At 39.2% G+C, this 277,500-nt stretch overlaps 21 protein-coding genes, 1 long non-coding RNA gene and 2 pseudogenes across 32 annotated transcripts in view; 9 read left to right on the top strand and 15 right to left on the bottom strand.

The window, feature by feature from the left end:
* The window catches only part of LOC146483378 (DDRGK domain-containing protein 1-like), an 8,002-nt gene extending 1,457 nt beyond the window's left edge, over window positions 1–6,545 (top strand). The window contains exons 3-8 of the mRNA XM_085106116.1: window positions 755–870; window positions 1,095–1,196; window positions 1,556–1,672; window positions 3,785–3,823; window positions 4,198–4,303; window positions 6,157–6,545. Coding sequence (XP_084962242.1) covers window positions 755–870; window positions 1,095–1,196; window positions 1,556–1,672; window positions 3,785–3,823; window positions 4,198–4,303; window positions 6,157–6,344 — 668 coding nt within the window. The 3' untranslated portion in view covers window positions 6,345–6,545. The remainder of the gene's footprint in view (window positions 1–754; window positions 871–1,094; window positions 1,197–1,555; window positions 1,673–3,784; window positions 3,824–4,197; window positions 4,304–6,156) is intronic.
* Window positions 6,546–6,690: 145 nt separating this feature from the next.
* On the bottom strand, window positions 6,691–11,871 carry LOC146483377 (uncharacterized). The gene is made up of 3 exons (XM_085106125.1): window positions 10,918–11,871; window positions 10,303–10,450; window positions 6,691–8,882 (listed from the first exon to the last, which is right to left on the bottom strand). Exons 1-3 carry the CDS (start codon window positions 11,279–11,281, stop codon window positions 8,777–8,779), a joined length of 618 nt encoding a protein of 205 aa, XP_084962251.1. The 5' UTR covers window positions 11,282–11,871; the 3' UTR covers window positions 6,691–8,776.
* Window positions 11,872–12,998: 1,127 nt separating this feature from the next.
* LOC146483376 (uncharacterized) lies at window positions 12,999–16,873 on the bottom strand. Of its 2 annotated transcripts, XR_014863887.1 has the most exons (4): window positions 16,278–16,873; window positions 14,981–15,128; window positions 14,146–14,591; window positions 12,999–14,099 (listed from the first exon to the last, which is right to left on the bottom strand). XR_014863887.1 is itself a non-coding variant. In XM_085106123.1 (3 exons), the coding sequence occupies exons 1-3, from the start codon at window positions 16,654–16,656 to the stop codon at window positions 14,432–14,434; spliced, it is 687 nt and encodes a 228-aa protein (XP_084962249.1). In that variant the 5' UTR covers window positions 16,657–16,873; the 3' UTR covers window positions 12,999–14,431. The 2 variants fall into 2 exon arrangements, 1 of the variants encoding a protein (XP_084962249.1); XM_085106123.1 differs by having other exon boundaries at window positions 12,999–14,591.
* A 21,352-nt stretch (window positions 16,874–38,225) lies between these two features.
* LOC146483375 (cilia- and flagella-associated protein 58-like) lies at window positions 38,226–51,243 on the top strand. Its single transcript, XM_085106072.1, has 18 exons — window positions 38,226–38,343; window positions 38,458–38,541; window positions 38,700–38,915; window positions 40,029–40,177; window positions 40,316–40,388; window positions 40,542–40,625; window positions 40,737–40,931; window positions 41,671–41,968; window positions 42,981–43,063; window positions 43,170–43,262; window positions 44,262–44,459; window positions 45,238–45,588; window positions 46,050–46,155; window positions 46,380–46,497; window positions 47,050–47,161; window positions 47,234–47,311; window positions 47,733–48,013; window positions 48,514–51,243. The coding sequence occupies exons 1-18, from the start codon at window positions 38,338–38,340 to the stop codon at window positions 48,632–48,634; spliced, it is 2,646 nt and encodes an 881-aa protein (XP_084962198.1). The 5' UTR covers window positions 38,226–38,337; the 3' UTR covers window positions 48,635–51,243.
* Window positions 50,443–67,701, bottom strand: LOC146483374 (uncharacterized). 5 transcript variants are annotated; one of them, XM_085106076.1, is made up of 7 exons: window positions 67,683–67,701; window positions 62,915–62,990; window positions 55,236–56,327; window positions 54,312–54,571; window positions 53,677–53,773; window positions 52,287–52,438; window positions 50,443–51,778 (listed from the first exon to the last, which is right to left on the bottom strand). In XM_085106076.1, the coding sequence occupies exons 2-7, from the start codon at window positions 62,963–62,965 to the stop codon at window positions 51,631–51,633; spliced, it is 1,800 nt and encodes a 599-aa protein (XP_084962202.1). In that variant the 5' UTR covers window positions 62,966–62,990; window positions 67,683–67,701; the 3' UTR covers window positions 50,443–51,630. The 5 variants fall into 5 exon arrangements, with proteins under 5 accessions (XP_084962202.1, XP_084962203.1, XP_084962201.1 ...); XM_085106077.1 differs by lacking the exon at window positions 67,683–67,701 and adding an exon at window positions 67,469–67,596; XM_085106075.1 differs by lacking the exon at window positions 67,683–67,701 and adding an exon at window positions 66,111–66,251.
* Window positions 67,702–74,794: 7,093 nt separating this feature from the next.
* Window positions 74,795–88,144, bottom strand: LOC146483373 (RING finger protein 24-like). Of its 2 annotated transcripts, none has more exons than XM_085106130.1 (6): window positions 87,963–88,144; window positions 83,001–83,149; window positions 81,010–81,076; window positions 80,442–80,489; window positions 77,740–77,819; window positions 74,795–76,419 (listed from the first exon to the last, which is right to left on the bottom strand). In XM_085106130.1, exons 2-6 carry the CDS (start codon window positions 83,114–83,116, stop codon window positions 76,305–76,307), a joined length of 426 nt encoding a protein of 141 aa, XP_084962256.1. In that variant the 5' UTR covers window positions 83,117–83,149; window positions 87,963–88,144; the 3' UTR covers window positions 74,795–76,304. The 2 variants fall into 2 exon arrangements, with proteins under 2 accessions (XP_084962256.1, XP_084962254.1); XM_085106128.1 differs by lacking the exon at window positions 87,963–88,144 and adding an exon at window positions 84,558–84,676.
* A 678-nt stretch (window positions 88,145–88,822) lies between these two features.
* On the bottom strand, window positions 88,823–102,534 carry LOC146483372 (TELO2-interacting protein 1 homolog). The gene is made up of 8 exons (XM_085106086.1): window positions 101,305–102,534; window positions 98,377–98,582; window positions 96,683–97,052; window positions 94,968–95,689; window positions 93,286–93,531; window positions 92,001–92,174; window positions 90,704–91,009; window positions 88,823–89,576 (listed from the first exon to the last, which is right to left on the bottom strand). The coding sequence occupies exons 1-8, from the start codon at window positions 102,518–102,520 to the stop codon at window positions 89,385–89,387; spliced, it is 3,432 nt and encodes a 1,143-aa protein (XP_084962212.1). The 5' UTR covers window positions 102,521–102,534; the 3' UTR covers window positions 88,823–89,384.
* A 14,851-nt stretch (window positions 102,535–117,385) lies between these two features.
* On the top strand, window positions 117,386–118,111 carry LOC146483371 (uncharacterized). The gene has a single exon (XM_085106027.1). It carries the CDS (start codon window positions 117,407–117,409, stop codon window positions 118,109–118,111), a length of 705 nt encoding a protein of 234 aa, XP_084962153.1. The 5' UTR covers window positions 117,386–117,406.
* A 1,432-nt stretch (window positions 118,112–119,543) lies between these two features.
* Window positions 119,544–121,045, top strand: LOC146483370 (uncharacterized; annotated as a pseudogene).
* A 565-nt stretch (window positions 121,046–121,610) lies between these two features.
* Window positions 121,611–123,883, top strand: LOC146483369 (uncharacterized). Its single transcript, XM_085106021.1, has one exon. The coding sequence runs from the start codon at window positions 121,672–121,674 to the stop codon at window positions 122,986–122,988; it is 1,317 nt and encodes a 438-aa protein (XP_084962147.1). The 5' UTR covers window positions 121,611–121,671; the 3' UTR covers window positions 122,989–123,883.
* A 2,073-nt stretch (window positions 123,884–125,956) lies between these two features.
* On the bottom strand, window positions 125,957–135,360 carry LOC146483368 (rab9 effector protein with kelch motifs-like). Of its 2 annotated transcripts, XM_085106113.1 has the most exons (8): window positions 135,111–135,360; window positions 133,781–133,933; window positions 132,147–132,305; window positions 130,238–130,387; window positions 129,485–129,637; window positions 128,412–128,507; window positions 127,882–128,036; window positions 125,957–126,210 (listed from the first exon to the last, which is right to left on the bottom strand). In XM_085106113.1, exons 1-7 carry the CDS (start codon window positions 135,307–135,309, stop codon window positions 127,909–127,911), a joined length of 1,038 nt encoding a protein of 345 aa, XP_084962239.1. In that variant the 5' UTR covers window positions 135,310–135,360; the 3' UTR covers window positions 125,957–126,210; window positions 127,882–127,908. The 2 variants fall into 2 exon arrangements, with proteins under 2 accessions (XP_084962239.1, XP_084962238.1); XM_085106112.1 differs by having other exon boundaries at window positions 125,957–128,036.
* Window positions 132,831–275,132, top strand: LOC146483355 (uncharacterized). Its single transcript, XR_014863888.1, has 2 exons — window positions 132,831–133,138; window positions 274,785–275,132. It is a non-coding gene; the product is annotated as an uncharacterized LOC146483355 (long non-coding RNA).
* Window positions 138,774–140,011, bottom strand: LOC146483367 (uncharacterized). The gene is made up of 2 exons (XM_085106127.1): window positions 139,757–140,011; window positions 138,774–139,649 (listed from the first exon to the last, which is right to left on the bottom strand). Exons 1-2 carry the CDS (start codon window positions 139,927–139,929, stop codon window positions 139,385–139,387), a joined length of 438 nt encoding a protein of 145 aa, XP_084962253.1. The 5' UTR covers window positions 139,930–140,011; the 3' UTR covers window positions 138,774–139,384.
* On the top strand, window positions 140,044–147,644 carry LOC146483366 (E3 ubiquitin-protein ligase TM129-like). The gene is made up of 4 exons (XM_085106110.1): window positions 140,044–140,335; window positions 142,342–142,492; window positions 143,197–143,674; window positions 145,362–147,644. The coding sequence occupies exons 1-4, from the start codon at window positions 140,131–140,133 to the stop codon at window positions 145,611–145,613; spliced, it is 1,086 nt and encodes a 361-aa protein (XP_084962236.1). The 5' UTR covers window positions 140,044–140,130; the 3' UTR covers window positions 145,614–147,644.
* Window positions 148,964–149,890, bottom strand: LOC146483365 (protein N-lysine methyltransferase METTL21A-like). Its single transcript, XM_085106122.1, has one exon. The coding sequence runs from the start codon at window positions 149,850–149,852 to the stop codon at window positions 149,106–149,108; it is 747 nt and encodes a 248-aa protein (XP_084962248.1). The 5' UTR covers window positions 149,853–149,890; the 3' UTR covers window positions 148,964–149,105.
* LOC146483364 (ras-related protein Rab-24-like) lies at window positions 149,943–160,758 on the top strand. Its single transcript, XM_085106124.1, has 8 exons — window positions 149,943–150,239; window positions 153,472–153,540; window positions 154,639–154,717; window positions 155,148–155,215; window positions 156,053–156,152; window positions 156,350–156,400; window positions 158,442–158,501; window positions 159,844–160,758. The coding sequence occupies exons 1-8, from the start codon at window positions 150,123–150,125 to the stop codon at window positions 159,924–159,926; spliced, it is 627 nt and encodes a 208-aa protein (XP_084962250.1). The 5' UTR covers window positions 149,943–150,122; the 3' UTR covers window positions 159,927–160,758.
* LOC146483362 (F-box/WD repeat-containing protein 4-like) lies at window positions 162,712–209,179 on the top strand. 3 transcript variants are annotated; one of them, XM_085106104.1, is made up of 10 exons: window positions 162,712–163,059; window positions 163,137–163,229; window positions 196,096–196,423; window positions 198,166–198,251; window positions 199,013–199,081; window positions 199,907–200,053; window positions 200,637–200,745; window positions 201,843–201,881; window positions 203,742–208,587; window positions 208,694–209,179. In XM_085106104.1, exons 1-9 carry the CDS (start codon window positions 162,851–162,853, stop codon window positions 203,853–203,855), a joined length of 1,194 nt encoding a protein of 397 aa, XP_084962230.1. In that variant the 5' UTR covers window positions 162,712–162,850; the 3' UTR covers window positions 203,856–208,587; window positions 208,694–209,179. The 3 variants fall into 3 exon arrangements, with proteins under 3 accessions (XP_084962230.1, XP_084962231.1, XP_084962229.1); XM_085106103.1 differs by lacking the exons at window positions 162,712–163,059; window positions 163,137–163,229 and adding exons at window positions 192,598–192,947; window positions 193,037–193,129; XM_085106105.1 differs by lacking the exons at window positions 162,712–163,059; window positions 163,137–163,229 and adding an exon at window positions 192,597–192,947.
* LOC146483363 (uncharacterized) lies at window positions 165,335–174,728 on the bottom strand. The gene is made up of 2 exons (XM_085106090.1): window positions 174,085–174,728; window positions 165,335–168,478 (listed from the first exon to the last, which is right to left on the bottom strand). The coding sequence occupies exons 1-2, from the start codon at window positions 174,668–174,670 to the stop codon at window positions 166,752–166,754; spliced, it is 2,313 nt and encodes a 770-aa protein (XP_084962216.1). The 5' UTR covers window positions 174,671–174,728; the 3' UTR covers window positions 165,335–166,751.
* LOC146483361 (uncharacterized) lies at window positions 204,651–215,032 on the bottom strand. The gene is made up of 2 exons (XM_085106091.1): window positions 214,172–215,032; window positions 204,651–211,263 (listed from the first exon to the last, which is right to left on the bottom strand). The coding sequence occupies exons 1-2, from the start codon at window positions 214,821–214,823 to the stop codon at window positions 209,663–209,665; spliced, it is 2,253 nt and encodes a 750-aa protein (XP_084962217.1). The 5' UTR covers window positions 214,824–215,032; the 3' UTR covers window positions 204,651–209,662.
* LOC146483360 (uncharacterized) lies at window positions 218,747–225,216 on the bottom strand. Its single transcript, XM_085106101.1, has 3 exons — window positions 224,329–225,216; window positions 221,082–221,405; window positions 218,747–219,326 (listed from the first exon to the last, which is right to left on the bottom strand). The coding sequence occupies exons 1-3, from the start codon at window positions 225,050–225,052 to the stop codon at window positions 219,121–219,123; spliced, it is 1,254 nt and encodes a 417-aa protein (XP_084962227.1). The 5' UTR covers window positions 225,053–225,216; the 3' UTR covers window positions 218,747–219,120.
* On the bottom strand, window positions 229,262–233,359 carry LOC146483359 (uncharacterized). The gene is made up of 3 exons (XM_085106100.1): window positions 232,502–233,359; window positions 229,945–230,277; window positions 229,262–229,489 (listed from the first exon to the last, which is right to left on the bottom strand). Exons 1-3 carry the CDS (start codon window positions 233,217–233,219, stop codon window positions 229,284–229,286), a joined length of 1,257 nt encoding a protein of 418 aa, XP_084962226.1. The 5' UTR covers window positions 233,220–233,359; the 3' UTR covers window positions 229,262–229,283.
* LOC146483358 (uncharacterized) lies at window positions 240,116–244,910 on the bottom strand (annotated as a pseudogene). The gene is made up of 3 exons (XR_014863884.1): window positions 243,588–244,910; window positions 240,700–241,010; window positions 240,116–240,388 (listed from the first exon to the last, which is right to left on the bottom strand). The product of XR_014863884.1 is annotated as an uncharacterized LOC146483358 (transcript).
* LOC146483357 (uncharacterized) lies at window positions 251,732–260,209 on the bottom strand. The gene is made up of 3 exons (XM_085106102.1): window positions 259,384–260,209; window positions 257,108–257,416; window positions 251,732–252,004 (listed from the first exon to the last, which is right to left on the bottom strand). Exons 1-3 carry the CDS (start codon window positions 260,093–260,095, stop codon window positions 251,799–251,801), a joined length of 1,227 nt encoding a protein of 408 aa, XP_084962228.1. The 5' UTR covers window positions 260,096–260,209; the 3' UTR covers window positions 251,732–251,798.
* On the bottom strand, window positions 262,553–268,310 carry LOC146483356 (uncharacterized). The gene is made up of 3 exons (XM_085105998.1): window positions 267,683–268,310; window positions 263,072–265,103; window positions 262,553–262,986 (listed from the first exon to the last, which is right to left on the bottom strand). Exons 1-3 carry the CDS (start codon window positions 267,848–267,850, stop codon window positions 262,553–262,555), a joined length of 2,634 nt encoding a protein of 877 aa, XP_084962124.1. The 5' UTR covers window positions 267,851–268,310.
* Window positions 275,133–277,500: the final 2,368 nt, after the last annotated feature.

Raw genomic sequence — 277,500 nt, 5'->3', positions numbered from 1 at the left:
TTACCGTTACTATGGTTACATAATAAATCATGCCCTTTGCAATGATTTGGTATTTCATTGGTGTTTATATAATAAACAGAACATTACATGACTGCTTGGAGATACGAAACTTCTCTTCTTGTCTTGAAAAATATTCTACTTATTTTTTTCAACACTCAAAGAGAAATTTCAATTGGTATCTCCGCGCTGTCATGCACAGAAATTGCCTAGTATTCTGTAATCAATCATCAGAAATAATTGGGTTGTCCCAGTACCTAACTGATCAATCTTTAATTATAATCATATTAAAAAAATCTGTTGCTAAAGGGGCAATATAACCACAGATGGCAAGGATGGAAATGGATTGCAACTTGAAAAAAATAAGCCAATTATTTTTTCAAGTTTCCCCTGCATATAATTTTTAAGAAATTGCTAAAAACTGATTGCAGTTTGTTCTTCGTCAGAAAAATCACTTAATATTATTTTTCTTCCTGGTGCCTTAAGAAAAACTGCATGGTAGAGAAAAAGTTTCTTTGTCAAATAGTTGAGCAATTTTTACCAAAATACAGCAGAATCTCCATGAGATTGCTCCTTTAAATATTCTATGTATTTTCCACATGTATGCTCTATAAGTCAGAGTGGCTTGGTAAAATCAACACTACTGTATTCATCTGGTTTTATCCTGGTAACAAAACATACACAAAATGAAGCCAAGGATTCTTTCTTCTGTGTCAGTGTTTTAAAAAGATCAATTGAAATCTGTTTACTGTTACAGGTGCTGCTGATGATGGTTACTCTTTGGGACTTGATGATCAGAAGCCAGTTGGAAAAATTGGAGCTAAAAAACAAAGGAAGCTTGAGATGAAGGAAGAGAAGAGAATGTTAAGAGAGGTGTGGAATTATTTTACTCCATGTCAGTTCAGAAATTCGATTTCCATTAATGCCAAAAACTGAAAAGAAATGAGAAGGCATTGTGCCCATCTGGTGGCAGTGAAGTGAATATTATTGACGCAATTACGTTTTTTCAGTTTGTTGATAGATGTACAAGTTATGTTTGACACTGTCTCACCTAAAAAAAGGTGTGTACTGAGATTCATCCTCATTTTGTGTTTTAGCAAATGGAAGCTGAGAGAGAAGATAGGAAGCAGCGTGAAGCCTTGAGAGAAGAAGAACGGAAGAGACTGGAGGCACAACGACAGATAGCGCAAGAAAGATTGGTTGGTAACCTCACTTTGTGCTATTTGGATAAGAAATTAGAGAAATATTTTTGAGTGGACTGGTTTATTGCAATTTACTTGGGCAGCTTCATAGTAAATAAACTATGAATCGTATTCATGAGCTTATCTAAGAAACAATAAAATTTTTCTAACTTATAAAAACTTTTCAAAACTAAATTTTTGGCAACCTTGGGTTACCTTCATCAGAGTCATTGATTGCCACTTCATGAGCTTATATTCTTAATAGTAAACTCCAGGGTGTTCATATCCACTTTTATGGACATGCTACTGAACTGAAGTTGTTTTTGCAGACAATTCTGTTTGTTTTCTTGCTAAATTGATTCTGATTTCTTTCCCAGGCAGAGGATGAGCGCCAGAGGAAGGAGGAACAAGAACGTAGAGAACATGAAGAGTATCTTTTGCTAAAGGAACAGTTTACGGTCGAGGAAGAAGGTGTTGGTGAGACTGCAGAAGAGGTACATTTGTATCAGGAATTATTTTAAAAGTGTATGGCACATATGCCACAACACTTCTTGTGATACCCATTTTTTTTTCTTTTTTCTTTTTCTCTTCTTCTTCTTCTTCTTCTTCTTCTTCTTCTTCGTCGTCATCGTCGTCGTCGTCGTCGTCGTCATCGTCTTCTTCTTCTTCTTCTTCGTCGTCGTCGTCTTCTTCTTCTTCTTCTTCTTCTTCTTCTTCTTCTTCTTCTTCTTCTTCTTCTTCTTCTGTATTTTGTCAGTCACCTAACCCAGACCTCCAGGTTTTGCTTGGACAAAACCTAACCTAGGCAATGGAGTTCATATTCAACATGCTGCCAAATTCCCAATATAAGCCCCTCTAAAAATTAGTTTTCACCCTCCACACCCCATCAGGCAGTTACAGGAGGGGTATGACAGGCGCTTTCAAATCCAATATGGATTTCTTGTTCATTTGGCACTTTGCAAGCCTGGGAATTCAAAATAAATACAGTGGAACCCCGCCTTATGACCACCTCATTAATAGGACCACCTCGTTATTACGACCACTTTTTTGTGCCCCAAACAAATTCAAAGTCCAGTCATTTTTAACTCGTGAATGCGCGTAGCACAATGAACGAGTTATAGCGATAGCTGACTGTTGACTTGGTTGGTTGGTTGGTTGGTTGGTCGGTCGGTTTTGCCGTTAACTTTGGGGCGTGCACAATGAATGAGTTTTAAATTCAATTAGTGGAAAAAAAAACGTGAAAATTTTTTTCACAAGGCATCAGAATTCTCTCATTCATTCTGTAGAGAATAATTTGACAATCATTTTAGTGTAAGAATGGAGATTTTTCGTTGAATCCGAGCAAAGTTATAGGTTTTTTCGTTTTTTTCTACAAAGTGCGGTTTCTTTTAAGAATTAAAAATAATTTAATTTAGAAATAATTTAATTAAAAATAATTTAATTTGTCGGTTTTCACGCGAAAGTGGAACGTGCCATGTCACGCATCATTGACGTCGAAATTTACAACTGGTAATTTATGGGAAAGCAAAAGGAGGCGGTCGATAAATAATTCTCATTTAGCAAAAGCTTGTCATAGTTCATTATTTTTACTTGAGGATTGCATGGACTGAACTCCAAAGGAAAAATTTCACGCATTTTATGTCGGGCATGAGATGTAATGCGATACTTTGTTGAACATATTTCCCTTTGTGAGATCGGCTTGAAAAACACAAATCTACCTGGAAGTTAAAAAGAGAATGCCCTACAGTAATTTTGTAATTTTAATTCCCCAAAAAACTTCACTTTCCCATCGGGCAAGTGATGGTCAGAATCCACTAGCCCGATCGCAAAATCCAGTAGCCCCGGACTATCAGGGACACAAATTTGCATGACGTAGCTGCACATGGCATGCTTCTATGAACTTTGAATAAAAAAACACGTGATTTTTTTTCAATTGGCGCATCAGAATAATCTTATTCAATCTCTGGAGAATAGTTTGACAATCATTTTTATAGTACAAGAATGGTTATTTTTCGTTACATAATCGGGCAAAGACATAATTTCTTTTAGTTTTCAAGGAAGTTTCCGTAGCCGTCTAAATTTCAATTACTATGTGTCATCTGCATTCACGAGTTGGCTCACAGGAGTCTTTGATCTTAGTTTTGCAACCTCGTTAATCCAACCACCCCGTTATTACAACCACATTTTCATGGCTTGAAGGTGGTCGTATTAACGGGGTTCCACTGTATTTAAATGTGAGGCTTCAGATTTAATATATGTTGCCCTCTCCCAAGGAAGGTCATTTGAAATTCCAAGGGGAAGGGAGATCCTGTTGAGTTTCTGCCTCACTCCTGGCTACGGGACTTCCATCTATTCCTGAGGGAAAAAAAAACATTCAAGGAATAGCACAGGCTCGTTTCCTAGACAACAGCGGTTATTCAAGCCTAGGGAGGTTTCAAAGGCCAAAGTTTTAATGGAAAGTATAGTTTCTTACATGATATGTGTTCTGTATGCTATACTAGACTTGATTTGGATCAAAGTTTGAAGGCCAAAAATGGAAATTCATCTCTCTTGCTCCAAGGCCTTCATTAGCATTGGCACTAAGATGTTTATTTTGTTTGTTTCAGTCTGAAGCTCTTCTTGAGGAATTTATCACCTATATTAAGGTAACTTTATTAATTTATTATTAAATTATGCACCAGACTTATTGAAATATGAGATCAAGACTATAAGACTATTAAAATTCTATAGGAGCTGAGAGTATGAACAGAGAAACTTAGCTAATGATAATGATGATAATGGTGAGAATGTTTCCTGATAAGTGCACTGCACCTAAAATGTCAAAATGTTTGAACTTAAATGAGAACAAAAAAAGTATTTTTATAACAATTAATGTTTATGTACACAATTTTAAACTGACAAATTACATCATCAATTAAAAATATAAAATGTTACATAGTACATGACGCCTGTATGTGTTTTTTTATTGAGGAGTTTTTTTATCCTGAAACATGTTTATACAACCACTTTTCTGTTTTAGCAAACTAAAGTTGTTTTACTGGAAGAACTAGCTTGTCAGTTTGGTCTGCGCACACAAGATGCAATTGACAGACTTCAGGCTTTACAGGACATGGAGAGGATAACAGGTATTGTTAAAAACTGGATCATTGCATATAATGCAATTCCTAGGATTTGATTGGCTTAGCAGCCATGGTATATCAGCCATGTTACCAAGCCCGAGTAACAGCGACCATTAAACAAAACAATTGTTTTCTGGTTGTACTTGCAAAGTGAAATCAGCAAGATCTAGCGATATTTCTTGATTTTTTCTAATAAAACAATTATTCCACTCACGCTTGTTGGATTTTATAGCCAACTTGGTGCTACATGCCAGGCTACGCTATATGCTACACTACGTGCATTGTTGGCTATCTATCATATCCAACGCGCACTTGTGGAATAATTGTTAAATATATCAGTTAATATTAATATTTTATGCATTACTCAGGCTTGACATTTTAGTTTTAAATTAGTTTATAGCTAGTTACACTATACAATCAAACCACTGCAAACAGACAATCCATGTAGATGGACACCTCTCTCAGATAGACACTCCCAAGGTCCCAGCTACATGCAAATGCTGCATTTTTGGCCTTTCAGAAGCGAACACTTTCATAAGCAGACTAGCCTGAGTATCAGGCTTTTCATGGGGGGGGGGGGGGGGGAGACGGAAAGAGAGGAAGGGGAAAAGGGAAGAAAAGCCTGACACAAAAGCATTGAGACGAGTATTCTGCCCCCTCGATGAGCATGACGCCTTGCCGTAAATAGTAGCCAATCCAAATAACTTCCGGTCATGCAACTGTTATGTCAGCGATGACCGCTGTGAGAGATATGAATTGAAGTTACACAGACAGCTCTATTGCAAAAGACTCTCCAAACAAAATATTTTCTGTTGAGCACCACTGAGCAGAATTGGCGACTAAATACAGCTTCATTACAGGAGGAAAATACAAATCTCACAGTTCAGGACGGCAAGAAGTGATGACAAAAACGCAGCGATAACTAATCAAAAGACAAATAGCCGTGATAAGAAACACAAGATCTCAGCAACGACAACAAATAGGCGGCCGGGTAAATATTATTAAACAGTTCAAATCCTAACTAGAGAGGCTGTACTGTCACCGGACGCACTGAAACAAGCCAAACGTACCAAACCCAAATAAAATGCCTCAACGGGTATAAGAACGACGGTTGCTCAACAGGCGATAAACACAGCACTCGTAACCCACAAATGACAGAAATGACCTTTGATATCAAAATACAAAACATGCGACAGTTGCATTGTTTAGTCTATCATGATAATTTTTGTTTCCGGCGGTGTAACGTAACCTTTTGTTTCGTCCAATCAGCGCCAACGTCCAAAATTCGGACGTTCGACACAAACTTCTGAAAGGTTTTGTGTCAGGCCTTCCTTTCCTCTTCTCCCCCTTCCCCTCCCCCTCCCCCTCTTCTTCCCCCCTCCCCTTAGGAAGGCCTGATACTCAGGCTATAAGCAGACATTCAGGCATGGCCCCATGCTTGTTTGATGGAGTCACATTGGTTTAGTGGTTAGTGCATCGGGCTTGAGTTTCGTTTTGTTTTCTTAGACAAGAACACTTTGCTTTTCATTGCTGTTCTTCCAGGTTTATAATTGGGTACATGTACTAGTGAATCATTCAGGAAACCCAAAAATATGAGGACTTTGATGGACTAGCAAACCATTCAGGGGGAGACTCAGTAGTTATGTTTCTAGTTGCATTGTGCCTCGAAGCCAGACCCATGTCACACCCCCCCCAAAAAAAAAACAGGAGAGAAAAAAGTTCACAGAGGGAGAATCTCCACCCCCACATGTACCTCATCCCCCCTTCTTGGGAAACTTGTTAGCTTTGTCATTAATTTATGAACTTTTCTGTGACAGTCTTCAGTGATAGTTCAACATTCTACAAAAACCATCTTTCAGGTGTGACAGATGATCGTGGAAAGTTCATTTACATCTCGCCAGAGGAGCTTGAGGCTGTGGCCAAATTCATCAAGCAGCACGGACGAGTTACAATCAGTGAACTCGCAGAAAGTAGCAATACACTTATCAATCTACAGACAGATAAGTCCCACTCAGAAACTTCACCAACTGCACAAGTGTCTGCTTAGAAACATTGAGATACATGTTATCTTAATATGAGATATTTATTTTAAAAGGTGTCAGCTTATTGACAGCAAAGACATTCTTTATCTCCAGAACTCCAAAAATAAAGCCAACTTACGTGCATACAAATTAAAGAATAAATTGGCTTCCATTTGAAAATTAATACTTGTAGCAAAAATTGAACAGAGTAGTGTTATAGTGCAATTTATTCAAATAAAATCAACCTTGTGTTCATCACATAAGCAATGTTATTTTTGTTGAAATGCTAGCAGCATTTTCATTTTCAGTTTCAAATTACTGAATGTGTATTTCTCAAACTTGTTACGGTGCGACACGCCTTACCGTGGCCACCCAACAAATTTTTTTTACAAGTTAGCCGATCGGGATACATGAATTTGATAAACGGTCACGCCTCCTTGCAAAGTCCAACAGGCAAGTGACGCAACAACGAATTATTGAAAACGTGTCGTTTTGTATTTTATGAACAAGAAGGGAGATATCCTGATTGGCTAACTTGTAAAAAAGGTTTGTTGGGTGGCCACGGTAAGGTGCGTCGCAATGTAATATTTCATCAAGAGAAACAAAGGAAATCATTACCTTGAAATTTATGTGATCTTAATTATCGTGAAATCTGGTGAACTTGTGCTTTGAATTTCTCCAAGAATTATTAATAGTTTGAGAGGCTATAGTATCAAACACTTGAAAGTGTTTCTTCCTATTTCCAAACACGTCAAAGTTGGTTTAAAAAAACTCGGCTGTACCTCATTCGTTCAAGCCACTTCTTGGTGCTTGGAAATCGGATGAAACATTCTTCCTTGTGTTTTATATTATATTACATAAACCACTGGTGATTTTCACTGCAGTTTTAGAGCAATATTATTTATTAGCTATATGGGTTTGATTTTCTTGTGATAACAGCCAGGTAACATGTGATTACAACAATGAAACACATCAAAGGTCCCTTCTCTGTGGGCCCTCAAAGCAGCCTTTGATCAGCACGTGCTATATGCTCCCATTACAATGAAATCAGAATTACACTGAGCACTATAACATCGCAGGAAAAATCACAGTGGTTTACACACTCAGGCGATTGAAATTGCACTTAAAAATTACCACTGAACTACATGACCATTTAGTAAAATGGTGAATTTTGAAGTGTACTGCTCTAGGTACTTTCTGTGATTGCAAACCATCTACATCCTACATATCAAAAAACTGCTGACAGAATGGCAAACTCAATGTGTGTTAGAGAATGGTGTAATTTATTATTTTAAATTTCTCCATCATTACTGGAGATTGCGAGTTTTTGCATGTATGCATGACAGCATTATAAATAAAATGCCATCTTGAATGAAAGCAGTGCTGTACTTATAGCAATGAATTACATTACGATAATCAGTACTTATTAACCACGGAAATATAAATTACATACAGCATTTATTATTTACAAATTCACTGAGTAACATTACAAGATGCTTAATAATCATTATTAAGGTAATAATATGCATAATATACACTGTTTAGCAGAATAAAATCTACCTCTTTAAAATACTTCTAACTTGTGAATTTACCATATCCAGCTTAGTGAGCACTTGTTTGATAAATAAATAATAAATGATAAATAAATAAAAACTTATTATTAAATTGTTTTACATATTACAAACAATATAATAAAATTATTAAATTTACCCAAAATGTTTTGACAAATTTTCAACATCTTATGCTGGTTTTTACTATTGTTTGATCAAAATATAAGCTAATCAGATGCAGCACAATAACGTGAAAAAACACTTTGAAAGCTGATACAAATCTAAAAGCTACAAAGACATACAAAAATAACCCTGGGTTTAAATAATCATGATTTAGCAAATCTTATACACTTTTAATAACCATGAATTTCATGGAAAAAAACCCATTGACTACAAGAGGTATTCTTTTTTCCAAAGATGCTTCATGCAAGAGTAAATATAAGAATTTTGAAATGGTAATAACTTGTAGGCATTAAACAGTAACACTGTCTTCAGTTGAACTGGACTTAAAACATGTAAATTACATCTCTACATGTATTAGTCAGAATCATTCTAGACTTTCTCAAAGTCCATTTTCTTGTAACCCAGGTACTCAATGCTCACTTTTGACTCCATAGAGTCACCTTGTAGCAAGTCTATGTGGAATTGAATTGTCATGGGTAATGCAATATGTATTTTTATAAGGCCGGTGTTAGCAAACATGAGTTCCATCTTGTATTGTGATGAAAATGTAAGATGCCAAATGTTGCTGTTTCACTTTCTGCAAGACTTAACAGGAGCCTTTGGTGCCTTTGCAAGACTCAAGTAGGCTGAGCATCTCCCCATATCAACCGCTCTGCAAAGAAGTTGGTTTTGTGTCATTTTGTATGGACAAGGCATCTCTTTGCTGTGTATAACAGGCTCTCTGTTCACCCCTTACATTCCAGTCTGCCACCATCAGGATAACCTTCTAAATGTCGTACATCCACAAATTTTGCAAAACCAGCTCTCTTGATAGCTTCTATGCCAATATCTCTGTGAAGTAAAGAAAGGCCTGATGTTGTAAAATGAAGACAATGTCGTCTTGAGCTAAGCTAAAGAACACTAATGATAAGAAACGTTTTCCTCTACAATAAGTGATGTTCTTTCAATTTTTCATTTTCTTGTGTGGAAATAAAGAAAAAAGAGTTGATGCTTTGTCAATACCCCACACCATTCTAGAGGATTAATTTAATTTCCTGCTCTACATTTGGTCTAGACAAATGAAATCATTGATCTGGACCACTTGCATTTCATTGGAGCTGCACCAGGATGGGGGGTGGAGGGGTTTACTCCATAGGTTTGGCCATACCAGAAAATGTTTGCATAATAAATTATTTTGACCATTTCAGAATGGTGTACAAATATTTAACTTGTTCAAAGATAATAACGTTTCTGCATCTGGATCTCATACCAGATGGATTTTCTCACCCCTTGGCCATTTGTTATGCCCAATGTTTTTTTCTTATGTTTTGTTGTTGTTGTTGCTGTTGTTGTTTCTTGTTTGTTTGTTTGTTTTTCTACTCTTTAGTGTTTGGCAGTTTTATATCAGAATAGTCCATTTTACAGTTACATACTTGGTGACTTAGCCTTTGAGTAGAAGCAAGGCTAAAGTTGACTTTATTTTGATACAAACCTCACTGCTTTTCATATGAAATTCAGGTTGTTCTTATGCTAACTAGTTTTCATGTAATATATCAAACATGAGAAAGCGTGTTTCATCAGATATCCAAACACTGAGAAGTAGGTTGAAAAAACAAGGTGCAGCAGAATTTTTTTAAACGACTTTGAGGTGTTTGGATATCTGATGAAACACACTTTCGAGCGTTTGAAATGGCTTCTTTTCTTGGAGAAATTCAAGGCTAAAGTTGGCAAAATGTTATGGTAATTAGGAACACATATTCAAACCTCTCTTGATGAATTATTAATGAGTTTGAGAATTTCATATGAAAAGGACTAAGGTCAAAGTCAACTTCAACCTCATTCCCACTCAAAGGCCAGGTCACTAAGCACCAAGTGTGACTGAATAATAGCCCATTTTACAGTTGTGTGCTTGGTGACCTGGCCTTGGATTGGAAGCAAGGCTGGGGGTGACCTTGTTTTGATACAAACCTCACTGCTTTTCATATGTAGTTCATACTGTTCTTATGCTAACTAGTTTGCATTTACATATGAAAAGCAGTGGAGTCTGTATCAAAACAAGGTCACCCCCAGCCTCACTTCCAATGCAAGACCAGGTCACTAAGCACACAACTGTAAAATGGCCTATTAACCATACTTGATTTCATAATTTCTGTTTACAAGAATGATTTCAATCACTTACAGAGACAATTATCTAAGGAACAACAGACCTTATTGTAAATAGTATAATCCGGTTTCATTTGATTATGTTGTTGAAACAAGACACTGCACTTACGAGTCTTCAAATGCCCAGCAGTCTTTAGGTGACACACCCAGTCTATTGGCAGCTGTCAGAAAGGCATCAGGGCTCGGTTTGGCATTCTCATAGTCTTCATTTCCAATAATTACATCAAACAAGTCACGAATGCCGGTTTCTGACAATGCTGTGAAACAAAATTAAGAACAAAATAATAATTATATTGATTCTCTACCGCTAATTGCATGAACTTTATGAATATTTATAAATTTTTCCTTAGTTCTCACAAAATGTTTGAGACACTCCTGTATACACGATTACAGAGAGAGTGGGACTGTAGAAGTAGGTTAGTAAAATTTAAGATGTTCACAGTAATAAAAGGCATCAAAAAGCTTAAATGACAGGACAATAAATTCGTTCTTAGAATCCAAGGGTCAAAGAGCGCCCATTCTTTTTTTTAGTTTACTGAATATAAAGAAATGGACTTTGACCCGCGCTTAACAGCATTGATGAATAAAGGAAATCAAAAACTCAGAGGAACTAACTAGGGATTATTTAAGCTTAGTTAAACAAACACTAACAACGGTACTTTTTACAACACAAGTAATATACTGAAATTAGTAAAGCATATAGACTATATAGCAATGTATATACCTTTCTCAACTTGACTGCGAGAACTTCCAGATGCTACAGCTGTCGGAATCCCGATTCGCCGAGCTTCCAATGCAAATCGAACAACACATGGTATAACTTTGATGGAAGGCAATCCTTTTAGAAAGAAAGCCCTTTTTCTAGCGTATACTTCAATAGGATCTAAGACAATCCCTTGCTTGTTTGCTAGTTCGCGAATGATCTCCCTTCCCGGAACTCCTGCCAAAGCGTAAAAACTTTCTTTGTTAAATTTCAAACCAGTCTCACTGCAAATAGCACACCAAGCACTCCAGTGTAGCGGCATTGTATCCAGTAATGTCCCATCACAATCAAAGATCAGAGCTTTTGCTTCCAGTGGTAACGGCATTCTAGGCGTATATAAACAAAGCCTTCCCGCCAAAAGTTAAGCTTAAGCTTATTTTGAACAAGCGACCAAATGAGCTAAAGTTGCTCTCGATGGCACGATATTTCAGCTCAATAACGCTGGAAAACGAAACCTTCTAGTTTGTAGAAACAGCTGTGACTTAGTGATTCCAGAACAGCGCCTCGGAGAAAGTTCACGTTCGTATTAAAACCTCGTGTTGGCCGCGCGACTTGTTAGTTGGCTTCGAACTCAGCTGATTCCATTTCTTATCTTGTTATTTACGAGGTTAATATGCCGTCAAGCATATCTAGAATGCCCCCTGTCTTGTCTTGGGTACGAAATTATCCAAACTGGGCCATGATAAGTGGAATGAATTTTCTGGTGCATGAACGTTCTCATGCTTGAATGAATGGAACCGTGTTGACCGTCACGCACTTTGGTTGTCAAGGAATTTGGAATGGACGCGTGGATTCTGAACTACCGGACATATCCTTTTCATACTGCCTTCCAATTATATGAATAATAGAGTTGTGAATAGGAGAAAGAAGTTATTTACAGAAATTGTTCGTATACGCCCTCAACATGTGATAATAAAATTATGGGAATCTGACAAAAGTTTCTTGAATTTTGAAAAAGAAAAGTAGCAATGCTTGTCGCGCTTTGAAAATATCCACTTTTGAAACCATGGACTGCTGCCTGTTCGGAAGGCCCTTAATTCCCCTACAATTTTCTAAAGAGAATTTCCACCTCGAACTTTCGTGATATGGGAAATTTAAGGCCTAGTGTACTCGGATTGATAAAAATGTCTTTTCGGGTGCCGAAAAAAGGACAACTAAGATTTTGGGAAAGGAAATAAGACCTGAGGTTTTCGGGAAATAGACAAAGATACCCTTATAATTTTGAAAAGGCTCATGTTACCCTAGAATGACCAAACAGATAAAAATATTACAGCACGGCCTTAAATGAACCTACAGAACTTTAAAGGCACTCCAGATAGCCTAAAATTAGCGTTTCAAAGGATCTAAGAGAAAACTGTTGTTGGGTGCCCCTGATTTAACACGTTGGATATTAACAGTAATAATTACTGTTATTATTGTTATTATTGTGAAACATTTAAAAGTGTAGTCCCAGTTATTATATTAGTACAATTGTTTCAACAGTTTCTGCCTTTCCTTTGACCTTATTTGCATGAAAGAGTTTTTTTAAATAATCAACTACAAAGATAAGGGGCAAATGGAAATATTTTAATTTTTGTTACAGGAATTGTAAATTCTTCAGCAGTATTTTTATGAATGCTGTTTAATATTTTCTCCAAAACTGGGAATTTGTTCCGTTTCAAGCTCCCAAGGAAAGGGCTATGAAGGCCGAACACCTTAACCTTGGACCACATCCAAGAATGTAACTGGGATAGGCATCTTTTTATAGGGTAACAGGATACAGATAACAAATCTTTGAGCCAATAATGTAATTACAAGCTAGGAATACAGGATATTGATAACAGAGATTCTGGGTATCAGCATCCGTTTTGGGATAGTTTACAGTGATCTGTTATTAATTGGATACAGGATATTTCAGCCAAGCATTCATGTGATAAGGACAAGTAGACCCCCTTTCCCAGGCATGACCTTGCACTGTTCATATCTGAACAAAACTCAAAATAGCATTGATCCAAGTATTTCAAGTAACTCAACAGCTAACACAATAAATCCACGCAGGGTACTGACCGTATCCATTTTCCTTTATTTATTTATTTTTTTTTTTTATCTCAATAATAAAATACTCCCAGTTAAGTCATAGCTTAACAATAATAACTTCAAGGAGCATTTGTATAAGCGTTGTTTGAATGCTTTAAATATGTACAACTCTATGTTATTTTGCATGTTTCCTTCCTCTTTTGTTGCTATCTTAAATAATATTCTTCTGACCTCATTATATTACTCATAACTGCATGTCAGAATTTATCATCTTGGCATGTTCATTTGCTGTGTTTTTGTACGAGTCTTTCTGAAGTAATGCAGCTTTAAAATGTTTGTTCCTTGTGACAGGTCAGCATTAAGTTTTTTTGTTTGTTTGTTTGTTTTTAGACTTATATCCTGCTAAGTATGACAAGGGCCTTTCAGGAAATGGCCCTTAATCCTTCTAACCTGACCAACAAAACTCTTCCATTGTTGGTATATAACATGTAGTATGTGCGTGAAAATCAAATGGCTTTGTCAATATATATAATATATATAATATACCATATATATAATATATATATTATATATCCCTTCTTAGCAACCTTTCCACGGTTGTCTTAATTTCTATTTGATCTAAAATTATGGTCATTCCAGATCTGCCAATAAGAAGATTATTCTAACCATCAGTGTCCCAAGAAAATTTGGGTATAATTCATTTAAATATAACTTAACTACAAAATTAAAAATTTCTCCCCGTAATCTGCCCACATCATTTGAAACCAAAACTTAGAAATAGTCCAAAAAATTGCATTTGGTATGGTTTTGCTCACTATTTTATGTACAATGTATGGATACAAAAGCATTAACTAGAGAAGTCAGTGCAAACCCAATATGGTGACAAAATGACTTCACCACTGCAATTCACAGTTTAATCATTGCATGCTGTTTCCCTGGACAAAACTCTTGGTGCACAGGTTACCAACTCCAACCCTGAAATAATGCATTTTTCAGAATTATTCTTGAAACCGGTTTGTCATTTAAAAAATATACACCCCACCAACAATTTGTTGTTTCAAAACTCCCCCACAAAACCCAAATTTATGTAAATTTCATAACAAACTACCCCCAAATTTTTAAACTGTCTAGTAAACTGAAAAAAAAAACCAATATTTCTTTAAACAAGTTAACATACCTCTATGTGTGATCCTCTTCCCTTGAAATAGTGGATCACTTTTGTTTAAAGATTTTGAAAACAGTACTTAGACACCAATTACCATTTAGACTTTCACATTCAAACCCATGCTGACACAAAAAATAGTTTTCTTTCTAAACAGTTGCCAACTAAGCTTAAAATAATAATAGATATGAGTTAATTTGCATCCTACCAAAATAACTTCAAAAAACCCTTTGTCACCACATTGGATTTGCACTGAACCATAAAGAACAGGTTAGAAGTCAACTACACATTTTAATTCTACATAGTGAAGGCACGATATCTATGGCTGTGAAATGCTGGGGTAGCATGAGTTATCTCTCGTCCATTCTCATCAGTTCTAATGGGGTACCCTTCCATTTGCCGCACATCTGTAATTCTAAGAAATCCTGCTTGCCTTATTGCCTCAAGACCAATGTCCCTATAAAAACAATTAGACATGCAAATGAATGCTTGAATGTGCTGTAAATATTCATGCCCTTACAATAGAAGTACAATCAAAATATTGCTGAGTAATTTGACGTTTGCCGACGTTTTTAATATTAGCTCTGATTTCGTATACTTTTCAGATCTTTATTTCCTTAACACAACATTATATCAACTCAAAAAAAGTTCCTAGTGTTTGATGTTTTGGTGTTTTTGGTTAATTCTGGTATGAATAACTTGGCTGAAACTTTAGCATCACAATAAAGTTCAACATAAAAACTCCAGGATGCCCAAGGTTATTAAGAAGATTGAAATGAGTTTTATAAAAACAAACAATAACAATTAAGAAAAAAGAATGAGTATTGATCACAAAGTTGAACTTACGTGTCTTCAAAACCCCAACAATCTTTAGGATTCACCCCTAGTCGACTAGCAGCTGTGATGAAGGCGTCTGGTTTAGGTTTGTGTTCCTTGTAATCTTCGTTGCCCAGAACTACATCGAATAAGTGATCAATCCCAGCTAGCTTGAGGGCTGAAATTAGCAAACAAACACAAATCTCAACTTGAACCCTTCAAATATTTTCATGCAATGACCTGGTGACATTTATACCACGACGTATTTTAACTCCACTGTGTTTATCAAAGCTAATAACTTGAGTTCTTCAATCTATCATCTTATATTATTGCTTGATGTCTCTCTTTACATTCTGAAGAACATAAGTATTCTTAAAAAGGGTTTACGCTAACTAATTGAAAGTGTTTTAGACGTATAAATTCGTATCTTGCTGTTTGTGCGGTTTGAATAATTCATGTCAGAATGTTCGATCACTTTACGTTTCGCATGTAAAACATCAAATTTCCGTCAAATTTTGAGCAAAACTATCAAAGTAAAAGTACAATTTGGACTACATATAAGAAATATCTCAATATTCCCCATTCTTGGTGCAATTTTAAGACATTTTGTGCTGCGTGCGAGAGTACGTGCCACATCGTTAACAAGACCTAACACCACCTGGAAAACGGACCAATCATAACTCAGGATTGGCACACACCCCCAAACACTCCTCCGTAAAATTCCGCTAAAATTAACATGTCCGCGAAAAATGTATATGGTCGGTTTAAGCCCCAGAAAAGACATAACCTTCCGAGTTTAACGTACATCAAGCGAAGAGAAAGTTCCCTTCAATTATTTTCAATTTCGTTACCGGAATAAATGGAAAATTTCCGTTCGAATGTAAACACGAAAAAAACTATTGTATTCGCGTGGACTTTGAACTGATAATTCAGTAGAAGAAATTTCTCTTCGTGATGAGCAGTAGAACATGCTAGAAGCCATTCTTTCCTAAAAGTAACTTACCAAAGAACTTTATAATAATTATATAGCACATGTAAACGAGAACCACGATATATTATATACAAAACAACAATCCACGTTAGGGGTATGCTGGGGGCGTCGGCTGGGGCGCGAACAAACAATCCACCTGAAATATATTTTGACATCGATTTGTTGAAGAACATAACGAATCGCTGGTTGAAATAAAACTCCCAACGGTTGGAAACACAATCAATATCACATTCGGCGAAGTATATTATTAAAAGTTTGTCTGAATAAGTTTCAAGGCCTCTATTCTGCCCTCTATTAGCTGGTAATGATACAATATAAATGCAGTATTTGTTGTACCTTTCTGAACCTGGGCGCGCGAACTTCCCGAAGCTACAGCAGTTGGAATTCCCAGTTTATGAGCCTCCTGAGCGAATCGCACAACACACTGAATAGCTGTGACAGAGGTTAAGCCATCTAAGAAGTATTTTCTTTTCCTGTCATAAATAGCGAACGGATCAAGTAGGATTCCTTGCTGGTTGGCTAACACATGGATAATTTTTTTCCCTGGCACGCCAGCTAAAGTATAGAAGTCCGTTTTGCGAAAGACGAGGCCAGTTTCCGTACAGATTTTACACCATGCTTTCCAGTGGATCGGCATCGTATCTACAAGGGTCCCATCGCAGTCAAACACCAAGGCCTTAACTTCACCAGGTATTAAACGTGAATCAGGAATCATTTTCAATGAGTCGATATCAGTAATGAAGAGCTTAACCAAAGTGCTTCTTGTATTAAAGGCGTTCGGGCCCTCCTATTGACAGTGAAAACCGCTGAGATCTCTCTCAACCCCTCGTTAGGGCTCTAGATGGATGAGATCGGTGCAAATCTACACAAAAACAACGAGGGGTTAACCTTCCACCGTCGTCGGAAAACCACGAACTGGAGAGAGTAATTTTCCTTTTATCGCATCAACTAACATGTGCAAATATCATGACGTCACGGATTTTTTGTCCGATTGGCCAATCCGCTTGCGTTACTATTTTTATTGCAAAAAAAATTTTCCCTGTTGCCTTATTAGTTGCTATGACATGCAATGCAGTAAAAAGCCTACTTCAGCAAATGAACTTTGAAACCCTCAAAAAAAAAAAATTGCACCTAGCAATTCACACGAAGGTTCTCCTTGCTATAAACATGTTTCTGCACAGTTCCGTAGCGTTCAGTAAAAACAAACAGGAATCAAATGTGTAATTGAATACAATACCATCTTCACCCATTGTTCATCTACATTGCATAATGTCTTAAGCAATATAAATGAAACTCGCTTTCCCCTTGAACCTATATGTTATTTCACAAAAATAATTTTGCAATTACCGCTGTGTCAGCAGGTAATGAATCAGTATTTAATTCATGAGAAAAGTGCTGTCAAAGTTTAGTTCTAACTTTCGGTTTCAGTATGTTGTCATGATCTGCGGAAGTAGGCATTGTTTTATGCGAAGGTTACGTAGGTATTGGTGTTGTTGACGCGAGGCCACGGAATTGTCGCTACGAGCCTCGCGTGAGGCTTGAAACCCTCCAAGGACGCATAAAATACTTGAACATTTAGTAAGTGATTTTATATGGATGGAAAGCGTCGTCTGTAATTTCGTGTGCTAATGTTTGTTTAGTTTTTTTTATAATTTTCAAAAATTTGACGAATTTTGTACTTTGAACCTTGCATGCACTAATGTTCTTTAAATCACTGAACCATAATAAACAATCAATTGTTTCCCAAACAATGAAAGTCAAACCTTTAAGACTTTTAATTTGGAAGTGTTTCCCTACTTTATACATCGTGAGTGGCTCAGCGCTTTTTTTCAAGGCTCACAAATCTACCGTTTGCTTACTTTCATACCGATTGAATTTATTGCAGTTCAGTCCCTCCTTGAGAAAAATGTCTCATGAAACATACCGATAAGACAACGATACTATTGTTCATTATCGCTCTTAATGAAGGCAATACTGACTTCTTAACAACAAGGCCGGTATACCTTATGGATGGAACGTTTGAAAAACACGTTTCATCTCGGTCAATACTGTCTCTTTTCTCTAACGGATAATTACGGGAAAAGTTGAACGCTTTTTTAGCGCATATTCTTTTTTGCGTGACCTTGCGTGCCAAGGCCTGCGTGCGTCTAGAAATCCGGTGAAAATTTTTGACGTGCGTCATCAGGGGTTTTTTGTTATTATTATTATTATTATTATTATTATTATTATTATTATTATTATTATTATTATTATTATTATTATTATTATTATTATTATTATTATTATTATTATTATTATTATTATTATTATTATTATTCGAAAATGAAAATTCAAATTCGCTATCTCTTAAAATCGGGTATATTGAATAGCATTTTAGGTGATATAGCATGATCCCACGCATAAGATCCATTTGGCCATGGCTCAAGCAAAATCACGCTAGTTTCACCTCGACAAGCGAGGATTCTGGTATCTCTCGTCTTACTGCAGTTCCTTATCTGTGATAACAGATTAATTAGTATTAAATTCTCAAACTGTCTATCCCTTCATATCAGTGGCGCATCTAGGAACGTCCTTTAAAGCGCAATTACACAAAAATGGCTAGGACTGCTGAAACATTTTCACTTCAGGCACTCCTCTCCCTTTCAAGCGTCATCCAACCTCCAAGATTGAAGCTCTGGCAGTTGGCAGTATCGATCCTCAACTGTATTTCTTATCAGATTTGTCGTGTCTAGGAAATAAACCGCATTCTTGGATCTGTGCCATTATTGTGCCAAATGTATTCTCGCCTACGTGTTCTACTTTACGTTTAAAAAAAACCCTTTTTGTCCGGCACGCGCGTTGAGCCTGAGAAAGGTCAAGATTTTAAGAACGTGCAGGTGCAATATTAAATTTTATATATAGTTTACCTTCGTATTGAAAACAGTTGAGAATAATAAATGCGGATCCAGAGAAGGGGTAAAATGGAAATAGGGTTTAACCTCCTCTTCCCTGGAAAAAATGAGATTTAAAGCTCTGGGAATAGGGACTGGAGCAAAAGTTGGGCCGGAAGCTGGAATATTAGGAAAGTGGTTGGGATTAGGAAATGGGATTTTTACCCCTTCCCCCTCCCCCTCCCGTTCAGGACACTCATACCCGGATTTGCAAGTTGTCGTATGTTATCGGCAACAAAGCAGCTGTGTACTTGGTTTTGGAGTGATCGCCTCTACAAAATCAGTTTTACTCAACTGAAAAAAATAACAGCGCTTTAACTCAAACCGTCTGAGAGAGAATCGCGTCTGCTTTAAGGATGTTAGCCAATCGCAGAGTTAGCCTCAATACTTTTCCATAGATTTACCAACAGTTTGCATCCAGACCTGTCCAAAGAAACACGACACAGATCATTGTCAAGCACTTTATCATGAGCCTCTGGCTCGGGAGATTGTGCAAGCACTCCCCGTGTATTAACATTAAATAAATTACTTGGCTTGCTCAATCGAAAACTCTGGGGAAGGCAACAAAAGATTGCGAAAAAAACAATAGTTTTGAAAAAGTTTCTATATTTTAAAATCCAAACATTTTACCTCCTTTTAGATCAGATTCAAAATAGATTAATTGAAACATACTTTACTTTACTTCACTTTTACAGTGCACGAAGAGATCAGGCTTGAACCATCAACCTTCTGTGAAGAATTCAAAAATTCAATTCGTTCATTACACTGCAATCCACAGCTTATCATATTTTAACAAAGAAAACCAATCCTGTTTTGGTCGCAGGCATTTTCCCGCGCTTGAGACTTATGGTTGCATGCATTTGCTTCGAATTCTGATTGGTTCATTTTGCTGTTTATGTCACTCTGCGGTGGTGATTGGTTTACTTGGGTTTTTTTTTTTACTACACTCAATTGAAAACCCCTGTAACAGTCTAATCCGCTATACAAATTACTATGTGAATGCAGGAGCCCATTAGCCGGGCTCCTGGTGAGCCTCAACAATTTGGTGAGAAGACTTACTTGCAAGAAGCCTTCAGTTCTAATTTTCCCGAAAGACTAATGACACTGGGTGTCCTATGGGATAACTGGGCCCATCGTTTAGGCCAGCTATACAGTAGATTCTTTTTATGTGTACCTGGAAAAGGCCGCTCTTCTGAGTTATCCCAAATCTTCTGTGTCTTCTATGTTTATAATGCGTTTCTTGTCTTTGAATACTTCAGATTGTTGCTGATCTGATAAGCTTTCTTTCTGCCGTGAGGATGTTTTCATGCCTATAGTATAGTTTCATTGTCTATCATAATCTACTTCTTCGTTCATTCCTTAACCTTTTCGCCAATCGAGGAGCCCATTTTCTGCAAACAAGGCGGCGAGAAGGTACTCAATAAAGTCTCACAGGGTCGAGGACGTTGCGCTCAGTTTGGAGGTTCAACCCCCGTCTCAACCGTCGCCTTTCTCATTCAAACGCTTTACTGAACTGGTACTCCATTAATAAACATATTAAAGACGAAAAAAAGTTGCTTCCCTTTCTTTTACATATACAGCTATTTCAATTAACGTTGTCGGATCAAAGCTTAAAGTCATCTTCAAGGAGGCTGCCACCTCAGTCATCCATTTGATATCCTAACATCGTACATCTTCACTGGACAGGCGAGGCATAGCTGATTTTGATGAACTTAATTCAGTTCACAAAAAAATCCGCAGAATCTTGAGGTCTTGTCTTATAGCTTTATACTTTGATCCGACAACGTTAATTGAAATAGCAGTATTCAAAGATATGCCAAAGATAGAAGAATGCCTCCTATGTTATTTGATATATAGTGCACAACTATTCACACTTATCTTAAGTTTGCCTCCGCGTAATCCTACCAGAAATTTCTGCTCAGTTTTTTTGCTGCCTTTTTCTTGTATGTGTATTTATTTGCCACCCCTTCGGTTCACAGTCTAGTTTTGCGACCCTTCCGGCGAAATGCTAACTGATTTCTGAAATTTGCTAAACCCTTTCAATACTAGGATGGTAAAAAGGAACCCCTTTGGGGTGGTATCTCCTGGTATAGACCACTGTGTGGAGTAAACTCTGTGGTCCCCCGGGCTATTTTAGATGCAACCCTTAAAATCTTCCCCTATTAAGATTCAGACCACACGGATGGTTTGAGGAGTAGCCCCAATCCAGCAACCCTCAGTGGATCAGTCATTTTTTACCCTCGCTCCATGTTCTATGAGTCTGCTCTCAATGCACCAGGACGTAGACTGAAAACACCTGGCTTTCGGGCGTTTGTGTGTATTTTATCTGGAACGACTACCCCTGGCCTCAAGAGTGCAGAGGACGTCACCTTAACCGTGCGTATAAAACTTGTTCATTCTCACCTGTAGCCCGCATTTCAAGGTTGAGAATGTAGTTTTTTTTCCTGACTCGTACCCAGCCGTCTCTCAGTCTACTCACCCCTCCCGATCCCTTCGGTCACAGAGGCGACTGGGGACGAGTCAGGTATTTTTCAGTGAGTGCATGGCAAGGCAAACTCGGAAAAAGGAAATCCGAGTGCTCCTATCAGCAGCTACCAGGAGTCTTACGACCTTTCGATTACTAGTTCGGATGCTCTACCACTGAGCTAAAGGGGAGGTTGGTTGCTCCTTTGTGACTCAGCGCTGCTCGATCCCTTCAATCACCTTTCTCGGGCCTTTGCCAGCTTTCTGACGCCGGTCGCCACCTGTGCATAACTGCCATGTTTTCTTGAGAAACGCACGACAGGCCTCCAAAATCCATCCACGAGTCTCCTGCAGCTTAGTGGTAGAGCAAGTGAACTAGTGATCGGAAGGTCATAACGGTCGATAATTGTATACATATATTTTTTCAGTTTCAGTACTGTATCCAACTTTTTTGTTAATTTTTGTCTTTTTTACTACCGTAAGGATCAGTCTTGCCGTCCATAATTTATCATCTGAAGTATTTTACTGATCCAGCTCTGTAAAACATCCGGCATGTCTCAACGTTTTGTCGCTTTGGACTTGCCAAATTAGAATTCAGTAAATTCATGGCTGGGTTCGACTCACGCCTGGAAAACTCGGGCGGATTTTCTTCTTCTTCTTCTTCCTTTTTTTTTTCTCCCAGAATAGATGCCACTAAGTGAATAAAAATCTATAATATATTCTTATCTTTCGCGTCTACTATGTTTTCACTCGAGAGCGTAACTCCACTGTTAAAAAAAAAACATCAATATCAACCATCCAGTCATCTATGCACCGCCTAAGTGTGAGGAAAACATAGTCGTTTCGAGTATATAACCCTTCTTCAGTGTGGAGAAAACTGTTGAAATACGCTACCGGACACACGCACGCATATGAATAGTAGTACACATGCATTATAAGTTACAATTCAAATATACCTAAAAATTTATGTTAAGTCCATCTGGCTCATTTTACGCTGCTTGCGCTGGCGGTTTGTTTCATTGCAGCATAACTGCATATCCCTCACCCGGATACCTGAAATACTGTGACCCGTGGAGTTGACATGTTGGGCCACGGGGCACCCGGCAGTGTTGTTGCGGATATTACGTAAGTGTTCTCTAAAACAACTCCTGAGGCTCCGCCCGGTTTAACCAACGTAAAGAATAGTGGGGCATCGATTATAGGATATGCAGTACACAAGATTACTCGACTGGCAGGTGAAATGGCCACGGACAGAAAAAGAATAGTGAGGGCCTCGTGTCTCGGTGTCAGGGCTGATGTACTGGCAAGTATGGCAACGGGGGCGTTGACACGCACGCGATCAATACTGCTCAGTGGAGGAGTGGTCATAAGAGTGTAGAAGCATGTTTCTTAGGTTGAGGTCGCGTTTGTATGCCACGAAAGACAGTTGTGGGAAGATATCTCGCGTTTCCTGATCGGTTGACAGAATGTGGATGTTCCGAAGTAGAAACCGTTTGATTTGGGTGTTAAACGGGTGGTATGTGAGAACCAGAGGTACTCTATCAACGGTTCCGTCATTCTGCTCAGACGAGCGTATGGCATCAGGACGGTTAATAGTTGCTACCCTCCGTAGATCGTTTTCAAGGGAAGTACAAGGATAACCACGTGGTGAGAAGAATCTAAGCATCTTCCTAGATCTCATGTGGAAGTCACCATCCTTGGAGCAGAGTCGACGCAGGCGGAGAAACGGGCGTTTAGAATCATTAGCACGTATGCAGTGACCAGGATGGCAAGAAGAGAAGAGAAATGGAGGTAGTTGTGAGTATCTGTTTCCTTGTAGTAGACGGAGGTTTGAATCTTATCATCAGACATGTGTAGGTTAATGCCCAAAAACGGTAGTTCTGTTTCGGTGATAGTGGATGTAAATTGTAGTGCTGGATGGAAGTTTGAAATGAAGTCAATAAAAGCTTCGAGTTCCTCCCTTTTACATGACGCTGCTCCAACAATGTTGTCTATGTATCTCTTGTGTAACTGTGGTGTCAGGCCTGTGTATTGTCACGGATTTGCTTTTCCACATAACCAACGAATAAGTAGGCATAGTTTGGCCCCATTTTGCTTCCCAAGTGCAACCCCACCAATTTGATGATAGTATTCGTTGTTAAAGGAGAAGGAGTTCAAGGTGAGTATCAGTTCAGCGAGTCTTGTAAGCGTACACGTGGAGGGTTCTTTGATGTCGCGCTCATCCAAGATATAGGTCAATGCTTGCAGTCCACAGTCGTTAGTAATAACTTTGTACAGGGGCTGAACGTCCATGGTGAACAGAAAGCGATGTCCAGGATCAGTAGTATAAAATCTAAAAGAGTCAAATAGATGAAGTGCATGGTTGGTGTCCTTAGCATAGTTGGAAAGAGTTGTGACAGAAGGAGCCAGGACTTCACTGATCCAGAAAGGCTGAAATATTTTCTGTAGGGTAACTGCAGGCAGAAACTATGGGTCGACCAGGGTCAGGTTGGGCCGGTAGGAGATAAAAACGAGAAGTGCGAGGTGTATGTTTGGCTGAAGGTGGCAAAGCGATGGTACCACGTGCGATACTGTTTTGAAGTTTTTTGAACCAGGCAGGCAGATGACATAGACTTACCTGGCAAAGAGTAAGTAGTACCCTCATCAATCTTAAACATAACTTTGTTATTCATTTTTAGGGTTAAGATTTGTCATGAAGTGTGATGCCATAGCCATTAAAAAAGGTTCTTAACTATCATGAGAAAACTGATGGTTTTACTTTTAGTGAAAAGTGCTAGTGGTTCTGGACCCTTCTATACTTAATTCTCACTTCCCAGGTAATAATATTGGAAACCACTCTTAAGCGGCAATCACGGCAAGTTACATTTCATGGGGAAGGAAACAGACAGTTTCTCATTTCACACCAAAACGATATGACATACCATGGCAAATGAAAATATCTAGTAACTCCCCCCTCACACCCATCTTATAATAGTTATGAATGTACAGTCGAACCTGTATATAACGGCCACCCTCGGGACTTGAGTAACTGGCCGCTTAATACAGGATCACTAAAAATACTCACTGGGCGTGGTCTAATGTCAATTTTAATGGCATATCATACAAAAACACTTCATGCAAGGAAACAATAGGACAATCAACACTCTTTCAAGTGATCAATACTTTAAACAAAGTTCAGTGCCATGTAACATTGTGTAAAAGTACTATACAATAAATTGTCCTCTACTCTCCTACGGTATACAGTGCTCTATTTCTATGACTTACAGTTCACAACAAAATATCTCATTCCGTCATTTCATAGTTGTTACGCTCAATGGTCAATGTCACATGGCTGAAGAACAAGTTAATTAAAGAGGAATGTGTTGCTAAAGAGTGAAGCATATTCAAAACAAACCCTTTTTTAGCGTTTGTGATATGGTACTGTGCTTCAGCACATTGCGGATATCTGAAAAGCGTTAACTATATTAAACGGCCGAGTATCAGCTTACGGTAGCTTTGTACATGTTATTTCTATATAGTGATGCTGGATCGCATTTTAAACACAATAAGATACCGCATAAAATAACATGGCTTAGTTTCCATTCAAGGGTGGCCGCTTAATACAGGTAAAAATAACAAAGAAAGACAAACATAGGACTGCTACAGGGTGGCCGCGGCCGCTTAATAGAGGTGGCCGCCTAATACAGGTAACAAATACAGTGTTTGTATGAGCAAACAATCGGGACTTTAAAAACTGGCCGCTTAATAGAGGGTGGCCGCTTAATACAGGGCCGTTATATACAGGTTCGACTGTAGTTTAATGGCTTTGCTCCCAAGAGTCTCCTGTAGGTCAGTGATAGAGCATCCACACTACTCTGAAAGGGATCATATCAAATACATCAAATGTCCTGAGTAGTAGGTTATGAGTGGAATTAGCCGGGTTAGTGTCGAGGTAAGGTCGAGGTGTCGAGGTAAATCATTGATATGCATAAGTGTCGAGGTAATGACGTCACCTATTGTTATAACCTAGGGAAAAAATGCGTTCCTGCATACTAATAACTGTCTTCCTCCATACTAATTAAGTGTCTTCCTGCATAATATTAAGTGTCGAGGTTTACTAATGAGCGTCACTCTAATACAAAGGAAACAATAGACATGCCCAGACTTGCCCGCTCTATTCCCACCCTGATTGGATAGTCAAGACTCTATTGTTAGAGTTAATAAAAACAGCGCAAAATTTGAAAGCGTTATCATTCAACTAGAGTAAAGATTATTTTATCGCTGCTATATTTCGCAAGGATGGTTCCAAACGTTCAAGTCGAATCGACCCCTAAACCTCTTCTGACAGTAGACGAAGTGGAACAAATCCAAATGCAGAAGATAGCAAGTCTTGTTGGTCATGTGTTCCAGCTCACTTACGCTGCGTTGTTTGACGCACTTATCCAAGAAGAACACTGCACGAAAAATTGGATTTGCTCTTTTTTTGATCCGTGTCAAAGATGAGGTCAAATATAATAACATTTTTGAGAACACATTTGATGCGCCCCTGGATGCGCATCAAATATGTGACGCCTTTGCATATACCTTTGACTCGAATCAAAAGTGAGTTCAAATGTATTAACAACTTTAACCCTACCTTTGACGCGCGTCAAATTTAAATCAAACAACTTTGACTCTGCCTATGACGCGCATCAAAGGTGAATCAAATATATGATATCTTTGATTCGAAACAAATTTGACTCCACCGTGAATCAAATGCGGCCTTTGTCACCTGTGATTCGAATCAAAGGTAATCAAAGGCGGCCTTTGACAGTCTTTGACCACACATTTGATGTGCGCAAAGGCGTTTTTTCGTGCAGTGGAAAAACTAAATCGCTGTAACGGTTGCGCTATTCACCACCCAAGTCAAAGACAGCACTCCTGCCTGATGATTGATAGCGAAGATGCTTGGTTTTATTTCCGAGATGATGTGGTCGAAAACATTGATCTGAATCTCGTCCTAAAAACCGCCGAGAGTGTATGCAGTGCGCTTGGCTTTAAGCTGGGAAATTCGTGGGAAACATACGTGACCGAGCTGCCAAAGTTCCCTTGGACCAGCATTTATCAGGATCTTACTTCGTTGGAACTCGAAGGATTCAGTGAAATCGTTCAACCGAAACAGCTGCAAGATCGCATTCTGTATGCCATTTACTACGGTCCCAGTGGATTGAAATGGAAAGATTGCGGTGGTATGGAAATGGACAGCCAAGTTGAAGCACAATGCCCTGAAACCATTGTCAGAAAACAAGAAGAGCCACAACAAGTCGCTATTGCTCCAAAAGGCGAACCCCTTTCAAATACGCTCTCAGCGAATTTACGACCAAAACTGCAAAGACAAAACGGGGTTATCGAGCAGTGATGAGGAAACCAGATGCGTTTATTTGATTTGTGATACTCATGCTGACAGTTTTCTTGAAAAACAATTTGATTGTATATCAGTGTTAAGTTCATTTTCTGAGTCCTAATAAATCGTTGATGCGCCTAAACCTATCTATGTGTGGCTTTTTTTCCTCCTATCTATCTCGAGGAAATGAAAAAAAAACTATTAAGTCTCAGCGTTTCACGCACCGTTAGTCAGTTAATTATGCGGGTTCACGAACCTAAAGTTGCATAAAAATTAGTTCAGATCTGCTGGAAAAACCCCAAGGGAGTATCTTGACGCATTAGTTTATAATCAATTTCATATAACTTAACAAGGATCAATGGAAACACGCGACTTATAATTGTTAGCAATAGAACCAGACAAGAGATACCGTTTTAAAAACTTTATTAAAAAACAATGACAAAAAGAGTCAAATACACAGCGATTTGAAAGGAAAAGGAATGAAAATGAATCATTTGACTAACTATATCAAATCCGTTTTTTGTTTTTCGTTTTATTTCGAGGAATAATAAATATTCCTTCCGTGTCTACACAATTTTCCTATCGCCTCTAAGCCAAGAGTTCCACTTTCTTTGTTTCTTGCGGTTTGCCTTGTTCTTTGTAGTCGGTCTTTTAGTTTTTGCTTTAAAAGAGGCCTCATTTCTCCGCTGTCTTGACAGTTCGTACACCGTTTCTTGTGTCTGTACTGGATTGTGATAGTGATTTTTTCCGGAATTATCCGCTTCACTTTCGTAAACTACTACTTTAACTTTAGGTAGCAGTTTCGCTTCTTGTAAATACTGTCTTCGCTGTGTGTGCTCTAACTGATGAACATCCGTGAGATGGTTAGCTAATCTGACAAGGTATTTAGCCCCGCACGATGGAATCGGACAGTTTCTGCAAACTCTCTTGTAAACCATGTTGACAGTTTGGTGACTGAACACAAGTGACATCTTTTTCGCAAATAGTCAGGTTATATAGAGTGTCAGAAGGGCCAAACACAGACCAGAAAGGCCATAACCAGGCCTGAAAGGCCAAAACAACGCCAAAAGGGACAAAAGGAGACAAACGGGCCATTTGTAGCTATATGTTTTTATTATTATTATTATTATTATTATTATTATTATTATTATTATTATTATTATTATTTTTCTCAGACACACGCGTGGGTGTCGCGCGTCGCTAGTTTCGCAACAGCTCTCAACTTTGGAATCATCATCTTTATTTAAAAGTGTCATCACAAATAACAGTGTTTAATTAAAAAGTTTTGATCTTGCTTTAGTAATTTGTATTTCAAATTTCAGATTTTTTTAAATTTTTGTACAAGTTTACCGATTATTGTTATTATTTTCAAGTCATCAATCAACACACTTAAAGTTGGTTGTTTACAGTTTTATTGAAATGCAACAATACAAAGATCCAGGAAATAAAAAAAAATCCATAACAGTCATAGTAGGTTTTGTGGAATGGGCTACTTTTCGTACAATCGATTGAGTAAGAATTTTCGCTTATCGATAGCAAGTTCCGTCGATTCCAACCAATCAAATCCTTCTGTGTCTTTAAGCTCTTTTTGAGTTTCCATCACTTTTTTGAAGGTGGGATCTTTTTTCATTGCACGCATCCATTGTAGATTCTCTAAGAGCACTTTTCTCAGCTCTTTTCTGTAAACAGGAACGAGAGCGTTTACGGCTTTACTACGAGCCACATCTTCTGAATCCCCGTTTTCTTGGTATTGATTGATCAAAGCGTTAAGCTGGGTCTTGTGGCGGTTCTCGGCTTCATCAAGAATGCGTGACCACGGCTCTAAGTTTTCTGTTTCTTCTTCTTGGGAAGACTCCGTTCCTTGACTAGAAACTTCGCTTTCTTGGGAGAAATCGCTTTCTTGGGAGAAATCGCTTTCTTCATTGTCTTCATCATTTCCAGCACCTTGTTGCAGGTATAAGGTATAGTTTGTGCTCGTCATCTTTGGTTTGAACCGCACGCCTTCTGACAGGAAACTAAACTTCAGAAAGTAACGCGTCTCTTTTATAAAAAATTGATGAAGGCGGGGTTACTAAGTGTTCTCCTTCATAATTAAAAGAAGACCAGATAGGCCATAACCAGGCCAAACACAGGCCTGAAAGGTCATAACCAGGCCTGAAAGGCCAAAACCACGCCAAAAGGGACAAAAAGAGACAAACGGGCCATTTCTAGTCATGTGTCTTTATTTTCTCAGACACACGCGTGGATGTCGCGCGTCGCTAAGTTTTAATTGTCTTATAAGCTCTCTGTGATAATTCCCTTGTTCCGTTCATGGTTTTGAAACAGGTCGCTAATAGTTTCCGATATTCTATTTCAATATCACCATTCTACACTTTTTCGAGGGTGTTTGCGGTTCCAACAGTAAACTTGCTAGCCATGTTGTTAAGGAACTGACGGTCTGAGAATCGAAGTCGATGAAGATTTCGCATAAAATAGATTGCGTGTAGCCGGTTCGGGTATTGTTATCGACACTGACTCTGGGACTACAAAGTTGGATATGACTTATTGTTTCTCAAACAAAAGACACACGAGATAATTCACATGCAAATTTTAGAGCTCGAGTCAAACATTTGTTAAACATAATTAGTGACTAACGCGGTGTAAAGATGAATAAAACTTTATTTCAATCAAAACCTTTAAAAATCTTTCAAAGGATCTCAAGACAGCTCTATGTCCACACAGACGGTAATGCAATATATTTAATTAGAACAAACAGGAAGATCTTGGTTCCTTATATTGTTAAGCATAGCAATACATTTTGATCTGCGTAAATCTCTTGCAAAAGCTCTAGAATAAGAAGATAACTGTTTATCTCTTTCTATCTCTTCATGTTCTTCGGGGCTGATGACATAACCTTCAAAAGGTACGTGTTTGCCTTCAATATGTCTTTCATATAAAACCTTCAACACTCGGAAACTTTCGGGATGATGGCCGTCATCACTTGCGTACTTGAAATACGCCTGACGCAGCAAATCGTCTTTATCTAAACAAAGTGAAGGATCTGGGTCGTCTCGAGAGTCTTCTTTCATTTTTTGGACATAAAACTTGTAAGATTCCCATACTTCGTCCATCCATTTTCTGTATCTAAGACCGTGAAATATTTTAGGACTTCCTAGACTGTTGAATCCGTTGTCACACATTAAAAATCCTTCGTCATATTTGCGTGCATGGCGCTGGCGCTGAATAAGTCCTTTCTGTTTAACCTCTTGGCGATGATTTTCAAACATCTCCTTTATCTCTCTATAAGGATGAAATCTCGTGAACCGTGGCTGAGGTGAATATGAGAGCCGCTCCTTGATAGCATGCGATATTGGTTGGTCTATCCACATGAAAAAGTTACACTCTTTTTTGTGGCACGTCAGAAACATGCGATCCTGGCTCCACGGTTGTTTACTTTTTCTCAATGCTAGCTTGTTAGAACAATCACAGACCAACTGAGCTGCATACCTTTTCACATCAGAGTGTGTATGATGTGCGATACGCTCTATGTACTCTTTCCATTCTGAAGCAGGGGCAAACATAAAGCACATTTTCTCGGGACAGTAAACATAGCTAAATCCTTGCGCTTTTTCTACCAATTCTAACGTTGAGCGGGGATGAAACGGGCAGAACTGACCGGGTAAGGAACTCGCTTTATCTTTTGTCGACAGAGGTTTAGGGGTCGATTCGACTTGAACGTTTGGAACCATCCTTGCGAAATATAGCAGCGATAAAATAATCTTTACTCTAGTTGAATGATAACGCTTTCAAATTTTGCGCTGTTTTTATTAACTCTAACAATAGAGTCTTGACTATCCAATCAGGGTGGGTATAGAGCGGGCAAGCGTGGGCATGTCTATTGTTCCCTTTGTGCAAGAGTGACGCTCATTAGTAAACCTCGACACTTAATATTATGCAGGAAGACACTTAATTAGTATGCAGGAAGGCATTTTTTTTCTAGGTTATAACAATAGGTGACGTCATTACCTCGACACTTATGCATATCAATGATTTACCTCGACACCTCGACCTTACCTCGACACTAACCCGGCTAATTCCACTCATAACCTACTACTGTCCTGTCAGGAGAATTCAGATTTTTTCCAATTATGCCTGTGTCGTTGACGGTTAAATTACATATTTTTCATTTTTTTTAATATTAACTTCTTCAAATCTCTCCGCTTTGTTATTCAATCACCAGGTTTGAAACCTGCTGGATACCATCACAGTTTGTCTTCCATTGGATATAGCCTCTTATGCAGACGTTCTTTCGCTCTTCAGGTGACGCACTCCTCCGGGGTGTGTCGCGTGACGAGACTGAGAACGTCTGCGTATGCAGGATGTTTGTCCCATGAACTTACTTTAATGGCCTTAGCTCTCATGAGTCTCCTGTAGCTCAGTGGCAGTGCATAAACACTGGTAAAGAAATTTTTTTGGGAGAGTGTGGATTGTTGTTTCCAAGATAGATTGGAAGCTAATTCAAAATATTAACTTCTGTGTATTTTCTATAGCAAAGAAAAACGCAAGAAAGAGGCTCCTGTGAGCCAACTCGTGAATGCAGATGACACATCAGTATTTAAAATTAAGACGGCTACGGACATCACCTTGGAAGCTAAAAGAAATTATATCTTTGCCGGATCATGTAACAAAAAATAACCACTCTAGTACTATAAAAATTGAAGAACTGCAAAAGCCGCGAACGAAGATCCTGCTTGCTTTTACGTTGGATCTCACAGGAGATCTAATCAGCCAAACTTAAAAAATAGACGATGAGAAGTCCAAAGACTACTGCAAGGCTGAAACAACGTAATATATTTCAAAACAATATTTCAGCTGGCCAAACCAGCCTTCTTCAGGTTAAGATGTTAAATTTTGCATTATTTGAATGAGGGAGTTCTGTGCAAGAGCAGTAAACAGCAACAAAGTGACCGATTTTTGGATCGCCATCAGACTTTGTCAGTGTAAGTACAGATGCAACTGCAATTCCCTTTTAGCTTTTAATTCCCAAATCGATCTCTATTTAATTACTGTGTAACTTTTTTTGTTTCAGCAAAGGCATTTTTGTGAACAAGTTAGTCCAAAATTGAGTTGGTATGAAAGTAATTTAACAACTTTCAATTACCCCTCAAAATGCTGGAATTTGCATTACAGAGGACCTACCTTAAATTCGAAAACAGACCCCTCTAAAAGGTTTCTGCCTTTGACAGTCATTCGTCCACCCCCCTCCCTCTCTATCTTTCTGTCTTGTACAAAGCCTGGATCCGCCACAGAACTTAGGGAGCTGGGAGCTTAAGCAGCGACGACGGCAACGGCAACGAAAACGTCACCTGAAAATATTAACTCTATTTAATTTGTGCTACTTCGCGATTTTTTTCAACTCGCTCGACTTCTGCAGAAACGGCGAACTATCCAGGAACCAACTTGATAGGAGTGGCGTTCAAGTTAAGAAAGAAAATGAAATTAAAATTCACCGTCGTGTGCTCACGTTCTCCACAAAACCTTGAAAGTAGTCATTTCACGTTGTTGCTTTGCAGAGGACAGCAGAGAAATGTACCAAAATGTAAAACGCATGTGTAGAGCGATTGTTTTTCCTCATTAAATCTGTTGTTTTGCGGAGTTGTCGTTGTCGTCGCCTTCGTCGTTGCTTAAACTTCCCATTACTAGTGTTTAGTAGTGTAAAACCATATCTAAAGCAATGGGCTGATTAGGGATCCGAGCTTAATATATGGCTATGTTGTACAGAGAAGATCAGTAATTCATGACTTGTTCTTTCTCTCCCTTCTAGTTGATCCCAATGGGATCTTGAACTCATCATCATTTATTTTTATGTTTGTCTGTGCTCTGAGAAAAGGTTAAAATTAAAATCTCACTCTTTAGCTGAATGTACACTAAGATAGATAGATAGATAGATAGATAGATAGATAGATAGATAGATAGATAGATAGATAGATAGATAGATAGATAGATAGATAGATAGATAGATAGATAGATAGCAGTTTATTGTGAAAATACGCTTAGCTTTTGTGAGACCAGCAAGCTAGGCTCACCAGCTAGTTTACAGGTATTTCACACTAAAAGATTAAAATAACTAATACAAATTAAAAAACATCAAATGGCATACTAGGTAAAATTTAAATTTCTAATACAAATTAATCATCATACGTAAAACAAAAATTTACAATAAAGAAATAAATGGATATAAAAAACTACAATAATTCGTATTGTGTGAAAAGCTCACTCGATCATAGTAGACACTAAGACACTAGAAAATAGCCCGTGTTTACATAGTTTACACACGAGAGGAAAATCTGGAACAATTCGAAAGTTTATACGAAACAGAACCGTAGGTAAGGGTTTGCATCAGTTGCATACTTAAAGTCCTTACCCAAACTTATTCACCTAGCGGTGATTTAACGAAAACACCACAGAATCGTTGCCGAAAGAGGGGACAGCAGCGGGATTTAACATGAAAGACTGAAGCACTTTTTAAAATGAGAATTCGTCATTTCCGTGGAGGACCATTCCCCCACCCTTGCAGGATTTGCCTCTTTTGTTATGCCTTCCCGTGGTTAAAGTCTGCCTTCCATCCGCGTGATGGCATGGGCTATTTACAGAACTGGTTAATCCCGCGGGTGGGGCAATTTAAGTGTTTTTTTTTTTAACACCAGTTAAATGCTTATCCCCCTCTAAGTCCAGGGGGTCGGGGAGGGTGTGGAGTTAATTGACTGATGCATCAATACTTTTATATGGGAATATTTGTAAAAACACTAAGGGTAACGAATGGAAGTGACGGCGACTTTTGCGTTGAGAAGAGAAAGAAAATTAAAACGACAGCCAAATTTACAGTCGCTAGTTGTACGACATCGGTCCTGAGAACGATGTGACACGGCTCCCCCTCTTTGCTATCCCCCTCTTTTCTATAATGCGTCCTGCAGCTGCGATGTCTCCGTAAATATCCTCAGGCAACCGGACAACAGAATCCAAGAAATAAACAGCAACAACGACTTGGTCGATTTTCTCTGGGGTCAGCGTGGGGTTTGTTGATTCTCTTACAACAAAGCTGGCGAAGAGCGGCCAAGGAGTCGGCCATTTTTGGATTTAGACACTGTTCTCCAGTCTTCCTCGGTTAAGTCACACGAAAGTTGTTGCCAGGGCCCAGTTGCTCGAAGCATGGTTAGCGCTAACCCGGGTTAAATGCCATGACAACCTATAGGTTTTAATACCTATTAACCAATGGTTAGCGCTAACCATGCTTCGAGCAACTGGGCCCAGATCGCTGAATTTTAGAGGCACCATTTGTGAAGAAAGAGGCGCCACTTACAAAATAGAGGTCATATTTACAAAGATAGAGGACCATAGAGGCACCATTTACAAAATTAGAGGCACCATGGCTATTCATGAAAACAGAGGCACCATAAACAAAAACAGAGGCACCATTTACTCGATAAAGGGGTTGATAAATGAACACGTTCAGCGTTAGCCAGTACTGTCCGAGTGAATCGGGTGAAATAAACATGAGAGTGCGCCATTGTGAGGCAGCGGTTTTCTTTTATAGTCTAGTTACCAGTCTTGGCCGCGTTTGACCGGCTGAAACCGGTTCTGTTGAATTGATGCCAGCCTATTTTCCAACCTGTTCCTGCCTGCCAACCTCTCCTTTATCTGACGTCATTCAAACTTTGTTTGCACTGTTACCATCTATATATAAATATATTTTACGCCCGAATTCGCACGGCTTAGCTCCCGAGCGATTCATGTACGGCCAAAGGAACAAAGCACTTAATGTCTGGTCCATCGGGAAACTAGTTAGATTTGTTTTGTGAGCCCTGGGCTCTCGGGAAAACTAACTGTTTCCCTCGGGACCAGACATTTTAATGTAAATTATTTAGTGTAGAATTTGCATCAAATCTAACTCCAGGACAAACGATTGATTTGAGAGTTAATTTTCGTTTCCCAAGTTACCATACTCCCACCAGCATCGTAGCTCCACTGTTAACTATTGAAACCACTTTGTTGTCGTGACGATGAACTCCCAGATGAACATTTATCAAGTTATTTCCATCTTAGTAGCACTGTGTTGTTTCCAAGCACTCTTTATCTACCAATTCTCATGCCCTTCGAGCGGCGTTGTTCCCGCAATGAAAGTTCGTCCTCCACCTGCTCCTACTCAGAAACCGGCCAAACGCGAAAGCACCGAAGTGTCCTCGAACCGAAGTGTCGAACCGGCCAAACGCGAAAGCACCGATAAAAAAGGTGGTCAAGTTCATGCGTGTGTATTTACCGGACGGTGGATGTACCTTCGAATTCTGTTGCCTTACCTCTACAGGGAGCTTCGACAAAACGGTGGTGTTGTTGACAGAGTGATATTCGCTATGATAGGATACACCGAAGAAGCACAGTCAAAGTTGAAAAACTTCGTGACAGCTGCCAACAGTATTTTAAAAGATGAGGCCTTTCAGTTCCTGTATTTAAAAGAAGATCCAAGCCCACCACACGTGCCAGGTGCTGGGAATTTGTATCCATTCTACTGTAAGTTTTACTATGTTGTCCTTCAACGTCTCCTGCGAAATCCATCTGATGTTTACTTCAAGGTGGACGACGATATCGTTTATCTCCACCCGAATGTTTTTGGTAGCATGATAAATAATAAGAATACTAGCGAATGCTTCTTGCACTACGGCAACATCGTGTCCAACTGGAGATGCAACTGGCTTCATCAGAAAATTGGCGTTTATGACAACGAGGTGAATCCAAAGGGATTGAAGTTCGACTTTGCACCAGATGCGCCATGCGGGTGGAGAGGACCAGAATGTGCTGAAATGACACTTCGCACTTTTATACACCATTATCATAAAAAGCAGTTAGACAGATACTTGTTTCGTGGAAGGGATCTGACAACGAAAGGACAACGCTTCAGTGTTAATCTTTTTCTCCTTGATGCTGACATCGTGGATTTTCAGCGAATGATGGAGGCTGGACCGATCAAGGACGACGAAGTTTGGTGGTCCATCCATTATTCAGGGAAAGCTCCACAAACTAACTGTATTGTCGGCGAGGGTTTGGTGGTTCACTTCTCTTACGCAATAACTGTGAAAGAGATGTTGGACTTGGGTTTGTTAAAAGAGTTTGAAAAGATTGTTCGCATGGAACTTGGTCAGGCTTTTCCTGAAGCACTGTGGAAGGCGACCGATCATGAGTTCTCCTGAATTTTGTTCGTTTTCAATTTTGATAGGATTGCGACTAAAATATCTGCATTGAGATTCTTAATACCATTCTATTTACAACGGAATACCAATTTTTCGAACCTCGTACTAGTACCGGTTAGCTCGTTAATTCAGTTCTTTTCAACTACCAAAGAGAGTTTTAATAAACTTGAACCTGAAAACTTGAATTTGGTTAGAAAAATTGGAGTTCCAAAAATCGTGGGGGTGAAAAGCTAAAGCAAATCCAAGTCTTTGAACCAAGAACTTTGGTTCGAAGAATACGGAGTTTCGAAAAATCGAGGGTTCGAATAATCGAGAATCCACTGTATCAAGGTTATGTGATGCTTTCAAATCGTTGGAAATACGAGATTACTCTTCATCCCGGCCTTTCTAAACGCTCTCTTGTTCGAAATTAATAGAACGTGATTTTTAAGGTGGTACTGGATCCTGGAGTGACTATTCTAGAATCAGTTGACATCAAAGCAACTTTGAGTTTGTCACAAAAATGTTCAGTTCAAGAGAATTCTTACTTAGCGAGTTAAAAGCAACTGAAGTTTCGTCTCCGAGGTAAATTTTGCGGGAAAATTTTAAAACGCAAGATAACGTACAGTTATCTTATGATTGTTTATTTACTTAAGATTGTTTATTTGCTTACGATTGTGGCTTTTTCTTGTAGTAGTAGGGGGTCAGATTGCAATAGGGATGCAAGTTCTGTTTCTTTCCCCCGTCACAGCCTGTATTTTTACTGTATTTATATTGTATTTCTATTGTATGTCCTCAGTGACGAATTCATTAAAAATGTAATTTGCAGTTTACGAAAACATCCCCTGCGGATTGTGAATTTGACAGTTTCAACTTGTCACACTCTCAGCTTAATGCACCTTATTCATGTAAATAAAATGGTATTTCGGCAATAGAAATGTATTGCAATTTATTTATCTATGAAGACATACAAGCGCAAGTTATATTATGTGACGCTGAAATACAGCCATCGCTCCGAGCCATTGAAGGGAACTGGCCGTAATCTTGTCATAAACAAAATGCAACCCAGTAATTCTTAAAAGTCCGTGGAAGCCTTTTTCAAACATTTTTGTATTCCGTGGCCATGGACCTATGATCACGGTAAACACAACCTCGAAATGCACATGGCTATGCTCCATTTGATAAGTTTGCGGTTGAGGCATCGTTGCTAAGCAGTGCGTCGTCATGTTTGTAATGGCAAACGGTGATTGGTTTCGCGGGAAACTTGTCACCTTTTTTGCGGACTTTCGCCTCCTCCGCTTGCGTTTAGTCAATGTTTTTTTCTTTCTTTTAATGGGGTGGTTAGCCTGCAATGCAGGCGTATTTTTGGAGCAGGAGCGCTGAATAATCCTTCGTTGCTGTCATCTTGGGCGAGGAAGCGCGAGAGGGCTGGAGCGAGTCAAAAGTGACCCTAAGGGAGAGGACGACTGGCTGAGAAATAAAGGAGGGGGGAGGGGGAGAGGAGGGAAAAATACGCCTGCCCGCACTCATTGTTTGTTTGCAGAACCCGTACACTGGATAGACGGAGTCTCTGATTGGTGCGGTAGGTCACATATTGATTGATACCCGACAATCCACGGCAGATCGGTCCGCATGTCATTTCATTCCAGCTCCACTAGCACTGTGCTCAATGAAACCGTGTCTTTCAGAAATTGGAATATCACTTGAATTGAGCTCCGAACAAAAAGAAATAATAATTTTTTCACTGTTGTCGAGACAAGATGTAGTGGCAGATTTTCCTACCGCAGTTGGTCAGTAGGTCAGTAGGGGGTAGTCTGTGGACCTGGCAAGGTGGCGGGGTCCACGTAGACTGCAAGCAGTCCCTTTCTGGATAGTCGAGGGCGTGCGGAATAGCCGAGCGCGAAAAAACTGGAGCGAACGAGCGGAGGGGGGACTTGGGGAGAGGCGGGTCTCTTCTCGTTTATTTCTCCTCGCACCAGTCTCGCTGCGCTCGACTGACCAGAAAGGGACTGCTTGCAGTCTAGGGTCCGTGGACCGGGGGTCAGTCCATTCCACAGCGACAAACCAATGGGTGGTGCCGGATCACTTGTAGACCTGGATCAGCAAATTATCTCAAATACAAAATGTTAACGGCAGACTGATCCCAACGGCGGAGGTGACGAGCTTCCTCGTTCAGCCCCCGAGGAAGCTCGTCACCTCCGCCGTTGGGATCAGTCTGCCGTTAATATTTTGTTTTCGGGTCATCCATGTTTCGATAACGCGCGGTATGTGAGGAAGACTGGGTACGGGTGAAGTTGATTCATTCGTATCCATGGAAACAAATCATCAGAAAGATCTCCGCCATCTTGACAAAAGGAAAGACACAGAAAACTAGCGGCAACAGAAGCACAAGATTTGCAGCCTGTGATCGGACGTTTAGTCCGTAAAAATATAGCAAAAAAATGGAGGTAAATATAATGATTTCAGATAATGATGTTTAAGAGAGCTGATACCAGCGACAGTTTGTTAAAATTAAAGTCTTGTTCGTGAGGTTAATGTTAATGGCCGTTTACATTTTGCAGGCGGACAAAAAGTCGCAAGAGCTAAAGGAGAAGCCTGCTATCGAGGAAAATGCCTTCGAAGCACTTGAAAGAGACTTCCAGGAGGTAACATAATATTAATTGCATTGAATGTGAACCCGATCGTATTTTAAATGCCTATATTCGCACGCATGCAAAGTAAACTTGATCATGTCAGCTCAACCTTGTACGTTACCTACAGTGTAACAATCAGTAAAACGTTAATATTTTTTTGTGTTTTACAGGTTCTTGGAGAGCTCATGGGAGACAAAAGTCTCGAGAAATTTCGTGTGGAGTATGAAAAGCTACATAGGGCGTTGAAAAAGTCCCATGAGAGTGAAAAACGGTTGATGCAAAAATGCCGAGAGCTGAACGCAGAGATAGTAGCAAACGCCTCCAAAGTACAGACAGCCTTGAAACTCTCTCAGGAAGATCAGACCACGATTGCTTCACTCAAAAAGGTAACTGTTACTGAATTCCTGTTAAAATAATACTCAAATGCCCATGCTTTACCTTAAGCCCCATCAGGTCAAATGGAGTTTGCCATATCCTGTTAATTTTATGGATAATCTGAAGAAGGGGTACTGTGAAGTACACTCCAGTAGTGGGTTGTTTTGAATATTTGAGTTTCCACAGTATTTTGCGTTTGCCTTGGTTTTGCTCTACTGTGCTCAGTGATTGGTTGGCAAAATGTATGCCAGTTTCTCGACCAATCATAAACAAAACCAAAACTAATCATGACTTGTTAGCTTCCCTCTAGCTCGCAGACATTCTTCTGACTCATAGTGTAATCTTTGCATGACAAACCAAAAGAGTGTCTGCGAGTTAATCTATGACTTGTTTGCTTGCTTTTTCCTGCACTTGGTGCTGGCTATGTGGATAATTACTCCAAATTCTGGTTGGTTCATTGTCTTGTTTATGTCTGTTGGGATTGGCAAAAGTAATAAAATAATAATTTATCATCACTTTGGTTTTGGTTTTACGACAGTCAATTGAAAATCACCCTATCATAGCCCTAACTACAGAACAGTTTCCAAGATGCATTACAGAACACAAGCAGTTTCAAATATGTACATGTTACTTTATAACTGCAAAATTCAACAAGTTGTTAATTAATATGTTGATACTGTACTGGTATGGTTTGGGGCTGATGACAATGATGTGGATCCAAACTGTATTACACTGCTTCTGAAGCATGTATAAAGCACACATGGAAAAGCAGGTACAGTGTGAACAGGCGCCCTCCATACAAATTTGTTATGAATTTAAAACAGAATTGGTAAGAATTGTCAGCTGTTTGTATCATTAGAACATGTATTTCATACCCCTGTGATATTTTCTTCAATTCTGATTCTTTTTTCAGTATGTTTTGTGCCAGTAACTCTGAATGCCGCCTCTTATTTGAGGATGTGTGTGCTTCAATTTTGTGATGCAGGATAATATTATTATTTCCTGGACTGCAAAATGTAATAATATCCTCTCATCTTATAAAATGCAAATTATGTCAGTTTGGTGTTCTCTTCATACCAGCATCATTCTTCATGAATTCTTGTTTTTTGCTTCTGTCCCAATAGGAAATTGAAAAAGCATGGAAAATGGTTGATGCAGCGCATGATAAAGAGCAGAGAGCTAGAGAAACAATTCAGTCTTTGAAACTTGAGATTGCAAACCTTAGTAAACTGGTGGAGCAAGGAGCTGGCTTAACCATGGGACAGGATCATAGGTAATGGCAGAATGAGTTAAAAGCTATGAAATGGCTGAATTCCATACAGGCTGTAGATGTCCTCAGCTGGCAATCATAAATTCAAATCTTGGTTAATAAAATTAAATACTGATGTCCAATTATTGTTTTTTTTTCTAGTGTCAATGAACTATTAAAAATCAAAGATGAATTGACCAAGGACAGAGATGAAAAATTGTCTGAGATTGCAAAGGTTAGAATCTTCATAATTTTGTTTTACATTATTTCTGACTCTGATTTTCAATATCTTGTTTTTGGAACTTTTTAAAATGACCTACAGTAATGCTTACATTTTCTTAATTTTTTTTAAAGTTGGCTCATAGTAATGTTATAATGTTTCTTGTAGATGAGAGATGAACTCTCCAGTGCAACTTCAAAACAACAGAAGGCAGAACAAGACAGAGAAGAAGCTGAAATGAAGATTGCAGAGGTAAATACTATTGGAATTTAATTAACAAGGTCTTAAGCTGTACACAAAATAACAGATTTTTCAAGTTTTAGTAAATCTTCAAGATTTTGTCTTAAACACATTTCTTTTTAGCTCAAAGAAGATATTCAAGTGCGCAGCAATGAAGCACAGCGAGAAGCTAGGAAAAAGGAGAAAATTGAAAAGGAATTAAAACAAGCAAAGAATGACTTGGAAACCAGAACGGCTGAGCTTAGAACAAAAGCAGGCAACCTTCAGCGAGCACAGGAAGACATCACTAAGCTAGAACAGCAGCTTAAGGAACAAAGGGTGAGTTCAGTTTTATACTCCAGTGTTAAGCTATAGATGCTCACTTTCTACAAATTGTTTAAGTCCCAGGGTTGTCAAAAGTAGCCACCACCTGCCGGCACCTGGCAAGAATCACCATCTACTTCATGATCTTGGCCGGCTACTCTGCTGGACTATTTGTCTGATTCTTTAAACATGATGACAAAATCAACCAGCTACTCCAACAGTAAGGCCACCTACTTCAAAACTTTTTGACAGCCCTGCAATCCTGAGCAGTATTTCATACATTTTGTGTACCATTGTCAGGCAAATTACCTGCAGGGACACTGTACGGCATGCCATTTCTGCATTAAAATATTCTCATTTAGCTCTCAACAATGTGATTATACAGGCAGTGTCATCAGGAGTATCACAAATTGTTGCAACACATCAGTTGCTGTCAGAACAGGTTATGCTTCTAAGGAAATTTGTTGCAGTGTTACCAAATTAGTTTTGTTGCAAAAATGTAAGGCCTGAGTTTTGATTCACAACGGTTGCAGCATTGCTACCAACACATCAACAGCACAATAATTGTGATGTACAGGCAATGTTGAGTATAAATTATTTATACTTAACATTGCCTGTACAGTGTTAATATTCATAATCTCGCTATCTAATCAAGGTGTGCTCACAGAGTTTCCCCTATATCAAAACACCCTCCTCGTCACAATCAACAGGACCCCTCCACCACATTTGTGAACTTGTTTTTCTTTGTGTTTAGATACTGAATGAGAAAGCCATGAAGGATACAGACCTGCTGAATGCTAGACTAACCAAAGTGCAGCAAGATTTTGACCTGCAGCTGCTTAACTGTGACCAGTTGGCAACAGAAAACACACAGAAGGCTGCCGAGCTCAAGGCAAAAGAAGACGAAATCAATGGACTCAAACAGGACACAGTACGCCTGACAAAAATGAGAGAAGCAATCCAAAGAAAGTTGAGAACCATTGAAGATCAGAAAATGGAGGTTGAGCAGCAGAAGGAGACACTCAAAGGGCAAATTGCAGGATTAGAAAAAGGTATTAGAACAACGCAGCTATAAAGTGTCAGGAAATAACAACTTAAAGATGGTGCCTACTAATACAGAGCTATTTTTACACGGTTTATGATAATTAATGCAGGAAAAAAAGATCTGAGCAAGGGCCATTGGAATCCAGGAAGAAAATTGGGTGTAACCACAATTTTGTTGGAGATATTATCAACTAACAATGTTTCTTAAAAGCTTTACAGACTGAAATACAAAACAATGTATGGAAATTTTCTGAAAAGTGCGTGGTTACCCCCAATTTTCGTTTTGGATTTCAATAACACTTTCTGATATCTTTCTTTTTCCCGCAATACCACAAACTGCACAAAGCAATGATCAAACAAGGCAACTTGAACTGGGTCCTTAATTTTCTTATTGACCTTCCCACCTCATTTACATGTCTTCTTAAACAAACGGATACTCAACTGATGAGTAATAAAATTCAATTTGATCCCTTGGAACTGTTATTTTATATTTGGTTCCATCTAAACATGAGCACAAAACATGACCTTACACAGCGTCAATTTCCAGGAAACTTTCAACATTTTTGATGAGCAGCGTGTGAAGTTGGCACAGTGACTGTAGTTTGCATGAATCTTTCATGGCCAAAATAACCTAATTAGCGTAAGAAATCATAATTGTAAGTTTGTAGGTTTCCAGATGTAACCCCCCCAGTAGATATTAGTGTGTTAACAGAATAGGATGATTGAAGCAGGGAAGTAGGGCCAATAAATAAATGACTCCTGATTATAACTTGCCTTGGTTCCATGCATTGTTTTCATGTGGTAAAATACAGGATAACAGTGAAAGTTGAGAATTACTTCAAAATGTACAAGAAATCACATGTCACATTCATCACGCAAAGACATTTTTCCACCCTCTTTCCTTGGCCATTCTTCTGCATAAGCTCACTAATATAATTTAATCTTCTGTGTGAACTGCGTCAGATTTGTAGAATTGTGATTGTTTAAATTTAATCCCGGAATGATATTCTTTTTCGTTAGAACTTGAAGCAAGCAAGAAACAGGCTGAAGCTGACAAGAAAGCCATTGATGATCTTGTTCGTGAGCGGGATATCCTCAACAAGGTATGACAGTGTGACATTGTGTTCCTTGTGACTTGCTTCAAGCTTGTTTTTTCCTTCATTATATTTTCAAACATCAACTGACCTTATTTGTTCTTGTTTCCTGCAGAATCTACTTAAGGCAGCTGGTGCCACTCAAAAGCAGCTTGGCCTTGTGCGGTTACATGAGCAAACAAAGAAAAACTTGGAGCAGGAAATCCAGGTCAGTATTGTAAACTTTCAACTTTCCCAAAATCTTTCTTAGTATGGCTTTCATACATGTAGTAAGTAGTAAGATTTGAATCAAAATTACTGTAGTTCAAACCCTTCCTTGTTAATATTGTGATGGAATTTCATTATATCTTAATCATTCAGTTGTTAATCAAGAAAACATTTGCTATTAAAGAACCCAAAACATTGAATTCCAAGGTTCCACAATCATGGACAAAACTGATAAGAAACTGTTAGTCGATCTCCAAATTCGAGCGCTACAATGATACGTCAACAACACAGCCCCCCCTCCCTCCCCCTCATCAATGTTGATCTGCTGCTGAAAAAAAGGCTGGGTCATCGTCCGGCCTTCAAAGCAACATTGAGTTAGGGGGAGGGGGGAGTGGAGGTTTGGTACTTTCCAGGCGGTGTTTTCTTTAAGGTAGATTGAAATATATGCGCAAAATTCGCAGTTTTCTTAACGAGTTTTGTCCACGATTGCTTGTACGTTATTAGAGATGAAAGTTTTCTTTAATAATTTTAGGCCAAAAATCAGATACTCAAGATCGCACTGTAAACATCAAGAAGTGGAATACCTCAAATTTATCTAAGTATTATAAACAATAAATTTGCTGCAATGGGTTATTACTAACAATATTTATTTCATTGAAAAAGATCAACTACTGTGAGTGTCACAGGCAAACTTGGAAAAAGGAAATCCAAGTGTTCCTATCAGGAGTCGATCCTAAGACCTTCGGATTACTAATTCAAATGCTCTATCACTGAGCTACAGGACTGAGGAGACTCCTGGGAGCTATTAGGCCATTAAACTAGTTTAATGTCAATGTCAATGTCAATGTTTAATGTCAATGTGTCGCATATGTATTTTTTTACAGCAAGAACTTTTAACACATTTTTTTCTGTTTTGTAAAAATTATAGACAAATAATAATTGCTATTTTCTTTCTTGTTGTCACCATTTTGACACTAACCGTTTTCGATTTTACTCACAGAACTACAAAGATGAGGCCCAAAAACAGCGTAAGATTATCTACCAGCTTGAGAAGGAGCGAGATCGATACATCAATGAAGCCAGTGAACTCACACAGAAGGTTCTACAGCACATGGAGGATGTCAAAGTCCGTGAGATGCAGATCTTTGACTACAAGAAGAAAATCGCCGAGGCTGAAACGAAATTGAAACAACAGCAGGTGTGTTGGCAAAATATTGAATGTTACTGCTGAAAGGAGGATGTTTAAAACTTGATTATTATCTAGTTTTGTTATGAATTATCACCCCAGTGCAATGAAACTGTTGATTATTTCCTCTGGCCAGAGACAGAGAGGTCGAAATGGGTTGAAACTTGAAAAATATTAGGCTAACGTTTTTCAAGTTCTCACATTTTTGTTTCTGAAATGCACCAGAATAGATTATGAGTTGTTCCTTTCAAGAATTGAGTTGATTTCTTTCCTCTCGTTGTTCTAGAATTATTTTGTAGCTAAGAGAAGGTCTTATATTTTCACCATTCTTGACAAAAAAAGGACAGAACCCCATGATACTTTCCCTTCAACTTGGTAGTACAGTATGTGGTTCAAATGAAAGCTACTTAGCAATTAACTTGGACTACTTTCTTTGGTGTTGTTTATTGTGCTGTGCAAGATAGGTCTAACTAACTTAATAGTCTATGGATGAAATTCTCAATTGGGGACATTCAAATGATATCTGTTGCTCAGTAATTTCCGTTGTTGCTGTTTATTGTGCTGTACATACATTTAGTTCTCAGTGGATTAAATCCTGAGTTGTGATCATCAAAGGAAAGCCAGTTTTCTTGTAACTCTGTTTGATTTTTGTTCTTCTACTTTTTTTGTTTCGTAACCAACTGTCTTTTGTCTTGATTTTTACTTCATTTTTGCGTTTCAGTGCTGTAACGTAAAACTGCAAGTAGTTCACGAACGCTTAGATAACTTATGATCTTCTTTTCGTCTGTAGAATCTCTACGAAGCGGTGCGTAGCGACCGTAACTTGTACAGCAAGAACTTGATAGAGTCCCAAGACGAGATTACAGAGATGAAACGCAAGCTCAAGATCATGAACCACCAGATCGATCAACTGAAGGAAGAGATCATGGCGAAAGAAGCGGCGCTAGTCAAGGAACATCTGGAACATCAGAGAGTGGAGAAGGAGAAGGACGCTCTCAAGGCTGAGCTGCAAAGGATGAAACAACAGGCTGCGGAATCTAAAGCATACATTGAACAACAGGAGGTGGAGGAGAGGAAGCTACTGAAGATCATATCTGAAGCTGATGCTGAAAGGCTCAGGCAGAAGAAGGAGCTTGATCAGGTGGGGCTCTTACAGGGGGACCATTATGCTGTTAAGGGAGAGCTCTCCTGGGGGATGGAGGAAAGGAGAGCTTGTTTGGGGGGTACGCTGTGGGCGCATTCACTTAGCCCTTGTATATTATGGACACAGAGGGCCTTTTTTGCTTTCCATTTTTCTCTTTTTGCGATTTTGTTAGGCTAGTTCTGATTAACACATTGTCTTCAGTAATGTAAGTACAATTCAAAGTACCACATTCCTTTCCCACCGTGAAGACAATATCAACAAAAGCACAAGCTAAACTATTTAAGAGTACTTCCTTTTTATCCTTTTTATACTACTGCGTTTGATTACTCGTACTTTTTTTGTTCGCGGATAAAAAGCTGATTTCACGGTTCCTTTTCCCAAGTACTGATGAGTGTAATACTGTAAGTACTCATGTTCTGACTTTGCTAATGACTTTTTTGTTTTCGTTTGAACTGTAGGTGATTAGTGAAAGAGATATACTGGGAACACAGTTGGTGAGAAGAAACGACGAACTCGCCTTGCTGTACGAAAAGATTAAGATTCAACAGTCAACCCTCAACAAAGGTCAGTGGTTTGTTTTGTTTTACGTGTGGAATAGCTTCAGTAGAAGTGAATCATTTTGTGTCTTCTGCTCCTGGGAAAACAAATGCTTATCGATCAAGTCAGCATCCGGGATTTGCATATACAGTACAGGAACCTTATCAAGTGAAACAGTACTCTTAACTTTTGAGCAAGTTCTTCAAGTTTTGTAGTATTGGTAAGTTAATTGAAGTTATGTTTTTCTGCAGGCGAGATTCAATACCGACAGAGGCTAGAAGATATTCGACTGTTAAAACTAGAGATCAAGAAACTTCGCCGGGAAAAGAACATCCTTACGAAGAGTGTGGCGAACGTGGAAGACTTAAGGTAGGAATCACCATCAACATTTATGATGGGTTGATTTTGGCTGTTTTCGTTGTCTAATTTGCAATTCCTATCGATGTAACTAAAGAACATTCGATTTTTGATGGCTTTGTTAAGGTCGGTACACGAGGGGACGATTCCCGGGGACCGTATGAACTACCCATTTTCGACAAAAAAAAAGTTTGGTTGGTGAGACCAAAATTTGGTCCCACCAACTGCATCTTATCCCACGAATTCAGCTGGTTCGATTAGAAGAGACAAGTGCCCGGGACCCTTTCCCTCAAAATTATGCTTATCCCTGTGAACTGTCGGTGGGACAAATCTCTATGGCCAGTCCCCTCGTGTCAACGCTGCATGTGATTTGTTCCAGTTCCAGAACTAAATCGTGCAACCCCGAGGTCCCAGACTTGCTGCTGATTGGTTGAAAAATAAGCATGTCCGCTTTGATTGGCTAAACATGTATTGTGAAATAGACGCTGTTACTCAGCGGGTACATTCGGTTGTTTTCAAACTATGAAAAAAACGTTGATGATTCTGTCTTTACTGTTCATGTAGGCGCGAAGTTTATCACACGCAACGCGAACTTCTCAGAGAACGTACTCGATGCAAGGCGCTGGAAGAAGAACTCGAAAACCCGATGAATATTCACAGATGGAGAAAACTCGAGGTACAGTGATTGTCGTTGACATGGCATTTCTTAAACGGAACCCCCACTGAATATGTTTGTTCCTTCTTTTAGGGAAGCGACCCAAGCACATACGAGATGATACAGAAGATTCAGACGTTACAAAGACGCCTTATACAAAAGACCGAAGAGGTTGGTATGATGTTATTTGATCGCGGGTGTCGCGCGTATCGCGCGTGTTTGAATCTTTATGACGTCACAATGGATTAAGACCTCAAGAACGAAAAAGCAATAAAATGTGGCAAATGTCATCGTCACTTTAATAAACGTTTTTCTCAAAGGTACATTCAAGGTTTTTGTGGTATGCAATAGACCGTTTCTGAGTCGCTTTAAACCTCATGACGAAAGCGAGGCTATTAGTGCAAAGCTTTTCATGTGAATATTAGTTTTGTGTACATGGATTTCTTAGAGAAAAAATATGTTCACTTCTCAGGCAGTTTCGGCGAAAATGCAAAACTAAACACGGCTGAACTGAAACTTAGATGTTTCGACTTCAAGTTGACGATAACATCAGGTTTAGTGGTTGATTTGTGTTGTTTGTCTTAAATCTCAGGTCGTCGAAAAGGAACTTCTTATCCAAGAGAAAGAAAAACTGTACATGGAACTCAAACAAATCCTCGCTCGACAACCAGGACCAGAGGTCGCGGAACAACTCAGCATTTATCAACAAACACTTAAAGAAAAAACCAAGCAAATGAAAGGAATGTCTTCTGAACTGAATATGTACGAGGCACAAGTTAAAGAATACAAATATGAGATCGAAAGATTAGCTAAAGAACTACAAGAAGTCAAGAAAAAGTTTTATATGCAGAAACGAAAAGAGCAACAAGCAAGGTGCGTGAAACATCTTTACTTGTTTATTGTGTAAACTGTGCCTGTTTATATGAGTGGCAGGCTCGATAAGCAGGATGAAATTTGTGTTGCGTTTATATGAAAGAATGTCAGCCTGCTGTCCGGTCTGGAGTTGGTCATATGACAATATTGGCGCCTATTATTCAGCGGCATTCGTATGTTTACATTTTCCTCCCGGTTAGCAACACCGAGATCTCGGATATTCGACCAACCCAGCTACCCATAGAAACGCAACAAGATTCGATCCAGGCATGACGTGAGATCTCCGTAAGGCGAAATAACCTGCATTTTAACAGTCCCTTTCACGAGTAGGGAAGGAAAATAAGTTGACCATTTTCATTTTAAAATAATTTGAGCTGTTGAAGAGCTCTCGATTGAATGTAACAGGTTAGAGTGGTTTTGTCTGCAAAGGCAAAACTTGGAGCCCCATTAGCCAAGTCTAGAAAACATTTTTGCTTACATGTGCTACTTTCTATCTACAGAGAGCGAGACCGAGCTTACCAACAAGCCGCCGGACCTGCCTTCTCGCCTCAGAGAACAGATGGACCAAGATTTACTGGTGGAGGCTTCAATCTGAAGCCACCAGCAAAAGCTGTCGCCTAACTGACTATACACGAATACTCTGTAAATAGTGCAAATAGATCTTCAGAAAGTGTACATAGTTTTAACAGTTTCCTTAAAAGGAAATGAGACACTCAGCCCTGTAGAATGCGCGTATTCAAAATGTTTTAATACTTCAAGATTTCCATTGCCTCGGAAAATAGGCAAAGCTAAAAAACAGTGCCATCTTGAAGATTTTAAAAGTGGAGATTTTGTATGGACATATCATCACATTTTGAGTTCCTTTATTTTGATTTTTAAATGGTTTGAGTAAAAACATTAAAAAAAACTTGGGTGCGTCACATTTACTTTGCTACTGCTAGAGCTGATTCAGTGTTGCGACGAATAAAACTAAATTAACGACGTCTAGCCAATTACAACAAACGACACAAAGCAGTGCAACAATCAGAACTAAGAGCCAAAACTTGCATCCGGTGCTAAGGGCGGGAAAATGACTGACCACTGTAGTGACCAGGTGCTAAGCGCGGGAAATGACTGACCACTGGGTAACATGCAAGCGCGGAAGAAGTACGCGGGAACTGACTCAAGCTCCTGATTGGTTGAACAACAGTGAGTTGAATCGGACAACTAAGTTTAATCACTTATGCGTTGGGCCGTGAGTTTGCTCCGATTGGTTAAGTAAAGCATATTGCCGTGCACAACTTTCTCCGTCAAAACCATAACAAATAACATTGCCAAACCGCAGATTAAGCTCTAAGCTATTGAGTAATCGGGCGTTTGTTTTACTCGCGTTCGATTTCTGCCACCAGTCGTTTCCGAACTTCCAGCTGATGACGAAATCGGCAATACGTTACAATTCGAGCGAAAACTGAAAAACTGGCCATTATGGACTGCACTACTGTTACTGGGTCGCATCTGAGCCATTAGTTCCAAAGCTGTTGTGATGATTGATATGAAAGAAGTTTACTCTGTTCAAAAAACTTGAAACAATTCCATCAAAACCCTTCGACCCAAAAAATGAATGTGGTGTAAGTTCACTTTTTGTTAAATCATGTTTCTTAACAATAGTGTACAGTGTTAGTCCAACAGTAGACTTTGGTCAACAAACAATACTTAGGATACATCTTAACTTAGGAAGGGTTTCGTGATTCTGGTCACAAGTCTGGAACCTAGACTTTCTAAAAGCCCTCTCCAATATTATTTTCCCTCTCCACTCTTTATGGCATATTGCTTTTAGTTCCTTCTGTTCGTCGCTCGCTTTCGCGACTTCGTCGCTTAAGCCTGGTTTACACGTACGACATAAGCAAAGGCACAAGAAACCTGCGTGTAAACCGGTGCGACGCAAGCATAAGCGCCTTGTGCTTGCGCTTGCGTTGTTCCGGTTTACACGTACGACGCAAGCATAAGCACAAGCGTAAGAGAATGGGACGATTTCCATTCTCTTGTGCTTGTGCTTATGCTTGCGTCGTTGCGTCGTACGTGTAAACCGGAACGACGCAACAATAAACAAAAGCGCAAGGAAAGGAAACTGAAAAACAGTGACATTTTGTCAGCGTACACTCTAGTTACTCATGCGTTGCATTTTCCGTCATGTTGGAATCAAATCTCGCGCCAAAAGGCAGCCCGGCCGCGCGCTTGCGCTAAATTTTTATGCTTCTGCGCTTGCGTATGTCACCTTATGCTTATGCTTATCGCACGTGTAAACATCCTTGTGCTTCTACTTATGCTTACGCTTGCGTCGCACGTGTAAACCAGGCTTTAGAGAAGCCGACTTGTAGCAAGTCTGGTCTGGAACCCAGATTGAGACTATAACAGTCTTACAACGGTCATTAAAAAATTACACATTGTCATTTTTTGTGAGAATAAAATTCTTTATTAAACTTTGTCGTCGTTTATCTTCAAACAATTGATATCTACACTCAAATACTACAGTTCTAGCCTTTCAATACAGTTCTGTTATAAAAAGGTGCCCCCCAAAACAAAACAGGCAGTTATTTAAAAAATATATCAAAAACATGATGTCCAAAAAGCATCATGCAACTTGCTGATGACGTACGCATTCATGAGCTGTCACTACATCGCGTCATGAATCACACAAATATCCGTCTTAAGAAAGAAAAAGGTAGTTTTAACAATCCAAAACAAGAAAATTCTTTACCGTTGTCTGATTTAGCTGTTTCCCAAGAAAACAATGCTGAAGTGAAGACTTTGGAAACCAGAAAGGTGAAATTTTAGTACACCTATCTTGGCCCCAAGAATTATTTAGACTTCCAAGACTTCGGCCTACAGTTCTTCGTTCCAAAATATGCGCTGTAAGGCCTCATTGCATTATTTCAGTCCTCAAGGAACTGAAACCGGCATTATCCCCTCCCCTCCCCCTTTATCTTGTGACCTTGACTAAATTACTGAGTATGCACAGTGATATCACCTCCTAGCAGTCGTCCTAAACCGAAAGCAGGTTCCATTTTTTTTCTGTAATTATTACTAAGATCTGTATAAGGTCTACCCTAACTAAAAGGGCCAGTGAGTGGGCAAGGTATTTATTGACAATAAGCATTAAAAAAATTCATCAGCCTCAATATCTCAAAGTGCTGAACATTCTGTATGCAGTTATACTTAAATTCTCTTTGATAAGACGTCCAAAAAATTCCGGAAAAGTTATCATTTACACTCGCGGGTTTGCAAGACTACACGCAATCACTTCCTTCTCTCAATATCCGTGAGAAAAAGAAGGGAATTGTTAGAAGTCTGCACATAGAGTAGTTCTAAATTGAGTGTCGTAAAACTATCAATCGAAATAGACACAAACGATATAAGCAACCATTGTTGGAAGTAAACGTGCAACCGGCGCACAGCGCGGGAAAACACATACGAGAAAGACGGCACTGTTGACATGTTGACAAACCAGGGAAAGGTAAATTCTGTAGCCAATCACAGAACGTAGAAAACAAACACGCTTTACGATGCTCAATTAAAAAACAACTCTCTACTATCAAGACCGCTTCTACATAACACTAAACATCAAAAAGTACGTCCATTCAAGCTATAATAAGGTTGGACATGTCCAAGTCCTTTGGTCGATATTTGCTGAAGATCATTTGAACGTAACATTGCACACTACGCGGTTCGGGTTTTTTGAGTCGAACCATATCCTCAACGTCAAGAAGAGCAGGTATTCCAACAGACCTGTAAACAAGGTGATCAAGTCGAACTAAGTAATATTATAAAGTATAACCTGGGTAATAAATTTCGGTGCACTTCCCGGGAAACAAAAACCAGGGCACCCAAAGGTTCGTTTCCCCTCAGGAAACGTTGTCTTCGTAACACTGCAAAACTAAGCCTTTTTGTTTATGGAGGAGAAAATATGTCGGTTATGAGTGCTAAATAAGGCTAGCTTGCATTTTCGGAAAGACAAAAGCAACTCTGAAATTCGAGGAATGAAATACCATTCTCTAACAATTTCTGCGATTTGAATTTTCAACTACAAAAATATAATCCGACCAGGTCAAACTGTGTAAGCTTGCAAAAATTTGCTTCTAAAAAGGTCATTAAATAATCTACGGGAGAAAACATTTTAAGGATTTTACTTCAATGTTCTCGTAGGGTGCCCCTTATGAATAAGAACATTTGGCTGCCAGAAACGTTACACGGTTGTAAACTAAACTGAGAAATCAAATTACGGCGGAATACTTACGTTCCAGTCTCGAACGCCAGCTGAAAATTGTATTCCCTATTTTCTGCTGAGAGTGAGTTGTAGTCAAACTTGTCGGGGTTAAATTTATGAATCAAAGCACAGAAGGCTAAGCCATTGCTGAAACTACCACTGAAATTTGTGATATTTACTCCCTGAAAGGAAGAAAACAAAGGGCATAACTGTTAGTTTAAATCTTTTCTCACAGCCCCTGGCTCATATCATTCCGGCGCGGGCCTGTTTTGTAGAGAGATTGTACTAATGATCTAATCAAATGTTATTTCTCCGGGAATTTAGGTTCACGAAGCCGGTAATCCAATTCTAATCTTGCAATTATTGTTCGGTGTGAAGCAGCGAAAAGTATTATTATCTAGAGCATGCCTATCAGAATAATCTCCGCATTGTTTGGCAGATTTCTGTGACGGTTCACAAAGGCAGTTAAACTAGCCCAGGTTCGCCCAGGTTCATTCTCGTCCCCAGAGCCCCAACGTTTTTTTTTTTTAAATTGTTGAACGAGTGGCTCTGGGTCCATCCAAAAATACCTTTTTTTTTTCATTGGCTGTCGAAAACCTGATGCGCTATAAGGTGAAAAATGCTACGCTTCTGTGCGCATTTGTCTTTACTTCCTAATACTGAGCAGTACTGAGCAATAATAATACTGAGCAAGCGCAATGGTAATTTATCACACTGAGCATGCGCTACCGGATGTCGTGAAATTCACGACATCCGGTAACGGCTGTTACCAGGGCCTACGATCCAACCGCTGACCAGAAGATCGTAGGCTCTGGGAACGAGGATGGCCCAGGTTATGCTGCAAGGGGCTTACGCGCGCAGTTACACTAGCCCAGGTTATGCTCCAAGGGGCTTGCGCAGTTACACTAGTCCAGGTTATGCTCCAAGGGGCTTGCGCAGTTACACTAGTCGAGGTTATGCTCCAAGGGGCTTGTGCAGTTACACTAGCCCAGGTTATGCTTCAAGGGGCTTGCGCAGTCACACTAGCCCAGGTTATGCTCCAAGACATGATACACACAAAAAATGCATGTTACTTTTCCTGGAACGAAAAGCCCCTCATTATTTTTCGCGTTGCCGTAGGAGGATTTGCCGCAAGTAATATCGACTCCTCCTTCTCGCAACGATCTCAAAAGCGGGCCCCGAAAATGAAGAAATTGTCCGTGATATGGTATACGACATTACGCAATTTTTATGTGTGCGCCTTTTGTCGCAGTGCACAGTGAAACAGAAAATGCTGCCTACTGTATGGATATCAGGTCTACAGTCCCATGAAACCTATTAATGAGAAAAAATGTTTTGTTCCGAGTTTGCTTCGCTGTGTTTTCTCTCAAGGGCAAACACACATCTGCTAACAGCGAGAAACTGAGGTCCCGCCACGTACCTCATACTCTTGTGTGACATCTTTACACCACGTCAGGATCAGCGAAGATACAGACATCTGTCTCTTTAGTTGTGGTTTCTTTTTCAGATCCCTTGGACTGTGAAAGAAAGCATAACGATTACTATCATAACCTCCATAACACCGTGAACTATCAAACTGGAACGTTAACGCTCAACTGAGTCAATCCAGTCCAGGACAAGCGTCAGATTTGAATTGAGTTTTAGACTAATTTGATCTTAATCTTAACTCTGTATAGTTTGCTAATCGAAATTCATTAACTCAATATTTGTGGCGAGAGACGAATTAAACCAAAGAAGAACATTAATAACTATCAACACTACATTATGGTCAACCAGCTCAGAGCAATAAGCTCAGAATGGCAAAAAGAGATAAATAGCTGTCGCTCTGCGTACTTTTCTACAATGCTTGTCTAAACAAAGGGCAAACAAAAACATACAGTTTCCTGGTGTTCAGTTTCAAAGAGATTGTTTTTCTTGAAGCTTTGGGTGACAAAAATCCAAACTTTTCGGAAACACTGTTTCTTCGTAAGTGGATTATCCGTAAAATTTGAAAAGATCCGCAACGCAGTGATAAGGAACGCGAAAACACATGCAAAACAACAAGCTGAAACTTACGCCTTGTTTGGGTCCGGTGCTTTCTTGAGCGATACCCTCTCTGATGGACTCGTCGGACTCGTCACACCTGCTGGACTCGTTAAACCTGCTGGACTGGTTGGTGTGGTCGCATGGAACCTGTTTACAGGTGCGGTTGGACTTGGCGTTTTTTGCACGAACTGTTTCTCCTTTGCTTTTTTCTCGTCCTCTGCAGCTTTTTTGAAGAAAGCCATGCGGTCCTTCACAGAACCCATACCTCCATTCTGACCAAATTTAGAACCCTGAGAAGTACAAAACAAATACAGTGGACCGTCTTTTTACCATGATCTCTACAATGCAGACAACATGAAGCAACAAGAAATGTTACTACTCCACCCCTCCGCCCCCATCCACAACCTCGATGGGAGTTTAGTCCACTATAGGGCTAGCCCCACATTTTAGTAGTTTATCCCAACGGTGTACAAGACTGGAACCAGTTTTTTGAAAGTCCTCAGTAATAACACACTCGCCCAATGCGAATTCGTTCTCGCATCACAGGATAGTCTGAGAAATTCAGCTGTTGTTCTTGTTCAGAACGATGCCCCCTAGTGCAAAGGTATTTTCGCGCGTTTTATGAATACGCAATATGTGTTGAGGAGCGTTTTCACATAAAATAGTTTTCCGTTCCGGACTCTCGAGAAAAGGGGCCTCAGGGCAAGGCAGACAGTGTGAAGTAAAGTTGAGTTGTGCTATACTGAACTCTGGCTTGCAACCACTGATCCTCTAATCTTCCAACCCGATGCAGAGTCCGATTTGGTAGCCACTACAACACATGATTAAGACTTACGGCTATTTTGAGCTAACGTGATACCACTATTACCGACTCTCGCCAAGACTACACATTATTAGCTAGTCACTGGGACATGTCCGCACACGCAAACATCTCGGCAAAGACATGCAACTTACCTCTTTTTTAGCAGGAAAAAGTGAGTTAGGTCTTGGAGGACCAACCCTCTGAGGGCCTTTATCATTCCACGGCCTCCCTGCTGGACCAGGCTTGGGGGCTTCAGTCCTTGGAGGAGGCTGCCATATCCTGGTCTTGGGAGGTTCCTCTTTCTTGGGTGGCTCGACTTTGGTAAATTCAAATTGGTCTGGACTTTTTGGTGTTCTTGGACTCTCGATAATCGCCGTGAGCTCAGTTTCGCTGCTGGTGCTGATGGTGTTGCCTTCAATCTTGAGTTTCTCGTGGCTTTCCTTGCGCGAGCTGCGCCTTATCTTCCGCTGTTCCTTAACCTGTTCGTCTCCTTCCGAGGTGTTCACCAGTTTAACTGTGTCACCACTCTTCACGTACATCAGCCCCTCAAGTTCCTCCTTTCTCTCAATCTCGCGGACAGAACGCCTCCTGCCTCGTAACTTACCGAGATTCTGCAGCAAGTCTTGCTTGCACTTCGTGTCTTGATGGGTCTCCACAGGCTGCCGATGTTGAATCATCGTTGCGGATGAAACTGCTACCTGTGGCGCTGGGGCATTGGCCTTCGCTCTACTCTTCTGCAAAGCTTCCTGGTCAATCTTGAACAATTCTGCCAAAGACGTTCTTCGTGACATTCGCTTTGGCGCTCCGTCTTCCTTATCTTTCTCTTTCTTCGCATCATCATCGTTGTTGTTCACCTCTTGATTCTTTCTCGGCTTCTTCTCCTCGATGTTAGATTTGACTTGGTTGGCCTGCCGTCGCCAAGAGGTGCTCTCTGTAGTTCGACTGTCGGACGTCTTCTCCTCTGTGTTGGAAACCTTGAAGTTAAAGGTGCTCTTAGCGCTTTTGGGTTGTTGAGGGGCAACGTTCTCTTTTCGGGCAGGACTTTCTTCTCTATTGATGCGGTGTGCTCGCTCTTGGTATCGCCCTTTCTCTGAACTGCTGACAGCCATTGTGAATTTGGACGCCATCGAAGGTGCTTTAGTTTCATTGCCATTTTCATCTGTAAGTTTTTCTTTCTTCGCTTTAAGATCGCGCAGTTCTGCCCGAAGTTGTCTTCGCTCCGCGATATTTTTTGTCCCCTCCAACTGCAAAATTAATAAAAGAGAAGGCATTCGTCATCTCAGTTACAATCATTAACAACTCTCTTTTTCAAAGCATTATAATTTACAGACCAGTAGCGTCACCTTGGGGATCGGGTGTAATCCATGTTTTATTGTGACAGTGAGTGTTATTGCTTTAACCAATACATGTTTCATGAGACAAAACTTGAAACTAGTTGGAAGAACGCCATTATTTTGCGCCCGTTTTTTCGCTGCTATCCACGCCTTTCTCTCGCAATTTCAAAGTTCGCCCTAAACTTAGGCACGTCGAAAAAAAAAAAATACAACACTTTATTAACACCTTCAGTTACAAGCTGGTTATATACCTACCCGCAAATAGCTGAAGCTAGTCGAGGCGGGTAGGTATGTCTATACTAAACTAAATATTCATTTAACGTCTTTTGTCGGAAAGCCTTCTTGACATGACCGCAAGGTAATATGGGCAAATGTATAGGGGACCCCGGGGCAGATTGTCGGGGAAATCCACAGGGCGAAGATTTCATGGGCGAAATAGGCGAAAAGTCCCGGCTATTTGCACCTGGGTCTCCAAGGATGGTAAAGTTACAGCCGAATAAACTCCTTTCGATATATCAAAATTAAGCTTGACAATGAGGCTAAGAGGACACAAACAAAGTTCCCGCCCAAAACAAAATTCCCGCGCGCTGATTGACTCGTAGTTATTGTCTATATTATCACGTTAGATATAACGCGCGCACTTTTTCAACCGAAAATAAAGCCAATTCCGCTCGTACTTTTTCCATGTTATTGTAAAATTGTTAAAAAAAAAAAAATAAAAAATAAAAAATCGACGGCAGTTTTCTATGGTCTGTGCTATTATAGAAACCATTCCCCCGTTGTTTATGTCCTCTGGACCACGATATCAAGTTGAATACCCATACTATCTTTAGGTCTTGTCGCGAGAGCAACCGATATTTTCGTTCTATTAAAGAGAAAGAAAGTTCCAGAATTAAAAAATATCTATTTCAGGAGAGTAAGAAACAACGTTGTCTTTTCATCGCAAGAAAACAACAGCTTTGAGAAAGGACTGGAAATTATCTTCATAATGATGGTAATCTAACCAAAAATCTGTTCTCCATACATTCTATAGTCATATGCCTGAAAATATTTCTTCTTTGATTTGATAAGGTCAGTAATTCAGTTGCCAGCGCAGACACTTGTATTGCTTTGGTGTTTTGTCATCAACAGGAACATTTTATTTTTCTGCTATTTTTGAATTTTCTGATAAGATCAAATTCCTAAGTGATATCTAAAGCGCTACAAGGTGAAAGTTAACCACGTTGATGGCCACGTCTTATCTGTTTTGTTTCTTGTTTTCAGTCTTGGTGCACCAGAGCGATAAACTTCACATATCCTCTTCCTCAATTGCTCAATATCACTGGGAAAACAAATTTATTTGAGAACACAACGCTCGAGAAAAATGAGTAGAATTTGTTCTGATGACATCGGTAAACATGATACAAATTTAACCAAAACTCGTGAAAATATTGAGGAATTGTATCCGTCTGCTATATTTAATTTAGTTCACTGAGGTAAGGGAATCTTCTTTATCAAGCTCGGATGAGCTTGCTAAGATCTCCAGCAATTATATGTCATTTTGTAGCAGCCCCGGCCCCGCCCCATCCCTAGATTCGCAACAGCACTGTCCTATTTAAAGGCAGGTTTTTTTGCCGGTCCTGAAAAAAATTATATCCGCGAGTAGACAGAAAGGAAATTTATCAGTGGAGGGCGGATCCTGTCCCCACTGAAAGAATCTATTCACGGGCTAGTTTTGCCTGACTGACATGGTTTCACAGGATTCCGTGAGGCAAGCAAGCAAGCAAGGGATTCGATGACTGAATTTCTTATAATTTCCGGAATAAATTGCATTTCGATCTATAAAAATTGCTCTAATTAGCATACCAATGTTAAAAATAATGTTAGAGAATGTCTCCGATCTGACATAAATAGACTAAACATATCTGTAGGGGATAAAATTAGGTCTTGTTCGATTGACCGTATTCCAGAATAAGAATAAGCAGAATAGCTGTTATATTTATCTTTTTTACGTACATTTGGGAAGACGTTTCTACAAACTTTCGGTGATACACGATAATTTAAGAGCCATTTTGTATTCCAGTAACTCCAAAGACCTCTCATGAGGGATTTCTAGTAATCATGCATGAATTCCTATTCCGGAATAGGGTCAATCGAACGCACCCTTAAACTCATGAACGTCACGAGATGGGTTTTTTTCGAACACGCAGCTTGTGGGATTAAAAAAATAACACAAAACAGGCTTTTTGTAAACATCTAAGACACTAATACCAAATTTACATTCTCTTGGATTTTGAGGAACATGGGCCAGTTGGTTCATCAACGGAAAACGGCAACAAAACATGCCAAAGTGGCTGAAATCGCAGCTTAAACTGCCGGAATTATTCACTTCATCCAGCGATCGACTAACGGAGTCAGCGAGCTCTGTTTCAAACCTGCTGAATTTTTCCCCTCACTAGCGTTTGACCTCGACTCTCGTGCCATTTTGTCTCTCAGGCTTTTTCGTTTACGGTTGAAATCTGCTGAAATTTTGGGAACAAATGCCATTAAAGTTTAACCTCTTGTGTCGTTTCACCGCACGCGTGGACGATTTAAAACGCAACAATTTCTTGTGGCATTATGCGAGATTACGGCAACATGTTGCAAGTTTCTGAAAACAAATAAAAAACTTGCAATACGTCGCCGTAACAAATTGTTTCCGAATTAAAAATAGCCTACGTGCTATGTTACATGGCAAAAAGTTACCTTCTAAATGCCTTCGGCTTTATTTCAACAGATCTGGACATTTTTTCTTTTTCAGCGAACATGCTTTTCATAAATTTCAACTCTCAACGGTGATGAAAGCAAAGTCGTGGTTTTAAAACACATGTTGATCAGAGAAGTTGTGAAAATCTGAGGAATGACCTTTGCGTAGTTGGTGACGATAGACCTAGAAGAGCATCTTTCAACCCTTAAAAAAAATAAATATGCACGCTAGTACGCTCAGGATCTTTAGTAATGTTTGGTATTGACATTTAAGACTTTTCAATGCGCTAAACGTTTACAGTATTATAAACAAACGAAGCACTCCTAACATGCTGTGATCTGAAAACGGTGGAAAAAACGACAATAATCAAACGCATAATAGCGAAAACAAATAATACAACGGGCTTGAATAATGTTAGAATACGACTGCAACGCCATTGGAAACTAGTCACATAACTACTGTTTAAAAACTTTCATTTGAATTGCAAGAATCTCGACCTCAGTTGTACAGCATAATCCGAAATCAAACAGACAAACAGTATCATGAATGACAAGAAAGCACTGCTCACCAACTTTCATTTGAATCCTCAAAATTTAGGATTCTAACAGTTTATTGAGCCACACAAAATTTCCGATGGTTAGATTTGTAGTCAATCCGTAGTATTTTTCTTTCGTTTAAAGTTGTTGTTAGTCCGAAGGGTCAAAGTGGAAACCGGTCTCAGAATTCTCCGATGTTTCTAGACTCAATCCATCACTTCGTATCACTGCAGAACAGTTTGCTTAAGAATTTCAACAACGAGCCTTTCTTCCGACAAATCCTGGAAATGTAATGATTGTGACAGGGTTTGTCAAACGGTTCCGAAGAAGCGATTGAATTCCTCGTGTAATGACTTTACAGTCCGTGCCGGATCAAATCCCGAAGTGTCACTGTTCATCCGGGCTATTCAGATGAAAAGTTCTTGAAAATAATTTCCTGTGGTTGGTGTTATTATGTTTTACAGGGTGGTCTAGCATTTTTCGACTGTGGAATGCTGAAGTGTGATAATTCAAATGAAAGCTATTACAAAGAACTTTCATGTTGTGCTGTTTCTTATGCTAAATAAGTTGGTTCCTTACTGAGTCTGTAGAGGACTCTAAAGTTTAAATTGTGACCATTCAAACAAATAAAATGATTGTGAGCACCTCAATTCCGTGGTAATGCTTGGTGCAATTAGAGAATTTGTTTTTCCACCGATGTTTCAAATTCTAAGGATGTTGTTTTTTATGGTTATTGCACACCGTCAAAAGTGACCCATTGTCAACTTGGGTCATCGATCAACCCATAGTGATTGTGTCTGGTTTGGTTGTTAACTTGATAAAGAATCGCCAGCAATTATGACTTGTTCACTAACAAATAGCAACTCAAACATCGTGTTTTGGAAACTGTTTCGGTCAACAGTGTAAAATGGCACGTCTTGGTATAAATTGTTTCATTCCATCTCAATCATGAGAAAAAAACTTGATCGGCGTGTTGAAACAAAGCACTCGCTGTTAAGTGATTTAATGTGATTACAAATTGTAGATGGAAAACTGTATTATTTGAAAGGGACGAGTTGGAAAAAAGATTATACGAAATTCAATATCAGAACAAGATTTATAATGAAACTTAATAGTTTAAATTTTAAAAGAGAAATTTAATTCTATCAATTTCTGTCTATTTAAAATTAATTTATGAAAAGTCGGATTCAACCACGACCTGCCAGATAGCCCACAACTTTTATATGTTAAATGTGAAAAGAGAAAAAAGAAATTTCTTAGCAAAACGGCTTTCGTGAGTCGAAAACAGCCGCTGAGAGCTTTAGCGAAGCCACTGTATTGTATAAACCTAGCGGTGTGCCATTCACCAAATAGGTGGAATGGTAAACAAGGCAAGGAATTAATGAGAATGTATCTAGTATAAAGGTTAAATTAGCAGGGCCCCGCGGAGGGTTTTTTAAACAAACTCAGCGGCAGATTTTGAAAAAGAAAAGCTCTAAATTTACCACGCGGCGCTTGGTCATGGCTCTTAATATTTGTGCCCAGCGCTCGGATTTATTAGCTGCGCTTTAGCGAGCAAGGTTACCGGGTCACGCCGGGAGAAACAGGTATTCCTTGCGAATAACTCAACAGCCTTGCCCGCAATTGCATGCGAAAGTAAACATTTTTCATCGAATCGTAAACAGATTGAGAAAATAAAGATTAATCATCGATTCTCATATTGGCCCGGTGCCGATAAATAATGATCGGAGCAACGATTCGCTGTGAACTTTCTGGCACTTGAAACGATCTGCTGTCACTTGCCCTTTTTCACTACACCCGCCTGGAGCGTTAGGTTAAAAAAAAAGTTTTCCAAGCATCACTGTTTGCTAAAAGTCGGTTTTCCATAACACGCCCCAGTCTTCGAAATATTGTATTGTTTCCTTCTGTCAAATGCAGTTGGACAGAGAACCTTTTCGCAGAGTCATTTTACACGGAAAATTTCAAAATGGCATGTCTGAATAGAGGAACCGGCAAGGACACATGATTTATCTCTCCATTAAAAGCCCACCAGATAACAAAACGTGTCAATTAAATCCCGAAACATCAGGAATCCGGGTTGTTCACTGTACAAAAGAACACACAATGCACTTGGTAATTTTTATTGCAAGCGAGCGACGTCTTTAAGCTCTGTTTTGTAAGTGACACTTAACTACGAATCATGTTCAAGGCACTTGTGAGCGTTGGGTTTTCGATAACTAGAAGACAAAAGGATTCTGGGCATTATGTACAACTTGTGGCAAACGCTGAATATTCCTAGCGCGGAGGCCGGGACCTTTTTCATTTCCCACATTTGTCCCGCATCGAAGACGTCCGACCTTAAATCGGATTTCACAAGCAAACAATATCAATTCTCCAACCAAAAAAAAAATTGTAATTCATGAACAACCAACATTTACACAATTACTCTTTTGACATGCGACTAATTAAGTGTTGTAAATCTTGATGCGTATGAATGAAGGATAACTGCAATGTATCGCTGGACTGATATTAACTGATACTAACTTGTAGCTCGGTTCTTTAATTGTGCAAATCTCTCTGATATTCAAAATTAAACACTCACAGTCCACCCTTGTACGTGCAACGCAGCGTGGGATAACATTAGCTCTATGTCACGACTGTGTGCTTTTATGTAAATGTCTGCTTACTCCACGGGACGAAACAGACACTCGTGTGGAGATAAAACTCGATTGGAATCCAAGCAAATTAACACAAACACACACAAATATTCTCAAACACAATTTCAGTTTCTATGCTACCCGACTCTCTCGTCCAAAGAAACGTTTAATAATCCTACAATTGTGCAATTGAAGCTACATCGCTCGCATTATATTAGCGAAGCACGGTGAAGCAACAAGGATTATAGTTTGCTGCTACGAGGCAACGATTTTGACACAGAGGTATGTAGGTATGTTTTGCTGACATGCACTCTTGCCAATTGCCTTGCTTCATCGGTCCTCGGTCCACATTACACATGAGCAGTCAGCTATAACTTCGTGGTAAAGTTTCGTACAATATCGCTCAAGAGTACTCAAAATTCTCGACCGTTCTGAAAAATGCTGCTAGCGATTCGATCGCACACCATAACGGCGGGGAAGAGGCTGAAATTTCGTGAACGCCAATCTCATTAAATAACTGCAGCGGCAATATTGGTGGTAATAAAAATTTTGAAATGCACGAAGGATCAGCTAATGTTAGCACAAAAGATTTCCACTTACCCTCTGTTTGAGTTGTGATTCCTGGCGATGAATTTCCTCGAGTGTGGCCATTTCGACGTCCTTCAAGGCTTGACCCCTGTGCGAGATCGAGAAAGCAGAGAATTTGAAACAGCTGTTGATAATCGCACACTCACCGTGCGCCCTCGCTTCACACACACATGCACTCACAGAGTGATTATCAGGCGGAGAGGCGAATAAGCTATTACCGGAATGCAAATCAAGAAGCTTGTTTGTTTTTTACGTCTCTGCTGATTTAGAGCACAAAAGAGCACAACGATGGGATACAAATTGAGAGCGAGTGACGTACGCGTGACGTCAAATTCACCGTGTGTCGTGACAGAGGGATTGATGAGATTAGGAAAAGCTCTTGTGACGAAGATTGCTCATAAATGGGCGCCTGTTTCGTAGATATTCTTTTGCCTGTGTCTTAAATAAGGTCATTCCACTTAGTGGCTGGCGTTTTCGTGATAGCAGGAAAGATGGCTATTTGTTAAGTTCTTCACTGATGATTCCACTCGACTTAAGACACATGTCAGATGCCTGGCAGATGGGATCTCGTGAAATCAAGACAGCAGCTATGACCTTGAAAAGATCTTAAAATAGCGGCATCCTAAAATCAGAAAAGATCCAACTCTCATCCAAAGTCAGAAGAAAAAAGTGTGGCTTCACTGTACCGTGTGGCTGGCAAATTTAGAAGGCTTATGTTTCCATGTGTCAGAAGCAGCTGTATTCGCAGACTTCTGTCATCGTTCTCTTCGTGTCGATTTGTTTTTGTGTCACGGAATTGTGGTAACCGCATCGAGATGACGGTCACGGCACAGCCCGCAGCCAAAACTTGCGCACCCCATCACGTCCCCAGACAATATATTTTGACTACAAAGGCATCATTTTTAAGCCACTTAGAAAGTTACACTGTTGTTATGACTGCTACCTTCACGCATGGACACCTATGAACAGCGCTTATATCGAAAATTTGCGCCGTTGACGCATTGAATGTTTGCCTTGCTGTAGCTCTACGGTAGCTCTATATAGCTCCCTGAGACGTCTCAGTTTTGGTGGGAATGATGCGGCCGAAGCGTCGCGAAACCTAGTAAGCCGTCTGCCTCAGCAGCTGCGTCGCCAGCCTTCAGATAGCGCGGATTGCTACAATGTGAACGAATAATAAAAGCGAGGAAACTGGATAGAGAAGTGTTACCTTCCCCCTCCTCCTTGCCTTTATCACTCACACGTATCGCAATAAGCTACTTCACGTCCGCTTGCATCTGCGAGACAATTTGCGACCTTAAAGATAAAATTCGACTTGATGGATATCTGTTTAAAATGATCACTTTAAGAAAATTGCTTCACTGAATTGAGCCTTGAAAAGAAACCGTGCGACATCAAATCAAACAATCTAACGGAAGGGAGACTGGCGATTATATGATAAGATATTTGAAGAAAAAATAGCCAAAAAGCCTGTTGCAAAAATATTCCACGGTTGTAGAATCTTCTCTCCTGATCGTTGCGCCGTGTATGGCGTCGAAAGATAACTTTGGCAGCGTGTAATTTTACCAGAAAAAAATCCGCGGCATTTACGGGCCTCAAGGGATCTCAGTTTAAGGATGTTGTTGACCGCAAAGATTGCATTGTCTGAGAAAGAAAGATATTAACCAGAAATGATAGGTTATACTAGAGCCTTGTTCAGGGCTCAGCTCAGCGAAAGAACTGCGCGGTTATGTTTGTGAGAAATCTTTTAGATTAGCTGAGATAAAAACAGTATAACTATGAATAAGTTCTAAATAAATATATATTGCAGTTAAAACACGCCGACTGCAGTCTCAATGCCCGGAATATACCAAAACTTTTGGATAAACGAGCACTCCCGGATCATTTCAGCAACCTTTCAGGACATAGCGTGAATTACGTTTAATGTTCAATAGACATCTTTTTTTAAAATCTACTTCCTAATATGCTCATCTTGAAATTTATCGTGAACTTTACGCGTTTGTCACCCGTGATAACAGTTACGGTCAGTTACAATCCTGACCTGATACACTGCGTTTTAACCATTCTTGTTTATTTTTCGCCTTTTATAGTCTTTTATACGCAACAGCGAGATACGGATGATTTTGAAAATATAATAAACATTGAAGGTATGAAAAAATGTTAAAAATCAGAGAAGTATAATCGAAGGATGCGCTCGTAAAATGAAAGGCGTACCGAAATTTGGGTAATTAACATTCGTGACTGAGTACTTTAAAAATAAAGCAAGTTTCAGTGAAACCTCTATTAACGAAGTGCCAATTGAAGGACTAGGGACATTAGTACGTCGCATCAAGGTTCTGTTCCATACGTTTTTAAAGGCCGGGCTGGAGAATAGCGTTCGTTATATAGAGCCGTCTTTATATAGAGGTTCGGTAAATCGAGGTTCCACCTGACTGTAATAAACAGGTCGGCGATTTATCTCGAAATAGGGGCGCATTATTCTAATCTAACCAGCTAACACTGAGTGGACCACAGTAAGTCCTGCTCGACCTAAGTTTTGATTTGAACAGTTAAAACTTTAGGATTTCATCCACCTACTCAAAGTTGAAAGTTGAACGGCTACCCGGGTACTTAAAAGGAAACAAGCGATGGAAGGAAAACAAACGAAACCACAGGAGAGTCCTCTTCAGTAGCTTTTGGGTGGTCACACTTTTAAAAGGATTTCATCCGCCCATACACTCAAAAGGAAGAGCTACTTGGTGAAAACAGCACCACAGGAAAATACTGCTCAGTTAGTTGGCTTTCATTTGAATAGTGTCACACTCAGTTGCGATTTTCTCCACGGACTCAAAATGTTAGAACAATTAACAGCACCACAGGAAAGTGTGGCATAGTACTCGGCGGGCTTATGTAATTTCATCCACCGACTCCACCGACTTGTGTCGCTTAGTAAACAGAACAGCACTACAGGAAAGTTCTGCTCAGTGGCGTTTCCGCATTTGAAAGAGTAATTGTCTTTACTGGCAATCCATAATTTTCAACATAATAAACGGTACTAAAGGAAATTTTAAAAGCCCTTTTCAGAAGCTCTCAACTCAATTAATGTATAATGTTACAATTTGAACAGCTCAATAAGTTCCCGATCGCAATTTAGAATATCATCGATAGACTCAAAGTTAGAAGTACCAACATAATAAACAGAACCACAGGAAAGTACTGCTTATTGGCTAACCTTCATCTGCACGATCGCACTTGAGAATTTCGTCCACAGACTAAAAAAGTTAGAGCCTCGAATGTTTCAGGCATTATGCCTGGCTTTCCCCATAACACTTCCCATTCAACAAACTGATGACAAATGAAAAGGAAATCTTTCAACAGCAGTTGATGAATGTTAGCAGGCGACAAACCCACTAGCCACTTAATTATCGCTTACCCCCGGCTATACTTTGCAGACACGGTGACCAACTTTCTAATCGCGAAATGTGGTTTTTAATTTATAAGTCGTCGGCCAGGTTTGCAGTGATACAGAAAAAGCTACGCCTCCTGTCCAATTATCCAAAAATAGTAACGGTTTTCTTTTGTTTTAAGATCCTTTTAAAACGCCCTTTTCTCCCACTCAGAAATAAGTTCCTGGATTTTTTCCCCTACTCGATGGTAAACTGTTCTTTTTGCTGTATTCAGCTAGATGAGTTTTTGCAGTTTTTTTTCAGTGGAAAATGAGAGCAGTGCTCTAACTTGTGGGCGAGAAGAAGATTAAATAGGAGGTTTTGAAAATCTTTTCACGTACTTAGCGGACAATTGTTTATTCAGCTCTACAACAATAAGCAAAGATTGCTAATCACAGGAAGCGAGACCGGAATCACAAATCACTCGGTTTAAAAAGAGGCTTTAAATCGCGCCTGTTTCCGAATTGACGCCTGTGGTTTGATGACCGCAAATCTAAGATAAATTTGTGATACAAGCAACGTACCGTATCGTTCATGGCAAGAGCCTTTGGGCTCCTGTTCATAGTTTATACGTTTTACCAGACAACGTTTTCTGAAAAGGTTCAGGGTATCGTTAAGAAGTGGATCAGTACAAAACCGATATTTCCTTCGCTTGCACCTTAAAATCCTGTGGCAACGGTGTGACGCAATGTGTTTGTTTTGATATTTTCGCCGCATCCTACGTTTTCTTGTTCAATTCGATCCTGTTTGTTCTTAAAATTATTATTTTTTTAATAAGGAAGATTTACTACTATGGCTGAAAAATAAAGACGACTAACCGACCGGGCGACATTTGGGCGCTCCTGGTGCAGCGCTCCAACCAAGAGAGGATCAGTCAAGGGGACCAAAATAATCATACAATTGGAGAATCAGACTGATAAGACAGTGTTTCAAAACACGGCAGTTTTCCAAACCGAGATATAATGATTCACTTCGTTTGTATTTCTCAGCTGGAACGCATGTCTTTCGGCAGCATATTAAACTGTTTGTACTGAGTTAAAAAGGCCACTGACTCAGTTGCTTGCAGACCGATGCATTGAGGAACTCAAAAGGATATTCTAAGTATTTCAAAGTCACTCTTTAACAATGCGGTTAGCACACTCACCTTAAATTTCTTTGGCGATATTGATTGCTCTACGAATCGATCAGTTTCTGTAATAGTCTAACCGGCAGAGGGTTTTCTTTCACACCGAAGGTTTTGAATGAAGTCATTGAACTCGGGAGTCAACTTAACATTGACAAACGTCAGCCCTGCGTTCACGTATAAAACCGGGAAAGTGGGCTGCAACTATTTCCTGTCAACTGAGGAATATACTTACCAATGAACCGGAACGTCACGTACACGATACGAAAAAAGAGCTGTACAATATTTAAATGTACCACCGCAAGAGCACTAAGAGAGACGGTGTGTCAAAATAGGAATATCCTTTGAGACTGGACGCGAAAAGCTTTTGCTCTTTGCAGATAAACTGATTGAGTTTTTAGAAAACAAAGGCAGCTAAGATCCGATGCTAAGACACTTGATGCCGATCCGATAGTGTCTGCTCACTGGGAACTGTTTTGGACACGACGGTAGAGAAAATCTGTTTTGAAACTGAAGTCTTTCCCGTCCAGCAACGAATTGCTAAAAGGTGCCGAAAGAATAACTAGGCTTGCGTTTCCTTAATTAGGTGCAAAAATGTAAAGTAAACAAGTTGTGAAGTGACGAAGTCACTTGCATGCGCCAAGAGCTAGAGGGACCTGGTAAATAACTAAGCCTTAGCACAAATGTGATGACACGGCCAGTAAGAAGCTGATAAGTTAAGTAACAACCCTGGCCAGATCTCTGACGAGGCTCATACCGCTTAACAAAAAAAAATATACATATTTAAACTGGCATTACAAATATTTAAATATTTTTAAAACGTACATGAAAGAGACTATTAGATTCGCATCATTTAGTTCCTTGGTTTAAATAATGTACCGGCTTTCATATATTCACATACGGGCAATTTTTTTATTCTGTCAAATTTGATTATTCCGCGGGTCATAGAAAAGCAAGATCATCGAATTTTTTCTGTTGATGGCCCGAGGCTAAAAAAAAAAAAATCAATTAACCAACCTTAGGCCTACACAGACTTGTGGTCGACGCCGGGAAAATGCAACCACGTCGAACCGCTTTGTATTTTTCCATTTGACTAGTATTACGGGAGAGTTTCTTCTTCCGTTTCAGTCGCCTTTCCCTCCCTTGACTACCTTCCCCTGTCTGACTCTCCAAAGATGCTCCCTGAGTATCTCAAATCAACTCTTTTCTCTAGAATACTATATCCTGCAGTTATTTTAATCACTGGTTTATATCTCAAACTAGCACTCTGTCGAACAAATCATTTTTGTTCTCTTGGAGGTTGCCGAGATAACGAGTTACTGGTAATTAAAATCCAATTTTATGATTCAGTTTCAGCCGAGCGAAAGGCTTTGCAACGAAATTAACGATGTTTCCTGGAATTTAATTTTCAGTCACAAAAACTTGTTTATTGACAAAGTTTGTTTAAAAGTTCCGACCAGTGTGTTTTTCTGAATGGGCCATGTCCCGATGCTTGAAAGCGTTGCCCATAATTGGACTTATCAATTGTAGCACAGTACGTTATAACCTAAACGTGGAAAAGGCCAAATGGTCAACGCTTTCAGTGTCATTCAGTGGGTTCCCTGCTAACAACAGTTCATTGTTCGTTTCCAAACTGCAGTAGACTGGTCGTGATGAGGATTGAATTTGAAGTTGAATTTTGAATTTATTTATTTGCGACACACCAAAGAGAGAAAATCATATATTAACAAAAGCTGATTCAGGAAGAAGCGAGGGGGCCTAAGAAAAAGAAGAAACCACCAGGCTTAAAATTATCCCTCCCCCCCTCCCCTTGTTACAATACGTTACACCAGGTTCAATAGTTTTTAAAGATGTAATTTTTAAGTGTACTTCGTACCTTGCTAGGTTATAGAAAATTGTTTTGCATTTATTCTAGGGAAGGGTACGTTCATATAAGCATGAGCATTTCTTGTATGTAGGCATGAACAGTTCTGTTTAGGGAAAATAACTGAGTTATCAAACTTTTTTAGGTATGAGGGAATGTTTGCGAGAATACATGATTCTAATATATTGTTTGGCGTAAGCCCCTCAAGTAGGAGAGTTTGATTGCAAAGGAAAATGATATGGTCCACCTTGTGCAAAAATGATCAACATTTTTTATCTTTTCTAAATTTCGTGGAAAGGCGTAGTCAGAAACATTCATTGCCATTCAAACTCTAAAGCAAGCAAACCCACCACGAGCTAGGAAGTTCGTTTTAGACACTCCCATCAGAAAATGGTTGCACTGCAGACTGACTACATTCGCATCATTTGAAAGAGCACCACAGCAGCACACTACCAAATATCTTCATTTTACTGAGTTGAATGGTTCGGTCAATCTTTCGGGCCATTTCCCGGCATTGAGAAATAGGTGAGAGCAAAACTCCTGCATCTCCAAGGGTGACAAAATTCAAACCGTTCATGGAGAAGGCTCTGGAGGCTGGACTATGAGTATCCCTTTGTCAGTTTTTCTCAGCTAGCGTTTTCCACGATTCGATTGGCTACTCTACTTAATTAGTGTTTTTATCGAGGGACTATTCAGTTTCCGGTGTTGTTCAGCAGTAATCATTTTTACGACATCAGCCGGCTTTGCTGCGGAGATCTTTTAAAAAGCTCATTAGAGCTTGCTGGATCTCCTGCCTTATCCGATACTACATGTATATGATTATGATGTATATGTTTGAATGAAAGAAGGCGAATAAAGAAACTGATTCTTATGAGTCAGGGTATCCTAACTGAACTTGCGTTCTTCGAGAAAGCCTTTAATTTATTTGAAATGCTATTGTTCACTAAAATCGGTTCATGAAACAAGCTTTTTTAAACTGAACGGGTAAAATGAAGAAAGATTTCTGTGTTAAATCAATTCTCTCTTACTTATTTATTTCGAGGAACGACCAACCCGCGCTGCGCCAACTGATTGAAATTAGGATCTTTGCACTATTGTTGTCCAGGATGATCCTACATACTATCTGGCTAAATCAGTCAACTTTGAATAATTCTCTAGGTTTTTTGACTAACAAAAATGCATTACCCCTTCTCAGGCTCTGCAAATTCGATTTTTGGACGCAAAAGTTTCAAACGGCTCAAATTGTCGGACACGTTTTGCAGTCCAAAAGCCGGGCGGTAAGCAGAACTGCGTTCTTTTGCAATTCACGAGGCCCTCGTCTATTTCTTCTTGTAATATACCCAACAGTGTCGCATCTTCTACATTTCATGATCAGATACTAGCTTATTTGGCGTGAAATCCTAGCAATATAGGGATAAACATGTCTAGTCTATTGAGTTTTACTTTTCAAATCTATAGCTTGCTTGGTTTAGATAACCGACCTACTTGTTTCTAGGGTTCCTTATCTGCTGGTAAACAACGGAAAGGAGCGCGAGTTCTGTGGTACTCGTACTCTGATTTCAAGGTCCGTGGTGGCCGATCTACTACATAAGATCCCCCACTCCACTTTTTAGACCAAAGCCGAGGCGCTAGATTTTTTCGTTTTATGAAGAAAAACAAGTCGAGTGTTCGAGAGCATAAGTAACTGAAAACTGCAAAGCTGATCTGACTGCGTATAGAAAACTTAACACGACAGCGACATGATAGAGACCAAACCGAGACTAAAAAAAAATATAACCGTGGATAGTAGCTGCATTTCGAGCTGGTTGGCTCTCGTCAGCACGGTGTAGCAGAGCAGTTCCCCCCCCCCCCCCTCTTCTAGTTACCTGAAGGTCTGGACCGCCTCTTCTACCAGTCAACATTTCCCTTTTACAAAATTAAATTTATGTGTTTTTTTTTCTCCGGAACTGGGCTCTTAAAACTCCTATTTCTAAAAATCTAACCAACCAAATCACATTTAAAAGGAGTAAGAAATCTTATTTTCAGTACCACTGTTAGCAAAGTGATTGAGAGCATGAGGGCTTGATGAAGCAAAATAAATAAAAAACAAAATTATTTGGGCGCTTGAGATCAAAGCTTTCTCACTAACGGTATATATCCCTATAAATTTGACGATTGCAGTTTTACCATGCACAACACAGCTGAATTATCTTCCATTTCAATTTGCTTTTAACTCATTTTTTTTTCATTGAAACTCTGAGTGAATATACAAGCTAGCCGGATTACTACCAGCCGGCTTGAAAATGTAAAAACGTAGCGATCATGGGTGAATATAGCCTCTGGGCAAAGTTTAGAAATATAATCAAACCTGACATTTGTAGCCTTTTAACCTATACTTGTATTTGCATTTGAAGGATACCGCTCTTCTATCGAAACACCCGCACAAACAAAGAAACCGGCTGAAAAAAGGCTTTTAACTAGTCCTTCTTCAAACTCATTAATGCATAACCGAAAAAAATTGTTTCCCCGAAAAATCTTAGCGCGATGGAAAAAACAATAGGAAACCGTCGACGATTTTGTTTAGGACATCGAATTGTTTCTCTATAGTTCCTAAATTGAAAAATATAACAATATTACTTAGCTGTATCACTGACTTTCTCATGAGGGATCGGCAAATGGTAATTCAATTTACTATAGCCGAGTTTTTATACGACAAGCTAAACCGGTTTACTGAGTCGCCTCTCCGTGTGTCTTCCGCCGAAGGACCCAGTAAAAATCAAAACACAAAAACACAAATATGCTGCATCACTGTAAACAGAACACAAGAAATATTTGCTAGTGAATATATTATGCAATGTGATTGATATTTGCACCGTTGTTTGTAATTAATTCGATGTGTTCAGTCTATTTTGGTAACATCTCTCTATTGGACCATGACTTTAAACATACTCTGAAATTGCTTGATAATAAGGCTTATAAATCAGTATACAGTGAAATATTTTCTTTCCTTTAAAGTATTTGAAAACTCAAAACGTCTTTAAATTGGAAATGCCGGTACTCCACAGTAACACTCATCTTAAATTTTATCATATTTAATCCGCCATTCATACGTTGAGCGCGAATTTTTTGTTTTTGTTTTTTTTTTTTTTTTTAAGTTTACTGACCTGGTATGATAAAGGTACTGAAGCTGAGTATAACTGAAACACGTCCAGTCGACGAATTTCTCCTTATGGAGTTCCAAGCTAGCGCTGGTCTTTCTGGCGAATAGAAATGTAAAGTTATTGTACCGGAAATTCTGGAGTAAACAAGATTTGGAAGTGAGAGAAGACCTGGGCTCCAATGACAACAAAGCTGGCCAATCAAAATGAAGGGACTGAACCAATTAGAACCAAGGACAAGCGCGTATGAAGCGGCGACAAAGTTAGCTTGCTGTCGATTGGTTGATTCAGCTGGCAACATTTAGCCAATCACAAATTAAATAAAAAGAAAAGGAAAAAGAAAAGAAAACCCGGCACGGCACGGCATAAGGTAAGTCGCGATTTTTTTGTTTGTTGGCTTTGTTTGTGTGCGCACTCTAACTTTGTCTCTTAAAATAATACAGAGAAACCACCAGACTTTGTGACTTTTCCTAACTAACCTGGCAACATTTTATTTGCTTTTTAAACTTGATGTTTCTATTGTAACATTAGGGACCTTCAGATTTGACAGACGAGTACGAGATTGAGTACGAGTACGACTTTTCCTGATCTAGTTTGTCACACCAATCTTGTTTCTAGGGTCTCCTTATCTGCTGGTAAACAACGGGAAGAAGTGAGAGTTCTGTGGATGTAATAATATAACAATATTAAGAAAATCTTTAGACAGGGAGCCCACATCCCATGAGTGCTTTTCAGTAGGGCGCTGCAATGTGACTGTTTTCTGATCTGAAGGTCCACTTACGACAGCCACGTTTTCGAAATTAAGATTTTCTCTCCATTTTATTGAAAATTTTACTTTTTTGTAGTAACTTTAAGATATTATTCCATTTTAGCGTTTCTCTGTTGGTTCCGGATTGTTTGCGAGTCCATTTGGACAGTTTTCTGAGATTGTAGAGAAATCGAGAAATCCAAGATGGCGACTGCACAGAACAAATGAAGTACTTCCCACGTTATGCGATGCCATCGCTTTGCAGTCCTCAAAGGAAACAGTTTTGATGTGCTGTAAGTCCTCCAGATTTTATTATCATAGTTTTAGAGCGGTTTTCAATTGAGTGTCGAAAGGAATTGCCCGTTTGCTTTGGTTTTGCATCACTACGCTCTGTGATTGGTTAACAAAACTCGCGCCACTTTCTCAACCAATGAGATGTAAAACCGAAATCAATCGTGCCTCGCTCGCACGCATTTTCCTGCGCTTGACGCCTGTTACATGTATTTACGTTGAATTCTGATTGGTTCACAGCGCTGTTTGCGTCTGTTGTGATTGGCCAGAGTAATTACTTTGGTTATGGTTTTACAACACTCCATTAAAAACCGCATTTCCAGGGTTGACTGGCTTTCATAGATCAGAGGTAAGTCCACTGGCTGATAATCGGGAAGAGGTGAAGATTTCACGGGCGTCTGGTGAGCTTTCGCTTTTAATCTTTAGCCCCTGCCCATTACCTCTTCTTGGGTTTAGAGAATGCTCACAACTCAGGCTTGCTGGTGAACACCAATTTAATTTAATTTTATTTACAATAAAGTTTTAGTGAAAAACATATTGAGCTACAACTTCTTACAGTCAACCCAGGTCACGCGTGAACGGTATTCTCGAAATTTCAACGGAGTTTTGAAATTTACGTGTCAGTTTTCAACATCGCCAATTTAACGAGATTTCCGAGTTCCCGCATAAATCTCCCTAGCTTATTGACAGGATAAAGCTATGCATTTTTCTTTACATTGCAAAATTGAATATTTCAAGAATAACAATTGTTTCTCAAGTATTTTGAATCTTTTTTTCAGTTAATGCGTCTTTTTCAGAACGATTTTTAGAGAAATGTCCAACATTCCATTCACACGTCGGACATTACAAAGAGAAATTCGAATGTTCATTTCATTCTTGGAAATACTGTTCACGCGTGACCTGGGTTGACTGTAAAAGATCTTTCAACGCCTAATCTTCCGGCAACTTCAAAACAAGTCCGTACACAAAACAATTTAGCTAATATTTTACTACACTTTTTGAAGACTCTAATAATTCCTTTCTCTGATGTCATTGGTGATTTCTAATACCCAAGAAGTTACCCCAACAGATTACATTCAAGACAAAGATGGCAAGTAAGACAGACTTGGGGCGTCATTCTCCAGGTGATCAACAATTGAGGCAGATCAGACTCGACTAGCGCACGTGCAACCTACAAAACTGGAAAATCTGACAGTTCAGTTGTTATATTATGTCTTTTTTTGGTGGATTTATCCAGTCTGTTCAAATGATTTTTAACTTATCGTGTGAGTCAATTTTCCGTAAAGTCAAAAGGTCAGCACATACAAGGTAGTCTACATCCTGCACTTAGCCTACGTAGGTACAGGGGCGATTTCAGAAGAGGACACAGCTCGCTTGTCAAATGCTGACTTTTCCAGGAAAACTTGCTCTTGTGTAACTGGCCTAAAGGAACTGACCATACAGGTTTTCAACAAGCTGCATTCTTTAGGGGAAATACAGAAAAACTAAATGGAAAATTTACTTGTAGAATACCACTGACTATTTACAAGAAACAAGTAAAGAATTCTTACAAACTATGAACCTGCCTTCCTTGTTTACTTCCACGAATAGTCAAACAGTACAGTACGAGTAACCTCTCAGGGTTAGTAGAGCGAGCAAACACGCGAGTACACGAGAAAAACACCTCCAGTCTTACACGACATAAGACTACTACACCTTTGATTTTCTTCAAAAAATATTAATAGTTTGAGAAGCTACATTAAACACTCGAAAGAGTGTTTTATCCTTTTTCCAAATACCTTGAAGTTGGTAAAAAACAAAAAAAAAATTGGCGCGGTGGTTGGAAATTGGATGAAACACTCTTCCTCGTGTTTATTTCTTGAAACACTGGATCAAAATATTTGAAAAATTTCCTATGTACAAATTCATTGACGGAAGATCAATACGTATTGCCTATCCCGAATAAATCTTCAGGAGTGTCAAGAAAATCTGGTTTTCTCCCAAAATAATTAATAAGAGCTAGAAGGAGAGAACAACAAGAACTCAAGCTGGAAATGGTTCATGGTATACATCATGGACTTTTTTCATTCATTTAAAGATCTTTTAGGGGATTATTCTCTGGAAAGTTTTGTTTTACATTTCAAAAATGGGTTAGGCTTGACTATATGAAGATGTTAAAAGAGCTTGCAACACTCAGGTACTAGCCTTGCACAGTGGTTAACACCTAACACTAACAGTTCATGGGATTATATTTGCACGGATGTGTTATCAAAAGATTGTCTGTCTTTGAAATTTACGAGAGAGGGCTTAAATTCTTGTAGGGACTTATTTAAAATGGTATCAATAACAAAAATGTTGCTGCGACTACTGAGCACCCTTTCAAACTGTATTCCAGTGATAAGCAGGCATGAATAAGAGGCCATGTGACCACTACTACTAACTCGTTTGAAACGGGGACCCAGTATAAGTTCATTGTCAAGCTAGTGGCAAGAAACAGACCCACTATTATCATTTAGTTGCAGTCCTGATTGCCGCCAATCAAAAGCCAAAGTGACATAAGTGAATAAGCTAATACTCATTCAGCCTTCTTCCACAGCCTATGATCACTGACTACGCCGGTTATGATCTGCCTGTTTCCTGGAGTACAGACTATAAAATTGCCAGCTGCAGGGATAGTTTAGAGGGATGACTGTGGTACCTTTTACAGTACAAAGAAGGCAGGCTCGACTTTATAATTTGCATTTTTTTTACATGGGAGTTACCCCTAAGAAGTCCCTAAATATCCCACTTCCACTCTCCCTTTCTATGGAAAGGATTAAAATTTGCTGTGTGAGTTAATCATATGTCCAGCAACAGAGGAGTTCTTTCTGCATTTCCTGTTCTGTTTGGATGCCTGCAGTTACGCTGACAAATAGGACAGGTCTCTTTAACTTCCATCCACTTCATGATACACCTGCAATAAAATTGCGCAGGGGAGGTGAGTGGGTGGATAGTGGATTGAAAACAAATCATAAGGTAAGGTATAACATAAATTTATAGCAAATAACATTAAGTCAGGATAGTTTGTTGGTTCATTGGTGCTGATCACTCCAGAAGGAAATCCTTCTAGATTTTGAAACCTTATGCACTGCAACATCCACATAGTTTTTTAAACAAATAAGGCTTTAATTTTAAACTTGTAAGTTAAAAGGCATCAATAATCTTGATATATCAGGTAATTTGGGGTTTATTCTAGAATTGACTTCTGAGGACTCAGTTTGCCCCAGAGATTTTATAGGCCAGGCTTTCTTTCCTGAAATGGGACCAGAATATTTCAACTTTCCAATTAACAAAAAACATTATTGTGAAAACTTGACATTTTGAGAGATGGAACTTGTTGTAAGTTGCATTGATAGCAGATTAATTTTTGTAGCATAGTGTTTTCATGTGTGTCGCACAGAGATATTTGCAAAAAAACCATGTTCATCAAAGTTATTCTCTTTGTAATTATAACATAGCCTTCTGCATAAATTTCTGAGCCACAATTATTGTGGCTCAGAAATTTATGCAGAAAGCTATGTTCTAACTATTGATGTGATTGATGTGCTGAACTGCAAATTTTAATTGCCAATGAACTCTAAGTTGTTTGCAGTAATATAGTTGAACCTCTCCACAACGGCCACCTTGGGGACAGAAGAAAGTGGCCGTTGTGGAGAGGTGGCCATTATGGGGAGGTAGGGGTGTAATATGACACTTTTTTTTTTGGGAAGTACAACATGTTTATTGTGCCAAGTTCATGCTTACTGTAGCCTATAACGGCAATCCAATCTTAAATAATATATATATATATATATATATATATATATATATATATATATATATATATATATATATATATATATATAGATAAATTCACAATAAAACGTAAATAATGTTTTGAATCAAAATGTTAACAAGACGAAACGAGCAAGGTTCGCAACATTCGCTATATTATTGTAGAGTAGACAATTTATGCTTTCTGCAACATTTAAATGGAACACAATCACAACACGTATATCGTTGTAGAGAGGTTTAAACAAGAGCTGATGTATGGACTGTCCGCCGGGACAAAAAAATGTGGCCGTTGTAGAGAGGTGGCCGTTGTGGAGAGGTGGCCGTTAGTGGAGGTTCAACTGTAGTTTTTGCAAAATGCTGCACCTTTAAATTAAATAAATTTAACCTTTATTTACCCTTGGCACAGTGTTTATAAACCTTGGGCCATAACAGAGTTAATAAAACAAAAATGGTTACTCACTTGTGATGATAAGCATGCCCACATCTACAAATACTTATTTCATCTTTGTTTTGGAAATCATCTAAGCATATTGAACATGTCTATATAAAACAAAAAAAATTATGTTAAAGAGAACAAACAAAAACAAAGAAGAGACAGAGGGGAATTTACAGGATTCAAGAACTTTTCTTTAATTCCTTCATTTGGCCAAAATTCAAGGTCTTTTCAATGGCATTTGAAGACTTCAGTTCACATTTTCAAGGACAAAATAATATGACACACTAATCTAAAATTTTATCAGAGAAAGTTATCAAAATGTTAAATCAGACAAACATTACTTTGTCAACAATGATTTCTATTTGTAACAGAATTTGCAACTTTGACCGTGGAATCAATAATGAAAACAACAAATTTCGAGGAATTTCATACACCTGCAAATGCAAATTATAACGACTTTCAAATTCAAGGACTTTCAAGGCCTGAACACTGTCCCAAAATTTACTTGAAACTCTCCCAAGGGGATTAACGTATTCTTTCTGATAATACAAGCACCTGTCATATTTTTTTCTAGCTTATTCAATGCTCTTCAGGCACTGGACCCAAGAATAAGTCTCAATAAAGCACTCATTTTAGAGTCAAACAGCTAAAACGTTACCCAAACATAATCATATTTCTAGCCCTCTCGGGTACTGAGACCTCCACAGCACGTGCAAGCATCGATAGCAGTATCACAGGAGGAGTGTGGGTTTAACATTATCTTTTAATGAGGGTTAAATGTGAATTTGGAGATACTTGAGGTGAGATTTTATTTTGGAAATTCTCAAAAAAACTTCAGTGGCACTTTCCCACTTCGGCTGAAAAAGTAGATTGAGTGCATGGGAAGATTGATGTCCTATGACGTGGCAATTATGTCCTGACTGCCAAATGGCGGTCATCTTGGATCCGCCATCTTGGATTTTTGGATTTCCCCAAAACTTCAGGAAACCGCCAAAATTGAATGAAAAGTAACCAAAAGGAATAAAGGAAATCTAATAATTATGAATTAAAAACATAAAAGTTACAGTAAGAAAATTAATTTTTCTTCAGTTTTAAAAGGGATTATTCATTTTCTGAAATTGGTTACCATGGTAACATCAAAGTCAATGAACATTTACCGACCACATCAAATTCTTCCCGGATAAATTATGAAAAAGTCCTGAAGTTTCAAGGTGTTTTTATAACATAGCTAGTAAATTTGTGTAATCAAATTCAATTGCGCGAGCGTGCTTCATATTCCTATTGTGCACACTGATGACGTCAGCAAACAAATGCCTCGAAGAAAAATTTCTCCGCAAGTGACTTCGACATTTTACATTCAAAAACGGGGCAAAAACTTCAACAAAAAGTTTAACTACAGATAGCAAGAAGCGAACCAGCTGATGAAGAAGATCTGCCAACTTTTTCTTTGGGATTGGAGTTTTTAACTCCCAAAAAAAAACCTAAAGAAAAGGAACAAAAATCAAGCAAGACCCGTGTCATCGTGTCTCGCCAAACTGTTAACTTTCAGACACCAATTTCGCTTTCTCAGAGGGAAAAAACACCTTTTCGAAACGATAAACTGAAAGAAAAACTGTTAAAGAATACTCGACAGTTCCAACAGCGAAAATCCGAACAAAAAAAGGGGGAAGAAATTGTGCTTCAAGGACAAATTGTTGTTTGATCCAGCCGACAAGCAAGCAGACATTTCACGCAGATCATTATTTAAGCCACAGACTTTCTTGGTAATGTTCAAGTACTTGCAATTACGAGAATCCAATTTACAAGAAATTACAGGTTTGATTGTGAATTTGTACTTAAGCTTAAATACTTTTCTAATTGACTGATTCTTCGTATTTCTAACATTTTTTTTTTGCGAAATTTTGGAAAACTGTGATCTGCACGCGGGTTCGATCACTTTTACTGCAATGGACTTGCAGCTCCTTCAAATCGCTTGCGCATTTATCATCTCGGATTAAAAATTCTACGCCTTTGCTTCTTAGAACAAAGACTTATCTAAATAAATTTTTCATTTAGGAAAATTTCGGTTGTCTGTTTTCTTTCTATATTTTCATTGATGAAACGTGACAAATGCGTAAATCTTGCGTAAAGAAACACATGCCCTCGCGAGCGGAAAGAATTCTCTCATGCAACGCGAGGATAATATTTTCAAGTTTGTGTTTTGGAAAATTTTTACTGAATTGGCAACCAGTGTATTTTATTCGATAATTAGAAACTATAACTATTTGAAACCAAAGCCGTGTTGCTTTTTTTTTACCCTGTAAGTTGGGTATTTTTTACTGAACATGCGGGGTTGTCAGAATTACCACTTTGCACATTAGGTGAATGTTTGGAAAACCTCTGGTCAACCTAGAATTCACGGGTTACACTGCGCGTTGAAAATGTTATAAAACAAGTGATTCATGCGTCAGCTGTGCGTTCATCGAGATATGAAGCACTTGGGAAGTTTGGAGAGCACTCAAGAAGCTAGAGTTGCTCTCGGCTACGCCTCGAGCAACTCTTACGCATCTTTTGTGCTCTCCAAACTTCCTGCGTGCTTCATATCTCAATGAAGCACGCTGACGCATGAATCAATTGTTAAGTGCAAATACTCAAAAAAGTTATTCAGGTTCAAAGTTGCTGTGGGCAGAATGTCCCCCGCCCCCAGTCTTGATATAGTTCTGTACAGTAGACTTGTCAATACTCACATCACTCTTCAGAGAAACACTTGCTAACCATTTCTTCTTGTAGTTCGTCTTAATATGAACACAAAAACATGCAACATAAAATAAACATAAGCTTTACAAATAATTTTCATTGCAACTAATTAAAACATGCAGTGACAGTGAATGACTGAAAGAACAATTTGCACATTATGCTGTGACAGCATCTGAACTGGCAACCATTTGTTTACTAGGCAAGAGTAGAAAAAAATTAGTTAGCTATTTACAGTGGTTACCAAGAACATGCAACCTACCGCCTTTAAGAGAGTCTTTTTAAGTTGTGTTTTGGTGGTTGTAAAGTTACAGGTGAACGAACATGGCCAACATGTCTGAAGTATGAAACAACTAGGAGTATGACTAACAGCCCTTGATGGGATACTAGTCCTCTGGAGGGTTACACGTGGCCAGCATTATGTTGCTGTGAGTGAGGAGAAATGATATGGAGCACATGCCTTGTCTAAGGAAACAACACAGTAGCACAGCAGCACAGACTAAAACTCTCAACTACAGTGAGCCTTGCATCTAATTGCTGAATTAATTCAGAAGGAGTTACCTTTCTTAGCCCATTATAGTGGCTTCTTCTTTGTGATACAGGATCACTGCAGTAGTCATCATTCGGCCTTAAAAAAATTCAATAATTATTATTGATGACATTAATATTAAATGAACCCACAATGTCTTACTGTGACAGGGCTAAACAAATGGGAAGAAAACATTTATTTAACAAATTTCACAGTTGAAATTATAGATTGAGTGATCACCTCTGCAACCATTTCTAATTTCATGAATGGTGTTTTTTCACCTCTTACATGTGGCTACTCAATACAAAGAAACACATGCAGGGAGCAGGGATGACATAGTGGTGAGAGCACTCACCTCCCACCAGTGTGGCCTGAGTTTGATACCTGGACTTGCCATTATTATTTATATGTGGGTTGAGTTTGTTGTTGGTTCACGTCCTTGATCCAAGGGGTGTTTCTCTGGGTACTCCAGTTTTCCCCTCTCCTCAAAAACCAGAATTTCCAAATTCCAATTTAATTGCCCGGAGCATTAGAATTTACTGCTGAAACCTAACCAACCTCACAATAATAATAATAATAATAATAATAATAATAATAATAATAATAATAATAATAATAATAATAATAATAATAATAATAATAATAATAATAATAATAATAGTAATAATAATAATAATACAATAATTATTTTTATATAGGATAACAACGTCAGTGTAATAAACACTGTTATCAAAGGGGGTCCTGTTATTTAACATACATAAAAAAATAAAAAATAGATAACAAGAAGACTTAAAAAAAGCACAAAACGTTACCTGTCCCAACATCTAATTAATAAAAAAATCTTTCGGTCCTTTGAGAATTCAATAAAGGATTCCTTAGACTTATTAGTTAAGGTTACTGATAGGGGAAAAAGGTAAAATTTTTCTCAAAAAAAAACTATTTTAGGTAATTGTTGAAACAAGAGAGGGATGCAGGGTTTAATAAAAACAGTCGTTCAAAATCTTGATAAGAACGCAAGCTATCTGGAAAAAAATTTTGTAGGAAGAGCAGTGGACGAGTGAGGGTGTCATAATCCAATTTATATGGGGCTGTATTGACGTTTTACCCGGCACAGTTTACCCGCAATCTTGAATTATTGGCAAATTTGCATATTTTGTTTACATTGTGTTCATGGCATGTCACAATGTTTTATATTGCTACAGCTCGCAGAACCAATGGATGTATTGATTTAGCCAGTGGCGTCCTCACACCAGCACAATTGCAGTAACGCTGAATGCTTTCGCACAAATTTAAATTACTGTTTTGTAATAGTACTCCTCAGGGAATGCTTCTTTGTGTTTGATTGGCCGGCGGCATGAGCACGTTGACAAGAATTTTAATGACATGTGAAAACTCTGAAAATGTTTCAAGGCCAAAAAAACGGCTTTTGTTTTCACACGAATTCCGCATCTTCAAATGAATTAATACGGTATGCAGATTTGCCAGATTTTAACGTTTAACAAATTGACAATGATAATTTATATTCAGAAACTGAACATCCATGAACAAGAAGGTCCCACAAGATTACAGTGATTCTGTATGATTCTGTTGCAACTCTACAAACCCATGTTTAATAATAGTCCCCTTGGGTCTGACCTCTTACAAAAGTCACCATCTCCCCCCCCCCTCCCTTTCATCCCCTCTCACTCTTGCTAATCAGGTTCTCTCTTTTCACTATCAATTAATTATCAATTTCATAGTTTAGACATTGCAGTCCAGCAGTACCCCAAACATGATTATCCCTCATAATTTCTAAGCTCTGTGACTTGTGACATTTGTGACGATGGAGTTGGTTTTTGATACATTCAACCCATCTCTTTCTGGGTCTGCACATTGGCTATTCAAAAGCCAGCTCATCTTACACGGTGGGTTCTGGATGCAGGAATGTCGCCTGTATACATACCTACATATATACAAACACCCCAACCAGAGGTTCAGCTACAGTTATAGCTTCATACTGTGCTAATAACGTATGCCGGCTTACCTCAGAAGATAACAACAGAATGCAAAACAGAGTCCAACAACCAGGAAGGCAATGACAAGGATTGGCAACAAGGTCAATAATGGATTACTCAGATTCAATTGAGGTTTATCACTCATGGCAGGCCAGTAGTGAATATTTGCTGCATTACCCTGAAATAAACGACCAAAGTAAGTTCACTCTCAAGCACCATCTTATCTTCTCTTTATTGTTCTAAAAGCTAGAGGTGGTCAAGTCAAGTCATCTTTGTTTTACCCTGTGAGCAGAGGCCCTTCGATCTTCCTAGATAAGTTGGCTTATCTGGGAAGATTGAAGGGCCTCTGTGCGCAAGGGTATCTTTATTTAGGCAGGGTGGCCCTTTCACCTCCAGGCAGTATCATAAGAGCCCCTGCGTAATTTATGGCTACTACAAAATATAAAGCTTTTAAAATATGTACAATAAAAGTAAAAAGTACACAAGATAGTTACATTACATACAATTAAAAACAGTAACTAAGTCTTAGGTCACAGAAAATATCCCGCCCCCTTTCCTGATTAAAACTAGTCGAAATAATTATTTGGAACTGTCTCGCTATTCCTGTACTTGACAAGCTGTGTGCTTGGCACAATATCGTATTCGTATTCATTGAACCTTTGGAGAAGTTGGAAGATTCTACTCGATGTTCTTGAAACGCCAACAAACTCTAAAAGGTATGCTGGCAAATCTTCAAAGAAAAAAACAACGGTTTCCTCCCCTTTCTTCCTTGCAGCCAGATCAGGCTTGGCTTGCCCTGCTCACTAATTTATCTCGTACTACAAAGCCTAGCACAACTGATAAGAGATTCTAGATACGAAACAAGTTCCTGGGATTTGTTGCATTTCATATAAGGGAATGAAGCTTTTAAAAAACAACAATTTCTATACTTAACAATTTCACCACTTTGCAATACTGTTATTGCGCTTTTTCAGTAGACCCCTCGACAAAAAACTGAAAAAGTAATTTTAGATCAATAATTTAAAAATTAACTTGCACCCTTGGGTGCCAGAGGTTTTTCTCGCTGACTGGTCACTGGCAGAGGGTCGTACAGGGGGGGTCTCTTGCACGGTTCACGAACAGAAAAAATAGCAAATCACGGATCATGGAAATGAAAATTTCATTTTCTAGTTCTTCACGGGTCACGCAAACCTTAAGGTCACGGATTACGAAGAATAATTTATTACATTCGCGTTTCACGGGAAATAAAATCAGCTAATCACACATCACGAAAATACCCCTGTACGACCCTCCTGGCACGAAATTTACATTCTCATTTGCAATGCACTACTCTTTACACTACAGCGGATAAACACGAGTGTTTAAAGCAAATTATAAAAACGTCACAATTTCCACAAGCTTAAGCTTGGTTTGCTCCAAGCTTAAGCTTATTAATTTGACGGCTGTTGTTTGCATTCGAAACGAGCAAAACAATAACGAAAACATGCTAGAGGGACCTTCCGATGAAAATAATAAGTTCACATAGACTCTAGCCTCACAAGACTAAACGAAGAACGAACTAACCAAAGTCGAAGAACGGAACTAACCTGATTTTACCACTGTGAGCGAGACATATGTTCCTCTGCCGTGCAAATTACTGTAAGCTAGCGTAAGTCTGTATCGATTTCGCATTGCTCGCATTCGCAAAGTGCGTATAGGGAAATAACAAAAACGGCTAAATGGGGGAGGGGTGGGGACAGGGCAGAAAATTGCTTTGTTTACGTTTCGGACCGTAAAACCAGGAGCGAAGTTTCTTGTCACATTTCTCTGCGCGCTGTTATATATGTACTACAACTGTGTGGTCGCCCAATCAGAAGAACTGTACGTTGACAAGCTGTTCGGATTTGTAAGAACTGTTTCAGAACCGTCCAGTGATGCAGTGAGGGTAAAAGGAGGAATGTCTAATGAGTTGGCGGAATGAAGTGCGGAATGGTATAATTAATTACGACATTGAATGCAAAAACTATAAAAAGTACATCTAACGACAAGACTTAGCTTTACGCCACTCCCCTTCTGAAATACGAGGGGATCCTGAACGGGGGGGGGGGGGGGGTACCGATCTCATTTCCCAGCTTCCAAATCCCATTCCCACTCACCAAATTCACGAAAATCCAAGTGCTACACATACCAGCTCTTTTCTTTTCTCATCTGCATTTTTTACTAAGGCTGGTACAATACTGAAATGTCCCGAAGATTCACGAATATTTAAGTAGGGAAGTTACAGCGCTTTAATATTACTACTACTTCCAGGAGCATATCAGAGGATATGCTCCTGCCACTTCACATTCCTGCCTGCATGAGGAACTGGCATTGTTCTCATTCTTCAAAGTCGGCATGGGGACGGATCATGCTCAGTTTCCGGGGGGAAGGGCCTTCCACTCGTAAAGATTGATTCCCTCTCATATTTTTCGGCTCAATACCCGAAAAGGTAGCATCATACCTCTAACAGAAGTCATTTTAGATTTTAGCACCCTAAAAACACGAATAATTTGCTGATCCAGGTCTACAAGAGATCCGGTGCCACAGGCACCACTCATCGATTTGTCGCTGTGGTCTTGCAGATTTTAACTGTATTTGTTACACGAATTTTAACCGCCCCTAAAAGGTACGATGATCATCCCCGTCACTTTTATGTGGAGTCCCCCTCCCCCCGGGGCTCAGTGTCGTTTCAAGAGCGGCATCCACCTCTTCTCCAGGGTCACTGTCACTGACTGACGTCATCATCTGAATTAGGTGTCATCTACATTTCCGCTTGGCTTTTTCCATATCTGTCAGTGAATTCAAATTGACTTGTTTGAAGGCGGTTTCAGTTTCGTACAAGTTCAAAGGACCTTCCCTTTGGTGCGGCGGTGAGGAAACTGCATTTGACGTTGGCAGTTTGCAATATGAATTTGGATGTGTGTAGTCAACTGCTCCTTACTGACTTAGAAACCCTTTTGACTGCTTCTTCAGCCGATGAGCCAAAAATAATAGGGTATCAGTCAAACAGGTCAAATAGCGCAAAGGTGTCTCTCTTAATACACGGAAAACACGTTACCGCATGTTGAGTTTTAACATGTTTTAAGCTCATTTTGTTCCCGGAAAATAGTGACAGGTCTTGAATGTTCAGAGACTTGGTCTTGGTTGCACCACTGTGCAGAGTCTACACAAATATCGTTGACCACAATACGAGGATAAATATCCCTGTTGTAAAAGTGCCACAAAATGGGCACTTTTAACTGATGTATTTCTGACGTTTTCCAAATTAAGGGAATTAGTTAATAAACATTGTCCCGTTCCCATTTCGGCTTTTTCCCCCCAATTCTCATTGAGTAAATCCCAGCCTCAGTGACTGAAATCCCATTTTTTCAGGGCAAAAACAGACCAATCCCAGTTCCCATTTTACTTACCCCTTCAGGAGGGTCTCAATAGGGGGGGGGGGGGGGGAGGGAGGGATAGCTTTGACAGTTGACGGTTAAATTTTATCGATTTGACTTTCAAGCTCTTTCGTATAGTCCATTATAGTGGACTATACGAAAGCGCTTGAAAGGGGCACCTTTTTCGGGCTAGATTCTTCTACTGTGCTAGCAAAAGTTCCCAGTTGTAGTTTGTTTGCGTAACCACGGCAAAACTGATCGGGTGTTTCTTAGTTTGTCGGTTTTCTAGGCCATAATCTTACTGCATTAACTGTTTCAATTCGCGCCGCGGTTAAAAGTGCTAACTTCACAAATTTACAAAAAAAGATCAAAAGCTTCATACAGTACAATGATTGATAGCAAGAGGATAGATAAGGGTACGGAAAACTGTCATTTAGGTATATAAAGGCCTGTTCAAAATATCTCGAGCCGACACAGATATGTGAAAAGCGTACCATTTTCTTTGGAAGGTATATGAAAGGGTGACCTATTCTCCCCGCATAAACTTTTGTTCATTCTGCCCCCCCTTCCCTCCCCAAGCTCTGAGACCAGAACAGAGAGGCTTTGCTCGTATCATTGGGGGCTGTGTGGGAAAAGCCTTGACCTTTCCGCACATGCACTGCGTGATGATCTTTGAATCGCATGATTAACATGGCATGTATTGTATGTCACGTACTACATTTCTCTCCATTTGAAACTAATCGAATGCCATGAGCTACATTCGCGTTTCTCTCTCTTTATAGTGAGTACCGCATGTTATAGCTGTTTATCGGCAAGGCCCCGGTTGTTTAAAGAGCGGATAACGCTTCAGTGGATAAATTGGTATCCAGCCGATAAAATGTGCTCCAACCAATGTGTTTTATCTGCTGGATAGCGACCTATCCGCTAGATAAAGTTCTCAGCTCTTTGAACAACTGGAGCCAGTTTAATAAATTGTTATATCTCAGATCGAGAATATTTTTAATTTCTGATGTTATGCTCCCGGCCACGGTCACTTGACTTTCCCTTCCCTCTTTTCACTTTCGTTTTTTTTTTCCCTTTTCAAACTAAGTTGAGCTCATATTTATTTCCAACCGAGAATGTTAATATCCTCCTTTCAGAACGTGACCTTTGCAAATCAGTGATAATCTTACAAATCCTAAAAAAAAACTGAAAGCAAAGATACTATAGATGACGAAGGTGTACTTCTTTTGTTAAAAAATCTCAATTTTAAAGATTATGGCAATGAAAAATTTTCGGAGTTTTGAAGATGGATTTTTGTCAGTATTTTTGTGGGATGACAAAAAAAATATAATATTATATAGTATGAAGTAAAATTAAAATGAACAAACGCAAGATGCCAGTGACAGGCGAAAAGAATTCGACAAACTATTCTAATCACACCACATACATATATTTTACTCATTTTTACTTTTCGCAAAAAAAATTAAAAAGGAAAAATGAAGAATTTCTTGTAAGTCTGTTAAATTTGTCTGGCGTTGGTTTTGTACTTGAAATGGCAGATCATTAAAAATGGCAAAAATACTGATCATATTTTATGTAGAGTGTTGTACTTACCTTGTGGCGCTAACCTTATACGTCTGGGCCAGTGCTAATTTTCTCTTGCGCTGAATGGTTTGATATTAGTCAGATCCGATAAACAATCGACCACAAGGGATACGTGTAAACAATTTTGGCCGCCCTCTCTCTTCGAAGATTTCCTCAAGATTTTGGAACAACGAATCTTTGCGGGTTTGCTCTGATCATATGATAGCCACACAACTTTCACGCGCAAGAACAACTGACCACAGACATACAAGGAACCAAATTCCTTGATTAGTTTTAGTGTTTTGTATTTTCAATCATCTTTAAGCGATTATAGTTTGTCTCGCAAAAATATTATGAACATAAGCTTAAAGAAAATGCAAAGTAACCGCTTGTTTGAAACTAAAACAAATGGAGGCTGGTGGCGTACTATACCTTGCTCTCCTTCTGTCAGTCATGTCTGTTCCACGTGTCTTCCCTGTGTCTTGACAGTAAGTCCAGGTTTCTTTAGAAAGGAAGGTTTCTCAGTATTCCTGATCTTTCTTACAGTTTTCGTTTGGGACGCGTGGAACATTGGAAAAATTCCATCCTCAACTGAATCAAAGCGGCAACTAAACCTTTTCTTGGAGACTCTGGACCTCGCAAGTAATAATTAAATGCAAAGGATAATATTTCAAAAACGAAAAAAAGCGTTGCAATTTTACCTTCGAGGCAGTATAACAGAGTTTCAAAAATGAACTTTAAGTTTGTCTAGTCATCTTTTAAAAATTTCTAGCTCATTGCAACTTTTTATTCTTTACCATAACAACAATTTTATGTCACACGTGAGTCAAACTTTCGTTCGCGGGAGATAAAAATGCCACGCGTGACAGAGCAGACAATAAGAAAACGCCTTCAGAATAGTCAACTTTATTTAACCCTTTAACCCCTAATATCAAAGGACGAATCCTCCCATCTTGTCCCCTTACTTTCCTTATAAAATTACTGGGGAGAAGTTGTTAAAATATTACGAAAATTCACCTTGGGTGATCATATCCTTAATTCTCATGACCTTAGGGGTTGAATAAGCATTGATACTGAGTACAAGAAGTTTGATGCTAATCACTGTTAGGTTAACGGTAATTTCATGACTCAAGATTACTCTTGAGATTTGGACTAACACAACGTTCAAATAACAAACAACGAAAAATATGTCGCCATGAACACGTCTTGAATCGGAGGCAGAACAGACAAGACTCTTGGAGAACAACAAATATTACTTAAAATTCCAGACAAGAACTGACGAAAACCAACTAAACCGAAATATTTTTAACGTTCATTCATCTTTTCACCTAGGCAATTGACGTTTCGTTAATAGGAAAGAAAAAGGCACTTTCTGCGTTCCCAAAATCACTTGCAGTCTTCTCGCTATGATTCGTTTTGCGGCTTAACCACGCAGTTAGACTGCAGCTGCTTTCACATTGCAGACAGTAGAATGTCCACATTTTCAGCATATTCCTTACTTTGTGGACCAACTCCCGCAAGCTTGATGGGTTTGAATGTTTCATGCGGTGGATTAAGTTCTCCTGGACAGCACAAGTCATTTAGACTGAGCCAAATCAGATCTGGATCCACTGATGCAAAGTCTTCAAAAGCAGTCACGGCAGCCTGGGATGATAGGAAAAAAGAACAAAATCCTTGGTATATCTATACAAATCACAAAACAACCAGCTCCCAGTTGACTTGATAGCTCAGTTGGTAGAGCACTGCACCGGCATCGCAGAGGTCATGGGTTGGAATCCCGTTCAAGCCTGGGCTTTTTTTCAGGCTTTCTTTTCGTAGCTGCGGTCACCATTTAAAAGATACGAAATGTTTCTCATGCCATGAGCATGTAACAGAGAAACAATCCCAATCCCTAACAGAAATCCAACCCATGACATTCCGCACGTCGATCGGATGCTCTAACCTCGAGTAAACGCATCTTAACTTGAACACTGACTAAATCTTCATAATCTTGGGCTGTTTACTTAGAGAAACTTGGATTGACCTCCTGTGAATCAAGTTGGGGCTTACTTAGAACTCTTTTCCCCTCTAATGATAATAATTATGCCATTCCTGTAAAAACCACTACAAAAACACCCTTTTCACAGAAAACATACCGGATAGTCACTCTATGATCATATTGATCATCCAAATACAAACTCATTAACAATTCATGCTAGAAAGCAAAGGAAATCACTGCATTGAAGGAGGTTTCGAAATGTGACCTTTTAAATTTTCATATTGTCATAGTATTCCTCAAAGAATAATTCTCGGTTTGAGAAGCTATACCACACACTTGAAACAGTGTTAGCCTAATTTCCAAACACCCTAAAGTTCAACAGCATCTTGTTTCTTCAACCCACTTGTCAGCGTTTTTAATAGGCCTTATCACGGTTTCTTTCCATACATTTCCCTGTATTTTTTTCCCGCGAACTGTTTTTAGTAGCAGTTCACGGCTGGTTCGCTGTACAGGCGAATGTATGGAAAGTTCAAAAAACGACTGGACGCTTTCTGGCACAGCTACATCCCGCCATTTTTTTACTTAAAATCTTTTTCCTAGTGCCAAAAGTTTCCAATTCATGAATTTTTCAGAAGCGATGTTTTTATGAAAATTATTTGACATCGGATTTCCATATTAACACTGTTATTTCAAGCCAGTTTGCCTACTCGTCAAAACGGCGTCGAAAACTGTGATAAGGCCTATTGTATGAAACCACTCTCTCCTTATGTTTGGCATATTACTTCTCACCAACCTGTTGTAGTTCCTTAGGTTGCCGACAGCTGAGATACTGGCTACACACCCACACCACAGCACTAAGGTTTGCGTCACTGATCTCCAGCTGTCTGCACAGGTTACCCAAGCTCCACAGCATGGCCAGTTGCAGCTTGAATGCCTGGGACTGAGTATAGACTGGGCCTGCTTTGATGCTCACTGTGGCCTGCTTATCTAGGAACTGGGTCATGGATGGAATGGCATCTTTAATGACTCGACGCTGCATGAAGCTGCCTGAAGTGTCAGCCATTGTGCAGAGTACATTCATGGCTTTGATTGCTACCACCTACACAACAAAGGTAACACGAAAAAAAAAAAAAATAAATAAATAAATACATAAATAAACATAAATGAAAATGAGGCTACCTCAATGTACTGGTAACTGAAGTTGTTGTCAATTTCTACATAAGGGCTCACCTCCTGGGAACTTGTCAGGATTTTTTTGCACGCACTGTCCTAAATAGAGCGGGTCTAAGTCTCTGCCCCATAAAGAGGATTGAGTAAGTCACATGTATGTCTCATCATGCAGATGACAGGCTTTTATATTAAAGTAACAGATCCCGAGTTTAGTGTCGCTCCAGACAAACGCCACTGCATTGGTATGAAATGCCTAATATTGTAATGAAATTGGAACTGCTTTCTCAACCACCCAACTACATTCCGTCATTGTAAACATCAACCACATGAATTTTTCAGACTTCTCAAGCTAAAGAATCAGACTAACTAGGTATTATATTCAGTTTTAATCAGTGCTTTTTAATGCTATAATTTATTTCTTAACCCTATCTAGATGGGGAGGAGTAGGGCAAATTATTCCTGCGCCGACCTTGAATGTTTATACATTTACCAAATTTCGTGATCTAGAAAAATTTGGTGTGATTGGTCAGTGGTCACTGAATGCAATGTTCTTATTCATATTATGACCTTAGATTAATTTTATTAGTAGGAAGTCCATTGCTTCATCTTCTCTTAACTGGTGTTGCCTCTATTTTTGACAAAATGCTCGTGAATACCAGTGGAGGATTATTTCACATGGCAAGAAACTGTGCTTGTAATGTATCTAATGGCATTTTCCTGAAAACAGAGGCCAAGGACGGCAAAATAAAAATTAAAGCAATATTTTGTTGCTGAATTGAGCCCCTTCACATCATCAAAAAGTTAGGTATGCAACCAGTCCTCTGGTTGCACAATAAAATAATACTGCAAGCGCAACAAGATAAATAATAATTAAGCTTTAGAAGCAAGGATTAGTTAGACAGAAACTTGTGCATGATTACTTGTTCATCATCTGTGAATCTCTTGATCATCGGTGGCCACAAACGATGAATTATTGGAAGAAGCTCATCCTCTGATTGGCTGATAGCTTGGACTCCAGTCTCAATTGTGTCCAATACTAAAAGACGCAGCCAAGGAGACTTTGATGACAGGAAATGGACACATTTTTCCAGTACCTACAAATGCACATTACCAAGATAAAGAAAAATTTAGTGTTACCCATGGACCATTATTATCAAATGGGTTTTATTTTGTCCTTTTCCTGCACATGTTAACATACAATCACAATAATATTAAAATTAAACCCAAGAAAATTGATCTATATTAGAAACAAAGGGAAACAGATGGGCTACTTTGATATTTTATCACAACATTTTGGGTCAATTTTAATATATTGACCAGCTTGTACAGTGTGGTAGCTCTATCCACCAGGATTAGCTTTTGCTATTCATGGGAAGAGCTTTAAACTATATGATATAATTAATAAAAATTGAGATTGCTTGCATGCCTCAACACAAAATTTTATGTATGGTACTATTAAGGTAGTTTGTAATAATATTAAAATTTTATTTATGAGCTAAATAAATGGAGATTCCCTCAGCATTGTGTAGTTCAGAAAATACCATACTCCCCCAAAGAAGGGATTGGAAATTTCAAGAGGATTGAGAAAAAAAAACAGAGAAAACAGAGAAATATCCATCTGGGTGCATTGTATAGAGAAAATAAAATTCATCTACCTTTAACTATAAATTATTATCGTTATCATTATTATTAGTATTATTATTATTATATACTTTTAACTTGTAAATAGCACTTTGTGTGGAATATTTTAATAAAGATATTATTATTAAGGACGGTGCCTACTAATTCAGAAGTATTTTTGTGCGGTTTATGGCTATACGGGAAAAGCATATCTTAGCAAGGCCTATTGGAATCCAAAAAGAAAATTGGGGGTAACCACGCATTTTTCAGAGATAATTAAGCTGCAATATCTCTAAAAAGCGCCAAAATATAAAGCAATGTATGGGATTTTTTTCCTAAATTGAGGCTAAATTATCTCTGAAAAATGCATGGTTACCCCCAATTTTCTTTTGAGATACCAAAAGCATTTGCTAAGTTCTGCTTTCTCCGTATAGTATTAAACCGCGCAAAAATATTCTTGTATTAGTAAGCACCACCCATAGGAAACCCAATTATCTCGCAATGCGCATAATGTACGCGCAGTAACAATAGTAGGCACCGTCCTTAATTATTATTATTATTATTATTTTTATTATTATTACTAACCTGTGTTAGATATTTCACATGTGTAGGAATTTCAGGCTTCTTGTCTGGTTCAAATGATTCTTCTCCCCCACCTCCCTCAGGCTCAGTTGTCACTTCTCCTGACACATCAGCATCTAGGTATCCCAGTGACTGTTGTTTTCGCTTGTGATAATCCAGGAAAAAGTGACGGATTTCCTCTGAAGACAAGTTTGCCTCCTGTTTGTCTTGTTGGGATTGCTTTTCATCTTGATAGTCGTTGATTGGTTTCTGGATGAAAATATAATTGAATATATTTGATGAGAAAACCTTTCAAGCAACTTCTCAAACTCATTAATAATTCATCAAGAGAAAACAAAGAAAATCACTACTGTGACCGTGGTTTGGATATGTGTTCCTAATTACCATAAAATGTTGCCAACTTTAGCCTTGAATTTCTTCAAGAATTATTGATCATTTGAGAAGCCATTTCAAACACTTGAAAGTGTGTTTCATCAGATATCCAAACACCTCAAAGTCATTAAAAAAAAAAAAAAACTCGGCTATGCCTCATTTTTTCAAATGTACTTCTCAGTGTTTGGATATCTGATGAAACACGCTTCTCGTGTTTGATATATTACCTTACATGAAAAATATTTCTGACTAGTGACTTCCTTCAGATTGTATTTTTAATTAGCGTTCAGCCATACTGCAGAAACCAGAAATAACTACTGGCTTGAAAGCAGGTTCATTAAAAATACAGGCATTTGGGATGAGTGAACACCATGTATTCCCATATATGTGTCAGCTGCCTTTTCAATAAACCAGAAAAGGGCAAAAGGGATGATGTTGTGGCTAGTTGATGTCTTGACAGATAAATTTACAAAATAGTACTTAGACAATCCAATGTGCTGAAACATAACCTCTCATTACCTTAAAAGTGAGGGGGCATCTTGTTCAAGTGGTTGTTTGAAATAATATTATTATTTAGTGATGAGACTTGTATTTATGATTACTGCTCTCACACAAGAAGTGAGTCTTGCCTAAGTAACTTTTAACAGTTAAATGCTGTTATCGCGCCCGCCTTTTCATTATGTTTGTACATTTTTGCTTAATAAAGGATAATAATTAAAGTGCTCCTAACCCCCCAATTTTTTTCTCTTAAATAAATCTTTGCACCTGTTCAAAACATATTGCGCTATTAGGCACCTTTTTCAATTAAATCTTGACTTTTTAAAGGCTGTAAAAGTTACGAAATCTAGCCATCATCTGTCCTATGACTGAGCTAGTAAAGGGCATGGGTCTATTCCTTGCTTGACGTCACAAACTGATTTACATTGTATTACAAATGTAAGTCTTTGTGAAAATGCATGCGAAGCAGTTTGTGACATCATGTAAGGAATAGACCCATGCCCTTACTAGCTCGTCATGGGACAGATGATGGCTAGATTTTGTTACTTTTACAGCCTATAAAAAGTCAAGGTTTGGTTGAAAAAAGGCGCAAAAAGGCTCAATGTAAATTGAACAAGTGCGAAGATTTATTTAAGCGAAAAAAATTTGGGGGTTAGGTGCACTTTAAGGTTTGGTTGTGACAGTTGTGAAGTACTAGATATAATGTGCAACTTTGTAAGGTTTCAAACAAATTACATGTAGATTACAGCATCATTTTTGATGGAATCACTCACAGTAAATTTGCAGTTCATTTTATTATTTAATTTATAGTTGACCTCGGCTTTTGCTTCCTCATTTGTTGCTTTCCTCTCTGGAGCTGGAAACCACTTCTTGATCATCTGGACAAGTACATTCAGTACTTTCATTAACATGTACATCAGTTGGTCAGGATAAAGATCAATCACAGAAAAAACATCCATGAGTGTGTCCTCGATGATGGACAGAATATCAGAGTTACTGTACTGTATCATCACTCTCAACACACAGGGTGCTTGGCAATTCATAAACACATACTTGATATCCAGCGATATTGAATTCACCAGATAATCAGCATTTCTGGCAATGAGCTCATCTACTGAAGCGTAACCACAGCTCTGACAAATTTTAACAAGAGTCTCGTAAGCTGAGCGGCTGATGGCAGCATTGTCGTTGCCAAGCTTTGCCATTATAGGATAAAGAACCTTCATCAAGTGATGTTCAAACTGTGTTGAGCTCACTGTTGAAAATAGACCAATAGCTTCTAGCAACAAACAACTGAGCTGAATATTGCTGTTTAGTACTTCAAAAGGAAGAGCTTTGACTTGCTTGGTTTCTTTCCTCCCTGAAAAGAAATCTTTAGGGTCTGTTGACATGGGTTTGTACAGTACTGGAGGATTTGATGTTACAAGGTTCCAGTTGGCATCAGAAATATACTCTGTGATCAAAAGTTCTATAATGTTCTGGATTTCCTGGAGTTCTCCACTTTCTTTACCAAATGCATTGTGAGTATTTTCAGCACCTGTAGAAAGACAACAGCTGTGGTCACAATGCACACTTTTACCCAGGAACAAATTATCTACCTTGGGCAAACTCACTCAAGATCACCCAAGGTAACTTTTATCTTCAGTGGATTTCATTTTCCCCAAGTAAAAAAGCAAACGAAAGGTTACACCAGTGAATTCAACATCTAGTGTTGTCATGCAAAAATCAGAACATACATATACTGTTATTAACTAATTGGGGACACAAATAGGTGTAATTAAAAATTAAAAATTACTAATTCTAAAATGTACAAATATCATAATCTAAAACTAGCATTGCTTAAAATAATAATAATTATTATTACAGCCTAAAGTATCTCATAATACTCTTAACTTAACTTGCGCATAAATAATAATATTACTACTACATCCATCCATCTGTCCAGAAGATGACATTGTTTCAAAGTCAAGCCAATCAAAGAGAAGTTTTCTTCCAAGTATTTTCCTGCTACTTTTAACATTATTTCAACAATTAAGATGGTCAAGAACTCTTTTAAAATGAACAATTTCTTGACAGGTACTACAGAGAAGGCAAGCAGTATTCCTTTCTCTTTTGTCTTGGAAACAACACCACCAGCCCTGCTTCTCCACACTTTGAACTAGTGGTGGTAAAAGAATGTATGAATTTTGAAGGCGTGCCATTAGATCATGTTCGTGGACTGTCTTACTTTGGACAATATGCCCTGTATGGATATATTGTGCTTTGATACATTTGAGCTCCAGATGATAAAATTTTGCAAATGAAGGTAATGTACCTAGGGCAAAATCAGTCGCAGTGCGTTGCAAAAATTGGATTCCCTGGTGAAACTATCAACAAGTCAAGTTTCCCTAGAGCTAGAGGGTAAAAGTCTGTATTGTGACCAGAGCTAATATTACAATGATTACAATATGTGCTAAGTAAGAAAATTTAGAGAAAAGATTTTAAACTGCAAAATTGCCCACTGTTAAGGTTACACAAGACTTTGCCTTACCATCCAAAGGATTAGATTCTCTAGCCAGTGTGTCTCTGGAGCTGAAGCCCACCACTAACTCAGTCAGAATGTAAACAGCTTGCTTCTGGTAAAGTTTGGACTCATGAAACAAGTCAAGGAAGTGGTCCGTAAGGACGGAAAGGTTGCCATGGTACCCAAGTGTGTGACAGATTTGGTTGACAGCAACTTTAACTTTCTCATCTGTAAAATGCTTGAAGTGGTACTTTGGATACCGGCTAGCTGTGAACTGGCTTGCAGGATAAGACATTGGATTTTCTCCTTTTGTTTCAGAAGAGGGAACCGCTGTTTCTGATAGAGAAGGAGTCCTTTCTTCTACAATTCTGACATCACCAACATCAAACTCTAGAACCTTAAACAAACAAGATCAGGTGAATAACTGAAGAGCAACCCTTCTGATATCACTCATCAGCTGTGATATATGATCACAAAGCATGTCAAAAGTGGAAAAATGTCACTCATAAATTATACTGAGCAAACCTGAATTATTCAGTTTTAATAATAATTTATTACTCACTTGTGATTAACAGAGAAAGACAAAAAACTGACTGAAAAAAATGCCACTTCTATGGACTTGTTTCAAAATGTCGCGCATCAATTAACAAAGAGGTGCACTCTGGCAGAGATCACATGGTCAATGCCGAATAGTCAGAAAGATAAGATATGCTGAATTCAATTTACTGGTATGATCCAATACTTATGTTCAACCCTATATATTTATGATCAACTTCAATATTTGAATGCAAGCTGAGTCACTCTTCTTTCTGAAGAACAAAGGACACGGTTTTCTGTTTCCTTTTTATTTTACCTTTTTTACATGACATGTACTTTGAATTAAACAAGCAAAAGACATTGATCACAAATATTAAATAATATTCACCTTATACCAGTTGATATGCACGCCTGTTGGCAAGGGTGCTCAATAGAAGGACTAGATCAAGTTACTGGTAAGTAATAAAATGCCAAGTCGAATCTTAAGTTGATTAGACCAACTCGATTAATATTCACCTTATATATATTTTGTTTTGAAATTAAAGTCCTTTGCAAAGCCAATAATGAGGTTTCATTCTCAAGGCTTTGCAAACAAAATATCTTTCTTGTGACTGTTTAAGTTTATTAAAGTGCTCCACTCAGGCCAAAACTAACAATTTCCTCCAATAATTAAAGAACTTTCAAAGGAAAATTTAACCATGATAACAAAATGGTATCTGCTTTTTTTCCCCAATGGCTAAGCAAATACACCCCAGAAGGACTTTGCAATGAGAGTAGTTTTGGCTGATTTGATGACTGTCAATCATTTAAAATTAAAGTGGGCAGTAGACACTGTATAGAGGACTTGTATCTGTAGATGCTACTTTTTCATTTTTGCACTTCCTTTGAAAACGGTTTACTAAGTAAAAGAAAAAAAGAAAATAGAGCCTATAATTTTAGGTTACGTTTGAAAGCATGTTAATTTACTTTCAATAACACTATCAATAATAATAATTATTAATAATAGTTATTAATTAATTAATAATTATTATTAATAATAAATTAGCCTTTTTAGGTGTAAATTTTTTAAAATCTTGTCATTCTCAGTAAAATGGTGTATTGCTTGAACATGTCCATACTGCAGGTATTACTGACAGTGCATGCGCATCAACATATAATGTGTTAATTTAGTAATCTTTTGATACCTGCACCAGAGCAAGAGAAAGTCTTTTCAGGTGTGATGATGAATTCAGTAAGTTGCTCAGTCGGTTCCCGAGGAGACTCAAGTAGCCAAGGACAAGATTCAGACTTTGAATTTTCTTGGTGTCATCAACTGTTCTCATAAGACGTGGAAGGGACGTCAGTGCTGAATGAAGGTTCTCTTCTAACATAGAGTTAAGTGAGCTGAGACCTTGTAGAAGAAAGCGCAATAAGTAATACAATTTCCAAGAGCATCTAGCAGGGACAAAATGTTGCTCTGTAATCATACAAGGGAGAAATATGAAATGGATGTGCCACAGAAACATGATGCAGGCACAAATTCACCATGCAAACAAACACAAAATACAGTGGATTTTATCCCAATGACTTCAGGCTTTCTCGTGCATCCTCATACTTTTGAACTTGTACCATACAAATTCAGTCCCTGGAATATGCTGCATGCAATCTCAAGTTTAAATTTATGTCATGTCTCTTTGCCTCTGATGGCCACATCATAGCAAAGGCTCGAATACATGTAAGTATGCATATGTGTATTGACACTACACCCACTTTTTCTAAGCCTTCTATGGACATATAAATGACCTTTGTTGCTGCCCAACATGCCAGTCGGCATAACAGGCAATAACTATGTACAGGGGTGTAGCTAGCCATGTTTAGTTCGTAAGCCTGTTCCATACCTCGCGTCATAGAGCGGGGAGGTGGAGGAGAGTTAAGGAAGCCTATGATTTGCTCAATTCAATACAGCTCAGGGTGGCTTATATTATAAGACAAAGCACTTTATTATAAAATATCCTCATGAATTCTCAGCAACTAAATGCGATCCAATTTGAAGTTACAAGGGATTATACAGTACAATCAAGACTGATTCTGGACTGAATACCAAGCTAACTATCTTAAGTCAAGTTTTACGGGAATCAGAAGTTTAGCATCCTGTTCTTCTTGCCGCAAGATCTCAAGTGCCTGAACTATGACTGGTGTAGCTGTACGGAAGATATATAATTAAGCATCAGCCCTACTCGCCCATCTTGTCAACCTAGTTCCCAGGGTTTTACCCTTGTAAATTGGGAAGCCTTCTGCATTTTCTTGACAAAATCAATGGCAAAAAAATAGTTCTATGAAATAAAAAAAAAAAAATTGCATAATAATATATTAATATACCAAGGAAAGTTTGTAAGCCCGGGCTTACTGGCTTAAAGCAGAGCTACATGTACGCCCCTGTATATAGTACATACAAAAAAATACCTTTTACAAGGAAGGATTTATACAAGACTATTGTATGTGACAGCTTTTACATTGAAATCTAAATTGATCTAGATAAGCTCTATTTTGGTTCAGAGACTGGTTATCATCGAAGAAACTTAATTAGTTGCATAATTATTTTAATAGGTTTTGAGCAACACTCTAAATAAACAAGAAATTAGCTTATTGTTTTTCCTTAAAACACAAGTGACCTGCACACAAAAGGGACCAATCTTTGAATAATTCCCTTTGTCTAAGAAACTAAAATCAACTTGTCAAACAGCTATCCCTTGGTTTAAAGGAGCTGTTTGTCAGTTTTCTATTTCCTTTTTTAGCCTTCTCAAGCTTCTTGGATTTCTCAAAACAATAGGATTTAATTAGAAAACCAAAAGCCCTGCACCTATGTTTAAAATTTTGGTACATTTCTTCACCATGCTCGGCCAAACAGCAACGGGAAGTGATCAAATTCAAGGTTTGCAGAGAACGTGAGCACACGACGGTAAATTTCCCATTCTCTGTCGACTCAACTTAAATGCCATTCTCACCTGTTCTGTCACTGGATAGTTCGGCCACATTGTACAAGTTGAACGAATAAATAATCGTTGTGGTTTCTTAAAGTCCCTAGTGTATTGTTTCAGAAATGCAAGGAACACGTTTCATTCATTCAAACTTTTCACCAACCGAGTTACTTACTGAAACTTAAGGTGGTTTGCAAAGAAAAGCAAATGCAAGTACGGCTGTCAAAATGCATGACTGTGTCACTTGTAATAACAAATCGACAGCAGTTTTCTATGGTCTATACTCTCCCTTATAGATCATTAAGTGACGACAAAAATGTTCAAAACTCAAGTGGAACCACAAGCCACAGGTGAGTGGTTTCACTGCCACGTTTTGAACATTTTATGGCATCATTTTATGGTTTATAAGAGTTATATAGACTATAGAAAACTGCTGTTGATTTGTTTTTATACAATAACATGGAAAAAGTACTAGCGGAATTGGCTTTATTTTCCATAATTGACAAAGTGTGAGCATTACATCTGACGTCATTTTTATTGTCTGTACTCTTATAGACAATAGCTATGAGCAAATCAGCGTGTGGGAATTTTGACAGTTATAATTTGTAAAAAAACACAAATATGCAAATACCAATACAAACGGAAGGATTACCACACACACATGCACATTTAGAGCATTTCCGTGATGTTAGTAAAACCATGCTCTGTCTCGTGTTTGTGCCATTATTTTGCATTAATTACTTGTAAACAATAAAATTACATAGATGCTTGTATCACATAAATGTGATGGGGGTGATCGTCATACCTTTTAGGGAATAAAATTCATGGTTTGGTACTCCTTAGGGTACTAAAATCTGAAATGACTTCCCTCAGAGGTATGCTGGTTCCTTTTAGGGTACTGGCCAAAATAATATCAGTCAACTGATTTTAATTTTTCGTCTCATTTGTGACTCCCTCTAGGGGTAAAAAAAACTGTTCAGACCATGCCTACAAAGCAGAATTCTGGTACCACTTGGGGGTTCTTTTCCAAAATTTCTGACAATCACCCCTTTCACTTTTATATGAGTTCTCCCCCCTTCCCCCTCCCAGGGCTTGTATTAGGTCCTGCACTTGCATTTGCATCCCAGTCAGTATTGGTATAACAGAGTTGCTTACCACTTCCAAGTCGTCCTGATAACTTCTGCAACACAGTTTTACTCAAAGATGCAACTTGTGAATAGTCATCCTCACTTAAGCCGACCAGCAGATCCACCACTGTAGATACACAAGACTGTAATGAGTCCAAACAGTCTGTAAGTAGTTTGTCACAAAACTTTGCCAGCGAGAGCCGCACTTTCCAGTTGGGGTATGCAGAGATTGTACTCAGTCTTTCAATGAGAATTTTCAACTTTGATGAAGTATCACAAAACCATTTAGCAGTTCTGTTAATTTTTAAACTTGGCAGCTTATCAGGCTTTTCTGGATTTGAGTCTGAAATATCAGCTTCTTTATTTTCTTGTACCCCAGTAGACTGAGCCTCTGTTGCTAAGGAAATAAGTTGTGAAATGACATCTCCACCGTCTGATGGTTTGCTTGGCATATGTTTGTCATTCATCACCAGTGAGAGAATGTCACCCCACAGATCAATGGCTTGCATGATTACAGCATGGCCCTGTTTAGTATCACCTGTTATAACTCGACATAAAGATATTGATATTCCAGGAATGAAGGAGGCAAAGGTCAGCGCCACAGAATCTTTAACTGCATTTTCCAATGCCTCCCTATCTTCATTCTGCCCTAAACTCCCAACACTTTTGGGTCTGCAAACAATGTCTTCACCTGTACAGCATGCAAGGTTACTGAGGCAACCAAGAGCACTCAGCTTCAAGTTCTTAGCTTTCTCCTTCTCAGACAAAGCCAGCAAAATACTGACAGAATGGCCAAGAATAGGAAGGCAACGTGGCGAAAAGAAAGCCGCTTTAATTACGAGTGAAGTGCTTTGAATCAGACAAGAAAGACAGCTGACAACGACGAGTTTTAGTTCCTCTGGTTTGTCAGCAATTTGCCCAGGACCACCTTCCCTTGAGCTAAGCAGCATGCACAAATAATTAAACATCTCTTCGAATGTGCCAGACTGGTAGACATAAGCACGTGAGAACAGAGTTTCTATACATCTAACACAAAGTTCTTGAATTTCATTAGTAGCATTCGGGCTCTGTAACGCGAGTTTTAGTGGAAACAGCACATACTCAACAAGCTGAGACAGATGTGCGGGGTTTACAGACCGTAGTTTAGAATCGAGGTCCCTGATACTTTGAGCTGTAGGTTCCCTGGATAACTTTATGCACACTGGACGAAGCTCTCGAAATGATTCACCGGGATCAGGCCCCATATTCCCATTTGTATAATGCTTTCAGTTGCTTACAGCCTTTTACATGAGTAAATGAGTATAGACAGCGCTGAATAACGTCTGCGCATGTGCGGCTTGTCATGGCGCGCGCAGCCTGGGAATAACAACAAGCCGTATTAAAATGGCGGTGTTTTCAAAATTTTGCGAGTGGCCTCCAGTTTTTCGACAAAAAGTAGAGTTTACCTGAAAACAGTAGATTAAAATTTTCAAACTATCCTCCCCGTTAATATCGTATCATTTGCTGTTTTGTACAAAGGGGTTTAAAGTTTGTGCAAGCTGTGAAAACATTGAACGAACACGAAAATTTTATCGCAAAATGTTTATGTTACACTTTACTGCTGTACTCTACATTTTTGTACATGCCCTTTATTGCTCCTAAGAGTAGATGCGCAGCGTAAAGAATGCATTTGTTGGTTTCATTAAAAAACAAAAGCTGGAGAAGAATTCTATGGTCCCCTACGGAAGTTTGACGAAGCTATTGTACGGTTCGTCGGTGGGAATTTCAACTACTGGGTTTATACTCGGAACTGGACGTTCGAACAGAAATACACAAGGAGATTTTACCATCTGCTTGATTGGTTAGGGACATATATCCCTAATTACCGGCCCGCTGGTGCAACAAGTGCGCCACGATGGCGGATACTTTTTCCTCGGACGAGTAGGACTACATTACTACTGCAAAGGTACGTACAAATACAATGTTTCTCTTTTTTATATTTTATTTCAAAATATCAAAAAATACGTGAAATATTTATGTAAAATGGATTCAAGACGAATGAAAAATGCTACCCAAGGACACATACATTTTCTTCCAGGGAAAGAAAAATACAGGAATAAAAAGGCTTTTTGTTCTCTGAGATACCACCCCCCCCCCCCTCCCTCCCCCGCCAAAAAAGGAAAAAAAAAGCTACAAAGTGGGAGACCTACCTATAAATTAGGTAACCTCGTAAAACCGTTTAAGGGTCTGATCAATACAAAAAAACATTGTTTTTTATAATTATAAGAAAATGTGCGTATTTTCTCCATTTAGTATTCAAGACAACAAAACATACAAGACTTAGTTATCTGTTCTTTTTATTTCAGAGACAAACTAGCATCCATCTCTTACAAACAACAAAAAAAGGTGAAGAACACAGTCGTCTGTCGCTAATGATAATACGTTTAGCTGTGTTTGTAACAATGGAAGACAGTAAAGTCAAGCACTATGAGAATGATGTTATTTTCCTTGCATGAAACTTCTTTGAGACTGCTACATCAAATGATTCAACAGATCTGCTTGAGAAAACCCTACAAAACAAGGACATAATATCAGGTTTGCTAGATTCTAAGAATCTGAACATTCAAAGGGTTTATTATAAGCTGTGTTGGTTTTTGTAGATGTTTTTAGTCAATAGTCAATTACTGAAAGGCAACTTAGTGGGCAGAAATAACTTACCAGTATTTTAATAAACAAAGTGGTCCAATTAAAACTTCCCCCTGCATATACTTCCAGGACATAAATTTCATTTCTGATAATCACTTCGAGTTATAAACTGCTTGGGATGTATATAAAGATGTAAATTAGACATTTATAACAAGAGGTGTTCATTTCAGTTTTTTTCACACCTTAAAGAAATTGCAATGAAAAGTACAAATACAAATGAATACATTCTACTTTGCAGACCTTAGTTAGCTAGTCAGTAAGTGCCAGGCTGCTACAATTATTATTGTATGTTCCACTGAGAATTATGAAAGCAAACCAAAATGGAGCTGACCGGGAGCTGACCAGAGCTCTTGGGGACATCAATGTATCTGCAGAGTTAGTAGCAAGCATCTCCAAAGAGCAAACACTGTCAAGATGCCTTCTCTTATATCTCTCAAAGTTAAATATAATAACTATTAAATATTAACTTTGAGAAACACAGTGACACTCAACATTTGAAAATTTCGTAAATTTTAACTTTTTTTAAAGCAACTGTGTGCTTTTAAGTTTTAATTTTCAGCATATTTGTTTTACTAAAGCTTATGTAAGAAAAGTTATTTCAACGACAACCAGTACAGTTTGGACAGAATTGGTCAGAATTTCTATTAGGTCTATTAGGCCCAGTTCAGACGCCGAACTTTTCATGAGCCGAACTTAATTCAAATTAAGGTCGGCCCAAATCACGAAAATCCCGCCTTTTGATTCAGACGCCGAATTTAATTAGCCGAACTTAATTTACTTGAAGCAAAACCAATCGAAATGTCAGCGTTGATTTTTATTTTTTTAGTTTTTCAGTATTTGAAATACGTTAAAATAATTGGCGGTTTCGACAACGACATAATATGTTGTTATCTCAGTCTACATAGTGTAACATTTTAGGCGACTTACTTTGGTCGGTATATTGTATTATATACCGACGCAAAATAAGCCAGTAGTTACTGGCCCAAAATGTCACACTGTATACCGACGCAAAATAAGCCAGTAGTTACTGGCCTAAAATGTCACACTATGTAAAGAGTAACATTATACCGACGCAAAATAAGCCAGTAGTTACTGGCCTAAAATGTCACACTATGTAAAGAGTAACATTATACCGACGCAAAATAAGCCAGTAGTTACTGGCCTAAAATGTCACACTATGTAAAGAGTAACTATATACCGACGCAAAATAAGCCAGTAGTTACTGGCCTAAAATGTCACACTATGTAATAAGTGGATGCAAAATCGGCCAGTAGTTACTGGCCTAAAATGTTGCACTAGGTAATGAAAGCGGTTCCAAAATCGGCCGTTAGTTACTGGCTTAAAATGTTTCAGTATATAATGTAAGCGGATCCAAAATCGGCCAGTAGTTACTGGCCTAAAATGTCACACTATGTAAAGAGTAACTATATACCGACGCAAAATAAGCCAGTAGTTACTGGCCTAAAATGTTGCACTAGGTAATGAAAGCGGTTCCAAAATCGGCCGTTAGTTACTGGCCTAAAATGTTTCAGTATATAATGTAAGCGGATCCAAAATCGGCCAGTAGTTACTGGCCTAAAATGTTGCAGTATGTAATGTAAGCCGGGTTCCAAAATCGGCCGTTAGATACTGGCCTAAAATGTTTCAGTATATAATGTAAGCGGATCCAAAATCGGCCAGTAGTTACTGGCCTAAAATGTTGCAGTATGTAATGTAAGCGGATCCAAAATCGGCCAGTAGTTACTTGCCTAAAATGTTGCAGTATGTAATGTAAGCGGATCCAAAATCGGCCGTTAGTTACTGGCCTAAAATGTTGCACTAGGTAATGAAAGCGGTTCCAAAATCGGCCAGTAGTTACTGGCCTAAAATGTTGCAGTATGTAATGTAAGCGGATCCAAAATCGGCCGTTAGATACTGGCCTAAAATGTTGCAGTATATAATGTAAGCGGATCCAAAATCGGCCGTTAGATACTGGCCTAACTGGCCCACTATTTTCGACGCCATTTTGACGGGTAGACAAACAGGCTAACGGTGAATGTTCACCAATCGTAATAAATCATAGCACATTTACCGTATACTTTTAGAGATGTCTCGCGTACCAGCGATGTAGAGTGTACGGCTTAAGCTGTATACATAAAACAGTATGTAAATGCGAGCGCTTTTACTCTGCAGGCTTTAGACTCGTGCATTATGCGTGACAGTTGGCATGTATACATAAACCAGTATGTATACATGCCAACTGTCACGCATAATGCACGAGTCTAAAGCCTGCAGAGTAAAAGCGCTCGCATTTAGATGTATTAATAATTAAACAATTCATCTTATTTCAAAATTCTTGGATAACAAGCTCTACATGCTCTAATTTGATATGGGGACTTAAACCGGACGCGCTAGTGGATACATCGCTTGCACACGAGACACCTCTAAATGTATACGGTAACCTTAAGGAAATGAAGACCACTGCAAAACTTACATCTTAAACTTTTTACTCACTCTTATGATTTTAAAACATCGATTTTAAGGACGGTGCCTAACAAAACCTGAGTGTTTTTGCGCGCCGGTTTATAACAACGCGAGAAAAAAATATTAGGATGGGCTATTGGAATAAAAAAGAAAGGGAGACATTTAAGCATAATTGAAGCCAAATTTATCTTAAAAAGCCCTAAAATACAAAAAACAAAGTCTGGCTTTTATTTCATTATTAACTGTAGCTTTATTATCTCTGGAAAATGCATAGTTACCGCCAATTTCCAGTTTGGATACCTAGAGCACTTGCTGTATAGTTTTAAATCTATACCCTTTGTTAGCAAGTACCGCACATAGGAAACCCGAGTATTTCGAGATTCACCAAACGTATGCGCTAGGCGCCGTCCTTAAAAATAATTAACGTAAACTGTGCGAGGAGGCTTCATTGAGGAATGCGTAGTACAGAGCCTATTAGTGCGCGATCTATTTTATCTTGTGGCGGACACTTTCTTACCTTTGCTGCGACGTTTTTTTAATTTAATCTGGCGCGACTCTTTTTTTTTTTATCCCGCCGCGACTTTTCTACTGGAGCTCATTTGAAGACCGCTACAATCTTTTAAAATTGAGAGCTCAAAGTACGTACACGTTTGGTGGAGCAAAATAGCTGACGTGGTAGACAAAGATTTGTTGAAGGCTACTGCTGAATCCAGCCATATTCGTGAATTAAAAGAGGGAGGGCAATGCAACACATTACCCGAAACCATACTATGCAATGCGATAGCTCGAAAACCACACCAGGCTTTACAAGCGTGACTCTTAATTTTTTCCCTGTTTTATTTTACGCGGATGACAAATTTACAATGTTCACGAATACGGCGCTAAATATTTCATAATTGCCTTATCTAAATCGTTGTCCGCCATGTCAGCCATCTTGCTCAACCTCACATGGACGCACTTTGAGCCCGCAATAAAGATAGTAGCGGTCTACTGATGAAATCGCGTGGTTAGCGATTGATATCGATTATCAATACCAATTGATAGATTAATTGGTATCGGTTGCAGATTGACGGAACCGGAATTTTTTTTTACAATTTTTTTTTGACAAATTAAAAGTTTGTTCCATTGGCCAATCTATAGACTTCAAAAAACGGAAAGTGTTTGCATCGTGCCTTCACAGAAAAATTCTGGTAGTAGAAGTTGTACTTTTGCAAATAATGAAATTGCCAACAACAGCAGCATGAGTTGTTGCAAAATAATGAATAAAGCCAAGAGAAAATGACACAATACCTAGCCTTATAATAACTAACCTAATCGTGCGTAAAAACGAAGACTGATCACATACATACAAACTAAAAAATCTATGAGGCGCCAATTGTGTCAGAAAGAAATACAATATGCAGCAAAATATAAAAAAGACGTTCGTTTTTTACAACAAAGTAGTAAGCGATGAAACATTTTAGTTTTGGTGTTTGGTATTTCGTTCCCAGGGCTTCCTAAAAATGGCGGATGATCGAACAGGTAGCGTGCGTGACGTCTGTTAAAGGTTGCTGAACCAATCGATAGCAATCGATGAACGGTTTTTGTGTAGGTATCGATACAAATTAACTAATTTTATCGATTGATATCGATTGAATTTCCAATCATCGATTTCCATCGATTGGATACCCCGGGAAAAAAACATTGAAAACCTTACTTTGAAAAGAGTCAGTATATTTTTATTGTATAACAAAATAAAGCAGTTGTTTATATGTGCATTGTGTTTGTATCCTTGCTTGTTGAATGCTTGTAGCTAACACGGTGAACATGTATCAGGCATGGTCTAGCTTGCCCGTGTCAACAACGAAAACCACAACGTAAACCTCAACGTAAACGTGGCTTGAAAATACAATTTCGTGTTAATTCGAGATTATTCTGATTCGTTTAAATTGTACAGTGTGGCTGGAACCGCTGCTAATACATACTGCAACATCTTAGGCCAGTAACTACTGGCTTATTTTCCGTCTGTATATTAACACTTATTACATACCGCAACATTTTAGGCCAGTATCTAACGGCCGATTTTGGAACCGCTTACATTATACAGTCGAACCTGTATTAAGCGGCACCGTATTAAGCGGTCACCCTCTATTAGCGGTCAGTTGTCAAAGTCCCGAAAATTACTCCTCTTATTTACTGTAATTCTGACCTGTATTAAACGGTCACCTCTATTAAGCGGTCGCGGTCACCCTATATACTAAGTCCCAGCGAGCTGTTTCTATTGTCTTGACCTGTTTTAAACGGTCACCTTGTAAAAGGAAACCAGTTAAATATGGTAACAAATAGCGTGCCAGGCAATTGAGCTTCACACAATCGTGGCGTTAATGTTTTACTAGTCTGTTTGAATACCATGTTCTCCTTCGTCATACCACTTTACCGCCGAACTTTCTTAACCAAGTAAGAGATGTATTCTGTGCAACCTGTATTAAGCGGTCACTTAGCCATTCCCCGAGGGTGACCGTTTAAAGTTCGACTGTATACTGCAACATTTTAGGCCAGTATCTAACGGCCGATTTTGGAACCGCTTTCATTACCTAGTCCAACATTTTAGGCCAGTAGCTATATAAACGGCCGATTTTGGATCCGCTTACATTACATACTGCAACATTTTAGGCCAGTGACTACTGGCCGATTTTGCATCCACTTATTACATAGTGTGACATTTTAGGCCAGTAACTACTGGCTTATTTTCCGTCTGTATAATGTTACTCTTTATATACTGTGACATTTTAGGCCAGTAACTACTGGCCGATTTTGGATCCGCTTACATTATATACTGAAACATTTTAGGCCAGTATCTAACGGCCGATTTTGGAACCGCTTACATTACATACTGCAACATTTTAGGCCAGTAACTACTGGCCGATTTTGGATCCGCTTACATTATATACTGAAACATTTTAGGCCAGTAACTAACGGCCGATTTTGAAACCGCTTACATTACATACTGCAACATTTTAGGCCAGTAACTACTGGCCGATTTTGGATCCTCTTACATTATATACTGAAACATTTTAGGCCAGTAACTAACGGCCGATTTTGGATCCGCTTACATTACATATTGCAACATTTTAGGCCAGTAACTACTGGCCGATTTTGCATCCACTTATTACATAGTGTGACATTTTAGGCCAGTAACTACTGGCTTATTTTGCGTCGGTATATAGTTACTCTTTACATAGTGTGACATTTTAGGCCAGTAACTACTGGCTTATTTTGCGTCTGTACATTAACACTTATTACATACTGTGACATTTTAGGCCAATAACTACTGGCTTATTTTCCGTCGGTACATTAATACTGTGAAATTTTAAGCAGATAACGTACTTGCTTAATTTCGTGTCGGTATATTAACTATATACTAAAACACCGACGAAAGTTAGTCGCTTAAAATGTTACACTATATAGACTGTGTTAATCGCATATTATGTCATAATATGTAGTGCCAAAATAATTTATGCATTAGGTTCGGCTCATGAAAAGTTCGGCGTCTGAATCAAAGCCGTTCCAAAGCCGAAATTCCCGGCTGAGCCAGGCAGGAAGAACGGCTGAGCCGTTCCAAATTGACACAGCCGTTCTCAATTGATTCAGACGCCGAACTTTTCATGTACTTAATTCGAGGTATTAGGTTCGGCTCATGAAAAGTTCGGCGTCTGAACCGGGCCTTAGTCTACAAATTACGCAAGAACAACGGCGCAAAGTTAAGGCTTTCTTTTTCTTAAAAAAAATATATAAACAAACGCATAGAACAGGCAATCAATACTTAACACAAAGATAAACACAAAGGTGTTCATGAAAGAAGTGGTTTATATAAATGGAAATTTTCACGTCGTACGGCAGCGTGCTGAAAAATTCATTTCAGCAAATAAACGCCGACATGAAAAGATGCGTTCGTTTCTATTTAAAATTCTTGAAATTTAAAATTAACGGACTAATACTCACCTCCAGTGGCACTTTGTTTATCTCTCATTTCGCCGACGATGCAGCACAAAACATAATTTCTCTCAGGAAGGGAAGTACGGTTGCTGAACACAATAAAAAAAGCTCCCTCGCTACCAAAGTTGGTGCTACCAATATGTTTCAAAATTCTCGTAATTCACGTCATTTCTCGTCCAGCAAACTATTTCGTCAACTTATAAGAATCCTAATTATTGTTTACGACGGAGAAGGAGAACACATTAACATTCTGTCCAAAAATAAAATACATTTTCTCCCGTCTCTTCTCCATTGTGTTCTCAAACACGAAAACGAACTACAGATCACGTTGGCGCCAAAAAATCGGATTGTTGTCATGACATGTCGCACATGCGCAGACGTTATTCAGCCCTGTCATGAGTCATTCTCGACCCCAGTGCTTACGCTTCTAACAATCTGAATGACCGCTGGTCATGCGCAGAAGAGCTCTGGGGTCGAGAATGTGTCATGAGTATATTGCATGACGACTTCGTCACTAGTCTCCCTCGCAGCCGTTTTTAGTGTCCTCACGCAACGAGGAGCGTTGCGTGACGACACTAACGGCTACTTCGTCACGCGAATATATACAATATGCAGCAAAATATAAAAAAGACGTTCGTTTTTTACAACAAAGTAGTAAGCGATGAAACATTTTAGTTTTGGTGTTTGGTATTTCGTTCCCAGGGCTTCCTAAAAATGGCGGATGATCGAACAGGTAGCGTGCGTGACGTCTGTTAAAGGTTGCTGAACCAATCGATAGCAATCGATGAACGGTTTTTGTGTAGGTATCGATACAAATTAACTAATTTTATCGATTGATATCGATTGAATTTCCAATCATCGATTTCCATCGATTGGATACCCCGGGAAAAAAACATTGAAAACCTTACTTTGAAAAGAGTCAGTATATTTTTATTGTATAACAAAATAAAGCAGTTGTTTATATGTGCATTGTGTTTGTATCCTTGCTTGTTGAATGCTTGTAGCTAACACGGTGAACATGTATCAGGCATGGTCTAGCTTGCCCGTGTCAACAACGAAAACCACAACGTAAACCTCAACGTAAACGTGGCTTGAAAATACAATTTCGTGTTAATTCGAGATTATTCTGATTCGTTTAAATTGTACAGTGTGGCTGGAACCGCTGCTAATACATACTGCAACATCTTAGGCCAGTAACTACTGGCTTATTTTCCGTCTGTATATTAACACTTATTACATACCGCAACATTTTAGGCCAGTATCTAACGGCCGATTTTGGAACCGCTTACATTATACAGTCGAACCTGTATTAAGCGGCACCGTATTAAGCGGTCACCCTCTATTAGCGGTCAGTTGTCAAAGTCCCGAAAATTACTCCTCTTATTTACTGTAATTCTGACCTGTATTAAACGGTCACCTCTATTAAGCGGTCGCGGTCACCCTATATACTAAGTCCCAGCGAGCTGTTTCTATTGTCTTGACCTGTTTTAAACGGTCACCTTGTAAAAGGAAACCAGTTAAATATGGTAACAAATAGCGTGCCAGGCAATTGAGCTTCACACAATCGTGGCGTTAATGTTTTACTAGTCTGTTTGAATACCATGTTCTCCTTCGTCATACCACTTTACCGCCGAACTTTCTTAACCAAGTAAGAGATGTATTCTGTGCAACCTGTATTAAGCGGTCACTTAGCCATTCCCCGAGGGTGACCGTTTAAAGTTCGACTGTATACTGCAACATTTTAGGCCAGTATCTAACGGCCGATTTTGGAACCGCTTTCATTACCTAGTCCAACATTTTAGGCCAGTAGCTATATAAACGGCCGATTTTGGATCCGCTTACATTACATACTGCAACATTTTAGGCCAGTGACTACTGGCCGATTTTGCATCCACTTATTACATAGTGTGACATTTTAGGCCAGTAACTACTGGCTTATTTTCCGTCTGTATAATGTTACTCTTTATATACTGTGACATTTTAGGCCAGTAACTACTGGCCGATTTTGGATCCGCTTACATTATATACTGAAACATTTTAGGCCAGTATCTAACGGCCGATTTTGGAACCGCTTACATTACATACTGCAACATTTTAGGCCAGTAACTACTGGCCGATTTTGGATCCGCTTACATTATATACTGAAACATTTTAGGCCAGTAACTAACGGCCGATTTTGAAACCGCTTACATTACATACTGCAACATTTTAGGCCAGTAACTACTGGCCGATTTTGGATCCTCTTACATTATATACTGAAACATTTTAGGCCAGTAACTAACGGCCGATTTTGGATCCGCTTACATTACATATTGCAACATTTTAGGCCAGTAACTACTGGCCGATTTTGCATCCACTTATTACATAGTGTGACATTTTAGGCCAGTAACTACTGGCTTATTTTGCGTCGGTATATAGTTACTCTTTACATAGTGTGACATTTTAGGCCAGTAACTACTGGCTTATTTTGCGTCTGTACATTAACACTTATTACATACTGTGACATTTTAGGCCAATAACTACTGGCTTATTTTCCGTCGGTACATTAATACTGTGAAATTTTAAGCAGATAACGTACTTGCTTAATTTCGTGTCGGTATATTAACTATATACTAAAACACCGACGAAAGTTAGTCGCTTAAAATGTTACACTATATAGACTGTGTTAATCGCATATTATGTCATAATATGTAGTGCCATTAACTGTGTTAATCGCATATTATGTCATAATATGTAGTGCCAAAATAATTTATGCATTAGGTTCGGCTCATGAAAAGTTCGGCGTCTGAATCAAAGCCGTTCCAAAGCCGAAATTCCCGGCTGAGCCAGGCAGGAAGAACGGCTGAGCCGTTCCAAATTGACACAGCCGTTCTCAATTGATTCAGACGCCGAACTTTTCATGTACTTAATTCGAGGTATTAGGTTCGGCTCATGAAAAGTTCGGCGTCTGAACCGGGCCTTAGTCTACAAATTACGCAAGAACAACGGCGCAAAGTTAAGGCTTTCTTTTTCTTAAAAAAAATATATAAACAAACGCATAGAACAGGCAATCAATACTTAACACAAAGATAAACACAAAGGTGTTCATGAAAGAAGTGGTTTATATAAATGGAAATTTTCACGTCGTACGGCAGCGTGCTGAAAAATTCATTTCAGCAAATAAACGCCGACATGAAAAGATGCGTTCGTTTCTATTTAAAATTCTTGAAATTTAAAATTAACGGACTAATACTCACCTCCAGTGGCACTTTGTTTATCTCTCATTTCGCCGACGATGCAGCACAAAACATAATTTCTCTCAGGAAGGGAAGTACGGTTGCTGAACACAATAAAAAAAGCTCCCTCGCTACCAAAGTTGGTGCTACCAATATGTTTCAAAATTCTCGTAATTCACGTCATTTCTCGTCCAGCAAACTATTTCGTCAACTTATAAGAATCCTAATTATTGTTTACGACGGAGAAGGAGAACACATTAACATTCTGTCCAAAAATAAAATACATTTTCTCCCGTCTCTTCTCCATTGTGTTTTCAAACACGAAAACGAACTACAGATCACGTTGGCGCCAAAAATTCGGATTGTTGTCATGACATGTCGCACATGCGCAGACGTTATTCAGCCCTGTCATGAGTCATTCTCGACCCCAGTGCTTACGCTTCTAACAATCTGAATGACCGCTGGTCATGCGCAGAAGAGCTCTGGGGTCGAGAATGTGTCATGAGTATATTGCATGACGACTTCGTCACTAGTCTCCCTCGCAGCCGTTTTTAGTGTCCTCACGCAACGAGGAGCGTTGCGTGACGACACTAACGGCCACTTCGTCACGCGAAAATCCCGTCTTAACATAAGCCAATTCGAACGCGCGTTATATCGTGTCGTCAGCCTGATACTCAGGGCGTTCCGCGATTCCGGTGTACCATTTCCATATTTGGGAAGTGTTGCGATGTGGTCGCAACAACAACAACAACAACAATTTATTCGGTATTCATTACCTATAACGCTTGCTGTAGGTTCGATCAGAACAACATGGTAAAAAGAGGTAAGGGGCCAGCCATTTTACTTTTGAGGGGGGGGGGGGGGGTGGCAGGGGATGATTTGGTATGGGCATCCAGGGGATGAATTTCTTTTTTTTTTCTCAACCCGTTAATTCACACTGACTTTTTTTCTTGGGGTATGTGCTTGCAGGATATTTTTTTTCTCCCTCGAACATTCTGCATGAATTTTTTTTTGTGTGGATAGGTTGGTAAAAAGGCATTCATTATAAACAGGAGCAGGAGCCATAATCAGGGATGGAGACCGTAACGAGATGCCATTTTGACTTGTGGGCTTGTCCCCATGTGTTGTACCAAAAAATGTATTCTTAGAAAAAATTGCGCCATACGTGCGTGCGTGCACGCGTGTAAATGGCCAGGATCGCGCGTGGACAAATTTAATTTTTTTTCTACCCGTTCAAAATGGCGTCCAAATTTTAAAATTCTGCCAGGGAATATTTCCTCGGTGCCTATATTTAAGGAATTAGACTCTCACAACGAACAGGTAACAATTGAAAGAAGACGGGGAAAGTTGGAATAAAAGCATTTATCAGATCACATAACTCTCAAGAAGTCAAGAAGGCGCCAAAACGGTGGCGCTGCGTGCGTTACTACAATTGAATGAGTGAAAAAAGCCTACACTTTACGGATATGTACTCAGACACGTAACTTAAGTGAATTTTTTCTCAGCTGCTTTCTGTCACTTTTGCCAGTATGATATGGTTCAGATAGTACCCGAAAAATGTCTAAAGTTCAGTTATTTGTTGCTGGAGAAAGTCTAAACAGTTGTGGAATGTTATGATGCTGCAAAGTTGTTACGCGGTTTTCGCAACCTCCATATTGAACCCTGTCCGCTTTCACTGTTTTCTTGCTCATGTTGAACTGGAAAAAGAGCTTTTTGCTGCTTGAAATCAAGTTCCGTGGCCATGCAAAGGAAGAAGCAAAACAACAACCGGTGGCACTAGTGGATGGACTTTCCAACCAGGTAAAAAGAAAACAGTACGCTAAAAAATTATACCAGCTTTATACCTTCCCGCATTCGTAAAAACCGCAGCCGTTTTCTTGGCTATAAACAAAGCCTGTCACTAATACCGGTATATAAAACAGTGGAGGATACATTTGACTGTGACCGACACCGAGTTGAAACGTTTGGATTGGTTTCTGGATTTTATTCAAGATAGTCAAGATACGTACTTAAAAAAAAGGTAAAAAATTTCTTCTGTTATTTTAGCCGAATACACTCTGTTTTTTTCATAAGAACCTTTTTTATAAGAACGTCGAAGCTAAGATTAACCAATATTTTAAGAACGTATTAAGAACATTCCTCAGGCTGAGAGACGATTAAGAACGTTTTTATTTTGCTAAACTTTATATAAAATCCCGGGGGGGGGGGTACTCCCTTTTTATGGGCTATATAGGTATGTGCGGCGCCAAAGGGAATGGTTTCGGCTGTTTTGGTCATAAATAGGGTATCACTTTTAGCCATTTTGGTAATAAATAGGGTATAGATTTTTGCACTCTAGTCCTGGGTTCGATTTTTTTGTTAGAAGAAGCTACTTCAGGTCATCAACAGGGTAGGGAAAATCGCAGATTTTGGTCATAAATTGGGTAAGGGTTTTGGCAAGCGGGCCGCACACATCTACCCAATTTTTTTTGGAGTACCCCCCCCCCCCCCCCGGGTATAAAATCAAGGTAACAAATGTAAATTAACCAAAATACTTAAGAGCATGTTTTGTATAACATTAGCAATGAGGACACACATCTCGGTTTGTCATAATCAGTAGATCTTGATACCATATCTCAGCAGGCAATGCACCTTCAATTGATAGGTTTAATTTTCTGGTCACGTCGGCATTGAGAGAGTTTAAAAACAGATAAGCTTAAAAACGTGTCTACCGCTTTATTGTCCTTTCGATGACCATATAAATCAAAAACTAATAAACGAATGAACATTAATCTCAACTTGCAATACTTCTTGAAAGCAGTAAGTTTTTCGGCAAAAATAAGAAATTCACTCTTGACCGATGTTGAAAAATTTGGCACTGATCTGTGAAAGAAATCTGCTCAATTCGGCAGCTTTTAGCTTGACTACGTAATTTCTGCCAAATCAAAACTGATTTCTTTGTAAACTTTCGCTCGGTAATCCCTGACTTGTTTAACCATTACCTGTTTTACAGGCACTCGGCATTAAAAGTTTTTTTTTTTAATGCTAAACTATGCCCGGCTTATTACGTAAAACCATTATTAAACTCGTAAAATGACCGTTTACAAATTTTGGTGGAAGCGCCGAATATTCATGCCAGTGAGCGCGTAGAAAACGTTTGAGACGATGGCTTTAACTTGTCTCCTCAAGGATTAACCACCAATTTGAAATAAATGGTTGAAACTGACTTCTCGGATAAAATTTAAGTTTATATATATCAGCATCGCGGAGAATATTTTATATTTGTACAAGAATTTCCTGGAGTTGTCTCCAATGCTTTAGTTTACAGCTGTAGTTTAGTTAGGTAAGACGGAGGAACTTAAACATGTACAGGGTAATAAAATGTTATTTTCATATTCAAAGTGAAAGTATCTTAAGATTATGTAATTTTGTCGAAACCGAACTGGACTTTCTCTTCCATTTTCCATATAAGTTAGTAGCCCCACGCAAATTTGATAGATAACGAGAGGAGGTTAAGACCACCCAACCCAACATGCCACACCCCTTCCCCAATCCGCTCCCCTCTCGTCTCTCGGAAACGTCTTCAGTATCCAAGTTACCTATTTAGGTGTCCAAAAACGGCCAATTTGCGGTTAAATAGTGACTATCACGACGTCAGTATAGTATTTTCATGTTGTTCTCACTCGTGGTCATTCGTGGTCACTCATGGTCACTCATGGTTATTCGTGGTCACTCGTGGTCGTTCGTGGTTGCTCGTGGTCACACGTGTGCACTTTTAGACACGATCTTTCTAACGAGTTCTGTTCATTCACGATGGCTTTTCCTACACAACATCCAAAATTCAATAGTTACAGTTTTCCCATGATCAATGCCTGCGATGGAAAGCTTCTGCAACATCAAGCTGAAGCTCTTAAAGCCCTTATGAATTGGTTTGGAACAGGTAATCCCGAGATTGCTTTAGTATCGATGCCCACTGGTTCGGGAAAGACTGGAGTGATCTGCTGCCTTCCTTACTTTTTAGGCAGTATTGGCATGGACGACTGTCCTGGGAACTTTCCAACTGGTACTCCTACTCATGAGTTTAACAAACCTATTCTCGTTCTTGCGCCAAATCTGGAACTAGCTGACCAGCTTGAAGGGCAAATACTGGTTGCCGAAAACAATAACGATAACTTTTTCTTTCGAAGAAATATAATACAAACCGCAGACGATCTAAAAGATGTTCTTCCTCATGGGCGGAAGATTCAAGGGACACAAGAGCTAACACGTCCTGATCCCCTGAAACGCGAAGACGTGATCATTGCAAATGTGCAAAAGTTTCTTTCTAAGAAACAACTGCCGGAAGATGCTCAGTGGTGGGTGGAACAACTTCCTTCTGACTTGTTCAAAGTTGTGATCGTCGACGAGGCACACCATTTCCCCGCTTCAACCTGGAAAAGAATTATTGATCATTTTAAAAGTCACGCATTAGTTGTGTTTTTCACCGCGACACCTTATAGGGGGGCTCAGGTTTTTTAAGTTTTTGAATGGCTGTATCTCGCCTAATATTCACTTGATTAACACCAAACTTGAAGATGTTGTAAAGTTCGATGTGTTCTTTCTGGCTATGTGGGTGTTGAGTCCCATATCCCATAATACACAGACTTGTACCCAGACCCCCACGGTATGAAATCTACAATCTCGGACAGATTAAAATGAAAAATTAACCCCCCCCCCCCCCCAAATTCAATGATGAATTCGCGCGCAAAGCAAAACGCGCCATTTTTCCATCATTGAAATGGGGAGGAGGGGTGGTCTTAATTTTTCATTTGATCGGTCCAAGATTATAGCAATGGTTATCCGCCATCTTGAGCTGAGCAACCGCGTTTCTTGGAATACTGACCGGAAGTGTGTTTCCCGCTCCACTGGACCGGAAGCGCGTTTCCGAGCGTCTCAGTTGCGCTGCTAGGTTTTTATTTGATTACCAACTACAAAGAAACAAGTGTTAAATCCCTCCTTCTGGGAATTACAACCACGCAATCGTGAGAGCAAAAGAAATGAAGCCTAGGCTTTCTATTATGAAAGTTGCTGTAATGATTTTGAGGTTCTTCAATCTCGAGTATATCCATACATTTATCTCTATAGCAAACCAGCCGTGAACTGCTACTAAGCCATAGTTCGCTGGAAAAAATACAGGGAAATGTATGGAAAGTTCAAAACACGACTGGACGCTTTCTGGCACAGCTTACATCCCTCCAATTTTTTTCCTTAAATCCTTTTCCTAGTACCAAAAGTTTCCAATTCATGAATATTTCAGAAGCGATGTTTTATGAAAATTATTTGATATCGGATTTCCATACAAACACTGTTATTTCAAGCCTGTTTGCCTACTCGTCAAAATGGCGTCGAAAACCGTGATAAGGCCTATTTTAAAGGGAGGCTGATGAATTTTGTTAAAAATAGGAATCGACACTCGGGATTGAAGAACTTCAAAATCATTACAGCAACTTTCATAGTAGAAAGCCTTGGCTTCATTTCTTTTGCTCTCACGATCGCGTGGTTGTAGTTCCGAGAAGGAGGGATTTAACCGACTCGTTTCTTTGTAGTTGGTAACTCAATAATACGCAAAAATTGATTAAAGTTCAAGACTTCAGAAAAAAAATCCGAGAAAAACATACGGCTGCACCGCTACTCGAATAGGTATCTATTGACACATGTCATTGATTGATATCCACGTGGAGCTTCATTCAAGAAAAAAAAAAAAAAAAAAAAAAAAAAAAAAAAAAAAAAAAAGAACAGCACTTCGATCTCCGTGTGTTGGCGTCAAGAATGGTGAGTAAATCGCGCCATTTTAACAGGTTTGGTCTTTAGTCGAGAATGAGAGTTATCAGGACTCTGTCGGTTGGCTGACTGCTGCATGTGGTTGTCCTTTCCCTTTTAGACAAGTCTTTCTTCAAAACTCGCTACTAGAATGACTTCGCTCATCTTTGAGTACTCATTTATCATACCTTACAAGATTGGAATAACACTGACAATCAGTCCTGACGTGTCAATTAACAAAAAACTGAAATGTGTTGGTTTGCGTTGTCCCACTGTAAGAATTAAATATTGCGATGTTATTCATCTTGTTCCGAAGCTGTTGTTCTTGTTCTTATGTGAATGTAAATACAACAAATAAAAATTCTTAACATTTATACTGTGGCTCGCATGACTCGCGTGACGACTCGCATGGCTTGCACGGCTCGCATGGCTCACACCTTGGCTCGCATGGCTCGCTGACTCGCAGATTTTTATCACTTAGTACACCAGCAAGCATGACTGTAACCGAGGCTCAATCATTCTATTCTACAACAGAATGGGCTATGAAGATTGACAGCACCTTAAATAGTTATGCAACAATCCCTCTTCCACCCCAGCCCAACCATTCAACACACCATCATTCTCCAGCTCCAACTACTGTACAAGTACCTCACTCTAACAGGTCTCGTCGTGTTCTCGCACCCATTATCATCCCACCGCAACACGATGTTAACGTCACTTACTGGTCCTTTCCATATGCTATCTCTCAGTCAACAATTCTTGGAAGAACAGGAAGTAAGCTTGTACATTTATTGCCCTTTTGTTTAGCAAAATGTTTTTTCACCCAATGTTGACATTCTTGTGATGGAGAATCCACTCAGCCAAACATGGGTCTATCAGATAGTTGTTCAGGGAATTTTAGCAGGGAATAGTATGTATATGACTCAGTGACAAATACCCCTCAAATATTTGGTGTGTTAGAAGCGCTTCAAGCATCCACAGCACTGAAAAATGCCATTGGACATACCACTGTTGGACCTGAACTGCCTGTGAGCATTGTTCCAGAGAAAAATCCAACAGCTTCCTTGCCTTTCTACTGGCGACAAGTTCTGGCACAAGGGCACACAACATCAGTTTTCATTTTAAGATCAAACACAGTTGTGTTTATTCCAACTACACAGGGGATTTTTCTTTTAGACAGCCACCTCCATGGGAACAGTGGGGCTCATGTTGCCTTTGCAGAGTGGCAGCATTCTTTTGAACTACTCTCTTGGTTTAAAAAAATAAATAACTTTCAATACACTCTTGGAACAGTCACCAATGTGAAGTTCCACTAGAGAGTGGAAGTACAGCTGTACACAAAGCGGGTAAAAAAAATACAGCAAAAAAAACTAAGGCAAACAAATTTTGTCAGCAAAATGGACTAAACTTTTCAGGCAAACGTGGACAACAAGTTTAGTTTTTCACAGTTATAACATTACTTTACTTCATGTTGGAAATGTGTAATCAAACATGATAAAATCCGAGTGATATCAAGTGACAATGATTTCAAAAGCACATGTTCACGTATGATGTAGACTAGACTTGTCAGTTTCATCCCTTGTTTGCAGCCTTGTTTGGGAGTCAAATTGTCATTAAACTGTGCTTAAAAAGAATTACTTTCGTTAATGTCACTGAAATTTTGATGAGCAAGGAGACGATAAATGCTGTGTTTCAGTTGATTTTCATTAGGTGATGTAAGAGTAGAAGTTGAGTTGAGCTTAAGTACTAGTCCAGGGAATAATTGAACCCTCCTTATGAATCCTAAACGTGTGAGAAAAAAACTTGCGCATTGGCCGTCACTGTTTTGTCGCATTTGCTATGAACCAGTGTCAAACTTTTGCGTGTTTTCATACTTGAAATATTAATTTCTTGAGCGATGTTGCTGTTTTCATGTATTATGGTAATAGGGTTATACGTAGCCATGATTCTTTGATGGCCTCGCGTAGAATTATTTGACTGATCATCCAAGGAAAAAATTTGGCGAGGTTGCAGTTTATCAATCATTCAAACTCCCCGGGTTTTACAGGAAGTGACGTCACGATGGCCCGCATCATCCGGACAAGCAATCCGATTGCGAAAAGCCAAAGTTGACTGAGCGCGAGAAAGCGCAATCTCGTCCCCAGAGTCCTGGGAACGAGATTGGAGAAAGCGCCAAACCAAGCGCATGCGCAGTCGTTTTTCAGACCTGCCCTTCTCACCAAAGGTGGCAGATATTTGCGCCATAAAATTTGCTTTTTATCGAGTTCTGTCCATTCACGATGGCTTTTCCTAAACAACATCCAAAATTCAATAGTTACAGTTTTCCCATAATCATTGCCTGCGAAGGAAAGCTTCTGCAACACCAAGCTGACGCTCTTTCAGCCCTGAAGAATCGGTTCAGTGAAACAGGTAATTCCGAGATCGCTTTGGTATCGATGCCCACTGGTTCGGGAAAGACTGGAGTGATCTGCTGCCTTCCTTACTTTTTGGGAAGTATTGGCATGCACGACTGTCCTGGGAACTTTCCAACTGGTACTCCTACTCATGAGTTTAACAAACCTATTCTCGTTCTTGCGCCAAATCTGGAACTAGCTGACCAGCTTGAAGGGCAAATACTGGTTGCCGAAAACAATAACGATAACTTTTTCTTTCGAAGAAAAATAATACAAACCGCAGGCGATCTAAAAGATGTTCTTCCTCATGGGCGGAAGATTCAAGGGACACAAGAGCTAACACGTCCTGATCCCCTGAAACGCGAAGACGTGATCATTGCAAATGTGCAAAAGTTTCTTTCTAAGAAACAACTGCCGGAAGATGCTCAGTGGTGGGTGGAACAACTTCCTTCTGACTTGTTCAAAGTTGTGATCGTCGACGAGGCACACCATTTCCCCGCTTCAACCTGGAAAAGAATTATTGATCATTTTAAAAGTCACGCATTAGTTGTGTTTTTCACCGCGACACCTTATAGGGGGGCTCAGGTGCCTGTCGTAGATCCCCGATGTTTTGCATACCATCTACCCCTTGCAGAAGCAAGAGGACGTCAAATTATTCGCACGACTAATCCGGTTGAAGTTGATGGCCCAGGGCCTGAGATGAATGTTTTTCTAGCAGTCCTACAAAAAGTGAATGAGCTACAAGAATGGAAGAATAGAGAACATCCCCTCCCTGACGGAGTTCCACACATGGCCATGGCTATTACTAAGACTACCGACGATGCTGACTTAGCAGCACGCCTGTGGAACAGCAATGTGGATGAAGGAAGTGCCATTGCATACCATTCGAAAGTAGGCAAAGATCAGCCTCAGCTGCCAGAGTTGATGAAACGAATAAAAAACAATAATGTGAAGCTTGTTGTGGTGGTAGCAAAGCTTCAGGAGGGATTTGACCATCCACCCATTAGTATCGCTGCAATATTGACGAACATTAAATCACCAAGAAAGTTTGTCCAATTTGTTGGACGGGCACAGCGAATTGTTCGTTTTCAAGGAAGTCAGGAGTCTCCTGATATTAAGGCAGATGTTGTAATGCACAGTTACTTCAACCAGCTTGAAAACTATGCGAGTTTTGAAAGAGAGGAATTTGTTAACCCACTTTAAGCTACGTATTGCTTAAAGTCAATTTAAGTTGGCTAAATATAGAACTTTGAATTAGTATAAACTTGTTCCAGATATACTTTGTATATAGTCAAGACCTTAGAACAAACCTCGGACAATATTTACTATCAATCAGTTCTTGCCAATTAACCTAAATGAAACAATGACATGATTCGTATACACTAGCATATTGTTTGATATTGTATATTTCCTTTGGTTCCTATACTGAGAACCAAGGTATTGTTAGGGTATTAAAAATAGGCCTTAGTTCGTAGGCTATAGTCCTTATCACGGATTTGGAAGCCATCTTGTTGGGTAGGCAAACATGTCTGGAAATAACAGTGTTTGTATGGAAATCTGATGTCAAGTAATTTGCATGTAACATTGATTCTAAAAAATTCATGAATTGGAAACTTTATGCACTAGGCAAAGGATTTTACAGAAAATAACTGAGAAATGTAGTTGTACTAGAAAGCATCTAGTTGCATTTTGACATTTCCATACATTTGTCTGTAAATCTTTTTCAGCGACCAGCCGTGAACTGCTATTAAAAATAACAGGGGTGGGGGAAGGGGGTACTTCCTTATAAGGGGCTAATGGGGATGTGCTGCTGGATGGGGTCGCATTTTCACGACTGGATTGACTATAATGGGGTTGCATTTTCAATAGAGTAACTAGAATGGGGTCGCACATTTTTGGGGTAAGAAAATTCTATCAAGTAGGGATTCAAAATGGTCTTGGTTAAAAAGTTCAGAAAGTTGTTGTTTATTAAAATGCAACAATCACCTGACCAGTTATGATGGTACGTTTGTAAATTTTTATGGTTAGCAAATTATGTACCAGAATGCTTGTACTGTTGATGAAAAATAAAGTGTTCTTCATTCGATATTTTAACAAATGTGTCAATTCATTTTATGATTGATAAAGTAGATGCATAAGTAGAAAGTGACTTAGTTGGGATTGCGAAAATTACATTTTCTCAAAAATGACTAAGATGGGGTCTATAACTGGCCACAAAATAGACTATAATGGGGCAGGGGCTCTGAGAGGCCAGTGGCACATAGCCAGCAAAACTGAACCCAAGTACCAAGTCAGCTGGGGTGCAAGGTTAGTGTTACAGCTGAAGATAGGGGTGTTGTTCAATTTGTTAAATACCTTTTTCTGTTACTAACAGAAATTTATTTCTTTAAAATAATAAATTATTGCAAATCTGTCACTAACAAAAAATGTTTGAGTGGGAGAGAGCTTAAAAAGTTTAAAATTATAACAGTAGTCACTTTTAGTAATTGAGATGTAAATGTACTGCATTAAATTCATATCTATTACAAATTTAGCTTGTTAATTATTTTTTTTAGAATTTTATGCGTTTCTTAGTTTTGTTACTGTAAGTACATCATTATTAATTTTTTGTTAAACATTATTTGGCCAGATGTTTTAATAGTCTCGTAGCATTTTTTTAACCCTGTTTGAGTGTGGTTTCTTGATATTGCTAAATTAAAATATTAACAGCAAGTTAAAGCAGAGAGGAACTGTTTTGAAGGCATATGGGAGTATGGGTAGAGAATATTATTATTCAATTTGAACATAAGTACCTCAACTTTATTTTCCATTTTGAGGCCTCAAAACTAAACAGTCATTGTGTATCCATTCCACCAAATACCAACAGAATAATATTGTTAAGCGTTAATTCTTTAACTCGACCTAAATCCTGGACTTCGCTGCTGTACTGCCATCTAAAATTTTGAACATTATTTTGTCACTTGACTGTGGATGATACCACTAATGAAAGAATGGCGGAATTTCTTATTGAGAAGGAATTTACTGATTACTTACTGAATGAGTTTAAGATAGTTGGCACAGGTAATGTTGGTAAACTTAGACATGTGAATTGACAAGTCAGTGGCAGTTTTCTTATGGTCCATACTTTTAAAAACCATAAACGATGTCGTAAAATGTCCAAAACTCAAGTGGATTTCACTGCCAAGTTTTAAACATTTCATGGCGTCTTTTTATGGTCTATTGTCTCTAAGACCTTATGAAGCTAAAGGTGTGTACCTACATGGCAAGGAGAGGTATTACCAGTTTCACTAGTCTACTACAACATGCAACTTTTAGAGATGCTGTCTTTATGTTATGTGTTGCAACAGAGAGTAAACTTGTATACAAGTTATCATTTGATGTAGCGGGTTGTAACTTAAAAGTTTTCAGTCTATTTGAGTCACGATAATAATTATTTGTTCAGACTCATTTCCGGCTGACGCTTCTCTCTGCAGGAAATATGTCTGCGTTCGCAAGCTACTTATAATAATATTATGTGTGAGATTTTTAATGGCTCTTGACATTTGAACTAAACAGTAATGTCACAAACATGTTGAAATTTTTGCTTAATATATTATCTCTCAGTTTCATTTTAAAATGTTAATCAAACAAATTTGTTGTTGACTAGGAAAGTCCATATTCTAGTCAGAGAAATAAAATAATTTTTTAATTCATTTTTGTACGGCCAAAAGGTATTGTAAACTAAGGTTTTTTCCTAATGTTAGCAAGAAAAAGTCATTCTAACGATATGAATGCTTCAACTATTGATAAACAGAAAACTAGCTCCATGTCATTGTTATCAATGAATATGCAAGGTAAACATGAATGTTCATACACAGTGCATGTATTGGGTTGTGAGAATGAAGATAATTCCTTAATTTCATTCATTCTTACAACCCAGTACTTGTGCATATATATCAAATATGACTTGGAGTTGTCTAAATGTCAGATTTTTGTATCCGAAATTTTCATCTTAAAATTTTGTCAAAATCTCCAGGTGCTTTCTTTGCCAAATCTAACATTCACTGGCATATAACACTTACAGTGTGATGCGCCTTACTGTGATTTTACAAGATTTTATAGCCATAGAATACAAAACGACAACAAAATTGTGAAAAAGGTTGGAAGCATGGTGACTTTGTACAATCAAAAATTGATTTTCATTACATTTATTTATTTTGTTTACAAGTTATGGCTAACAAATTCAACACTTCTACTATACAGTTGTGCAAACAGTCCAAATGTCAATATACCTATCAATGTATGATCTTACAAAACCCCAGAAGAAAAAAAGATGGGAGTGACGTAGTACCTTTCAAAGGTTCTTTTCAAAATTTCAGATGAGCCCCAACATTACCCGGGGCTTGTAACTGCTGCTTTTATTAATATTATGAAATTGAAAATATTCTAAACAAGAAGCTGTTTCCAGCTTATACTCGGGCCATATTTGACTGTGTAGTGCGTAAAGCCTACAATCTTTTAACAGTGATAACCTCCAGCATCGCCAATTCCCCCAAATAGATAGCCTGCAAGCAAGCTCTCTTGGAGGGTGGATCCTCTTTCCCCCTCCCGCCCCCCAACCCCAAGAGAGCTTGCTCGCAGGCTACCAAATACAGTCGGACCTCTATTAAGCGGCCACCCTGGGGACTTTGAAAACTGGCCGCTTAATAGAGGTTGGCCGTTGAATAGAGGTATCGAATACAGCACTTTACTGACAAAATAATAATTCGGGACTTTGGAAAGTGGCCGCTTAATGGAGGGTGGCCGCTTAATAGGTGGCCGCTTAATAGAGGTCCGACTGTAGATAGATACAGAGATATAGTGAGGCAATAGGTAACCACCAGATAGAATTGCATTTCTTGCAGTCAGAATGAAGTACAGGGGAAAACGACATTTGTCATACGAGTGCTTTTTATAATCCCCGGGCTTTAATCCTTACGTTTTCACCTTTCCTTTAGAGACAGAAACGATTTGTACGGTGCTAATATGTATGTGATGCCGGGTCAATGACGGAGCGTAATTTTCGGTATGATCTAGTCCCGGGGGGGGGGGGGGGGGGTACTCCCTTATGTGACCTTAACGGGGACATGCGGCCCGATAGGGTATGGTTTTCAGGGTGTTTTGTCTTGAACGGGGTATCTATTTCATTACTTTCTGTCTTAAACAAGGTATCCCTTCATGACCTAATGGCTTAATCAGATTGTGATTGCCAATGCATTAAAATACAGTAAGAAACTAGTGTATTCGTATTTCATTCTAGTCTTAAACAGGGTGTCATTTTGGGTTAAATGTCTTAGAAAGGGCCTGAAAATTTTGAATTGTCTTAAACGGGATAGGGAAATCGGAGAATTGTGTCTTAAACAGGGTCAGGGTTTGAACCACCGGGCCACACCTCCCTACCCAAGCATCTGTTGAGTAACCCTCCCCCCCCCTCCCCGGGGATCTAGAGTAACGCATCACGCATCACGCGTACGTTTATATCCTTGTACATTTTTCAATGTTTCGCTTTTTATATTTTTAAATGAAATTCAGGGGAAAGCATTTGTTATTCACCTTTCATTTGAAGACAGAAACTGTTTCTACATTGATTGTTTTTCTTTAGTATTTAACGTGAGACATCTTTATCTATATCTTGGCCCGAGAGGTCATAGACTGATTTAGTTGCCAAATTTTCGGTTAAACAAAACTGACCTTGAGGCACTCAGGTTAGCCTAAAAAACACTCCGGTTAGCCTAAAGAGCACTCCAGTTAGCCTAAATAGCACTTAGGTTAGCTTAAATAGCTCCCCGGTTAGCAGTTTATGTTGGGGTTGTTCATGCCTCGCATGTTTTGTTCATGTTTTGCACGTCTGGCTCGAATATTGTAAACACTCCTCACGGACCGAAAACAAAGAACGCGACCGAGAATTTAAAGAATTTGATAACACGACAGAAAACGTAACTCGTACCAGCCGAGTACAAAAAACGAGACTGAGAACAATAACTCGTGGCCAGAAGTCTTATCTCTCGGCCCATCGCGACCCCAAAAAGAAAAAAGAATTTGATAATGCTACCAAAACCTTAACTCAGTCCACCTTACGGCCCGAGTAATGATGGAATTATAAGTTCATTCTTCACTTTCAGGCATCAAAACTAAGCAGTCATTAAAAATCTCTCCTTGGGTGTCCATTCCACCAAACATCAAAAGAATACTTCGAGATTTATCTCCTTTTGCCTTCACACTTGCACTGTCATCTAAAACAAAAAGTTATTTTAAGTTTAATTTAGGAATAATGTTACAGGTGTACATAACATAGGACTAATGAAAAATGGGTAAGGTGGGAACTTTATTGAATATCCAAGTTACAGGGAAGTTCCTTGAAAATATTTGTATTCTTTGCCAAAATTGAAAGCTCCCAGACTATATTGATGCATCAATAATAATAAATTACTGATGCCACAAGAAAGAATTAATTAAAGAGGCAAAACATATACATGTACAGTGTACAGTATGTTTTTAAAGACCTGTATAGTCTGTACCTATTACACTCAGCTAGTACTGTATAATCTCTGAGTTTCTATATGGTTTTCTATTTGAATTTGTTGAATACTACAACTTTTCACAAGTACCTGTTGGTGCTGGAATTTCCACAGTACAGAGAGTGTGGTCAAGTCGAGGGGCAGGACTGGGTCCATCCACTGAAGTTTTAATCCATTTTAATGTTTCTAGGAAAGCAAAATAGCTGGGTCAAAAATTACTGTTATGGTGTAGTGCAACTGGACAAAGATCAGACCACATGGAAAGGGAGAAATAGAGTCTAAGATTATATGGGTGGGGCACCTGTAGGTGCTCATGAAAATGACAGATTTAAAGACAAAGGGAGGTTTTAATATTTCTTGGCATCACTCAAGAAAGTTTAATTTATGGCTCTTTGATAACCCTTAACTAATTACTTAAACAAGCCAAACACAATATTAATAGCAAGTTTACCTTTTAAGCATTTGAACAAAGGAACTTACAATAAAACAGCTAAAGGTGAATTATATCTGTTTATCAGTACACCTTATGTCCATTAGACTGCAAATTTTGATGCATCATATTGATCAAGATCATTCAGTCACAGATGTGAAATCTTGTTGTGAAAAATTTCCTTTGTGATACAGTATGTGAAATTCACCTTAGGTTTGGTCCAACCTGACAACATTTCTTCATGCATCGTGACCTTATGTCTGGTCATTAATACAGGGTATTAATATTTCGTTTCTTGTTGTGCAGTACTCTCCAGAAAATATTCGTACCCCCCTCATGGAAGGGATTTTTTTTCTTTCCTATAAATGTTTTACTTTTGAGCCCTCCTCCCCACTTTTACCCTTCTGGAATTTCCAATCCCCTCTGAAGGGGTCAGTAAGGATATTTTCTGGAACTTAGAAAGGGAACCTAAAAAGTTACATTTTAAAGGAAAGTATAATCTCTTTAAGGTAAATAATTGGAAATTTCAGAGGGGAGCAGGGAAGGGTGTCTAAACCAAAAGAGCCTTCAGTGGGAGTGGTGGCTATTTTCATGAACAATAAACTGTTAGTAGCTACTTTTATTGAAGATTTCTGTGGTCTCTTTTTGTTTGGGTTCTTGCCCTCTGGATGCTGTTTCCTATACTAGGTGGCAACTATTACAAACTTGTAACTTAGACACCAGTGATACCAACCTGTATCTAATGAATACACATCATCAAGCGCTGTGCCAACTGAACTCATTCCACCATGGATAAAAATTCTCTTCCCCACACGAGCTGCTGCATGAGCTGTTCTTGATGATGGAGCATGGCCAGTTGGTTTAAGTTTGAACCATGTGTTACTTACTACAATGAAAAGGGAGACATCAGATGTTAAAAAATATACACAATATGGACTTCCTTCAGCATGGCAGTGCCTGACAGTACAAAGGTGAAAAGTAAATAATTTATTATTTTATTAATAATTTAGTGAAAATGAATTTGACCTGGTACATTTGAACCTACAGCTGTAATACAATGACCTACAGTAGCTTGTCACAAGACTTAGAGTTCCAGTCTTCAATGCAGAACATCCAATTTGTACATGCAGATTAGCTTGTCATGGCCACCCTATAAAAGCCTGCTTGCTGTCATGGCTCCTCCAAAAACAAGCCTTTCAAAAAAGCCCTGGCTTTCAAGACCCTTTGAACAAATTACAAACCCTGAGGGCTTAAAATCAGAATTTTATGGTATGGAACAAACAAAGAGAGAAAAGAATTTAAAAAAACATGCTGTATATTATGTCACTATAAAATGGCTTTGGGGGGAAGTGTGCAGTGGTTTAGTAAAGGAGCACAACTTTCTAGCTAAACACTGCATGACCAGATATGGTAAATTAAGTGCCATGGCTAGCTTCATGGATAAATAGCCTATCATTGATACTTCTTTATTATTTAATTTTCATACCAGTGTCAAATTTGTAGAGATCATCAAACATATCAGTTCCAGCCATTCCTCCATGAATGTAAATCTCTGTTCCAACTGTGACAGACACATGGCCATGTCTAGAACAAGGAGGGCTTCCACTCACTTCTGGCTGGCTCCAGCTGTTGTCCTCTGTATAAACACAACAACAGCAACAATCCATGATTATGTGCAAGATTTCCATTTATATCACAAAACAATGGATAAAACAAATGAGGCAAAGTATATATCCTGAAGGAATTAACAAAAAAAAAAAAAACACAATCCAGTGAATGAATCTGGGCCAAAAACAAAAAGCAAATTGTCTAAAACACTATAGGTTGGTTATGCCTGAGCCCTTCAATAAATATGCCAGGTCAAAAGTTCCTAAATTATATAGCTACCATAAACAAAACTTAGAATGATTTTCTTCTTTTCCTCTGTCCAACCAGCTTTTTTGACCTTACCAATGAAAATTCTAAAAATCCTTGCTTTGTGTTTTAATATATACTTTCTGACAATATGGTTGAAAAAAGCTGAAAGCAATGAGATTACGAGACAGATAAAACAAATTAGGAAACCTGTCGAAATTTCATGTACCTGATGCATGAAGCCTTGCATTAATTCAAAGAACTGACTTAAATCTATTGGACTGACAGTTACACTGAATTTTGCATTCTTCATCTGAATACAGTCAACTCCCTCGTAAGTGACCACCCTTGGGACACGACAAACTGGTCGCTTACAGGAAAGATCAACAAAATAAGCCTTATACTGGATTGATCAATTACATAAAAATATTACCTTAGCAGCTACAATTAGGGAAATAGAAACTAAATTTATTTGATTTTTTTCACATCTATTCATTTTTCTGATGAAACTGTGTATATTACACTTTGGAGCAGATCACTGTAACATCCTGTTTACCTACAGATCTAATTATAGCCATGACATCTCTGTCTCTAAACTGTTATTATCTGTCAGCAGTCCAGGTTAGCGTCATCAAAAATTGAACTGAGTAACAATTTATCAACGATCATACAGGTGATTATGTTGGATGGTCACTAGCTCACTGGAAAAGAAAACAAAAGAATTTGACATATGTAACTTCTGGCCTAAAAAGTGGTCGCGGTCCCTTAAGAAATTTGAGTGGTGGTTGCTTACGAGAGAGCTTTAAAACAGTATTTAACTGAGAAACAAAACGGTTGTTTATGAAGTGGTGCTTATGGGAGATGGTCGTTTACGAGAAGTGGTCACTATGAGAGAGTTGACTGTAGCAGGACTGTTGAAACAGATTATATATTACAAAATTATTATAACTTTACATCAAATTCGTCCCTGATGGGAAGGCTTGACCAGCTTTCACTAAAAAGTGTTTCTTTTTTTTGGTCTGTTAAAATGCTATATTTGGTAATTTTTGGATATATCCCTGGGTACCCCTTCCCTCAAAACAAATTGCTAGTGATATGGTTTGTTTATTATTATTAGTCATAATCATCATCATCATCATCATAAGTCCACATAGCACTCCATTTAAAGGATGTAAAGAAAAGACCTCACTTCTGGTCTATTTTTAGCTATAGTTGCACAACATTTATTCCTAGAATTTGTAGAAAATGTAGAGATGTTCAAATGCTGGTCTGCAAAATATAGAAATCTCAGACAAAAAAAAAGATGTCTCGACACTAGTTAGACAGTCTTCATGTTATGTTCGTCATCTACAGCAAGTTTATTTTCAGTTAGTTTTCTTAGGTTAATATGGTCTGTTCTGTTCAATATGTATAATTTTAATTATTGGTAGTTTTGTGTTGGTGTCAGTAGTATTACTTATGTTTTACGTCTTGCAGTAAAAGCTCCAGATGATAAGAAAAAAAATGGTAACAAATCTCTATATATACATGTAGCTAGTTACCAGCATTAAAGACGTGAACAATATTGTCTGGAACTGGTTCAGGGCCACTCAGTCCTCCACCAAACACATAAAACTTGCTGCCAACTGATGCCATGGAGTGACATGTTCTTGGGGATGGTGGACTTCCATTTGTCTCCACTGTTTCCCAGAGACCTTTATCTGAAAGGTGAATACGAAAAGTGTTACTCAACTTCTATAATTACAAAAAAGAAATCATTCTCTTTCTAAAGGTATTTTGATTCATTACTACAGTAACTGTTAGTTTTACTACTTTGTTTTACCTAATACTCAAGGCTAACATAAAGCTTTGAAGTAACTGCATAACTGCACAAAGAAGTCTATGTAGCTGGCCTCCTTCCTTTTTAACTAAATAAAAACTCCCTTGCCTTTGGTTTGAGTTGGATCGACCAAAGAACCTTTTTTGACACACCACATGTTCTATTTCGCACTTTCATTGTTTTTGAATTTCCATTTCAATGTCAAGTAACCTTTGAGCATCTACAGTACTGCTGCTACTGCTGGTGTCTTCAAATCAGCCTTAGCCATCTAATGACAACTGCTAGACTGTATATGTCTTCCACTGTAGCTAACATGAAGGATTTCTCTGCACCCAGTTCACAGTCTACCGGTTAAATTGAATCTTGTTGAAACATCATCTGACATTAGGCTGTCAAAGTATAGTTACGCAGGATGCCCTGAGGGGCATAGTGTGTCTAAAAACGGGTCGATTTCTTTTTTTTTTTTTTTTCTTCGTCGTAGCCACAAATCTGTACATTAATTTATTCATTAAACTCTCCCCTCTACTACTCGGGATGTATTGTTCTGATTGTCTTCAACAAAGGCAGGCCAATCAAAATCCTTTTTTGTCGCTTATATCACGAGGGAGGCGAACCACTCACCCCTACTTGTGTGACGTCAAAGCATCATTTGATTTGTTTATCAAAACCGGATTAAATTTGGTGCCATATTGTTAACATGTTGTGGACTCAAGTGTGCCGTTTTCAAACGAAAAATTTCACCATTTTGAAGTGGTGAATCGAAAGAATAACTTCTAAGAAGCACTCGACATTTAAAACGGTGGTCCTGGCAAAGGAATCGTGCTTTGTTTGACAGTCTTAGACCACGATGCGAGACTGAAAAGAGGTCATTGAGAAGCTTACATTATCGTAATGGAATTTCAGAAATTTCCAGTGAAAGTCTGAGTTGCGTAACACAAGGGAAACAACGTAACGCAATTGTCGTGACTCAAACTATTCCATTAGCAAGGATAGTTTTATAAATCTGCGAAGCATACAGTTGGAATAAATGCATCTCGCGTAAATGCCAGTATAGGCATCTTGTTGGCATTCATTCTTGTGTTAAAAGCAAGGTATGGGCATGTAGATCCCTTCTTGTCTTCTTCAAATTCACCTCAATTTATCTTTAACAGGCCAAAATACACTTTGTGACTTTTTATCTCCCACAGTGTGACAAAAATGGCCTTAATTTTTCTTCCAAATTCTAAAATCAAGCTGATGAGTACTTTTATGTCATAACTTCCTTTTCTTTCTCCCCTTCCCCCATAGAAACTGTATATCACTAGTTAGAAATAAATAGAGTAACATTACTGTAACAGTAATTTAATTAAAAAGTACCTAAGTCAAGTGCCTGCATATCATTCAAGTTTGTTGCCTGTTGGGCTCCACCAAACACATAAACTTTATTTGGATTGCATTCAGGAATGAATGCCGAGTGCTCATACCGACCGGCAATACCTTTCCACTCTGGACTACTCCAGTGAAACTTATCTAAAAATACAAATTAACAAAACGATATAACAATGAGCATTTTCAAGCTAAAAAGTCTCTCTAATGAGAGTAGACTGTATAGAGTTTTAAATATCTGACTTTGTTAATTATTAGTGATGGTGGCACTAATTTTTATAAGTGTGGCCCTCAGGAACCCAAGAAAACAAGTGGATGGTAATTAAATGGCACCAGTAAGCTAGAGGGAAAAATGGGAAAAAACAAAAAATTCTCTGTATTTAATTATCTACCAGTCCTGTAATTTGTTTTGTAATAGTGAAACAGCAAGAGACAGGAGATGTGAGGGGTAGTGTTTCATTAGGGTCAACCAACTCTGAGTTGGATCAATGGGGCGTTCATCCATAGGAAGTTTTTGTGAGAAAACTGTCAGCTGGAATAAAGGTCAGTTTTGAAATTTAGTGTATTACTGAGTTCTTGTTTTAGATATTTAGTCCATGAGCCTAAAATTCTCTCCTTTGGCCTGTGGATGACAAATTTAATTTTATTATCTAATAATTGCTCTTCTAAGCAAGTAAGTCATAAGATAAGTAAATAAATAAATTAATTACATGTAATTTAAAAAGATTATGATAACATCATAAATACCTCTTACTAACCGAGTTTGAGGTCCATACTGTAAGTTACGGACCATAAATCGATGGGAAAAAACGAGAAGCTGTAACTTTCAGTATGGACACAGGTTAGTAAGATATTTATCATATCAAAATTGACCAATCAAACCACGCGGACTAACTGAGAGATAATTAATAAAAGAGAGAAAGGACTGAGGATGGACTTTAAGGATAGCAGATATATTAAATGCAGATGATGGGCCACATCTTACATGCTATAACAAATCCACCTGGAAATAACTGCTTCAGTAAATATTTGATTTTTATACATGTTGTGGTTCAACTTTATCCTTGGTTCGAATTTTATTTTCCATTGTTTCAAACTCATTATCATACATTACCATACCCAAGAATGATAGGAAGATAAAATTTGAACAAAGGATAAATTTGTCCCACAACATATACAGACAGCCCTTGACTTGACAACTTGAACTGTCTGTCATGTATGAGGTATCCATGGTAACAATTAACTTAGCAATATAAATACAAATAAAAACATTAAGTAGTCAGCTACAAAGAAGAAACTACATATACTTGAAATAACAAACCTAGATCCAAGACATAAACATCGGCAAAAGATCCATCTGGATTTGCTCCTCCGATCACCAAAACACGCCTCGGTTCGCCAGGCACAAATGTACAAGTATGGCCTACTCTAATGCAAGGTCCATCTCCTTCTGGCGAGAGAACGTACCACACATTTGGTTTTGGAGAAGTGTTAGTCTCTAGTATCGGGAGTATCTCCATCGGATTCGTGATTGTCAATGCGTTCGAAAGTTCGAAAGTTCCTTCAATACACCGATTCACCGTAAGACCGGAAGTTGCATGAAAGCGAGGCCTAAGGGCCATCGTAGCAAACATGGCGGACACAAGTCACAAGTGTTGCTCGGCTGCACTGTGCAACAATCGCTCAGAGAATAGAAAAGATTTGATTTTTCACAATTTTCCGTTAGATGTAAGCCTGAGGAAGATATGGAGTATTAAGATGAGACGTGGCGACAAAAAATTTGCGTCGAACACATCTTTGTTTTGCTGTTCGGAACATTTCACCGCGGAGGATTACAGAAAAAGTCTCACTGGCAAAAGGCACGATCTTGTGAAAAATGCTGTTCCATCGGTCTTTCCTTGGTCAACGAATTGTAAAGAATCGAGTGAAAGGACCCTCAGAGCAAAAGCTCGTGAAGACAGCGCAGTTCGACCTTTTGTGGTGTCATCAGAAACAAAAAGCACAAGTCGCTCAAGTGAAGCAGTCGACACATGCAAAAATGGTAAGCCTAAAGAGGAAGATTCAGAGGACAAACCACTGGCGCCAGAAAGAGATTTGGTTGCTGAGAATTTTGAACTTAGGAAAAAACTTTGTCTTTGTAAATTTGGCCGGGAAAGGTTTGGATCCAATGACGATATTTTCTTTTACACTGGATTTGAAAGTTATCGAGCGTTAATCGCATTTTGGAACTTTGTTAAGCCTTGCTCTGAGTCTGATCAGTTGGAAAAATGCACGTGCCAAAGTGAAAAGAGACCATGCAGATCCTAGTGTTCCATTTCCTTTCCTGCAGCAACAGGAAAATGAGAGAAATAGAAAGCGAGAAATGGAGCCCATTGACCAGCTGTGCTTGTTTTTAACCAGGGTGCGTCTTGGATTATTCGAGCGTGACTTGGCGCACAGATTTGGTGTGTCTGTAAGTACTGTGTCGGATGTTTTTGTTACGTGGGCAAACTAACTTTACATAATGTTGGGAAGTTTGCCTGTGTGGCCTTCAAAAGAGAATGTAAAGGAGCACTTGCCAGATTCATTTAAGGGTAGATATGAAAATGTACGGGGAATTTTAGATTGCACAGAGTTGAAATGTGAACTGCCCAGGGACTATCAGAAGCATTCAGAGATGTACTCAGATTATAAATCTCATGACACATTTAAAGGGCTAGTATGCATTTCACCTAGTGGCTGGATAACATTTATCAGTCAGTTATATCCAGGAAGAATAAGTGATAAAGAAATTGTGGAAAGAAGTAACTTCTGCCAGTTAATTGAAATGGGAGATCAATACCTTGCAGAGAAAGGCTTTGAAATCCATGACCTGATAGCCCTCAGAGGAGGGAGTTTGTATATTCCTCCAAAGAGATTTTCTTCAACTGACCAGTTTACAGAAAGCCAGTGTTTTGAAACCATGAGTATAGCCAATGTTCGAATTCACGTTGAAAGAGCAATAAAACGTATAAAGGCTTGGCATATATTTAATCAAGTTTTGCCTCTTTCTACTTATGGATCTATTAATCAAATCTGGACCGTATGTGCTTTGTTAGTCAACTTTCAAAATCCAATAATTTCTGTTTAGAGTAGAGGTGGAGGGAAGTCCCATAAAAAAGTTTCAATTTTTAAGTCTAAAATGGCCACCAAGATGTCATAACCAGTTATCTTGGTACCCTCTAGGTACCAGGAATTACTTGTCAGAAACACTGTCTACCCTATCCACTTAGGAGCCAAATTGAATTTGAGATGCACCCTTTTAAGAACATTCTAATACCTTTTAAGGTCTGTTTCAAAATTTCTGACAAAACACCTCCATCACTTTTTCTATGGGAGTCCCCTCCATCCAAGACTTAAATAATCCAAGGAGCAACAAACACAACATTTGTCTAAAAGCAAAAACGTTTCAAAACTATATACGAAGAGTTTGATAAAATGTCCTCCTTTTGCTATAGTAAATTGATATATGTCTTTGAGAGGTTACAAGTTTAGTTATCTCAATGAAGAGTTCATATTCTTTCTTAGTCCTAGAGTCACTTACTGTTGTTGTTTGCAATATATTTCTTATGAAAAGCGAGTAAACTAGGTTTAATTTCATTACTCCATCTGGATGAGAATGTTACCTTCAGAACTAAAATAGGATATCTTGAGCTAGTAAAAATGGCAAAGTCAGTCAGTGGAAGTGTAGAGATGCCCATTTGCATCTGTGTTTGAAACCAATACTTATGCTTATCCTTCACTTCATAGAAAGAATTGTTTTTCCTAAATGGGAAACTAGCTTCCTTTTGGCTTTGTTCAATGGCAACCTCGGGTGAAACATCCTGCTTTGACTCCAGACATTTTATTTCTACATTTCTATGCTCAATGGTACCATTGTAATATACTATGGTTGCAATTCTATCTGGGCTTGCTGCTAGGACATTGCTATTTCTGTCTAAAATCAGGCCAACCTCTTGAATTGTTACTTCCTTGATGTCTGGTAATGATAAAAGGTATTCTTTGTATAAAATTGCTGCCACAGGCTCATTTTCAATACCATAGATCATACCTTTACTTTTATAATTAAGGTGTTTAGCTTGGGAATAGCTCACGTGTTTGTAAAGAATTCCTTTTGAGATAATTCTTTTAATTAGATTTTCTGGAATCTTTGCCCCTTTATTTTGCATGTGGGTAAATACATCTTTGCATACAGCTATTTCAGTTAATGTTGTCGGATTAAAAATAAGCTAAAAGACAAGACCGCAATGTTTTGTGGGATTATTTTTTATGAATAATGTCATCAATATCATCCCTGCACATGCAGGTTATTGTACTTCTCATTACAACCTATTGTTTTCTCCAGGCATGACTGATTTTGATGAATTTATTCATAAAAATCCCACGTAAACTTTCGGTCTTGTCTTTCAGCTTTATGCTTGGAACCGACAACGTTAATTGAAATAGCTGTATACTGGCAGTTATCCTGTTCTGCTTTTGTTCAAACCAAGTAGGGTTGAGTGATTGCCCTCTTGTTGCCATTTCAATTCGTTGTTGCTCAACTGTAAGAGTTTCAATAAATAATGTTTTGGCCTGTGTTGTTTGTTTTGCTTGAGTGTGATAGGGATCAGCTCCTCTGTTAGCAAAAATTGGAATTGCCTGCTCTTGTCCTTGAGTATTGCCTGTAGAAACTTCTTCCTCCTGCAAATGGGGGTTACCATTAGGTAGTCCATAAAGCGTTACATGTGGCTCAGAAGTGTGTGGCATAGCTGATTCTCTGTGCACATGAGTGATTGAAGGGCCAGGAGATCCACCATTTAAACTTTGGTCTTTTTTCCTTTGGACGTGATTGGCTCTTAGTTCTTTAGTTGTATGTGATGTACTACATACAGGACTCCAATTTACTTGAACAGCCGGTCGGTTGCTACTGATAGAGGTTGGTATCAAACCGGGAGTGGCATAGTCTTGGAGTTGCTTGTGAATTACAGTTGAAATTGACTTTTCTTCTGGTAGCATGGCTGCAAAGGGTATATTTGGGTTTATGTTCTGAAGGTCACGTTTAAGCTTGACAATACCAGTAACATCAAGCTTCCGAGATTTGGGTGGCCTTGGGTCGTAAAATTGTGATTGGACACCTCTTCTCTTCCTGCCTGGTAAGTCAGAGGAATGTCTTGGTTTTATAACATTTGAAGCCATCACTGGGTGGAACTCCACTTCACGTTTATTCCCTTTCCCCCATTGCCTTGGCTTTGATGTACAGCATCTGTTGTCAGGAGTAAAATCTCGTAGCTCTGACTTTCTCGTCATATCCTCTAGTTTCCAAATGAGAGCCATCACATGGCAGCAAACACCGCTATTGGAGGCTGGGCACTGCCTATCACATTTTGCTGCCAGAATCTTCGGGGATTCATTTTGGTTTAAAACTAATTTTACCTTGTACTTGATGTTCCTTTTGTAGGAAGCCCAACAGCAGGCACGCAAATAAATATGACGCTTTTCTGGGTTGTTATACACCTGTAAATCATGCACAAAGTTCATCATGCGAAGGCCTTTGTCGTTTGAGTTTATCACAACCTCTGCATTGGCAGATTTCTTAATTCATTTACCAGAATTTTTAACCTGTTCGAACGCATCCATTGGCACAAACGAAGGCAGAATAGAAAAGTCTTCCGAAAATTGTGTAGATTCGTCCGGCGGAAAGCTATCGAAAGGTGAGTTATTGGGGCTGGTTTGTTTTGCCGCGCTCTCAACTGTTGCATTCGATCGCTTGAGCTTTTCAAGCTTTGCCTTCGTGTAACTTCTTTCTGGGTCAGGGTCGTAAACTCTATCCCTGTAGTAAGGGATCGAGTTAAAGGCTATTACTCTGAAAAAACAAACAAAAAAAAAACAAAACATTGGAAACGATATTGGAAACATAAAATATTGCGACGTGCGGCGCCCGCTTTTCGACAGTAAAACTACAAAGCTTACTTTTCGACGAGGTCTTTCTTTAATCCTTGCTGGTTTAGCCTTCTGCATTTGAGCCAGAATTTTAGCTGTGGTATCGTCCACTTGCTGATATCATCCACATTTTCAACAGATGAGCATGGGATGTCGTCTGGCGTAAGGTTTAAGTCTATCTCTTGTAGAGCTCTTTCGTCCATGTTTGTTGATTTGAGATTCGCGCGTTCGACGGCCCTTAGGCCTCGCTCTCATGCAACTTCCGGTCTTACGGTGAATCGGTGTATCCCGCCATTTTGAAAGTGAGCCCAAACACTTTCATTACAGCGGTTTATGCTAAAGACCATGCTCAGTATTTTATTCGTTACCAGTCCTCTCTCAAAATTGAACGTGGCAAATCCAAAATGGAGGAAATTGTGATAGTGTTTACTCTCGCATATCTACTGGTTTCGTTATGTTTTGTAGCGCCTCCAAGAGAGTTTATCAGTGCTGGGTTAACCGTACAAAACATCCTGTCCAGTTATTTAGGGAGTGAGGATATGGACTTTGTTGGTTATCATTTGAAGAGGACAACTGCCACACTTCTCCTTCATTCATTGCTCCCTCTTGGTAAACATCAGTTAAAAGCTCTCGCTTGTTAGAACCCTTTTTCCCAGTCAATTTTTAAAGCCATGCAGTCATAGCTTCTCTCTGGGTTATTTATGCCGTAGCTCTGGGAAAATATTGCGAAAGAAGAGTCTTTTAGATTTGTTGTTGTGTAGCAACTATAAATACCACTATTGAAGCTGTATATATACGTACTCGGAGGCTCACCGGTGAATTGAAAACACAGAGTTGCTTCAACAGCTTGTTAGTGTACCCATGTGCTTTACATGCTCCCCCCCCCCCCCCCCCCCCACTGGCAATCCCCTGGTCATTTGAACTTTTGTAAATTGCTTTGTTCAAATTTCTGACTAAAAAGCTGTTCATTGGAAGTACCCTTCCCAGGTGCACCACATTTGGTGATCAAATTCCCGGGGCTCCACAAAAAAAAAATGTTCCAATTTATGGTATACACTATTATTTTGGAAACTGGTTTTGTCTCATTCACACGAGCCCAAGAGCATCTGTGTAGAAGGCTACATTCAATCAAATTTTTTACAACTCGCTATAATTTTTGGCGAGTTATTTTCCCCCTTGAACTTGATCATGAATAATTAGCAACCATGTGTAGAAGAAAGTGCACGAAGTTGTCACCGTAGCTTCCAATTCTCCACCTCACCCAGGTAAAGTTCAAACCCCCCTCTATCTGGAAGGCCTTCCGCATCAAATGCCATATATCCCGGGCACAGAAAATGGTCAAATGTCCGGGGTATACAGGACGTTTAGGGGGACGGGGTGTTAAAGGTTTGAATTGTGTGGCATATTATACAGTGTTTGGTGGCTTATTACCAGTGCCTGACCATGATGGGTTGCTCAGACAGCTTGGGAGCATATATATATATATATATATGGATAAATTACCTGGTGTTCCTCCCCTAATATCTTTAGTTTATTTGCTTAAAAGGCTAGGCCTTTAATTATGCTTTTTTGCAAGGCTGTGCTGTGAGGAAAATTGAAGGGAGCCCAGTGCTCTGAAACTGCAAAATCTAGGGTGCCCAGCATATGATTTGTGTGAAAAAAAATCAGATTTTCTAATCGCCCAAGAGCAAAAGTTAGGTGCCAGGGGCCACTGGGCTCTGCAAGAACACTGCCCTGTTTTTGGTACAACCACAAATGTTGGGAATCTTCTCAGCCAGCGAGCAGGTCAATGAAGTGGGTTTCTTGTTTGTATATCTTTGTAGCAGAATGTGATTTGTGAGGTGACCAGCAATATAAAAATGCCAGCCTCCTGTTGGTTTACTTTCTTTTTGGCTTTCAAATTGTGGTCTCACACTGGTGAAGATATTTAGTAAATGATCCACTTGGTTACCCTGCTTGCTTGTTAAAATCTTTTTTTCCAGTCACCAGTCAGAGCTGATTATATGTTATGTCCTATTTGTCGAAATCTTAGTAGACCTTTTCATACAAATATGTACTAGATAACAACTTATTGACACTTGCTGAGCACCCTAGCATCCTACCAATTTAAAAAATTTAATGGCCAACTTTTCTGTTGAAATAGCAGAGATATAGTTCCATAAAGTCAGCAAAGTTTACAACCATTAATTTTAGGTAACAAGAGGAAAACAAAGTCCTGTCTCTGTCCTGGAAGCGACAAACACTTGCTGACCATGGCACAAACATCTATAAAATTTGCTGACTTAATTAAGCTATATACTTTGCTGTTTAAACAGTTGTACATTTGTAACTTTCAACTTAGTTGGTCATTTTACTAACTTTAGGGTGCTTTTTCCAGCCTACCCTCCCTCACAGATGCCTTTTTGGCTTATCACGCTCATTGAAGGGGAAAGATTGTGTGACAAGCCAAGAGAATGTCTGTGAGAGAGGCTATTTCCAACCATGTTGATGGATTTTCATTATCTGACCTACATGTTGCACTACTTCAAAATTAAGTGAAAAATGTAATACAGTCATGGCCTGAGCATTCGTCAGAAAGTCAAATCTTATTGTCCATATTTTTTTGTATTGGTTAGGTTATTACATCTGTTTAGGACTGGTATCACCTCAACTTCATTTATTTGAGCCAGCCAGGGTAGGACTGGCTGGAAATGTGTTTCTCTTAGTTTGCCTGAGTGTCGCTCTCTGTGGAGCTGTTTGTGCTCGATATTGGTCTTGGAATAAATGGTAAGCTACTGTTAGTGTAGAAGCAACAATGTTTTATTTTGGCTTACTGTTAATTAAACCTGACTTCAATCTCGATTTACTCATAATTCTACAAGTCCACAAACTTAGACTTTAAGTAACCTAAAACTGATAATTTATGTAAAAAAATTATCCAGTTTCCATCATTTCAATTCAGTTGACTTTCAGTGTAATTCATCCCAGAAGAACTAGTGAAACTCACAGTAAATACAGTGTACGTCCATTATTCCACAAGTTTTACATGTGTACTTTACTTTACATGATGAATAGCCTGAACAACATGTACAATAGCAACAGTCTGTATTTTACCCAATGTAATGTATATTTACAGGTAAAATTAATGAACAGCTCCCGAAAAAGTATGTTGTCTGACTGTCGGTGATCTATCAGCAGACAGATTTAATAAATAGTTTTCTAAAAATTGAGGTCAGACACACATACAGACGGTCAAGACAGGCAAGTTTTAAACTGCTAGATAAGTACATGAAATCACTTAATCAGTGAAGTCAACATATTTCTTAAAAAATTCACTAAGTTAAATGCTGATAAGAGTACAGTTTTGAGTCTTGCCTGTAACCTACTGTAAATTGTGTTTAAAGACGATATCAGCTATTGTTTACATGAATAGTAACTGTAGTCTTGTACATGTAGCTGTGTCATAGAGGTTGTTTGTTTGATCTTTACAGGTCAAAGCACCCTTTTGCCCAGCTGTTACTTAAATATGGCAGCCCTTGGAGAGCGGTGGCTTCAAGTGTAAACATAGAATTCCGACGCATAACAAAATTCTCATCAATCATTGGTGGAACAAGCCTTTATATCACAGATTCATGGATAATCAAATGCTCAGCTTATAAAGTTGACATTGCCCATCAACCTGATGTCCACTTGTCAATCATTCATGCCGAGGATCACGACATTTCACATGAGAGTAGTGTTGCTGTGCAGTTCTTGAACATAAGAGTGGCTAGCATAACCCCAGGGGTCAAACCCTTTGTGATCAGACTAAATTCCACGGATTATGGTGACTTGAGAGAAAAGTTGCAAGCACCAATCAGAAATGCAAGGAATGTGGTGATTCATCAGTCACTTAGTGACAAGTTTATTGAGGCTTTCAAGGAGCAAGTGTCACAAAATGAAACACATCAGTTATTGGAAGGAGAAGAGGTTTGTTTTTCATTAAAATTAACGCTACGTAAGAAAATCAATACAGCTATGCCACTGATAATAAATCAGTATTTAACCGTTAAATTGTTGCTAGAATGTGAAAATGGTATTTCCGAGCTTCTAGATTTCAAAATTTTCTGGGGGAGCATGACCCCCCTAGGATGTGGGCCCTGGCAGCCCCAAAATTGTCACAGCCGCCTGCCCTTCCAGTTGCTGATGCCTACTTCAAAACATTTTGAAAACCCTGCGCGTAGTCATAAACCACACAAAAATACTTCGGTATTAGTTAAGGCACCGTCCTTAATAATAACTTTAGTGGGGTCAGAGTACAAAAGGTTTTTCAATGCAACTTTGGGAAGTGCTTGGCTGAAGATTGATTGTTGAGCTTTAGAGACACTTTAAGAGTGCACTGCAAAGGTTGAGAATCAGCCATTCAGTGTCCAGCATGGTGTAGATTGGAACAGTCTAATGTATTGTAACTAGTGAGTAAGTAACCTATAGAACAGATCTCTTTTCCTCTCACAATGAATATAAAAGTTAACATAGTTGTCATGTACTGTATTTTGCAAACTTATACTAGATGCTACAGTAGCCAGAAAATTATTTTTGATTTGTCAGTGGGGCAAGTAATTTGACTAACAATAAAATTGACAGAAAAATGTTTCACTTAATATTATAGAAAGGAGACTGTAAAAATTTGAAAGGTGTATAGTTCATAAAAGTAAAACATGACTTCTGTCAAATTTGCTAATTAAAATAAAAATTTGTACAGCTTGTATTTGGCACTCAGCTGTACAAACAGCCCAGTGAATTCTGAGATTTTGGGTCATTGAATACATCTCACCCTTCTGCTTTCAATTTTAGCCATAAAGTTTTGTTTCAGTATATTTAAAATGGTTCTAAAGCAGTCATATTTGTAGTGAAAATATTTTACTGGTGCCTTTGTGAAAGATATTGAGACGTGTATTGTGAAAGAATTGGTTAAAGTCTGTTCACTTGTAGCAGCACTCTACAGAAACTGAAAATCATTAACTAATTTTTCAGTTTCCAAAGAGTGTTGTGAAGTTTAGATCATACAATATATTGAAACAGTGGCTAGTGATGGCAAAAGAAGCTGTAATAATGTGATGTGAAGTTCAACCCATTTTTTTCTTTTTTGGGGGGTTGGGGGGATGTTTCTAAAAAAATGTGATTCCAAGGGAGATGGGTAGAGTAAAAAGGATTTTGTATGGAGAAAATTCCACCCTCCCCCCCCCCCCCAAAACTGAAGAATTTTAAAGTTTGTTTCCAAGTAATAACCATTCTTTTTTTAATTCATGAATGCACGCATGGGCAGTGAATGAGTTGTCATAATGTACGGAAATGTCACTCGCTTGTTCCACTGGTCACTCGATGGGCTGTAAACTTTCAGCAAATATGGCATACTCTAACGGCTCGTTTAAGTTTCCCTCCTCCTTCAGTTTTGTTTGTTTCTACAAACATGAAATGCAAAAATGAAAACCTTCAAAGGAACTGATCCTAAAAATTCGAGGAAATGTTGTGAGTGAAAGGATAAAGGTAAAATAGGAAATTTAACTGTGCGATAAGTCTCATTCAGTGTCAAACGTGAGGATGTTAACACTGGATATTTTCATACAGTAACACAATGCTGGATGCATTTTTTTTTCTTGTTGCTTTTAAACTGTAGGATCCAGAACCATGCATTGGCTGCATGCAGGCACCAGCAAACATCAAACTACAAAAACTGTGTGCTTCAGCTGGTGAAGGAGAATGCGTCCCTTGTTACTGCCGTCCAATGTGGTGTATAGACTGTATGGGCAAATGGTTTGCAAGTCGACAGGATCAGCAACAGCCTGAGGGGTGGTTGGCTAGTACATCTCCCTGTCCAACATGTCGGGCAAAGTTTTGCATGCTGGATGTTTGTTTGATTCTTAGATGACAGCTGATGTAGTGTTAGTTTAATGAGACTATGAAATTCAAAGCATGGTAACATGTCTTACCAGCTCAAGGGGAAATCCCTCTAACAATAGATGACTGATATTGAGTGACGTTTCCACTGAAAAAGACTGGAAATAAAATTAATTTTACTGAAGACATGAGTCCAATGCAAGAAATTCCATGTTTAGATAAATCAGTAATAATATTTATTAAGAAGCTTGAGTTTAGAGTTTTTTGTGATACTTGTAGTTTCTGACCGTCTGGATTTTGAAACATTTTACCTTGTGTAACATCTCCAGATATAATTTTGAGGGATCACTAGCCATTAAATTAACCAAGTTTAGTGGGATATTTAGCTGTTTTTAACTGAACTTGAACTGAATTTACAAATTTGGGAACACTCCCTTTGTAAAAGCTACGTACAATAATTATGGCCGTTTTAATGTTGCGTTTTAGTACTGAGACTGTTCTTAGATCAGTCTGTGCCTTTGTGTTATATTGTTTAAAAATTATACAGTCATTTCAACTAACGTTGTCGGTTCAAAGCATGAAGCTAAAAGACAAGACCGAAAGTTTACGTGGGATTTTTGTGAATAAATTCATCAAAATCAGTCATGCCTTTTTTTTAATTTATTTATTTATTTATTTAGCTTCGCCTAACTAAAATACAAACAATAGAAACAAAAAAAAAATACCAAAGATATAATAATTAGGCAGGGAGACCACTACAGCATAGCCAATTACAGCGGATTCCTCGTTAATTATTTATATAAAAAAAATGCTTAATAACTAAAACTACTAATATGTAAGCATAAAACTTGAGAGGAGACAAGGCGGGAGACCAAATTGCTAGAAGCAGCACGTTGGCGGGCATAGGAGAGACCTTGCTGTGTTACACCTAGGACAGATTGTTCTCCAAGTTCTAATGTCGTCAGCGTCATACAAGTTCAAAGCCTTTTTATAATATTGAAGTAATAAAGTTTTAAATAAAGCTAAAGAGATGTGACTTGTGCGTAGCTCAGCGGGAAGAACATTCCATGTGCGGCACGCGCGTATGAAAAATGAACGTTGATAAGTAAGAGTTCTACTTGGGTTAGGAATATAAGTAATAGCACTACTTCTCGATGTCCTAGTAAATCTCGTAAATTGTCTAGTTACAGGTAGAGCTTCACTGTCTATGAAAACTAAGTCATGAAGAGCTTTGTAGAAAAAAACCATGTCCAAATATTCATGCCAGTATGAAATGGGTAACAAATTTGTTAATTGAAGGCGGGTCTTATAGGTTACGTCACATCGGAAGGGGAACCTTTAAAATTAGTTTTGTAGCACGGCGCTGCACGTTTTCAACTCCTTTAAGTAGGCCAATAGACTGTGGAGACCATACTTGTGTTGCGTAGCCGAGATGACACTGGACGATAGAAAGGTAAAGTGTACGACGCGTTTGGGTGCTTTGAATGTACCTAGAAGCTCGGCGCATAAAGCCGAGGAGTTTGTTGGCTTTCGCACACTGTTCAGTTACTTGTTTGTCCGAGGTGAGATCGCTTGACACTCACACACCAAGGTCTCTCTCTGTATCGCAAGATTCCAAAGGCGTTTCTTTGATAGTATAGGTAGGCTGTACAGGTGATTTTTTACGATTTTTTACAGGTGATTTTTGCCTGGAGAAAACAATAGGTTGTAATTAGCAGTACAATGACCTGCACGTGCAGGGATGATTTTGATGAAATTATTTATAAAAAAATATCCCACAAAACATTGCGGTCTTGTCTTTTAGTTTGATTTTAATCTGACAACGTTAATTGAAATGGCTGTATACAACAAAGGTACATACTGGTGAAAGTCTCCAGCATACTTTAGTCATAATTTTCAGTGTCGCTAAAATGACAATGCACAGTGTGCAAATAATGTTCATGTTTTGGCAAAGGTAGCAACACCTCTTGTCTTCTACAAATAAAATAATTTGTTTGAAGTGACTGTTGCATTGAACTCTTTTCCCAAAGAAGCAAATAAAAACCATCGTGAATGGACATTAGCAGTTTTTCTTCTGTTTCCTTTGTCTTAAATGTGTCAACAGTATGTTCTTTCCTGCACTTTTCATTTTTTGTTTGAGCTTTTTTCTGTTTGCTTAAATAATATTGTAAGTTGTAAATATCTTCTCCAGGGTCACTATCGCAATGGGTGGCATTACAAGGGTGCTTGTGTGGACTGAACCAAATTTTTCAATTAAGTTTTCTTAAGGCTGTTGCAAGGAATATTTCGTGAACATGATGACCAAAATGGCCCCAAAAAAGCAGTGCTAGGAACTGTTCAACATCATAGGATAGTAAATAAATATTATGTTCTACTGTGAACCACTTACAGTGTACAGTTGCTTGCTGACCATTCCAAGCACTCAGTATCCTTTGTAAATGATGACAAAAAAGGGCAGTGAAGTGGCACAAGTTGTAAGTCAGGGAAAAAGGCTTCCCCATGATTTGGAGTCACTCTGAAAGGATGTCTGGCCAAGTTCAATTTTTGTGACTGTACAGAGTTTTTCAAATCCTCTCACTCATTCAAATAGTAATTTGTAAAGATGTAGCAAAACAAGTGAGGAAGTCATTGGTGATACTTGGGTAACTGACATGATCCATTGGCTTTACGTGTGTACAGTACATCAGCAGAATGGCATTCCATCTCCAGGGTCACATCCTTGCCAGGGTACTCTTGATCACTCTTGTTGCAATCACAATTTTGAACAAACAACTTGTTCCTTGAGAATGGCAGATTTTTCAGTCAGTCACACAAGTATGTATGGAAAAAGGAAATTTGAGTGCTCCTATCAGAAGTCAAACCTAATACCTTTTGATTACTACATGTAGTGGGCATATAATTCATGGTAAGGTAAGTCACTATATGGAGGGTTAGGGTTAGGGTTATGTGGGTGCCTATATGGTACCTTACCATGAATTACTTGCCGTGTAGTGCAAATGCTCCAGCTCTGAGCTACAGGAGACCGGTGGGAGCTGAGGTCATTGAACAAGGTTCATATGGCAAACATCCAGCATACTGCTAAGAACTATAAGAATTTTTTCTAAATTCTGCAGGGGGGAGGGGGAGGGGAGTTCTCAGGTTTACTAGTGTTGGGGAAGTGTGAAGACCTTTTTATTTTGGGGGTTTATGTTGGTAAGCAGCCACTTTTGGTGGAGAAACATGGTTCTGGCAGGAGCTGTGTTTAGGGATTTCATGCAGAGAGGAATGGACTCTCTTTTGTGAAGTAGAGGAAATGGGTCTGGATCAGCCACTTCTTCCTTCGTTTGCAATATGATTACAAAGTCAATAATTATTATATATATAATTTTCATAGGATGTCTCTAACAGCATATTTTTATATTTTTAACTTCTCGACACATCATCTCTTGCGAAAATAACATGGCTAAGGCATTTACATTAGGTTTGGGACATGAAAAGTTTGGCATTTGAATCGGACCCAAGAAGGTCCTAATATATGGAAGGGCTAAGTGATCTTCCTTGCTTCAAAAAGAGTAATGTCCAATTCTTGATCATACAAAATAGTTTTGTGCTTGAAGTGCTGCGAGAGAAGTTCAAAGAAACGTTTATCTCTATCATAACGTATCTTACAGGACAATAAAACCACTGAATTTTCGTTGCATAAGTCTTGCAGAGTTTTCAACAAATCATTGAAAGTATCTTCTACGTACACAATGTCAGCTCCCAGAACGAAATCAAATGGTGGTGAAAATGATGACACGTTCTGCCCCCATTCAAGTTCCTTGATCTCAACAGAATTTTGCTCTTTGCCCAGATTTCCCTCAACGTTCATTCTTGTAACATCCAGAGCCATTTTGCGGTCGGTAATGGTCACATTACCCCCAAGTAAGCTTGCCACAATTCCCGCAAAGCCTGTTCCAGCCCCAAGCTCGATTACTTTTTTCCCCCAAAGTTGAGCGGCTATTTTTTCGAGATATCGACCAAGAACGATTGCCGCGTCCCAAATAACCGCTGCAACACCGACTTCGTTCCAGTTTTGAAAGACAGTAAGTGTTCTCCCGGCAAATTCGAAGGTCCTTTCTTTAGCATGAAATGGACTCAAAATGGCCGCTGAAGGATCGTACAGAACAAGCGCCATTTCTGACACATTCGCTGAAAATGAAGGATTAGAGAGAAATAAAAATGAAATAAATAACACTGTGAAGAACTGTTTGGGCCAGAATTTAGCAAAGGACGACTGAAATTCAAGCATAATATGCCATGCACCGTCAAGAAAAACAATAAAAGAAGAATTTTACCAGGCGTTCCTGTAGCTCTGACTAGTTTCTAGTCTTTCTCGTTCATTCAGCAGAGTTCTTGGTATTTGCAGCGATGATGTGACGGAAATAGCTTGCAAAATAACCACTTTGTGTACTTTGTTACCCCGAAAGCCCGTTTTCCTGAAACAAGACGTTGCCGGAAAGTATCAAGTCAAGGCATATGTGATGCACGCTCACAGTTTCTGAAGTTTTCAGCGCCGTAAATGGGGTCCAGGGTGGACGCGAAGGTGGTTCTTCTTGGAAAAGAATACAGCGGGAAAACCAGCCTGGTGGAGAGATACTTACATAACAGATTTAACGAAAATGTTCCTTACCAAAATGTGAGTTGAGCTAACCTTAACAGGTCTTAATTATTTTTGTTGTTTCTGACATTAATGGCTAAAAAAAATCGACCCCTGGTTTTATTTGGCGATCGAAACATGTTCATTCGTTCGCTAAGTGTCAAAATTAATTATCCTCCCTTTCCACGAGCCATAAATCTTTATCTGAGATCTTTCATTTTCAAGCGTGAATAGGACTAGCATTTTTCAATAGATTAATTTTTCATCGAATTTTATGATTTATGGCCCAGATGTAGCTTGTGAACAGGCTTCAAGTTGGGGAAAAAATCGAGCTCGGTCTAGCCTAGGGCGAGAAAGCTTATGGACATTCTTTTGATGCCGCCGTTCTTCCCCTTTAATTAACCTGTAAATAATGTGTCAAGAAGGTAATTGTATGCCAATCCTTCACACTTGATTGAGTTGGAATATCAATAATATTTGTCAATACAGCACTTTAACTCCCTTAATTGCGGACAACCTCAGCACCACGAGTTAGTGAATAGTGAGAGTCCGTAATAGCAGGAATTTATTTCAGTCAAACATCTGTTATTTATTTTTGCAGTGGATTAAGCTGCTGTCCGTATTATCGGGGTGTGTGTAATAGGGAGGTGTCCGCAAGGCGAGAGTTGACTGTAAATATTTTATTTGTCGAATTTTCAAAAAGTTCTTGAACTCCCAGTGCCAGTAGTTTTCGTTTTCAATGCTAGAAGGAATTACTTGTTACTTCAGGGCCCAGTTGTTCAAAGCCCGATTAAGCTAATCCTGGGTTATTGTGAACTTTGATTCGAGTATATTTACTAATCCACAAGGATTCGTCCAAAAGATTTTGTCCCTAAGTTTTGCCTTAGACTTTTCTTTACCATTAGCTTAAAATGAGCATTTAAAATCATTTTTAATGAGCGAGATGAAAACCTTGGTAAACGTTTAATCGTGGATTAGCGTTAATCGGCTTTCGAACAACCCGGCCCTGGGTAACAAACTCCAAAGGATCCAGAGGTATGATTGCCAAATGATGTAGAACCTTCAGTGAATCCCCATGTGCATTCCATGAACATCGTACGCAAAAGATATGCCAGGAAGATGGGAGAGAAATCCTAGATATTTTTTAACAAAAACAGTTCATTTGAATGGTGGAAGTTTTCAAAAGCCAGGGTAATTTTTCATCACACCATTATGCTTATGAAGTAATCTAAAGCTAAAGAAGTTTCAGGAGGGTGGCAAAGAGTTTTTGTGTGATGCGTGATGGCCCCAAAATTAGCAGCGTGATGTGTGATGTAGCCAAAATAAGCCACGTGATGCAGGACTGGACATCTCAAATGTGACGGGTGATTTTCTAATTTATAAGTGCGTGATGCGTGATTTACTTATTAGCCTTCCGTAATAAGTGATTTTTTTGGCAGAATACCATTCAAAGTAAAATACAGTGTAAATGAAGGTCAATAAACTGTAGTAGCCGCGACCCCATTTTCTGGTCTTTTCTTGACGTTTGAACTTCGTGACCTTGGTGCTAGGTCAAAAAATTGTCACACAAATAGGCCTGATCAATGTAGTTAAAGTTGAAACAAGATCAGACGTTGACCTTCAGTGAGTATTATTTTTGTCAGTTGTGTGGTAGTACAGTGGGTCGTCTTTTCATGAGAGAGATCTAGCACTATGAGAGTAAAGTGTCTTGCCAAAGAGCACAATCGATCTGGAGTCTGGGGCACTTACCATTAGGCCACGGCCCCTCCCACACTTGAACATTTCACATTTTGTATATAAATCATCTGAAAGATTACATGTGCAAATTAGGCCTGCAGATAAAGAGTCATTTTAGGAAGCAGCCAACGCACAAGCTCAAATCAACTGGCTTTAGGGCTTTTTCAGTGTGTGCGCCTTACCTTTGGAACCCGCTTCCATTTGAGATTAAAAGCAGCGCATCTGTCTCTATCGTTAAAGCTAAGCTTAAGGCCTATCTTTTTCGACAAGCATATTTTTAGACTTTTGAGTTTTTGATTTTTTTGATTTTTTTTTTTTCATTTTTTAGTGTATAGATTATAATATGCTTTGCACTGTGAAGCGCATTTGAGCGTTAGGAAAATGCGCTATAGAAATAAATTATTTATTTTATATTTTTTTTATATATGATGATGATGATTATACTTGTGATGTTATCTAAACTATGCTAGAAGTAGCCCTTGAGTGAAATAAAGCTACTCTTTAAGGAAAAAGTCATGATAGAGAAGGGAAGGAGATAATATAACCTAGGATTAACCTTTCAGGGTACAGTTATTCCAACAAGTAAGTCATCTTTATATAATTTTGCATAACATGTATGTCTAACGAAAACCAATATGACAACAAAAATAACAAACAAAGCACAATCAACCAATAAAAAAAAAAAATAATGCATACAATATAATTTTCAATAATAAGTCCTCGGAAAGTTGAAATCTTACAACATTAGCTTGGTGCACTTACTTATTTTTACTTGATGCGTGATGGCTTAAAAAATAATGTTCTCCATGATGCGTGATTTAATTTAAAAATTCAACGTGATGCGTGATTGGTACCCCCCCCCCCCCCCTTGCCACCCTCTTTCAGCTTCATTCACAAATTAGATGCAAATTTTCACTGCGCGACATTCAAATGATTCAATGCATCATTGTTATCTGGAATTCTGTCAACAATCATCTGTCATCATACCTTCTCTCCATCTTGGGATGGTCTGAGAACCTTTAATTTTGTAAGAAAGAGGCTTGCTAATTTAAAGATATTTCTTACATGATTTGTGACTGCAGGAAAAAAAGGTCTAAGCAAGGGCCTCTGGAAATCGAAAAAGAGAATTGGGTTGAACCGCACATTTTTCAGAGATAATTAAGCTTCAATTTGGAAAAAAATATATTATTTCCATACATTGCTATATATTTCAACACCCTTTGGAATTATTGGAGCTTAATTACCTCTGAAAAGTGCATGGTTACCCCCAGTTTTCTTTTTTGATTACAGCGCACCTTGGTGAGATCTCCTTAATTCCCACATGGTCATAAATAGTGCAAAAATAGATAGTGGGATATTGGATACATTAGATGCTTTATACAGTGGTTCCTTTTATTTAGGGAATTCACCTTACTTGAGTAAGTATACATCTATGAGGGCTAGTTGCCACAAGTTGTATCACATGGAAACTGAATAGTAGTATTAATTTTAAAGAAACTAGTTGAAAACGGCAAGAACTATTTTGTTTTTTTAGACCATTGGAGCAGCATTTGGTGCTAAAAAGATTACAGTTGGTAACAAATGTGTAACTCTTGGAATATGGGTGAGTTTCCATAGTGTTATTAATAGATTGTGAAATTCTAATGTTCAAGGTGTGAGTTCTGTCCAAACACTGTATTGTGTACTTTCAATAATAAATATTGAAAGTGCTTATTGACAGAGAGTTTGTCATGAATATAACTGGAATATTGGTGGGGAGAAGAGCTTTATTCTGTAGCATTCAGGAACTGTAGTTACTGTTAGTTCTCTTGGGCCTGTTCTGTCAGATATTCTTCCTTGTGCATGGAAGCCCATCTTAGGATCACCATTATTACAGTCACTTCCTTATTGTTCCTTGCAAAAACGAAATAAATCCAGACTTTTATCTTCTTATTTAAAGACCTTTGTTTAAACACAACACCTATTTTTTATTGACCAGATTTTTATGTCCAAATGGTGGTCATATTAATACTGGTTACCCTGCTTGATCACTGCATTTGTTGGTACAGTGGAAATACTGATTTCTTGAACCTCCAAGGGAAACTGAATTTGGTTCAAATAATTGGAAGTTCCAGAAATCGGAGATGAAAATCTGACTGAAGTATATACAAGGGAAACAACCTTTGGTTTGAAGAATCGGGAGTTTTGAAAAATTGAGGGTTCATACAATTGAGATTCACTTTACATGCATATATTACTTAAATACAGTATCTGGACACAGGCACTAGTACCTACAAGGTTAAGGTTAAGAAACTGGCCCTAGGGTCTTGTCTACAAATAATTTGGCAGCAGGAAACTCAAATTTTGTTGTTTCTCACGACAGGTACCTCCCAGTTAACAGCAATTGGTAAAATGGACTACAACTTAGTATAAAAAGTAGCATTTTCATCCCCCTTTGAGAGAAATTAAATAGTTTAACAGTTTCTGAACAAATACCCTTCTAGTACTTCCATAAGTCTTAGCAAGCCAAGGTTTATTTTTAAATAGCCTTGTGTGCTTGAACCTGAAGAATGTTGCAAATAAGTGTGTTCATTGGCCATTAATTTTAATAGTCAAGTGCTTGAGACACTGGATTCTAATAAGGAAAGTCAGGCTTGCAATAGTAGGTTACAGGTGTCTTGATATTTTTGTGATTTTCATGTTTTTTGCTTAAATTTGATAGGATACAGCTGGTTCAGAAAGGTATGAAGCGATGAGTCGGATCTACTATCGTGGAGCTAAAGCAGCCGTTTTATGCTATGGTGAGGAGATACTGAGGAAGAGTTTTAATGATTTATAGGTGGGCTGCTGGCTTGCAGTGGCATGAATCAGAATTAATTTAATTAACTATGGATTATTTAGTTATTGGTAACTTTTATAAATTACTGGACATATGATTTAAAATGTACCAGCAGCTAGCGATTTTGTTGCCTACAAACATTGATTTTCCTCTTCAAAAGCAAATTTAAAGTACTTCTCCTAAGATCCTAAAAGACCTTAAAAGTTTTCCCCAAGATCCTTAAAATAGTTCATGACCACATTGCCTTTTAGACTAGCATCCAAGATCTGGGAGGAGTGTTACTCCTTGGTTGCATCATGCCACATGTACAGAAATGACTTAAAATTTTGTACACTATATTTTTAATTTATGGTTGCAAACTGTCATGGCTTTTTAATTGTTTTAATTTCTAGACCTTACAGACAAGTCCAGTTTTGAGAGAGCTAAGTTTTGGGTGAATGAGCTGAAGACGTACGAAGATGTTAGTATCAACTGAAGTAATTTTTTCTTTAATAATTTTATTGCCTCATAGAATAAATGATTACAATACTAGATACTGTACTACTTGGAAATAACTACTTACAGAGCTGACATTAACTATAATAGTTTAATTGTACTAGACGAAGCTGATTATGTTCACAATACTATGTTACAATGTTCATACTAATGGTATTTACAACACCTTTTAATCCACAATAATAGATCGAACAAAACTAAATGCAGATAACAACATGTGTTACTTACATAGACCTTACTCAAAAACTGTGCAAGCTGAAGAATTAATAAGACAAAAAAAACTGAAGTAAAATTGACATCATGCTAGAAAAGGCTGCTTTTTCTTTTTTCTTTTGTTAACCTCAAGATGTTTGAAAGATAAAGTGTTTCTTTATTTCTTACTTGTTAGGGAAGTTCCATTACACTTAATAACTTTAGTTTCTGTTTGACATCCCTTAATGTTGTTAATGAAATGAAAATGGGTTTTATGTAAGACTATTCTTAGAAGTGACTTTTTTGCCTAAAAAAAGAAAATGCTCCAAATAAGCTCTATTTTGGCACAGAAACTGCTTATCATTTATTACTAAGAAACTTAGTGTGGGTGGTTCTGTGTTATATATTTTTAGTTTTTGGGTCAAAGGCTAAGTAGAGCTTCTTTGGAGCACTTTTGATTTCAGTGTAAAATTTGTCTTGCATAAAACTCTTCTAACGATTGGGTGAAAGTTTGGCATCCTTTTTTTTTTCATTTGAAGTCAGATTTGAGGAATAGTTTTTACATGAATAGGATTGTTCATTTATGGTATTTATTATTTATTCTTGACAGAATTGTAAAATATACCTTTGTGGTTGCAAATACGACATAGTACAAAGTGACAAAAAGTTGCGCCAAGTAGATTACCACACCACAACAGATTATGCAGACGGTATGTAGAACTAACAATGAAACATCATCCACTTTATTTCCATGTTAGGAAAGATATGGAGAATTTCTCAAATAAGATTTCAAAAAAAGTTTTATTGCTGATCTAAAACAATGACAAAGTGGAGTTGTTTTACTGTGGTTATGATCAATACAGCAACAATCTCAGACAATCCTATTTTCTTTTATTTTTTGTCTTAGAAATAAATGCCAAGGTATTTGAAACCTCCAGTAAAACTGGTCATAATGTCGGTGAGTATTATTGATTTACAAACACTCTTTGTTATATACAATGAATGACTATTAAATATCATATAATTATATGAACTTCAGGGGGGAAGATTCGATAGAAGAAAGACCACAGTTATGTATGTAACTTAAGGACGGTGCCTACTAATAAGGAAGTGTTTTTGTGTGGTTTATGACTATGCAGGGAAAGCAGATCTTTTCAAGGCTATTGAAATCCAAAGAGAAAATTGGGGGAATCATGCATTTTTTAGGGGTAATGAAGTTATTATTCTATAACACAGTAAGACAAAGCAATGTATGGCTTTTTTTTCCCAAATTGAAGCTTTATTATCTCTGAAAAATGCACGGTTACCCCTAATTTTCTTTTTAGATACCAAGAGCACTTTCTAAGTTCTGCTTTCTCTGCATAGTTTTAAACCACGCAAAAATATCCCTGTATTAGTAGGCACCACCCATAGTCCAACCCGAGTATCTCGAGATGCGTGGAACATATGCGCAGTAACAAAAGTAGGCACCGTCCTTAAGGTTACCCGGTACCTTCAGAGGTGTCTCACGTCCAAGCGATGTAGCGCGTCCGGTTTAAACTGTAGATACCTGAACCCTTATATCAAATTAAAGCTTATAGAGCTGGCTATCCAACTAAACCAAGAATTTTGAAATGAGATGAATTGCCAATTTTTAGCGCTGTTTTCTGGAATATTTTTTTTTTCCGCTTGGAGGAGCCACTTCAAAGAGCTAAAACTCAAAAGAAATTTGTTCGTTTGCCTTCAAATTTGGACAGTAGCTAGTTTAACATGTAAACAACAAAAGCGTGTCTGCGAATTTTTTCTTTCGAAATATTTTTTCTCCGAGAGCGATTTTTGTACGATTACTCTACATTTTTTTCATCCTATTTCGAAAATGCTCTATAACTTTTCACTGCAATTGAATATGGCAAAACACAGACATGCTTCTTTAGCGCCCTGGGTCTGGAAACTGAGGAGCAAATTAAATTAGCAAAAAACAAAATTCACTTTGACTTGTAGCTTTTAAAAGGTGATTCAGACACTCGCAATGAGAGGTCGTCAAAAATTCGACAATTTATTTTATTTCAAAATTCTTGGTATGGTTTGATAGTCAGCTCTATAAGCTTTAATTTGATATAGGGGCTTAGGTATCTACAGTTTAAACCGGACGCGCTACATCGCTTAAACGCGAGACACCTCTCAAGGTATAGGGTGACCTTAAATGTGATCAGGATTTTTCTGGCTTCTTTTTGCAACTGCTTGTCATGAGTTTCATAAATTATTACGTAATTTAACTGCTATGTTTTTTTAAATTAATAATAAAATAATAATACTCCTTAATATGGTGAGGTGCCCTAATACCCATTGTTTATTACATTTCTGTAGCTCAAGATTAGTGTGTTATATACATATATAGTTGTTCTTTGCTTTGAGAAATGTTCAAATTAATGAGGAGCAGTAGGAATAGGAGCAGTAGGAACAGGTATAGATTAGAACATCCTCACTGTAATAAACTGGCCAGTGTTTTTTTTCCTCTGACTGTTTGTTTTTTTAGGAAATTTTTTGTATCTTAATAGTTGCCTAGGCCTGTGTTTTCTGCTGAAATTTAGCAGTGCAAGAGCTCAGAATGGGTAAGGGGTTTGGTGATTAGTATTGGCAATGGTTCATGGCATGCCCCCGTAACCCTTGCTTATTCCTTAACAAAATTCTTCCCAGTGGATTTCTCCATGTAAGACAAATAAAAGGCCCATTATCTGTGTGTAAGTGAGTTATTGTGTCAGTTCTATAATATATAATGCATGTCTAGTTGTTGGTACATGCCTTCTTGATGATTTTTACAATAGACAATGCTCAAGTATTTGGTTTGACTAGAGTGAAATTGGCTTAACCCTTGGTTTGTTAAACCCTGTCTGTGTAATAACTTGGCCAGTCTGAGTAAGAAGACAACTAGATCTATGATGGGTGCGAAGTATTATGTTGCATATAATGAAACCTTACTGCAAAGACATGTTTAAAAACAAATTGTGTATTCTCTTCAGAGGAACTGTTCTTTCATCTGGCGCAAGATTACTCCAGGGAGGAAGAACCACCTGACGAGGGTAGGCATAACTCTTAGTAAATTAAGGCGTGTTAGAAGATTTTGTAATACATGGAATTCCTCATTCTCCTGTGGTAAATTTTGTCTGCCACTTGGTCTGCACGTGATGATACCCCTGTTTGCACATTACAAGGTTTATACCCCTGACCTGAAAATCTCCTTTGCTAGTAGCAATCTTTGCACATTTGGTACAATGTCCTAGAGGGCCTTGTGAGGCAAACTGTGTTTGAATAGGCCATTTTCATGATGGCGTCATTTTACTACAATTACCAGAATTCATTTCGTTTTCCTTTTCAAATTCAAATTTTGTAATCCCAGTGGACAGCAAAGAACAATAGCTCTAATTAGCATGAGAAAACAAAAACCAGAAGGATTCTGGTGGTTGTGGTAAAATGACGCCATAGTGAAAATGTCCTATTCTGTTCCTAGCGTTTTGAAGTTTCATGAAACACTGTCTCTTGTGTTTGATTTACACTGTATTACTGAATCTTAAAAATATTGAAAAAAATGGTAACAAAACAAAATTTGTTTTGTTACAATATTATTTAATCCTTACACAATATTTAATATTGTGTGTTGTTTGTCTCGTACCCAGATCTTCTCACTCTTTGTGAGAGTACATCTGGTAAAATCCGTTTTCATGACATTATAATGTGTCAGGAATGTGACATTCTCCTATAAAATGATGGCAGTGATCATCAGAAGTTTTTGAAGAACAGCATAAACATGCCTAAAGGGAACCGGAATCCAGTTTTTTGGTGTGGCTCAAACTAATTTTCTCCCTCAGACTAAGCGGTACCAAATCAGTTGGCTGACAAATTTAATATTTTCCGTCGTATTTTCCGTCGCGACGGCAACGACAACGCCGCAAAACAATAGGTTTAATGAGCAAAAACAATCGCTCTGCATCTGCGTTTCACATTTTGGTACATTTCTTTGCCGTCCTCTGCAAAACAACAACGTGAAATGACCACATTTAAGGTTTTGTGGAAAACGTGAACGCACGGCGGTGAATTTTTGATTTTCTTTCTTAACTTGTACGCCACTGCTAGCTATTTGGTTCCTGGATAGTTCGTCATTTTTATAAAAGTTGAGGGAGTTGAAATAATCGCGAAGTAGCACAAATGAAATAAAGTTATATTTCCAGGCGTTGCCGTTGCCGTCGTCGCTGCTTAAGCTCCCTTAATTTTTTGCGCACCTGCCGTCGTACGTGAGTCGCGCTTGCCGCTCGTCTCGCGGTTGCCTCCACTCGCCTGCATAACGCAAAAAATTAACGCCTGTTCTGCAGGCTGGTATTTTGTGGGCTGAATACCTCATTTGCTATTCGTTTGGTTTTGTTTCAGGAGATGGTAAAAGAGAGACATTAGAATTAACAGAATCTCCACGGCGACACGGGAGACCAGCGTGCTGTGGGATAAAGTTATGATGTTAGTCACTGCGACTGAAAACCAGCTGTACAGTCAAATAAATGTATGAATGGCCTAGGTCTATACGAAATTTATTATTTTGGAACACAAGATATAGAAAAAATACATCATAGAGAGGAATACGATTGAAGCATGTGCAGAAGTTGGTTTTTCTCTTTGTGAAATGCCTCGGCGGTGGAAAACTAGGGAGCAAAACAAGGGTTTTTGATTTTTAAGATGCGTTATGCAAAGAATAAAACGGCGTTTGCCAGTACTTCAGTTTATCAATGTACAAATATTCATCCGTAGGAGATTAAAATTGGGTAATGATGAAGATTTGGCGGGGCGTTGGTCAAAGTTTACCTAGTCTATGAAAAGATTGACAGATTTTATTATGTATCTCAACATAAATATATCCACGTTGATATATGCAGTTGTAACAACTGATTATGTTTCCTTTTCCAAAACGAAGCATCGTTTCGTATTGAAATAATGCTCTACTACAATTTAGGATTCTATAGCTTTTAATCTCTTTCAGTTTTTCCGTGCATCTATGTATCATTATACTTACTCTTCCAGACTGTGAGGATGAATGTGAAAGATCTTTATTCAGTTATTACTCAGTTTAATGGTTTACCTAGCCTGTGAACAGGCTCCCAAGTATAGGGCGAAGACAAAAATGGAGATATACCTCACTTGGGAGCCTGTTCATAGGCTATGGTTTTCCCTGCCTTAACACCTAAATATGAAACTGCGCCATTTTTGTATTGCGTTTAATATTTTTGTGTGTGATCCCATACAAACAAGCAAATCAATTATGTTAGGTTGAAATAAAACTGAGTAAAACAAGAACGATCAGTTGTCGTATTTAGCTTAAGAAAATCAGCAATCTCGATAAGGTTAAGCTGCATTCCCCATTCAATAGCCGGTTCTAGTTGTAGTGGGTTGTGGTTCGAAGAACCTGAATAGCTAGGCAAAGGGGAAAGAAGCCTGTGTAGCTGGCGGTTTTGTTTGCGCGGGTCAAAAGGTTTGGTGGCGGAGAGACGCTAAAAGGAATGAGGAGGGGGCGGCTGAAGTTCCTATCGCGGCTTTGCCGCCAAAACGTTTGACCCCGCGTGAATAAAACCGCCAGCTACGCAGGCTAAGGGAAAAGGGTTGAGGGGTCTCCCATTCTTGTTGTCTTGTCTCTTTTTCGCGCGGCACCCTGGTATATGAACTTCTGGTACAGGCAACCCAGCAAAACGTATCCTGTGTAACAAGGCAAAAGATTTTATTCTGTGCGATGACGAAGCACTAAGCAGAGGGTCCCCAATAGGGTTCTCCAATCCCGCCATCCCGGACAAAATTTTCCCTCAATCCCGTAATCCCGACCGCTGTTTTAGCCCAATCCCGATCCCGGTCAGGTCATAATTTTTTTCAAGCCCCTCACCTCGATTTTCCTTTTTGATCAAAATGTGGTGAGATCTCTCTGTTGACCTTTTGATTTTGATCATGACGGAAACTACTCAAATTTACCGAATGGAGGTTTTCTTATCATTCGGAGCCGTTTGAATTAGTTCCTTTATGCCGTTGTGTACGCTAGCTCTATGGCATTTGTTTAGGTTTACCGGCTCAAGTTAACTGCAAGGTCTCAGCGAGCACTGAAGAAATTTTATCTGTAAAGACATAGGACCCGTATATTTCTTTTCTCGTCCAGGACGGTGACAGCGGTGGGCTCCTGTTTATAACAATTTATTTACTGTTCAACCACCAACCTCGTTCCCAGCTTTAGAGGACCCTGGGAACGAGTTTGTTCAACCGTTTGTAAAGAACGAGATGTGACCAGTATGTTTGTATAATTCATCTCTCTCCTTAGGTGAATTTCAGGCATCCTGACAGTGACAACTAGATTTTCGTTGCACATTCTTGACACCGGACTTCCCGGATCTCGTTCCTTTAGAGTTACATTTCCCGCATCCCGCATCGTAAAATCGTCAAATCCCGCTTCCCGTCCCTAATTCTAATCCCGAATATCGTCGCTCTTTTCCGTTAAAATCCCGAATCCCGACCTTTAAAAAAGCCAAATCCCGGATCCCGAAAAACCTATTGGGGACCCTCTAAGCAAATCTGGGTCAAAATAAATTACCCATCGGTGCTATCTGTCTATCAGTGCTAAATGCCTACACATTTAGGTTATTGTTCTTTAGTACTTGAAAATGGTTTATTTACGTGCAAGCGAACAGGCAAACGAGTGAAGACTAGCAAAACGTGTCTACCTGTCTACCCTGCGTGGCAGGCACTCTAGGCAGACCTTTGCGATCTCGATCAAGCGCGTCTGATTCCCCTCCAATTACCCTTCGAATTTTTCTGTGTCTCGTCTAACTAGCATAAATCAGTTAAGTAAACAATAAGCGAGGGACCGCAAACGAAAATGCTGCAAGTATACGCAGGATCTGTAAAAGATCTAATCAGCTAAAAATATAACTCAAATTTCTGCAAGGCTGATGTAACTGCGAAGAAAACTTAACACGACAGCGCTAACGACATGATGGTCCATGATAGAGACCAAACCGAGAATCAACAGAATGCGATCAGCCTTGCAGAAATATAAATAAGTTAAATTTATTGGAAAATGTCCGGTTTAGAAGAAGCTTTCTCGAGCTCAGAGTTCACTTATATGCGTTGCCGATTGTCTGTATTTGATACTTGGATGAATTTTTCCCGCCAAAACACAACAAGATCCTTCTTCCCGTGTTGCATGCTGGGAAAGTGACAAGACCGATGGGATTCTGGGAATAATGTTGCGCCTCTGCGGTGAGCTGGAAACTAATGTTGTGTTTGTTCCTCTTCGGATGTGTTTCTCGAAAAACTTCGAAAAAATTCACCTTCTTTATTATGAGACAGATAACGAAGTCACTGTTAGAGAAGGGGTTGTTTTTCTGTTTCTCTGCGTCGATTTTGTCTCATGTCTTCGCCCCAGAGCGGGACGGAAAGCGCTGCAAATTTGAACAATTTGCCTGACGATGTTTTGTTGGCCATTCTGCGTTTCTGTGACGCCAGAAGCCTGTCTGTGTTATCCCGTGTGAGTAGAAATCTCTACCGTCTGGCGAGGGATGATTCGTTATGGCGAAGAATTGCTCTGCGTTGTGTGAACGTGCACCCTTCTGACAGGAAGTGAGTAATTAAGAGTTTAGTGGCAGTAATCTCATGTTATTTTCTCATGAGGCTTCTAATAAAGATGCTTGTTTTAGATGCGGATGGGACTGGAAAGAACTCTGTAGGGTCTCCTGGAACTGGACACATGGATACTACAAAGACAGAAGTCTCCTCAAGTTTAAATTTAAGTGAGTTGAATGTGTAAATTTCTCTTGACATTTAAAATGCTCAAGACTGATCATCTTAGTTCTGTATGGTACTGGACCATCTCAGTGCAGTTGAGTTCTGTTTAATGGGGGGGGGGGGGGGGGGGTCTTGTATAGTTTTTGTCAAATTGTGGCCAGATGAGCATTTATTTTTGTGCTACATGAACATATTCATGTAAACAACAGCATATGGTAACCTGTACCTAATTTAATTTAAAATACAAAGCTCTTTACATAGTAATGTAATAGTGCCACACTTTAATTAGACTGCTTGCAGTTCCCCTTTTCTCTTAAGATCCATTGAGGGTTAATGAATCAGTCGAGACCGAGCTACAATAGGGGTATGAATGAGAAGGGATTGGGGCAAGACAAGAAAAGGGGTTTGGTTTCTTGCATGCCCATCACGTGTGGTCCCAATCCTCCTCATCACAATTTTGTGCTGCGTGTTACCACTACATAAACTTTGAGAGAGAAACAGACTGCAAGCAGTCTACAGTTAAATTTGTACACACATTACAAATAGATGGACCAGAAAATAATTACTGTAAGATGCAGCTTGCAATAAAAGAAACTGGTTTGTTGTATTGTGGTGACAATTAGTCATTAGAGCAGTATCAACTTTGATTCTAATAAATAAGTATTATTGTTGTAAACATATATGGATGATGATTGTCTTAGTACACATCCAATAATTATTATTATTAGAAACAAAGGGGTGCTTATTTGAAATTTTGGTCATACAGAGGAGGTTTGTTAAGATTTTGAACTGTTGGGCAAGAGGTTAGTTGGTAGGGTTATTTTGAGAGTAGTTCATGGAAATATTGGTTCAAAACAATATAGTTACATTATGGTCTTTGTGAACTTCAGCTTATCTGTAATGGGAGGAGGCAACATGTAGTGCAATTTAGACACTGTTTAACTTTCAGTGTCTTTAAAGGTCTGGTAACCTTGATTTAGAAGTTAAACCATTATTTTTTTTTTCAAATAGTTGGCCCAAAGTGTTCCCATCTGAGATAAGGCATGATCAAACAGACCCATTTATATCAGCACTGTTGTCTTGAATAAGCTGTAGCCCAAAATCACTGCTAACTTATATTAAACAAAATAATTAATGTTTTTATTTAATTTTTTTCATTTATTTTTTTCTTCTTTTTCATTACTTATTCGAGGGAGGGGGGGATTACATAATTTTCTCTTGTGGTTTACAGAAGTGGTGTGACAAAATTTTGTTTTGTTTGTTTTAGATTCCACATAAAAAATTCTCATATGTACATGAAATTGCGACCTTTTAATAGATGAGACTATGTATGAGTAACATGTCCTCCCCGAGCACGACGTGGTTGTTTTGGTGGTCTGTCGTTTTTTGGCAGAAAGTTATGAGTTCCTGTATCACATGCACATCGCACAACCTTAATGTATAATCATTCAAAGATGGCAGATGCCATTTGTATGCTATGTAACCGAGCCTTATACCCACAACCTCATCAACCATTCCCTCATCATTTGAAAAGCAGTGCTCAGGTGAGGGGTACATTATTAAAATTATTTTGCAGAGGGGGTGGTATAATTTGTTATTTGAAACTATTATTGGAGGAAGCTATATTTTTTTGGGAACCACCACCCCCTCCCCCTGGGATGTAATAAATAATCAGTCCCTAATGGTGAATTGTGAGATGATGATAGTAACACAACAGCATTCTTCAATGACATCAGGTGCATATTCACAGGAGGATACACAGTTATTTTAATTAGTGTTGGGGAGGTACGAATGAGGCCAATTTGTTAGACCAGAACATTTCTGTTTAAGTCTAAAGCTGGACACAAAAGGTCCAATGGTCCAGAACGCAACCCAAAAAAAGTAGTTATATGACAAAAATGGGAACCCTGGGTTTTGCTTTAAGTTGAAACCAAAAAAGGCAGCACATTTGTTTTTCAAATAAAAAAAGTCCTCAGATCGCCAATAACTATTACAAAGGACAAACATAGCCTTCACACCTACCCGATTCTTATATGCCTGAGTACCCCCTGGTATTATTTCATCACATCACAAGTGACATCTATTCCACTCTCTAACAGACGCAAGAAAATAAACAACACAGTTATTTTATTTCTACAATTTTAGGTACATTTACAGATTTTGTTAGAATGCATAGCCTTCCTACCCATTTAAACTGTTGAATAAATTTGACCTGTTGGACTTAAAAGTTGGAGTATAAATATAAAGTGCAAACAAAGATGCATGTTTTCCTTCTAGGGGATCCAAAAGCTGATTTTTGATATCATAGGGTCCAGATTTCAAAAAATTGAGATTATTTGTATTCATGATTTTTCCAAAAGGATTTTCCAGATCTATAATCTGGACTTGGATGTTACTGATGAAAGGAATACAAATTCCATTTTGATATTGAAAACTGTTTTCAGCTTTGCTGAAAGGAAACACCCAGATGCAACATTTCATGCATGTTTCTTAGCCTCTTAACATACATTTGAACAGCTAAACTAAGCTGTCAACCCTATAAAATGATGTTACACAAGAAATCTTGAGTTACTATACAGTTCGATAATTTGATCAGTTTTCAAGAATACAAATGTTTCTGTTCAATGGTGCTTAGCTCATAGTTACAATACTTTTGTTTTTAACAATAAATTTCATGGTTTATAAAATAAAGTGTGGCAAAAAATGTCCTAAGATACGACTGTGTTCCAGGTAAGAGGGGTCTCAGCTCAAAAACCTGAGGATGCTCGCTTCCTGGCTAACAAATTCAGTTCAATGGTAAAACTAAACACCTACACGTATTAAACCCCTCAGAATTGCTTTATTGACTCCCTGATTTTAAGGGCTGTCTAATTTTTGCATTAAGCAACTTTCTTATCACTATACTTTTCTTTTTAATGTTGTGGTACTAAATAGAATTGGCATAATAGCAACTGGTTACAGGCTTTAATGAAAGCTGTTTTGGCTTTTCTTGTCAATAAAAAAATCTTGTAATAAATAGCTTTCCTTTGTCTACAACACATCACAACCTCGTTTTGCAGACAATCTTTAAAGTACAGTCCTTTACACTGAAAAAAAAAAAAATTGGCAAGCAAGCCCAATAATCAGTCTTCAGGGCTAGTGTGAGCACTGCTCAACACTTACTGCTATTAAATGTATCACAATTATATTTGCATAATTTAAAGAACAAATTTACAACCTCGCTTTAATCTTAATCTGTCACAAAAAGTAAAGATTAAAACTTACTTAAAATAATGATATGCACATATCAACTATAAAACTGCAATGCATGCCTATTTGATCACAATCACTGCAATATTGTGCAAAAATTAAAGGTCATGGCATGAGGTAAAAACAGGATTTAATAATACAATGAGTCAGTGATTGAAAAAAAATATGGTGACAAAAATGACTTGCTAATTAACATACTCAGTTTTACCTACTGAAGTGTTTCATCTCTCTCAAAATGACCTGCTTACTTTTACACGCTGAAATGTACTGAGAACTTTTTAACTGAATGGCACATTAGGCATACCACCTATGTGAAAATGTCTATGCCTAGCATAGCCTCCAAGAAAGCTCTCTTGGTTGTGATAGCTTGTTCGCAGGCTATAGCTACGCAAAGCACTTAAATAATTAATAAAGGGAGACTGGTTGCCATGCAAAAGAGTCATCGGGAGCATGAATTGCGAGCGGTATTCTAAAGGAATGGATTCCTGGTTGATTTCTAGCTGTGGGTTGTACCTTCGAGCCTTTTCATAGAAACTGACGACTTGTTCCGCTGTTGACTTGTTGATTACTAATAGCTCTGAATGAATGTAACCAAGTAGACAATATTGCTCAGCCAAATCATGTGGCTTGTGGTCTTCCTTTGTGAGCTGTATGGCCTTGTGGGTGTAATCTTCTGCCTCTTTGAGGTAGTGTACAAGGTCTTTCCGTTGTCTCTCTCTAACTGCTGCCATCTTGTACAAGTTAAATTTGCAGTATGCAAAGTGGTAAGCCACATAGCCATATGTTTGAGTCAACTCACCCATTGCCTCAAACAGCTTGTGGGCATTTTGGATTGCTGATCTCACTGGTTGTCCATCAGCACATCTCTCCTTACACAGGTTAACTGCTTTTATAACAACAGCAAGCAGTTCATCGTATACTGCACCTGCTTTTATCAGCCTCTCAACTATCTTGACACCAGTTGAAATATTTTCAGTTACTTCAGCAATTTGGCACCATACGTAAAATTCCATGATAAGGGGAATGCGTTGCTTTAGTTGTTCTGAAATGAAATCCTTGTAAGGTTGAATGTTTGGATGGCTTGTGTCATTCTCATGCAACTCAAGCAGTTTTGAAATGCAAATTTCAGAACCTGCAAATGACTCTTTCTTATGGAGGCATTCATTAAGGAATTCTTTCAGACATTTTATGGCTTCATGTTTGTCTCCCTTTGCACAAAGATTTTCAACTTCTCTTAGAACTGAGTATGCAATGTACTTGGGATGGCCAGGAAGGAGAACAGTGAAGTAAGTTGAACTGAAGTCAAATGATGGTGTGGGGTTGTTGTTCTTCTTCATGGTTTTAAAGATAGTTTTTACCCCAGTGAACCGTCCTTCAGCCAATTTTCTTTCTTTGAGAAATTCAGCTATCCGTCTGTTTCTAGATGGCACACATGGTACTCTATTTTCTCCTGAAAAGTGTTCCTTTCTAAGACTGGGATCTGGTCCAGGATAACTGGTGACTTCAATGCAGTTTGGTTTGATGTGAATCTTAATTGGATTATTGTCAGGAACTTCATAGCCTCTGTGATGGAAGGCATTCACAACTGCTTCACATAGAGCTCGTGTTGGATATGGCACAAATGCATGGTGAGCTTTTTCTTTTGTTGTCTCCAAGATGAAGGACAAGGTTTCCTCAATCTGCTGATCAATCGGTCCAGTTATTACTTTTTCCTCTATCACATTATCATCATGGGAATATATTGCAATTTCAGTTTTCGCCCCTCTGAAAAACTTATCAGGGGTTGGATGAAAGAACAACAGGGCCACATTTCTTGGAGCCCAAAGTGGTACAAGCTTCTTACGAACTAATTTATCACCAATTCTTGTTACAAGATCCATCCTTTCGTAGAGATGAACTGGGTTTTCATGATCTTGTTCTTCTGACAATTTGCTGCCAGTACCCTTCAAGAACTTCTTTACAAGGTTATAGTCAATGTCCTCTTCAGACAGTTGCTTACCGTATTCTGTGAAAAGATGAAGGAGAAGTGAATTGAACATAAGTAGAAGGTTCAGTGCTAATAATAATAATAATCTTTATTGAGGAAATCAATTTCACTGATAAGTGATTTACAAAAGAGTCCTCGAAAATTAAAAAGAACAAAAGAAGAAGTGCTGAAGAATCTGGTCTGAAATTGGGTTAGGGGTTTTGCACTTCATGCTACTGGCTCACACCCAAAATATTACTACTTCTTATAATTTCTTAGCATGCCATCAAAGGCTTCAAAGCATGAGATACTCCAATGGTAAATGTGTGATGTGTGTTTAGTTTGCTGAAACATTTTGTTAACTAACAGAAAGCAAGTAAGTAGACAGTGTGGTGGAAAATACGACTTCAAACACAAAACAAAATGTTGTTTCCGTTAACTTGGATCAATCTACGTTGATTATTGATCTGTGCAAAAAAAACAAAAAAAAAAAAAAATGAAAAGCAAATAATGTATTTTTAACAAATCAACGATTGTTGAAACTGTTTCTAGTACAGGGAAACCCTATAACTTTCACCTTCTTTTCTGTCTCAACACATTTTTAAATGGCCATACGAACCACTATTTCAACATTCACGGTAACCTTTCAGTACCACTTTATTAACAACATCTATGTATATAAGCTCTAAGGAAATCTTTTTGTGATCCCAGAAAGTAGACACCTGATGCACACAGTCTGCCTTTCGTAATTGAACATGAAAGCCCTGTTTCAAAAAACTATTGGTAGCTTAAGATATTTTTAAACTGTTTGTAAATTAAAACTGATTAAGTCAATTAAATGAATAGGAGTGACAACCACTTGAGTTGTATTGGCTCAATCATAATGATTGATTAACAATAAATATTTATTCAATGATTACATTGATTGTCTTCCTATGATCAAATTTCATCAATTTGTCACTCAGAACTTACTTGCACATTGCATTTTAAAATGTACATGTGAAAATAGGAGCTCAAGCACAGAATGAACCATGTAAACAAGAATTTAATAATCTGTGTCTAGCCTGCACTTTGTGAAATTCTGCCCTCCATATAATCATTTCCGATCACCTAGTTTCTGCATTTGGCATGTACTAAAACAAGAAACAATGAAACAGGTAAATCATTTACAATATTTATGGGTCGTGATATGGTCCAGAGCTCTCAGAGGAGGAAATCTCAACATTTGCCTCTAGGATTTCGGCCAGTAGATTTTGAGTCATCAACATAATGTTTCTCCACGGAAAACAAGACCTCCTCTGTTTTCTCTTTTAAGATTTCCAGACTGCTTGAATTGCTCCACTCGACAACAATAGACATTGGTGTTTTAAAGCCTCCTTGAATTAATGGGCTTCTTTTTGGCTTCAGTGAAATAACTTCAGTAAATTTGACCTCGTGTTATAAATCCCATTACTTTCCCTCAATTGAAATTTTACACCCTTTTTCGCGTTAATTATACGGGATGCCCTGAGGGCAGACCGTGTCTAAAGTTGGGCTCGGTATCTTTTTTTTTCCTTCGTGGTAGCTTCAAATCTGCACATTAATTTATTACCCGGGATGCCCTGAGGGGGCATACCCTGTCTAAAAACGGGCTGATTTCTTTCTTTTCTTTTTTTTCTTCGTAGTAGGCACAAATCTGTACATTAATTTATTCATTAAACTCTCCCCTCTCCTACTCGGGATGTATTGTTCTGATTGTCTTCAACAAAAGCAGGCCAATCAAAATCCATTCTTGTCGCGTATATCGCAAGGGAGGGGACCCACTCACCCCTAGCTGTGTGACGTCAAAGCATCATTTGATTTATTCATTAAACCGGATTAAATTGTGGCGCCATATTGTTAACATATTGTGGACTCAAGTGTGCCGTTTTTAAACGGAAATTTCACCATTTCGAAAAGGTAAAGCGAAAGAATAACCTCTAAGATGCACTCGACAATTAAAATGGTGGAAATTGGAGAGTTCCTGGCGAAGGAATCATGCTTTGTTTGACAGTCAGACCACGATGCAAGACTGAAAAGAGGTCATTGAGAAGCATACGTTATCGTGATGGAATTTCAGAAATTTACGGTGAAAGTCTGATTCGCGAAACACAAGGGAAACAACGTAACGCGATCGTCGTGACTCAAACTATTCCATTAGCAAGGATAGATTTATAAATCTGCGAAGCATACAGTTGGAATAAATGCCAGTATAGGCATCTTGTTCATTAAAATCTGCTCTCTCCAAGAACTAGAAGGGATCTATTGTTCTGATTGTCTTCAACAAAAATGGCCCAATCAAAATCTATTATTGGTGTGTATATCATGAGGGAGGGGACCCCCTCATCCCTGCCTGTGTGACATTAAATCATCATTTGATTTATTCATTAAACCTGGATTAAATTCTGCTCTCTCCTAGAAAGGGATGTTTTTGTGCACTATTGTGGCAGCCATATTGTTTACATGTTTTAGACTCAACTATGCCGTTTTCAAAAAGAAAATTAAGCCTTTTGAAGCGGTAAATTGAAAGAATAACTTCTAAGAAGCACTTGACAGTTAAAACGGTGGAAATTGGAGAGTTCCTGGCTAAGGAATCATGCTTTGTTTGACAGTTGTAGAACCACAATGCGAGGAGGAAAGGTCATTGATAAGCTAAAACACACATCACATCACTTTGTCGAATTGATGCTTAAACGCTACTAGAAATCAACTTCACAAAAAGATTAAAGGTTTGATTGTCAATTTTTATTAAAAGTTTTCATTTAGGAAAGCTTTTTGCCAGTTTTTCTTTCTGCTTTTTTTTTTTTTTTGGTGAAATGAGAACAATTTGTAATCTTACACTTTTATTGAAATTACACAACCAGAATAGAAAACGTGAGTCATGCCATGTGTATGGTCGTAAATATTTCCGGTATAACGATAAGTAGTGTAACACAAGGGAATACGGAAACAACATCACGCTATCTTTGTGACTCAAACTATTCCATTAGCTAGGATAGTTTTAAAAATCTGCGAAGCATACAATGGGAATAAATGAGGCCACATTAAGCGTCCAGCGAAAATGCCATTAGGGGCATCTTGTTTCCTTTTAATATTGGGAAGTTATTTTTCCTTCAGCTCGCTTTAATTTAAGTGGCATTATGCACCTATCATCGGCCATCCCCTGAGAGGGGGGGGGGGACCCCCAAGAAAATACAACTTTATATGGGGACTTTCTGAAAGATTTGAACGATTATTTTACCCAGGAGGTGGGGGAAATGAGGGAGGTTTGGTTTCTGAAAGCCTTGCACCACGGGGAAAACATGGGACTTTGTAAACTACGAGTGACAAGTCTGTGCAACTCTTTCACTACTGTGTGCCTGCAAATTCTTCCCATGTGACGATTTAATTGTAGAGAATTTACTTGACTCAAATAGCCGTCAGTATTGCTATAGACATTCCATGAGAGTCCAAGCTATCATAGCAGAGGTACAACCTGAAGAGGAGAGACCCTGGGAATGAGGTTGGCAGTGGTACCGTGTATAAGCACCACGATTTTACGCATAATATTTGACAAGCTGGCCGTTGCAGCAAGATGAAATGTTGAAATTGTGTGAAAACCATGTAAAAAATAACCTTTTTTGTATTGTAGTGTTGGCAGCAGTTGTGAATAAATGAGCACGTAAAATTTTGATTGACATGAACACTGTTGCTTATTATTCAGTAAGTCAAGTACTGTTTTCTAGTCAGGTGAGCTGGGCCATCTTAGTTACAGTCAAACCAGGTCAAGCGTACCCTCCTAGACTCTATTAATGGATTGACTATTTGAAAATTGAACCCATTAGTTGCTTCAAAGAATGCATTCATTCATTCATTGTTAGCGCGGATCAATGTTCAAATTAAAATTCGATTCTTATTGGCTTTTAATTTGAACATTGATCCGCGCTAACAGTAAAAGCAATAGCCTGTAAAATTCAAACTACAGTACATCTGAAACAGCTCATTCGTTCAAACTGTTCCCGCATGTTGTTGACAAGTTGATATAATTCATTATGCAAATTTGGTCATGGAAAGAGCACAAAGTCAAGCGCTTGCAAACGCGTCAGGCTGAAAAACTCCAATTTATCTTTATGTATAGCATTACCCACATTGTAGCATGAAAAAGTATGGTATATATTTCACCACACTGTCCATTATACCGCGAAGAATAGCGCAACACATGTGCCGAAGGTCATTGCCATTGTCAAAGATACATCAACTGAAATGAACATCTTTCATTGTGAGTTGGCATACTTTTCGCTGAATTAATTTACATATACCTCAAAAAGAAAACTGCTTATAAAAATATGATAAAACGCTTCTAATCCTTTTTAGTTTTTTGTTTTGAAAAACTAACGGAATAAACGCCAGTGTATAAACGTAAAATGTCCATTTAGTGATCATTACCCAACAGGACCCACTTACACCATGCTCGGTTGAAAATGGCGAATTTTCTTTCTGACAGTATGCATTTACTGCTGTAAATCACGAAAAATCTGCTTTTTGGAAAATCCAGTATTATATAAATCAAGAATTTCCGCTCTGAATATGTTGAGAGGGGTTTTCCGGTGGGCTTTCTGGTTTTCTGCTTTCATGCATTGTTTGTATAATCCAATCAGAAATCGAATTTTGATTTGAATACTTGAAATGACTAACGGGTTCAATTTTCAAATAACAGATTCATTAATAGAATCTAGGGGGGTACGCTTGACCTGGTTCGGCTGTAGTTAATTTTGTAGGCTCACTCTCACAGACCTGCCAACTCTCCCGGTTTTCCCAGGAGTCTCCAGGAGTTTTTCATCAAATCTCCCGGTCTCCTGGTTAGAGCACCAAATCTCCCGGGAAATACATAGAGAGGCCTTTTTGAAATATATTCATTAATTTCGTTATTTTCAAGATGTGAAAAATAAATATAAAACAAGAAGTGTATTTTGTGTTCTTATTTGAGCTGATTTCGATCGGAAACCGAAAAGCAGAGCAACAAAATTTATATATGTATATGTAAGGAGTATTGTCATTGGTGAGGCATCAACCAATGAAATTGCACAATACATGGTAGGTAAATGCTGTAGTAACTGAAAGATGTCAGGAACATTCAGATGGTATAACGATTGTGCCTTTCTTTTTTCTTTGGCAATTTTCATGTGCCTTTTCTTTTTCCTTCCTTACCCCCCCCCCCCCCCCTCTACTACAGCCCTTAATGTAGCCTTTTCGTTGTGTGTCCCTGAAGATTTCTAGACGTCTCCAGATTTTTGTACTCCGGGGGTTGGCAGGCTAGGTATACTCTCAGGTTTACTGTGGTTTCATACTGTTCAATATGCCCACTCTGGGAGGGGGAGTTTCTTAACTTTGGCTACTTTTTGTCCCCATTTAAGGAGGGGGAAATTATGAACTTCGACAGGATCATTCACAAAGTCCCCTCCCTTGCGCTGGGTCCCCCCCCCCCCCCCCAGGGGATGGCTGATGATAGGTGCATTAATTTAAAAATACCTTGACTAACACAAGCTTTAATTTCCTTTTTTTTTAGGACGCTTATTTGGGGATTACGGGGACTACCCACACCGGTATGTTTTATGGTTAGAATATTCAAAAAATGTCAAATATCTTACGGAAGTCTTGTGCCCGCCTGTCATCAAAGGGAGTCTTCTGCTGAGATAAATATAGGCGTTGTTCGTCCACAGACGCCTTCTTGGTTTCTGTCCCCTGTCTGATGTAGTAGCAGTTTTCTCCTTTGTCGCCTTCTCTACACATGTGTGGCCCGTTATAGGATGCCGCGGCCACGACAACGAGGACGTGCTTTATTTCTCCCTCTATTTCCACAACTTCAGTCGAAAATCTTGGGGTGTATTCGGGCTTGATGTTTGTTCGACATGCACCAATAATCTCCTTCTGAATTCTATCTAGATACTTTGCTGGAACACCAAAGGGTGGAAGAACAATTTGACGTTCATCTGTGGAATCTTCCCCATGTTCCTTCTCTTCTACGCCGATGATGACGTACCCACCATTGTCGTGATAAATATCGTTAGCGAAGGCGCAAATTGTATGGACAACTTGCCAGTACGTGCCACGCAGACCACTCTCCTTTTTGTTGTGCCATGCTTTTTTAAACTCCACACGTTGCTTTTCGACTCCGTCGATTCGCAAAAAGTCGGTCACGTTGAAGGGAAGAATTGAAACAAATTGATCAGCCATCACCGTGCAAAAGAGCCGGAAGAAGGCGATGTCCGCTCGTCACGTGATCAGCGTTCCAGACAACACGCAACATATACACTCGATTGCAAAAACGTTGACACCTAAAAAGCATAAACCATGAACGGTCAGTGTAAAATGCAGACTGCAGACTGCAGACTGCAGACTGGGGGTAAAATGCAGACTAGGGGTAAAATGCAGACTGAACACTGCAGACCAGGAGTAAAATGCAGACTAAATTATTAAGACTATCTTTTTCAAGTTACAGTCAATCCAGGTCACGCGTGAACAGTAATTCCAAGAATGAAATGAACATTCGAATTTCTCTTTGTAATGTCCGACGTGTGAATGAAATGTTGGACATCTCTCTGGAAGTCGTTCCGTAAACGACGCATTAACTGAAAAATAGATTCAAAATACTTGGGAAACAATTGTTATTCTTGAAATATTCAATTTTGCAATGTAAAGAAAAATTTATAGCTTTATATTGTCAATACTAGGGAAATTTATACGGGAACTCTGTAAAACGTTGGCGATTTTGAAAACTCCGTTCAAATTTCAAAAATATCGTTCACGCGTGACCTGGGTTGACTGTAAAACACTCGAAGTGATTTTGATCTGTATAGAAAGTTAATAAGTAAGTGTAGAATTCCAAAAAGATACATGTAGCGTTGTTAGCGAAAAAGGAATTTGAGGCTTGCGAAAAAAACTTAGGATTTCATTGCGTGACTTTTGGGGACGGCACCCTACTTCTTCCAATACTTTCAAAAATTATTTCTCCATGAATTCGCTTCGAAATAAAAGAGAAAAACCGCTCAACAAGATATTTAAATGTTTTAGTTTTGAAAAAAAAATGCATTTGACGATGTGCTTTCGAAATATATCGGTGAATTTTAAAGTGCGCGGATGGATGCATTTTACTACCGTCCGCCGTGTATTATATTACGTTGTAAACAAACCGAGTACAGAAAACTCAAAATTCGTATCTCGGTAAATATATGTCCTATCGAGCTCATTTTTGTCTCAAAAGAAAGCTGAGTAAATGTAGAATTCAAATATGAAAAGATTTCTGTTGCGCAGATAACGAGAAAGGAATTTAGCGCTTGCGAAAAAAATCGTAGAAAATGAAAACAGTTCTCACGGTTTAAAATGAATGAATACTTTCCGGGATACAACCTGCCCAACCGAACAAAATTTAATAGGCCTTATTACGGTTTCCGACGCCATTTTGACGGGTAGGCAAACAGGCTCGAAATAACAGTGTTCGGTGAGGGTAAAAGAGGGAAAGAGTTTGCGGAATGGAATGTGGAAAGACGTGCGGAATGGCATAATTATGCAAAATAAGAATTGCGGAATGACATAATTATGCGAGATACGATTTATGCATAATGACTCACAGAAATACATTAAACTGAAAAAGCGCGCCTTTTTTTGGGCGCCAATTTGCAAATACAGCCTTTTTGTAACCATTCAACCGAAGAATGCATCACAAAAACCCAAACGATGGTATCTTCGAATTCAAACTTTTTTCCTTCGATTCTCATCGCATAGCCGTTGATGCAACATAGCAGCTCGTGGACTTTTATCGTTCGCGAGTGAACACAAGATTTGTAATACATTTGCATTAAAGAGGTTTGTTTATTTACGTAACCTGGTTTCCATTTCCACACGAGTCGTCCGCCAATTTACGAGGCCCTCCAAGGGGTTTTGCCGACAGGCGACATTACCTCAAAATGTGGCGACAATCTTTTTCCAAAATGGCGACAGCCGACAGGAACGGACATAAAAAGCGCAACAATTTGTGACAGCGACAAAGCATACCAGTATCGGCAGTGACAGTATCATAATAATTATTTAAAACTATCATTGCAGGCAGCACATTTGATCAAGGACAATTAACTAAGTGTAAATATTTTGATATGTATTTCTATGGTACCGCATCGCGAAAATTTAAGTACCGACAACGACATTTGCCGTTCTAGCGAAAATTCGACAGCGACATTTTTTCGAACGAAACAGGCGACAAGCAGGCTCTAAAACACACGACAAGCGACACCAGAACCCCCCTTGGAGGGCCTCATTTACGGGAGATGTATACAACTCAATCGAAGGCTGGTTAAACTTGACATGTTTCAAGCTTTCACAGCGCCTCGCAGGAAAAAGACGTGAGTAAAGAACCGCCTCTGTTTATTTTTGAAACGATTTATGTCACTTGTCGAGAATTTATCTGGTTATGACGAATGTGTTGTGGTTCGGTCATGCTCATTTCCGTTGTTTTACGTTTTATATTAATCAATTTATCATACACAGCCGAACACACACACACACACACGCAAAAAATAAATTAATAAATGAAAACGAAAATAAAAATTTAACCGCAATCTATACCGCAGAACTCTTTCCCCGTATTTTGACGTGTAGATTTCGGTTTTTTATTTTCGAAGGAAGGATCTTGATGTAACAAATTTTCAACTCCAACATTTTATAAGAAACTATATCTAAGCAATTCGGGAAAGATTTCCGCACAGCCCCATACATTATTTATCCATGCACAACTGTCACACTAACACGACGAGCTTGAGAACAGAGTGTGTGTCAAATGTATAGATAATTATGCATGGGGCTGTGCAGATATCTTGACGCAACTGGTCGCAACTCGTACTAAAAATACTGTAAGAGACTAATGTCACTTGAAGCCTACTGTCTTGTATTGTACTGGTTATCCAAAACCGTAAAATCTCGGTTTTAGAGAGGAAACATGAAATTCAGTCCACTTTGGAGAAGAGAGGGGTAGGGGGAGGGGAACTGCAATAACTGTTGCAACGTGTTGAAATAACACCCATGCCCATTTTTAACCATGAATAGTGCATGTCCCTCTGACTTATAAGTGATGGAATCACCTTCAGCGTGTATACTTTACAGTTAGAAGAACTTGCAAATAAATCATACTGATAACATCCCAAAATATTCCTAAGATAGAGAAAGCTTCTTCACCACTGTAACAACTATCATCCATCGCAATGGTTGAACAATTCAGTCACATTGTATTTTATTTTCAAAGTATAAAACGTGTTACCCCAAACATTGTTTATTCTGATCTTTGAAGTGGGTATCTAAGTAGGTGTTTCAACATTATGCTAGCTTATAGTGGGGCAAAGCCTTAAAGAATATGTTAGTATTATATACTGGTTTTTCGGCTTTTTTTTCTTCTTATTTTACTGACCATTTTGTCTGATACTTGAACTGTCTCAGACAAATAAAAACTAAAATCGATCAGTTTTTAGAATTTGCTTTTAAATTTTGGCCTAATTAAATGATAATGCATCTTTGTTGTATACTGGCAAGGTTCCACATTAAATCATTTTTTTTTTTTGACATTTTACAAACTGTAAGCAAGAACATTACAACATCGCTTTGAAAACGATAAGTTTGTTGAGTTGTTTTCAAATTACATTACATAACTAAGGGACGGATCGTTTATTACGTCCTATGGGGGGGGGGGGGGGGGCGGGCGGTGGTTTTCTAAAAAATCGAGTGTATGAAAACTTTACCCCCCAAAAAATCTTTCAAACAAAAGTTTTACCCCCCACTGCAATGACAGTTTGAAAATTTTACCCCCCCCCCCCCTAAGGTTGGCCTGGCGGTTGAATTGTTGAGAAATTCCTGGGGCCTGTTTCTCGAAAGCCCGGTAACTTACTCGGCCCGTTTTTCGCCGATTACAGAACAATTACAGACATGGTACTTGGCCAATGTTTTCATAGAATAACATGATTTTAAAATTTAGTTTTCAAAGCTGACAAAAATTGACTTCTGTTAAGAAACATTTGTCACCAAAATTACTTATCGGGCCTGGTAAGTTACCGGGTCTTTCGAGAAACGGGCCCCTGGTGACAACGCTTGGTTACATGTGGAAGTCGCTAGCTCTCTGAATCTGAACTGGCAAGAGAAACAATCAGAAGTTAGGCGAAATTCAAGTAAGGGAACGTACCTTAGAATGATGTTTTGTTATTGCTGGAGTCTATTCTTCACGGTCCTCAAAAGAAGGTACACAGAAGGTCAAAGCAGCTCGGGGTTTGAGAGCAGTACAGGAGCATTTGATGTATGGATGTGGATCAAGGATGTGGATAATTATATAGATTTTGAAGAAGCCTACCATCTCTATTCGTCTTTTGTTCAATTTTTTTGCCCAGAGAAACAAGCCTTCAGAGATAAACTGCTTGATGAAATACACGGTTTGCCTGTCTATGTCATTACTCAACCTATTACGTGCAAGAGCTTTGTCGCTCTGAAGAATAGTAGCGATACGGAGAAGTATCTAGTCGATTTTACCCCCCTCACTTTTCGTACAAGGTACAAAATTACCCCCCCCCCCCCACATCCCCCAAAAAGAGCTTGTTTAACCCCCTAGGACGTAATAAACGATCGGTCCCTAATTATGTCATGAACAACTCATTTTTTTGCGTGAAAACAGCCTTGTTTATATTATGCTTAAGTATCTTCAAACTTTATGTTAAATGAAGATACTATTTGTAGAGTTTTCATATTACAAGCGTTATATATGTGGACATGGAAACTGCTATGACAACTAGAATTACCAGCTAAAGTTATGGTGGATATAGTTTTGGTTGTCATAAGAGAGGATCAAGTATATGTGTGGGCTTAATCCTCTAATGGTCTTACATGACTTATTGGAATGATGACGATTCCCCTTGGTTTATTTTTAGGTCAGTCATCAAGAATCATAAAAATTAATTTTTAAAAAAATTATGTGTACGTAAACAAAAAACAAAAAAACTCTGGTTGTATGATTGACCTAAAAAAAAGTCATAAATAGTGAACAGCTGGGTATGTATCGGAACATGTATGGAGAATTCATACTTTTGATCCTCTCTTGCTTGTTGTTGTTGTTGCCAAACGTTAACTCCATGTGAACAGTTAGTTATTATTGCTCTACACCCCAAGGGGAAATGGGAGGTCAATTTTAGGGCGATGTAAAAATGCTTGTCCCTGACAGGGGTTGAATTAAATGTGCAGTTTTGTACCATTGCGGTGGAAATCTGAATCTCTCCTTTCAAAACCTCAAAGGAAAGCTTTTCTGTTCTGTGCAATGAGGAAACTGCTTGATTATTTCAATATTTTGTTTTGGTAACCCTTAAGGAAACTACATTGGGGCCACACCTATGCCAAGAGAGTCTGGTACAATTTAGAACATTCTGTTCAACATTTTTGACGGCTTGTCCCTTCAGTTTTATGTAAGAGTCCCCCCCCCCCCCCTCCCCTGGGGTGTAAGTGTGGTTAGATTACATGTTTGTAGAGCTACTTGAGTTACTGTTGTTGAGCTACTGAGCAATCCAATCATTTATGGGTTTACCTCTGCGAGACCTGTAATACTCACCAATCAGATAAAACTAGGAAAACCAAAAAAGTCAACAATAGGTTGAGTCTAGGAAAACTTCACAGGCTCTTGTAATGAGGCACAGACCATAATACCGTAAAATTCCGGTTACGGGTGGGGATACGTAAAAAGGAAATGTCAACGGCTTTTTTAGGGGGAAGGGGTGTTACGTGTTTATATAAAGATCAAAGATGGGACTATAGGTGGAAGAGTGGTAGGGGTTTATCACGGAATAAAATTTTCGTTTACAAATAGATTGGCCCAAAAATCGAGGCGATTTATTAGCAGGGGAGGGGGACTTAAAACCGGCATTTCATGGTATGGGATAACCAGTACTGACAATACAAGCTTATATCGATTTTTTAAAATAAAAAAAAAGGAAAAAGAAAAGAAAGTACATAAGAATTACGGTATGGTATTAATTACCGAGGCTTCAAGTGACATTAGTCTCTTACAGTATTTTTAGTACGAGTTGCGTCAAGATATCTGCACAGCCCCATACATAATTATCTATACATTTGGCACACACTCTGTTTTCACGCTCGTCGTTTTTGGAAGTGGGTTAGTGTGACAGTTGTGCATGGATAAATAATGTATGGGGCTGTGCGGAAATCTTTCCCGAATTGCTTAGATATAGTTTCTTATAAAATGTTGGAGTTGAAAATTTGTTACATCAAGATCCTTCCTTCGAAAATAAAAAACCGAAATCTACACGTCAAAATACGGGGAAAGAGTTTTGCGGTATAGATTGCGGTTAAATTTTTATTTTCGTTTTCATTTATTAATTTATTTTTTGCGTGTGTGTGTGTGTGTGTTCGGCTGTGTATGATAAATTGATTAATATAAAACGTAAAACAACGGAAATGAGCATGACCGAACCACAACACATTCGTCATAACCAGATAAATTCTCGACAAGTGACATAAATCGTTTCAAAAATAAACAGAGGCGGTTCTTTACTCACGTCTTTTTCCTGCGAGGCGCTGTGAAAGCTTGAAACATGTCAAGTTTAACCAGCCCTCGATTGAGTTGTATACATCTCCCGTAAATTGGCGGACGACTCGTGTGGAAATGGAAACCAGGTTACGTAAATAAACAAACCTCTTTAATGCAAATGTATTACAAATCTTGTGTTCACTCGCGAACGATAAAAGTCCACGAGCTGCTATGTTGCATCAACGGCTATGCGATGAGAATCGAAGGAAAAAAGTTTGAATTCGAAGATACCATCGTTTGGGTTTTTGTGATGCATTCTTCGGTTGAATGGTTACAAAAAGGCTGTATTTGCAAATTGGCGCCCAAAAAAAGGCGCGCTTTTTCAGTTTAATGTATTTCTGTGAGTCATTATGCATAAATCGTATCTCGCATAATTATGTCATTCCGCAATTCTTATTTTGCATAATTATGCCATTCCGCACGTCTTTCCACATTCCATTCCGCAAACTCTTTCCTTCTTTTACCCTCACCGAACAGTGTCCGATGTTAAATAATTTTCTTAAAACATCGCTTCTGGAAAATTCATGAATTGGAAACTTTTGGCACTAAGAAAAGGATTTTAAGAAAAAAATTGGAGGGATGTAGCTGTGACAGAAAGCGTCCAGTCGTGTTTTGAACTTTCCATACATTTCCCTGTATTTTTTCCCGCGAACAATTTTTAGTAGCATTTCACGGCTGGTTCGCTATACAGACAAATGTATGGAAAGTTCAAAACACCGACTGGACGCTTCCTTTCACAGCTACATCCCTCCAAAGTTGTTCCTAAAATCCTTTTCCTGATGCCAAAAGTTTCCAATTCACGAATTTTTCAAAAGCGAAGTTTTATGAAAATTATTTGACATCGGATTTCCATACAAACACTGTTATTTCAAGCCTGTTTGCCTACCCGTCAAAATGGCTTCGAAAACCGTGATAAGGCCTATTTAATTTAGTCTGCATTTTACCCCTGGTCTGCAGTGTTCAGTCTGCATTTTACCCCTAGTCTGCATTTTACCCCCAGTCTGCAGTCTTAAGCAGTCTGCAGTCTGCATTTTACACTGACCGAACCATGAACGATGAGACCCAAAGGATTTTTGGGTAGTGTTTAAAAATTGGCCCTTGTTGGCCAACTTGACACTTTAAGGGAAGCTTGGACAGTTTCCATCATTCCCCACGTGCAACTAATTTTGGTTATCAACCGTCGCACGAGAATAGAATATTATACAAATAAATTTAGTACACTTATACCCATAAAGCCATTGGGTCTCATCGTTCACGGTTTGTGCTTTTCAGGTGTCAACGTTTTTGCAATCGAGTGTATGTCTAAGACGTTATACGTAGGCTACTGACCTCATGAAGTAGTAACCGAACCCCTGGCAACGGCATAGGCCTCTCTCTGTCTTCGTCTCTGTCTTTCCCCCGTAAAATTCCGAAAGTAACGACCCTCGTTACTTTCGGAATTAGCAACCTTTGCGGCTCGCTGCTTTCGGGGGTTCGTTACTATCGGGGAGCAAACATTGTTATATAAAGTTGGTGCGACTGGGCCCTTTCTTCCGAAATAGAAGACGGAAATTCGCCAAAACAAGAGACCTCACGCTGCCTGAAGGCGTTAATTTGGGAAATGTGGTTTTGCACTGGACAGTGAGGTAAACATTGATGGTTTACCGGTTTACTGCATGGGGGGATCAGCCAATGTAGAGGACTATCAGATTCAGAGCAGGAAAGCCTGTCAGATACCCCGTAAACTGTTTCTACTTCATGATGCACTGTTACGTTAATCTGCTCAGTCTATCAATACCTCAGCGGTGTATGACATTTGCAGACTGCAGACTGCAGACTGCAGACTGCAGACTGCAGACTGCAGACTGCAGACTACAGACTGCAGACTGCAGACCGCAGACCGCAGACTGTAAAATAATAAGCCTATAACACTGTATACTTTCAAAAATTCTCAGACCACCGCAATAATTTATTTAGGGGCGAGAGTTATAAGCTTAATAAATCTCTAAGATTTTGGTCTTCACACTGAATACGCGCATTACTCATTAAATAACCAGCATCACTTTAAGAATTTTACTAAAACTACCCACTAGAGCCTTTACATGATGTTATTTCCTTCGCGAAAAATCATTGGTTCAGTGCGTGTTAACACGAAATGGTTCTGCGAGCGGTATTCATATTATTAATTGCGGATCGAGCGGATAGCATCTATTACACATGGTTTCTCATTCACAGTGTTTAGATTCCTTCCACATCACAAATACGGCCGACGATTTATTTCCGGTATTCTAGGGTTTAGTTCATTTCTGGTATATTCTAACATTCCACAGACAAATTGCTCAAACAAATCGGATGTCAATATCCCACCGCATTCCGAACTTTCTTTGCTGAAGAATTACTTAATAGACAAGTGTTAGTCGGCTACTTGTTATTATCATACAACGATAACCTATTAAGAAGAAAAAGAAAGAATCGTACCTTGAATCCGTCGAAGCCATTTCTGAACCTTTACAGCCAAAGACAACTTGGGAACGAGGCTGTTGTAACTTTACGCGGAAAAATTTCAATGTGTATTATTTTACAATTAACAGTCTTTGGTCTGCAGTCTGTGGTCTGCGGTCTGCAGTCTGCAGTCTGCAGTCTGCAGTCTGCAGTCTGCAGTCTGCAGTCTGCAGTCTGCGGTCTGCGGTCTGCAGTCTGCAGTCTGCAAATGTCATACACCGGATGTAAAGAATCGACCATAAAAGGAAACAGAAAAAATCTGAGCCCCGCGGATGGGATTCGAACCAACGACCCTCCATGTTCATAAAACTGAATATCTCAGTTGGTTTAAAGTTTAAAGTGCGTGCGGATGTGTTGATGATAGAAAAAACTACATGCCCCTCAAAACAAATGGTTCAACAAACCTCTCGAAGAGTAGAAGAGATAATTAATGATCTCCTCCAAGGAAATCATATAGACACAATTACCAAGAAATGGCTTTCTCAAACAGCTAGCCCGCCGCGTATACTATTATTTTACACACTAGCAAAGATTCACAAACCAGGTTTAACTGGTAGACCTATAATTTCGGGCTGTGATGGCCCAACAGAACGTATATCATCATTTTTAGACCACATCCTACAGCCTATCGCTAAAGCACAAAAATCCTACCTCAAAGATACCTCACATTTTATCAACTTTATAGAAAAGAGGAAAGTTCCAAACAACGCTCTCCTAGTTTCAATGGATGTTACCAGCCTGTATACCATTATTCCTCAAGAAGAAGGAATAAACACTGTATGCAAAGTATATGACGCCTTCTATAAGAACGACACACCCATTCCTACAAATTCACTCAGAGGTTTGCGTAAACTGATACTGCTACAGGAGAACTCCTTCCAGTTCAATGGAAGAAACTATCTCCAAACTCATGGTACCGCAATGGGAACAAAAGTAGCAGTTGCCTTTGCCAACACCTTTATGTCCGCTGTAGAAACAGAAATTATCAGTAAAAGCAAGATAAAACCCCTCGAGTGGAAAAGGTACATCGATAACGTGTTCTCCCTGTAAGACACACACAAAAAAAGGAAATAGACCAGTTTATTTTAGAAGCAAACAGTGCTTTATAGGTAGAAAGCTAGGGGTATATCATGAAGAGTTAACCACGTGATAGTCATCTAGGCCTCTGAACCTACCCCGTACAGGGCTCCGTTTTACTTTTTTTCTTTTAGTTTTTTCAGATCCAGTGACAGCTCGACCCAGTTTATCTAAAAACAAATAAAACTAAACTATACAAAACATAAGTCTAAAAGATCACTACAAAGACATGAACTCAAAAATGTCATCATAAAATTGAAGGTCAAACGGAAAGGCTCTTTTCATGATTGGCCGAATTAAGAACCTCGTTTTCAGTTTTTAAAAAATTTGCAATCTCCTTGGTAGATCAAAAGACAATAATGGCGCAAGAAGACAAACAATAAAGGTCAAAAAAGTGTAAATGGAAATTTTGTGCAAATGGAGTGGTGGAAAAGGTGAGTGCATGTACTTCGAAGATAGTCCGTTTGTTCCATTTTACATTTCAAACCGTTCAACGACCTTCAACCGAATTTTAAATTTGTGTATAGTAGGTCCACATCAGCCCTTCGGCTGCCAATCCCCCTAAGTAACCTACTTATGAAATAAAGTTTACTTACTTACCTAATTACTTACTAATTCTTTAAGTTTTGGTGACCGTAATAATATTTAAACTTTAAGATTTTTTTTATCTGGTTACGATTGTTAAAGTTTTTGAAAAAGCAGCGTCTTTTGAAAACCTTATTTGTACAAAAATGCCCATAATTTTGAATTTCGACGACAAATTTTTTTTTCTTATTTCATCCCAACCAAAGCGAGCCCCGCTATAGATAGCCGCCATGTTGTTTTTCCCAATGCAAGAGCGCCAAGAATTCTGGTCGTTGTCAGGCTGTGATTGGCTGGAAGGTTGATTCTGCCGCAAGAGCATATAACCGTGCACACGAAGGGACATCGCATCCTTGTAAAGTTTTGTCCCTGCAACATGTCCCAGAAAGTTTAACAAGTTGAACTTCGAGCGACATGTCGCGGGTAACGAAATTGTAGCATGAATCGTGTTGCACAAAAATAAAACTATCAGCTTTCACGAGGGGATGCGTCGCTGCAACATGCCCCAGGGACATGTCCCCGCAATTTTTCTTGTGTGTGATGAGTTGCTGTTATTTTGCCCCAGCTACATGCACCTGGTGCACATCCCTGCTGGATATTCCCTCAGTGTGAACATCACGAGATTTTTGTCGTTGCGACATGTCCCTGCAACATGTCCCCTCGTGTTCAGCCACCATAATTATGTATATTTCTTCTGAAGAAGGATGATTTGGGCAGCCGAAATACAGTACACAACCATTAAGAACCATTCTACGTTGTATCAGTCTCTTTCGTCTCTGCCTTTATACTTTGTTTTTCATATCATATTACGCTGATTAGATCACTGACCAGTTTGATCAAACGTATACCAGCAGGATTATCGTCCATGGTTGCTTGCTTGAACATTTTAAAATAGGCTTTTAGCTCAGTGCCCTGTTATAGAACCAACGTTTTTATGATTGTTTCAATTGTAATTCTATCAACCGCCTCACACTGGTCTCTAAAATAAACCTTTTATGTAACAGGACTAGTGCAATGAGGAAGCCCTATTTTATAAGCCCTTTGGTTTCTTCTAAGGCTTCCTCACCTCTTTCTCTGTAATCTTTTTTCTTCCCCACGTGTTTTGTTTTTGTAAGACGAGTGGTGAAATCAGGGGTGAAATAAATAAAAAGAAATAAAACTTTGTACAGTTAAGGTTTCCAAAATGAAATCCTTCTGAATTGTAAACGTTTTCCCAATTTCAAATGATACAAAGCAAGAAATGTTTAAGTGTCCATTACAAGATAGCACCAGATTGTAAAACTGTCATGCATTTTGTGCGTTCGCTCGCAGTGTTCATACTGAATTCGAAGTTCTGGAGCGAGTGTACATACAGAGAGTAGGACTGGGGAGAGACGCGCAAAAAGTTTCTCTCGCCTCACTCCTAGTGAGTGCTTCGCGCCTTTCGATTGATTTAAGAGAAAAATAGAAGAATAAACGACTGTTTTGCAGTCTAAGATAGCACAGACACGACAATTAAAAATTGACACAGTCACAAAGGACAAACTGTTTAACTTTCTTTACGGGAACAGAGAAGGGTAAAAGGAAACAGTCCAGCCAAAGGATAAACAGACTAGCAACTCACGTCGCAGAGGAACATGAAATAGTTAACATCGCGTCAAGGTACAAATAGCTCACCCTTCATTTGCAATGTAGTAAAGTCAAACAGAGAATGGACCAGTTTTCGGCGTTCAAGCAACTCATTGTAATCGCGAATGGTACAGGATAATATAGCCTGCATCAGTAACAGGCATTTTTTTAGCCAAGTGTGAGACATCGAGCGCGGATCGCGAATACAAATCACGACGGGTAAAGACGAGAATGAGATAAGGCCGTCCACTGGATCGTAGAAAGAAAGAAAAACGAAAAAAATACTAAAATGAGTATAATAACATAAGATCTCTAAGGTAAAGGAAATTTATAAAACTGAAAGAATCGGGAGACCTAAATAATCCGATAATCGATTTCTATCTATTGAATACCCCAGAAAACGAGGCGTGATCACCTGAAACACTCAGCGACAAAGACATAGCTACAAGAACCTCTGTTTGTTCGCCAAGCCCCCTTTCGCAAATGCTTAATGTTGGTTAGTATGCCTCATAAACTTCAGCAGTATCGGTGGTACAGCTGAGGGAAACCAAAAACTCTAGAACGTCCTCTAAGCCCAAAGCAGTCTGTTCCTCCATTTTGAGTGATCCTGCACGGTCATTACTGACTGCTGACCGACTTATGCTCGCTGTCCAAAAATCTAATCGACTCAAGAAGTAATATATCAAACACGAGACACAGTGTTTCATCGTTTCATCACATATCAAACCGGCCGAGAAGAGAATTGAAAACACGACGCGTAGCGGAGTATTTTTGACGAACTTCGAGGTTTTTGATATTGTAATGAAACACTGTGACGAGTGTTTGAGTGATACAACTTCTCAAACAAACTGATTTTGAAGGAGAAATTAAGGATGCAAAAACGAGGAGTTTTTCATCAGATATCCAAACACGTCACGGTGCATGATTTCCTTTGTCTTTGGCTTTTGATTTATTAATGAGTTTGAGAAGTAATATGTCAAAAACGAGGGCGAGTACTTTATCACGGGTTCCAAATACCGAGAAACAGATGAAAGCACGAGGCCGCAGGCCGAGTGCTTTCATCTGTTTCGAGGTATTTGGAACCCGTGATAAAGCACGAAGCCCGAGTTTTTGGCATGTCTTCTCAAATGAAACAATAAGAAATTAATCTCATTAAAATGCAAATGTTTGATCTCAGATGAAAAACATGTTTCATCTCAGATGAAAACCTGGTGGTGTTTCATCTGGTGTTTCATTGGGGTATCAAGATTCATCCACCTGACCGAAATGGAGGTCATTTATTGGCTTTTGAATGCATGAATTATTAATGAGTTTGAGAAGTGGAGTTCTTACATGATTTCATTTCATCTCATAGTGATTTCTAATTCTCAATAGATAAACAAGATTTTTCGTTATACCACCGCATTTATCTTTTTCTCGACTAATAACTTCTGCTTATTGATGGCTGATTCTGATTCTCAGTCGTATGGTAGTTTTTCAATCTCGAATGGAGATTACGACTTGGTACCCTACTTCTCGTGAAGAAATCAATTCTCATACATTGACTTCATAATCTTACATATCAGTTACTGAAACTTGATAGATTTTAAACTCAACCTACTTTTGTCATGTTTGGCTTGCAATATTGCTCATGATCTTCATTAGATGATGGTGTCGACTGGCTTTGTGTTCATAAGTAGCACCATAGTTGAGCTGTTATTGTTTAAAGGTTTACTATCGTAGTTCAGTCAGAGTACATGCTGTTCCCTCAGGTGTCCTCTGTGGTATCGATCGATGGCTGTGGTGTTGTTTGATCGTTGGCATCCATGTTTCCGGGATTTCAATTTCATTATTCTTGTCTGACTTTTGGTAAACGGCTAACTGGCTCTGCAAAAAGAGACTGATAACGTTGAGAAACCAGCAATTTTGTCTGATCATTCGTCAGTTATGGCTTCTCTTCCCAGTCCCATTTTGCGTTTATGTACTCGTTCACTCTTACGCGTTCTTTGTCTATTAATTGGAAAACCTTGTACTCGTTCTTGTACTAAAATCTAAAGTTAAAGGTGTCATTAGCTTGTTTTGAAAACTGCTGCGAGGTTCGAACAGGGAAAGTATCGTCGGGCAAAAGATACTACAGGTCTGATCTTGAACTGATGCCGTACCCCCCTCTGCTCCCAATTCTAAAGATTTTCCCGCGATGGTAGAAAACGAAACAAGACAGTGATCCGACTAGAAATTCGCACAGACAAAAAGCTATGCACCTCTCAAGAGGAAGCTGCATTACACAAGTGACCAGTTTCAGTTGAAACCAACCGTTGAATTTACAGACCAAACGGTCAAATGATCTCTAATCACGAAATGACCATCCAAGTCACAAGACCAGTGTCCATTCCCAATCAATTCACCTCAAAAAACCAGATTACTGTTCTAAACTTTGAGGATAAATAATATATGAAAGATCTGTATTTATGACTCAATCTTATCAGTTCTTTTACCTGCCGTAAGACCTAAACACTAGGACAGAGAACAAAACAAAAATGCTTAATGTTAGTTAAAAAAAACCCACAAAACTAACATTTAAAAACATTTTATGTTTAATCGGCATACAAACAAGCAAATGAATTCTGTTAGGTTAAGGACGTTCGCGCGAAAACGTTCTGCCCCACAGATTTTTTTCATATTTTATGTATGATCAGCTAATAAGTTATTGATGTCAGAAATGCAAAAAAAAATGGGGGTCACCGACTTCGTTTCAGAGATACAGTGCTGGAAAAATACCCTGATTTTGAAAAAATTGGGCCTTCGTAACTCAAAATGATCTCCACAGTTTTAAGTTTAAAATATTCAAGATCAGTAAGTGGAGACAAACTATTTTAGTCAAATTTTATCTAAGCGTATATGTTTCGTAAATTAGTCCAACTGGCGTCATCCTTGTAATTAAATGTAGCCCTTAAAGAGGACATTCGCGTTCGTCACACAGACAAAAAAGAGTGTAATTCGATGGCGCGTGGACAGAAAAATAGAAAATAATCAAACTTCTGCCCCATAGATTTTTTTCATTTTTCTCTAAAACGTAGACAATCGATAAAGAAAGTGATCAATTAAAAAAAAAGTGGGGGTCACCAAACATCTAAGAGAGTTATAATGAAGACAAGCTAGCCGCTGTGGTGACAGATTCCAAAGTCACGTTTTTGCGTGACAGGTCAGAGAAGCACTGGAACCCAAACAGGGATATCTATCCCATCATGCACAGCTTACAATGATTGCTTTCGATTGAGTGTGCTGTCAAAACTCTGATCGTTTAAGTTGTTTATCGTTATTCAAACCTTTAAAACTTATACAGCTGTTTAGCCAATGCCAAGAAAATGCATTTATGGCCGTTAGCGAGGCGAAAATGTGAGAAGTAAGCTTATTTATTTACCTAGAATGGGTATGTGGAGATTGATTGTACGTACACGGGATTGGTGATCAATAAAATTGCTCTCTTGTAAGGTAAGACTTTCTCGTTTACTATCAAAACTTAAAAAAGCTTAAAGGTGACTCGTTTGACGAGTAGACTACACAAAGTTTTGCATTTCAATTATTTTGTTATATCGAGGGTCATGTAAATATATAAATCTCTTGTCGCGAAATACCCGCAGGACCGTATCAACGCCTTTTCTTGAACTTTTTGCTGCTTTTTGTTGCAACCTTAACCTGTCTAATCGTTTCATGTCGAGTTTTCGTTTTTAAAACTGTTCAACGGAAATGAATTTCCTCCTTTTCCCCTTTTTAATGCTGTCACATCGGCTGACATGTGTGTTTTACCTCCGTGTATCGTCAACCATGACTTGCGCGTGACATTGCGTGGCGTGTGCGTTACTTGCGCACTAAAGATGCGCATAAACAATTAGCGCGAACGTCCTTAAAATAAAACTCATTGAGTAAAAATAGAATGATCAGTTGTCGTATTTGGCCTAAGGAAATCAGCAAATATCTTTATAAGGTCAAGCTCCGTTCCCCATCCAATAGCCCATTCCAGCTGTAGTGGGTCGTTCATGGTTCGAAGAACCTAAAAAACAAGGCGAAGGGAAAAGGGTAGAAGAAGTCTGCTATTCTTGTTCTCCTGTCTCTTTTTCGCGCTGCACCATGGTATATGAACTCCTGGTACAGGCAACCCAGCTAAAGGTAACCTGTGCAACAAGCCAGAAAATTTTTACAACCTCGTTTGCAGGGTCCTCTCTCTGTCCCTCGAGATACGATCATACGAGATACGAGGGAGGAAAAGAAAGGACCCTGGGAACGAGGTTGAAAATTTTATTCTGTACGTGTAAGCCACCATACATATGGTGGTGTTTCATAGACGACATCTTAATGATATGGACACACTCTCTTGATGACCTCCTTCCCAACCTCCTCGCCTCGTTGAGGAGGAAAGATTGCGTGACGAGCCAAAAGAGCGTCTGCGAGAGAGGCTAACAACTCACCGAACCGTATTGGCCGGCTGTCATAAGTGAGGTTTCAAATAAGAATCACAACAGATCACGCTGTTCATCCAAAGGTCTGAAACGATGTGGAAACAAGGACTTTCTATAAGGCATTTTGATCCTTGTTGAAAGATTTCAATTATAGTTGCCTTACGCCGCTGGTCTCTTCAAACCATCCTCGTTCCCGTGCATTTGGTAGACATCTCAACTTGCGTTGGTTGTTCTACTTTCTCTTTTTGCTGTGCTACACCGTGCTGACGAGAGCCAACCAGTTCGAAACAGCTGTCCACGGTTGCCGCATTCTGTTGATTCTCGGTTTGGTTTCTATCATGTCGCTGTCGTGTTAAGTTTTCTACGCAGTCCGATCAGCCTTGTAGAAATTTGAGTCATTTATATTTTTGGCTGATTAGATCTTTCACAGATCCCGCTGCATATACTTGCAGCATTTTCGTTGTGCAGTTCCTGGCAGATTGTTTGCTTTTATGTTTTGGACCGTAGATCTTTTCAGATCCGATATGCTGTAGTTCTCTTTAACATGGCTTGGCCATGTACTTGTGAAGGAAAGTTTTGCTTTTCTCGTTAAACTTATTGCGACAGCGACATGATATTTCAGTTCTTTTGTTCATTGTTCGTAGTCACGGGCTATGACGTGGACGAAGGTCTGAATTTGGGCCCATCCGAAATCACTACCACTTGCATTTGGTAGACAACTCGACTCGCGTTGGTTGTTTTACCTTTTGCTGTGCTACACCGTGCTGACGAGAGCCAACCAACTCGAAACAGCTGTCCACAGTTGCCGCATTCTGTTGATTCTCGGTTTGGTCTCTATCATGTCGCTGTCGTGTTAAGTTTTCTACGCAGTCCGATCAGAAATTTGCAGAAATTTGACTCGTTCCCAGGCCGCCTAGGCTTTTCCCAAAATAAAGTCGATGTCCTCGATGCTTGTTTAATGTTTCTGTGCCAAGTTCCGTATCGATCTAAGTAGTTGGAAATACCCCTCAGTTATTATACCCGTCAAGCTTTCTGTACCTGTCTACGCTGCGTGGCAGCCCGGGCGTGGGTAGACCTTTGCGATCTCAAGCGCGTCTGATTCCCCTCCAATTCCCTTTCGAATTTCCGGTGTCTCGTCTAACTAGCATAAATAATTAATAAGAATGCCCGGTTTAGAAGAAGCTCGTTCGAAATAACACTGAACAGATAGGAAATGAAAAAGAATTCCCGCCAAAAAAAGACAAAAAAAAACATACTTCTTCCCGTGCTGCATGCTGGGAAAGTCACAAGACCGCTAGGATTACTGGGAATGATGTTGCGCCACTGTGGTGAGCTGGAAACTAATGTTAGTTGTGTTTGTTCCTATCCTGCATAATCTTCGGATGTGTTTCTAGAAAAACTTGGAAAAAAAACCACTTTCTTTATTATGAGACAGATAACGAAGTCACTGTTAGAGAAGGGGTTGTTTTTCTGTTTCTCTGCGTCGATTTTGTCTCATGTCTTCGCCCCAGAGCGGGACGGAAAGCGCTGCAAATTTGAACAATTTGCCTGACGATGTTTTGTTGGCCATTCTGCGTTTCTGTGACGCCAGAAGCCTGTCTGTGCTATCCCGTGTGAGTAGAAATCTCTACCGTCTGGCGAGGGATGATTCTTTATGGCGAAGAATTGCTCTGCGTTGTGTGAACGTGCAACCTTCTGACAGGAAGTGAGTAATTAAGAGTTTTTAATTTAGTGGGCTGGCAGTTATCTCAGGTTATTTTCTGATGAGGCTTATAGTAAAGATGCTTGTTTTAGATGCGGATGGGACTGGAAAGAACTCTGTAGGGTCTCCTGGAACTGGACACATGGATACTGCAAAGATAGAAGTCTCCTCAAGTTTAAATTTAAGTGAGTTGAATGTGTAAATTTCTCTCGACATTTAAAATACTCAAGACTGAAACTTAAGGGTACTGGACCATCTCAGTTCTGTAATGGGGCGGGGGGAAGGGGGGGGGGGGGGTTCTTGTATAGTTTTTGTGAAATTGTGGCCAGATGAGCATTTATTTTTGTGCTACATGAACATGTTCATGGTAACAACAGCATATGGTAACCTGTACATAATTTAATTTAAAATGCAAAGCTCTTTACATAGTTGTAATAGTGCCACACTTTAATTAGACTGCTTGCAGGTCCTCTTTTCTCTTAAGATCCATTGAGGGTTAATGAATCAGACGAGACCAAGCTACAATAGCGAGAAGGGATTGTGGCAAGACGAGAAAAGGGGTTTCTCTTCTTGCGCACTGATCAAGTCTGGTGCCAATCCTTCTCATCCCAATTTTTCGCTGCGTGTTACCATGACACAAACTTTGAGAGAAAACAGACTGCAAGCAGTCTACTCTTTAATTTGTACACACAGTACAAATAGATGGACCAGGAGATTGTAAAATGCAACTTGCAATAAAAGAAACTGGTTTGTTGTATGACATAGTCAAGACCAGTATCAACTTTGATTCTATTATTGTAAACATGTAAGGATGATTGTACTGAATGGTACTTGATAAACAAGACCAACCCTTTGATACTCAACCTTTGTTATCTCAGTACACATCCAAATAGAAACAGAAGGGGAGGGGAGGGGGTGCTTACTTGGGGGGACGTGCTTATTTGAAATTTTGGTCATATGAAGGGGGTTCGTTAAGCTAGGGTTTGAACTGTTGGGTGAGAGGTTAATTGAAAAAGTTTTGTATACAAACCATCTGTTGAAAGAAAACAAAAGCAATAGTGGTGTTCTTTTGAGAGTAGTACATGGAAGTGTGGGTCAAAACAATAGCCACACTTTAATATTAAATGATAACTAAATTATATGGTCTTTGTGATGGGAGAATGCAACTTGTAGTGCAATTTTAGACACTGTTTAGCTGTCAGTGGCTTTTCTTGAAAGTTCTAGTAACCTTGATTTGGACTTATTTTACCACTTCTTTGTTGTTGTTTATTTTAAATAGTTGGCCCAAAGTGTTCCCATCTGAGATAAGGCATGATCAAACTGACCCATTTATATCAGCACTTTTGTCTTGAACAAGCTGCAGCTTGAGTGATTCATTAAAAGACTAAATTTGAGATTTGTTGGGTCTGTGCAGCTTATGACCCCCAGCTAGCCTTTAATGCAAGTACTCAGCCTGTGAACGCAGACGTATTTCCGGCTGTCGAGATTCTCTCCGCCGAAAAATAACGTCTGCGTACCCGAGCCGCAAAATGATTTCCGTGACGTAGAAGCTTTTGTTTTCTCGTTGGCCAATCAGATTGCATGATAGAATGACACTCGAGTGGTCCACGCGACGAACAAACGCGACAGAGCTAGCATGCACAATGGCATTTCGAAATCTAATCTTAAAGGCTAAGAATTGTCAGTAAGAAAACCTCCATTCGGTTTATATGAGTATGTCCCTTCTTGATCAAGATAAACATCATTAAGCAGAGCTAAGCTATGAATGCTTTATTATCAATTTATTTGCGAACTGCAGGATTCATAGGTGGAGCTGGGCAGAACTAAGCTATGAATACTTTATTGTCAATTTATTTGCAAATGCAGGATTCATACGTGGAGCCGGGCAGAGCTAAGCTATAAATGGTTTACTATCAATTGAACTGCAGGAGTCGTACGTGGAGCGAGCCGGGCCGGACTGTCAACATTTGTTAACGCCGGATGTGCGCTAAGACACAAAATGATGGAGATACAAGCATGAACTCACGAGTAACGAAATCACGGGTCCTATATATGTCTTCACAGATAACATTTATCAAATGCTGCCTGAAATCTTGCAGTTAATCCGAGCCGATAAACCTAAACAAATGCCACAGAACTAGCATACAAAATTGCACACCGACCACGATATAAATGATTTCTCACAAGTGGACTGCACAGACGAAAACACTATGCGCATCGCTTGATAAATCAACAACTTGCTAAACCCCGTCGGCAAATTGACAAAAATATCCTTTTCATTTTCTACAACATACTTGATTGAATCCTCCTGGTGCTTATTTCACATTTCAATACCGAAAACCTCGTAAACTTTGCTAAACGCGTCTCCCATACTGCGCGCCTTTGTTTTTCCACGAGTTAACGTGTACACCGCGCACGAATCTCGTGTGGTGGTTCTGTGATTTTATGAGCTAAACGGTGATTGGCTTAAATTTTCTACGTCACGGAAATCGTTTTGCGGCTCGGGTACGCAGATGTTATTTTTCGGCGGAGAGAATCTCGACAGCCGGAAATACGTCTGCGTTCTAGCAAGTACTGGGATATATAAAAAAATATAACAAACTGAAACCACAATAAATAGTCAAATGTTTAGACAATGCAACAAGGGTAGTTTCAATTGTGTAATGTTTATGTTGTAGGTTAAAATGAATCCAGGTTAAAATGATTTCAACCTTGGTTGATTTGTATTATCCTTTATTAAGGTTGGGTAGTTAACATCTGAAACAAAGGAAATTTCAAATCAACCTACAATCGTTGACAATACTCTTGGGAAGATTCCAAAGTTCTACCTCGATTACACTTTCTTCCCCTCCCCTGTTTCAATGTTGAGCTTAAAGTGAATGTTGCCGCGTATATGTATTGTTGGGCATCCAACATTGAACAGGCTGGGGGGGGGGGGGGGGGGCAGGGGGGAAGGAGAGATGACAAACAAAAGCCCTAAATATATGAAAGTAATAAATTTGCTGATTTCAATAACAGAGACCCACTTTCTTTCGCCTTGTTGAGTAACCTTCCCAAAAAGATTTGTTGATGATTGTAGGTTGAAATAATTTTAACCTGGGATTCATTTTAACCTACAACATTTATACTTACAGTATCCTTTTACTTTAAGCCTTATGCCATGGATTCAACTTGGAAGACCCCACCAGCTGTATGTAGCAGAAGCTGCTGATATCATCCTTTATCAGAGTAGCAAGCGTAACAAGGGTCAATCACCGTGGCAACCTGTGAAGACCTTTAGTGGTCACCATGGCGATGTCTGTAAATTTGTCATTATTGGTAATCAGTTGGTGACCTGCAGTATGGACAATTCAGTGCGCACCTGGAACCTTCAGACAAGCAAATGTGATGGCCTTTACCTTGGTCATGCTAGTGATGTTCATAGTGTGGACTGTTTTGATGACGTGATTGTGACAGGATCAAGAGATAAGACTGTAAAGGTACTGGTTACCACTTTTTTAGGAAGAGACAGATGCAGTGCTTTTCAGTGTAATACTGAGAAGGCACCAAGCAAAAATGATTTCATTTTGATTTATGTACAACCCTTTCTAAAGAGAGTGGTATATTTAATATAATAATAATAATAATAATAATAATAATAATAATAATAATAATAATAATAATAATTCTTGTCAACTGGCTCTTTTTTATCTCAGTGAGATTACATTTGTTTCAAAAATGCCTCTAGCCTGTTCCAGGCTCCTAGAGAGAGGCGCGAAGGAGAGTGCGAGGGGACGAAAACGAGGGGGGAATGGGGGAGAGAAAAAGAGGGAAAGAAGAGGAGCCTGTAATCATTTTCTTAAACATCTCATGCCGGTATACAAGCTCCCGGTATACCTTCTGATTGGTCAGTTTTGACAGTTCACACATCACATGAAAGATATCGCCAAAGAATCTGAAAGAGTCAAAATGGCGAGTGTGTCACACGCGCGTGGTTTTGATGAGTTTTAGAGAATTATCTGCGAGATTTTCCGCAAGTTAAAGTACTCAGGAAGGAGCAAATAGCTCTTGAAAGTGAGAGACAACAATGATAAGCTTTGAAAGACGAGGATCTGTTACACCTATATCCGTGATAAACAAACATCCTGCGGCAATTTAAATCTTCCCGCAGCGATATACAATAGCATAAAGAAATATTAATCCACGGATCCTGTGGCTTTACAGATAAAATTTATTTAGCGCTACCTGAAATCTTGCAGTTAATCCGAGCTGATAAACTTTAACAAATGATCAAAAGGGAAGAATGTCTTATACAAAAGGAAAATCGCTTAAAGACATGCTTGTAAAAGCAAAACTGAAAAGGCTTTTATCAAAACAACGGACACACAGTGGGAGTCGTGCAGGTCTGTTAACCCCATTTTAACATTAAACGTGCCATAAATTCTGGCCAGGGTCTTTGCACAAGTGAGGCAAAAAAAAAAAAGCTGGAAAGCTCTTCGTTTCTTAAAAGCTTGCGAAGACACAACCAAGCGAAGACACATTATCAGCCAACACTAGAGTCTCGTCGCTCGATAACGTCGCGTTAATAAGTTTCTTATTTCGAACGGCGTTGAACAAGGACACCCGGGGAACTTTCGTTCCAAGACACGCCAATTTTTTTGGCAAAATCTACAGGATTTTTAGGGTTGAAATCCCAAACCCGGAGAACCTTTCAGTGTCCACGACATCGAAGCGATGTATGGACAACCGCGCGAACTCGAGAACTCGCGCGAGTAATCGAAACCCGTGACAATGAAAAGTTTGACATTTTGACATGTTGACACATTTTGGAAAAAGTGGGCGGCTGAGGTGTTTAAGAAAATGATTACAGGCTCCTCTTCTTTCCCTCTTTTTCTCTCCGCCAGCCCCCCTCGTTTTCGTCCCCTCGCCCTTTCCTTCGCACGTGTCTCTAGGACCCTGGAACAGGCTAAAATGCCTCCATTACATTGTACTCCATGACACAATATATGTTTTATAATGTTTAAATAATTTTCAGAATGTTTTTTATACAGGTTTGTCTATATTAATATTATGAACTTAGTTGGTTCAGACGTCACATTTTTTTACAGTTAAGTGTTTGAAATGTTTTGGTCCCACTTTTTTACACAACATGACAAAGATGGCAGAAAAACAATCATTTCTCATACCTCATGGCTGCCTTGTTGACCATTTAATTTTGTCATATAATTTTGCCCTTTAAAAGGTCTGGTCCCAACAAAACACCTCTTGTGTTCACACCATTCATGTTCAGGACAATGTTTGGTCAGTTTGTCTCAATCCAAGCACCAGGTATTTATTCAATGAGAAATTATTTTTCTTTACACACTTAATGTCAGAGCATGCACTAAGTGTTGTGTCAGAATCAAGAAAGACATTAAAAATATATTCTTCCAGTACAACTTATGTAAAATTAGTAAAACTGTTTATTCTGATCTCTTGTATGAGGTGATAACATACAATAACTGTAAGATATGGTTATGGGCTGCAAGGGAACAGATTTCTTCAATTAAGTTGATTTCATTCTTCTTTTGTTGTTAAGTGGGTAGTTGGATAGCTGTAACAACATTTATTCAACAATATTTGAGCTGAATGCAGTTTGGCAACTGAAGATATTTTTTGTTTCACTCAAAAGTGTCTGAACTTTTGCTTTTGGCCGTTAATTTAGTCAGACTGAATTACTGGTAAATTATGTGCTGCAGGGTTCGTACAGGTCATGGAAAACCTGGAAATTCATGGAATTTTAAAAGCTCAAAAGAGTATGAACCCTGTGCTGGGAACACGTTACTGCCTTATATCAAATTGGGTATTTTTAGTGTTCACTCAAATGTGCCTCAAGTTTTGAATGTGTACAGTTTATTCTCAAACTACTGTTTCCTTGTTAAGTTTAGAACTTTTTGGGAATGGCCAATTTTCAAGTAATACAACAAGGCAATGTTTTTGGAATAAATTATTTGTAGAAATAACATGTGAAATTTGAGGCCAATTTGAAGAAGAAGCTAAACAAAAACTGTAAATATGGCTTGACAGGCAATCATATTTTTTCACCCTAGGAGTGTTGTGAGTGGCGGCAGTGGTCATACCAGAGGAGTGTCACCATTACTGCTTTGGGATATTGATAGGTGAGTTTGTTTGTGGGATCAGATATTACATGATCACACACTGACTTGGAAAAAATGAAGAGCATGAGAGAAAATTACTCTGTATAAGCTTGACTGTATGAAATGGTATGTGCAGTTTCAGAAAATATTCAGACTCCCCCCATTGAAGGCTATTTGTTTTGCACCCCCCCCCCCCCTTCCTTCCCTCTGGGAAATTCCGGTTTAGCTTCATACATTTGCTTCTTAAATTGTGGCTTTTAAGACCCCCTCCCCCTAGGAATTTCTGATGACCTTCCTTGTGGTGGGTATGGTTTTTTTCTGGAACTAGCACTGTACAATACTCAAAGGCAGAGAATCATATTGATAACAACAGTTTTTCCTTGGATACATTGTAGTCAAGACTTAAAAGGTAGAACCATCATGTACTGCAGAAAAGTAGTGCTTAGCAGCCTTCATTTGAATGTTGTAATTATTATTCAAAATTGTGAAAAGTTGACTTTTATTTATTAATTAAATAAGTTTATGCATTTAGTAATTCACAAAGAAAGGAAGGTGTTTAACGTTGCTGCAATGAAAAACAGTAAATAAACTGCAGATTTAGTCCTGATTTATGCACACTTTTCCTTTGTTTTTGTTCATCTATGTTAATGATTTGTGTTTACAAAATAATATAGTCAAACACAAACATTTATGAGACACATTTGTGAGGCTCCTGACGTTGTCTAATAAATAAATACAGAACTAGACTGCACCACAAAATTTACAAACTGGCACACCTTTTGGTTCAAGTTGTAATGGGAACCAGGGTTTGATGATTTGTTAGTCTTGATTCTTTCTTATTTGCAGTGGAAGGCTGATCAGTAGCCTGGTGTCAGGAGTAAACCGGCTTGGAGCAGGAGTTCGTGGATTGAAGTGGGAGACACCACACACACTCTTATCTTGTGGCTATGACACCACCGTAAGGCTATGGGACATACGACTAAACAATTATAGGTGAGAAAGAAACGATTCAAATGATAATCTGTAGTCCAGAGTCCGGATGAAGTCAGTGTTACTGTAGTTGTTTTTGGAATTTAATAATAATATTATTGTTTTTGTTATACAGGCCATGCTATACTACTACTAATAATATTGTGTTTTGTTGATGTTTCGTTTTTCCAAGTAAAATGATATCAATAGAGTGGTATACACTGCAGGCATTGTTTGTTCCATACCCAATGCCAGGAAAGAAAGTGATTGCTTGCAAACAGCAATGACACAAATTGAAACACTATGCCAAATAGGAACCAAATCTGGTTTTAAAACACTTATTTATAAGGTGTGAATTTGGCACTCATGTACCCACTTTCATGACCAGAATAGCAGAGTGGTGCTATGATGAAAACCCATTGCCCATTTGATGTTATTGAAAAGGCCTATCTGGTTAGTGGTATAGCTTTTGTGTTGGCACAAACCTTTGTGCTAGAGTGTGAACATTATATCATTGTACTCCCACAGCTAAATATTTGTCAAGGTTGTTGCCCCCTTTTTTGAAGCTTTAGAAATGTAGATCTTTTGTATCTTTTTATGTCTGCAGTGCTTCTTCGTGCGTGTTGAAGTGGGAAGATCCCCATGACTCAGTGGTGTACTGTGTTGAATCTGATAACAAATGGATGGTGATAAGTGGAACTAACAGATACGGAGTGGTATGTTGTTTATAATTTGCAAAAATTTAATGTTACTTGATTTTGCTTGGATTAATCTTCAAAGCTACAGTCAGTGTAAGTATTTTTCCCAGTAGTCATCTGCATTTTCCTTTCTTCTCCTTCTTGATCACACACATTTTAAAATCTCATCATAATGACATTGAAACACCAAAGAGACATTTTAGAATTCTAAGAAGGTTACAGAAATTAAATTAAGTGATTGAAACTGCTAGTAAATGTAACAAAAATTCTGAGGCAAGTAATACTATATTTTTCATCGCAGTCCCCCTCCCCAGACTTCCAGGTTTTGCTAGGTCAAAACATGGTGACATTTGGCCCCAGTTTTTTAAAGGCTGGATAACTTTATCCAGTGGATAAGTCACTATCCGACAGTTCCAATCTGTGGAAAGATTGCAGTATTTCCTCGTGCACAAGCGAATATGTGCTCTCTAACCACAGCTTAGTATGGGAGTGTACGAAAACGTTGGACGACATTTAACATGAAGTATATTTTAGACGCTGAAGAGTGCCTTATCCAGCGGATAAAGTTATCCGGTCTTTGAACAACTGGAGCCAGGTGGTCACAAATTAATATGATGGCATGCAAAGAAAGTCAGGCGAAGGGTTTTCACAACGCAAATTTTTGGTAAAATAATTGATGTGAAAATCACTCATAGCTTGGTGTTTTTGGAGGTACAGTACTTTCAAGATGTTTTTATGGGTCCTTAAAAATTGCATTGAGGATGAAAGAAAGTACTTGGCTGCCCACTTCATCCTAAAAGACTGAATGCATGGAAAGATTGCCAACAGTGCAATGCTCATTACTACATTTATGGCTGTAGTTTAGCATTTTGAGAACTGAAGTAAATTTTCAATACAAAGTTATAAATCACCATCAGGTTCCTCCTATTGGAAACTGAGCTTAAGCTACCTCTGACATGAATTCCTTGAAGAGAAAGAGCCTTACCTGGTGAGAGAAGGTGGGACTGTAAGACTTCCCTTCTTGTGGCGGAAAGTTTGAAAAAATCTGAGAGGTGTACAGTGTGGCAAAAATTTGGTCACTTAAATAAGGCTTTATGGTTTTCTTGTTTTCTTAGGTCCGAATATGGGACAAACGCTTTAGGAAGTGTGTTCGGGTAAGAATCTTATTTCTTATGAATTGTATACTTGATGTTAGGGCCAGTGTTCACATGGAGGTGGAGGATCCTGGGTAGGTGAAGTACCCCGCCTCGGTGGGGTAACCAATCTCTCCATACAATCTCTCTTTTTTTCTCGATCGTGTTCACATGAGAAGTGGGGTACCGCACCGAGTGGGTTACCCAGCCAGCTGGGCCAGGGGTGAGTTTTCTCCATGTATACACTGAAGGTGGGGTAACCCGCCTAGCTGGGATGAGTTTTCTCCATGTGAACGCTGAAGTTGGGGTAACCCGAGCACTTAGCTGGGGTGAGTTTTCCCCATGTGAATGCTGAAGTTGGGGTAACCCGCCTAGCTGGGATGAGTTTTCTCCATGTGAACGCTGAAGTTGGGGTAACCCGAGCACTTAGCTGGGATGAGTTTTCTCCATGTGAACGCTGAAGGTGGGGTAACCCGAGCACTTAGCTGGGGTGAGTTTTCCCCATGTGAACGCTGAAGTTGGGGTAACCCGAGCACTTAGCTGGGGTGAGTATTCTCCATGTGAACGCTGAAGTTGGGGTAACCCGAGCACTTAGCTGGGATGAGTTTTCTCCATGTGAACGCTGAAGGTGGGGTAACCCGAGCACTTAGCTGGGGTGAGTTTTCCCCATGTGAACGCTGAAGTTGGGGTAACCCGAGCACTTAGCTGGGGTGAGTATTCTCCATGTGAACGCTGAAGTTGGGGTAACCCGAGCACTTAGCTGGGATGAGTTTTCTCCATGTGAACGCTGAAGGTGGGGTAACCCGAGCACTTAGCTGGGGTGAGTTTTCCCCATGTGAACGCTGAAGTTGGGGTAACCCGAGCACTTAGCTGGGGTGAGTATTCTCCATGTGAACGCTGAAGTTGGGGTAACCCGAGCACTTAGCTGGGATGAGTTTTCTCCATGTGAACGCTGAAGTTGGGGTAACCCAAGCACTTAGCTGGGGTGAGTTTTCCCCATGTGAACGCTGAAGTTGGGGTAACCCGAGCACTTAGCTGGTGTGAGTATTCTCCATGTGAACGCTGAAGTTGGGGTAACCCGAGCACTTAGCTGGGGTGAGTTTTCTCCATGTGAACACTGAAGTTGGGGTAACCCGAGCACTTAGCTGGGGTGAGTTTTCCCCATGTGAACGCTGAAGTTGGGGTAACCCGAGCACTTAGCTGGGGTGAGTATTCTCCATGTGAACGCTGAAGTTGGGGTAACCCGAGCACTTAGCTGGGATGAGTTTTCTCCATGTGAACGCTGAAGTTGGGGTAACCCAAGCACTTAGCTGGGGTGAGTTTTCCCCATGTGAACGCTGAAGTTGGGGTAACCCGAGCACTTAGCTGGTGTGAGTATTCTCCATGTGAACGCTGAAGTTGGGGTAACCCGAGCACTTAGCTGGGGTGAGTTTTCTCCATGTGAACACTGAAGTTGGGGTAACCCAAGCACTTAGCTGGGGTGAGTTTTCTCCATGTGAATTCTGAAGGTGGGGTAACCCGCTTAGCAGGGGTGATGTCCGTCCGGGCATATGTCTTTATTTCTGAATAATTTCTTTATTCCATCAAAGCCCACCAAAACAACATGGCTGCCAACCACTACAAGCCTGGTGAGCTTTTGCACCGATTTCATCTTCAAAATGCAGTGAAGAAAATACTAACCACGCGATAGCATTTTGAACCTCACCCCAGTACTTAGGGGCTAGCTCTTTTTTGACTATGGGTAGGCGGGATACCTCACCTTCCCGGGGTCCCCCACCTCCATGTGAACAGGCCCTTAGTTTGAAGTGCCTTTGGCCAGCTGACTGAGACCATTTATTAAGTTACTTACTTCATTAAAGTGTGGTTGTCTCTTTCTTGCAGATGTACTATGCTGGAAGGAATACATTCAGTCCCGTTTACTCGCTATCATTTAACAGAGCATCACTCTATGTTGCTTTAGCTAGTGGGATTAGGATGTTAGATTTCACTGTGTAAGTTTGGAGTGATTATAAACTTCACATTATCTCCTTTAGCTAGTGGTGTTCTCGGCCACTTAGTTTTCACTGTGCGATAAAGTAATGCAAATAGTTGTTTGCCATGGCAAGTGAGTTGTGTGAATAATATTGGCATGAGTGTTTAGCCATGACTTCAATCCAGTTGGTTCAGGTGGCTCTCTATCAGCTGAGTCCAGCCCTGTTGTATGTTAATCTGCCAGGAACTCAACAGTTTCCTGCTTATGGTCAGTCATTTGTTATTTTCTTTATATGACTTCACTTGACCCCACCAGTAGGTAAGGGAAGTTGGTACCTTTTCTACATGCACCTATACTATCCTGGTTTGTTGGCTTACTATATTATGTACTTCAAAAATTATTACTTTGAGAGGGTTGGCTACTTTTCACTCATTCTAGTCATTATAAGTATAATGATCTGTCTAATTCAATGAATTCCAAGGTTGAAGACACATCTGTGCATCATATATTTGAAGCTTCTAGCTAGCACCAAAGGAATTGCTTTTGAAAATCCTGATGGCCTTAAATGAGTATGGTTAAGTAGTAGTTAAATAGTAGCAATGTTTCAGCAACATGTCATCATGTTGAACAATGTTATGTAAATGTTTCTAGAGTTTGTAGATTAATATTTTGTACAGTGTTCATTGTTATATTTTCATGTTTTCCGCTGCACCTACCTTGACTAGCTGGATCACAACCTCATGGTTTGTTCCTAATAATTGTTTTATTAGTTGACATAAATTAAACTAAGGGGCTTCCCCTTGATGAGAGCAAGTCCACTGTTTTTTTTTTTTAATATTCGTAGCAAGTGCTGGTCATTTTGGGCCATTTTCATAAATAGACTTGAAAGGGTTGAAGTGTGCCATGTGGATGACTGTTTTGCCCAAGGGCAGTAAAATAACAAGATGCCTATGCTGGTATTTACATATGATGCTGTAGCTGATTCATTTATTCCAACTGTATGCTTTGCAGATTGATAAAACTATCCTTGCTAATGGAATAGTTTGAGTCACGAAGATCACGTTATGTTGTTTCCCTTGTGTTACGCTTCTTAGGGTCTTACCGGAAATTTCGGAAATTCCATTACGATAACGTAAGCTTCTCAATGACCTCTTTTCAGGCTTTCATTGTGGCTCTAAGATTGTCAAACAAAGCATGATTCCTTTGCCAGGAACTCTCCAATTTCCACCGTTTTAAATGTCGAGTGCTTCTTAGAAGTTATTCTTTCGATTTACCGCTTGCAAATGGCCAAATTATCGTTTGAAAATGGCACACGAGTCCACGACATGTTAACAATATGGCGCCACAAATTTAATCCGATTTTAATGAATAAATCAAATGATGCCTTGACGTCACACAGGTAGGGGGTGAGTGGGTCCCCTCCCTCGTGATATACGCGACAAGAATGAATTTTGAATGGCCTGCTTTTGCTGAAGACAATCAGAACAATACATCCCGACTGGGAGAGGGGAGAGTTTAATGAATAAATTAATGTACAGATTTGTGGCTACGAAGGAAAAAAAAAAGAAATCTACCTGTTTTTAGACACGGTATGCCCCTCAGGGCATCCCGCTTAATAATTGGACCAGGGTAGATACCCTCTGATCTGAAGTCCATAACCAATGCTCTGATGAGCTTTCTGTAGCCACCAGGTTCATGTCGGTAATGGTTCAGCATTAAATCTTATTAGTTTCCAATGAGTTGTAAGAATTGAAGCATATTTGTGGAATTGCTAATCGTCCTTAAATGTTTATGCTCTTCAAAACAATGATAATAAATTCTTTCTTTGCAAACCTGACTGAACATTATGAAAAGAGCTTTTGTTGACCTCCCAGGTTCTCTAAAACAGGTGGCAAACTTGTCTCCTTTTAGATGAGAGCTTTCTTCTGTTGTGGGGAATCTTTTAGTTGCCCTAACTCCCAGCAACACTGAAGACTCGCAAAGTTTGTAACCATGTTCTTTAATGCGTCCCAATCGATCCAAGAATGTACAAAAACCAATTGATTGAAAACTAGATTTGCATGTGCACTGGAAGCGGCTTAATCATGTGATTCTAAATTGAGAAATCAACGTAAATCACTTAGCAACAATACAAAGTAAAATTGACAAGTCCACGGCCATGACATTTGTCACGCAGTCTCAGTACGTTCACTACACTGTTAAGCCCTAATCGCTATCCATAGTTTAATTTTTTATATACCTTATACAAATGTCTTGTTACTAGTCATATTATTAGTTTTAATGCCCGGCTTCCGTGTAAAATGGTTTCAAAGGGTCAGTGAATCTTGGAACATCAAGGGTAAATAAAGTGCCATGCACTCACTTGGCAAGAGCATTGATGAACATAATTATTTCATCTTCAACAGCCATCACTAGTCTGAGTATTTCTATCCAGATTGTAACTAGTAAGACTGTCTTTGGTAAGAGATTAATGATAAACTGTTTTCCTCCAAACTTTGATTGTGTCAATCACGTTTGAAGATTTTGTCTTAGGTACTGTTTTGACTGAAAGAAAACCTAGAGACTGAAGCCACTGGCAGTCCCTTGTGAAGGCCTTGTGTGTCAATTTAAATAATTTATTTTGCCACAAAGAGGACATCACTTTCCTTTCCTTTTCCAAGAGATACTGTCAGATAATAGTCCCCAGACAATAATCATATTAATCCAGGTTGCTGTTTAATAACAGAATACATTCTGCCCACTTCACAATAATTTTTTTATTATGGCTTATAGTGTTGGTTCCATAGATGAAATTAATTTACATTTTAAGTAACCATTTCATGGTTTCGAAAACACAGACAGGGCACACTACACGAGTGTTGCTTTCCTAGATAAAACTAATTTACATTTAGTAACCATTTCATGGATTGCAAAACACAGGACATAAAACTGCTCATACACTGAGGTTAGTGTACTCAAAATGTACTCTAAAAATATTCCATTAAAATATTCCTGTCATAAAATGAAAAAATTATTCTATCCTACAGAAAGGAATTCATTCCTCAAAGCAAAAATATTTACAGTAAGTAACCATGTCATGGTTTACAAAACACAGACAGCTTACAGTGTTGCTTTGATAGGTAAATTAATTCAATTAACATTAGGTAACCATTTCATGGATAGAAAAAATAAGGTATGAAAATTAATACCCATACGTTGCAGTTAGTATACAATGTACTCAAAAATAAATTAGCCTAAAATATTCCTGCCAGGAAATAAAAAATTAAATATTCTCTTCACATTAATTCTTCAAAACAAAAATATGTAGGAATACTGCATTACATACATTGTTTTTCTATTCTGTATGATGGTGCAAATACAGGGTTCAACATCTACACTAACCCAATAATGGTTGGTAATTAAAATAGAACCAGACTTGAGCAATTTGGGGCTAACAGCTTGTGACTCATAATAATTTAAAACAACAGTGATGAAATAAAGGAAATGTCATCTATTTGAAACAGGCGTGGATCCAGACCCATTTAATGGGAAATGGTCAGATTTTTTTACAATATTATTAATGGATATTTTTGGTGGTCTACCAGTGCAGTATTGTGTTGGAGAGCCTTCAGGTGCTAGTAAAGAAAGAGAAACTAGCTACAAATAATTTGCTTGGAGTCAATGAAGTTCTCAATTCACTCTAATTTTGTATAACTATACAAGATGGAAATCAAACTGTGTGTAAATGATGATATTATAGGGCGTCTGTGGAAATCTCAAGGCCGATTTAGACGGTACAACTTTTGCTTATGACTGTTGCATGTCATTTCTAGAGCGCGCGCTGCTTGCGTCATACAAAAAATCGCACACAACTCTCGTCATTCAACATTGCCTAAACCTACAATTGTTGTTTTAAAATCCTTCGACATTTTTTGTGACATACACAACAGCTTAACGCATGCGACAAAGTCAAACCGTGTAAATTGCCCTTTACAAATCAGTATGTACTTGGATGTTTAATAGGTGTGGCTTAATCCTTTAAGCCCAACAGTGATCAGCAGCTAATTTAGAACTCCCTACTGACAAACAGCTCTTGAAAATGATAGAAATGATCAACAAAGATGAAATGTCATTATGTTTAAATTCTCCAGTCCTAAATAGAATCAACTGAATATCACAGTGCGACGCGCCTTACCGTGGCCACCCAACAAACTTTTTTTTGCAAGTTAGCCATAAAATACAACATGACATGTTTGCAATAATTCGTTGTTGCATCACTTGCCTGTTGGACTTTGCAAGGAGGCGTGACCGTTAATCAAATTCGCGTATCCCGATTGGCTAACTTGTAAAAAAATTTGTTGGGTGGCCACGGTAAGGCGCATCTCACTGTAAACAAGAAAGGAGAAATGCAAGTTACTTTTTGTGGCTTAAAGGATTAAGTTTGTTATAGTGTCCAACTTAATTATTCAACACATTGTAACACTATGTGGTCATGGTATACTAATTATTATTCGTTGTCTGTAGTCAACAGGCATCCTGCCTTTCTATAAGAAGCCTAGAATATTAGAACTCGTTGGTGTCAAGACTTACAGAGTTGTCTTGAATATGTCATTGGGTTTTTGAACCCAACAAAGAAGAAGATAGCCTCCTACGCAGACGTTCTTAGGGGTTCGTCACGCGTTCCTGCCCCACGAACGTCTGCTGAAACGAACAGCCACTTCCGTTCGTCGACTGCAGACCAATCAGGAGTCGTTTCCCAATTTTGGGTAAACTCGTGTTTGATATTAAAAATATTACACTAGACAGGATGGCGAAGCTTAAATGTAGTTTTTGGTCATGTGTGCCAAACGTTTGGTATAAGGGAGTTGAATGCTTATCAAAGAGAAGTCATAGTGCAATTTGCGGAGAAGAAAACTGATGTGTTCGTAAACCTTCCAACTGGTTATGGAAAGTCACTTATTTATCAAGCGCTATCGTTTGTTTACAATTCAGTTCTTGAAGCTGCTGGTCACTATTTGTTGTTGTGGTTTTGCCGCTTGTAAATCTTATGAAAGACCAGGTAGACAAATTGGCAAATATTGGAATTCTTGCCGCTTCTCTCAGTGAAATCACTGAAGAAAATGCAGGGTGTTATGGAAGGAAAAATTTCAATCGTATAAACTATATGCACGTCCGGAAGCGAAAATATCTCCACAGGTGATGATTTCCGTTGTTTCGCAGCATGTACTTGTCATAATGAGTCAATGCTGATTGGTCTGTTCAGACAAAGGCAATTTGCCGACGAACGGAAGTGGCTGTTCGTTTCAGCAGACGTTCGTGGGGCAGGAACGCGTGACGAACCCCTAAGAACGTCTGCGTGGGAGGCTAAGAAGAAGACTGTGAGAGCCAGTTTTTGGAGTCTTTGGTGCAAAATATCTCTGGTGCCGCAGTGTTTTCCTGCATAGACTGCATTGATCTCAAAATTTACATTCTTGAATCTCAATATTTATAAACAAAAGAAATGTTTGGAATGTCTAAACATATACATCCTTCAAGTAAACCCAAATCTTTTGTCCCTGTGAACAAACTAAGTAATCTCATGGACACCTTTTTTGCACAGCACACAATTCATGCTTCATTCAAGACACTTCTTTCCCCCAAATTCCAACTCAGTCTGCTAGTACTTCATTGTTGAATTCTTCCCTCAATTTGTAACTATTTAAGTTTCTAAAAAAAAATTACTTTACAGTGTACATGCAAGTCACCTGTTATAAGTGCTTTAATTTCTTTGTAAATTCTGTCAATTAATGTATTAATTCCAAAAAAAGAAAAACAGTAAGAGAAGAAAAAACAGCTTGCCCTCTTAATCCTGTTAAACCTTCCAGTTAAACTCACCGGAGGACTCTGGGCTTTCCAAGAGCCTAAACTGGGAATGATGACCAGGTGGAATGGACACTTGGTCAATTTTTATTTTTGGGTCGTACCTTCGAGCCTTGTCATAGCAATCTATGACTTTTTCATCTGTTGACTTCTGTATGACAAACAGTTCTGAATTAATGTAACCGAGGAGGCGGTACTGTTTGGCTAGATGGTGCCTGTAATAGTCTTCGTTTGTGAGCTGTATGGCCTTGTAGACATAATCTTCTGCTTCCTTGAGGTAGCCTACAAGGTCTTTCCTTTGTCTCATTCCATGTGCTGTCATTCTGTACAAGTTAAACTTGCAGTATGCAAAGTGGTATGCAACATAGCCATAGGTCTGAGTGACCTCACCCATGGCCTCAAATAGCTTGTGGGCATTTTGGACAGCTGACAGTACCCGTTGGCCATCGGTACTTCTCTTCAAGCACAAGTCCACTGCTTTTGTAACAACAGAGTGTAGATCTTCATATCTTGCACCCTCTTCCACCAACCTCTTCACAATGGCAACACCTTCTGAAATGTCTTGGATTTCTTCGGCAACACACCATTTGCAGAGTTCTGTAATTAGTGGAATGCGCCGCTGTAGCTTCTCTGAAATGAAGCGCTCATAAGGTTGAATATTTGGGTGGTTAATGTCATTTTCATGCAACTCTATCAGTTTTAAAATTAACATTTCAGATCCTAAAAAGGAATGTTCCTCGTTAAGATGCTCATCAAGGAATCCTTTGAGATATTTTATGGCCTCTTGTCTGTCTCCTTTGGTACAAAGATTGTCAACCTCTCTCAAAATTGAGGAGGCAATGTACTTTGGATGGCCAGGAAGGCGAACGCGGAAGTATGACGAATTGAAATCGAAGGACGGCTTTGGATTATTGTTCTTCTTCATGGTTCTGTAAATAGTTCTTACCCCTGTGAACCGCCCTTCAGCCAATTTCTTTTCTTTAAGGAGTTCAGCAATCCGCCTGTTCCTAGATGGTACACATGGTACTTCGCTTCCCTCTGAGAAGTCTTCTTGTTTGAGAGAAGGATCAGGACCTGGATAGCTAATGACATCAATGCAGTTCGGCTTGATGTGAATCTTGATTGGGTTATTGTCACACTCTTCATAGCCTCTGTGATGGAAAGCGTTGACAACTGCTTCACGGAGGGCTCTTGTTGGAAAAGCAACAAACTCATGGCGAGCTTCTTCAGTTGTTGTCTGTAGAATGTAAGACAAAGTGTCCTGAATCTGCTGGTCAATTGGTCCAGTAATTACTTCTTCCTCTGTCACATCATCATCATGGGTATATATTGCAATTTCCGTTTTTGCCCCTGTGAAAAACTCATGTGGTGTTGGGTGAAAGAATAGCAAGGCTACATTTCTGGGTACCCAAACTGGGACAAGCATCTCACCATCTCTTTTATCTCCAATTTGCCTTACAAGTTTTAACCTGTTGTAAAAATAAATTGGTAACTCATCATTTATTACGTGTGACAGTTGGCTTCTAACTCCCTTTAAAAACTTTTTCACCAGGTTAAAATTAATATCATCTTCAGACAACTGCTTGCCAGACCCTGTGAAAATAAAAAGAGAATGAAAGAAAACATTAAAGTGAAACCTGGTTTGAACTAGGTGGAGTTATCAGAAGGAAAACAACAAAATCTGAGAGGAGTTCTGGACTGAAGCAGTTTAAAAAAATCCAATTGTTGTACTATTATTGGGATACCATAATTACCTCCCAAACAAATTATTGTGAAAATTACCCTCTCCCTCCAACTAAAAAGAAGCCTTACAAATCTCAGGTCTAGCTGTTATAAGACCAGTTTAGTTATTGGCTGAGTGTGTCATTTCCCCAACCCATTTTAAATCATAGAATTCCTCTAAAAATAAGCTAAAAAACGAAGCCCCCCCCCCCCCCCCCCCCTCCTTCCTGGAAAAGTGTTTGGCAGCATTGAGTACCTTTTAAGGGGAACTCACTTAACTACCACATTGTTGCTATGGAAAGTTCTTAATTGTTGTATCTTGGAAACCCTTACTGCCACAGTGGACAACTTGTTTGGACCATCTCTTTCTATATCAATTAATTAAAAGGTTTTCAAGATTTTTCAAGGAACCACTATATTTGGCAAGTTACGTGACCATAACAAAAAAAAAGGCCTTAAAACTCGAAATATGGTGTATATGTGTGAAAATTGAACACAGTGCCAATATCTCCAAGGTGCAAAGCATGACAAAAAGATGAATTTTTGTGGAAGTTATGATGTCATAAGCAGGTGTAAATTTTTAACAAAACAAAAATGCTCACGTCATGTTGTAAATAAGGCTAGGATATCTCTGACTCATGAAAAAAAAATTGGTACTCTACCCCCTTTCCTCAGAATTTTAGGAATTTTCTCTTTGCTGTGCAGTTGGGGACTGGCAATAGTTACATGTGCACAGAGCTTAAGGTCATTCCCCTAAAATAGAACCTACACTCAGATATTTTCCAAACTTTGCGCATGTGTGGTTCACCATATGTAAACTGCAAAAATGAAATAAAAAGAGGGGGTCACCATGCTTGTTCCTCAGCAACGAAGCATTGAAATAAAAAGTATGGTAATTTCTGCATGTTTGGACAAAAAGGACTATTATAGAGCATTTGCCAAAAACAGGAATTATTTTCTGAAGAGAACAGTTAACGGCTCATTTCATAGAATTCTTTCCCTGTTCATAAATCATTTTCAATGTGAAATCTGTTTGAAAACTATTCCTAACTAGAACTAATGAGATATTCAACAAAATAATCTAATTCGTTACCTCTGAAGGTAGGCCAAAATGTCCATTGACAAGATATTAGGTGCAAAATTTGATATTTCTAACACTAGGATTTTCCTTAAATTTTCATGGTGGTTGGCAAACGATATTGTGGTTGGAAATCTAAAAAGAGAAAATAGGTTCACCGGGTTGGTTTTGCAGATATTTCACAAAGCAGTGGTTAATCGAGCTTCAGAACTGGTTTCTCCGTGAAGGGACTGGGGCGAGTCTTATGAAAACACCTTAATTTCCACGCAAAATGCAAACTAAGAATTTTGTTGTTAGATGCAAGTAAGACTGAGTGATACTCAGTAGTTAGCTAGAAATAAGCATAATTTTTTTTTATTTTGCCATTGTGCACAGTAGAGTTGCACACTGTGAAACAGGGGAATGACCTTAAGGACCTATTTGTTTAGAGGAACTCAAGCCGCGAAAGTAGAAGAACGGAGATATTGTTCTCCCGAGCCCAGAGACAAATTTTATGAGGAACTCCATCAAATATAGAGGAGCGATAGCTTGGAACACCCTATCCAGCAAAGAATCAGCGGCAAATAACTAAAGACGATGATTGTATATATTATTAGGAATTTGAAGCCACAGTTTTAAATGTATATTATTATAGCATATTGTTTAAACATATTTCTTGGTTTGTGATTTGATGTTAATACTTAATTTCTATTTACTTTTATTTTCTCTGTAAATACATAACCCCCACCAGCTCTGCTGAATACTCCTGCCAATCATGTTTAAATAAAGTGCTCAGTTCAGTTCAATGACGATTTAAAATCAATCGGTTCATCCTCATAATTTTACCAATAAAGTGCCACAAAACACCGCAAAACAGAGTATCACAAAATACCACCTCTAGAAATCCCCTAGCAACAACTCCTATTTTGTAGTTAAGTTAGCCCCCCCCCCAAAAAAATATATATATATATATATATTAATAATAATAATAATAATAATAATAATAATAATAATGTTCAAGAATGGCAACATAAATTAATAAAACTTGGTGGCAGACTTATTTTACTTTTAGTGAAATATGATGGAAAATATACAAGTCATGTATTATCCCTCATCGTGATTGATATGTTGTAAATAAACACGGCTATTTAGTCACTGTCAACAGGGTCCTTGTTGTTTGAGGACTAAACTTTGGGCATGGTCTCATAAAATCTGTAAGATGATCAGATTTGGTATATTTTCTTGGTGGGGGTTAAATTGAGGATGGTTTAGCTGGTTCACCTATTTCGCAAGCCTGGTGGTTCAAAAAAGTCAGGCTTGCAGGAGAAGGTTCCTGTTTAAGATGTACATTACCCTGCATAGCAAGCCTTTCCGTTTGTTCGGGTGGCGTTTTTCGCTGTTTGATTCGCGCGCGTCCAAAAATACGGAAATCGGCTTTTTAGTGCAGAAAACTCCAAGGAATCGTTTGCTTTGCAGGCTAGATGTGCATGTAAGTCGTGTTCCCTCGACTGTAATACCCACCACGTAAAATTGAATTGACAGTGCCCGTCTCTTCTTGTGACAGGTCGTTGCAACCAGTCTGAGGGGTTTACAATGTTGATACTAGTAGGACGATTTGCCCCACGGCCCTCGTGTATTCCCACCTTAATGTTAAATTATACCATATTGCAAATTTGAAAGAGGGGTGGGGGATTTTCCAATAAACTGCAGCTGAATATTTACCAGAGTCGAGAGTTCGCCTGTCGTCAAATGGAATCTTGCAGTGTAGGGACAGCAGTTGACGTTCTTCTTCTGGAGATGCCTTCTTGGTTTCTGTTGCCCGCCTGATGTAATAGCGGTCAGCTCCTTTCTCGCTTTCTTTACACGTGTGCGGTCTGTTGTCGGACGCTATAGCCCTGATTACCAGCACATGCTTTCTAACTCCCTTCATGTTCACGACTTCGGGTGAAACGATTGGGAAGTATTCGGGCTTGATGTTCGCTCTACATGCCCCCATTATCTCCTTCTGTATCCGATCTAGATCCTTCCCTGGGACACCAAACGGCGGGAGAACAATTTGGCGGTCATCGGTGGCATCTTCCCAATTTTCCTTTTCCTCTACGCCGATGATAATGTAGCCGCCATTGTCATTGTAGAAGTCGTTTGCGAAGGCGCAAATTGTGTGAATAACTTGCCAATAAGTCCCACGGTTCCCACCTTCTTTTTTACCGTGCCATGCTTTTTTAAACTCTACGCGTTGTTTTTCTACGCCTTCCAGACACAAAAGATCTTTTACGTTGATGGACAAACTAGAACAACTTTGAGCCATCCCCGTTTCTTCCCTGGAATGAGCGTAACTTGAGTTGTTCCCGCTGCATAAGATCAATTGAAGCATTCTCACGTGATCAACATTCCAAAACACCTGCTTTATATTTCAGGTCACGCGATACTTCCCAAGGGCTCGGAGAGTTGCTGTATCTGTCCGAAATATCGCAGTTGCAGTGCCTTGGATGGATTGCAATGAATTTTCATAGGACTGAGGAGATTAAATTGGATGGTTGCCTTTTATCACCAAAGGAATGTACAAAAAAGGCGAGACCTTCCAAACGATCGCGTGACTGATTAGCAACGGGAATGCAAGCAGGAAGTGATCTAGTATATAAAGGGGGAGGAGTAGGTGGGGCACATCCGTTTTAAAAAATTTCAAATTTTCGTTCTTCCACTACGTCAGCTTTGTTGTTGCTATTTTTGTTGTTTTGAGGGTCCTTGTTTTATTTTCGTTTTCTTGTATGTGCAGTATGCGGCCCATGGTCCGTACACTTCCTGTTCGTGATATGATTTTCAAGCGAAAACAAAAATTAATGAAAATGACTTTTGCTGAAGATTTATTGATCTATTTTTTCCCATAATCCCGCTTAGAAGCTTTGTCGTTGCTAATGAAAGCCGAAATTTTGTAGTCGATGCCAATGAAGAGAATTTTTTTATCGTTGACAGTTTACTTTGCTCACCAGTCACGCATTCGTCACGAATTACCTGCTTACAGACATTTCCGCCTATACGCGTTATCTTTGCTAAGAAAGCAAATTTTTGACATGGAAAAATATTATGAGCGTTCTTTCTGTTTTAGCAGCAAATTGCAGTTTGAATATCGAACCAGAATTACAAATGTATCAATGTTATTCTTGCACAGTTTAACTGATAAACTGACCAACCTCGTCCCAGGGTGTTCGCCAACACAAGTGGCCAACGTGGCAGTTAAAACGAAGATTAACAGAATCTTCCACCGTTCTACGATGGCCCAAAAGTGTCACGGCAATTCCAGTTCCATCACGGCAATTTCAACTTCATTGTGGGTTATTACCCAGATGGTAATGGGCCCCTAGAAGCAAGGGGACTATTTCCGGTTCTTAGTCAGGTTAAAGAAATTGCCCTGATAAAATTGAAATCGCCGTGGTGAAATTGAAATTGCCGTGACGAAATTGAAAATGCACTGAACGAAAGTGAAATTTCCGTGACACTTTTGGGCCACCGTTCTATCTGTTTCGCATGCCGCAAACAGAAAATGAAACAATACTGAACTAAGTCTACACAGACAAAAGCCACTTTCGTGATTTTGCTCAATGTTGTATTCCTCGTGTTACGAGACAAGGGCTACGTCCTGGATCGTTGCTGGGAGGGGGGGTGGGTGGGTGGGGAAATGTTCTTTTTAAATCGGTCTATTTAGGTCCTTAGGATCCAAGCACAACATTAATCTTCCATCCTTTTTTTAATTTAATATTTATTGTAAGGCGCAGTTGAATATTTTTATAGAAACTGCGCGGTATAAATTTAAATTTTTTTATTATTATCATTATTATTATTATTATTATTATTATTATTATTATTATTATTATTATTATTATTATTATCATTATTATCCTTCTCAGGGAAAACTACAAAGGAGCTGACCCTGGGTGTGGTTGTGGTTACAGGCGCAATGTTATCTTGTTCCACCATACTAGATACTGTCCGGCTCCGCTTTCAGGCGATTGCGTAGGGCCACGGCCACACCTCTTGGTACAGGTTGTGTGTGGTTCACAGCACGGTCGAACTTGACGTGACCATCCAACACTCCTACTTCTTCCACTCTTACTGTAGAAACTGGTTTAACAGGCATACCGCCCTGTTATTTGCCATCATGGGCGGGATAAACAATGACGTCATCCATGTTTGCTTTTAATAGCATCATTATCCGATACTTGATAATGATTCTGCCATTGCACGCTTTTCGCCCTAAAACTGGGCGAGTATCCTTGTCGTCGACCACCTTGCAGTCTAGCGGGCACTTTAACTGTCAAGCCATACTCGTAAGATGACCTGCCCAACGACTGGAAGTCGCGATTTACCACAGGCTGATATAGCTGATGTCACAGGCTTGAGATGCTGGATCACTTGCCGCTTTCCTGCACAGATGAACCGGAACTACCTTACACCGGGCACCAGTGTCCGGCTGGAAGCGCAAACAATTCCCAGACTCCAGTGGTAGCGTGACAAGTTGCGAATGATGTAGCCTGACAGCTGAAACATCACTGACTACATATAATTCCTCATAGTCCTCAAGATAAACAATCTCCACATCAGATGCTGCCTAGTGATTCAGATTTCCACATCCGCTGCAGGTTTTCCCTCCAGCGCTGCAAATGCCCGTTCCGAAGTTCATAAAGGGTCTGAGCCCTAGTTTACAAATTGTTCAGATTGCGTCATATGAAGAAATGAACCCCATCGCGAGAAAGATGACATAAAAATTTGTTAGTTTACCAAGTTTGGTTATGTTTCATTGCATAGTAACCAGACTGTGACCTGTCAAAGGTCGCCCAATTTCCATACCAATGTCTCTAATTCTGACATGCTGTCCCCCCAAATCGGTACAGTCAGATTTTTCATTGATAACCTTCTACATGAATGGCAATGTAACGCCAGAATCTCAAACTTGGCAAACTAAGTTTCAAGAGATCTTTCTTGTGATGGACTTCAATTTCTGATTAAATGAAATTTAAATACTCGTCCCCAGTCTCCATTTGAACTCCGGAACGGCCATCCAGCCCAAGCTGCTTTTTGTGTAGGTTACGCAACATTTTCCCGGCCAGGCGCTTCGGCCGCCACTTGGCGTGGAAGTTCAGAATTAACTCTCAGCGTATCTTCGGGGTCGGGATGTACACAGAATGCACCCTGGCACCCGGGGGGCATCCAGCCATATGGTTTCTGTGTTTCGATGGATTTGTCTTCCTGGGGGCCGCGTGGACTATCGTCAAAGACAAGAAGCCCTGAGGCAACAATAAGCCCTAGACAATAAGCCCCGTTCGCGGTCTGATATCAGTGAAATTTTGCCATGATCGGTTTGCAATTCTTTTAGGTTCAAAGTTAGTCCTTGAGTTTTGTAATGTGGATCCAATTCATTATTGATTCCGGGTATGAAATCCCATTAAGTTGGATTAAGTACAGGCGTAACTTCAATTTGTTGAATTACGCCGTACAGAGTGTTTTTTTCTTTCTGGTGACTGTTACAAGTAATAAAATCATTTAGTATGAAACTTCAATCTTTATGATTTTCTATACGGCCATCCCTTTTGTGTCTAAAGAAGCAGTGACTGTGTAGAAAGTAGAAAAGAAAAGAAATGATCTAGAAGTAAATTGTCAGTTTTTGTACTACCCTAGTAGAAACACGAAGGTCCAATTTCTATTTAGGGCGTGCCCATATTTAAATACCAACGCCAAACCCATTTCCATGGTTTTCATTTCCTCGAATGTAGTCGAAGAGTGTAACGCTTAGTGTAAGGCACACGAAAACTAACAGTTGAGAAAAGTACTTAAAAATGTTGATTCGGTTTCATCAAGATCCTTTCAGGGTCTTTTAAACTGGGATATTTGCGATAGCCAACGCAGCGTGACTGGTTTGTTAGGATAAATTAAACTGAAAATCTAATTCCCTATACACAACATCTAAACTTGTTTAGTTGTGCCAGGATTGACATGACGAAAATCAGTGACAGAAAACTGAAAGAATACGTTTCACAAGGGGTTCAAATAACTTCAAACTTGCTGTTTCATTGGGCTAAAAGCCTGAAACACATCGAAAAACATCAGTGAAGAAGTTCCAAATTCTTTAAAGAAAATAATTATAAACTGTGTTTGAATAATCCGCTTTTAAACATGTTTTAGCCAAAAAAATGTAGTAATGGAAGTCTTATCCCCTCTCCTCCCCCCCCCCTCCTCCCCCCTCTCCTCCCTCGAATTTCCGAGCGGTTATTGGTTTTCCGAAAGTTCTAGCTGACCTTAGTATGCCGGTATAATACAACTTTATTTACTGAGGGTTATACCTAACAGCATATCCACTGATGAACAACTGTCCCCCTATCCTAAACACTAAAATACAATTTGAAACGATAATACTACTAAAATGAAGATATGTACACTAAAGAGAATTTTGGGCCGTGTGCAAACTGAGTGCTGGTTAAATAATAAGCTACTGTATAATAATCGCAGCATTGACTTCAGAAGACATTCCTGAGGTCTGCTTCCCGCCGGTTCTTTCTAGTTATCGTTCAGTTCAACCGTTACAAATTAAAATAATGTTTCTTTTGACTTCTTTGCGGAATTTCTATTCCTGCCTGCCAGAGTTCGTGATCCTGGAATGCTGGACTGCTGAGGAGAAGTTAGAAGAAGTGATACAACAAACCCGTGAGACCAAAGAAAACGGAAAGCCAAGCCAGAGAAGTGTTAAACGTGATTCTACAAATTTTGAACCCACACTGCCTTTGTTTGGCGTAATAAGTAAACAGGGCGATGTTGTTGCGATCTTTGAACGGATGGCCGTCACTCCACTCAGCTGATGTTGTGCAGTTTATTTTCTCGTAGACACCTTTAAAACGAAAGAAAAGGAGAAAACAATTGCGATTTTGCAATCACTGTAACCTAATTTCTGAGTGAATGACAGAGGGGTTAAGATGCTTGCTGAGTGTTAATGGCAGGTATTTACCACCCATTATACTTACTTTTATACTCATTAAAATACTCATTATACTTATTTTTTTATTCGTTTTTCTTAAGCATTTAAAAATGCGTGAGAATACAACAGTTTTGATTTTTAAAGACATGCTTCGACCGCTCTTCTGTCATCTTTAGTTTAAATTCAGAGCTGTCGAAACCTATTTTCAAAATTCAAACCCGCCTACTGCTATCCAGACATTTTAATTGCTCTTTTTTCCAACTAACGAAAGGAAGACCCTCGAGGTCAGATAATGCTGTACCATTTTGTTCGGCGCACGAGAGGGACGACGTCTGAAGCGAGTTTGTTACTTGGACCTTAGTGCGCAAGTGTTCTGCGCATCAACACGTGCGTAAATCCGTTTGGCCAAGTTGTAGTACGACGAGTTTGTGGTGAAATCTCGGTCTGAGGAGAACGCACGCATCTATTAAGGTCACCCTATACCTTCAGAGGTGTCTCGCGTTTAAGCGATGTAGCGCGTCTAGTTTAAACTGTAGACACCTAAACCCCCATATAAAATTAAAGCTTATAGAGCTGGCTATCAAACTATACCAAGAAGTTTGAAATAAAATGAATTGTCGAATTTTTCACGACCTCTAAATGCGAGCTTCCGAATCACCTTTTTAAAGCTACAAGTCAAAGCGAATTTTGTTTTTCGCTAATTTAATTTGCTCCTCAGTTTCCGGACCCAAAGCGCTAAAAAAACGTGTCTGCGTTTTGCCATATTCAATCGCAATGAAAAGTTATAGAGCATTTTCGAAATAGGATGAAAAAAACGTGGAGTGATCGTACAAAAATCGCCCTCGGAGAAAAAATATTTCAAAAGAAAAATTCGCAGACACATTTTTGTTGTTTATATGTTAAACTAGCTACTGTCCAAATTTGAAGGCAAACGAACAAATTCCTTTTGAGTTTTAGCTCTTTGAAGTGGGTCCTCCAAGTGAAAAAAATTGATTCGAGAAAACAGTGCTAAAAATTCGGCAATTCATTTTATTTCAAAATTCTTGGTTTAGTTTGATAGCCAGCTCCATAAGCTTTAATTTGATATAAGGGTTCAGGTATCTACAGTTTAAACCGGACGCGCTACATCGCTTGGACGCGAGACACCTCTGAAGGTATAGGGTAACCTTAAAGACACTGCAGAAACCGGAAAACAAAAATCATACCGTGAATAGACAGTTGTCATGAGCATTTGAACATGTAGTTTTTCCATTCAAGGTCAGCTCGTCGTTGGTGTATGAGTTCACTGAAGAAGCTCGTACTCGACATTGCTGACACTCTCTATTGCTTCCAGTCTGTTCGACTTTTACATGAATGAAGACGAACTATTCGGGAACTGAATTGGTAGGGAAAGCGTTCAAGTTAGGAAGGGAAATGAAAACTCATTGTCAATTTCTCCAAAACAAACCTGTCAACTGAAAAGAAATGCTGCAAAATTTATAACGTACATGCAGTGCCTTTGTTAGGCTAATTAAATACTTAGCCTACTGTTTCGTGAAGTTCTCGTTTCCTTACAGTTCTGCCTGCTTAAAGACCGTATTTTGCTAATGATTGCTACACAGTTACATTTTTGCAATGACAATTAAACTGATGTGAACAGTATAGAAAGACGTCACTAAATTTTCTTACCAGCGCAACGGCTTGTAATCCTAGCAGCAAAAATACACGGCAGAAGAAATAAATAAACGTGACAAACGAATAACAGGCACAGGTACACCAGGTTTAAGGTCGCAGTGCCATACTTGGTCCTAGAGAGAAATTCTTTCGATATGTAGATGACGGATAAAACGACGCCTGCTCCGTAACTGAACCAATGTAGTACAAACCACGCACTGTAGGCTGACACGGTATTGAAAACTACGGTGCACAGGTCTTCATGAATTCTGATGATACCATCTATGGTATCACCTCGGATATTCTGGGCACGTCTGAGGGCGTCGTTTGCAAATGTACCTGGGGCTATTAACACAGTAATTTTACTGATAACCGGCCAAGGCCTAATGACACAAGACTGACTCAATGACTGACTGACTTAATAACCGACTTAATGACCGACTGACCCACTGGCTAACTTGCCAACTGACCTACCGACTCACTGATCAACCGACTGACTCACTACACTGACTGGCTTACCAATTGACCTACTGACTGACCGACCGACTGACTGACTTACCAACAGACCAACCGACTCACTGATTAACTCATTGACTGACCAACCGACTGACTTACTGACTGACCGACTGACTCACTGACTGACTGACTTACCAACCAACCTACCAACTGACTGACTTACTGACTGGCCGACCGACTAACTGACTGACTTACCAACCGACCTACCGGCTGACCGACTGACTTACTGAATGACCGACTCACCAAACAACCTACTGACTGACCGAACGACCGACTTACTGACTTACCTACCAATCGAGCGACCGACTGACTTACTGACTGACACACTGGCTGACTTACCTACCAACTGACTGACTGACTTACTGACCGACCGATGAACTGAGTGACTCACTGACTGACTGACTTACTGACCGACCGATGAACTGACTTACTGACCAACCCACTGACTCACTGACTGACTGACTGACTTGCCAACTGACCTACCGACTGACTGACTTACCAACCGACCTACCGGCTGACAGACTGACTTACTGACTGACCGACTGACTGACTGACTGACTGACTTACCGACCCACCAACTGACTGACTTACTGACCTTCCGACTGACTCACTGACTGACTGACTTACCAACCGACCTATCGACTGACTGACTTACTGACCGACAGATCGACGGACTGACTGACTTACCAACCGACCTACCGGCTGACCGACTGACTTACTGATTGACTGACTCCCTAACTGACCTACTGATGGACCGACTGACTGACTTACCTACCAATCAAGTGACCGACTGACTCACTGACTGACTGACCTACTTACTGACCGACCGACCGACCGACTGACAAACTAACCGATGACTGTCTGACTTACTGACCGACCGTTAGACTGTGACTTACCAACCGACCTACAGGCCGACCGACTGACTGACTGACTTACCAACCAACCTACTGATCGACCGACTGACTGACTGACTTACTGACCAACTGACTCACTGACTGACTTACCTACCGACTGACCAACTGACTGACCAACTGACGGACTGACTGACTTACCAACCGACCTACCGGCTGACCGACTGACTTACTGATTGACTGACTCCGTAACTGACCTACTGCTGGACCGACTGACTGACTTACCTACCAATCAAGTGACCGACTGACTTACTGACTGACCGACCAACCTACTGACCGACCGACTGACCAACTGACCGTCTGATTTACTGACCGACCGTTAGACTGAGTGACTTACCAACCGACCTACTGATTGACCAACCGACTGACTGACTTACTGACCAACTGACTCACTGACTGACTTACCTACCGACTGACCAACTGACTGACTAACTGACTGACTGACTCTACTGACCGACCGACTGACTCACTGTCTGACTGACTTGCCAGCCAACGGACCGGCTCACTGACTGACTGACTGACCTACTTACTGAAAGATGGACTGACTGGCTGACTTACGACCGACGGACCCACCGACCGACTCACTGCTTAACTTTCCAACGTATTGACCAACAAACCAATTGATTAAATGGCCACGGCCGACTAACTGGTTGACTCTGAGCTCTATTTACATTTGCTTGTGTGATATGTCGAGCTGTTGCCCAATTCTCTATACTGTTTTTATTAGCTGCATCTTGATGCTTGAAAGAACTTTCCTAAATCCTTGCAGCTAGGCTTTCAATTTTTGCGATATATATTCTTACTGTTCAGGCAGAAAATTACTGTTACGTTACAGCCTTTGCTAACACCTAAACTTTGAAACTTTTGTATTTAAATTAAAAAGGAGCTAAGAGAGTTCTACCCTCCAATTCACATTCTCTGTATACCATTAGACATCCAGCGTTTGTCTTTCAACTTTAACATGACTTTGTTCGATTGGGGGCTTGTGAAAATGGGTCTGATGCGATAGAAGGTTGGGTATCCTTAAAGTGGCATGGGCTTAACCAGGGCATAAAAAAGTAATCCTAATTGTACCCGTGTTCGCTAACGACACTGTTATAGTCGATGCAGGTATAACAACCCGTTAAGGTAACGTAATTTTTTAAAGTAAAATGATTTTTTTTTCAACACTAAATGTTTCGTCCTCGTAGTTGGAGTTATCTTGTTCTTGTTTTGGTCGTATGCACCAAACAGGATAAAATTAGATTTTTTTCAGTTTTTGAACCACGTTAGTCGATTGTCTTAATCAATTAATGTCACTGACCAACTGATTAACTGGCTGACAGAACGAATAAATAACCGGCCAACTGACCTACTGACTGACTGACGGGCGGACGGACCTACTAACGGACAGACTGACGGACGAACTGACTGACTGACTAGCTCATAGCGACTGACTGACTGACTGACAGACTAGTTGACTGACGGCCGGAAGGACTGAATAGCTGTCCGACTGACTCACGGACTGATTGGTGACTGACGGACTGACTACATTGTATCTGACTGATTCACTAACTGACAGACTAGCTGACCTACGACCGGACGAACCGACTAGCTGACTGACTGATTAGTTGACCGACCGACTGACTGATGGACTGACTGGTTGACTGAGTGAGCGACTGACTGGGGACTAGCTGACGCAATGACTGACTGAGAGATTGACCGTGCCGAAACTAAATCTGAGTGACCAACCGGCAAACTGGTAAACTGAAGTATTCCGAGCGTTCGTTTTTGACCAAAACAATTTTGTTTTCTTCGTGTAGAAGCTATAGGCACAGACTACTAAGTCAACTCACCAAGCGTGAATGAACTGACTGCAAATACGTGACAGATGGTTATCGCTGTCCACTGAGCAAAAAACTGTGATCCTACTCCTGTAGTGAGTTCGTCAAAATACGAACCACGAGGCTGACTCCACACAATGGCGTAAAACACAGCCACCGAGCATAAATACAACGCTGTAATAAGAAAAAAAGCAAAAGACAACCACCAGACGTCTTTTCTGTCTAGATCTCTCATCATTGTTTCCGAGGGGGGAACTAACGCCGAGTCCTTTCTCTTTGCCACGACGAAACAACCAATGAACAGAAGGTACGAAATGACCGCCGCAAGTGACACTATCGTATTAACAGCTTTTGAGAGTTGCCGATCACCTTTTTGATGCGAAGAATTTTTGCCCGTTGAGTTTTGAAGGAAGCCACAGTCGAAGCCACGACATCCCAGAACGACATAGAAATCATAGACCGCTTGATAAATACAAATTATCCCGACTATAACGCGAGGGATGTAGTTCCACGCCTGATGGCTCCATAATCCAAGCGAACAGAAACAAAATTTGAAAATGCCCAGCATAATTCTTGAAAATTTGTCACTTTCTTGCTGCTCTCGGTCATCCCGGAAGTTGTCGGAAGTTGTTTCTTGGCGGGGAAGAAGTGGCTGTTGTTCTTCATTTCCCTCCGCATCGACCGTGTTATTATCGTCTGTAACGATTTGCGGCTGATTCAGTCGTGCATTCTCCATGTTAAGATAACAAATGACTACAAATCAAGGTGGAATACTATTATTTGCCCGGCTGAGAAAGTTCCTCGCGAATTTCTACGAATGATCCGTGATGTAAATTAAATATTAATGACTCAAAATATTGTAATTTACTTTCGGTTTGAGTAGTGTGTACACTGGAAAGAAATTTCTAAACTTCTGGTTTTCCAAGAATTTTACTCAAGGTTGTAAATTTTCATCATTCGGACAATAACGGGACAAAACTCTTAATAACCTCTTGACACCTGAAGTTTAGTTTTAATTCAGTTTTACTTTTCATTAAGAAAACAATATATTCCCTGAGGGACCATTCATTATTTATCGGAGTGGGGAGGGATGGGGAAGAAATTCGTAAACTATCTTTTTTTTTTCATATCCCCCCCCCCCCTCCCCACTAAATAAAACTAACTCTTTTTAGCACCCCTTTGTTTTAATGATTTTTCTTTGCTTTCTAACATATAAGTTATTGGCAGTTTATTTTAAATAAATTCTCACGAACATTTCAGTAGCAAGCTTCTTGATTTTGTGGCTGGTTTTTTATGATTTGGAGGACTGGATTGAGACTGCTTAAGGTTACTTATACGGAAGGAAGGTCGAATTTTTCTCAAATAATTTTTTTTAGATAACTGTTGAAACAAGAAAGGGCTGCAAAGTTTCGTGAAAACAGCCGTTAGAAATCTCAAAAAGAACGCGAGCTATCTGAAAAGCAAAGTTTTGTAGGAAAAGTGGTGAGCGAGTGAAGGTGTCATAATCCAATTTATGCAGGATTGTGTTGACATATTACGCGGCAAAATTTACCCGCGATCTCGAATAACCGGCAAATTTGCATATTTTTGCCATCGTGTTCATCGCATGTCACGGCGTTGTATGTAAAATTTTACTGTGAAACAGCGTTCCATTTTGGATTCAAGCATTGCGTAAAAGGTTGTTATGAAGAAAGCGAAACTAGAAAAGTCGCGTTGGGTGAAAGTTAAGAAAAAAACGGGGCCAAAGAAGGTCAAAAAATCATTTGACGAAGCCTAAAAACTTCAGCTGGCGGAGAGCGACAAGGGTTCTTTGTACAACCAGTCAGATTTTCTTTCAAACCCATCCTCGTCGAAAGACATCGGGGCAAGCCGGATAAAAATAACTGCCTCGGCAGCAGAGAAATTCGAGGACAAGAAATCCGATAGTGGAGAGTACTCCTTTGTGGAGAGTCAAACATTAGTTCGGAGTCCGAAATCGAAGATGCCGGCAACAATTCACTTTCGCCGTTGTTGACCGGCTGAAAATAAGCAGTGAACTTTAGCGCGCAGCCTCGTGCACTGATCTACTGATAGCGGTGAGAAGTGCGTGTCTCTTGTCAACTCCGCTGGGGCTGCCAGTTTCATGTTCTGCGTCTATCTGCCGTTTTCTTCTTTGTTTTGGTTTCGCCGGTGGCTTTCTCGCGCCAGACTTAACTTTTCCCATAAAGAAATCGCTTTACAATATTACAGTAACACTAAATGCTTCCGCGGGGAATTTCGATTGTTTCTTTTTAATCTACAGAACTCCCCAGGGAATGCTTCTTTGTGTTTGATTGGCCGGCGGCATGAGCGCGTTGACAAGTATTTTAATGAGGTGCGAGAACTCTGAAAATGTTTCACGGCCGAAAACACGGCTTTTGTTTTTGCGCGAATTCCCCATCTTCAAATGAATTAATAGGGTATGTAGATTTGCCAGATTTCAACGAAATTTGGCCAAAATGGTCATCAGATATTAATGTATCAAAGTGTGTCAGGCTTTTACGAAATTCAAAATATTTTTCCCGTGACGTGTTAACATCTGACGCGACTACAAAAATTTTCCATTGTCCATCTTTAGGATAGGTTTTCTCACAAACCAATAGGAATAAAGAAAAAGCCTGACACACTTTGTTAGCCTATTATCTCCTGATTGATATTGTGGAGTCTGTTTGGTTGTGCGCCTTTACGTGGAGTGGGTAATTCAGTTAAGTACACGTCGCTGGTATTGAGTTTGCAGGCCTCTGAGCGCTTATGTATCCAACAAAATAAAAAAACATTGATATTTTCGCAATCTTCAATTTATCAGCTTTACAGTGATATATAGTTTTCCGTGGTTTTATCGAAAGCAGCGCGCGTACGCTAGATTTTCCTGAAGGCACTCGCGAAACATGGGAGTAACCTTAAATCCCTATGGTTTTTAGGCATTTTGGCTTGGTTCGTTTTTATTTGTGATAACTCTCCTGGTGAGATGTATGTAATGACTGTGTGAATCATAATTTGGAGCGTGTAAGTAGTTTTACCTATAGAAATGAAGTCATAAACACTTTTTTACTGTAAAACGTTTAGCCACAAACAGAAAGACTCGACAGAAACAATTAAAGACATACATAAAGCAGACTTCACCTCAAGCTAACAGGCCATTGAAGGCGGTTTTTTGACAGTTTCGCCACTGTTCAAAGGTTAAAGCAGATGACCGCGGTACAGTCTACACTCGGGTTCCCGTGTGACATTTTTCGCATCCATTCGTTGTGTACTCAAAGAGATCACAAGGTGAAACATCTTAATTAAAAAGGCCTTAGTTACAATTTACTATTTCTGCATGTTTCTGTTGTTACTGCCTAACTAGTGTTGCTGTTGGCCCCTGTAGAATAGGACCTGCAGATTAAAATGGCATATGTGACACTTGATGTAAGGCTTTTATTTCAGTGGGTTCTGAGTATTCAAGGTAAAATGTAATCGGGTTTCCCTAGACACATTTTGGCCTTCTTGTTTTTGTATAATAAATGCAGTTAAATCTCACATATTTATCACTGTGATTTCATGTGGAGCAGAACATATATTACATTCGAGACCTTTATTACGTTTAGGGCCAGAAGTTATTACACTTAGGACCTTTATTACATTTAAGGCCGAAAGTTATTACACTTAGGACCTTTATTACATTTAGGGACATTTATTACATTTAAGGCCTCAACAGGGGTTCGTCACGCGTTCCTGCCCCAGGAACGCGTGACGAACCCCTAAGAACGTCTGCGTGGGAGGCTAACTTTCTACATACTTTAGGTTAAATTTGATCTCACAAATGATACAATCATGAATGTGAGGACCACCCTGGTATAACCCAGATGGTTTCTGGAGTTCTCCTCACTACTCACATTTAATTGTAATAATCAATAACAGAAATAATTATAACCTACAACTTTGGGATTTCTGTTCTACTGCGAAGCTAATAAGAATGAATGAATGAATAAACAAAACTTGGCATGATAGACTAACTAACTTCAAATTGCTAAAACGTTATTGCACATTGCCCGTCTCCAACGAGCAAATTATCGAATCATTATCAAAGAAAAACCTAAAACAATACTGTTAAAGCTCGGATAACGCTTCGAAGGACTGGGTATTCCATCCAGTGGGGGTCTTGACAATCTGCGAGCCAGCGAGCCATGCGAGGCAGACGTGCGAGGCACTCAGGATAGCCTAAAAAACACTCCGGTTAGCCTAAATAGCACTCCGGTTAGCCTAAATAGCACTCAGGTTAGCTTAAATAGCTCCCCGGTTAGCTTAACGGTTAACATTTATGTTGGGGGTTGTTCATGCCTCGCAAGCCTCGCATGTTTTGTTCATGCCTCGCACGTCTGCGCACGTTTGGCTCGCATGGCTCGCACGTTTGGCTCGCTGGCTCGCACATTGGCAACACTCATCCAGTGGGGAGTCTGTATAGTTTCTTTATGTGAAACTGGCCGTGTGGTGTACTGTGGTCGCCTGGGCATGTTGTTTGCTGCAAAATTACCATCTATTTGGGGACAACCTCTCACGGTTTATCACTAAATTTCTCATCGCGAGACTAGTAAACAGTGAGGTTTGTTCACTACCCTGAGTACCAGAGGCTGTTTTTGTTTAGCCGCTTGATGCGTCGGATGACGAACGATCGGCCTTGGGTCCGACCCATAGCATTCGTACTATTTCACGGTAAAGAATTTTCCAGGAATTGTTTTCAGAATTTCATATCCTCCAGTCCCAAAATCCGGCCAATAGAGTGTCAATTTTGTGTCTGTTTAACACATGCACTATTTAGTATTCATAACTTCTGGCGCGTTTTATAGATTTCAAGCACTCTCCACAAACCGGCTTCACCGTACAGAAATAAAATTTCTGACGGCAAAAATTTCATGAATTGCAGCACCTGTATCGACGAACTCTGAGAGTTGGACGGACTATGAACAAGGCTAAAAGAAGTGGAACAGTAAAGCTGTAACTCCAAAGAAGAAGGAAAACCAGGCAAGGGAAGTGTTAAACGTTATTCTACCAACTTTAAAGCCGCATCGTCTGTCTTTGGCGTAGGAAATAAACAGAGCGATGTTTTGGCGATCTCTGAAGGGATGGCCTTCACTCCACTCAGAGGATACGGTGCAGTTTACTTTCTCGTAGATTCCTGGGAACCGGAAAGAACAAACTATTACAATAACAAAATATTAATGAGTGTGTGCACATGGCGTAACGTACCCGAGTTCTTTCCCTGAAAGACCCTCAAGTCACTGTCAACATGGCCAACTTGAAAATTAATGAGACTTTTGACCGCTGTCTACAACAGGCTGCATTTTGCCAAAGTGAAGGTGTTTGCTGTGTTGAATTCAAGTTTAGCTCTGTCATGTTGCTACACTCAAACTTACAACTGACTTGGCTATGTCAGGCGGATGAGCCCTAACAATTGGGGCTAAACAGGAGGCAGCGTGGCAGAAAATCGCTGCCCAAAGGATATGCAAGGCGACGCACATGCGTGATGGACCGACCAATGCAGGCGTGGTACTGTTTTACGGTGTCTTGACACTTAACATTACTACTAGTTCACTATCTTTCCGAAGGGCATCCGATAAATGCTCGGCTTACCAGCACATTGACTCGAGATCCTTGCTGCACACACACACGGGAAGATAAACAGGTAAAGAAGACAAAGGAAGGCTGGTAAAAAGCCAAAATCAACTCCACTGGTTGTGTGAGTCTGATGCTCAGTGTCACGCAGGATAATCTCTTCAGATATGTATATCACAGCTACAAGAAGACCGGCTCCGTAAGTGAACCAGTGCACCACAAACCACACACTGTAGGCTGATACGGTACTGAAAACTATGGTGCACAAGGCTTCATGTATTCTTATGACGTCATCAAGGGTGCCATTTTGAATGTCCCGGATGCGCTTGAAGGTGACCTCTGCAAATGTACCTGAGGTATGATAATGATAATGATAATGATAATGATAATGATAATGATAATGATAATGATAGTAATAAGTAATGGTAATACGACTGAGTGGAGTACAATTCAGGGAGTAATCGGGTGAGAATTACGAGCCTGATTACCCCTGAAATGTACGACACGAAGTCCCATTACCAATTAATTGTGCCAATAACAAAAAGTTTCCTCCATTTTTCTTTTCCAGTTGAAGCTAGACAGCTTACCTGGTCACAATTTTTTCATTGATTTTGATTGGTTATCATGTGCCATGTAGTGAAATTTCATTGGCTAGTGGCATTTGCTACTTGATTTTCATTGGTCCTTTAACTGTCCGATTTGACCTGTCTGACTACAAGCTTCTAGTAATCAGACAGGTCAAATCGGACAGTTTTGGATTTACATAGCAAAATTAAGCTATAAATAATGGGCTGTTAAGAACCAATCATATTCAAGCACTTTGTTATTGACACAATTATAATAATAATAATAATAATAATAATAATAACACAACTTTAATTAAAAATTCATAACTTATTTAATAAGCACTAAAATAAAATCAATTTAAAAGTGAAACTCTGTACAACTTTTCACAAAAAGCTACCTACCAAGATCAAAAGGGGTGAAATTATACATCGTGATCTTGTGTTGTGAAAATATGGTTCCCCGGCAAAGACTCGAACATCATTCTCCTGTACTCAAGGACGACGTGATAACCTCTACACCCGGCACAGGCAAACCCACAGTGAAAGTGAACGAAATAGCACAGCTTATTCTTATTATGTCACTGAGATCAGGGGGTCGCTCACTCGACACAGAGAGTCTGATTGCACTTAGAATAAATCTTCTTTGCTGCCTGTTTCATGGTCTCTCTGTGTTGACTGAGCAACCCCTGTGATCAAGGTGATGTAATGAGAATAAACTGTGCTATTTCGTCCGCCGTCACTGTAAGTTCCCCTGTGGTGTAGCAGTTATCACGTCTGCCTTGATTGCAGGAAACCAGCAAGGTTCGAGTTCTTGCTGGTGAGCCATATGTTCACATAGTACGTTATATCTTGCTTTTCCACATTTACTTGCTTTGTTAATTAATTCATATAACAGGTCATTACAGTGATCCTATGTGAAAATATGGCTGATTCACTTAGTATGAATATTCCTTGGTCTCGGTTTCATGCAATGAGCTATTTTTTACCAAATTATGTTACTAAGTACCCTAAATCCAACGACGCGCCATCTAGGAATATGGAATTCCGGTGAAAATTATTGATCGCCAGTCATCATATTTGCCAATTTGGGTTAAGGCAGGAGCAGGTTCATACTGATACAGCGGTCATAATTGCAAAGGGTGTCGTAACATTTTAAAATGCAATGTTAACTCTAATTAATGGACAAACAACAACAACAAGATATTAAATGTGAATAGGGGAGAAACGAAGACTCGAAAAAAAATCCGAGTCCCAGATGGGATTTGAACCCACGACCCTCCGTGATCTAGATCGCAGAGGGTCGTGGGTTCAAATCCCATCTGGGACTCGGATTTTTTTTTCTGAGTCTTCGTTTCTCCCTTATTTACATTTAATGTTAACTCTCCTAGAGGAAATACAGGGATCACACCCACATGTAACAGTTTGTACCAGCCATTCTTGTCGTGCTCGGCCCCATGCCCTCCTCTTGCAAGTTCAGCTAGTTCGATAAGCGTGTTGAGCCTGTGAATTGAGGCTGAGTTTGCATTATTCTTCTCGGTTTCTTTCGAGGAATCTCAGCTTTACATGACCTACATACACTCGATTGAAAAAACTTAAACATAAGATTCAACAGTTTTCAGGGAAATGTTTGACCTATGAGCTCATTTACATTCACGTTGTCAGAAAATAAAAACAATGGCGTTTTTAGACCTTACAATTTGCACGTTGCTCACGAAGAAAGAGAAAAACTAGTGAGAAAAACATGAAATGGCGAAATGAACGTATGCTAATTAAATTACCCATAATTCCATCAGGTCGCATCGTTTACGATTCGCAGTTCATATTGGCAGACGCCCTTTTAGCTAGTCACGCAGAAAGATTGCGTGATGAGCCAAAAGAGCTTCTGCGACGGAGGCTACAGTTCGTACAGGAAAACTTTCATTCAATCGAGTGTATAAACAGCATTGTTACTTGCGAAGACCAAAGTTCCATACCCAGAAACAAAGAGTGGAAGAACACATAACACTTACCGAGTGTGAACGAACTGACGGCGAAGACGTGACAAGTATTGACTGACACGAATCGGAGCAAGAACTGCGCTGCTACGCCTGTCGCGGCCAAAAGTGTGCAAAATGGATTTTCAGCCTGGTGAATTTCGGCCGGATTTTTCCTTCGGCGTTTGTAAAACACACCCATCGAGCTTGACAACAACAATAGTGTCACGACAATGAAAGCAAGAAATAACACGATTGATTCCCTTTTACTAACATGATTTGGTAGTGATTGTGAAGGAGACACAAGAGCGGAGTCTTTGCGTTTGGCTGCCATAAAACAACAGATGAAAATAAAGTATGAGATAATAGCCGCCGCAGAAATTATGACAATGTCCATGTCTCCAACTTTATTGCCGTAGCGAAATGGCTGCTTCTTTTCGTCTGTTAAATTCTTATAGTTCATGGGAAAACAATCATGTAACAGGTTAATATATAGAACGACAACGCCTTCATAAATACAAACTGCGCCAAGTAGAACGCGAGGGATGTAGTTCCACGCCTGATGTCCCCATAATCCAAGCAAACAAAATACAGCTTTGAGGACAGCGAGTACAATCCGTGTGCATTTATCAGTTTCTTGCCCCTCTCGTCCAAGCCGGAAGCTGTCGAGGCCGACGGTTTGCGGTTGCGGAGGATGTATCAATGGTTGTCTTTCGTCCGGGCTTCTGTTCGATCCTTCGTCATCTGTTGCCATTGCACCACTGTCTTCCGTATCCTCCTTGTCTGGATAAAATTGACCCCGCCAAGATTTCCACACAGCCCAGAACCTTAATTATCGCTATACCTTACAAGACTGTTTACATTTCTCGGTTGATGTTTTCACTGCTTTTGGTTTCAAGTGTCGCGTTGCGTACGCAGTGGAATCGCCGGAATTCGGACACTTCCGGTTTTTCCAAGAACTGTGTATGGCAGGCGTTGTTACACAAGTTACACCATGGGCAATAGAAGAAACATGGGTTTCGACTAAGCAAATTATAACATTACATTTATCTCAAATACAGTTGAATTACTCACAATGAAATAGTCTTTAGTCTTTTCTGGTCGTTTCTCCCCATTTATTTCTTGTAGAATAGCCCTCATTGGCAACGCGCCGTTTGACTCAGAACAAATTTAGCCTGCATAACTCAGAACAAATTTAGCCTGCATAGCAAATTCGGTTACCAAGACTGAACGAATGCATGCTGGCGATATAAGAATGTTATGGCTATTCTACAAGAAATAAATGGGGAGAAACGACCAGAAAAGACAAAAGACTACTTCATTGTGGGTAATGCAACTTAATTTAAAATAAATGTGTTCTTTATTTAGTCGAAACCCATGTTTCCTATAGCCCATGGTTACACGTAACGTTACACACAGTAGTAGTATAACGTGCCCTGAAATGAACTTGTCTCGCAATGTTTTTATTGCAATCACCGTTACACGAAGTAGAACCGACCTTAACTTTTCGCAACGGTTGCGGGAACAAAACAATTCTGAGACGCGTTAATTTCATGGTAATGATTCCTGCAACGATTGTCGCAACAAAATTGTGAGACAAATTGCAAAAGAGAACAAGAAAAATGAATTTCAACCAAAGCCGATTGAACCAATCATGAATAGACGGAAAACAACTGTAAAACCCCAAGATTTTGGATTATTCACTGTTCGTGTCATACTGTGATCTGATTGGCCAGTTTTAAGTGACCCCAGTAATAGTAGTCGCACTAAGGCTTGCCTGAGAGAGTAGGGCAGGCTTCGAAGTGAGCGTCGGCCGATTTTGCTCAAAATTGGCACACGTAGTTACTATGAGGACTTGTGTAATATACCAAGTTTCAGTTTTATTGACCTTATTTGGGCTGAGTTCTAGATAACAGCCTTCTGGGGGTCTGTTGTACTATAGTACTACGCGCTATTACGCTTCAAGGAGTACAACCACGTCTTCTGCTCTTTTGGTTATTTATTGATAAACACTGCAAAACCTTACTCTGACAAGATCAAGATATAAAAGCCAAGAACAGATTAATCTCGTCACTTTTAGATCGTCCAAGCGTGCGTCCAGGCGTAATTTGGCGGGAACTGTCAATCAGCTGTCAAAATCTCATCAATCGTAAATTTAAGGTAACGTAATGCCTTGCACAGTAGTTCTTAAGCGAAATTACGCTTGCGCACTAAAACAATTTACATATTTTCCTCCGAGTAACTTTCAGCGACCAAAATGATTTTCTTCTTCAATTTTCAATGTCATTGCCAAACGCTGTGGGCAAAACAAAGCGAGGACATCAATGTAAAAATTACAAGGAACATTTCCATCTTTTACAAATGAACATTCTTGGCTAAATACAAGAGAAATCAAACATTAAATGAAATCGCATAACAACACTTTACAACGGAGACTTAAACTAGAACACAACCTTCTTGTCCAAATCTTGGAGTGTTGTCCAATAAAAGAACGAGTACCAGTAATATTCATGCGTAGCACGCTTGTTTTGGTTCATTGATTAAAGAACGAGTTGTATTCATGTGTATCGCGCTTGTTTCGGTTTATGGATTAAAAAACGAGTTATATTCATGCGTAGCGCACTTCATTCGGTTCCTGGATTAAAGAACGAGTTATATTCATGCGTAGCGCGCTTCATTCGGTTCCTGGATTAAAGAACGAGTTATGCGCCGATCAACTCGAAACTTCAACATCCCCCCGGGGAAACCCCGGGCATTTGAACTTTTGAAGATTGGATCGTTCAAATTCCCGCCCCCTCGGGCCAAATGGTGTTCAAATGCCCTACCTTATCGGATTTGTCTGTCAAATGCCCCTCCTAAAGAACAATCGTTGTCGTCTCCTATCATGAGTTACTACAAAAACCACAACTTTAACATTGAAACTATTAAAAAATGATTGGAAATTGAATTAATTAAGTCGGCCAATGTCAATCGGCAAGTGTAAGCTGCTCTAACTCCGAAATACGGCAAAGGTTGTTTAACGAGAAATACATAATAACATATTTAAAATGAGGTAGCCGGCTACGTAGACTGTTCGAGTGGCATGGTATTCTGCAGTTTAATTTGGCGGTTTTCATTCGACAGTGTGTTTTTTTTTCTTTCACTGTTCACTGCTGTTTTATGGCTATTCTAAAAACCTCTGTAGACACAAATGCGGGACAAAGACGCAGGTTGACTCGTTGTATAAAAAATCTACATCATTTAATATACAATCTATAAAAAATAATCCTTTTTTTGTAAGCTAATCGATCACAAATCACTGACAAATGCTATATCTCTTCCATCTCGTCCAAACACATGTTTATAGCTTCGGCGGCTCCCCAAAAAAGCGATTTGAAACCTGACACTTCCGGTTCAATTTTCCCCACCCCGCCCAGGCAAAGTCAAATTTCCCACCCCCGAGAAGGCCTTACCCGTCAAATTCCCCACTCCCCGGGCACAGAAAATAGTCAAATGCCCGGGGTTTACCCGGGGGGGATGTTGAAGTTTCGATTTGATCGGCGCATTATATTCATGCGTAGCGCGCTCAGTTTTGGTACATGGTTATATTCTGTGTGTAGCGCGCTAATGTTTTGGTTCATGGATTAAAGAACGAGTTATATTCATGCGTAGCGCGCTTTTTTCGGGTCATGGATTAAATAACGAGTTATATTCATGTGTAGCGCGCTAGTTTTGGTTCATGGATTAAAGAAGGAGGTATATTCATGTGTAGTGTGCTTGTTTCTGTTTATAGATTAATGAACGAGTACCGGTAATATTCATGCGTAGCACGCTTGTTTCTAGCCTCCCACGCACTACACAATGGTACGACGTCTGCGTGGGAGGCTAGCTTGTTTCGGTTCATTGATTAAAGAACTAGTTGTATTCATGCGTATCTCGCTTGTTTTGGTTTATGGATTAAAAAACGAGTTATATTCATGCGTAGCGCGCTTCTTTCGGTTCATGGATTAAGGAACGAGTTATATTCTGTGTGGAGTGCTTGTTTCAGTTCATGGATTAGAGAACGAGTTAGGGAGTGTTCACTATTTATGGGGAGGGGGGGCTGGCAAATGGGGAAACGGAACGCTTGGAACTTTTTGTACCCCCCTCAATGATGAAGGATAACTTTTTTTGCCCCCCCCCCCCCCAGCTAGAATATGTAAACGCTTTTGACCCATCCCCCCACCCCCCAATGATGCATTTATTATCAGACCATACTCTCATCCTCCACTTAGTGCTTTACTCGCCTGCTTTTTGCTTGCTCCACTAGCAGTAGAAGAAACTATTACGTATGTTAATGTACAGGTTGAAGTGATACAGAGTGTAATCACTAGTCTGGAAAATACCACAAGGCAGCTAAAGAGGGTGTTTGTGCAACTGGCAGACACTAAAAAAAGTGGAGTGAGTAGGAGGCGGAAAGAGGCCAAGAGAAAGGCAAAACAGAGGAAAGAAAAGAGAAAAAGACTGTGCCAAGCTGCAGTTGTGGAGTCCTTGACTGGGCAAAGTGCAGAAGAAGTTATATTGCCACTGTCAGATGACATGATCTGCCTGCAAAACACTGACAGCCTTCACCCAACCGTTCTAGTGAAAGGCCTAGATCAACTTATTTCTGAGGGCGGCCTATCTGTTGGTGCAGCCAGTGAAATCCAAACATATCTAACTAGCAAATCCATTGAATGGAACCCATTTGCTGTGTAAACTATTGGTGTGAGATTATGATTTGATTTACTGTGGTATAAGTACATTAAATGTCATGCGGTTCTGGAAGAATTTAAATAAAAAAAACCCAAAACTAATGATATCAACCTTCAAACTTTTTTGTCCCCCCCCCCCTCTTTCCCAGATCCAGAGCAAAACCTTTCTGACCCCCCCCCCCCCTAAATAGGGGAGTAAACTTTGCTTGCCCCCCCCCCCTCCCATTTGCCAGCCCCCCCTCCCCATAAATAATGAACACTCCCTTATATTCATGCGTAGCGCACTTTTTTCGGTTCTTGGACTAAAGAACGAGGTATATTTCATGTGTAGCGCGCTTGTTTTGGCTTATGGATTAAAGAACGAGGTATATTCATGTGCAGCGCGCTTGTTTTGGCTCATCGATTAAAGAACGAGGTATCTTCATGTGTAGCGCGCTTGTTTTGGCTCATCGTGCATTAAAGAACGAGATATATTGATGTGTAGCATGCTTGTTTCGGCTCGTGGATTTAGGAACGAAATAGAATCATGTGTAGTGCACTTGTTTCATGTTGTTTCGGCTCATACATTAAATAACGAGGTATTTTGCTTATATATCAAGGAAGATTCAAGTCATGACGTTTGTCTTGAGATCCAGATTCCAATGGTGATTCAATCGACTGACTACTTTTCCATTTGTACCAATGGTACCAATGGTACCAATCGACCATTCGTTTTGGCATGGCTTACAAGTCAGTTAATGAGATGCAGTTTACAAATGGTATACCGATCGACTGAGAAGCTTACCATTTGTTCCACTGGTACGAATCGTAACCAATCGACTGACTACTTTTCCATTTGTACCAATGGTACCAATGGTACCAATCGACCATTCGTTTTCGCACGGCTTCCAAGTGTTAATGAGATGCATTTCACCAATGGAATTCCGATCGAATGAGGAGCTTACCATTCGTTCCAATGGTACGAATCGTAAGGCGTCTTTGACAAATCGTAATCTTTTACCAATGGTACGATTGGTGAGGGTGTTTTGACGATTCGTATTCGTTTGTGTATATTGGACACGAGTGAAATCTTGGTTCCGCCTTTTTTCATAAATTTTCTTGCTACGTGTTAACAACCTCGTAACTCTAATTAAAAGTACAGTACGTGTTGGTACAACAGATCTGGTACAATAGGTGTTTCCGTTCAGTAATTACTTATGGATTAAAAGTCATTAAGGGTAAAATTCAACTGGTACAAATTCAACCTGAAACACGGCGGAGTTACACCAAAAATTACCAAAAAAGAATAAGCAAGTTATTTCCAGTCAAGTTCCGGCAGCAAGATAACTGAAAGTAAAACTAAGGAAACCCTTGTTGACAAAGCATAAACGATCTATTGTTACTTCTCAAAAACCAATTTGGCTGTAACTATTCAATGGTACGGTTTCCGAGGAAACACTTCAAAACAAGACTTTTGCTTCACATTGAATTGATACCAGAAGAAAACAACTTTTGATCAGCATAACTAAAATTATGTCTACAACAAACAATTGCGTTGAAAGAAATGACTAACACGATTTCAACTGTTTCACTTGTAAAACACAACTAAGGATAATCTAAACAGTTCCAGGAAGTCCGGCTAAGAAGGCAAAGCGTCTCTTGTCGGTGACTTACACTACACAATTCATTTTAATTCCCTTAATCAAATACAAGTACAACTGAAATAACTACAAACTAAAATCACTGTTATTCAATATTTCAATATTTGAGAGTAATTATTAGCAACGAAATACCGTTTAATGATTAAAGTATCCGAATAAGGACCAAATTTACGTTGAAACAACGTTGAAACTTTTACTTCGAAAAGAGTCATTTTCCCACGCTTAGTTCAAGCAACTCCTGTTGCGTAAAAAAAATAAAGGAGAGAATTTAACACAAAGGTGTCACATTGGCGTGGTAATTACTGAAATATTGCGGCTATGTCCTTACAGATTACAGTTAAAGCATGCGTAGCTTGACGTGTTCCCACCCAGAACATAAATAACCGCTCTTGTATGTGGCAGGAGGGAAAAGGTGCTTTTCACTCCTGCGAAATACCGCTCGGTGGTGGTAAATATGCCAAAAAAATAACACACAAAATGGACTATGTACATTTGAGTTAGCGAATTCGTGAGGCCTCCCAATCTGCGTGAATTCGTGCCCAACTGAAACCTGGGGGGAAAACAAGAGTCATTTTTTGTTAGCTTGACTCTGGAACTTTCTTTAGCAAAACTTATAGCCCATAGGAATATTTCTGTTGCACATGTCAGTAATCTACAGTGGTAACTCTTATCGGCATATAACGACAAACCGAAAGTAGCCCAACTTTAAGCCCAATTTTCTTGGATGCCCACTTTTGAAGTAACAAAATTCCAACAATAAAGTCGTAAAGTGTAGCCCTAACTATATGAAAATCAAGACGAAAATACTAAGGTTGAGCCTTTTTCACTTAATAGTTGAGCTTAGAAGATACTGATAAAGCCAGTTCCGGTCTCAAAAGCATGCTCAACACAAATGTGCCAGTAAATACAAAATGACCCTGCATTATCTAAGGTTATTGCAGATTAATTAGTTTTCAAGGCCACCAACTAACATTTGCAAGCAAGGTCTGTTTTAAGCCATTCTTTAAACAAACGTTACCACATTGCTTATGGCACGAAACCATAAATTCTACTATTCTGGACACTTAAAAAGAAACTCGCTTTCAGTTGCGATAGGTATCACACGCTAATAAGCAACTCTAATATTCAACAGCCGCCATTACACAATGCGACGTTAGCACGCTCAGTTGACTTCCTGTGACGCCACACTGACCGTTTGCGGACGTCTCGGGAAACCAACTTCCGCTTAGACGTTGTCTAAAAATAAATTAAATGAAATTCACATGTCCCAGCTAACGCCCCTAGTTTTTGTCCCCTTATTTTCTCTTACTAAGGTTCACTGTCTCTGTTGTCGTTTTCACGCATGTAACATGTAACAGAGGGGAGTCAGAAGAAGCGGGCCAACAAACCCACCAGTCCTAAGATGAAGGAAACCCAGGCCAGAGAATTGTCGAACGTGATTCTTCCAATTTTAAAACAACACCTCCTCTTCTCAGCGTAGTAGATAAACGCTGTGATGTGACGACGCTTTCTGAATGGATGACCTTCATTCCAGTCAACAGATGTGCTGCAGTTAATTTTCTCAAAGACACCTTTAAAGGAATAGAAATGGAATGCCAAACAAAAATTAATGAAATTGGGTCACTGCTTTCAGGCTAAAGGCACAAAACTTGAAGGGTGAGCAAAAGGCCTATCCGAAAAGTTTGAGTGGGGCGGCATCACGATACCATGTTATTGGCTCAGGCCTTTGTGGTGTAGGTTAGAGCTCTTTTAAGAGCTCTAGTATTTTAAAGAATACTTTGATAAATTAAAACGTAATCAAATCAGTCTTTGACATAAAATTGCACTACCTGCATATAGTTGCGATTTAACTTTATATATGGTCAAAAACGTTTTTACTAACCTGTGCAAAAATTTGTAATTTTAGCAGCAAAATAACATGGAAGAAGAAATAAATAAAGGCGAACCAATGAACTCGAAATGAAGAAGGCCATGATAAACTTTGGAGTGGAGTGCAATTCTTTGAATATACAGATGACATAAAAAATGACGTCTGCTCCGTAAGTGAACCAATGTAGCACGAACCACCAACTGTAAGCTGACACTCAGTATTGAAAACCATCGTGCACAGGTCTTCGTGAATTCTGATGATGTCATCAAGGGTGCCATTTTGAATGTCCCGGATGTGCCTGTATGCGTCTTGTGAAAAGGTGCCTAGGATATATAAATAAAATAATCAACTGGCAAAAGGAAATGATCAGTAACAGTAAATAAGTAAATAAATAAATAAATAAATAAATAAATAAATAAATAAATAAATAAATAGCGCGTGGAAGAAACTCAGTACTCTAACAACCAAGCTGCCAGGATGTTATTAAAAATTGTGCGTCAAGTTAACGAACCACTTTCATGATTAGCAAAAAATCAGTTTGATAATTTTTTCAAACACGCTGAGGCTCCTGAAAAAGAGTCTAGGGGAAAAGCTCAAGGTAAAGGGTGTGAAGGATGAACAAGTACATTAAACCAACGAAACCAATTTATTCCGAACAGTCCCAGTACACTTTATAACTGAAGGACAGAGTGAGAGAAGAGGTTCGCAGACAGGAAAATATATATATATATATATATATATATATATATATTTAGCCAAGCCTAAAGGCGGAGCTCCAATTTTTTTCATAGCAATTATAGAAATCTGCTTAGCGTATGAACGTAATAGCCTTACCAGTACCTCATTCTTTCTCCAGTTATGATATATATTTAGTACATATGCAGCAAACTGCTCATCAATAATAACAATAACAATGGAATGCAGAGGAGCATAGGAGGCAATTGTCTCCCTTGCTACACAGAGGGCAAAAATTTACTTACTACTGATTGGACGAGCGGCGAAAATACTCGCTCCTCTTTGGCTAAGGACGCCAGTTCTACATTTCGTTAGTTTCTTCTTTCTTCATTGCCTTCATTTTGTGTCCAAAAACAACAAGTTCTTTCAAGTTCTTTGGGGGTTCGACTGTTTAAGCCGGTTTGTTTTTACCACAAATACATGGAAATCAAGTGTTGCAGCTAGAAAGGAAATGCCTAAACGTTAAGTTTTCGTGTCTTTTACAAGAAACAGCAAAAGATGATGAATGGGTTGTCAACCTTTTAGGGGAATGGTAAGCTGGTAGGTTTCTTCAGCATGGGACCTAGGGTTCTATTGTATGCCCACCTGTCTCAGGGGGAATTTGTAAAAATAAAAATTAAAAAATATCGAAAGAAAATCGAAAACATTCCATGAATGAAGTCAAGAAATTGACATGTTGTAGGTAATATATAAACAAGGAATCTGTCCAAGCGTCAGGTCTGTGCAATATTCCGTACTCGAGACGCCATGTTCGTGTCCCTCTGAGAGGCACCAACAAGGCGGCCGGAAAAAGGAAAAAAAAAACATCTGGAGTTCACTTTTGTCAGAAAACAGGTTTGTTTTCCCTTGTGAATTTTCGAATGCTTAGATAAATATTTCTCCATGAGCTTTAATTGTTTAGAATGCTGAAAATCACCCGAAGAGTCATTTTTAAGATACGGAACAGCTCTGTCACGGCTGTCCTCCTGATGTCAAGCATGATGAAAACTCAGAGATTGAAGCTGTTCTATTTTCAAAAGGAAGCACAACATTGAGCTAAGAAATTTTGAAAAGACACTTTTTTTTTATTATAGGTAATCTTTCCTTGAATTCTAGAATTTGGCGACGCCACGTGAAAACCAAGAGTTATGGTTTTCTATTTGCCGATGCCGGACAGAATGATGGTGAAACTCATTGCATCTCAGTATCAGCTCGGTTAACTTCTCAAAAATTATCTACTTAGTTATTAATTAATTAAATCCCTATAAGCAACAATTTTGGTCACGTTTCCACCAATTCATTATTTTAATGATTAAAATTGCTACCGGCATTTTCCCAGTCCCTTGGTTCTTCATTATCTTACTTCGATCGTATAAGCTCTGTCAGCTTTTCAAAAATTATGAAATATAATGAGTTGAGGTGATTAGCTTAAACCCGATAGACGACGATTTGCGTCATTCAACTCTCTTTTGACTCGCCACGCAATCTTTCCTCACCAACGTTTTAACACAGGGTGCCCACACAAACTGTGTGACCGTTTGTATTTTGAATTTATAAGGGAAATGTATGGGGATGTTGAAAATCCTCGTATTATCGTACTATATTGCGATAAATATTCTCATTTAACATCAAAATAAACGTATTTTAACCTTAAATGTTGTGTGTTGTTGTTCTTGAGGTTGAAGACGGCGATTTTAGCGATTGAACTAGACTCGAGTGAACGTTCAACGCCGAACCTTTCAAATCGCTAAAATCGCCGTCTTCAACCTCAAGAACAACAACACACAACATTTAAGGTTAAAATACGTTTATTTTGATGTTAAATGAGAATATCTATTGCAATATAGTTCAACATTCCCATACATTTCCTCTATAAATTCAAAATACAAACGGTCACACAGTTTGTGTGGGTTCCCTGTGGATTTAATACGAACCAAGGATGGGGAGGAAACATTTCGTGACCAGCCCAAAAAGCGCCTGTGAGGTAGGGTACGGATTTGGTGGCGTTCACGAATTCGCTATCGTTGTGTTCATTTCAAATCCCCAATATGACGATCACATTTTCCTAGTTCCTTGGTGATTCGTGATTTCACTTATTTTGGGGTTCCACTCTGTATAGCCCGCTCAGTCACATGCAGTTAACATTCATTACGCGCCCCGGAAAGCGTGAAGGCATTCTGGCTTACCCAGGGCAAACGAACTGACAGCAAACACGTGACAAGAGGTAATCGCTGCCCATTGTGCGAAATGCTGAGCTCCTACTCCAGCAAGGTACATGAAAAATTCCACATTTGTATAGCTGTTATAACTAATGGGCACACTCCATACCAAAATGTAAAATTCGGCTGCCGAATATGAAAACAATGCTGTAACGAGAACAAAAGCAAGAAACAACCAGCCTACGTTGTTTTTTATATCAAGGTCGTTCATCAATATTTCGGAGGGAGCCACCATTGCCGAGTTCTTTCCTTTGGCCACGTAGAAACAGCCAATAAAAAAAGCGTAAGAAATGAGAGCGGCGACAGAACTAATCGTATAAACAGCGTTCTCAGTTGCCAATCCATGAGTAATATTTGCAAGATTTCTTGTATTCCAGTAGAAGCCGCCATAGCCTATCTCGACGTAAAAATAAAAGACAGCTTGAAAAACGCAAATAACGCAGACTAAAACACGAGGAACATAGTTCCAAGCCTGATGTCCCCACAATCCAAGAGAACAGAACCAAACTTTAAAAACAGCGAGCACGATCCCATTGCATTTGTCTGTTTCGTGCTCTTCTCGACCAAGCCGGAAGCTGAGATATGTTGGTTGTTCTTCGTTATTTTCTTCAGGGACCGCTTGCTGTTGATCCAATAGGACCGATACTTCATCTTCCATGTTAGGTTGACAAATTGCCACCAATCAATAACTGACTTATTTCAGACGCGCGCTCAGCGTCGTGGTAGCAAATCAATACCCTGTGAATGTAGCCAGTCGGAAAGCTTTCGGTTTCGATCACTCGGTGTACAGGAGTTTACTCACGCTAGCACGAGACAAACTCGAGCCCGAGTCAAGTGCGAGTCACGAGCCAATTTCGGGTCAGGGTCCAACTGTTATTTTCTCTTTTTTTGCCCTTCTTCTTATGTCATCTGGTTGTTATTCTCTTTCATATAATCATGTGCTACTGGTAAACGGAAAAAAAATAAGTTTCAGGTTCAGTGCAACATTTTGCGTTTATATCGATCGCTAAAGCCATTACGGAGCCATTAAGTGCCACGCAACTACACTTTTAATTTCAAATCTCCTCCGAAGTTTTGCTCGCGTTCTGACTTTTTTCCCGACTTTTTTCCCGACTATTTTGCCGACTTTTTTCTCGACTTTTTTCGGAAAGCCGCTGACCCCTACCTACCTGGTTAGTGCTGTCGACTTTGTGAATTTGGCGGATTAATATCGTTGTTAAATCGAGATTATTCTCTTCAGTGAAACGACAATATATTTTTGTATTTCTTCAGACGTTCGCTCGCAAAATGGCCAACGTTTTTGTCGTACGGAGTTAAAAAAGTGTTGCCAGGCCAACGCGACTCCTGCAGTTCGCAAATAAATTTGTAAGAAAGCCTTCAACGGTACCTTAGCTCTGCTTAATGATGTTTATGATATTTATCTTGATTATGGAGGGAACAACGGAGGATTTCTTAATGATCATTGTGAGCCGTAAGGAGACGTTTTTCATATGCCATTGGGTATGCTAGCTGAAGAAAGATCCTTGGATTTCGTAACTCGTGATTTCATGCTTATCTGCAGTGAGATTGCAGGATGTTCGTTTATCAAGTATATGAGAGTCTAATAGATCCACGCCTTTACAAAGTTGATCATTGTTGTCTCTCGCTTTCGAGAGCTTTGGCCTCTTGCAGTTTTTTCAGCTCTGTTGCTTCGCGACTGAAAGGCAAGTGATTGTGGGTAAGCTCGCATCCGGTAGATATTAAAAACTAAGACAGTCTAGTCGGTAACTGTCATGCGAGTTTCTAGGATGCTTCAGCGATTTCTTCTGACAAGCGTTTAGTGTTGTTTCATAATGCTTGTCTTTCAGTCTAAAAATCTATTTGCGAACTGCAGGATTCGCGTTGGCCCGGCAACACTTTTTAACTCTGTACGACAAAAAACGTTGGCCATTTTGGCGAACCTCTGAAGAAATACAAAAATATAATGTCGTCTCACTGAAGAGAATAAGTTTAAGAACGATATTAATCCTCAAATTTCTGCAAGGCTGATCGGCATGATACTGAGCTGATCGTCAGGATAGAGACCAAACCGAGAATAAACAGAATGCGGCAACCGTGGACAGCTGTTTCGAGCTGGTTGGCTGTCGTCAGCACGGTGTAGCACAGCAAAAAGTAGAACACCAACGCGAGTCGAGTGGTCTACCAAATACACGTGGTAGCCGATTTCGGATGGGCCCAAATTCAGACATCCGTCCACGTCATAGCGCGTGACTACGAACAATAAACAAAAGAACTGAAATATCATGTCGCTGTCGCAATAAGTTAAATGAGAAAAGCAAAACTTTCCTTCACAGGTACTATTAATCCGCCTTATCCACATAGTCAACAGCACTAACCAGGTAGGTAGTGGTAAGCGGCCTTCCGAGAAAAGTCGAGAAAAAAGTTGAGAAAAACGTTCGGGAAAAAAGTCTGAAAAAAGTCGAAAAAAAAGTCAGAACGCAGGCAAAACTTCATCCTCGAAGACCTGGGGGCAGATAGTTGGGTCAAAAGGAAGTCGAAGCGCTTTTGACCCAACTATCTGCCCCTGGGCCTCCAAGGATGGCAAAACGTCGGAGGAGATTTGAAATTAAAAGTGTAATTTCATGGCACTTAATGAACTCCGTACATTGCCGCTGCATATGACTCGCTGCTGTTGTTGAAAGATATACCACATTCGTTCGGTTCATAAATTTCTTAGGAAGATTAAGACCTGTAGCTGCATACGCCTGAAGAAGAGTTCCCATTCCCACAACTGAGAAAACGGACGGTGATGAAGTACTACCCGTCTGACTCAAACGATTTTTTTTTTTTTGCGTCCACAGGGGACCCAGGACAACATAGGATAGAATCTTTACCCTTCGCGGGCAAATGTAGACGGTCACGGGAATTTTTAATGGCTTTCACAAGGCATAGTGACGAAGCTTTAGTCACCAACAACATTGGACAAACCCTTTCAGGGAAATCATTGATGGCGAGAATGAACGAGTACTGCGGTTAATTTGCTACTGAACTATGAATTCTCGCGATCGCGTTGACAATAATACCTCGTTCATGTTTTTGCTTAGAACATCAGTTGGCATATCATTACGAAAGCAAGAATCACAATGATGATGAATGAATTCGTATATATCGCACATATCACCAAGTCTCATGGCGGTTTACATTTCTATGGGGTGAGATATGACTTCAGCATGTGAAGGCGCCTCTGGCAGCCGCTATCGGTCCATATTAGATCTCACCCACCGACCCGCTTAACCCAGGACCACAACACCGGGAACTGCGTCCCATACTCTTGCGAACAGTGTGTGGGTTCTTTAACGTCCCACAAAGTAATCATTAACAAGGGTTGTGAGACGGGACCTACGATTTATCGTCCTTATCCGAGAAGACTAGAAAGGTTAACCATTTGCAGATGTCATTACAAAGGCAGCACTTTCTCCTCAGTTAATTTAAAGATCCTGAGTGTTGGTCCGGCCAGGGTTTGAACCCGCGACCTCCCGGTGCTCTACCAACTGAGCCATCCGTTTACCTTTGATAAAGACAAAAAAGAAGCATAAGGAAAAAGACGAAAAAGAAAACAGAACTGAAACGGAACCTGACTCGGGCTCGGACTTGACTCGTACAACGAGCAAACTCGGTGCACAGAAATTCCCCTGGAATTCCGACTGTTCCGGTTTTCCAAGAATTGAACTCTCATAATGTCTTTTGCGGGGATCAAGGGGTACTTTGATTGTTCGGCGAAAAGCTGGTTTGTATGACCGCTGATAATGATTTTTAATAAGGAGTTTTCCTGGCAATGTATGCAAGTACGTAAAGTGATTTCACTCGGATTTTATGTTTGTTATCCTCGGAGACCCTGAGGAGCAGTTAGTACGGGAGGAAAGAACTTTCATAGGCGAAAGTTTACAACTAGAGCGAGAGAGCGTAAAAGCAGGGCATGGAAATGCTTCTGGAACTGGTTCGTTAAGAGTAAGTACCAAGGGGCTCTCCTGTTCAAGATTGTTGTAAACTTTCGCCCATAGAAATTCCTTCCTCTCGACTAGCTGCCCCTGGGGTAGCCTGGAATTCAGGCTCACCCTGGGGATCCGAGGATGAATGTGTACCAAAATACGCTGATATCTCCGAACAAGAAAAAACAACAACAAAAACAACAACAACAACAACAAAAAAAAAAACAATAATAATCCAAGATATGAAATACCCAAACAATACTCAGTCACGGTTTTAATTACTCGGTCCCGAAATTCCGATCTTTTCCGGCTTTCTAAAAGAATTGAGCCTCCAGAGCATGCGCGATGAAGCTCCCCACAGCCACGATCCCTTTAACCAACGCCACGATCGATCCGTCAACAGTTTTTCAAATCGATGCGATACGTGTGCGATATTTACAGATATTTGGATTTATTTTCGACAATGATAGTGGATACACTGACAAGACACTACTGTCTATCATTTTGTTGCACACCAAACGGTTGTCATTGATGTCATTATGTTGTATCACTCTGTTGTACTGCACGTCTCTTGTGTACCACTGAATCGTGTTTGATAGATTAAAATGTTGGGCTGTTCAACAATTCTTGCTTTAACAGGACTTAATAAAAAAAAATGGAACATTTGGTGATAACATGTGACAACTTGGCTTTGAACCGGTGACCAATTTTGAATCTTGACAAATCGCTTGTTGTTGGCTTTAATAAAGAAAGGCTCTTATCAGTAAACGCGCGCATGCCGATGTTTATCAGATCATATAATCAGATGATACAATGAATAAAATGCTTGAGGATTAAGGGGAAGGGAAAATACTTTTAATATGGATAATGGGCTTTTTACTCTTTCACTCAACACTCTCCGCCAAGGTATCCTTTTCCGAGGGGTAGGTCAAGCTTTTTTTTTGCTAATGTTTTCTGATGCGAACAGAATATTTGTTAAGTCTCGTGAGTAACATCCCGTGTACACGATGACGAATTGAAAATACGCCATTCTGCACGGCCTCAGTAAGATTTACACCCCGGGGGGGTACTCCCCGGAATTCTTGGTGGGGGTGTGCCGCCCGGGTCTTCAAATCCCGACCCTATTTCAGACCTAAACATGCCATTTTCCACACCCGTTTTCAGACCTGACCTCTAAAATTCATACCCGTTTTCAGACCTGATAACTATGCATCAGTGCCGAACGGAAGTTGACGCAAGGAGTAAAAGTAAGCTGGTATGACATAGTTTATCTATTTCTTTTTCTCGCTATCAGTTAGTCGTTCCAGTTACGTACTGAGAAGAAAAATATGTTTGTAAGCTTTCGTAAATGTTCCCCGCCCCAAAAACCCGACCCGATTTCAGACCGTAATTGTCAAAATCTATACCCTATTTCAGACCAAAACGGCTCAAAAACCATACCCTATAGGGCGGCACATACCTATATACCTTATAACGGGGAGTACCCCCCCGGGATTTACACGTGATGACTGATCGGGTGGTACTGACATGTTTTGTCAGTTGTCTTGATTGAAAATTTTGCATTACACAGTTTGTTTCGTCTTTGTTAAAATGTTAAAGAAAATACGGAATATATTCCCGGAAAAGAACAAACCAAACCGCACTAGCTGAAAAATAATTAATAACTTTTATTTCAGTGACAAAGCGAGCAGCAAAGCCACCCTGTAGAGTCGTTCACCCATATTTATCATCCTGATATTACTTTAATCTATTGCTCTCGATTATACTTGAATGAAATTTCAAAGAAAGGTAGTCATCATTCGCCTGCGCTGCTGCAATTAAGTGTATATACATTATCAATCAGTAGAGCAACGCTAATAATAATAGTAATAATAATAATAATAATAATAATAATAATAATAATAATAATAATAATAAACGAATATTTAAACAGGATAAACCCATCAGTACAAACAGTACTGTTATCAAAGGGGTCCTGTAAAAACTAAAAATGTAAAGTGTGCAAGCAGAAAATACAGCGGTAAAAAGCGATACTATAAAAAATTACAAATAAAAATGTTCGTTGACTTTTTGCCTAAATAAGTCTCTGGAGTTAAGTTTACGGATCTCTAACGCTAAACTATTGTAAATAATAGCACCTAAAAAATAGAAACTTTGCCGACCAAGTTTCATCTTCGGAAGTTCAACTGATGAAAATCTGTTCCTAGTGTTAAAATTGTGTTTTGTCCTTGTAAAATAATTTTTAAAAGGCATACATACATTACCAAGTAAGCAGTCAAAAACATACATACAGACTTTCCGTTTCATATAACTGTCAGTTGATGGAATACGAATCATGTACATATTTTCCAGCCCAAAAGTTATGATGTTCAGGCCTCAACGTTCGATGTTACAAATTTGTCGCTTGCGCGTATTTGAGTAGCTAAGTGTGGCTAAATTAGCAGCTAAATTACAGTAAGTAAACACGGGCAGGATCATGGCCCTGTGAATACTTTCAGCAGCAACACAGGTAATGGAAGAACGAATTTTCCGCAGTAAATTAACTCTTCCAGCCGCTTTCTTGCAGGTTTTGTTAAAGTGCGTTTCAAAATTTAATGTAGGATCTAAATGAACACCCAGCTAGCAGCTTAGGTTCGATTACCAGCCGCTGTTCGGAAAAATGAGCTCCGAGGGAGCGGAGGAAATCAAGCCTGTACCAGAAGAACAACATCCAGCGATCCAAGGTATCATCCCCAGCAATACAAGAGGCCGGAATAATGAAAATACTTCTTACTCCCGCGCGACTGCTTGCGATCAACGTTATCTTTTTTTATTTCCTGCCGATTCTAGTTAGTTGTGGCTCTTATCGGCATATAACGACAAACCGGAAATAACCCAACTTTAAGCCCAATTATCTTTGACGCCCACTATTGAAGTAACAAAATTCCAACAAAGTCGTAAAGTGTAGCCTTTTTCAGTTTACAGCTAAGCTTAGAAGATACTGTACGGTCTCAAAAGGATACTCAACACAAATGTGCCAGTAAATACAAAATGAGCTAGCATTATCTAAGGTTATGGCAGATTAATTAGTTTTCAAGGCCACCAACTAACATTTGCATTCAAGCAAGGTCTGTTTTAAGCTATTCTTAAAACAAACGCTACCACATTTCTCAGTTAGGGCACGAAACCATAAATTCTACTATTCTGGACACTTTAAAAAAAACCTCACTTTCAGTTGCGATAGGTGTCATACTCTAATAAGCAAATCTAATATTCAACAGCCGCCATCACACATTTTACAATAACTGTCCAAATTCCCGCGCGCTGATTGGCGCGTAGCTATTGTCTATAAGAGTACAGACAATGAAATTGACGTCAGATGTAACGCGTGCGCTTTGTCAACGAAAAAATAGCCAATTCCGCTCGTATTTTTTTCCATGTTATTGTAAAAAACAAATCGACAGAAGTTTTCTATGGTCTATACTCTTATAGACCATAAAATGACGCCATAAAATGTCCAAAACTTGGCAGTGAAACCACTCGCCTGCGGCTCGTGGTTCCACTTGAGTTTTGAACATTTTTTGTCGTCATTTTATGGTCTATAAGAGTATAGACCATAGAAAACTTCCGTCGATTTGTTAAATGCAACGTTAGCACGCTCAGTTAGGGGTATCAAATGGATGCTCGAGCATGCGAGCAGTGTGTTTTTTTTTGCGAGCACGAGCAGCTGTCAAAATTTTCTTGCGAGCAGCGAGCACTTTAGAAAATACAGATGGCGAGCAGCGAGCACTTTAGAAAAATACAAATGGCGAGCAGCGAGCTCTTCGAATACTTCGTGAATTTACCGCTAGCCGGAATCTCTCTTTTATTACTAGGATTAACGAAATCTCTAACAATCGAGCACATGTTAACGAGAATGCGAGCATGCGAGCAGTTGCAAAAATTTTACGAGCGCGAGCAAGCGGGCACTCGTGTAATTTTTGCGAGCAATTCGAGCAAAGGCCAAATTTTGCGAGCACTTTTAAATTGAATGGGACCATTCAATACCCCTACAGCTGACTTCCTGTGACGCCACCCTGACCGTTTGCGGACGTCTCGGGAAACCAACTTCCGCTTAGACGTTGTCTAAAAATAAATGAAATGAAATTACTCTATTTCCCCTTATTTTCTCTTGCTACGGCTTACTGCCTCTGTTGTCGTTTTCACGCATGTAACATGTAACATAGGGGAGTCAGAAAAAGAGGGCCAAAAAACCCACCAGTCCAAAGACGAAGGAAAGCCAGGCCAGACAATTGTCGAAAGTGATTCTTCCAATTTTAAAACCGCACCTCCTCTTCTCAGCGTAGGAGACAAACGTTGTGATGTGACGACGTTCTCTGAATGGATGACCTTCATTCCAGTCAAAAGATGTGCTGCAGTTAATTTTCTCAAAGATACCTTTAAAAGAAAAGAAGTGAAATGCTAAACAAAAATAAATGAAACTAGGTGACTGCTTTCAGTTTAAAGGAACAAAACTTGAAGGGTTAGATGGTACTTAAAGTGTGTCCATCTGGTGGTTGATTAAGTGTGAGCAAAAAGCCTATCCGAAAAATTTAAGTGGGGCGGCATCACGATATTATGTTAAGGATTGGAAAAACTTTTGAATGGAGAGGTCCACACAACGCAGGAATTAAACTTGCTGGTAATTTTGCCGGATATCTCTTGTGAAAGACCTCGTGCCAGGCGTCACTTGAACGTGAAAATACAAAAGTGAATGCAAGGCTGGCACTACGGCAAAGGACAGATTTATTAGTGGCCAATATTTCGACTAATAGAATTAGTCTTCCTCAGGGCCAGAGCTATACTGAAGAAAAATATAAGACAGCGTACTCCTAATTATCAGATAACAAAAATATAAAAGTGTATAATCAAAGGTTCAGCGTTCGTTTTTCCTGTTAATGCCTTCTGGAGATAACGTCTTCCCTCTATAAATTAGAAAAACCTCGCGTGCCTTACGGCGGGAAGCACTGTCGGTAGGTTGCAGTTCGAGAGGGATGAGTCGCATGTCTGCAGAAGAGTGACCTGGTGAGTTGAAGTGTGTAGGAACTGCTGCTGTAGAGTTGGCGTGATGCGGGTTGTTTGTCGCTTGTCTGTGTTCTGTGAACCTTTCACGGATCGTGCGTTTGGTTTCCCCTATATACTGTTTTTTACATTTTTTACATTCGATCATATGACAACACAAATGACAACACAAATCAACTTGGTTTTCTCCAACTGCTCCTTTTAGAAGAAGAGTGCATAAAGAAACTCACAAGCCTAAACAAAACTAAAGTTGACCTGCACTTCCAGTTACGTGGCTTTTGTGAACGTGAAACATTTTCCTGTCTAATGAACATTGTTTCTGAGATAGTGTCTCATTTACAATCCACACTCAATGTTAAGTACCTGACCAAAATAGGAAGAGACTCCTCGTCAAACGCCAATGACGCAATGGTACATAATCCCACTGATTTCCCCTTTTACATCGAAGAAGATTTTTTATATCGAAGACGATATCTTATCAACAAGACACAGACACAAACACTGAGCGAACAAATCAAGCTGATTGTAATAGTCCCGACCGTAGAACGCTGAAAAATCAACAACTTCCCACTAACTCAGCAACACAAAACAACCAAGAAGATAGCGCAAGAAATAAACGTAGAAAAACACGCAGAGTTCGCCGATCTAATTCTTTTTCTATAAATAAAACACCAATTCGCCTTGACACATCCACCGTTATTAACCTCTCAAACGTCACAATGACTGACGATGAAATACTTCTTTTATCAAGAGGTCCAACCTTTTGTCCGACCCCTAGACACATCGACTGGGCTCAAGTTAAAGCTGACATCAATGATTTTTCAAGAAGTCTGCGATTGAAAGAGTATTTCTACAACGAAGATAAGACACAAGAATTAACACCTAATCCATTCCGCCTTAAACGTACTTGGTGTCCTCCGTCAGACCGTGATCGAATTCTCAACATCTATATAGACACCCTAGAAACAGACATTACATGAGCGCCAAACCAACACGCATCCGTGACAACTTAACCCGCAGAGAACGTCAAACCCTTAAATTAACTACAACGACGAACGGACATCATCATCAAACCTGCAGACAAAGGATCTGGTACTGTGGTGATGGACAGACAAGACTATGTAATCGAATGCTACCGACAATTAAACAATCAACATTTCTACAAGAAAGTCAATGAAGATCCTACCGAAGGTATCAACAAAAGGGTACGTTTCTACCTCAAAAGGCTTCTTTCTGAGGGCCTTATAGACAAAGAAACTCACAACTACTTAACCCCTCAAGATCCCAAAGCTGGTCGTTTTTATATCCTACCTAAAATCCACAAAGCTGGAAATCCATGTCGACCCATTGTCTCAGCAAATGGCCGGGCATCCTACTGAAAAAATATCGGAATTCGTTAGTTTCCATCTTAATCCTTTGGTGCAGTCACTCCCATCTTACGTAAAGAACACCACTCACCTGTTGAACAAACTTAAAGATATCGACGTCCTCCCCAGCAATGCCATACTTGTTACCCTTGATGTGTCCTCTCTATACACGAACATCCTTGAACGAAGAAATCAACGCATGTAGTATAGCTCTTGGCCAACGGACTGATAAATTCGTCCCTATGGAATCTATCTGCGACCTTCTAAGAATGACTCTGACTATGAACAACTTTGTCTTCAACGACGAACATTTTATACAACAACATGGTACGGCCATGGGGACCAGAATGGCATCTGCTTACGCAAACCTGTTTATGGGGGAATTTGAGAGAAAAGCACTAAAGGATTACGCTGATCAACCGTTTCTCTGGCTCCAGTACTTAGATGACATTCTGATGGTTTGGACACACGGAAAAGCTAGACAACTTCATCACACACCTCAATAACATCCACCCTACTATTAAGTTCACTAGTGAACGATCTACAACTTCTATTCCTTTCCTAGGGGAGAGGAACTGGCAATTAAATTTCTTTTCTCCCTATTTTTCTCCCTCTTCCTAATTTTTTTCGGCCGTTTCTCCCCCCTCCCTGATTTTTCACCTTTCTCCCTGATAAGTCTTTTAGGAGGCTTATTTTATTTGCTACTTCACCGCAGTGCCTCGTTTCCACATGTCTTAAAATAAGGAAAACATACGAAACACGTTTGTCATGTCGTTATATCTCATTCTTCTCATACTACCTTTCGGTTTTGTCACGTAAGTTTGAAGCTTTGATGTTTACAACATTTATTTTGACTACTGTGTAAAGATGGTAAAATAATGATTACAGGCCAAACACGGCTCCTATTGGTCGAGATAGGAAGAATATGACCTTCAAAGCTAATTTGCTCTTATGAGTACGTCTTTCAAAGATCTCCCTTTTCTGTACGAAAGTAGGGAAGGGTCTTTGTAGATCTCTCTTAGCAGAGGCTGATTTTCTATGAAGTGCCATTTACTCACCTGAATTGTTTTTAGATTAGGCACAGAAGGGCGATATTCTGTAACAAACGGCAAAATGTTTTAGCGCCTTTTTTGTCTGTTTTGTAGGGCTGACATCCTTTCGGTGAAAATGACTTCTGAGAGAGTTTTATCTGTAAGGTTATCGGGGTAACCTCTGTAGCGTAATCTCTGTTCGAATAGAGTAATATTTTCTTCAAATGTTCTTTTTGAATAGTTTGTTCTGAGAAGTCTTAATGCTTCGCCTTTGACAAAGCCTGAAAACTTCAGATTCGCTAAAACCGACGCCAAACAAAGAAGTCACAAAAGCACGGAAATCAGACAGATCAGTGCGTCACCGCTTGGTTAAGGCTGGGTACGGTGAAGAAATGATGACCTCACAAGACTCACAAGGGGAGGGCAAGAAATTGTTGAGACTACATGCGAGAACTCTTACATACACTTTAACTTGCAGTTGAGTAAGGGAGTCAGTAAGGTCCTTGAATTAATAACTACTGAGGCCTTAAACATTCATGCCACATTTTTTCAAAGAAGATTCTACGTCCTCCCTTTTTATTCTGGTTCTCCCGTCTACCTATTTTTTTGCTTCCTTTCTCCCTCCTCCCTATCTTTTTTGGGCGTCTCTCCCTCCTCCCTAAACCGTTCCTCTCCCCTCTTTCCCGGACGTTAATATTCAAATCGAAAATGGCAAAATCGAAACCGATCTCTATTGCAAGCCTACAGACAAACATCAGTATTTACTCCGCCCCTCAAGTCATCCTTATAAAAAAAAAAAGCCATCCCTTACAGCCAAGAGAGGATTGTTACAGCCTAGCTCTCCGTTTACTCCGGATTTGCTCCAAAGACGAATTCTTCGAACATCGATCAGCAGAATTGCTCTCATATTTAACAAAACGAGGCTATAAAGACCGTTTTGTGAAAGAACAAATCTTAAGAGCCAAACAGATACCCAGAAGTGAGACATTACAGGAACATAATCATGTTAGAGATAAATCCAACACCCCAGTCCCCTTCACGATCAGTTACAACCCAGTACTACCAAAGATTCAAGAAATACTTCACAAGAAACAACCTATTCTCAACTCCACAGATCGCCTTCAAAAAATATTCAAAGATAAACCATTCATCGCTTACCGTCGTTCACCAAACCTTCGCGACCTTTTGGTTCGAGCAAAACTAAAGAACACTAACACGACACCAAAGCTCACCCCTGGCACTTTCCGCTGGAACTCCACTCATGGATATCTCACCTGCCCTTACATTTACAATGCAAGAACTTCGTACACGTTTAGCAACACCGGCGAAACAAGACAAATAAAACAACACATAACCTGTAATTCTACTAACCTTACATATGTGATCGAATGTAAAAAATGTAAAAAACAGTATATAGGGGAAACCAAAGGCACGATCCGTGAAAGGTTCACAGAACACAGACAAGCAACAAACAACCCGTATCACGCCAACTCTACAGCAGCAGTCCCTACACACTTCAACTCACCAGGTCACTCTTCTGCGGACATGCGACTCATCCCTCTCGAACTACAACCCACCAACAATGCCGCCTACCGTAAGGCACGCGAGGCTTTTCTAATTTATAGAGGGTAAACGTTTTCTCCAGAAGGCATTATCAGGAAAAACGAACGCTGAACCTTTGATTATACACTTTTATATTTTTGTTATCTGATATTTACGAGTACGCTGTCTTCATGTCGTGTATTATCCAATCATTTTTTTCCATGTATTTTTTCAAACTTTAATTTAAGGAGCCGTTACTATATTTTCCTTCAGTATAGCTCTGGCCCTGAGGAAGACTAATTCTATTAGTCGAAATATTGGCCACTAATAAATCTGCCCTTTGCCGTAATGCCAGCCTTGCATTCACTTTTCTATTTTAAGGATTGGCTCAGGCCTTTGTGGTGTAGGCGTATAGGTTAGAGCTCTTAAAATACTTTGATAAATTAAAACGTCATCAAAGTAGTATTTGACATAAAATTGTGCTACCTACATATACTTGCGATTTAACTTTGTATATGGTCAAAATCGTCTTTACTAACCTGTGCAAGAGTTTGTAATTTTAGCAGCAAAATAACATGGAAGAAGAATTAAATAAAGGTAAATCAATGAATACGGAATGACGAAGTCCATGATAAACTTTGGAGTGGAGCGCAATTCTTTGGATGTGAAGATAAAAAATAAAATGATTTCTGCTCCGTAAGTGAACCAATGTAGCACGAACCACCAACTGTAGGCTGACACGGTATTGAAAACCACCGTGCACAGGTCCTCATGAATTCTGATGATGTCATCAAGGGCGCCATTTTGAATGTCCCGGATGTGCCTGTACGCGTCTTGTAAAAAGGCGCCTAGGATATATAAATAAAATAATCAACTACCAGAAGGAACTGATCAGCAACTGTAAATAAGTTAATAAGTAAATAGATAAATAGCCTGTGAAACTCAACCAAACAGCCAAGCTGCCAGGATATTATTAAAAATTGTCAGCGTCAAGTTAACGAACCACTTTCACGAGCCTTCTTATTTCTCCCCTATTTCTCAGTCTAGATATGGTGAGCTATGCTGATTAGTAAAAAATCAGTTTGATGAATTTTTCAAACACACTGACGCTGTCTGAAAAAGATTCTAGGGAAAACGATAAAGGCTTACTGTTTGTCGACATTTCAAAGGCGTTTGACTCTCTGAACCACAAAGGCAAACTCGAGCATTTAGGACTGTCTGAAAGATCTTTAGGATGATTCAGATCATATCTTGCCGATAGAAAGCAGAGTGTGTTGATAAATGGAGAATTATCAGAGTCCTACACCATCGCACTTGGCGTCCCAAAAGGAAGCATTTTGGGCCCCTTGCTATTTAATGTATATATTAATAGCTTGCCAAATGCTGTTAAAAAGACTCGGATGATTTTGTATGCAGATGATGCTGTCCTCCTTTGCGACGCATCAACACGTCAAGAACTTGAAACAGCTTTGGAGCGTGAATTCACAGAAATAAGTACTTGGTACTGTGATAACAGGTTGACTATGAATGCCAAGAAGACCAAACTTATGCTGGTAGGCAGTAAAAGAATGCTGTCCTTATTTGAAGACTTTGAGTTGCAACCAAATGGTACACAAATCGATCGTGTGCAGTCATTCAAATATCTGGGAGTAACAACGGATGCAAAATGGAGCTTGAAGCCACATATCAGCAATTTGCTAAAGAAACTAGGTCATCGCCTTTCTATGTTTAATCGCATATTTCATATGTTTGACAATAGAACTCACATGGCCTTCTACAATGGTTTAGTTCTGCCACATCTTGACTATGCTGACGCAGTGTGGGGAGAAATGAAAAAAATGCAAAGTTTCCAAAACAAATTTGCAAGGAAAATTAAATTAGGCAAGATGTCTTCTTCAGAAGCCTTGAAATCCCTGAATTGGCTCCCTCTGGCTGGGAGACGCTTCTCTCATCGATGTATCGCCGTAGAAAATGCAATCAAAGGAAACATTCCGCAACATTTTGAGAGTTTTAAATCGACATTAAGAAGTTCACATGGGTACAACACTAGGAATGGCTACTTACCAAGATTACCGAAACCTAAAACGGAATGCGGAAAGAGAGTATCGTACTGCCAATCTGTTAATAACTGGATGTCTCTCCCAGCAATTTTAAGGAAACCAATGCCATGTACAATTCTTAAGAAAGACATTACAAAGCTTTTAATGGATAAATATTTCTAGATAAACGCTTTATTGTTCAAAGTTTTTTTTTTTCTTTTTAGATTTTAAAATTTTTACTTTAATGGAGGACCTCCCTGAAAACCACATTTTTGCGTGACGGGCGCTTCCTCTTTAAAAAGTTATTAATTATTTATAATTAATAAGGATGAACAAGTACAGTAAACCAACGAAACCTCGTGCACACTAGTACTGAATTTATTCCGAACACTCCCAGTACACTTTATAACCGAAGGACAGCGTGAGAGAGAGGTTGGCTAGGGAAAACAAAGACAGGAAAACTTATATAAACATATCGCAAAGAAATAACGTAAACCGGGAATTAACAGTCTCTTCACGCAATCTTTTCTCGTTGGGGACAAGAGATTACGTGACGAGCTGAAGGAGCGTTTGCGAGGGAGGTTACGATTTTGGTAGCGTTTCCACGAATTCTTTATTGTTGTGTTCATAATAAACCCTCAATATGACGACCACAATTTCCTAGTTCGTTGGCGCTTCGTTATTTGACTTATTTTGGGGTCCCACTCTGTATGGCCCGCTCAGTTACATGCAATTAAGATTCATTACGCGTCCTTGGGAAGCATGAAATGGCTTACCTAGGGCAAGCGAACTGACAGCAAACACGTGACAAGAGGTAATCGCTGCCCATTGTGCCAAATACTGAGCTCCTACTCCAGCAAGGTACATAAAAGATTCCACATTTGTATTGCTAGTGGACACGTTCGATGTCATCATGTAAAAAGTAGCTGCCGAATATAAAAACACTGCTGTAATGAGAACAAAAGCGAGAAACAACCAGCGTACGTTGTTTTTTATATCAAGGTCGTTCATCAATGTTTCAGAGGGATCCACCATTGCCGAGTTCTTTCCTTTGGCCACGTAGAAACAGCCAATAAAAAAGAGATATGAAATGAGAACGGCGATAGAACTAATCGTATAAAAAGCGTTCCAAGTTTCCGGTTCATGAATAGTTGTAAGGTTTCCCTTGTCTGTTGAATTCCGCATTGAATTCTGAACGCAATTGTAGAAGCCGGCGCCACAGCCTATCTCGACGTAAAGATAAAAGACAGCTTGAGAAACACAAATAACGCAGACTAAGACACGAGGAACATAGTTCCAAGCCTGATGTCCCCATAATCCAAGAGAACAGAACCAAACTTTAAAAAAAGCGAGCACGATCCCATTGCATTTATCAGTTTGGTGCTCTCCTCGACCAAGCCGGAAGCTGAGATATGTTGGTTGTTCTTCGTTATTTTCTTCTTGGGTCTCTTGCTGTTGATCCAGTAGGACCGGTAGTTCATCTTCCATGTTAGGTTGACAAATTGCAACCAATCAATAACTGACTTAGTTCAGACGCGCGCTCAGTGTCGTGGTAGCAAGTCAATACCCTGTGAATGTAGCCAGTCGAAAAGCTTTACTTTCGGTTTCGATCACTCGGTGCACAGGCGTTTACTCACGGCACAGGCAGCCCAAGCTCATGTTACGAAATAAACGTGACTGGTAGCGGTCAGTGCCGGGCGTATTGTGTTACATTTGAATTTATATAGGTTTATATGGGAAACCAACGGCTTTGTTTAAAACCGTAGAAATTTAAACGATTTCGCAATAAAATTGACTTACCTTGACTCGTTGTTGTATTCTTTGTTGCTTGTCTGTTTTTCAAGTCGATTGGAAGCGATTTCGGGGAGTTATCGTTCAAATTTCTACGGTTTTAAACAAAGCCGTTGGTTTCCCATATAAATCTAAAGTATATAAATTCAAATGTAATACAATACGCCCGGTACTGATCGCTACCAGTCACGTTTATTTCGTAACATGAGCTTGGGGCGCCTGTGCTTACTGTAGCACGAGACAAACTCGAGCCCGAGTCAAGTGCGAGTCACGAGCCAATTTCGAGTCAGGGTCCAACTGTTATCTTGCTGTTTTTTCCCCCTTCTTCTTATGTCTTCTGGTTGTTATTCTCTTTTATATAATCATGTGCTAGTGGTAAACGGAAAAAATAACTTAGGTTCAGTGCAACATTTTGCGTTTATATCGATCGCTAAAGCCATTACGGAGCCATTAAGTGCCACGAAATTACACTTTTAATTTCAAATCTCCTCCGAAGTTTTTTCCGCGTTCTGACTTTTTTCTCGACTTTTTTCCTACGTCCTCATTTTCTTCCTGACTTTTTTCCCGACTATTTTGCCGACTTTTTTTTCGACTTTTTTTGCCGACTTCAGGCTTTTTTCTCGACTTTTTTTGGAAGGCCGCTGACCCCTACCTACCTGGTTAGTGCTGTTGACTGAATATGGCAGATTAATACCGTTGTTAAATCGAGATTATTCTCTAAAGGGAGACGACATTATAGTTTTGTATTTCTTCAAAGGTTTGCCAAAATGGCCAACGTTTTTGTCGTACAGAGTTAAAAAGTGTTGCCGGGCCAACGCGACTCTTGCAGTTCACAAATAAATTTGTAATAAAGCCTTCAACGGTACCTTAGCTCTGCTAGTGACGTCAGTTTTCTTGATTATGAAGGGAAAAACTCAAATATACTGAATGGAAGATTTCTTAATGATCATTGTGAGAAGTTAGGAGAAGTTTTTCATATGTCATTGGGCCGCTAGCTCGATCTGTGGCATTTGTTTAGGTTTACCGGCTCGCCGAATTAACTCAGTGCAAGATATCAGACAGCGCATAGGGACCGGTCATTATTTATCGCCTGGGGGGGGGGGGGGGGGGGGTCGGAGTATTTTTGTTGCCACATCGGAGCATTTACCTGATCCCCTCGTAGAGTATCTAGTTTTTTAAAGATCCCCCCTTATTGGTAGTGGAAAGTTTCATGGTCCCCCCCCCCCCACTTTTCTCCCAGCCACTGCCAAATAACTTTTTGAATATGCAAGTGATATCTTTAATAGTGGTACTTACGTCTCATGGACCTTGAACAACAACGGTAGATATTTGCTTGTCAGATACGAACTGAATTGTCGCGGAAGTGCCAATCTCAGGCTGTTCATCCAAATCCACGAAAACATAGTCATCGTCGCTCTCTGCCTCTTCACTTTCGGATTCTTCATCCTCGGATTCCACGTCATCTTCATCACTCGACAGTTCTTCTGTTATCACAGTCTCTTTATTCTGTCGGTAATAGTGACATCGAATGGCCTTAACTTTGTCAAGTTTCCGACCCACAGTCGTCAAACCATGCTTGATGAGATACAGGTCTAGTTCTCTTTATACCCGCAACTTTTCAACTTTGCCACCCTCGATGAGGTTATCCCATTGAAAGTCCTTGTACGTTCGTTCGGCCTCTTGCCTTCTTCGCTCCTCAGCTGCTCTTGTTCTCATGTCCTTTCGGATCTCAATAGCCTTCAAATGATTAACATATGCAATGACGTGCTTCTCTTCCACATTATATTTTGAGCACAAGCTCTTCATGGTATCCTGATCGTTTCTGATACTGTCAGAATGTTCCTCGTACAGATATTTAATACATTTTCTTGGAAGGTAATCATCTGGTGTCCTGCCTGTCGATTCCGTCTGATAGATATCCATGAAATGTCCAGGATTGTTTGAGGCTTGTACAGGTTGCGGAATTCTTTCCGTTTCTGGACCGACCCATCTATTGTTAGAACACCAGGAACAGAGATTGGAACTTTCTTCTCTTGACTCTTTACAGGCATCACGACAGAATTCCATAAAAAGTTCTCCACGAATATAGTGGTCTTCCATAAACGATTCGATCTTTCGGAAGTTTGCTGCACCGGGCGCTTGCTCTTTGTTTCGTTATGATGCACCCCGATAGTTGTCGAGGTAAACAGAATTGAAAAAGAATAATTCATCAGGGGGCTCGCTTACTTTGCTCTTGATGCAATCTTTAAGGACAGGGGCACCATCAATTCTCTCGGCTACCTCACTACAGACATACCAGGCATTTTTCTCCATCCGTTTCTTTTCGTACTCTTCGTATGACTGGAGAGACAGTTGTTTGATTTCCTCTTCTGAAAGATCCTCAAACCTCCTATATTTGTCCCACTCTAGAGTTGCGCCATCCACAAGAGCATCAGAAATTGCCGAGTTTGTCCTTTCGGCTTCACCTTGCCCGCTGTCGCCCCTTGAACGATGACATCGCACTCTATAATCGGAATTGTGAACCCTTGCTAACTCGGCGTCTCGAAATCTAACTTCGTAGTTGGTAACTCCTACGCCCGGACCAGCATCTGTAAGGTCAGCCCATCGTGGCTTTACAGGTGGAAGGCAGAGATCTCCGACAACTTCTAGACCATGTTTACATGAACTGGTTACCCTTAAAATCCTGTCCTTTCTCGCATTTTTTCCCCATTGAATCGACTTCCTCTTTAAACAGATCATCAATGGCATCTAAAATGCGTTTCGTGACTGGTATTATCTGACTAGCAAACAGAGCCCTATTGTGCTCTGACATTTCTGTGTCTTCGCAAAACTGCAACAAATTGTCAATCCTTAATTTCAAGTGCTCTGCTCTCTCTTTTTCGTAAGTGAAGAATTTACAGTTACTTCCTGTTTCTCCGGATATTTTGTCTAGGTCATCTGACTCTGTCATATCATAATAAAGAAAGAGGTCATCGTGTAGTCGCGCGCTGCATTTACGAAATCCCAGTGAGTACTGTGGACTGCCAGGTGTCGGTTCGTCAACCTCAAAAGCTGATGGATCCTCATGTCGCAAACGAACTGTTTCGCTGGCCCATACAGTGCCTGACGATCCCACTATTGCTTTGGGCCGGACAAATACATAGTGGCGATCGTCCTCAGTTATCAGCTCCTCTTCAGTTTCATTCATTACACTTGACTTCGTAAAAACACGGTGAGAACCCGGGGTCACATATACCATTTTCTCAGGCCAGTCGTACTTTGGCAACTTTCTTGCTTTAGTGTGATCTGATAATGTTAAGATCCTAAGATTTCTGGCTTTGTCAAAACCTTCAGATGTACCTGGTCTAAGGTAAGCCTTGTCATCGGTGCTTCTCATGAAACAAAACTTTCTCGCGCTGGAATTTCTGGCACCCCAGAATCGTCTTTCTATGTTTTTTACGTGTGCTAGTTGGTAGTGAGTGTTTTCGTTTGTGTTTTCTTCGCCTTTTGGTGGCTTTTTCCAACAGAAAAGGCCTTTGCCATAATGGCGCTTCGCTTGGAGACTTCTTTTGTTTCTCGGTCTCGCCCTGTTGTATACTGTTGTAGCGGATTGAATTAATTTCTTCCCACGTTGAGCTAGTCGGTAGTTGGCAATTGAAAGAAGGTCTTTCTTCTTCACTTTCTGGCCGGTATAGAGGACCGTATCATGCCGTCTACCATGATAGGATGATTTATCCTCAATTGCCTTTGCAATGAAGTCTTCATCTTCCTCATCTAGCTTTGGCTTCGGACCTTGGTTTGACAACTTTCGCCTCTTCAGTCGATTAGATTCGATAAGGCTTGAAGCTTGGCGCTTGAGCATTTGGCGTTTTCTCTGATAATTGCTTTCGGTGGGCTGGCTGTGAAGAAGTCCCTCCGTGTCTTCAACTTTTTCCTTGAGTTTTTGTACTTCGCTTTGGATTTCTTCTAACGTTTTGGATGACCAAATATTTGTTTTCTTTTGAATAAGGTTTTCCTTCTCTTTTATCTCCTTTTCCAGCTTTTCTTTCTTGGAATTTACGCGCAACCTAACGAGGTCGGCTGCTGCCTCATTAGCATTTTTTACCTCTTCAACAACGAATTTAACTCTCTCCGTCATAGACGGAAGATTGTCAGGATCGAAGCCTAGGGCTGTCATTTCTTCTCTAGAGAATATGGATCGCAATATAACTCTAAGACAAATTTTATCCCATTCTGAGTCCATAGTGGTAACGATACCTTGCAGGGTTTCCTTATCGAGAACAAGAGCACTATGTCTACTTTTAGTACTACAAGCACTAAAAATATCCAAAAGGAATGACTCTAAATCGACTTCGTCAGGACGGAGCGCGACATACTCAAAACCCTCAGTTATACGAATGATAGTGATCCTGAGACCATGTTTTTCATGAAGTAAAGCTTCGCGAAAGGCAACTCTCTGATATTTTGACGGTGCCCCAGAGTGATGAGGTTGAAACGCAAGAAAGTACTCTAATGCTTCTTGAAAGGGGATTGAAGACCTAATTCTTGTCTTAGCATTGGCATCTTGCACCAGAAGAAATAGTTGATCGAAGACATAGAGCAGACCTTGAAACTTGTGCTTCTTTTCCTCTGAAATTGCTCTCGATAATTCTTCTTCTATAACACCCCTATTTTGCTCTAGGGTGCAGCTTTGTTGCGATGTTACAATCTCCATTCTCTTTTTTCCCTGAAGTAGGGTTTCGAATGTTTCGCTAGCCGATTGTCAAAACGTATTTAATACACCGTTATCAAAGTCATTTCGAAACCTACAAATAAAATACAGATAGAAGGCTAAATAATACAGTAATGGTATAACTAACACAAGTGCGTAAATCAAAGATTTTTTTTTTTTTTTAAAGGTGCAAGGAGCTTTGCTTCTTTATTTTCACCACACACATTACAAAAAAAACAAAACAAGAGTACGAAAGATACATATTACAATACATTTGAAAATACTAATGACTAAATGTTACAGTTTTTGCAGTTTACAACGCGAAACGAAAAAGAAAGATCTAGTAAATGCATTTCTAATAATGTAATGTACGCGGAGTAGGACATTTTTGATAGGTAAGAGCATACTTTAAAGCGAGTATTTAGGATATAAGTTATGAAAAGCTTTCTATTTGATATTTGAGAGTGATATCATCTTTGAAACCTTCAAGAGTTATTGCTTGAGAATGTAGCTTACGAGAATAAATATAATATCGCATGAATAAAAGGGTATAATTGAATTTTCTGTGAATTATTTGAGTTATTGAACCATTAAATTACATTAGCTATAAACACCTTTGTGAAGTGACAATAGAAAAACGAATGATCAATAGAGTCAGGGTCACCACAATAGAGGCACTCATCGTCATCTTGTATCCCAAATCTGTGTAATTCTTTCTTAGTTACAATGATTCTGTGTATGAATTTGAAATGGAACTCCTTGAGTTTATTCTCCTTACAAATTGCCTTCAATGATTTGAAAATTGTTTGCCAGTCGTTGTCACTTACTGACAGAGACCTGCTCCATTTCATCGGGCCAGTATGACAGCGGGGACTGCCATTGATGAACAACCAGTAAAAATCTTTTGCCTTTACTTTGTTTAGGTTTAATTGAGTATTATCATTAAGCAGGAATTGAAAGGTGTTGTCCATACGCAAATTGTCCGTGATTGCCTGTTCACAGCTTCTAGCTTTGATCAATAGGTGCCTGGGTATAGCGCTAGTAACTTGGTAGAGTTGAAGGAAGTTTGAACGGCAAGAATATTTTTGACTGAACTCTTGAAATGAAAGAAAAGCGCCATTTTCATTCAGCAGATCCTTAATTGTAAGAATGCCTGCTTTTAGCCATTCATCATAATAAAAAGATTTTCCATCAATTAAAATGTCTTTGTTATTGAATAGGATCAGTTCTTGAAATCCGTCACCACTATACAAGCCTTTCAGATCGTTGAAAAAGGTAAGGATATCTTTATAAAAAGTTGGCATTTGGGGTAAACGTTTTGGGTCATAATTACATCTTAAGAGAAGATTTAGGCCACCGCACTTTTTGAAGAAGTGATCCGGAATTGTTTTCCAGTTTCGGGTCTCTGTTGACAGTAGTCTCGGAATCCAGGCTAGCCTTAGAGCTTTAATCATCACATCAAAATTGACCATGCGAATTCCCCCTGCTGTTATATCCTGGTAAAGACTTTCCCTTTTTATTTTATCCCGCTTGTTTTTCCAAATGAAGTTAAATAATCTCTTCTTAACATTGGGAATGATTTCATCAGGTACATTGAGGTTGGAGATTGAATAAATTAATTTGGCTAATCCTAAAGATTTGATGATCATAACTCTACCAAATAAAGTTAAGTCTCGAGCTTTCCACATATCCAATTTTGTTTGCAATTTCCTTAATTTTAACATGAAATTATGTTCGTCATTTTTCTTTTCATCGTATGAAATATAAACGCCTAGTAAATCAAAGATAATTACCCGGTGCTCTGTCTCTCTGCGTAAACGGCGCTAGCGAAATACAAAACTTAACTGTAGGAAAACTAAATCGACTGGTGAAATTAACAACTAAAGCAGAATATAAATTAGCTTAAGCACACACGTGCACGTGTGCATTTTCGCGCGTGATTGCGCGAAACATGTTTTCTCTACAAGTTCCGTTTCTTTATAACGCCGCGTTAATTTTCTTCATCAGTTTGAAATTAAAAAACACACCTTTCGCATTATTTATTTTATTAGAAAGTATTTTTCCTTCACTTTGCGATAATTTAAATCGCGTCAATTTCTAGTAAGTCTGCTGGTTTATAGTCTGCATTTGACGCACGCGCGCACGAGGGAGCCCCCACATTTTTTTTTTTCCGCTCGCTTCGCTTGCGTCACGTTCTACATTTCCGTTTTAATTTAATTGTATTAATTGTAAGCATAGTTAAATATTTAACACTGTTATTTACCTCTGATCTGCAAATTATAGGGTTGTCTTTCAGATGCCGGGAATAACCCTATCTAAATTATAGTAAACACAAATACCAGGATTTGCAGTCTTTAAATACAAAGAATTAATGTCCGCGTCGTTTCGATGTTTCAATGTTAATGATTACTTGTACTAATGCATGCATATTTTATTGTATTATTTCTCACCAGTTTGAGCGTAAAATAATGGACCAGTATCACGAAGAAATTGCCGCGTTTTCCTTCATGATGATTTTAATAACATCGAAACGTCAGACAACATTTACTAGCTTTTATATTTTTACGAAGACTGCAAAGCCATCATTTATTTACCTGGTCATTGTCGATATCTGATACAAGCCGCTCAGTTCTCGCCCTTCGCTCGCTTCGCTTTTCATTATGGCATCGTTTATGGGTACTTCCATCACTTAAATCCAAATGCTTTCCAAGCTGATCACCATTATCGTCCAGATTGCTAAGCTTTTCTGTCATATCTTCCATTCTTGCTCAATTACAATGTCTGAAGTCCAACTGTCGGGAAATCTTCTCAGCGCGCTTATTAAATAATGCTTTGTTGTTGTGACGTACCAACTAACATCGTTGTGACATATTAACTTTAACTTTATTTTTTACATATTAACATATAAAACCTACCTTTAGCCGAAACGTGGGCACAGAACTCGTTTAATTGCGCTGATTTGCTTTCATTATTTTTTAAATGGATAAAGAAATTGACTATCTTTTAACAAAAGCTGACTTGAGCAATTACACAGACAATTTTAAACAAATTGGTGTTGCAAAGGTCGAGCATTTCCTGGACGTTGATGACGAAACTCTTGAGCGAGACATTGGACTAACGAAGATACAAACTCGCCGTCTGAGGCGTTTCTTCGCTCCGATACAAGGCGAATCAAAGCAAAGAGGAACAAGCAGTGAAGGTTTTGAGTTATCGTTTCTTAGATGATTATTTTGAAGGCCTCTATAAAATAATTGGCTTGTGCTTCAAACCAGCCATGAACAAAAAACGTAAGGCAACATGGTGCATAATTTGTAACGCAATCCTTAACAAACATTGTAATGTGATCGGTAGGTCTTACGTATGCCAGTGCTCCCAAGAAGCGCAAGCAGGCGATTTTGTCATTTGGACGCTCCGGGCAGCTACAAGTCCTGAGGAACGACTCAGCACCAGAAAAGAAGCCGTGGGAAAAATATCTCCTTCCCAACCCACACACAGAAAGGCTGAAATTCTACAATAGTGTTGTACCGCAGATTTATGAATCTTCATTCGTGAGTAAACAAGCCGGTTTCAAACAGTATCTCCTCGAGCAACAGCAAATACGTTGGCAGTTAAACACAAAGATAAAAGCCCTTTCCGATAAAGAAAACAACTTGCTTAGAAACGAGAATTGGGGAGTGTGCCAAAACATCACGAAGTTCATGTCAGGCGTGGATGGATGTAAGGGCAGTGGTGATGTCGCGAAGTGTGAGTCCTCCTTGACCACTGTCAATGAGGCCTTTAATTCAGCATCCGATTTGCTCTCATTTATCGACAACAGACGAAAGAACCTTTATACAGGAGAGCATACCTTAAGGCCGTTTGCAAGTGATGAGCTCAAATATTTCAAGGAAGCTCAAGAGCGAGTGAAGGCCTTACACCAAGAGCTGCAGAAAGCCTCCAATGCGCTCACGACCACCCTCATGAGCTTGAAGAGAAAGTTCCCATCTCCCATGGGGAACAACGGCCTATCCCGCAGAATTGAAAAAAAGAAAACAAGAGAAAAGTGAAAAAAATCAAGGAGAAAAGGTTACGTCAGCGAGCAGCAATTCTCCTAGAAAACTTACCTCAAAAGAGGTAGCTAAAGAGGTTTTCATTCACTCGAAAAGAATACCTGACTTACAAATGTGTCTCGAGTATTAATGCAGGATTCACTGCGAGATTTGTCAAGCGTCTCCACCTGGATCCTCTGTTATGGCTTTTGGAAAGAGGCGTGTTTGAAACAGAGCTGGCACGCAATTTGAAAGTGGTAGTGGCAAGAATGAACGAAGAGAATAGCAGTAATGGTGCTGAAAGAGGGTCAAGTTCGGGCGAGGATTCCGATGAATCTGACGTGGAGACTGTGCAAGAGCCAGTGGAGAGGACTGCCGAAGATTCTCACACGGAAGCGGAACAAGATACAGCCTCACCAAAATAAACACTTTTTTATTTGTTGTTTTCATTCGGCCGCGTATTAAAATAACGAACGTTTATGATTTTAGATTACGATTCTCTATAAAACAAACTGAAACGTCATGAAACAATTTTGAGCAATTGTAAGTATTCCATTCTCAAAATCTTGATTACCTTTCTAATTTCAATAGATCGTGCCTGATTAACAACGTGTATGTTAGACTACGATAGTGATACTTTTTTTTACAAAATGGAGGGTCTGTAAAAGTGTTTGGGTTTTGTGTCTGGGCTAGAATAAAGTTTATATAATATAAAATACAACTGAACGTGGTCTTGAATATATGGTTGGGGGTTTAGAGTCCTAGCGGCAAATCCTACCAAAGTATTTACAAATGCACTCACCCGGGGTCCCGGCGCGACCTAAAAATCCTTTTTTTTTGGTCTGATCCCCCCCATTATGCTTGTCAATTACGGCTGATCCCCCCTAAAGGTCTTCAAAAAACCATGTGATCCCCCCCTAAATACTCCGACCCCCCCCCCCCCCAGGCGATAAATAATGACCGGTCCCTTAACAAATGCTTTCTATATAAGGAAAGATCCTTGGATTTCGTAACTCGTGTTTTCATGCTTCAAAGTTACGCGGGATGCTTTGAGGGGGCATACAGTGTCTAAAAACTGGTCGATTTCTTTTTTTTTTTTTTTACGCAGGATGCCCTGAAGGGGCATACCGTGTCTAAAAACGGGTCGATTTCTTTTTTTTTTTTTTTTTCTTCCTCGTAGCCACAAATCTGTACATTAATTTATTCATTAAACCCTCCCCTCTCCTACTCGGGATGTATTGTTCTGATTGTCTTCAACAGAAGCACTGAAGCCAATCAAAATCCATTCTTGTCGCTTATATCGCGAGGAAGGGGACCCACTCAACCCTACCTGTGTGACGTCAACGCATCATTTGATTTCTTCATTAAAACTGGATTAAATTGTGGCACCATATTGTTAACATGTTGTGGACTCAAGTGCGCCGTTTTCAAACGGAAATTTCACCATTTTGAAAAGGTAAATCGAAAGATTAACTTCTAAGAAGCACCCGACATCTAAAACGGTGGAAATTGCCGCCTCAAAATATAACTTCTTCACAAGAAACTCTCTAACTGCAAGAAACTTCTAGAAGAACGCTGTACACCAGAAACATTTTCTTTTTATATTGGTAGAATTAATTCCATGGCTTTATCTCTTGAATCACTACTCGCTCTCAGACGTGCTAAAAAGACTAATATTTCACACACCACTAATTCTAACGTCACCGTAAGCGATAACCTTAACACCTCTCCTAACAATAATACACAAGCCTCGGAGACATAACTAACCAAATTCAACAACGAGTTACTATTTACGTTCAAACCATGCTCAAAGACGGCTACATTGACGAAAAGACGAAACAATACCTTATACAAACTGACATTAATTACATTTTACCTAAAATTCACAAAACTGGAAACCCAGGACGCCCCATAGTTTCATCTAACAGCCACCCTACAGAACGCATCTCACAATTCGTTGACTACCACATTAACCCTCTCGTCTCTTCCTTGGATTCGCACATTAAAGACACTACTGACTTCCTTAACAAACTCTCTAGCCTTGGGACTCTACCTAGTAACGCCATGCTTGTCACTCTCGACGTTTCATCATTGTACACCAACATCCCACACAACGAAGGAATTGATGCTTGCCGTCATTTCCTTGAAACTCGTACGGACAAACACATTCCTACTGAGACACTTTGTGACCTTTTACGCATGATACTTGTGACCGGATCACATTAAGTCTATTTTAGTTTCAAGTCCAAATTATTTTTGCATTGTTTAATTATTCTGAATTAATCATTATTTAGTTATTTTCCTGAATGAGGGGGGTGAATAGGGGTATGTAAATCCGCCGATCCGCTAAAATTAACGGCTAAATCCGTCGATCCACTCAAAAAATCAACTAAATCCGAATCCGCAAATTTGCCGCGTTAGATGATACGCGAGATACAAAGCGACTTCAGTTGTTGGAGTTTCCTTACGTGATATTGTGTTTTAGAGTTGAGGATGACTATCAGCGAAATATTTATGTAACCAATGTCTGTATTGAAACAAAATCTTGCAGATACGAGAAAAAAGAGCAAACTTGAACTTCTTAACAGCCAAAATCCAAAATCCGGGCCCCAAAACTGGATAAAACCGCGATCCGCTCTGATCATAGGATCCGCAGATCCGTTAAAATTTCGCTCTGAATCCAGAATCCGGGCTAAAATATTTACCAAATCCGCCGATCCGTAGACCTATTCACCCCCCTCCTGAATTTTCTGGTTTCATCACACACCTTAGTTTGTTGTGTAATAGCTACTCCCACGTATCCTGTTTTAGTAGGTTACAGATCACCGTTGCCTTTTATGGTTTAGATTTTGTACTTTAGACTACTATAAGTTAGCCTCCTTTTGGCTCGGTTAGTTCAGTTCATTAGTAGGTTTCACAAGAGCAGGTCACCAAGCAGGACTGAAGTCCCCAAGTTGTAATTCAGATGATTCAGATGCTTACAATATATCAATAACCCTTGGTATGTAGCACATTTAGCTTTCTCTTATATTTTCCAAGCAGTCTTAGTTTGCTTATTATTTAGTTTGCTCACTTAGTTTTTTGGAGCATTATTCAGTTGTTTTTTACTAGATTTCTGTCCGGATTATTATCTGTTTGACCTTTTAGTCTGGCACAGCATGTAATTTATCCTGTTGGTTCTGTTAGTTTATTTCACTGTTTTTGTCCAGAAATAATGGTATAATTCGCTTACCTTTTATCCTTGTTGTTACTAGTAATTGTTTCCATGATTCCAAAAGCATTTTGATCTATTTTAGCCGGTTTTCTTTATATAATTCTGTGCATTTACTGTTCCATTTTTGTGACTACAGCATTGTTGTGTAATCATCGTAACTCGAGCTTCTTGTTATTGTTAGTTTACTATTTCATGTAACACTCATTGAATGTTCACAGTTTTTGTAACTCGATTTCCTGTTTCTCAAGTACTTTTTTGTTTGCTATTTTTGCACCAATTTAGCATTGTTTACAACCCGTTTTTGATTAGTTCTTTAGTTTTGTTTACTTGTAGTCTTATTTTCAGCTTGTACATATTATTTGTAGCTTATTGTAGCTTTTACCATTTTTGTATTCAGTGTTACTCGTTCCCGCTTTTAGACGTTCGACCGCGTGATTAATAAACTCGTAAATCTTTTACTCAAATCTATTGTTCCTTGCGTCGACCGTTCTCCCGTCTTACATACTGACCATGAATAACTTCACATTTAATCAGCAACACTATCTTCAGGTCCATGGTACTGCCATGGGTACTAAGATGGCTCCTTCATTTGCTAACCTTTTTCTCGGCATTTTCGAAATTAACGCTCTCTCTCATGCTCCTTTCCATGTCCATACCTGGTGGAGGTTCCTTGATGATATTTTTATGATTTGGACTGAAGGTCTAGATCATCTTAAAATTTTCATCGATTACCTCAATAATATTCATCCCACTATTAAGTTCACTAGCAGTCACTCATTAACTAACGTTCCTTTTCTCGACGTAATGGTATCTCTACATAACGGCACTATACAAACTGACCTATACACTAAACCTACTGATAAACACCAACATCTTCTTAGTTCATCATGCCATCCTCAACATACTAAAACATCTATTCCATTTAGCTTAGCTCTTCGCATCCGCCGTATCTGTTCTACTAACGCTGCATTTCAACTCCGCATTAATGAATTAAAAGCTTATCTCCTCGCACGAAGATATCATAACACCTTCCTTGACTCACAATTCCTACGAGCTGCTAATATTTCTCGCACTGACGGACGCTCTGCAAACTAACCGTATCGACTCTATTAACCGCATACCTTTTGTCGTTACATATAACCCAGCACTTCCTCACCTCTCTAATATATTACGCAAACATTTTAACATATTACTTTTCTCCGACCGTTGCAGGGACGTTTTTAAACACCCACCTATCATCGCTTACAGACGCACTTCCAACCTTCGCGACATTTTAGTTAAAGCACAGCTACCGACTGTCACCGCTCCTAACAGCACTAATTCACCACCAGGATCTTTCCGCTGTGGACAAAATTGCGCCACTTGTCCTTACATTACTAACGGTCTTAAACATTATACATTTTCTTTCACAGGCGAAACCCGTAACGTCACTTCACACATAACCTGTAACACCAAAAATTTAATCTACATGGTACAATGTAACCGCTGCCATTTACAATACATAGGTGAAACTAAGCGACGCCTCAAAGACAGATTCAAGGAACATAGACGCCCAGTTGACAAAACTAACATTACATCCAAACCAACTACTGTTTCTGAACATTTTCTTTCTCAACCTAACCACTGCCACACTGACATGCAACTAATACCACTTGAAGTTATCCACTCCTCACGTGATTCAATCAGAAAAGCCAGAGAGTCTTTTCTTATAGATTTAGCGGGGACCTTGGAACCCCACGGTTTGAATAGACGCGATGAATTGTAATTTTTTTTTATTTTATTTTACTTATTTCCTTATCCTTTGGTACCACCTTGTAAACGTCATTGCCGCCGCTCCTATGTATTGCAACATCCTCCATAATATAATATTGTAATTTCATTTATATAATTTAGTAACATCTAAACCTGAAGAAGGCTGGTTTGGCCAGCCGAAATATTGTTTTAAAATATATTACGTTGTGTCAGCTTTGCAGTAGTCTTCGGACTTCTCATCGTCTATTTTGCAAGTTTGGCTGATTAGATCTCTTGTGAGATCCAACGTACAAGCAAGCAGGATCTTCGTTCACGGCTTTTGCAGTTTTTAAAGAAATTGGAGAGTTCCTGGCGAAGGAATCGTGCTTTGTTTGACAGTTCTAAAACCACGACGGGACTGAAGTGAGGTCATTGAGCAGCTTGAGTTATCGTAATGGAATTACCGAAATTTCCGGTGAAACCCTATGTAACCTAACACAAGGGAAACAACGTAACGCGATCCTCGTGACTCAAACTTTTCCATTAGCAAGGATAGTTTTATAAATCTGCGAAGCATACAGTTGGATCCATTCTTGTCGCTTATATCGCGAGGGAGGGGACCCACTCACCCCTACCTGTGTGACGTCAACCCATCATTTGATTTATTTATTAAAAACGGATTAAATTTGTGGCGCCATATTGTTAACATGTTGTGGACTCAAGTGTGCCGTTTTCAAACGGAAATTTCACCATTTTGAAGCGGTAAATCGAAAGAATAACTTCTAAGAAGCACTCGACATCTAAAACGGTGGAAATTGGAGAGTTCCTGGCGAAGGAATCGTGCTTTCTTTGACAGCCTTAGACCACGATTGCAGACAGAAAAGAGGTCATTGAGAAGCTTACGTTATGGCAATGGAATTCCCGCAATTTCCCTTGAAATCCTGAGTAGCGTAACACAAGTGAAACAACGTAATGCGATCTTCGTGACTCAAACTATTCCATTAGCAAGGATTGTTTTATAAATGTGCGAAACATACAGTTGGAATAAATGAATCAGCCACAGCACCACGCGTAATGCCAGTATAGCAGGCATCTTGTTTTTTTTTTTTTCTTCGTCGTAGCCACAAATATGTACATTAATTTATTCATTAAACTCTCCCCTCTCCTACTCGGGATGTATTGTTCTGATTGTCTTCAACAAAAGCAGGCCAATCAAAATCCTTTTCTGTCGCTTATATCGCGAGGGAGGGGAACCACTCACCCCTACCTGTGTGACGTTAACGCATCATTTGATTTATTTCTCAAAACCGGATTAAATTTGGCGCCATAACTCAAGTGTGCCGTTTTCAAACGGAAATTTCACCATTTTGAAGCGGTGAATCGAAAGAATAACTTCTAAGAAGCACTCGACATTTAGAACGGTTGAAATTGGTGAGTTCCTGGCGAAGGAATCGTGCTTTGTTTGACAGTCTTAGACCACGATGCGAGACTGAAAAGAGGTCATTGAGAAGCTTACGTTATCGTAATGGAATTCCAGAAACTTCCGGTGATTGTCTGAGTCGTGTAACGTCATGACTCAAACTATTCCATTAGCAAAGATAGTTTTATAAATCTGCGAAGCATACAGTTGGAATAAATGCATCTCGCGTAAATGCCAGTATAGGCATCTTGTCTACAGTGAGATTGCAGGATGTTCGTTTATCACGTATATGAGAGTCTAATAGGTCCACGTCTTTACAAAGTTGATCATTGTTGTCTCTCGCTTTCGAGAGCTTTGGCCTCCTGCAGTTTTTTTCAGCTCTCTTCGTGACTGAAAGACAAGTATTATGTTCTTAGAGCTGACATGTACTGATCTCCATTGTTTTGTGGGTAAGCTCGCATCCGGTAGATATTAAAAGCTAAGACAGTCGGTAACTGTCACGCGAGTCTCTAGGATGCTTTGAACAGCGATTTCTTCTGACAAGTGTTAAGTGTTGTTTCTCAACATAATACAGGGGCACCCAACGACAGTTTTCTCTCAGATCCATTGAAATGCTATTTTAAGTTATCTGGAGTGTCTTTAAAGCTCTATAGGTTCATTTTAGGCCGCGCTATAATATTTTTATCTGTTCGGTTATTCTAGGGGAATTTGAATCTTTTCGAAATTACTAGGGCATCTTTGTCCATTTCCCGAAAACCTTAGGTCTTATTTCCTTTCTGCAAATCTTAGCTGACCTTTTTCGGTACCCGAAACGACATTTTTAACAATCCGAAAACACTAGGCCTTAAATTTATCATATCACGAAAGTTCGAGGTGAAAATTCCCTTGAGAAAATTGTAGGGGATAAAGGGCCTTCCGAACAGATAATTTACCGAAACAATCCGTCGGGAGCCCCTGATAATACTTGTCTTTCAGCCCACAAATCTATTTGCGAAGTACAGGAGTCGCGTTGGCACGGCAACACTTTTTAACTCTGTACGACAAAAACGTTGGCCATTTTGGCGAACCTCTGAAGAAACACAAAAACTTGTAATGTCGTCTCACTGAAGAGAATACTCTCGTTTTAATTTTTAATGGGTTTCACAAGGTATAATGACTGAAGCTTTAGTCACCAACAACATTGAACAAACCCTTTCAGGAAAATATAGATGGCGAGAATGAACGAGGACTGCGGTTAATTTGCTACTGAAAAATGAATTCTCGCGATCGCGTTGACAATAATACCTCGTTTATGTTTTAAAAATGCTTAGAACACTGATCAGTTGGAACATCATAATAAAAAGCAAGAATCACAATAACAGCCTTTGATAAAGACAAAAAAGAAGCAAAAGGAAAAAGAAAACAGAACTGAAACGGAACCTGACTCGAACTTGACTCTTACAACGAGCAAACTCGGTGCACAGAAATTCCCCTGAAATTCCGACTGTTTCGGTTTTCCAAGAATTGAACTCCCATAATGTCTTTTGCGGGGATCAAGGGGTACTTTGATTTTTCGACAAAAGGCTGGTTTGTATGACCGTTGATAATGATTATTAATAAGGAGTTTTCCTGGCAATGTATGCAAGTACGTAAAGTGATTTCACTCGGATTTTATGTTTGCTATCCTCGGAGACCCTGAGGGGAGGAAAGAACTTTCATAGGCGAAAGTTTACAACTAGAGCGAGAGAGCGCAAAAGCAGGGAATGTAAATGCTTCTGGAACTGGTTCGTTAAGAGTAAGTGCCCAGGGGCTTTCCTGTTCAAGATTGCTGTAAACTTTCGCCCATGGAAATCCCTTCCTCCCGACTAGCTGCCCCTGAGGTAACCTGAATTTCAGCCGCCTCCTCCCCTCGTTGCGAGCGGAGGAGGCGGCTGAAATTCAGGCTCCCCCTGGGGATCCGAGGATGAATGTGTACCAAAATACGCTGATATCTCCGAAGAAGAAAAAACAACAACAAAAACAACAACAACAACAACAACA

Source organism: Pavona decussata, unplaced genomic scaffold (genome assembly GCF_977016875.1).
Source record: "Pavona decussata unplaced genomic scaffold, jaPavDecu1.1 SCAFFOLD_39, whole genome shotgun sequence".
Taxonomy (NCBI): Eukaryota; Metazoa; Cnidaria; class Anthozoa; order Scleractinia; family Agariciidae; genus Pavona; species Pavona decussata.
The sequence above is the reverse complement of the archived record's forward strand: the minus strand, read 5'-3'. Positions and strand labels throughout refer to the sequence as shown.

What these genes read in the sequence shown, in the direction of transcription:
- LOC146483377 (XM_085106125.1), bottom strand. Translation starts at nt 11,281, where the DNA reads ATGCCGTTACCACTGGAAGCAAAAGCTCTGATCTTTGATTGTGATGGG. An exon ending in TCGCAGTCAAGTTGAGAAAG is followed by an intron (nt 10,451 to 10,917) that starts GTATATACATTG and finishes TTTGTTTCACAG; the next exon opens with CATTGTCAGAAACCGGCATT. An exon ending in TGCTGGGCATTTGAAGACTC is followed by an intron (nt 8,883 to 10,302) that starts GTAAGTGCAGTG and finishes TTTACTTCACAG; the next exon opens with AGATATTGGCATAGAAGCTA.
- LOC146483376 (XM_085106123.1), bottom strand. Translation starts at nt 16,656, where the DNA reads ATGATTCCTGATTCACGTTTAATACCTGGTGAAGTTAAGGCCTTGGTG. An exon ending in GCGCGCCCAGGTTCAGAAAG is followed by an intron (nt 15,129 to 16,277) that starts GTACAACAAATA and finishes TGCTAATTTCAG; the next exon opens with CCCTCAAGCTAGCTGGGATT. An exon ending in TGTTGGGGTTTTGAAGACAC is followed by an intron (nt 14,592 to 14,980) that starts GTAAGTTCAACT and finishes TTGTTTTTATAG; the next exon opens with GGACATTGGTCTTGAGGCAA.
- LOC146483375 (XM_085106072.1), top strand. An exon ending in CTGAAATGAAGATTGCAGAG is followed by an intron (nt 40,626 to 40,736) that starts GTAAATACTATT and finishes ATTTCTTTTTAG; the next exon opens with CTCAAAGAAGATATTCAAGT. An exon ending in TTATACAAAAGACCGAAGAG is followed by an intron (nt 47,312 to 47,732) that starts GTTGGTATGATG and finishes CTTAAATCTCAG; the next exon opens with GTCGTCGAAAAGGAACTTCT.
- LOC146483374 (XM_085106073.1), bottom strand. Translation starts at nt 63,713, where the DNA reads ATGCGGTTACCACAATTCCGTGACACAAAAACAAATCGACACGAAGAG. An exon ending in CTAAATTTGCCAGCCACACG is followed by an intron (nt 62,991 to 63,588) that starts GTACAGTGAAGC and finishes GATCTCGCACAG; the next exon opens with GGGTCAAGCCTTGAAGGACG. An exon ending in ATGTCACACAAGAGTATGAG is followed by an intron (nt 52,439 to 53,676) that starts GTACGTGGCGGG and finishes TCTTCCTTTCAG; the next exon opens with GGAGTAAATATCACAAATTT.
- LOC146483373 (XM_085106130.1), bottom strand. Translation starts at nt 83,116, where the DNA reads ATGAGTGATAAACCTCAATTGAATCTGAGTAATCCATTATTGACCTTG. An exon ending in TTCTGTTGTTATCTTCTGAG is followed by an intron (nt 81,077 to 83,000) that starts GTAAGCCGGCAT and finishes AATTTTTTTAAG; the next exon opens with GCCGAATGATGACTACTGCA. An exon ending in GGGCATGCTTATCATCACAA is followed by an intron (nt 76,420 to 77,739) that starts GTGAGTAACCAT and finishes ATTTTATTGCAG; the next exon opens with GTGTATCATGAAGTGGATGG.
- LOC146483372 (XM_085106086.1), bottom strand. Translation starts at nt 102,520, where the DNA reads ATGGGGCCTGATCCCGGTGAATCATTTCGAGAGCTTCGTCCAGTGTGC. An exon ending in TTTCTCTTGCTCTGGTGCAG is followed by an intron (nt 97,053 to 98,376) that starts GTATCAAAAGAT and finishes TGTTTGTTTAAG; the next exon opens with GTTCTAGAGTTTGATGTTGG. An exon ending in ATGTGAAATATCTAACACAG is followed by an intron (nt 92,175 to 93,285) that starts GTTAGTAATAAT and finishes GTGCATTTGTAG; the next exon opens with GTACTGGAAAAATGTGTCCA.
- LOC146483371 (XM_085106027.1), top strand. Translation starts at nt 117,407, where the DNA reads ATGGCTTTTCCTACACAACATCCAAAATTCAATAGTTACAGTTTTCCC.
- LOC146483369 (XM_085106021.1), top strand. Translation starts at nt 121,672, where the DNA reads ATGGCTTTTCCTAAACAACATCCAAAATTCAATAGTTACAGTTTTCCC.
- LOC146483368 (XM_085106112.1), bottom strand. Translation starts at nt 135,309, where the DNA reads ATGGAGATACTCCCGATACTAGAGACTAACACTTCTCCAAAACCAAAT. An exon ending in TGTGTATTCATTAGATACAG is followed by an intron (nt 128,508 to 129,484) that starts GTTGGTATCACT and finishes TTGCTTTCCTAG; the next exon opens with AAACATTAAAATGGATTAAA. An exon ending in GGAAATTCCAGCACCAACAG is followed by an intron (nt 128,037 to 128,411) that starts GTACTTGTGAAA and finishes TTTTTGTTTTAG; the next exon opens with ATGACAGTGCAAGTGTGAAG.
- LOC146483367 (XM_085106127.1), bottom strand. Translation starts at nt 139,929, where the DNA reads ATGGACGAAAGAGCTCTACAAGAGATAGACTTAAACCTTACGCCAGAC. An exon ending in AAGAAAGACCTCGTCGAAAA is followed by an intron (nt 139,650 to 139,756) that starts GTAAGCTTTGTA and finishes TTGTTTTTTCAG; the next exon opens with AGTAATAGCCTTTAACTCGA.
- LOC146483366 (XM_085106110.1), top strand. Translation starts at nt 140,131, where the DNA reads ATGGAGGAAATTGTGATAGTGTTTACTCTCGCATATCTACTGGTTTCG. An exon ending in TATTGGTCTTGGAATAAATG is followed by an intron (nt 142,493 to 143,196) that starts GTAAGCTACTGT and finishes TGATCTTTACAG; the next exon opens with GTCAAAGCACCCTTTTGCCC. An exon ending in AGTTATTGGAAGGAGAAGAG is followed by an intron (nt 143,675 to 145,361) that starts GTTTGTTTTTCA and finishes TTTAAACTGTAG; the next exon opens with GATCCAGAACCATGCATTGG.
- LOC146483365 (XM_085106122.1), bottom strand. Translation starts at nt 149,852, where the DNA reads ATGCTTGAATTTCAGTCGTCCTTTGCTAAATTCTGGCCCAAACAGTTC.
- LOC146483364 (XM_085106124.1), top strand. Translation starts at nt 150,123, where the DNA reads ATGGGGTCCAGGGTGGACGCGAAGGTGGTTCTTCTTGGAAAAGAATAC. An exon ending in CACAACAGATTATGCAGACG is followed by an intron (nt 156,153 to 156,349) that starts GTATGTAGAACT and finishes TTTTTGTCTTAG; the next exon opens with AAATAAATGCCAAGGTATTT. An exon ending in TAAAACTGGTCATAATGTCG is followed by an intron (nt 156,401 to 158,441) that starts GTGAGTATTATT and finishes TATTCTCTTCAG; the next exon opens with AGGAACTGTTCTTTCATCTG.
- LOC146483362 (XM_085106104.1), top strand. Translation starts at nt 162,851, where the DNA reads ATGTCTTCGCCCCAGAGCGGGACGGAAAGCGCTGCAAATTTGAACAAT. An exon ending in CAAGAGATAAGACTGTAAAG is followed by an intron (nt 196,424 to 198,165) that starts GTACTGGTTACC and finishes GCCCTTTAAAAG; the next exon opens with GTCTGGTCCCAACAAAACAC. An exon ending in GCTTTAGGAAGTGTGTTCGG is followed by an intron (nt 201,882 to 203,741) that starts GTAAGAATCTTA and finishes TCTTTCTTGCAG; the next exon opens with ATGTACTATGCTGGAAGGAA.
- LOC146483363 (XM_085106090.1), bottom strand. Translation starts at nt 174,670, where the DNA reads ATGGCTGATCAATTTGTTTCAATTCTTCCCTTCAACGTGACCGACTTT. An exon ending in CAGGCGGGCACAAGACTTCC is followed by an intron (nt 168,479 to 174,084) that starts GTAAGATATTTG and finishes ATCTTTTCACAG; the next exon opens with AATACGGTAAGCAACTGTCT.
- LOC146483361 (XM_085106091.1), bottom strand. Translation starts at nt 214,823, where the DNA reads ATGCTTCAATTGATCTTATGCAGCGGGAACAACTCAAGTTACGCTCAT. An exon ending in CAGGCGAACTCTCGACTCTG is followed by an intron (nt 211,264 to 214,171) that starts GTAAATATTCAG and finishes TTATTTTCACAG; the next exon opens with GGTCTGGCAAGCAGTTGTCT.
- LOC146483360 (XM_085106101.1), bottom strand. Translation starts at nt 225,052, where the DNA reads ATGGAGAATGCACGACTGAATCAGCCGCAAATCGTTACAGACGATAAT. An exon ending in AGTCAGTTCATTCACGCTTG is followed by an intron (nt 221,406 to 224,328) that starts GTGAGTTGACTT and finishes TAATAGCCCCAG; the next exon opens with GTACATTTGCAAACGACGCC. An exon ending in GATTACAAGCCGTTGCGCTG is followed by an intron (nt 219,327 to 221,081) that starts GTAAGAAAATTT and finishes TTCGTTTTAAAG; the next exon opens with GTGTCTACGAGAAAATAAAC.
- LOC146483359 (XM_085106100.1), bottom strand. Translation starts at nt 233,219, where the DNA reads ATGGCAACAGATGACGAAGGATCGAACAGAAGCCCGGACGAAAGACAA. An exon ending in CGTCAGTTCGTTCACACTCG is followed by an intron (nt 230,278 to 232,501) that starts GTAAGTGTTATG and finishes ATCATACCTCAG; the next exon opens with GTACATTTGCAGAGGTCACC. An exon ending in GATCTCGAGTCAATGTGCTG is followed by an intron (nt 229,490 to 229,944) that starts GTAAGCCGAGCA and finishes TCCGGTTCCCAG; the next exon opens with GAATCTACGAGAAAGTAAAC.
- LOC146483357 (XM_085106102.1), bottom strand. Translation starts at nt 260,095, where the DNA reads ATGGAAGATGAACTACCGGTCCTACTGGATCAACAGCAAGAGACCCAA. An exon ending in TGTCAGTTCGCTTGCCCTAG is followed by an intron (nt 257,417 to 259,383) that starts GTAAGCCATTTC and finishes TATATATCCTAG; the next exon opens with GCGCCTTTTTACAAGACGCG. An exon ending in AATTACAAACTCTTGCACAG is followed by an intron (nt 252,005 to 257,107) that starts GTTAGTAAAGAC and finishes TTTCTTTTAAAG; the next exon opens with GTATCTTTGAGAAAATTAAC.
- LOC146483356 (XM_085105998.1), bottom strand. Translation starts at nt 267,850, where the DNA reads ATGGAAGATATGACAGAAAAGCTTAGCAATCTGGACGATAATGGTGAT. An exon ending in CAGATATCGACAATGACCAG is followed by an intron (nt 265,104 to 267,682) that starts GTAAATAAATGA and finishes ACCCTACTTCAG; the next exon opens with GGAAAAAAGAGAATGGAGAT. An exon ending in GAAAGGACAGGATTTTAAGG is followed by an intron (nt 262,987 to 263,071) that starts GTAACCAGTTCA and finishes CTGACCTTACAG; the next exon opens with ATGCTGGTCCGGGCGTAGGA.